This window comes from Theropithecus gelada, chromosome 7b (assembly GCF_003255815.1).
Source record: "Theropithecus gelada isolate Dixy chromosome 7b, Tgel_1.0, whole genome shotgun sequence".
Lineage (NCBI taxonomy): Eukaryota > Metazoa > Chordata > Mammalia > Primates > Cercopithecidae > Theropithecus > Theropithecus gelada.
In genome coordinates, this window is record NC_037675.1 from 89,483,584 (window position 1) to 89,761,993 (window position 278,410).

The window sequence follows — 278,410 nt, forward strand, 5'->3', positions numbered from 1 at the left end:
CCTTCCGTTGATAGCTAAACCATCAGCAAAGCAGTCCAGGTCCCTGAAGGCTGAATGCAGGTGGTTCTGAATGCTGCAGGATGCCAGCTGCTTCAAAAGGCAGATACATAGGCTTTAATTCTTGCTAAAAATGCATTCACTAGAAGAATCGGACTCCTTCTGTCTGTCTGGAGTGGATAAAAGCCATCTATGGATTCAGTAGTCTTAAGAAAGTCGCAGCAGAACAAAGAAAAGGCAGACAAATGGGCCCAAATGAACTTCATTAATGAGAAAAAAAGGTAACTAATAAAAGACACTTCTCTTTATTCAAATAATTGGCAGTCCATTTTACTTGGACAATAACTATGGCCTCAAGTGTGATTTCAGGCTCAACAAAGCAGTGCAATTTAAGGTCTATCATGCCTTGTTGTCATGCTTCATGCAGTCTGGAATAAGTAATTCAATACCCCTTACAGGATCACAGGCTATTAAACAAGAACAAGAGCTTAGAGGCAGAATTATGCATTCTATGGTATATTATTATTATATAATGTATTATTTGTATTCTATTATTACATGTATACTTCAGTGGCCTGAGTTAATATTTTTCCACCAGCCACTAATTCTATATTCAAGAGTTATTCATGAAAGAAAAAAATATTTTCACCTGTTAGAAATGGGTCAATATGAAAAGAATGTACACGTATGGGAGTATGTGGAAGTAATGGTTCTGAATTTGATTAGCAGAACATTCAGGAGGAACTGTGGAAATCCAAGTCAAGTAATGCTCTCGACAGGTATTAATATAGTGCTTATTATTTGCTAGATACTGTTCTCAGTCTTATCTATATATTAATTCATTCTATCCTATTAAAAATCTCTTTGAGGTAGAGACTATGACTATCCCTCATTTGTTACATGAGGAAATTGAGACATGTAGGTTAAATAAATCACCTAAGTTCACATCATTAGTATCTGCTGGGGAAGGTTTGGACCCAGACAACCTGGCGCAACCATCCATGTGTTTAATCACCACACTAAATTGCCTCTCAATTCAAACTTGGATGTTTCCATATTTACAACTTATCAGGCTTATTTACCCTAAAACAAAGCATTCCTTCCTTTTTAGTGTACAGAGTGCTTTCACATACATTTTTTCATTTGATCTTTGCATCAGCTTTGAAAAGTAAGCATGGCAAGAAAGATTATCCCAATTTACAGATGAAGGAACTTAACAAGCATCTTCCCCAATTCCTTTATATTTCTGGCAAGAAAAGTAAAGTTGGATGTCTAAATAATGCCTACACATAAATATTAAAATAAGACAAACAATTCAATAAGAAATAGGGAAATCCATGGGCAGATGTTCTGCAGATGAAACACATGGCTTGCAAACATTCAAAGAGGTGTTGAACATTATCAGAGAGCTGGGAAATGCAAATTAAGGCCAGAATGGGGTACAAATTCCCATGGTTTTTTCAGGCAAAAACGTAAAAATCAATCTATGCCAAGAGATAAAATAGAGCCACAGGATCTATATGTTGCTGATAGAAATGTGAATTTAGAAAAATTTGACATTCTCTACTAAAGTTGAAATTCCTATACCCTGTGACCCAGAAATTTCACTCCTATGTATATCATCAAAATGTATTCTTATACACCAACAAGAGACATGTGCAAAACTGTTTGCATCAGCATTTTCACAGTAGCAAAAAATCTAGAAACAATTCAACTGTCCATCAACATGACAGTGAATTAATTCATCATATAAAAATTCACTTAATGGAATATTAAGTAGAGTTTAAATGAATGGATTATAAAAACATATATCAATATGGGTGAATCTTAGCACTGTAATACTAACTGACTAAAAAGCAAGTCTCAAGGTAAATAAGTTGATAGAGAAAGGAAAGCTAAGGAATGCCAGTCTTAAGGGACAGGAAACTCCAAATAATAGTGACTTAAACAAGATAAAGGCCTTCTCTGGCCAGGTACAGTGGCTCACAATTATAATCCCAGCACTTTGGGAGGCCAAGGCGGATGGATCACCTGAGATCAGGAGTTCGAGACCAACATTGTGAAACCCCATCTCTATTAAAAATACAAAAAGTAGCCAGGCGTGGTGGCAAGCACCTGTAATCCCAGGTATTTGGGAAGCCGAGGCAGAAGAATCACTTGAACCCGGGAGGTGAAGGTTGCAGTGAGCCAAGATCATGCCACTACACTCCAGCCTGGGTGACAAGAGTGAAACTCTGTCTCAAAAATAATAATAATTTAAAAAAATAAAAAGATAATCTCTCTCCCATAAATAAACTTTGAGGTAAGCCATCTAGGGATAGCATGATGTCTCCAGGGCCGCAGGTTCTTTCAGTTTGCTTGTTATCCACAAATTCCAGTTTCCATTTCATGATCCAGAATGGACACCCCAGATCCACATTCTTGTCAGAAAGAAGAAGAAAAACTAGGGAGAAAAGCGTATGTCTTTACTCTGCCTAAAAATTGAGCACAACACTTCCCTTACTTCTGTACTCTTAAACTAAGCCATATGGCCACACCTAACTGCAAAGGAGACTGGGAAATGTAGTCTTATTCTGGGGAGTTGCCATGCCCCTCTAAAAAGTGGAAGTTGTATTCCTGAAGAAGAAGGAGAGAAAAGATTTGAGGGAAGAGATAGCAGTCCCTGCCATGGTGAGTTTGTAAAGAAAAACTGAGCATGCTTAATTCATGCATTTGCTAGGGAACAAGTTTACCCTAATCTAGGCGGGCTGGGGGATGTCTGTCTAATTCTAGGACTCAGTACTAGGAAGCTGCCTTGGCTACAAATGTAAGCCATACTTTTCCATATTATCTTTAACACCAATAAAGATGATATGCTTATCTCCATCTGCTAAACAACTTTGACTTCTTTTCAATTGTTTCAGAGCTCAGATGGAAAAGAATGATGTTACTGAGACCCTTCAAGATTCCCAATGCAATTCAATAAATAAAAGGCAACACAAAGGAGTTGTATAGAATTCCCCACATTATGGACCCATGTCATAGAGAGAATCCATGGTGCATTTGTTAGCTGCATTTAAATTACAACACTTTCAGATCCAAAATGCATTTGGTAGGCAAATATATCTGGATACAGTCTGTTAAACAATGCCATTTCACATCCTCCATTCTGGAATGGTTTAATACTGAGTGGGATCCAGAGCTTTCGTGTTTATCCTTTAGCGGAGTGAGGATTTTTGGATCTAAATTGACTATTCTCTAACATGTACTGTTTTAACATTTAGAAAGTGTCCATTTTTAGCAAAATCACAGCTGTGTGAATGTAACATATTGGTGTGGAGGAGGGTTACATTTCAACTTGCTATATTAGAAAAATAAGAAAATTACTAACTTTTAGATTTGGTAGAAACTTAGGGATGATTGAGCCAACCCTCCTATTAAGGATGAGAAAGCTGAAGCCCAGAGAGGGAATGTGATATGTCCTTGGTCACTCAGGCTAATAAATTACAGGATGGCAGGAGAGCCCAGTAACTGCTGGTCCAATATTCTTTCTAGCATATGATACCATACAAAACTCTACTTTACTCTCTTTCACCGTCCACTGCTCGGTAGCAAGCACCATACTGAGCTCTGAGGATATCTGAGTTGAATCCGATCATGTTCATGATGTGAAAGAGATGATAAGTACGTGAACAGGTAAATGACTACATAATATATTAAAGGTAAAAATAGGCAAGTGCACCTATGAGGTAGCAATAAGTGACCAATTAATTATCTTAGTTAGTTGTGGGAGATGGAAGGTTAACAAAGATTTCCTCATGGAAATGACTTCTGAGCTTAGGTTTTTAAGTCAACTAGAAATTCATCAGGTGGAATACCATCCCTAAAGAAACAGTAGCATGTACTAACGTGCTGAAGCAATAACCCCATTTTATTCACTAAAAAATGCCAGAGTGCAGTTAGAAAGTAAGGTACCAAAGGGACCAAAATAGGAGATAACTTGGGCAGGAACCAGAACATACAGACCATTCAGTCCACCCTGGGAGCTAAAAGTTTATCTGTCAATAGAGAGGAGCTTGTTGAATATTTTTGAGCGGACAAAAGGTATGACCAGCTTGCTTTTGTTATGAGTTGAGGAAAAGGACAAATTAGTTGAGGCCAGGAGCAGGGAAGCCAGTTAGGAGATAAGGTTGAGACTTCAGGCTGCCCGCCAATATCCATTCTGTCTTATTCCATAGGGATAGAAATTTACCTGGATGCAAGGCTATTCAGAATGAAGATTAACGAAATGGTTTGGCTGTGTCCCCACAAAAATCTCATCTTGAATTCCCACGTGTTGTGGGAGGGACCTGGTAGGAGGTAATTGAACCATGGGGGCAGGTCTTTCTCGTGCTGTTCTCATGAGAGCAAATAAGTCTCATGAAACCTGATGGTTTTATAAGGGAGAGTTTTCCTGTACAAGCTCTCTCTCTGCCTTTTGCCATCCTGTAAGACGTGACTTGGTCCTCCTTGCCTTCTACCATGATTATGAGGCCTCCCCAGCCATGTGGAACTGTGAGTCCATTAAACCTCTTTCCTTTGTAAATTTCCCAGTCTCAGGTATGTCTTTATTAGCAGCATGAAAACAGACTAACATAATTACATTTCCCAGCTATCCCCCTGCTCTGAGATGAGCCATGTTACTAATCCCGACAAATGGGATGTGAATTTAAATTACATGTGAAACCTCTGGGTTTCACAGGAGGAATCTGAACCCCTGTAAAGGAAGAGACCCCAAACAATCCTGGATCATTATGTGACAGAGAAATGCACTTCTATCTTGTGTTTTAAAATACTGTTTTGTTTAATCTCTGTCATGGCAGTAAAACCTATATTGGAACAAGTCCCTGAGGCTGCCTAGGTGAAAGGCGATGGTCTGAGGCAGAAACAGGGTGAATGAATTAATGGGGATAATAGATCCGAGAAAAGTTGTTGGACTTATTGACAGGATGTAGGAAACAAGAGAGAAGAAGGTGTTAATTGCACCCCGCCCCCCACCGCCCCATATGCTTTCACTCCAAGACTGGGTAAATGTATGGTGAAGTCATCAATGAAAAAAAGAGGATGTGGGAGAAGTAAGATTACTTCCAAACATTTCTGAGAAGTTGGAAGTTTGCTGGGAAAAACCTGTTTTCAGTTCATTTGTTCATCCATTCAAAAAATTTTTACTGACCTCTTACTATGCATAAGAACGAAGGATTCTTTTTACAAAAAAAGCGTTCATTAGCAACAGCGTAGGTTTTACTACAAAAACAATAAAGATGGGCACCTCAGCTGTAAAGGTAGTGAAAATACAGAACTCTATAGATTATGCACAGATGTGTCAGGCCCATCACTGCTTGAGCTGTTTACAGATCATCTAACATCTCACTTAGTGTTGTCTCAGGTTTCCACAAGCAGCCAGCCTGGACGAGGGCAGTGTATGAGGCACACTTTTTAGCTTTAAGATTTTATAAAAGACTACCTGTTTGGAGCTGCGGTCATATGAGAAAGAGAAGGTCCCTACAGTGAGAAGAATTTCACATAGCCACTCATGTAGTTGCACTGTAATCCCAAATATCCTTAGGAGAGTCATTCCAAATAAACGTATGTACATGTACATTCAGGACAAAAAATATGCATATGTACATTCCATACATTTCAAAACACAGTCCTGTTTAAATCATCTCTGCACATTTTCACAGCCGACTTTTCTTTCTGCTCTATTTATCCTCCTACATAAGCAGTTTAAATAATCACCCTACGTGATATTCTGAACTTCCTGAGCGGAATAGTTTTTCTCATATTGACTAAAAATTCAAAGTATGTCTATATATCAGGAAAGTCATTTAACATTCATGTTAACATTCACAAATGTTAGGCTGCTTCAAACATATTCTACCATAGATTTCGTAAACATAAAATATATATGAAGGAAATCAAATAAACAAACTTCTTCACTCTCAGTGTTTTAACAAATGGTCTGGGATCATGTTAACTCCTCCTGGTCTCTGCTTCCTGCAGGGTGGCCTGCCGCTGATCAAATGAAACTATTCCCCAGCTAAGTCACACAACAGGAAAGCATTTGTTTAATTAACTGGCGTTCAATGCAATTCAATGGGTTATTTCTTAAACACCTACTATGTGTCAAATCCTGTCCTAGGCCTAGGTGGATGCAAACGTAAGTAAGATTTAACACGGCTCTGACACAGGTGCAGCGAAGAGTCCTAGGACCCTGAAGGGAAAGATTAATTTCTTGTGATTGTGATTAAAGGAAAAAACACTTCCTAAAGATTTCTACATAAGAGCTGAACTTAGAAAGAAAGAAGGCTGGGAGTGAGGTCTCAGAAAAAACAACTGACACCTTGATCTCAGACTTCTAACCTCCAGAACATTGAGAAAATATGTTTCTAATGTTTAAACCACCCAGTCTGTGCCACTTTGTCATGGCAGCCTGGCAAACTAAGACAACACATAACTCTCCAACATTAGTAAAGAAGTGTCAAATGCATCACTGTTGATCCTCACATTAACCCTGCAAGGCACATATTACTATGCACATTTAAGGAAACTGAGGCTCATCGGATAAGTAACTTGCCCAAAGTCACACATCTACAAGTAGCAGAAAGATACATGGAGAACTGGGAGCATACTGCACATATTTTTATCTGCCATTTTTTACTTAGTTGTTTTATCATGGACGTTTCCCATATCACTAAAAATTGAAGTATGTCAATTTAGGTTTGCCTATCTCAACTTTGAATAAGCTGCCTAGGAAATCTATGTAAGAGAAGAACATCTTGAAAACTAACATTGGAAAAAATAAAAATGAAACACAACTTGTTAAAACCAGCAAGGAATTTAGTGATCACCCAAGAAGGCCAAACACTATGACAGGTGACAACAAGGCTATGGCACATCTTGGATCCTAGAAAGGCTGTCCTAGTTTATGTGAATATTCTGGGAAGGACTTTCTCATCTTCCTTGACCCCAAGAACTATGGAGGGCTGAACAGGTGGGTGGATCCGTCTCTAGCTCTGAGTCTCCTAGAGCAACGAGGATGATGCTACTAGTGTTCACCTCACAGTGTATTAAAGGAGGGAAAGACTTAAAGTGGTTTACAGCGAGGTTTGGGAAACATTAGCAATGATTTCTGTGATTTAGAAGATAAAAATAAAAAATTATATTCTTGCTTTTTATATATAGATTATCCAGTTTATTCTTGATAACCATTTTCAGAATGACACGGATCATCATTGCAAGACCGTAAGTGTACATCCAGTATCACGGAAGAAGAAAGAGAGGAAAATTGATGTATTCATTACCTCTAGAAGCTTACTATCTGGTTGGGGATATGATAAATCTTAGAAACAAAAATTGGAAAGAAAAAAGATAAGAATTGCTTAAAGTAGCCTCCAATCGTTTTTAAAAGACCTAATAAGAGTTTATGTGAAAATACTTTGTAAATTTTGAAGCACGGTAACAGGTTCTTACTACTACATATTTTAAAAACACTAATTTTTTTCTGTGTTTCAGGCACTATTTTGTAATTGTTAGTAACTACTACATGTAAGTTACATAGCAGAGTTGAAACTGAGTTAGTAGTTGCCTAGGAGACCTAAAATAAGGACGCAACTCACGAGGGTTGGAGGTTGCCCTCCGTCACACTGCCACAAACATTTTTTAACAGCACCCTGGCTTACGGACAAAGTGGACACGGCACAGGTTTAAACTCAGGGCTGGGGTTGGAATCTCAACTCCACTACTTAGTAGTTATTTGACCTAAGTTAAGTCATAAAAATGCCATTGATGATAACAGACCTTGAAGCGCTCTTAAAAGATTTCATGATAATGCCTATAGAGTACCTGGCCCATAGTCAGGGCACTATAAATGGAAAATTGTATTACTCTTAGGAGCTATTATTAATTTTCCAGGGCTGCCATAACAAAGTTCCACAAATTGGGTGGCTTAAAAAAAGAGAAATTTATTTCTCACAGTTCTTGAGACTAACCATCCAAAATCAAGATGTTAGCAGCGTTGGTTCTTTCTGAGGGCCCCCAGGGAGCGTCTGTTCCATGCCTTTCCTAGCTTCTGGTGATGGTTGGCAATTCTTGGTGTTCCCTGCTTGTGGAAGCATCACTCCAGGTTCTGTCTTCTTCCTCATATGCTCTTCTCCTTGTGCCTCTGGGTCTTCACAGAGCCATCTTATCTCTGTTTCTCTCCTTTTCCTATAAGGGCACCATTTGTATGGATTAAAGGTCTACCCTACTCCAATACGGCTTCCTCTTAACTAATTATATCTGCAATAACCCTATTTCCAAATAAGATCATATTCTATAGTATTGGGGGCTGGACTTGAACATATCTTTATGGTGGCGGGGGCCACAAGCCAACCCATAACAACAACTTAAGTTCAGCTTCTAGTCTCACAAACCAGCCAAGTGACCTTGAATGAGGCGGTGCCTCCGATACTCAGTATACTCAGTATCATCATTTATAAATTAAGACACTAGTATCTCTTCATAGAATCTCCCATTGAGTCAAAACAGACTATAAGTAAGAGTGCTTTGTAAACTACAGAACATTATATAATTTAATTATAAGCATTTCTATAAGAATACAGCGTATTTTGATGCCTATTTTATTCTTAGCTCAGTTCCTATACCCCTCTGCATCATCCATTGCCCCACAGTTCCTTGCTTGCCATCAACAACCTCAAATAGAATATTTTTTAAATTATTTGTTCTCTTAACTCTAAGTGAACTAAATTATGCCTGTGTATTATTGGGCTGGGGCAATTGAGTTACCTGACCATTTCCATGCAGTCACAGTGCTAACCTAATGCAATGTGACAGCTTTTTCCTGTAGCACATTGTTAAAATTTGATTATTCTGAGTAAGAAAATATTCACTGACAGGCTCACCAGGATTGCACCAGGCCTGTGTAGTATCCATATGTAAAGGTTAAGCTCCAGGAGTGAGAGCCAGAGGGCAGCTGAGTTGCCATCAGTCATCTTTCTCAGGCTCCAAATTGAGCAGAATTACTGTGTACCTGCTTCTGTAACCTTCCTCTGCAGAATTAGACCATGAATAATAAAATCCACGATTAGTCATAAATTGGAAGAGATGGGTTTTTTTTACTGCAATAAAACAATTGAAAAGTAAATAGGCCTTTTATACTTTCATAAAACAGGCACATTAGAGCATCCGAAATAGCCTTCACTCGAGTTCTTCATTACACTGATAATGACTGCATATTGCCAGTATGTGCCCTCTTAGTGAATAATTTTTTAAGGGGAAAAAACAGAGCACATAGGCATTTGGTTCATTCTCATTAAGTTCTGTACTGAAAAATGTAACCTCTTTTTTCTATTTTCAGATGATGCGTATCATAAATTATTACCCATCCCATGTTTCCACCTTCGAGAGACCTCCAAACAATCACCATGCCACAGTGAACATTCAGTAACAAAGATTCAGCCAGGGTTTTCACTAGCCTGAATGGCAGTGATTCCAATGAGGAAAACAGAGAGAGGAGAGTTCAGAGCCACCCAGGATGGCTCTTGCAAGACACAAAATCAAGACAGCAGCAATATGGTTGGGCATTCCTCCTCCCTGACTCTCCCTTCACCAGTGGGAAACCGAGGATAACTGCAATCACTGCAGGCCATCTGGCCTTAAGTTCCACCATTAGTAGCCCTCCATAGGACCTTCTTAAGGAAGCATGTGAACTCAGGTAAGGGATGTAAGGGGATGGATGACCTTTTGAGACCAAAGTTGGAGCAAAAAACACCAGATGTTCCTGTGCACTGCTCCTAAGAGATGGTTCTGAAGACCAGTTGGAGAGGTCAAAATACTGGACAGAATCTCAGCAACGTGGAACCTCAAACTAAGTGACAGTCACAGACAACCCTTCCCCAGAGAAAAGAAGCACAGACATGGTTTGTGGTAGGCAGAATTATAAAGGTGAATTCCCATCTCCCTGTCAGATTACCAGTATGATAAATTACCAGATTACCTGGTTATTTATTCAAACATTAATATAATTATTGCCTTGACGGAACCATACAGATACAATTAAAATCCTAAGTACCAAATAAATTGACCTTAAGACAAAGACTAAGTAAATCACATGAGCCCTCTACAAGCAGAGAGTTTTTCTCCAGCTGGTAGCAGAAGTCAAGAATTTGAAGCATAAGAAGTATTCAATGCATTATTGCTGGCCTGAAAATGGAAGGGGCCACATAATGAGGGAAATTGGTGGCCTCTAGAAGCAGGGAGCAGTCCCCTGCTGACAGACGGCAAGCCCAGACCTTAGTTCTACAACTGCAAGACACTCAATTCTGCTAAGGACAAAAATGAGCTTGGAAATGGACTCGGAGATTCAGGTGAGAACACAGCCAAACAACACCTTGATTTCAGCTTAAACAAAGAATGCAGCCACTCCATGCCAGAATTCTGACCTGTAGAAATTTGAGCTAATAAACAGGTGTTTTAATAGCTTCATTGATACATACTTCACTTACTATAAAATTCATTATTTTAAAGTGTACAATTCAGTGGTTTTCAGTATATCCACAAAATGCAACCATTATCACCACTATCTGATTTCAGGATTGCGTTTTCTTTTTCTTCTTTTTTTTTTTTAACCCCATAAAGAAAATCCAAACCAATTAGCAGTCTTTCTTCCTTCTCCCTGCTTCCAGCCCCGGAAAACCACTAAATTACTCTCTGTTTCCATGGATATACCTATTCTGGATATTTTATATAAATCAAATCATCCAATATGTGGCCTTTTGTATTTGGCTGCTTGCACTTAGCATAATGTTTTCAAAATTCATCCATGTTGTAGCATTTCTCAGTATTTCATTCCTTGTATAGCTGAATAATATACCACACAAATATATCATATTTTGTTTGTCCATTCATCATTTAATAGATGCTTAGGTTTTTCCATTTTTTGACCATTATAAATAATATTGCTTTTAACACTTGTGTACAAGTTTCTCTGTAGGCCTAGGTTTTCATTTATCATGGATATAAACCTAGAGTGAAATTGCTGTGTCAAATAGCAGCTCTATGTTTAACAATTTGAGGAACAGCCAAACTGTTTTTTGAAATGGCTGCATTATTTTACAATTCTGTCAACAATGTATGAGGGTTCCAATTTCCTGACATCCTTGTCAACACTTGTTAAGGTCTGTCTTTTGTATTTTAGGCATCCTAGTGGGTATGTCATAATATTGCATTGTGGTTTTGATTTGCATTTCCCTAATGGCTAATGTTGTACATCTTTTATATGTGCTTATTGGCCATTTGTTTATCTTCTTTAGAGAAATGTTCTGTTCAAATACTTTGCCCAAGTTTTAATTGGACAAATTATCTTTTTATTGTTGATCTGTAAGAATTCTACATATATTCCAGAGTAGTTGTTCATGAGAAATACAATTTGCAAATATTTTCTCTCATTGTATAGGTTGTCTTTTCATTTTCTTGATAGTGTTCTTTGAAGCAAAAAAGTTTTTTTATTTTCTTGAACCCCGATTTATCTATTTTTTTTCTTTTGCTGCTTGTGCTTTTGGTTTTATAGCTAAGAAACCATTGTTTAAATCATGGTCACAAAGATTTACACCTCTGTTTTCTCCTAAGAGTTTCACAGCTTTCTTGGTTTTTCTTTTTTGATAGAGACAGGATCTCACTATGTTGGCCAAGCTGTTCTCGAACTCCTGGCCTCAAGTGATCCTCCCACCTCAGCCTCCCAAAGTGCTGGGATTACGGGCATGACCCACCGCATCCATCCAAAGTTTACAGCTTTAGATGTTGCCTTTAGATCTTTGATCCATTTTGACTTAATTTTTATATATGGTGTGAGGTAGAGGTTCGGTTTTATTGTTTTGCCTGTAGATATCCAGTTGTTTTAAGCCACAGTGAGATACCACTTCACACCTACTAGGATGGCTACAATAAAAAAAGGCAATAACAAATATTGATAAGAATTTGGAGAAATTAGAATCATTCAATTTGCTAATAAGATGTAAATTAGAGGAACCACTTTAGAAAACATTTTGGCAGCTCCTCAAAATGGGTATATACACAGGAATGGAATTGTTGAGTCAAACAGTAATTTTAAACATAAAATTACAGTAAAAAACAGTAATTTTAAACATAAAATTACAGTTTGACTCAACAATTCCACTCCTAGGTATATACCCAAGAGAAATGTAAACAAAGGTTTACACAAAAGCTTGTATAAAAATGTTAATAGCAGTATTATTTATAATAGCCAAAAAGTGGAAACAAGCTAAATGTTCTTCGACTGATAAATGGATAAAGAAAATGTGGTATATCTATATGATGGAATATCACTCTACCCTTCAAAGAAACAAAATACTGAATCATGCTACAGTATGGATGAACTTACAACATTATGCTAAGTGAAAGAAGCCAGACACAAAGGCCACATATTGTGTGATTCCATTTGTATGAAATGTTCAGAAAAGTCAAATCTATAGAGACAGAAAGTAAATTAGTGATTGCCTACCGTGGGGTGCAGAAAAATGTGGGGATTGGAGGGTGATAACTAAGGGGTGCAGGGTTTCTTTAGGGGGTGATGAAAATGTTCTAAAGTTAATTGTGGTGATTATGGTTACACAGTGCTATGAATATACTAAAGACCATTAAATTGTATACTTAAAATGGTTGTATTGTGTGGTATAAGAGTTATAATTCAATAGAATAGTAGAAAAAAACTGGTTATGGAAAGCGTTTGCCTGCAGACTATAGTTTTTCTACTCCTGGTGTAGGAGAACAAGAACAAGGAGGTCACTCAGATTGTTTTAATTGCCTTTGTACTAAGAGGAAAAATAAGACCTATGTCAGGCACATGGGTAGATGGTTCTGCATAAAGGCTTAAGACAAAACCCAAGCAAATGAAAATGAGTTTGTATTTTTGTGATGAACCTTTTTGTGTATGTTTTATGTAAACTTATGTGAGGCAGAGGAAGAGTCCCTATACATGATTTCTGGATACTGGCCATAAAACTTTCTTTCTCATCATTACTAATAGGACAATCAGACAGCATATAGTTACAACCAGCTTTTTAATTCAATCTGGCAATCTTTGTAGTTTAATTCAAGTTTTTAACAAAATTTATACTTAAGGCCAGGTGCAGTGGCTCGCACTTGTAATCCCAGTACTTTGGGAGGCCGAGGTGGGTGGATCACGGGGTCAGGAGTTCAAGATCAACCTGGCCAAGACAGTGAAACCCTGTCTCTACTAAAAACACAAAAATTAGCTGGGCGTGGTGGCAGGCGCCTGTAATTCCAGCTACTCAGGAGGCTGAGGCAGGAGAATCACTTGAACCTGGGAGGCGGAGGTGGCAGTGAGCCAAAATTGCACCACTGCATTCCAGCTTGGGCGACAGAGCTAGACTCTGTCTCAAAAAAATATATATATAGTTAATGTAATTTTTAATATACTTTTGTTTTAAACCACCTAGTTATTTATCCTCTCTATTATTCTTGTGTTTTGAACCACCATATTTCCACCTAGTTTTTATTTAATCTATTTTTTCTTCCATTTTCCTCTTTTTCTGCCTTCATTTGGATGATTATTTTATGTTTAATATTAGATTGTTAATGACTATGCTTTGTATTATTTTAAGTAGTTGCTCTAGGACTTAAAATACATATATTTGACTTAACATAGTCTATCTCCAAATATTACTTTAACTACTTCATGTATATTGTAACAAGTTTACAAGGGTATAATTCCATTTTCTTTCTCTCGTCCTTTGTCCTAATATGTATAGTTCTATATGTGTTATAAATTCCACAACATATTGTTATTATTGTTGTTTCAAGCCGTGAATTTTTAAAAAAATTTTAAATGAGGACAAAAGTCTGTTATGCTTACCAGTATCTTTACCTGTTCCAACATTCTTCAATTATTTGCATAGAGCCAAATTTCTTCCATTATTTCCCTCCTGCAAAAGACCTTTTCATAACCTTCTTACATCGGAAACTTGCTGGTAGTGAATTCTTCAAGCTCTATTTTTATATTAAAAATTCCTTTTTAAAATCATTTTTATATTATTACATGTTATTGAATTATCGCTTAACAGTATTTTGTTCTGTTTTTGTTTTGTTTCCTGCACCCGTTTCTCATGAAGTAAAAATGTTGCTCAATTTTCTTTTGATTTACATCGTTTCTGATTTAAAGTCTGGCATCAACCTTATTTGGTTTGTAATGTTTGGTTTTCTCTGACTGCTTATAAAATTCCCTTTATTACTGATTTTCATCAATTTGATTACAATGTGGTGGTTCTTCAGTCTGGTTCTTTTATATTTATTCTGTTTGGGATTCATTTATCTTTTTGGATTGCTTTCTAAATTTCATTTCTTATGGAAAATGTTCATTTACTATTTCTTCTCATTTTTTTTTCTACCCTGGACTCCAATGACACGTATTTTAGACCATTTAGTGCTTTTATACAGAAAAGTGATGCTCTGTTTATTCTGTGTTAAGTATTTTTTCTCATCGTGCTTCTTTTTGGATAATTCCTATTGCTGTACCTTTGGGTTCACTTATTTTTTTATGGTATCTACTCTGCTGTTAATCTCATCCAGAGTCTTTTTTATTTCTATTACATTTTTCATAGCTAGAAATTCTATTTGAATCTTCTTATAACTTCCATTTCCCTCCTCATTGTGTTTATGCTTTACTCACTTTTCTTAAATCAGTGAATGGGGCATGTTTATAAGCTGGTTTAACTTTTTGTTAATTTCATGTTTTGTATCATTTCTGGGTCTGTTTTACAGACTAGGTTTTTTTCCTAACGGGCCATGTTTTCCTCTTCTGAAAATACTTAGTAATTTTTGATTAGTTGATCAACATAAATTTTAGATTTTGAGGTGTGATATTTTGTTTTATTGCTTAATATTGTATTGGACCTTATTCTTGTTTGCACTTACTTTAAATCAGTTTGATCTTTTTCAGAGTTGCTGTCATGCAATGTTAAGGTTAATCCAGAGTAGCCACTATTTTAGAGCTAATTCATCCCACTACTAATAATACACCCTTCTGAGGAGTCTATCCAATGTCCCATGTATTATGGTATCTTTCCCTTCTCAGTCATAGCAACATAAGCTTTTCTTCACTATGTGTGAATTCTAGAAATTAGTTAGTGTTTTCCAGTGTTGTTTTTCTCGGCCTAGCGTAATTTCCTCTGCACTTAGGTGCAGATTAATACCCAACCAAAGATACAAGGGGACATCTCTACGGATCTCTGGAGCTCTCTATTGATCTTCCTCGTCTCCAGGTTCTAGCCTCATTGGATTCCCAAATTCTTAGCCCTGTCTCCTTCACTCAGCGAGATAACCAGGATTTGAGTTTGAGTTCCTCCATCCCGTGCTGCAATCTAGAAACTGTATCTAGAAATTAAACTGAAATGATTATAGGGCTTACTTTATTTGTTTCTTTTTTCTCTTTTTTCTTGGAAGTTCAAGTCCAGTGCTGCCTGTTTCCCATTGTCATAAATTATTGTATCATAGAATTTGTCTTCATTTTTAGTTGCTTGAAGTGGGAGGGTAAATTAAATCTGTTATCCCGTCATGACTGAAAGCAGCAGTCCAGTTTTGCCTGTTTTTGAACTTTATAGAAATGGATCTTTGCAGTATGTTTTCTTTTGCCTCTGGCTTTTCTTGCTAAATATGATGTTTGTGAATGCTAACCACGTTGTTTCAGGTGGCATTAGTACATTCATTTTTACTGCTGTTTTGTATTCACAGTTCAACAAATATTTATTATCTTTTGAGATGTGTGCTAGGAACTGTGTCAAGTTCTAAGGTTACAAGTTTTATCAAGATAGGCATAATTCTCACTCTCAAGAAATGTATAATCTAGTGCAGGATTCAGCAATCTATAGCTCATGGGCCAAATGCAACCTGCTACCTGTTTATTCAGTAAAGTTTTATAGGAACACAGCCACAGTCATTCATTAATGTATTGTCTATGGCTGCTTTCATGCTACAGTGACAGAATTGAATAGTTGTGACAGGAACAATATGGCTCACAAAGTCAAATATATTTACTTTCTGGCTGTAAAAAGAAAAAGTTTGCTACCTGTATTAGTGTGTTTTCATGCTGCTCATAAACACATCCTTGAAACTGGGCAATTTTCAAAAGAAAGAGGTTTATTGCACTTGCAGTTCCACATAACTGGGGAAGCCACACAATCATGGTGCAAGGTGAAAGACATGTCTCACATGGCAGCAGACAAGAGAAGAGAGCTTGTGCAGGGAAAGTCCCGTTTTTAATATAACCATCAAATCTCGTGAGACTTGTTCACTATCACAAGAATAGCACAGGAAAGCCCTCCCTCTGTGATTCAATTACCTCCCACCGAGTCTTTCCCACAACACGTGGGAATTCAAGATGAGATTGGCAGGGTACATAGCCAAACCATATCAGTACCCCTTATCTAATAAATAATATTAGTAACTTCTTGCTATAATAGAGTACAAATGTGGACAGACACTGTGGCTTAGAAAGAATAAATTACTTACTTAAAATTCTTGTAACTTAAACCTAGATCTGTCCAGCAGTGTGCTGGTAACTGTTCTCCAAAAAATTGTGTATATTATGCATTGTATCTTTATTACAAATTATAAAAGATAGGCACACCATAATTTATAAATAATAAAATTACAATATTCTTTTTAACAGCTTTATACAGCACTTCTTTTGCTGTATCCCATCGGTTTCTGCAAGTTGTGTTTTGATTTTCACTTGTTTCAAGAAATTTGTTTATTTCTTCCTTAGTTTCTTCCTTGACCCGAAGGTTATTCAGGAGCATGTTGTTTACTTTCTATGTATTTGTACAGTTTCCAAAGTTCTTTTGTTATTCTTTTCTAGTTTTGTCCCACTGGGGTCTGAAAAGATATTTGATGTATTTCAGGTTCTAAAATTTGTTGAGAATTGTTTTGTATCCTAACATGGTCTATTCTGGAGAATGTTCCATGTGCCGATGAGAATAAAGTGTATTCTATAGCTGTTAAATGAAATGTTCTGTAAATGTCTATTAGGTCCATTTGGTCTAACGTGCACTCTAAATCAACTATTTCTTTGTTAATGTTCTGTCTACATTATTTGTCCAATGCTGAAGATGGGTTGTTGAAATTGCCAACAGTTATTATATTGGAGTCTATCTCTTTCTTTGTATCTAGTAATATTTGCTTTATATGTCTGGGTGCTTCCACATTGGGTGTATATATGTTTAGAATTGTTATATCTTCTTGCTGAAGTGATCTTCTTGTCATTATATAATGACATTCTTTGTCTCTTTTTATGGTTTTTGACTTAAAGTCTGTTTTATCTGATATAACTACTGCTTGCTTTTGGTTTTCATTTGCATGAAATATCTTTTTCCATCCCTTTCCTTTTAGTTTATATGTGTACTTACAAGTGAAATGAGTTTCTTGTAGGCAGCATATATTTGGGTCATTCTTTTATTTATTCCAGTCTATATATTTTAAGAGGAAAGTTTAATCCATTTATATTTAAAGTTAGTATTGATATGTGAGAGCTTATTCCTGTCATTTTATCAATTGATTTCTGGTTGTTTTGTATATCATTTATGCCTTTCCTTATCTCTTGTCATTTTGGTTTGCTGATACTTTATAATTGTAACATTTAAGTTTTTTATCCTCCTTGCTTGTGTGTTTGCCCTACTGGTGGTCTTTATATTTTTGTATGTTTTCATGATGACAGTTATCATGCTTTTGCTTCTAATATAGAACTTCCTTAAGCATTTTTTGTACATCCAGGCTAGCAGTGATGAATCCCCTCAGCTTTTGCTTGTCTGGAAAATACTTTATTTCTCTTTTATTTATGACATATAACTTTGCTGGGTAGTGTCCTTGGCTGACAATTTTTCCCTTTTAACAGTTTGAATATATCATCTCATTGTCTCCTGGCCTGTAAGGTTTCTGTGGAGAAATTCACCATTCATCTGATAGGAGTTTTCTTTAATAAGTGACTAAAGCTTTTCTCTTGCTATTTTTTAGAATTTTCTCTTTGTCTTTAACTTTTGACAGTTTGACTATAATATGCTGTGGAGAAGACCTTTTGGAATTGCATCTAATTAAAGAACTTTGGGCCTCCTGTATCTGGATGTCTAAATCTCCTGCTAGACTTGAGAAGTTTTCATCTATTATTTCGTTATGTAGTTTTCCTAACCCTTTAGTTTCCACTTCAGCCTCCAGGTCACCAAAAATTTGAATCTTTGTTTGCTTTATAGTGTCCCATATGTCACATAGGGTTTGCTTGTTATTTTTTAATCTTTTTTATTGTTTTTGTCTAACTGGGTTATTACAAAAGATCTGTCTTCAAGCCTTTGAGTGTACTTTTATTTTATTCAATGCATTCTTTAGTTCCAGAATTTGTTTGGTTCTTTTTTGATGTCTATCTCATTGACAGACTTCTCATTCATATCCTGAATTGTTTTTCTGATTTCTTGGTATTATTCTTCAGTATTTTGTTGTATCTCACTGAGATTCTTTAGTACCCATTTTGAATTATTTTCTGCGATTTTATACATTTATTTTTTATTGGGATCTGTTACTGGAGAATTATTGTGCTCCTTTGGAGGTGTCATATTTCCTTGCTTTTTCATGTTTCCTGTGTCCTTACATTGATATCTACACATGTTGTATAACAGTCCCTTCTAATTTTTGAATTTGCTTTCGTGGAGAAGAACACTTTCCTGGGGATGTATCTGTGGTACTGCTTGGGTAGGACACTTTGGCTTTGATTCTGAATGTGTACAGCAGTGTAGTATTTGTTTGATTTCTTCAGCTACAAATAGCATTAGTGGTGGCTGTTATTTCCTTGGTAACTTAAGGTACAGTTGTTAGTAGAGGCTACACTGAAATTTTGTTGAGGACTGGGATGCCAAGTCAGATAGTCTTTGAGCTTCATTAGTGGCAACTGTGGACTAAGCAGGGCTATCCTTGGGACTCAGGGTGGCATACACTAGCAATGGTGTTAGTGGTTTCAGGCAGGCCCATTCTTGGGTCTCCAGGTGTCTTGCTCAGGTGCCAGGAATGGCAGTGGTGGGCCAAGTGGTTGGGTGGTTTATCAAGCCCCTGGGCAGTGGGCATACTATGGGAAATGGCAGTAGCAGTGGTGGTACAACCCTCTGGGACCCAACCAGTCTGTGCCATTGTTGTGATGGCTACAACAGACTGGGCAGGCCAATCCCCAAACACACAGGTAGTGTATGTGGGTGGATGTCAGCTGTGGTGGTAGTGGCAGTTTGAGTGGGCACAACTTCAGACCCCCCCACTACCCAGGAGGAGTGTTCAGGTGTCAACAGTGTTAGACTGAGCTGGCTGATCCCAAGACCCTTGTACTACATGTTTGGGTATGAGATCGTGGGGAAACTGGGCTGGGTTGACGTGCCCTCAGACACCCCATGCAGCATGCAGGTGCTGGTTGTCATAGGCAAGGGTGGGGTGGTGGGTTGCTTTCAGTGCGAGCAGCTGCAGGCAGGTGGAAGAAGGGTCCATGGTTATTTTGCATCTTGGCCATGCAGCAGCTCTCAGTGGTGGTGGTTGCAGACAGTGGAATTTGGGGCATATGAAAATATGCAGCCGTTCCTCTGCTTGGGGGTGGAGTGAGGTTCCTGCCAGTGACCCCCACCTTGACAGCGGTAACTGCAGGTGGGGATGTCAATGGGGCTCTAGGAATGTGGAGATGCAGAGGTTGTGGAGCCCTAAAGCAAGACACAGTCTATTGGGGGCCAGTCTCTCAGAATGGCATGGTGCTGCAGCTGCTTAGGACCTAGTGTGAGCTCTCTCTCTCTCTCTCTTTGAAGCAATGCCTTCACATGGACTGTGAGTAGCTCACTATGTTAGCCTCAGGGTCTGCAAGGGCGGAGGTGCTATCCCGTGGCTAGGATTGTAGAAGTCCACATTGGGCCTGTGAGCCTGTGGGAGTCTCTTATTTACCCTTTCCCCACATAAGGGAGCCTCTTCAGACTCCCAGCGGATCCTGGCTGAACAGGCTGCCTCGCTTTTCTCTCCTTCCTTCTTTCATCACTTCCCATCAATTCTCTGTTTAATTCCAGTGTTCTCCCTTAGATTATCTATTCAAAGTGCCATTATCTACTTTCTATTTTGGTTCCTCTGCATGGAAGAGGTGAGTATCAAATGCATCTAATCAGCCATCTTGAAGCCCCTCTTTCTTTATCACTGTTTAAGTCTAGACCAGGAATCAGTAAATTTTTCCCTAAAGGAACAAATAAAAGATGTTTTGGGTTTGTGGGCCAGTTTACTGAATAAGGTTTTACTGGAACACAACCATAACCATTCATTTGTGTATTGTCTATGGTCTCTGTTGTAACCACTCAACTTTCGCACTGAGCTGGGTGATCCCAAGACCCTTGTACTACAGGTTTGGGTATGAGATGGTGGGGGAACTGGGCTGGCAGTATGGTTACTGGTTACTGGTTACTATGGCAGTAACCATAAACAATAAATAAATAACATATGGTTATTTATTTAACATAACCTAAACAATAAATAACATAACATAAACAATAAATAAATAAAAGGAAGTGACTGTGTTCCAGTAAGTAAGACTTAATTTACAACAACAGGTGTCAGGTCTGCAGGCTTCAGTTTGCCAATCCCTGGTCTAGACAATCAACAAAATAAACCAAGACCTAACTTTTAATGTTTACCAATTTCTGGGATGTAAATACTCCCATCAATGCTACAAGGATTTCAAGCTATCAACATGACATCACTGAAAACAGAATTATCAAGAGAGGCACAGTAGCAAACCATTATACGGCATTCTCATCATACTGATATGAGGGATATAATAACTTCAACAACAAAAATAATAGAAAATTGAGATAGAACAACTAGGAAACAATAAGTTTATAGTATTTCTGACTTTTGTTTTTAATGTAATTTATTTAATTATGTTTATGTAGTTTAATTTTTCTAATGCTATGTTTAACAACTAGTTCTCAAAGTTCCTGAAAATTTAGCAACCAGCTCTAGTAGCTGATACAGAACAGTGCTAGCACATTACTGGATCTGTCTGATTCCACAAACTGAGGTTTTAACTACTGATGTAATTAAGAACTAAAACATGAGGGAAAAAAACGTGCAAAATGTCACATAAGCCTTCAATCTTGCCTTTTCCCTCCTCATACAAGATCTGACTCCATCAGTGATTCTCCCTCTGTCCCTGGACTGTTTTGCATTGCTGGTTCCTCCTTCCCTGGTTTCTCACCCTCTACCCATGCACATTTTCAAAGCTACCCCACACTAGAACATTTCCTTAATATCTCTTAAATTCAATCTTCCCTCTCCATTTCTACTAACACTAATCTAGATAGAGTCCTCATCTTGTTCCAAAATTATTTCAATGAGTTTTCAATTGACATCAGATTTCAGCTCTCCAATCCATCTTCCATACTGCACTACTGCCTTCTGAAGATATTCTATTCCCTGATTGTTAAGCACCTGCTTTAAAAACAAACAAACAAACAAAACAAAAAGTGAAACCTTCAAGCTCCCCAATATCTATGATGTTGATTCGCTATTCTCTATCCTGGCATTCAGAGTCCTTCAGGATGCACGTCCAATCACCTTTACCATGATAATTTTTGAAACTTAATTTCAAGCCAGATCCACCTAACAGTCTAAGACAGGTGATCCTCTCTATTCTACAAGGTCCCAAGGGGTTGCAGGTATCTTCCATCTTGTTGCTCAGTCATCTTCTAAGGGTATGATCAAAGCTTTTCTATGATTCAAACTTGTTTGCTACCATGTCTGCCTTCCAACTGATAAGAAGGAGAAAATAAGGACATAGAGAACAAGTAATTTCCTTGAATGGAGGTGACACAGAAATTGTACATATCCCTCTTATTCACATTTTATTGGGACATCTTATTCACATGGTCACATCTAACTTCAAGTGAAGCTAAGAAATACAACCTCCATCTATGCATGCATTTTTCTTCCAAAATTCAAAGATGGGAGAGTGGCATGGTATTCTGTTAATGGAAGGAAGATAAAATAATCAAGTACTGAAAGTATAGTACTTAAGATATGAAATCCATGGAATATATAAGGTATCTATCTTCCTGCATCATTATTGATGATCTTTGTTCTAGCTAGTCTCTCTAAAGGTAATGTATAAGGAAAAAGAAAATTTTTCTCTATTTCCATTGAGCTAATAAAAGTTTTGATTTTATAATACCAAATAACATTTTAAGTGGCTGAAGATATTGTACTTTCTAGTTCATAACAATAAATCACATATAATTCTCTAATTAATTTACCTGAGATTATTATGAAATCCACTGTCAACTACAATATTCAGACTAAATGTCCTCACTAATTTAACAACATGGTTTTCGGGAGTAACTTTAAAATTGTAACCTAAAATATCTTAATACATGTTGATTATATATATATAACTACTTGATGCAAATTCCTTATTTATTTACGAGAATTTGATGAGCACCTACAAGGTGACAGTTACTCTAAGTGATGTGAAGGAAACAGATGAATAAGACATGCCCTTTCTCCTTTCAATTTCCACTTCTAATTCCCTAGTCCAGGCCCTGGCCACTCATACCAGGAAGATTGCAATTGCCTTCCAATTTGGGTGTCTGAGGGTGGTGCATGAGTAATTGCAGTTTGCAGTTTTTGCCATTACTTTTAATGTCAAAAACTGCAATAGCTTTTGCACTGACTTAATAACACCACTTCTTACTCATATCTCACCCTGTATGCGATCTGGTCAATATTCCTAAAACACAACTTTCATATATCACTTCCATGTTCAAATACTTCAACGTCTCCCTATATTACAATAAAGCACAAATGTCTTAGCCTGGCATTCAAAGTCCTCAACAGTGAAGCTCCTTTCCAATCTCATCTCCCACTTCACGCATTTTGATTCCAACTAGTCCTTGACCATAAATATGTCTTTGGAATTGGTGCCACCTTCCTTCTGATCATCTCCTTGCCTGGAGTACAGTACTCTGCAGCTAAAGAATCCTCCCCATCCTTCTTGGTCAAAGCTTTATTCAAACTTCTCATCTTACCTTGCCTGTCTATAAGGATCTCTCCGGCTTCTGACTTCCTGTCATTTGATCCCTACTATCATCTGTGCTATGCATGGAAAAATTAGCTTGGACTATTAACTGTATCAACTGTATTAGTCAGGACTCTGTTGAAAATACAACTCAAGTAAGTTTTGACAAAGAAGAATGCTATTTGTTGAAGGAATACTGGGTAATTTACATTAGTAAAGGATTCAATATTCAAATGGCAAGGTCGAGGTGAAGCTGGGCTTCAAAAACAATTTAAACTGAGTATTTCCTGGGCTCTTCTCTGTATCTTGTCTGTGCTTCTTATGGATGGGCTTGGTTTCCTGTCAAAGCAGATGGCTTCCTCCATGTGCCAGGAAATAGGGCATCCAGCAACTGTTGAATACCCCACCTAGTAATGTCTCCTTCGCCCAGACTAGAAAAACAAAGTTATTTTTGTATACTTCCAGCTGGAAAAATCCTGGGGAAGGCTTCAAATTGGCCTGACAAAGGTCAGATCTTCATTCCTGAATCAGTCAGCTGCAGCCAAAGGAGCAGTGTTATTAAGTATACATGTGCCACTGATAAACCATCTCCTATAGAGTAAGAGTTGTTCCCAGAGTAAAAGGATTATTTATGAATGAGACACTAACTCCAAAGTGTGTCTTGTACATTCTAACCCTTGTTTTCCTAGCATTAAATGCATGTTCACACACACACACACACACACACACACACACACACACACACACATAAGCACACTGATTTCAGGAGACCTGAGTGCCATTGCCTTAAATGAGGAGGCCAGAGCTCTCACTGAAGTGCATGCAAATACAAATACATCCTCTGGAGCTGAGGTAGTTATCAGGATGTTCCACAATGCCCCAATGCCATTCCTGTGATGCCATGTGTCACTTTCCTCAGATCCCTGAGAAAACAGCCACTGATGCACACTCCTGCTTCCTCAATCTCTGTGCCCCCTACTCCTATAAAGCTCTAGGACCTTATCCCAAGAGCCTTATTGGGATCATGACTGTCTTTGTTTTCATGCTATCCAGAGCTGCTGGATAACCCTCATTTCATCTCCAGGTCTGATCTCCAAGCTGCCCATGCCCTGTGAGACTGATCTGGATGGACTGAAGAACAGGATTGCCTTTCCTTCTAGCTTCTAGTTTATTACAGTTAATGGGGGAGGCCTGCAGAAGACCAGATAAATAAAGAGAAGTCAAGTCAGAGTATCTGTGCCCCAGCTCCCTTCCCATGGGATTGCCATAGGCTGACTGCATTTGTTGACTGAAGGACACAGTTCGTTTCTGTCCACAAAACCTCTCTCTCTTCAAGTTCCACTAACCAGTCATAGTTCTATTCTCCGTTTCCCAACTCTTGTCTTGGGTCATGCTATGTAACAAAGCTAGAATAATATAGTAGCTTTTGGCAATTCCACTCAAGGTGGTAGGGGAATCAAAGACTCTTTGACCATAATTCATTGGAAATATTAAAAGAGGAGGTTCATGTTGGCAATGTCAAAGGGCTGCTTATCTTATAGTTCTACCCAAAGGACCTGAAGAGCTCACTTCCTGCTTCACAACCAATCACCATCACCATTTCATTCCCTTCTAGAGGAGAATCAAGTAGAACTGAATGACTAGCCTGTGACTGAGAAGAAGACAGGGTAGTTTCCTGGAACTAAGGAGACTAGTAAGGGAGCAGCAAGGGTATAGAGATGAGGGTGGTTTTCCCAATACACTTCAAAAGGAATGAAGATCAGAGACTGCCTATTGGACTCAGTACATAGGACTCAGGACCATGGAGGAGCCTGGGATGAATTGGATAGAACAGGAACCACTTGAAAATCCTCCCTCTCAGCATAGACCAGGAATAGACTCAAGAATGAGACTTGAACCTAGAGCAAAGAGCTCTTTCGAACATTTTTCTGAACTCTTGTGTTATGATTGACCTACGAGGAGTTGAGGCTGTTTAATAACGTAGTATTCTAATTCTCCTTTCCATTGTGAAGGACCTAAAGCTCAGTTAAATAATGTTGAGTCCAGGGTTAGTGGACTCATTTCCCAGAGCTGTGGCCACTAACCTTACAGAAAAGTAGCCCATCCCTGATTTTTTAGGCCATTAAAAAATAAATAAGGGACTTCTAAAATTAATCTCTTTGCATTTTGCTTCATTTCAATTGAATGCTACTAGAGTCATTACAATGATGACTCAAGAGGCCCACAGTGTGTGACTGAAACATGGACAGTTGTGTTTTTCTCTGTAAAGACCACTTTCTCAGGTGGAATAAAATAGAAAGTTAACAAACCAACAAACCAGTGGCAGAAGTGACTCTTTCTTGAAAGCGAAGAGGCATATATTCATTTTTCTATTGCTGCTGCAATAAATTACCACCAATTCAGTGGCTTAACACCACACAAATTTATTATCTCACAAGTCTGTCATTCAGAAAACTCACTGTTCTGTAGGATGGGCTCGGCTGGCTTCTTTCCTCCCAATCTCAAGACCAAAATCAAGGCACTGCCTGTCCTTGGCTCTTCTGTGGAGGCTCTGGGAGAGAACACGTTGCCAGGCCCACGCAGGTTGCTGGCAGAGTTCGGCTCCTTTCAGCAGTGGCACTGAGGTTCCCACTTCCTTGCTGGCTGTCAGTCAGAGGTTGTTATCTGCTCCAAGAGCCTTGATTCTGGATGCTGTCTTCATATTTAAAGCCAACAACAGTGAGTAAAATGCTTCTTATGCTTCAACCCCCTCTATCTTCTGATACATCCTCTGTCCCAAGCTAGGAAAAGTTCATTTCTTTTAAAGGCTCATAGGATAAGTTTGGGCTCACCTGAATAATCAAAGATAGTCCCCCTATTTTAAGGTTCATAACCTTAATTACATCAGCAAAATCCCCTTTACCATGGAATGTAACATTCAGTTTCCAGGGATTAGAGCATGGACATATTTGGGGGTTATCCTGCCCGCTGCAAAAGACATTGAAGCCAGATTATGGCCAAGTGCAGAGCTTAGACCAACTGATGCCATTTTTGCACGTGATTTTTTTTTTTTTTTTTTTAGTTATCTTGTTTAATTCAGTGTACTTGGAAAATGCTACGAAAATAAATTGCTTCAATATACTTTTTCTAATTACATATGTAAATATATGATATACCAATATACATGTAGAGTATATATATAGTCAAAACCTTGGAGCTACATATTTAGCTCATGCAGTTTATAAAAAAAATTTACCACATAGCCTCGTTAGCAAAGCCAATACTCCTTCTCAAGATAATCAATCAGCTAAATCAGTCTGACTGTCAGAAAAAAAAGACACTGAGTTAATTTTTTATCCAAAAAAAAATGAATTCTAAAATCTACTGGGAAAGGCATGAATCATATAACTTTATAATACCATTATACAAATTACTAGAAGTTGTTAGGATTAAAATGATACTGATCTAATATAATTAGTTACACATTATAATTATAAAAATCATTCATTATATTATAATTTTTATAAGTTATAAAATTGAGAATATATCTATTTTCTGCTTTTCATTAATTAACTTGTAATGGTGTAACATTTAATATGTGGTTAAAACGATAAGTTCTTTACTAAAGGAGGCCTAGAATGAAAGAGAAGGTACTCATTGTTAGGCTGGTATGCATGTGTGTACTAAATGCAGATGTTTGACTTTGGGGAATGTTGTAGGGGGAATTACCTTGATGCAGTGGTACCCTCCAAGTATGCTGTCAAGAAGCTATCTCAAAGGTCATAGAACAGAAAGGCTCACCAACCAAATTTAAATACTTGAATCACATGAGCTATTTAATCAATTTAAAATATAACAAGAGGCAAGGGAAAGAGATGGGTTAAGTTAATACACTTAGGATAGGGTATAAGAAGGTTAAACCAGGGTCAGCTTCTCCATGAGGCACCACAGACACAATGCCCAGGGACCATCCATCTTTAGGAGCCCACAAAACTGTTTCAATTTTTTTTTATTTTTTTATTTTTATTTTTATTTATTTATTTATTTTTTTTTGAGACGGAGTCTCGCTCTGTCGCCCGGGCTGGAGTGCAGTGGCCGGATCTCAGCTCACTGCAAGCTCCGCCTCCCGGGTTCACGCCATTCTCCGGCCTCAGCCTCCCGAGTAGCTGGGACTACAGACGCCCGCCACCTCGCCCGGCTAGTTTTTTGTATTTCTTAATAGAGACGGGGTTTCACCATGTTAGCCAGGATGGTCTCGATCTCCTGACCTCGTGATCCGCCCGTCTCGGCCTCCCAAAGTGCTGGGATTACAGGCTTGAGCCACCGCGCCCGGCCTCCATTTTTTTTTAATTCAGAAAGAAAGAATGAATATAATCTACCCTGGATTATACTAGTCTTCGTACTAATTCAGTAGTAAATATTTTTAATATTTCTTCATGCAGGAAGAGCCCCAGAAAGGCTAAAGTGCCTAGAACCCAGACAAGACATCCCCATACAGACAAGGATTGGAAGACCACACTTTCCAAAGTTTGGGGGTCACACAGTGTTCACATAGTGTCTTTTCCTGCTTCAATCTCCCCCATGGGTGGTGAGGTTATGAAGACCAGAGCTGAGGTTTGAACAGGGGGTTTAGGCCAGGTGCAGTGGCTCATATCTGTAATCCTACCACTTTGGGAGGCTGAGGCGGGAGAATCGCTTGAGAGCAGAAATGTGAGACCAGCCTGGGCAACATGGTGAAACCCCATCTCTGAAAAAAAAAAAAAAAAGAAGAAGAAGAAGAAGAGTGAACAGAAAGTACCTGGAGCCAAAACAAACACCAGCTCATCTGAGAGACTCAGCTAATGCTTGGGAATCAGCCAGCTCACCAGCTTTAGGCTTTGACTGAATTTCTTAGGCAGAGCACATGTGAGGCCAAAATAAGGTCATACTGGGAGCCGCCAGTGGATGGACAATTTAAGTATGACTTAGTTGTCAGCCCGGAAGTGGCAGCATCATATTTTAAGACTTGGTCTTTCCATGTCTTTGTATCTATAAGTAAATCTCTTGTTTTTTCCATCACACATTCCATTTCTTCTGTTTAACTAGAGATGGGGTCTTACTATTTTGCCCAGGCTAGTCTTGAACTCCTGGTCTCAAACAATCCATATCTTATAGGTTACCTACTATCTATTAAATTTAATATATGCTTATGGATTCTGCCTGTGTCTCACAAGATATTTTTTGGCCTTTATTTATTCTAAACATGTCCTGTGAATGTTGCCTGTATCTCATAAGCTACTAGCTTATTAGAAAAATTAAATAAGAATAATGTATGAGATTAAGAAATTTCACCATTTACTTCATTAAATGTAATCAAACCTGTTTTATGTAAACAAAGAGAAAGTTATATACCATAAAAAACTGTACTTCATTAATTTTTCCTCATGCTTTCATGTTTTTATTTTATATCAAAAAGTAGAAAATGGTAAACATTTTATAAGGTGAAATTAGGTGAACATTGTGATTTAAATATGTTTATTATTATAAAGTATATTTAAACTAAAAGGAATCACATACAAAAATATATTTATCCATAGGCTTTATCCAAGGTAACTTGAAAATTTGATAGTCCCTAAAAATACTCTAGTTACATGTTTTAAATTAATCATCACTAACTTATTCTACCTGCACTGTTAACAGGCGCTTTTCTTTTCAGTTAGTGACTTATTCTAAGGATAAGCATTGGGATGTAGAAAAAAACTAATCTAATGAAATATGTCTGGGGGGAGGGTAGAAAGGGGGAAGCCATTTTTAACTTTCATTATTTCTTATCAATGCTTTTGCTTTTTGCTTTATCTTTGTCAAGAGCTATGGATTTCTTGATAATGGTGGGGGATGAAAGAGTAGGTCATTAAATGAAAGTTAAGCCCATGACTACAGTTAGTATTTCTGACTTCAGAACACACAACAAAGGCCAAAATGTCCCCATTTCTAATGCCATCCTTCATCTTTAACAGAAATACGTTCAAGACAGTAAAAGAAAGATTTTGAGAATCTTTCATTTAATCAATTAAACGACCCTTCTTTCAAGTCAGTATTTCAAATTATCTGTGCCCTGGGAGACCTTACAGCCCAGAGCAATAAGCCATAGTAAGAATTGGAAAGGTGAAATGTTTACCTTTCTTAGATGAAGAGGTAGGCTATAGAAAAGGAAAAATGGGAAAAGAGAACTCTGTAATGCCAGGAAAGAAGACCCCAGGGATCTAAGCACCCCAGTTTGAAAGCAATGGTCTATTCTACACAATTCAACTGATAATTGTCTATTGACATCATAATCATAAAGTATTTTAATCTCATGAGATTTTAAGAATCTTAAATTCAAGGTCCACTTCTTATATTCACTCATTACCCCACTGTGCTCCACATGTAACAGAGGCTCCACAATAACTCTTTGTTGTTTACCCAATTACTCATGCGTTTGTCAAGAACCTACAATGAATCAGGTACTGAGATGACAGTTAATCCAAGGAGAATTTACCATCACAGACTCTGTGACAAGCAGTGTACTAAACACTGGAGACAATAAACGAAACTGTTTCTTTGAGAAGTTGACAGATTAATACCTGTTATTATATATAGACTGAATACCTGGGTCCCCTTTATTATAAAATCTCCTTGATTCTGTTCCCACTACCACTTTTATGCTTTATATATTAATTGAGAAGAGGCAAAAGTAAAGCCATTTGTAGAGCTTGCAGATCACACACAAAAATGAGATGGGTCAGATTTGGCCCATGAGCATGGTTTGCTGACTCCTGATTTAAGAGAAAGAGGGGAAAAAACAGAGTAAAGTGTTCTACAGCAGCAATGATCTGTACGTGCTGATATACCGCGACTAGTTTTACAACCTCGTCTGAAAAGTCGGGGAAGAACAGCAAGTGTGCTTTTTGGTTTATTCAAGAAGAAATCATGGACAGGAATATCGTTTTTTGAGCCATCTGTTAAAGTCAGAGGGTGTACAGGAAAATGGAGCAATGTAGATAAACAAGGTAATGAGTCATTTGACTGTCAGGACTTTTTTATACCTCCAACACAACCAGGCTCATTTCTCTCAATGGGATGGCTGTACAATGGCTACCATCAAAGCCAGTGTCACAAAATTAATCATTAAAAGCAGTTTCTTTTGTTTTGTTTTTGGTTTTTTGGTTTTTTCGAGATGGAGTCTCACTCTGTCACCGAGGCTGGAGTGCGGTGGCGTGGTCTCGGCTCACTACAACCTCTGCCTCCCGGGTTCAAGCGATTCTTCTGCCTCAGCCTCCCAAGTAGCTGCAACTACAGGCGTGTGCCACCATGTCTGGCTAATTTTTGTATTTTTAGTAAAGACAGGGTTTCATCATGTTGGTCAGGCTGGCCTTGAACTCCTGACCTCTTGATCCACCCGCCTCAGCCTGCCAAAGTGCTGGGATTACAGGCGTGAGCCACCATGCCCAGCCTGAAAGCAGTTTTATCTAAAATTTTTTCTCCTCTGACATGAAAGAATGTCAGACGAGAAGGCTGACTATATTAGCTCCAATACAATTAGCTCCAATACAATTACAAAGGATGCTGTAGTCTTCCTGTGAGCTGAGAAGAGGAAATCGTGTAGTAAACACATAGAATTGTCTCTGACACAACATACCTTCCTATTTCTTGCATGCTTTTTTCTTGATGATACACGTCTTTCAGTAGCTTCTTGAGAAGGTTAGATAGAGGCAAAATGTGGGGACTCATGTGTCTTAAAATGTCTTTATTCTAGCTTCACATTAACTAATAGCATGTCTGGGTGTAAGATTCCTGGCTAGAAATTTTGATTTCCTTTGGAATGTTGTAGAAATTGCCCTAATATATCTATCTTCCAGTTTTGCTGTTGAGAAGTGTCTCATCATCTGGATTCTTTTACTGCTGTTCTTCCTCTCTCCTTTCTCCCTGGTAGTTTGTAGAAATTTCTCTGTGGTGCCCTAGTAATTTGATATTCCACATAGGTTTTCTCTGTATGGATCTATTTTCATTCATTTTTCTGGATAGTGGTGAACCTTTCAATCTGAGAACTCATGCCTTTTCATTTTGGAGATTTTGCTTGAAATTATTCAGTGTATCACATTCTCTCTTTTTGTGTATGTTATTGTCCTTTCTGAATGCCTTTTATTCTTTGGGACTACTTTTATGATTTTTTTTCTCACCTGTATGTTATATGTTTACCATTTTATTCTACTTTCTAAAGAGGTTTCCTCAATGTTATTTTCTAACCATTTATTGGACTTTTTACCATCAAGTTTTTAATTTTTAATTTCCAAGAGCTCTTTTATATTCTCCGAATATTTCCTTTTATGGAGGCCTGTTCTTTATCCACAGGTGCTATCTTTTTAAAAAGATTTATTTAAGGATATTATTTCTTTGAAGTTTGTTTCATGTGCAATTGGTTTCCTACAGAAAGCTTTATTCTTCTTTTCTTTTTAGAAGATTTCTTCAGACTTCTGCTAATCGTTGGTTGTGGAACACTAAAAATCTGACTGGAATTTTTAAGCAGGTGAGGAGAGCCTGTTGACTGCAAAGATCTGGTCATGCTTTCCAGAGAAGATCTAGTTTTAGTTTTGCCTGGCTACAAAGCTTCTGAAACAGAATGCGGGGAGATGACTGGCGGTGCAAGCGGGGTCTCCACTTTCCACAGACATAGCTTGGTTTAACTCTCATCTTTTCAGTGTGGCACTCTGCCTTCGGTCATGCCTGCCAGGCTCCTCTTGGTCCACAAGCCTTTTTCTCTGTCCAGAGAAAAAGTTTAGTTGCATTCCTGGGTGGGAAAGGAGAGGTTTCCCTACAAGCACGGAGTAGGAAAGAGAAACTAGGACTCTTAACACTCTTAACAGCTCTCAACCCTTCCTTCTTATTGAAAAGCCTCACTTCTGGAAATTCCTGAACCTAATACCTTCCTCCCAGTTTCAGAGTCTTAAGGATTTTGTCATGTAAACCAGGTTGGTTCTTCCCTTTCCCCACTGTTGTTTGAGAATTGAGCCTTTTTGTGTCTGCCAAATCAGTTACTTCTTATCCATTCATTTTCCAGTTTCAGAAAGTGTGTTCCTTTGGGCTCTAGTTCACCCCATCGGTATCAACTCAGATCTGGGCAAGAGGGGGCCTGGCTCTGAGCTGCTGCCATCATATGGAGGCAAAGATCTCTTGAAGCAACGGGTGTGCCCACCTAGAGTCTGGACCATCCCTTTTGGGATCACATTCTATTTATAAAAGATTCCCAAATTTCCTTTCCAAGCAGTCTTCAGGACATGTAGGAGCCTGCAAGGATTTCTTCCTGGGGCAGTCCAGCAGACTGCATTGCCCATGTGTACGCTCCGAGCCTGAGGGATGGCCAAGAAATGACTCTCTGAAAGGAGTGGGAATAAGCTTCAGCATGCTGGGTTTGGGATGCTCATGTGTGTGCACCACTGCCTCTTCCTAAAGCAAGTCACAGCTTTGACAACAGTAAAATACATTTTCAAGTTGCACTCTCCGCATTTATTTGGTATCAACAGGTATGCATATACACGTACATATTAGTCCGTTTTCACACTGCTGATAAAGACATACTTGAGACTGGGCAATTTACAAAAGAAAGAGGTTTAATTGGACTTACAGTTTCACATGGTTGGGGAGGCCTCATAATCATGGTGGAAGACAAGGAGGAGCAAGTCACATCTTACGTGCCAAAAGAGCTCATGCAGAGAAACTCCCGTTTTTTAAAACCAGCAGATCTTGTGAGACCCATTCACTATCACGAGAACAGCATGGGAAAGACCCGCCCCTATGATTCAATCATTTCCCACCGGTCCCTCCCACAACATGTGGGAATTATGGGAGCTACAAGATGAGATTTGGGTGGAGACACAGAGACAAACCATATCAACATATATTTCAATGTTGTCATTATGATGGTATATTTGTCAAAGTAGGAGGATATACTACAACAGTTTGTGGCCACGCATGGTGGCTCACACCTGTAATCCCAGCACTTTGGGAGGTGAAGCAGGAGGATTGTTTAAGCCCTGAAGTTTGAGGCCAGCCTGGATAACAAAGTGAGACTTTACCACTACAAAATTTTTTTAAAAAAAACTAGCTGGGCCTGGTGGCACACACCTGTAGTCCCAGATGCTTAGGTTGAGGTGGCAGGATCACTTGGGAAGTTGCTACTAATCCTTCAACATATTAGTGCAAAGGTGTGGATAATCTATCAGGTTCAGTGGTGCTCAAGGACAGTCTCCCAATCATTGTGGCACATGTTGTCCATGCTCCTACCCCTGCCACAGAAGCACATATAGCTGCACTACCCATTTTTTACAATGATGATGTTAGACATTGCCATTCTGCATTAACTATTTGTACAATTATAGTATGCAGTGTTAAACCCTCATTAAGAAAGCATTTCCAGGCCAGGCACAGTAGCTCGCGCCTGTAATCCCAGCACTTTGGGAGGTTAAGGTGGGAGGATTACTTGAGCCCAGGAGTTTGAGACCAGCCTGGGCAATATGGCAAAACCCATCCCTAACCACAAGAAATATAGAAAAATTAGGTGGGCGTGGTGGCGCATGCCAGTAGTCCCAGCTACATGGGAAGCTGAGGTGGGTGGATCACCTGAGCCCAGGGAGGTCAAGGCTGCAGTAAGCCATGATAGCGCCACTGCACTCCAGTCTTGCAGTCTGGATGACACAGCAAGACCCTGTCTCAAAAAACAAAAAAGAAGAGAAAGCATTTCCCTGTACTGACTCACCTGAACAAACCCGACAAAACTCCAGTCACTTGGCTTCCTCTAAGCTATGGAACGGAATCATGTCAAATTGTACCAGTCACTGACTATGCAACCCACCACCTTGGTCTTTATCATGCTGCAATGAACATCATGATAGTGTCTTCTGTGATTCACAAGATAATTCACATATAGGAGCTACTGAGAGCCATTTCAAAAAGTACATGCTGCTGCAGGAGTTAGCAATATGCATGTCAATTACCCACAACTTGATGTCTCAACATAGGTGTCTAAGTTGGCAGGATACAACTTGTGTCATCAAGCCCTCATAGGAATTCTTTCTACAAATGTTGGAGGGTTTGAGCAACCATTCATGGTTCAGACGCATCTTGTTATATGAGAATTACAGATGACTACAATGATCTGCATTGTATCAGCAACTTTCTGTGAAACTTCAACTCTGCATTGATCCTCATTCCTGGGGTAATTGATGAAATACCCCAGTTCGGAGATGCATGAAAATGCCTCAAGAATGCAACTGGGGTGAGCCAAGATCACGCCACTGCACTTCAGCCTGGATGACAGAGCCAGACTCTGTCTCAAAAAACAAAAAAAAAACAAAAAACAAAGGCGCAGTGGCTCACGCCCGTAATTCCAGCACTTTGGGAGGCTGAGGCAGGCGGATCACAAGGTCAGGAGATCGAGACCATCCTGGCTAACAGGGTGAAACCCCGTCTCTACTAAAAATATAAAAAATTAACCGGGCGTGGTGGCAGGCGCCTGTAGTCCCAACTACTAGGGAGGCTGAGGCAGGAGAATGGCGTGAACCCAGGAGGCGGCGCTTGCAGTGAGCTGAGATCAGGCCACTGCACTCCAGCCTGAGCGACAGAGTGAAACTCCGTCTCCAAAAAAAAAAAAAAAAAAAAGGAATGCAACTGGGCCTGAGTGGTTCCTGTATACAAAGGCAACTTGTCATCCAGATGCTTCCAAGATCATGACAACAGCATTTCCGCTCCTTGCCACAGTAGCCCTGTATCATGCAGCTGAAGCTAGTTTAGCCATGTGAAATTATAGACAAGGAATGCCAACACCAGGAAGTATTCCTGACACTCAGCTAAGAGATGCATACAGAAAAAAAAGGTTGAAGCACTCTGGTCAATCTACATTTACCAATGAACAGTGGGAGATTCTCAAGTCCTGCAGGATAACACATGAAATGGTTCAAGCAACTATGGCATCCAAGAGAAAAAGAAGAAGCAAATCTCCCACACTGATGACAGGAGATAGTCCCTAAGCACTAGTAAGAATAAAAAACTGAACTTGATAGACCAAGACAAAGTCACCAAAACACCGGAAGAGCCGTTCAGATGAACACTCGAATTGTCACAGCCAATGGATGCAAAAGAAGCAACTCCACACAAAGATTAAGATTTCAAGACGCCACCAGTGCTGTTGGAAAATCTCCCTCAGGAAGTACTTGTTCCCACTTTGTCCCTGGCTACGCCTTAGGATGAAATTGGGATGGAAGCAGATTTGACAGAAGAGTGGACACTCAAGATGTTTGTGAATGAAACAAAAAAGACAATTCCAGCAATGAAATCAGTGACGTGCTAAATAATATTCAGGCAGGGAGACATCAGTTGGCTGGAAAAATTTATGCCTTGCATGACGCTACTGAAAACTTAACACAAGTGGTTGGAAACAGATTCAAAGTGCTCGATGCCAAACTTGAGGAACTGGAAATGGATATCTCTTTTATGCACTCTATATCCACCCAAAGCAGGCCACCTATTGTGAAGGTATATCCCACTTTTTTCCCTGATGCCTCTAATCCACCACCAGCTGTTGCTGTGTCTTCAGCTTTTCCTGCCTGCACTTCTTCTCATCCAGACAAGGAATGGAGTGGTTGGTGACTGTGATACTATGACACAGGAATTGACGTACCCTACAAATGAAAAATTGCACAAAATCTACCTCACTGGTGAATTCCTTGTGCTGACAATCTTAAATGGAAAACTGATTTATAGCATCAGTGTGAAAACTACTGGGACAATGCACTATATATCAATGGAAAAGTCCCTTTGCCTTCTGGAGCATTTACAATGAATCTTGTCTAAGCTCAAAGACAATTGAAAGACCCAAATATGTTTACACATTACAGACTCAAGAGGACCACAATGAATGTGATCAAAAGCACCATGACCACACCAATTCAGAATGAGTGCAGAGCCCAGCACCATGGAGCCTCAGTGCACAGAATGCCAAACTTTACAACATTAGTCCTTTTACTTACCTAAAAAAATTAAAGGCATGCCGTAGTAGATTTTTTTATTTTATAAAACACACACACACACACGCGCACATATATACATATGTTTAAGTTCTAGGGTACATGTGCACAACGAGCAGGTTTGTTACATATGTATACATGTGCCATGTTGCTGTGCTGCACCTGTTAACTCAACATTTACATTAGGTATATCTCCTAATGGTATCCCTCCCCCAGCTTTACGACAGGCCCTGGGGTGTGATGTTCCCCACCCTGTGTCCAAGTATTCTCATGGTTCAATTCTCACTCACCTATGAGTGAGAACATGTGGTGTTTGGTTTTGTATACTTGCGATAGTTTGTTCAGAATGATGGTTTCCAGGTTCATACATGTTCCTACAAAAGACATGAACCCATCCCTTTTTATAGCTGCATGGTATTCATATGTATTCATAATGGTGTATATGTGCCACATTATCTTAATCCAGTCTATCATTGATGGACATTTGGGTTGGTTTCAAGTCTTTGCTATTGTGAATAGTGCCGCAATAAACATACATGTGCATGTGTCTTTATAGCAGCATGATTTATAATCCTTTGGGTATATACCTGGTAATGGGATGGCTGGGTCAAATGGTGTTTCTAGTTGTAGATCCTTGAGGAATCACTGTCTTCCACAATGGTTGAACTAGTTTACAGTCCCACCAGCAGTGTAAAAGTATTCCTATTTCTCCACATCCTCTCCAGCACCTGTTGTTTCCTGACATTTTAATGATTGCCATTCTAACTGGTGTGAGATGGTAGCTCATTGTGGTTTTGATTTGCATTTCTCTGATGGCCAGTGATGATGAGCATTTTTTCATGTGTCTGTTGGCTGCATAAATGTCTTCTTTTGAGAAGTGTCTGTTCATATCTTTTGCCCACTTTTTGATGGGGTTGTTTGATTTTTTCTTGTAAATTTGTTTCTGTTCTTTGTAGATTTTGGATATTAGCCCTTTGTCAGACACGTAGATTGTAAACATGTTCTCCCATTCTGTAGGTTGCCTGTTCACTCTGATGGTAGTTGCTTTTGCTGTGCAGAAGTTCTGTAGTTTAATTCGATCCCATTTGTCAATTTTGGCTTTTGTTGCCATTGCTTTTGGTGTTTCAGACATGAAGTCCTTTCCCGTGCCTATGTCCTGAATGGTATTGCCTAGGTTTGCTTCTAGGGTTTTTATGGTTTTAGGTCTAACATTTAAGTCTTTAATCCATCTTGAATTAATTTTTGTATAAGGTGTAAGGAAGGGATCCAGTTTCAGCTTTCTACATATGGCTAGCCAGTTTTCCCAGCACCATTTGTTAAATAGGGAATCCTTTCCTCATTTCTTGTTTTTGTCAGGTTTGTCAAAGATGGTTGTAGATGTGTGTTATTATTTCTGAGGCCTCTGTTCTGTTCCATTGGTCTATATCTCTGTTTTGGTACCAGTACCATGCTGCTTTGGTTACTGTAGCCTTGCAGTATAGTTTGAAGTTAGGTAGCATGATGCCTCCAGCTTTGTTCTTTTGGCTTAGGATTGTCTTGGCTATGCAGGCTCTTTTTTGGTTCCATATGAACTTTAAAGTGGTTTTTTCCAATTCTGTGAAGAAAGTCATTGGTAGCTTGATGGGGATGACATTGAGTCTATAAAGTACCTTGGGCAGTATGGCCATTTTCACGATATTGATTCTTCCTATCATGAGCATGAAATGTTCTTCCATTTTTTTGTGTCCTCTTTTATTTCGTTGAGCAGTGGTTTGTAGTTCTCCTTGAAGAAGTCCTTCACGTCCCTTGTAAGCTGGATTCCTAGGTATTTTATTTTATTTGAAGCAATTATGAATGGGAGTTCATTCATCATTTGGCTCTCTGTTTGTCTGTTATTGGTGTATAGAAATGCTTGTGATTTTTGCACATTAATTTTGTATCCTGAGACTTTGCTGAAGATGCTTATCAGCTTAAGGAGATTTTGGGCTGAGACAATGGGGTCTTCTGAATATACAATAGTGTCATCTGAAAACAGGGACAATTTGACTTCCTCTTTTTCTAATTGAATACCTTTTATTTCTTCCTCCTGCCTGATTGCCCTGGCCAGAACTTCCAACACTATGTTGAATAGGAGTGGTGAGAGAGGGCATCCCTGTCTTGTGCCAGTTTTCAAAGGGAATGCTTCCGGTTTCTGCCCATTCATTATGATATTGGCTGTGGGTTTGTCATAAATAGCTCTTATTATTTTGAGATACGTTCCATCAATACCTAGTTTATTGAGAGTTTTTAGCATGAAGGGCTGTTGCATTTTGTCAAAGGCCTTTTCTGCATCTATTGAGATAATCATGTGTTTTTTGTCTTTGGTTCTGTTTACATGATAGATTACGTTTATGGATTTGCATATGTTGAACCACCCTTGCATCCCAGGGATGAAGCCAACTTGATCATGGTAGATAAGCTTTCTGATGTGCTGCTGGATTCGGTTCGCCAGTATTTTATTGAGGATATTTGCATCAATGTTCATCAGGGATTTTGATCTAAAAATCTCTTTTTTTGTAGTGTCTCTGCCAGGCTTTGGTATCAAGATGATGCTGGCCTCATAAAATGAGTTAGGGAGGATCCCTTCTTTTTCAATTGATTGGAATAGTTTCAGAAGGAATGGTACCAGTTCCTCTTTGTACCTCTGGCAGAATTTGGCTGTGAATCCATCTGGCCTTGGACTTTTTTTGGTTGGTAGGCTATTAACTATTGCCTCAATTTCAGAGCCTGTTATTGATCTATTCAGGGATTCAACTTCTTCCTGGTTTAGTCTTGGGAGAGTGTATGTTCGAGGAATTTATCCATTTCTCCTAGATTTTCTAGTTTTTTTGCATAGAGGTGTTTATAGTATTCTCTGATGGTAGTTTTTATTTCTGTGGGATTGGTGGTGATATCCCCTTTATCATTTTTTGTTGTGTCTATTTGATTCTTCTCTCTTTTCTTCTTTATTAGTCTTGGTATCAGTCTATCAATTTTGTTAATCTTTTCAAAAAACCAGCTCCTGGTTTCATTGATTTATTTTGAAGGGTTTCTGTTTCTCTATCTCCTTCAGTTCTGCTCTGATCTTAATTATTTCTTGCCCTCTGCTAGCTTTTGAATGTGTTTGCTCTTGCTTCTCTAGTTCTTTTAATTGTGGTGTTAGGGTGTCAATTTTAGATCTTTCCTGCTTTCGCTTGTGGCCATTTAGTGCTATAAATTTCCCTCTACACACTGCTTTAAATGTGTCTTAGAGATTCTGGCATGTTGTGTCTTTGTTCTCGTTGGTTTCAAAGAACGTCTTTATTCTGCCTTCATTTTGTTATGTAATCAGTAGTCAGGAGCAGGTTGTTCAGTTTCCATGTAGTTGAGCAGTTTTGAGTGAGTTTCTTAATCCTGAGTTCAGTTTGATTGCACTGTGGTCTGAGAGACAGTTTGTTATAATTTCTGTTCTTTTACATTTGCTGAGGAGTGTTTTACTTCCAACTATGTGGTCAATTTTGGAATAAGTGCGATGTGGTGCTGAGAAGAACGTATATTCTGTTGATTTGGGGTGGAGAGTTCTGTAGATATCTATTAGGTTCACTTGGTGCAGAATTGAGTTCAATTCCTGGATATCTTTGTTAACTTTCTGTCCGTTGATCTGTCTAACGTTGACAGTGAGGTGTTAAAGTCTTGCATTATTATTGTGTGGGAGTCTAAGTCTCTTTGTAGGTCTCTAAGGACTTGCTTTATGAATCTGGGTGCTCCTGTATTGGGTGCATATATATTTAGGATAGTTAGCTCTTCTTTACCATTATGTAATGGCTTTCTTTGTCTCTTTTGATCTTTTGATTTAAAGTCTGTTTTATCAGAGACTAGGATTGCAACCCCTGCTTTTTTTTTGTTTTCCATTTGCTTGGTAGATCTTCCTCCATGCCTTTATTTTGAGTCTATGTGTGTTTCTGCATGTGAGATGGGTCTCGTGAATATAGCGCAGTGATGGGTATTGACTCTTTATCCAATTTGCCAGTCTGTGTCTTTTAATTGGAGCATTTAGCCCATTTACATTTAAGGTTAATATTGTTACGTGTGAATTTGATCCTGACATTATGATGTTAGCTGGTTATTTTGTTCTTTAGTTGATGCAGGTTCTTCCTAGCATCGATGGTCTTTACATTTTGGCATGTTTTTGCAGTGGCTGGTACTGTTGTTCCTTTCCATGTTTAGTGCTTCCTTCAGGAGCTCTTGTAAGGCAGGCCTGGTGGTGACAAAATCTCTCAGCATTTGCTTGTCTGTAAAGGATTTTATTTCTCCTTCACGTATGAAGCTTAGTTTGGCTGGATATGAAATTCGTGTTGAAAATACTTTTCTTTAAGTATGTTGAATATTGGCCCCCACTCTCTTCTGGCTTATAGAGTTTCTGCCAAGAGATCTGCTGTTAGTCTGATGGGCTTCCCCCTTTGTGGGTAACTTGACCTTTCTCTCTGGCTGCCGTTAACATTTTTTCCTTCATTTCAACTTTGGTGAATCTGACAATTATGTGTCTTGGAGTTGCTCTTCTCAAGGAGTATCTTTGTGGTGTTCTCTGTATTTCCTGAATTTGAATGCTGGCCTGCCTTGCTAAGTTGGGGAAGTTCTCCTGGATAATATCCTGAAGAGTGGTTTCCAACTTGGTTCCATTCTCCCTGTCACTTTCAGGTACACCAATCAGACGTAGATTTGGTCTTTTCACATAGTCCCATATTTTTTGGAGGCTTTGTTCGTTTCTTTTTACTCTTTTTTCTCTAAACTCCTCTTCTTGCTTCATTTCATTCATTTGATCTTCGATCACTGATACCCTTTCTTCCACTTGATCAAATCGGCTACTGAAGCTTGTGCATGTGTCATGTAGTTCTCATACCATGGTCTTCAGCTCCATCAGGTCATTTAAGGTCTTATCTATGTTATTTATTCTAGTTAGACATTCGTCTAATCTTTTCTCAAGGTTTTTAGCTTCTTTGCGATGGATTCAAACATCCTCCTTTAGCTCAGAGAAGTTTATTATTACTGATCGTCTGAAGCTTTCTTCTCTCAACTCGTCAAAGTCATTCTCCATCCAGCTTTGTTCTGTTGCTGATGAGGAGCTGTGCTCCTTTGGAGGAGAAGAGGCACTCTGATTTTTAGAATTTTCAGCTTTTCTGCTCTGGTTTCTCCCCTTCTTTGTGGTTTATCTACCTTTGGTCTTTGATGATGGTGACGGACAGATGGGGTTTTGGTGTGGATGTCCTTTCTGTTAGTTTTCCTTCTAACAGTCAGGACCCTCAGCTGCAGGTCTGTTGGAGTTTGCTGGAGGTTCACTCCAGACCCTGTTTGCCTGGGTATCACCAGCAGAGGCTGCAGAACAGCAAATATTCAAGAAGGGCAATTGTTGCTGCCTGATCCTTCTTCTGGAAGCTTCATCTCAGAGGGTCACCTGGCTGTATGAAGTGTCCGTCGGCCCCTTACTGCGAGGTGTCTCCCAGTTAGGCTACGTGGGGGTCAGGGACCCACTTGAGGAGGCAGTCTGTCAGTTCTCAGATCTCAAACTTCATACTGGGAGAACCACTACTCTCTTCAAAGCTGTCAGACAGGGATGTTTAAGTCTGCAGAAGTTTCTGCTGCCTTTTGTTCTGCTATGCCCTGCGCCCAGAGGTGGAGTCTACAGAGGCAGGCAGGCCTCCTTGAGTTGCGGTGGGCTCCACCCAGTTCGAGCTTCTCGGAGCTTTGTTTACCTTCTCAAGCCTCAGCAATGGTAGATGCCCCTCCCCCAGCCTCACTGCGGCCTTGCAGTTCTATCTCAGACTGCTGTGCTAGCAGTGAGTGAGGCTCCACGGGCCTGCAACCCTCCAAGTCAGGAGTGGGATATAATCTCCTGGTGTGCCGTTTGCTAAGACCGTTGGAAAAGTGCAGTATTAGGGTGAGAGTGTCCCGATTTTCCAGATACCATCTGTCACAGCCTCCTTTGGCTAGGAAAGGAAATTCCCTGACCCCTTGTGCTTCCCGGGTAAGGCAATGCCCCGCCCTGCTCTGTGGGCTGCACCCACAGTCTGACAAGCCCCAGTGAGGTGAACCCGCTACCTCAGTTGGAAATGCAGAAATCACCTGTCTTCTGCATCGCTCACGCTGGGAGCTGTGGACTGGAGCTGTTCCTATTCGGCCATCTTGGAACCTCCCTTGTAGATTTTTTTTAAGTACATAATCTAAAGAGTTAAAATTCTGCCTCTGCACAGATTCCCAAGAGTAGGGGCCACCTAATGGAAAAATTTCTGAAGTTCTCAAAAATTACTATTCTCAAAATATTTCTTTCTGGATGTGTCCCCTATGTGTCACTACTCTGATGGAGGTAACATTAAGGCATACTGTACACCTTTAGCTATAGTTTACTGGGAACAGAGAAGCTAGCACTGTGAAAACTAGGGGAACTGACTTGGTTGTAGAGGTCAAGAAACCCTTAACAAGAGAAGTGAAACTGCAGCCAGCAGCTAAGACACAGCCCCCAGAGGACATGATGAATCCAGGAAATGTTTCAACTAGCATTAATACTTAAAGCTGTCGGACATGTTAGTTCAATCATGGGAAGAAGTTTCCAGAGAGCATGACAGTTGGAATTCAGAAAGTCAGCAGTGGAGTGAATCTAGGTCATCTACTGTTTGCAGTGGGCTACTTCAGTGATCACTTGGGGACATCTGGATGGGTCTGCTCTCCCAAAATCAAAATATCTAAGAAAAGGGTCAGCTAGCCAAGAAAGCTGCAGGCTCAATGCAAGATTCTGATGCCAGCAAGGAGACTGGAGGTGGTTGTCATGAATGTAGGCTGACTTTTGCCTTCAGTGACCTTTGCCTCAATTTCCTGGCTACTTGAGAAGTCTCTGTTCAAGACTCACTTCTTCACTGAGTCCATATGTTTCAACTTCCCCCTCATTCTCAGTTGCTTAAAACAAAAGTAGCAATCCCAACTCCCTGCCCTTAAAAGTAAAGGAGATATATTAATTTGAGCCAAACAGGAGACATTTGCTGCAGGAATTTTCAGTATCAAACAAAGTCAAATCTAGGTATGAGTTGGCCAACCAGGCCTCTTAAATTAAAGTTGATTTTTTGGCAGGATGGAGAAAAACAGACCTTGAGTCCCCAAGCAAGAAATTCCAGTTTAAAAAAAAAAAAAAAAAGAATTTGCAGGATAAGGAAAAACAGACCTTGAGCCCTCAAGCAAGAAATTGCAGGTTTAAAAAAAAAAAAAAAAAAAAAAGGTTTTTACAAGTTTTATCCTATGGTTCCTGCAAAACCAGGAACTACCAACCAAGATGTCTTTATCCATTGTCTTTTCTGGCCACACATTGCAGTGGTTCCTCCAATTACTAACTTTTTCTACTTTTGGGAGCTGGGAACATGCTTCCTATGCTTTTTCCATATTATTTTAAAAAATAGTTTGACTCAACCTTTAAGAATTTAAAATATTGCATTAGTAATGAGAAATCTGACTAGTTCCAGAGAGGAAAAAAAAAATGAAATGAACAAAAGCCAGGGTTTAGTCATTTTAAATTAAGAAAAACACTTTATAGACTAGACTAGGGGCATCAGGAACTGACTTCTTTCAAAACAAGAGGGAGCATAAGCATAGCTTCCAGGAAGGCTCTGAATGCCCCCTATGCAGCAGCTCCCTCTAGCTTTAAATTACTCATGGCTATACTTGGCTTTGAGCCTCAAATTTTTTTGGAAGTCCATGGCAGAGCTGGAAAGAGAACCTCGGATTTCTCACTTCTGAACCCCTGCTCATCTGTTTCTCCTGCCTCTGCCTCTGCAAGGAGGAAACATGACTCAAGCAACACTCTGTCATCAACAGAAGAGAGGACTGACAAAGAACAGCTCCAATAAGTCCTTGGGGACTTGAACAGTGCCTTCCTATTCTTTAAAAAAAATTCCTCTTAAGACATTTAACATGGAGCCACCAGCACACAACCAAAGAAGATGGCCTTCAGGTTGAGACATGGTCAAGTGAAGCAATTTGTGGGAGAGGAAGAGACCCAACCATGAGCACAAATGATTCTGTCATTCGGGAAGGAAGCTGTGGAGGCTTCCTTTTTTCTCATTTGTCTGGGCTTAAGTATCTGTCTCCTAAATACTCCTGGAGTGAAACCCTGACTGTTTTTGATTCTTAGTATGAATACAGATAATGAAAGAGATTTTCTAGATTATTTTCAGGAGTTTTCAATAGAAGATGTCAGAAAAGTTTTCAAAGGCATAATTGACTTGTGGCTGTCCATGTTCCAACAAGGAGCTCAGCTTGATCCTTTAAAGTGATTCTTCCTGTGGAGAAAGCAGGCTCAGCAAGCACTGTATTGGTCACCCTAGTGGAGACAAAGGGGGCTGCATGAGTCCAATGAGAAGGGATGAAAACTATCTTGGAAAAAATTCAGCCAGAGCCCAAAGAGTCTTCTCCTAGTTTTGCAGAGGGCAAGACCATCTGTAATGGAACTTCCTCGTGATACTTTTGCCTTGGAAAGCATTATGTTTCTCTCCCCCTTGGGTGAATTCTTGCCTTCTTTTAAATATTCAGAGTGGAAATAGACATTTTGTGCCTGAAATTACCACTGTCTTGGTAGGTCTTCAGAATAAAACCAATGTAGCTTAGGGAGTAAGAAAGCTGCGTTGGTATATTTGGAATGTGGATTTTTATCAGATTGATACAGAGTTTAACTGGGTATGATATAATTAGGAAATGTTTTTATTTTTTCCCACCAATGCCTAGGACAGACTGCATCACTTTTAATTCCATTTTAGCCACTAATAAGTTGTCACATCTTCAGGAATTAAAAAAATCTAATCCAGATCATTCTAAATCAAAACTTCAACCCTGCATCCAATTAAAACTTCTTTCCCCATCCAGCTCAGTCTTACTTGGAAATTAGCATCTGGGGAGGAGTCATTGTCTTTTCCTATCATCTCACTCTACCCAGTGCCTACTTCTGGGTTCTCTAGGTACAAGAGTGATGACAGAAAAAAGATAAAAGAATTTTTACTTCATTGGTGTTGTTTGCAGTGTTCTCTTGGCTCCTGAAGAGCCTCTATTGTGTGAATACTGGCTTTACTTTGTGAGAGGCAGTTATGGGTACATTGAAGACCACTAAGGAGACTTCCTGTGGTACTATCTCTTAACCCAAACAACGCTTCCTCTGGTGAAGTATGGTGACCCCATACTTCAGTTTCTGCCCCATCAGTATAAATCTGGGGACCCCCCCTAGCCAACCAATAGTCTTTCAAGACAACTTGATCGTGGAACCTTTTACATATGTGTCTAATGCCTTGGGAGGGCATACATTCTTGCCCCTCAAAACAATGCAAGGGAAGCTTACGCAAACACTACCCCTGTTCTTCTTGCCCTACTACTGTGCACTGCCCCAGCCAACCTCCCACATTTAGACTTCTTCGTGGGACACCTGTGAAGCTTTCTAGTGAACTTGGCTCTTACAATAGCCCAAGGTAAGCTAATGAGTTTCTCAACCCCAAAAGACATTCAGCTAGGGAATGTCATGTGACATGTTTTCCCCTTGAAACAGACAACCCAAAGCCCATGAGAAGTTATTGTGGTATAACCCCAAAGTCTATGAGAAGCTATCGAGGTGTTATTGCATCCTCTTCATTTGGCTAATGACTGAGAGCAAAAAGAAATAACAACCTTTCCTCTTCTCTTGTCTCCTCCCTGAAGGGGAGACCCACAACTGGCTTCACTCATATAAATTCCCTTCAAAACAACTCACCCAATGAATTTCAATCTTCCAATTTATGAAATGGACTTGAATGATGGGTGCAGATATTCCAAGGACAAGTCTGGTTCCTCCCGGAAAGTCCTGAATGCCGGGTTATTTTTCACCCATTGCCCTTGATACTGAGGCAGGCTCATTCTGCTCATCATCCAGAAGGCCAATCACTGAGACAACAAGTTTTGCAGTACAGAAAATATTAATTCACAGGGAAATCCAGCATGGAGATGAGAGAACAGCTCTCAAATCCACCTCTCCAAAGATAGGGTTTAGGGATATATATGGGGTAAAGAAGTGGATTGGTTTAAGACATAGGGAAAGGTGAACAACAGTGGGAAAAAATGAGGTGGTCTGTCATCTGCCAAATAGTCAGGGTTCATGGCTTTTCATAAGACACATGTTCAGAAACTGGTGGTGTTAGCATGATCTGAGGGAGGAGTTTTTGGCTCTATGACATTGAATGGTCAGCACTTGGGCATTTGGGCATTTGCACAGGCCCAATGGTCTCAACTGGTTCAAGCTGGACAAGAGCTGACCGTAAGTTCCTGAGTAACAACTTAAGCAATCATTACGTCAATACATCGGAGGTATTAATACATTAATCAATGCATCAGAGATATTATCGAAAAGGAATCTTGTGAAGGCTAAGTTGCAGCATTTAGCAGCCTGCTTTTCAGCAATGTAGGTTAAAAAATCAAGAAGAAGCAAGTAACTAAAAAAGATTAGACCTTGGTTTTACCATCAGCTTTAAGGTTTTAGCTGAAGTTGCAGTGAAGAGAGAAAAATATCTTTACATAGACTGCTACACAGATTCTTCCTCTTTACGAATGAGGATTTACTCCAACTAGGACAGAAACATCAGAAGATGAAGTGATAGAAATGTCTGCTTCAGTGGTGATCTTCCCATCTCTCCTGGATTTCTCTTTGGCTAATACCAATGGGTCCTTAGCTCTGACCTTCCACCCAGAGTGATGTGTCTAATCCCAACCCTGTGTACACTGATCCCTCTGCAGGACGTTGAGTGGCCATTCCCCAAAGAAACACCAACCAATTTTCAAGGGGCTTTTACACCATCTGGATGGGTCTTCAAGCCTTTACGTCCATAAAACACTAAAGCATTACATAATATAAAACTGGCTACATAAATACTAGAAATTGAAAATCCATTACCAGCAACATACATTAGTTCATTAAACATAAAATGTTTCTTTTAACCCCAAAAAACATCATCAGAAGCAGTCAACCTAAAGCATACCAAAAGATGAGAGATAATGTTGAACTTTATAAATGGCATCCACTCTCAGTTACCCCCATGTGATTTATTGAGAGGAAAATATTCATTTTCTCCCAGTTCAGTTTGTGCCTGGCTCACCTTCCCCTTGTGTTGGTGTGACATTAAGGAATAAAATCTAACTCAATATCATGCCTCAAAAGGAAGTAGATGGTTCAAGGAAAAAGCCACATAAAGCACCCTAAAGCCAAATACTTGTCATTTCTAAGAATTTTTAGTAGAGAAAATATTTATTCACAGTGCAGCCCAGCACAGAGATGGGAGCAAAGCTCTCGAGGAATCCTGTGACATTAAATTATCTGTAACATAGTGAATTTGATAGAAAAACCAAAGCAGTCATATGTTTGAATTCTTATACACATCAAACCTATTGAAAGTTAAAGGGATGGTGATATGTCATAACCACAGCATAAGGCAAGTTTAAGCTTGACCATTTCTCTTTCACAGTTCCCAGCACTGACAAAATAGGCATACACATGAATTATCAACTGGGGTTCATTCTCCACACTCTCAAAAGAAATGGGGGCCATGACAAGGATATGGTGAGTAGGAGGGCAAGTAGAGGAGCTGAGCCTGAGCCAAGGCACACCACAGGACACTTTTCAGTCTGGGCCAGGCCTCTGGTATTAGTGCTCAGTACCAGGAAAGGAGGAGGAGAAACAGTTGACAGGGCAGGATACACAAGCTGTACCCAGCATCACTCGGTGCCTTCAGAGAGATCAGCTAGCTCCACCAGCCATACGAGTGGCAACAGATTGCCTTGAGCCATTTGCACTATGGCTCTGCTCATTGTCCTCACTTGGGTACCTGCCTGGCCTCAGAACTCATAGTTCCCATCTGTCCCTGAACCCTGACCTGGTCACTCCCATTCCCACTCCCATTCCCAGGTTTCACATGTCAATGTGTTCTTCACACTTGGACCTTTTAAGAAAGTCTTTAAAAGGCTCGAATTCACTAGCTCCTACTTGGAGAGGTCTAGCCAATTTCCCCTCACCATCCTATCCCCTTTTTTATCGACTGGGACTGCCCCCATCTGGGAGTGTTTTCTGTGTCTCATTTACATCCTTTAAGATGTTATTCCTTTCCCAATTATTCTAAGCTAGATGGAGCTGATGTTCAAAATATTTAACAACTGGTATATGGTACAGGCACCGACCAATCAGAACAGATTCTAACTGTAAACAACCATCAGAGAAGGGGTGGCACACATCTACTAAATATATAGACCCCAAAGAAAGGACAAAGAAACTTAGGCTTGTGTTTGTGCCCATGGCTTTTCTTCTGCTGTTTTTCAAGTGTCCCACAACTGTGTATGTTTTTCAAGTGTCCCACAACTGTGTAAAATTACAGCTAGCTTGACCAAGCACATCATTCAGAGACGAAATTCTGTGTCTGTGGGAAGAAAAAGCATTATATCTATATTTTTGGGTTTGGGGCTTTGTTTGAGTTTTTTTTTTCTTATGTTTAGGTAATATCACTCCTAAATATGCATCTTCACATGTAGAAATGTCCATTTTAATAACAAAAGACAAAGTCTGTCCACATTGCCATCATATCACGAAGCTATTAGACTCTTTGAGGAAAACCCACCCTCTTAATTGGGGTGTTGTCTACGTTCAGGAGGTGAGGAAGAACTACACACTAGCCATCATAAGTTGTTCTCTTTACCACTCCGAGGGAACTATGCCAGCTGTCTTATTCCTCTCTGAATAAAAAAGTCTAATTGCTATCTGAGGAAGAAGCCCCCATCAAATAAAGATTCCCAAATATAAATTCTATTTTAATGGGCAAAGGCTGCTCATTTGAGCAATCGCGATTAAAGCAACAGCATTTCCTGGAAATAAAAGCGCACGCAGAGGTGTTTGGGAGCCCGAAGCATTATCGACACCAGCAAGAAATGAATCTCTAGAGAAAGCTCTTCTTCAAGTGCCTCTGTTAAGGGCTAAACACACCCTAAATGTAACTTCAGCATAGCCATGCTAACTGTTCCTCACACTCCGTGGGCTGCCAGCCTGAGACAGGCATCAGCCCAGCAAAGCTAGGCATTATAAGACATCCATGGAGGCAGGGCCTGACTCTATTAGATCATAGGCCCAACTTCTCCAGACTCTGCATATTTAAAACACACAAATTTCCTTTCCCTCCAAAAAGAATCCATGAATTTCTTGAATACTATTTACTAGAGAATTGGTACACCAAAATACGTATAAATCAGGCTACTAATGTTATTTGTAAAACTGAAATTATAAACTTCCCTGTTTTTGCCATAGTGTTTCGCCACTTTTGAAGTGTTGGTCTGAAACATACATATACACACATATATTTAGTCAAAGTATTTGAATAACCCAAAGATTGCCAGTGGAGAGCAATGTCTCACTAGGGCTATAGTATACAATGCACCCATCAGAGATCGAGGGCCTTGCTCATTTAATTCAGCATTTTGTGGGCATCTCTGGGGGTACAATAAAGCCAATTTAGTCTGAAAGGAAAGCTGTTGGATCAATTAAAGGATAAGAATAAAATAACACATAACAAGAGCATTGGACACGTTTTGATTTTTTGGAAAATACATAAGTGCGTAATCTGAGGCTGGCAAGAAAACAGCCACACACGGCAAGAAGTAAGAAGGAAGCCAACCACCACTGGAACCTCAGACATGAAGAGAAATGCTATTTCATTTCAGTTTTGTTTGAAGCAATGGGCCAGATTTTATACAGACTCAAAGAACCTGATACGGCTGTTAACAAGCTGCTGTATCCTTGTATCCATGGTTTTCTAAGAAATGCTCTGGCCCTGCATTTAAATCTCACCCAAAAGATAATTATTATTCTTAGAACTAACTCTCTCTTCCTCATAAGTGACTCATGTGGGCCAGGTATGCAATATTTTGCTCTGAATATTTACATCTTCCTCTGGCAGAGGTTTGACTTTGGTCTTTGAGAAATGCCATTGATGAAGTTATAACCGAGAGCACAATTTGGATCAGAGGTAGGTTTGGCCAAGCTAAGTTCCAGGGTCAAGTGTCTTGGACGGGCAAGAGCAGAGAGGTAGATTAAACAGTGGTCAGGATGGGAGGAAAGCAAGGATTCAAAGGCCTAATTCTCATAGGGCAAAGCTCTGGAGCCAAGTATCAGGCCAGATTGCAAGATGCATGGGTACAAGTAGAAATGGGTCACCTGCCTGGAGATGGATGGAGCAGTGGTGCCCAGGCCACAGCACTGTGCCTGGATCCACGCTGGCTGCCATTCCCTGAATTTCCTTGAATGTCCCTGACCCAGGTACAGCCTCATGATAAGAGTTTGCTGAGCCTCCCAGGAAAACTGTGCCCACCCACATGAACCTCAGCTGCAAGGATCTGTGGCTGGACTCAGTGGTCCATAGTCTACCCTACCACAGTGGTGATACCAGTGAAGGATCTACCTCTTCTGACACTCCCTACTGTGACCATGTCTACAAAGAGTAAATCGCCTGATCGTGCTACCAAATTCTGATGTGTAACCCATCACCCTTTTAAGCCATGGCGTAAACTAGTACCATTTTTATAGAGTGGCATTGACATGCGTCTCTTTAAATAATATTCCAATAGCAACTGACTCCTTTTTCAGAAGCAACAAGTTCACAGGCTCTGGAAGAGAAGGAAGGAAGAGCAAAGAGGAGTATTGTATAAATCATTCAACTAACAAGTGCCAAAAAGCTTTTTACATTCTTAATCACTGAACAGGAACACATGTATAGAATTTGCATTTAACCATGACTGTAGACAGGTTTGGGTGTATTTTGGTGTATTTGTCTCAGTGCCTCACGAGAGTACACAGATGAATAATCAGGGAACTTACTTTAGAAGAGCACATTTTATTTGGGAGAAATCTGGAAGGGCACCAGGGTCAAGGTATGGGACCCCTCCTCCTGTGCTAAGCTTTCCAGAACAGTCCTGATTTCAAATATTCAGTCCTGTTGCATAACCAATTGATACTTCAACACTTTCTCATCCAAACTGCATCTCCTGACCATCTCACACACATAGGAGTCCATGTGTCCTGATTTAGAGAGTTGGAAAAAAAAATAGTGCCCATGGATACATTTCAGTAGAGATGTTTCTCCAACTTTGGGCTTTTCTAGCCACAGCTACACTCTCTGTATAAGACTCCTCACTGCACAGATAAGAAGAGAGCTTCTCAAGCTTTTCTGAGAATCCTCAGAGAGCCTGTAGAAGACAATAGCCCTCTGACAGGAGTTGGGAGAGCATTAAAGCAGAAGGCTTTAGCTAGCACTCACACCAGCAGAAGGTGGGCAGAGGATGTGTGCCCTGGCACAAGGCTTGTCCAAGGGGGCAGGAAACTGTAAGAGACTTTGAACACTGGTAAGCTGCAATCATTGACAACTCAAATAAGACTGCCTTCTAGGGCCACTAAAGGCCTCCTTTTGACGAATTGGGATCAAATTATTTCAAGTGTGAATTACTAAACTGTTCAATAGGACACATCCACAGAGTTTCCAAGTTGGCTGTCCCAGACACACAGGATACTAAGAGAACCATGTGGAAGGGTGAGACTCCCTGGCTCTTCCTTTACTGACCACTCAGCAAGATCCTTGACCTTAGCATTATCTGTGTTATTGCAGTCTATCTTCCTGAGTCATGAATTTGCTACTTTTCTCATTCTGGGTCTGGGTGTAACCTTTGGGAGGTGCTCCTCTCAGCTTTGTAGTCTTCTCTAACTCATCCAACAGCCACAGGGCCAGGTGAGAGGTGTTCCACTTTCCATCTATTTCTGTTGGAGTTCACTCTGCTGGTAATGTGGCACCAGCCACTGCCACTAGTTTGACAAGGAACTCTCCAATCTGCATTCACCATACAGCTAGCATATCTCCAACCCTAGCATCCAATAGATATCACAGTCTCTGAGGAGCTATTAGAGGCATCCATCTATCCACTGTTCTCCACACATGGTGCAGAAGATGGATGGTACGTGTTCTGGGGAGGGAAGAGCATCTTGCTACCTGTCCTGCAAACAACAAACCAGGTCTGCCCATGGATAGACTTTTTGCACAACTCGTTGGATTTCTCCACCCAGGACATCCCTTCTGACATCAGCTCCATCACTTCCTAATATTCCCATTAACACTTTGACAACTGGCCAACACCTTAGGGGATTCCTAAACACCTCTGCTGTGCTAAAAAAATAGGTGAAAGTCAGTGGTCCTCAAATCAGGACCCATAGGTGGGCATCAATGGGTCGCTAAACACAATAAAATGGTATGCAATGTTTTCCATTTTTTTCCTGCAAAAATGTTCTATAGCTTTCATCAGCTCTTATAGGAATCCATGACCCAAGTGATGTTAAGTTCTACTGCTTATGGTATATTCCAGTCAAGTAGAAGTTATCCTTTTGCTCTTTATGGAAAATAGGAGATGCACCATTTTCCTGTGCTCAAACTGGAAAACCACTGCCAGCCAGAAGCCTTTTGAAGTAACCAAGGTCATAACCCCATAGCCTTCCAGTTCTGTCAACCTTTCTTCACAGGCATGGTCCTGTGACCAGCTGTCCATGGGTGCTGCTGTGCCTGATTCAACTAGTTCTGGCTCTCTGCCCACATCTTCTGGCTTAACAACCCATTCTGCTCTTGCTTTGCATGTTTCCCAGGTTTAGGCCTGGCAAACACACTCTCTCAAACACTTTACCATTTAGGAAATTCCCCAGCCCAATCTTTCTAGACTCCCTCACTTCCCACCCTCTTTCCCCTCGGATCTACCTACGAAGGTTTTTGAAAGAGTTTTCATATTTACGTGTTTTGAAGATACTTAGACTATTTAAGAGAAAAGAAGGGCATTTCAAGCATCAGTCCAGGCAGTGGATTTGCTCTCATTTTGCCATTTGAAATTTTTAAAAGCAAAGAAACTGAATATCACGCTGAAGTGTGTTTTTTTTTTTTTTCTTTTTACCTGATGCAAGGTGGGGCCCTGGCTCTCATGGGGTGGATGTTCAAATGCTTCCTTTTGGTCTTGAGTAATGCAATGTCCACTGAAAGTATTCCTGTCCCCTGCATTCTCCAGATTGCCTACCAGCCCAGACCCCATCCTGAAGTTGCTTCTTTCCCACATGGCGTTAGTGGCTCAGGATGACTGGTAGGACGCCTATTGAGAGATAATTCCTGGCCATGCAGCTTTGCCCCTCATGACTGCCTGCTGCCTCTCACAGAGCAGAAATCCCCTGTGGGCTACTGGAGCACTGTCCCGGGTCCTGCTCTGCACATTCTCTTGAGGCATTTCACAGCCCTTCCTGGGAATCATCCAAAATGAGGTGATTCCAGCCAGTTTAAGGTGAGAGCAGCCAGCAATCCAATCCACATACTGTTTCTTTGGAAATTAAACATGCATATAATTCAATGAACTGATCCTGAATAAATAGCATATTCTGATATTTGCTATGGAGACAGAGGTGGAAAAGAAATCTCTGACTTAGCCCAGAGTTTTGATTTTTAGCCATTTGTTCTGCAAATGGAATTGAGTATACCACAAATTCTGTTCCCTCTCAGAGGCACCTTTCCTCACTTCCACCTCACAAAAGGATAACTGGAGCTTCTCTTGATTTTGGCTCTTCCTGGTCAGCACATGGGGTTATCATTGCTCCAGCCGAGGCTGTCATGGTTTCTAAGAAGTGAACATTTTGCTGAATGAAACCATGGCAGAATTCTGTTTGGGTGGCAAATTAAGCAGCCTGCGCACCCTTGGGGTGGAGATGGGAGCGTCTAATTTCCATTGGCAATTTATGAAATACCAGGAAAGGAAGTTTACTGGAAAGTAAGCCTTACAACAGATGCAGAGTTGATAGAAGCTGCAAAAAAGATAAGGAAAACCACCAACTCTCAAGCAACCTTCTATTCCTTAGTTTACTCACTTAGGGAGCGTTACTGTCACTGGCACGCCCAGCACTGGGGCCCTGCTCACACAGTGAACAGGCTCCATAGAGAAGACATTTTGACTGTAACATGTGAGACAGGAGGCAGAGAGGAGGCAGGGGTGGGCTTGTGACATATGAGGCCCCATGAATGAGCAGAATCTCTTGGCGAAAGGGAAGGTTACTGATTTGAAACACCATTTTCCTTTTTGCTAAGAACTCGTCGAAGGTCATGTTGAACAGAAGTCTTGAATGATCAATTCCATGAAAACTCTCAAGTTATCTATTTGAGTAGCACACTCACCACCAACACAGAGCAAAGGTGGTAGATCCAAGAGAAAACCTAACAAGAGGAATTCACAGGCTCCCGGGTGCTAGCAGAGCTGGGGGTGGGTGCACACTCCTCCAACCCTTGTATTCTTTTCATTCTTTCATGCCCACTCTCAACATTTGAAAGAGGAAAAGAAATGTTATTTAAAATAATGGAGGATTACAGCTGCTTGTCTTCAAGGGGACATGGCATGATCCATCTCCCCATAGGTGGTTTTTTCTGAACAGCTACCAATTTGGTGGATCTTTAGGATGTGAGAAGTTGAAGCCACTGAGTTAGTCTAAATGGGTGTTGACGGCAGTGACTGCTGCTGATACGGAAGGGAAGTGCTGGGAAGGGAAGAGCGTGGTCCCTTTAAATCATACAGAAGAGGGGAAGGGAAGTGCTGGGTAGAGGAGGGCATGGTCCCTGGCTAAGGCTCCACCCCTGGGCCTGTGCCCATGGACCTAGGTGAGGACAGGAATTTTTGTTTTCCTGACCAATTGTTGTATTTCCCAAGACCACCCTGGCCTGCCATGACCCCATCCTGTGCCTATAAAAACGCCGGAGATCCTAGCAGGTAGACACACAGGCAGCTGGAAGTCAAGAAGAGCACATCTGCAGAGGAACATACGGGCAGCTGGATGTTGAGAGGAACACACTGACAGGCACCAGCATCCCAGCAGGCCACCAACTGGCAGAATGACGGCAGAGTTTGCCTGGGGCAGTTAGAGGAGAGCTCTGGGGAAAACCATCCCCGGAGAGACTCCAGGGGAAATCCATCTCCCTTCTGGTTCCTCCATCTGCTCAGAGCTACTTCCTCTCAATGCAACCTCTCAATGAAACCCAAGTGATTCTCTAAGCCCACGTGTGATCCAATTCTTCTGGTACACCAAGGCAAGAACCCCAGGATACAGAAAGCCCTGTGTTGGTGTGATAAGGCAGGGGTCTAACTGAGCTGACTAACACAGCCACCTGTGGAGGGCTAAGCTAAAAGAGCATCCTGTAACACATGCCCACTGGGGCTTTGCCTGTAAACATTCACCCGCTGGACATTGCCGTGGAGTCAGAGCCCCACAGCCTGCCCGTCTGTATGCTCCCCTAGAGGCTGGAGCAGCAAGGCACTGAAGAAGCGAGTCGCACCCCATCACACGCCCTGCAAGGAGGACAAGGAAACTTTTCCCATTACAACTGGGGTTCGTCTGGGATCGCAGAAGGTAAGTGTGAGGAAATGTGAAGCTGTCAGGTCTGCCTTTCTTTCAAAACCCTGCCACCTCTCTCTCTTTCCTGCAGTTAAGAGGCTCTGTTTTTCTTTCGTCTCTTTCCTCTCTCACACACAATTTGAAATGGCTCTTATCTCTTTCTTTACAATGTTAAGTGTTTTGCTACAGGCTGCGGCAATGTTACTAAGTAAAATAAGTGTTTGGCTCAGTCCCCAAAGGTGCAAATCAGACCAATTTTTCCTAGAGGTGCCATGTATGCCTCCACCTTGGCAGTTGCAGGCACACACGGCTCAGGGCACCTCTTCTTACTCTTTCCCTCCCAGCTTGGGCACCTGGGTGTGCCCACAACAGGCAAAGGCCGAGTCCAACAACCATGAGGGGGGCGGGAGGAGGCCGAGGTGATAGCCAGGATCCTACAGGATACTTCTTGCCCACTGAGCCAATGGGAACCTCTCCTCCCCTGGCCAAGGAATTCAACCTGGTTGAGCTGGGAAAAGGATGGGAAGTTATAAGGATTAGAGGGGCCACTTGCACTAAGCACGGGGTTCTTCCCCAAGCATCCCCCTCTTTTTTGCCCCTTTAACTGTTTGTCTCTTTTTTTCATTTTCTAAGTGAGAGGGCCTCCCTCCGCCCACAACACTCTGTTTCTAACAGGGAAATTAACGGAGGAGCAACGCCTGCTGGCTGATAACAGCGCATTCTGCAGGGCTTATTTGAGACACTAAGTGGATACAAACATCCTCTGAAATGACGTTTTAGTCCCCAACTCAATTCCAAGCTTCAGGCTGAGGCCCTAGAAAGAAAAACCAGGTCTGAGGAATCCAAATCCAGGCAAACTGGCACAATGTAAATGAGCAGGACCAATTCCTGCTGCCTGAACCCCACCCCACGGAAGAAGGCCATGCTTCATGGCATAAACAGGCCCAGGGAACTCGAAGTGTGCCAACAGCAGGGAGAAAGGAAGACACGGGTGAAGGTGGTTAATTCCTATTCTCCAGGTTTTCCCTGCTTCATGGGTACATACTGCACTGGTACCTAGGGCCAGCACCTGCCAAGGTCTTCGGGGCTCAGGGATAAGAGGTGGAAAGTGAAAGGAGGATGCTCGCTTTCTCTCTCCGTCACACCCTTTGAGTTTTCACTGAAGGAAGGAAGGGAAATGAGGGAAATCTCTATTCTCTGTCTTTCAGAATGTGCAACCCGTTCTCTTCACCACCCCCAGCTTATACGCCTCTAAAGTGTATCCTGAACCACTGGGACTGCTTTGATCCTCGGAATCTGGAGGAAAAAGGCCTCACAGCCCTCTGCACAAAAGTTTGGCCAAATTATGATTTACAGGAAGGACTGGCTTGGCCTCAGGAAGGAACCATTCCTTACTGTCCAGCGATTAGAGCTTTTCTGTAGATGTGAGGATAGACAGTTCTGGGCCCGTATGTGCAGCTTTCTATACCTTGTAAGGCAATCCAGACCTTTGCCAACAATGTAGGATTGATCCAGCCCTCCTGTTTGCCATCTCAGGAAAGGCTGCAAGGGGCAAGTCTGGGGAATTAAAGATATGAGTCCCAGAGGCACTCCCAGCAGAGGAGCCAACTCCCTCAAGCCCTGCTCCTCTGGGTCCACCCTGATCTCCCTATCCAGCTTCAGCCTCTCACTTACCCTTTCCAAGAAATCTTCACCCTAAACAAGACCCAGTATCACTCTTGCCCCTACAACAGATGCCCAGTGAATTTGGGCCCAGTGAGGTCCAGGTCCCCTTCTCCCTACAAGACTTAAAGCAAATTAAGGAGGATCTTGGCAAGTTTTCAGATGACTCTGATAGATATATAGAGGCTTTAATGGCCACCACGCAAGCCCACAAACCCCAGAATTCCAGGGTGCCCCTGTTAACTGCTAAATACATGGCAAGAACAGATATCTCTCTTCTAAAGTTTATTGGCTCCAACACAAGGTTTAATTTCCTCCACCAGGGTGAAATAGCTTGGGGCACAATGTAGTTATCTCTGTAATCTTTGGCACTAAACTCTTTCATTGTATAATACACATGTTTAACCCATACATACTTAACCTTATGAAACTTTTTTTTCCCCTCACACTTAGAAGCCATTGGCTCCCTTTTGCTAGGAACCCTTAGATAAACCTCTGGGAGGAATCTGACTGCCGTTTTCCCCCCCCAAAATGCCCCCTGTTTGCAGGAAGCAGCTAAGACCGATCATCATCCATATTGTAATGGCAGTTAGATGTACCTCTTCAGAGGGTAGAAATGATCCAGAAGGGAACTGCTGGAAATGGAAGAGCATGGTCCCTTTAAATGATATCGAACGGCGGAAGATAAATGCTGGGTAGAGAAGGGCATGGTCTCTGGCTAGAGTTCCATCCCTGGGCCTGTGCCCATGGACCTAAGTGAGGACAGGAATTTTTGTTTTCCTGACCAAATATTGCATTTCCCAAGACCAACCTGGCCTACCATGTCCCCATCCAGTACCTATAAAAACCCCTGAGACCCTAGCTACCTCCACTCAATAAAACCTGGCACTCATTCTCCAAGACCCTAGCAGACAGACACGCAGGCGGCTGGACATCAAGAGGATCACATCAGTGGAGGAACACATGCACACGTGCATCGGGACATTGAGAGGAGCACACCGACAGGCACCAGCACACCGGCAGGCCACCAACCAGCAGAACAATGTGGAGTTTGGCTGGGGCAGTTGGTGGAGAGCTCGGGCCACCAACTGGCCCAACTCCAGGGAAAGGTCATTTCCCTTCTGGCTCCCCCATCTGCTGAGAGCTACTTCCACTTAATAAAACCTTGCACTCATTCTCCAAGCCCACATGTGATCCGATTCTTCCAGTACACCAAGGCAAGAACCCCAGGATAGAGAAAGCCCTCTGTCCTTGCGATAAGGCAGGGATCTAACTGAGCTGGCTAACACAGCTGCCTATGGATGGCAAAACTAAAAGAGTATCCTGTAACACATACCCACTGGGGCTTTCACTGTAAACATTCACCCCTAGACACTGCTGTGGGATCAGAGCCCCAGAGCCTGCCTGTCTCTATGCCCACCTAGAAGTTTAGCAGCGGGGCATTGAAGAATCAAGTCACACCTGCATCACGTGCCTTGCGAGGGGGACAAGGGAACTTTTCCCATTTCACTACTATGATGCTGGCTGCAGCAGGGAGGCGCAACTCGGCCTGCACACTCCATGGAGCTCCCTGGGCACCACTGCAGCTGTCCAAGCTGCAGCTGCAGACCCAGGCCTGCTGGTCTATGGGCAGCCGCCCAACCTACAGCCATGGGTCCGAGCCTCTCTGTGCTCTTGTGGGGAACCAGAGGCAGGCACGATCTGCCCTCTGGGGCGCAGCTTCAGCTGCCCAACCAGCAGCTGCAGACCTGGGCCTCCCTCTCCATGGAGCAGGCAGGAGCCAGGGACGATGGGGAGCTCTGCCCCTTCCAAGTTGGTGCAGTGGGAGCTCCCTGGGTATAGCTGCAGCTGCCCTCCCAGACACGAGACCTGAGCATCTCTGCAGTCTGCCTCCTTGGGGTTGGGAAGGCCCTCCCCACTGATGGCCCTGCTGGCTCTGGGGTGTCTGCTCCCACTGTCTGGCCTCTCTCCTCTCCTGGCACCTGCTTCCGTCCTGGAGTGAGGTTGTGGCTGAGCTCTGGGGCCATTAATAACAGCAGGAGGCAGATTGATTCCTGGGTGGAAAAGGGTTGGTCTCCAGTACGGCCCCACTTTCAGGCCAGGAGGTTGGGGGCTGGGCTGCCAGTCCCACTGACCAGAGTGGGGTCTCCTAGTACCTCTTCTGGACCCGCCCATAGCTGCCCATGGATCAATCAGCAGGCACTTTTTCCCCTCTGAGGCCCATAAAAGCCCAGGGGTCAGCCAGAGTAGGGCACAGGATGGCCTAAGTCCGAGAGACAACTGGAGGACCAGCTGCAGAAAGGAGGTACCCGCTCTGCTGAGATCAGGAGAGACATCAGGATGACCAGTGAGCAGAGAGGAGCTACCCTCTCCAGGGCCTCTGCTCTGCTGAGAGCTGAACACTCCACCGGACAACCAGCCTACAGAGAGGACGTATCCACTCTAGGCCTCCTCTGAGCTGTTCTAACACTTTATAAAGTTCATCTTCATCTTGTTCACCCTTCACTTGTGACTCTTCATTTATCTGCATACCTCATTCTTTCTGGATGTAGGAGAAGAACTCAGGCAAAGGCACTACTGGCCGCAGAGGTTTCTGGCCAGAAAATTGATGCCCCAAAGATCCCATAACAGTGTGGTTTCTTGTGGAAGCCAAAGAGAGCTAAACTGTTTTGCTTAATGGAGCAACTAGAATCTTGGAGCTGTCTGCAGATGCCACCAGTTTGGGGAGTAGAGGGTGGAGTAGGGATCTTAGAAGAAATGGATGAAGTGGACAAGTAGTAAGGAAAGCAGGAATGAAGGACACCTAGTGAGAGTGCCAGCTAAGTCCCGATAGCCTGAAATAATTTGTGAATTTTGTTTTCTATTCTATGCAGTGACAAAAGCCCTTCTGTTAACCCAAAACCTTCAGCTACAGAAACAGAAGTAGCTTTTTCATTCTGGGATGACAACAGCAAAAAACAAAGAGCTACAAGATGCCAGGAAACTGAAAGAGGGAATTCAGTAGGATCAGGAAAATGGATAAATGAAAGAACTAGAGAAATTCAATGCTCATAAGAAGTCCTTGGATGCATTTGGGAAGACGCAATCTCTGCAGGGTCCAAGAAGGGGGCTCCAGCCAGGCAATGAGAGAACTGTTGACCTGGAAGACAGGAAGATCCAGGGCCTGAGTTACTAAAAAATGAAAGTTGTTAAGTGTAGTGAAGGTTCTCCTGCTCCTTTCATCCAGTCCTCATGTTGCTTCTGCTACTTCAATCTAATCCTGTATCCGCAACCTTAGCCAGGAGCCCTCTTTCTTTAGTCCACTCTTCTAACATTAAATCAACATGAGGATCATTTCCTAATTTGGGAAAGACAGTGATTGGAAATCAGTATTACTCTTTTCATCCCCAAAATATCACATTCTACTCCATCCTTGGATATTAATGCCTCCCTTGCCTTCTGAGGCACTTGTCCTTGCACCATTTCTAATCCAGATATTCTCATATTTCTCTCTTCTCCCTTTTCTTTCCTTTCTTCTTTCATTCTACTATCCTATTACTAACTATATTCAGAGCATAGGACTTCAGTGTGTCCTTTTGTATGACTTTCCTGTTCAATGCAATTTGATTATAAAGACTTTCATTGACATGAACCTTCTGTCTTCCCACAGACCTATTAAATAGTGAAAACAAAAAAGATTGATCCGGTGTCTAATGCTGACTTTCCTTTAGAGTGTGTAGGGGAACATTACTGAAACAACCATTTATCTTTTTCATTCTAAGGCTTTGTCCCCTGAATATCTGACATTCAGGCTGTCTAATGACTATACAGACTGGATGGGGCTAAAAGTCATCAATTCAGGGCAACTTTTATGTCTGAAGTCTTGATACGTATTTTTTTACCAGCCTACCCCAGCTCTGCTCTGAAGTACTTCCATAAGCCTGTCATTTCTGAATATTCTGATTCATCTAGGCAAGGTAGATTCCACAGAATTTAGGGCAGAAAATAATATAATCATTTAAGTGTCAGGAAAGGCTGAAAACCCAGTATTGCTCTGAATAAAATCTAATTCTTCAAAATGCCCATTTGCTTGCCCAACCTGCAACCCAGCATGACAATTTTACTTCCCTAGTCAAGGCACAGAAGCAAAACGAGAGTGTCCCCAAAAACTATTCTGGTGTCAGGCAGACAAGGATGCTGCCACCTCTTGAGCTGTTTACCTTGGGTGGGTCTACTTTTCCTCTCTGAGCATCGGTTTCTGCATCTGTAACACTGAAATAATTAGTTTTCCTGCCAAAGTTTGTATAAAAATTAAATTATATAATGTGTGTCAGGTGCCTAGCTGAGTGTCAAGCAATGAGTGGCTCCTTTACAAAGGTGACTATCCCGCTCCCGGCCTCCCTTCCTGCTAAATGGACTGTTTCCTTTCATCCTTTGATGTAAGGATCATTTCCTAATTTGGAAGAGAAAGAGAGATTAGAAATCAGCATTAGTCTCTTCTTTTCATCCCCAAAATACCACAATCAACTCTGTCCTTGGATACCGATGTAAGGAGATGACTTTAGTGCTCCAGATCCCTCACAATCAGTAAATGGCCTTATCTTCCAGCAAATGACAGATGCAAGTGTCAATCCTTCACTAACAATGCTGCCCATAGCACATGAATTTCCAATTAGCTTTAATGGCAGTAGAGCTTTCTGGCTTTGTACCACCATGATGATTTGCCTACCTCTTCCTCTGGGAAGAATAAGTTAACAGAAACTCCAATTCCTTTATTCAATCATTTGACAGTAGGCCTTTGGGTGTGCAGAGAAGGACAACAATTGTAGACCCCTGTGAAGCTCTGGAAATTTTAAGAATTTGTGAAAATTAGAAGAGTAAGGTTGTTAGTGTAGTCAATCAGTCGCATAATGAGAAACCCTGGACCCAGTTATGCCTAGGCAAATACGGCACAAATTAACATAAAACCAAACAGAAAGGAAATACTCTTAGTAGGAAACTTAATGGGTCAATTCTGTAAGTATTTTTTAAATTTGTATACATTTATGGGATACAAGGGCAATTTTGTTACATGGATGAATTTTGTATAGGGGTGAAATAGGCCTATTAGTATATCCATCACTGCAATGACTACATTGTACCCATTAAGTAGATTCTCATCACCCACCCTCTCCAACCCCCAACCCTTCCTAGTCTTCATTGTCTGTCATTCAACACTCTTTATCCACATGTACACATTATTTAAGCTACCACTTATAAGTGAGAACATGCAATATTTGTCCCTGTCTCTGAGTTGTTTAACTTAAAACAATGGCATCTAGTTCCATCTATGCTACAAAAACATGATTTCATTCTTTTTATGGCTGAATAATATTAATATTATATATATATCTTAATTTTCTTTAATCATCCATTGATGGACACTTAGGTTGATTTTATGCCTTTGCTAATGTGAATAGTGCTGCAATAAACATATGAGTACAGGTTATCTTTTTGTTATAATGATTTCTTTTTGCGGGGGTAGACACCCAGTAGTGGGACTGCTGAATCAAAGGGTAGTTCCACTTTTAGCTCTTTTAGATACTGTTTTCCATAGAGGTTGTACTAATTTACGTTCCCGCCAGTGGCATGTAAGTGTTTCCTTTTCTCTGAATTCTCTCCAACATCCTCTCCTACATTTTTGTCTTTTTAATAATAGACAGTCTGGTGTAAGTTGGTATCTCATTGTGGTTTTAATTTGCATTTCTCTGATGATTAGTGATTATGAGCATTTTTATATGCTTGTTGTCCATTTGTTTGTCTTCTTTTGAAAAATGTCTATTCAAGTCCTTAGCCCACTTTGTAATGAGATTATTTTGTTTTTTTGTAGTTGTTGAATTTTTCGAGTTCTTTGCAAATTCTGAATATTAGTCACCTGTTGGATGTATAATTTGTATTTTCTCCCCTTCTGTAGGTTTTCTGTCCACTCTGTTGATTATTTCTTCTGCTGTGCAGAACCTTTCTAGTGTAATATAGTCGTATTTGTCTATTTCTGTTGTCTATGCTTTTGAGATCATGAATTCTTTTCCTAGACCAATGTACAGAAGAGTTTTTCCTAGCTGAGGAAACACCTAAAAGGTATATATATGTGTGTGTGTGTGTGTGTGTGTGTGTGTGTGTGTGTGTGTGTATATATATATGGTTTCAGGACTTACGTTTAAGTCTTTAACCCCTCTTGAGTTGATTTTTGTATATGGTGAGCAATAGGGTGCAGTTTCATTCTTCTGCATATGCCAGTCAAATTTTTCCAGTGCCCTTTATTGAAAAGAGTGTCTTTTCCCCAGTGTACATTTTTGTTGCCTTTGTCAAAGATCAGTTGGTTATTCATATTGGGCTTTATTTCTGGGTTCTCTATTCTATTCCACCGATTTGTTTGTCTATTTTTATACCAGTACCATGCTGTTTTGGTTACTATAGCCTTCAACGAATATTGGCTACCTTTTCCTTCAGCCTTGGGAATATAAAAAATAAATCAAGTAAGGTTCCTGTCCTCATGCAGTGGCCTTTAGGGGAGACCATAATGTAAGCAAAGAATGAGAATGACAGTACTAAATGCATTCATTAAGTAGCAGAAAACAGAATTAGGAAAGTCTTCCCAGAGGGAGAAACTTCTGACTTCACTCATGAAAAAAAAAAAAAAGGGTTTCTAGGCCCAGAAAGTTGGGCAGGTCATTTCAGGCAAAGGGAAAGCCAAGTACAAAATCTCAGCAGATGATACAGCTATATATGTTTGGAGAACATAAGGACGTTTATATAGTTGAAGACCAGCAGCCAAGGAGTGCAGCAGGAACAGAGGAGGAAGGGGCATCAGGCAGGGGCAAGGCCACAAGGCAAACTGTCAACTAGGCAAACTAGCAACTGTGCCCACAAGCAAAGACTTGGTGCCATACACGGTGGGGAGCAGTTAGAACTGCTTCTCCTCATCTTAGCAGAAGTATAAAGTGTGAAGAATGAACTAGAGAAAAGTGAGAGTCAGTGTGTCACGTGCGAGTTCATGCTTTGGAGCAGGAAAGCTGGAGAACCAATGCCAGGAGTCGCCTTGCTCTGTGACACTGATTCTATGATCTTCAGAAAATAAGAAGAGTCTACTTTGCTGACTCCACTTAACATGGAAGAGCTGCTAGAGGGTAGGTATACAATTTGTCCTCAAACTGAAGCTTTGACTGGGAGCCTTCCAGATGATGTGGTTAAACTGACATCTGAATAATTCAGATGATGTCCATATTGGCAAGAACAGCATGTTACCCATCTACCTGTACACTTCAGTCCAACATGAGTTCAAAAAAATCCACTGAGGCAGTTCTTGTCTCAGTGTGCTTGGGCAGGAGGGAGAAAGGCTTTGCCTGGCCTCCCAAGTATGCTAGTATAAAGTGTAAAATTGAGGGAGTCACTAAACATCTCTAAGGTCAGAAAAGTGAACCAGAGAAACAGGAAGCTCTCTGCCATTTCCAAGTTTATTATCTATCTGTATGTGTGCTGAGAGGCCAGAGAGTGATTTCAAATTCACAGAAGTGGTTCTCACTGAGAAGTGCTGTCTGCTAAGAAATGGGGTGGGAGGAAACTTGTAAAGAGAGGGGAACCCAGGTGCCCTGCCTGAGACGGCTGCCAAGAGGAGGCCTGGGTAAGGGCGATAGGGAGAATCTTAAATGCAGATGACAATTCCTTCATATCCACTAATTTCTCTTAAAAGTGGAATACTGTTGCTGACAGAAGAGGAGGAAGGTTTGAGGTCATTAATATTTGGAAGGCAGAAAAGAGTTTTCTTCCTTCTAAACCCAAAGGGCTTGTCTGGGCCTCTGGCTTTCTCTCTTTCTCCACTATCCATAGTGAAATTTCTGTACTCTCAACATTTATTCTTTTAGCCCCTTTTCAGGGAAAGGAGGCCCCCAGCAATCCATCCATATCTGACAATGTGCCCATCTTGCCAAGGGCTATTCCCACCCCGCCCACCGTGAGCACTACCATAAGACTCAACTTGACAAGGTTGCTAAGGAGTCTTGGCTCTACATTTCTGCTCCTATATGAAGCCTCTATTGGCAAGAAACTCCCAATGAGTTGCGCCCAAACCCGCTATCCCCAAAGAGGGCAGAATCTCTTTATGGGAATGTGTGGTCATATGTAGGTTAGCATCTGGTCGGACATTAGCAATAACTATGCCTATGCCACTAGCATCTTGCTACAAACAGTCCCTACTACCCTATTGTCCAGGTGCCTCAATCCATTTCATTAGACAGCTACTGGGAACACACAAAAGCAGTAGCATGGCCCCATTATTGGGGTCTTACAGTTTAGCTCTACAGATGTTCACTGGATTATGAAATTCCCATGAGCAAACTTCCCCTTAACAAATTGTTCTCAGAGGCACTGGATACAGTTTAAGAGAGGGTAACAGTATACATTACTCAAGTGGACATAAAGCGTTCTTGAGCTTAGATGAAAACCAAAGAGAGGAGGCAGGAGCAGGGAGGGGGAGAATTTTGCATTCAGTCCCATGTTTCTGAATCATCTAAACTTTTCCTTCATTAGCTCACATTATTTTCGTGTTTGTGTGTTATACCTCTCCATCTATCCACATGCAGACTATTGTTACATTTTCATTGTGATTGGACACTACAGTTCAGGCAAAGGGTACAAATCTCTTTAAGAAGCTAAGAAAGAAAATGCAGAGATCCTAAGTCATTGGGTGGCTAACCATGGCTGCTATAAGAGATTTAAAACCCGTGCTCATCTTTCTGTTGTCAAAGTGATTTGTAAGGCTTTTGGGCTTCTATGAAATGAAAGCAAAGAAATATATCCTTAAGCCCTTTCATCAACATATGGGAAATCTGACTTGTATATGAAAAGAGTTATTGCTTCAAGTGGGGATGTGTCTGTACACAAAGGCATATAACCAAGTGTACACACATAAACATGTAATCAAGTGACGAAAGCACATGAGGAATACCAACTGGGAGAGGCCCATCTGCGGCAGTATGCTTACTGAGCTAGGGAGGCTGGAAGGCTGTGTGGCTACAGGGAGGAGCTGAGTCTTGCACAAGGATGGATGGGATTTACAAGGGGGAAGGGAAAATGGGGGCTACTACTGGAGGAGGAGGTCTGTCAAGGATTTCTATAGACAGAGGAGCTTGTTTCAGGGATACGAATGGGCCCATTTTGATGCAAGATCAATGTAGGCAAGCACCATAAAATCAAGGTAAACACATGGGGTGGGGCCATGATGTGCAGGGTCATGTGCTTTGATGTTTCTCCAGTGAGAAGTTAGCGGCCAAGTTCAGGTGTTCAGCAGGAGAGATTCATGACAGCAGCTGTGCTTCTGCAAGGCTATCTGGCATATCTTACAGTCATACAGTCCCAGGCTTTCAGAACCACCCAAAGTGAATGCAGAGAAGAAGAAAAAAGAAAGTCATCTTTACCAACTGAGATAAGAACTAATTCTCCTTCTCTTTGCTGCTTCCTCTCCCTACTCCATACTAATTTACATAGTTTAGTCTTTGTACCTGTATTCTTTAGGTACTTCTGGAGGCAGACAGAGAGCAGGAGGTAGAGACACCTGGGAGTCTTAGAACAAGAAAACATTCATAGCCCAAAAGCATTTTCAAATGAGGTGGATGGAAGTAGCAGGAGGTGATAGTAAAAGACCACACAAAGACCACACTAAAAGTTGGGTTTACATGTGCAGTCACAAGATACTAAACAACAAACCCCATTGCCATTCAGTCATATGATTTCCCAGTGGAAATGAAATGTATTTAGTGAACTTCAGTGTTCCTGGAACTAGGGGATTTTTTGGTTCTTGTTCCCTATTTTAATTAGATCCATGTCCACAGTTATTCTCACTTTTTTTTTTTTTAGCAGATCCAAAAAACATAAGGTAGTTTAAAATCTAGTTAGAAATCATCTATAGATCTGCCTGAGCAACATAGCAAGACCCTGTCTCCACACACACACACACACAAAAATTAATTAGCCAGGTGTGGTGGCATGCGCCTATATTCCCAGCTACTCACGGGGACTGAAGCGGGATCCCTTGAGCCCTGGAGTTACATCACTGCACTCCACCCCAGGGGACAGAGTGAGACCCCATCTTTTAAAAAACATCATATAGAAAGGGACATTTATTAATGTGACAACACGTAATGCATCACACTAAATGCAAAAGCAGACAAGAGAACAGTCTATACACAGTGCAGTAACATTACACAGTATTGTAATTATTACGTAGTATGGTAATAGTATGGAAACAATGTCTACAAATACTATATGTGTTTATGTGATCTTTTGAGAGGGAGATGCTATATATAACCCAATATATTGTTGTTTTTGGATGGAGGTGACTGCAGGTGATTTTTGGTTTCTTTTCTCCCCTTTAATACTAGTCACATTGTATGTTGAACATGTATTTTAAAACTAATCAAGGCCTGTGCTATTTCTCAAAACTGCATAGGAAATTGGGGTGAGACAAGCTCCAAAGATTATAGTTTTGATTACAGGAGATTCCCGGGTCTTTTGCCTTTCTCTTTCTAAGCAATTTAACAATAGAAGGAGTCAAAAGAAATCCCTGGTTGATTTAAACCTGTTATCAGTACTCCACTACTGCCAAGACAGGCATTTTTACAGTTTCTTTCTCGGAGATCAAGAATCCAGGCATTTTTACAAGTGATTACATTTATCTAGCTAGAGTGAGAGGGAGTGTGATGGATACCAATGGGATAAAAATAGATATTTGTACAAGAGGACAAATGATACATTATTCAAAATATTGAATTCAAGCTTTTTGTATACTCTCACATGCCCCCAAATACCTAGTCACTTCCAAGTACTAAGTTAATGGCCACCAAAGTGATGTGGGTTTCATTTAAATGATAGACCACTTATTTCCCCCATTTTCCAAACCAGAAGCAGTTGCAAATAATGCATTTCACCTCACTATGATGCAATGCAGAAGAGAAGGTCTTCTTGGTGAAAGCCTGCTCAATTTCCATCCTGGGCCATCACCTGTCCGGGCTCTCAGTAGGAGACCACAGACAGGTGAGGCACTGCCTGCACCTAGAATGCCGTAAAACACACTAGTGTTATTTCTCTTAATGGCTTCCTCCCATTGCTGTCCAAAATGAACTTGCCAATATATCATAGGAGTTATCAAAACAGGTTATTATTTCTTCCTTAGTACTTGAAAACCCATTGGTAATTACCATTATGGGGTTGCATTTTGCATCTGTAAGTCAGGATGACTAGAGCTCCCACACATGCTTTCTATTTACACATTTGTCTTTTCTCGGAAAACAGGGCCACATGCATTCACAAGAGGTGGCAGCAGGATGACCAACTCCACACCAAGCAGAAGAAACATATTCTTGTACTCCCATGACCTCCAACAAGGTTTCCCTTTATCTGTAGACTCAGTGATCTTCTTTTCTCTCCCTCTCTGAAAGAATGAAAAGAACCCAACCAAACAATCTCTGAGGTAGTTCAACCCTGGCTATCATAAATCAAATAGGGTGAGGGATAAAACTGTGTACCTGAGCCAATGGGTTTCTTTGGAAACCTGCTAAGATGCAGCTGTTACAGACTCATCATCTAACTGATGCTTTTCAAACTTTAATATGCTTATGAGTCACCTGGGGATCTTGGTAAAATGCAGATTCTTAGCCCCAAGCCGGGCAGCCTAGGATTAGGGATTTCTTTTTTTTTTTTTTTTTTTGAGACAGAGTCTCGCTCAGTTGCCCAGGCTGGAGTGCAGTGGCGTGATCTCGACTCACTGCAAGCTCCGCCTCCTGAGTTCTCGCCATTTTTCTGCCTCAGCCTCCCAAGTAGCTGGGACTACAGGTGCCCGCCACTACGCCTGGCTAATTTTTTTTTTGTATTTTTAGTAGAGACGGGGTTTCACCGTGCCAGGCCTTGATCTCCTGACCTCGTGATCCACCCGTCTCGGCCTCCCAAAGTGCTGGGATTACAGGGATTAGGGATTTCTAATGAGCTCCCAGATGATGCTCACACGATGACTGGTGCTTTCCAGTCCTGGCATCTTCTGGATACGATTGGTTGAGATAACCCATTAAAACCAATTTTGCCTGATGGTGATCCAAGGTAAGCAAAATTTAATCTGGTGATGAAGAGATCACCCCTGATCAGAGAATATTATAAAAGAAGCCCAAAATCTTAAGAAGCTAAAAGGGTTTTTAAAAATGGCACATTCTTCATTGGAACCAAAGAAAACCAGGCACCAAGACAACCCCAGAGACAGAACCAGAACAAAACGGAAACAGAACTACTGGTTTTATTAACCACTTTGTCTTGCAATCCAAAATGTTGAGAAAATGAGGAAAACCTTTTAGGAGGAAAAACTAGGATCATGTTGCCGCTGCCTCTGTAGGTGATGTATGCCTGCTGAAGGCATCAGGAAACCAATAGCCAGGTTCTCCATGCACTTAATACTAGAAATGCAATTGTACAAACAAATGAACCACAGGGCAGATCAATTAAGTAGGCTACAGTAATGAGACCCTTTCCTTTCTAGTTTCCAATGTTTTATGATTCCAGGACATACACAAATGAAGTACACCTGGGAAGATATATTTACTTCTTTTCTAAATGAAGCATTGCACCCACCCGTTTCCCAAGTCTATCAAAAAAGCCCATACTGCCATGGTTTCCATTTATATAAAATGAATAAGAGTGTACAGGTGTGCTCAGATACCCCCATGCTATAGTCTTGCAAGGTTCGAAGGATTATACTCCCAGACTCTCAGGTCCACAGAAGACTCTGAGGCCCATAGTGACTTGTCCAAATCCAACTCCCAGTTGGGAGAATATTCTGCCATACTAGGAAGAGGAAGTCATTCATGGAAGAATCACAGAGGCTCCAGACCATCTGAATGTATGGATTCATCTTGACTCAAATTCAGAACCCATTTTTAATTCCATTGTCTTTCCAAATTGTGAGCTACAGGGAAAGAGCAAAAGCCAAAAGGAGAAGTTGATCCAAAATGTTGACCCCCTCCGCAATGACTGCTTATAGAAAATAGATTCTCCAAAAGAGGTGCAGAGTCTGAGAATCCAGCTATGTATCATGTTCCAGAGGCAAGACAGGTGGCCAAACTGAAGACCAAACAATATATCTCCATGGCAGATAAAGAGGCCACTTCCAGCACCTGTATGAAAGATTGTGCTTTCACTCATAGGATATTCTTTTTATTGTCCAAAATTAGCATAGCCAGAAACAAAATCTTAGACCTGCCTAGCTGGGCAAGAATCTAATAATAAAGACAGAGGGAACTATTTGCATATATTCAAGGTCTGTAACTTTCTGTGACCATCTTCTCCTAATGATTCAGTATCATAAAAGGAAATGAGGAGAGAAAGACAAAGAGACTCATACTCAGAATCCCTAAATGCTAGGGAAGAAAAAGTGTTTTGGGTGCCCTAACCTTCACTATCATAATTTCTTGGGGATGTAGATTACTCCATCAAGATTTAGAGAACCTGTAGTTATAGTACTGAATTGAATGATAAGCAAGACCAATAAAGGTCTGCTGGAAAAGTCACAACTCTATTCCTCCAACAACCATACTCCCCGTGTAGACCTTGTCACCCCCTATCACAGCACTTTCTTGGAAATGTCAGATTCCAAGACCTGGCTACCTCTCATTAACCCTCTTGCTTCTCTTACTTCTTGAGTAAGTAAGAAGAACTCTTACTTCTTTCCTCATCTTACAACAGCTCTTCAGGCTCATTGATCCTGTACTTCCCTCCATACTTCCCAGCCAATCTCCCTTTTTGTGGCTTCCCTTTTTATTTCAGAAGGAGCCATAATGAGACCCTTTTCCATTCTTGGTGAGATCCTCAATTACCTGGCCCCTTCTATTTCAGGCCCACCAGCCCTATTACCGATATTGGACAGGTCCAAACCCTCTCCCTCTCCAATGCTCATACCCCTGGGCTGCTGAACACTGCTTGAGAAAGTCATACACAGGTCGTCCAGCCTCTCTGGGGATCACAGCATCCCATAATAACTCTCACCCATATCCCACCACAGCTATGCCAAACAGTTACCAATCTTACCAAATCCCGATCCCATCCCACTTCCTGCCTCAGGAAGTTGGCCTTGCCTTCCACCCCACTGGGGAAAACAAAGCCTTCAAAAGGGCCATGCAAGGTTCCCTAAGCCTATGAATGGATCTAATTCTGTGTCTGTCTCCTCTCCATCTCCTTTGGTGAATTTGTTTACACTCAAACTCAAATTCAAGGCAATCCCACTACCAATGCTCTGCAAATGTCCCCCTCTCTCCTCTTCTTGGCCCAAGACCCTGTTTCCTGCCCAGTGTTTCCTTTCCGTTCTGCATCCTCACCCTGTCTCATCAGGTTCTCTTTGTGCAGCTTATGAACGTGCCCCAGAGCCTGCCACAGTTGTGGAGAAAGCAAAGGTCTCCCTTGACCTTCCATCTTCTCTAGCAACTGCTCCATCTTCGTGGCCAAGCTTGTTAAAGAAACCTACTAACTGGGCTTGCTCCCTTCACTGGGAGCCAAGGGTCTCACTTCTTCACCACTGAAAGTTTTCTGGCAAAGTTTACAGTAGGTCACTTTCTAGATAACAAACCCAGGCTCAGTGGACACCTTTCAGAACTTATCTAATGTGAATGCTCTACTACTCCTTTCTCAAAAGTCCCTTACCCTGTTCTTAGCCCTGGCCTTCGGCTTCTGCAACGTCAGTCTTTCATTCTTCTTCCCTTAACCCTCCTAAGTTAACTTCCTCTGTTTTGCTGGTTTCCCCCCTTGCTTCAGGATTCCCCAAGGTTCTACTCTTTTCAGTCCACATGCTCAGGTAGAGAGCTCTTCCCCACGCTCATGGTCGTATCCCATGGATAGACAAAATGGACCCAAAGTAACCAAGTCCTTTTTAGCCATCTACTGGTTTAGTTTGCTAAAGAACCTACTGACACCTCATTTCCTGACTGATTCTACCTTCCCACAACTTCCAAGTCACAAAAGGAAACTCACTAATTCTAGTCTAGGTGCCTTCATACAAGAGGAAGTTAGAAAGTTTGAAGATGCAAGAAAGAGAGGAGAAAAATATCTCTTCTGTGTGTCCAGCCTCAGGTTTGCCTGGTTTGTCTTGGCCACAAGGGACATAGGAGACCTCTTCACCATTGAGCTGAGCCCATTGCATTCTTCAGATTCCACACAATTTTCTGGGCATTTCTGCTGTCTCTTGAGCCAGGTCATGCTGTTCATTTGATTTTTGTTTCATTTATTTCTGTACACATGCTTTCATCATGCTAAGCTCCTCTCTCCCTCTATCCCTTCCCTCTCTCCTTTCCTTCCCATCCTCCCTTCCTTTCTTCTGTCCATATTCATTGACTGCCTACTATTTGTCAGTGTCCACTGGGGCACTAAGATAAATTATGTTGCCCATAATCAAGTGGGAGATGAACAGGAAAAATGAGTAGTGACTGTAGAAGAGTCACATTCACTTGGAGTTTGAGTGTGATCAAAGTTTCCCAAAGACTCTCTCCCAACATTTGGGAGTTGCTGTGGCACCTTGCCTTTGCCAAAGTTCCATTCAGTTAAACTGCCCTTTGGGCCATTCCTCTTAACACTGCATTTGAATCCCACTCAGAGACACAGAACTAGCTTCTGCCTGTTGAATCTCACGGTTAAGATCTAATTTTTCCAACTCTCTCATCATTTTCTTTTCCTTCACAAGTGATTTTTATGGGGTTTGCTCCATCCTTTAGTGTGAATTTCATAATGACTTGGGGCCACGGGTTTTCCCTTCCCTCCCTCCTGCCATTCCTCCTTTCCTTCCCATCCACCCTTCCTTTCTTCTGTCGATATTCATTGACTGCCTACTATTGGCCAGGCTTCACTGGGGCACTACAATAAATTAAGTTGCCCATAATCAAGTGGGAGATGAATAGGATTTCAGGGGAACAGGTAACCTATTCTCTAATACAAGCTTGAGAGAAAAGTGATTTGAAGAGTTGGCAAAAATGTAAAGTTTTTTAGGCAACTTGTGGGTGGGTGAGCAGAGCCTGAGGGGATACAGGAATTATAGTTCTTGCCCTGTATATCACCCCAAATTTTCAGGTCTAGTTGGAAGCAACCATTAGGCAAGGAGAAAAACAGTAGAACAATATAGTGTGCCTCAGTTAAATGTTTTTTGAACTGTTCTTGCACGGCAGAAGTGTTTGTTGAATAGCTAACAGAATCTAAGTTGAGAAGTAAGCTTTAAGAAATTGGCCGGGCGCGGTGGCTCAAGCCTGTAATCCCAGCACTTTGGGAGGCCGAGACGGGCGGATCACGAGGTCAGGAGATCGAGACCATCCTGGCTAACACGGTGAAACCCCGTCTCTACTAAAAAATACAAAAAACTAGCCGGGCGAGGTGGCGGGCGCCTGTAGTCCCAGCTACTCGGGAGGCTGAGGCAGGAGAATGGCATAAACCCGGGAGGCGGAGCTTGCAGTGAGCTGAGATCCGGCCACTGTACTCCTGCCTGGGCGACAGAGCGAGACTCCGTCTCAAAAAAAAAAAAAAAAAAAAGAAATTGAACTAATATTGTGATTTTTGATATTAGTGGTCAGAATCATTTCTCATTTCTCATTATAATAGTTAAAGCGAGTACCTAATTTCTTGGTTTTTAATTCTCCTATAAGAAGTTAACCTTGCAGGAGAGGTGGTTTTCAGTGGTCATTCCCTGAGGAAAAATGCCTGCAGCCCAACCTCAGTATACACACATGCGTGCGCACACACACACACACACCCCACTCCACCATATACCCACCAACTATCCCTGAGCCATCCAATGTATTTTTTGCTCGTCTATTTCCAAAGCTAAGCAAGAGGTTGCTCTCTCCTGGCTGATAGAAAATCATAGTAGTTTAGAGAAAAAGCCAAGTAAATAATTTTCTGGAGTTCTTGTTCCATCTCCCATCCCAAACCTACCGTGAGAATCAAAAACATATAGAAATGGCTGGGATTTTTCATTTCAAAAGTCAGTGAGTGATGTGAGTGAAAGTCTGTGATCAAGATTAACCTTCAGAAAAGTATCTCCCAGGGAGTTTCTGTAGTGAGTGCTAAATGTCTATGTCACTAGTACTAGAAAGCAATGTGGAGTGCACAAAATTCCCTCATCACTGTAGATAGCTGAAATGCTCAGAAATTTTTGTGGAATCTCTGAAAAATGCAATGGGCTCAGCCTAATGGTGAAGAGGTCTCATGTGTTTCTGGTCTTGTAAAGACCAGAAATGAAATTTAACATGCATATTTTAAACACATTGTTTAGAAGAGAAATACTACTGAGCCAGATAACTACTGAATTTTATGAGTCCTAATAAAAAAAAGCGGGGGAGGAGGTTGGGTATAGGAAAATAAGATATTTGTGCTTATTCTATTTTGTGATGGTCCTTTTTTCCTTCTACTCATATTCATATTCGGAAGTTTGTGAGACTTCTCAATTGTCCTTCTCTCCACCTTGGCATTTTTCTTCTCTCTAGGATCCTAATGTATTTCTCTCGTGCCTTAGGGGCGTTGACTTTGGAAAGAGCTGGTTTGAGTTTGAATCATGACTTTGGCACTTACTGGCTTTGTAACTGTGGGAAAATTCCCTTGTTTGGCATGTATTTTCTCTTCCATACAATAAGAATAATCATCCTTACCTCACAGAATGGTTATGAGTATAAACCAAGCTAATATATGCCAAGGGCTTCATACTTGCTGGCGCCTATAGACACTCAATAAATATGAGTTTTCTTTCTCAGAAGAGTAACTGTTGTTTTTTATATTCAAAGCTATATTCTTTGTCAGTGTTCTCAATAGTCCCAAACTGGGCAGACCTGGGGCTGGACACACAGAACACTGTGCCTTATTCTTTGTTCACCTGAGGGCCAGAGCCAGAAGGTAACACACAGCTTAGCAAACAAATATTTTCTTAAAAAAAAATTGTTGAGTGACTGCAAAGCTCATCTCTAAGGTTCTTTTCAGCTAACATTATAACATTATGGGACTCTGCCTTCCAGGATCTCCCGTGGCAGGCAAATACCTCTGACACACCTAAACCCCATGCATGCACCTGACAAAAGAGAAAAGAATAAAGCTGCAATTTGGAGGCCAAAGCGAGGCAAAATGAAAGGCTGACACTGAGAAGCAACCTTACTGTTCCAGCATGGGGGTCTCTCTGCTATTGTTAACCAAATTGATGTTTTCTTTGGAAGACCACTCTGTCAATCAATGGCAGTGGACACTGTGTCGGGAGAAGAGTCAAGATTCGACATCTACCTCCTGGTTACCTACTTGATTGATGGTCTACACCATAGAAATGTCCCACATTTTTCCCACACGACAGCTCCTCACAACCAAACTCTATAAAGAGGAGGACTAGCTCCCACCCTCGGGCATATTTTCACTCTTCATCCCATTCACTTCTGTTCTTATGAAGGAGCCCAGTCTGTTTGGCCTTGCCTAAGTAGGAATGACATAGCGAAACCTCTAAAAGGTCAGGGGTTCCCTTGGTGGAAAGAATTACTAATGAGTTTTTGCTCACATTGATGAATGGACAGTCAATCAATATGAAAGTAAGGGAGAGAAGGAGGGGTAAGGAGAGGAAAGAGAGAAAGGGAGGAAAGAAGAAAGGGCTTGTAGACAGTAACTGATGAGCATGTACATAGTTGCTGATGAAATGAGAACTGAAATGTGCTAGCAGCTCCTGTCTCAAATCCACAGCTAAAAAAAATCCAGAAAACTTTGTAGAATTTGTTTCTGAGAAACAAAAGCCACTGAGTCAAAGTTCAACATAAGTAGGTTTGCATCTCTGAGAAGCTGTTTTCTAGCTGGGCAAAGAAGTCTCTTGCACCCAATCGTATGTATGAACTCTTGCTTTCCCCCCTGACAGGACTGGAAGCTCTTTATACAGTCACGATGTGGCTCTGGGTTTGTGGTCCTAGACCAAGTTTTCGTGGGACTCCCCTCTTTGGCCTCACCCTTCCTCACGAAACTTCAGTGCTGCCTCATGGCCTGCAGGATAAAGTCCAAGTTCCTCAACATGGTATTTGAGTGGCGATGGGCCTGGCTACCCTCACACCCTCATCTTGGTCTTTCCATTATAACAGCACCCCGTGGCTCATAGTTCACTGCTGCATCTCTGTGCTTTTGCTTATGGTTCCACTGTGCCTGGAACCCTCACCTACCCATACCCCTAAGCCAGCTGCTGCAAGGCCTCTTTCTGAAGCCTGCCATGGCTCCTGCCTCCTTCATCTGTGTGTGACCTCTACCCCAACACTTGGCATCCCTCTCTCATGGCACTGGCCACATCCTGTAACATTGATCAGCTTCATGGTTTTACCCTCACTAGATAGTGAGGTCCTTTGGTGAGAAACAATGTCTTACCTCTCTCTCTGGATCTCCACCATGGAGAAACACGCCCAGCATACAGTAGGCATTCAGTAAATATGTGTTGGGTGAAGGGGTAAATAAATGAAATGTCCACATTCTCCCTTCGGTTGAAACCCAAATGTCCTTTAGAAGATTGAACACTAAGTTTGAAACCACCCTGACTGTTGCTGCCTCCATCCAATCTCTTGGCAGGTGCATATTTTGTGCCTTTTATCCTCGTAACCTCATTTCTCTTTTATTCCCCTCTGTCAGTTCAGTGGCGTGCCAGCCTCCGTGCACTCAGCAGCTGATAAAGCTGGAAGCCTGGCAATGGTAACTACCAGAAAGTTTCAACTCCCAGAGATGGCCATGTGTTAGCTAGCAGGGATTAGGAGGTAAAGACTTTCCCAAAATACATTCCTGGGGCCCCAAAGTGTGTGGTGGGAGACAATGCTTTCTATTTTACATAAACCAAGGAGAACTTGGCTTGCAAGTGTAGGGGTGCCACAGCAGGAATATGGAATTCCATTCCAGACCTTTTTCACTCAGGTTGGAAATGTGCAAACAGCAGCTAGAGAAATATCCATCTGGATTGCTACAGACGCGATCAGGGCTTTGTGTGGAAGGTTAGGCTAAGTGACCTCAACATTCTCTGTCCCTATATTGGCAGGTCTAAGTCTTTGAGTTCAAATTTGATAACCTGCAGTGAGTTTTTTGTGGGGACTGTGATTTGGACCCAATTATCTTATTCCCCATTTCTTCCCTCCCCAGTGGAGACCAGAAAGACTCTGAGCCCCTGCATGTCCCTTCTCCTGGCTCTTCACTACAGAGGGCTTGAGGCTTCTCCTCTCCTTGGTTCTTCCAAGGTCCGACCTATGAAAAAAAGTGAAAATCTGAGTTATATAGACAGTCACCAAAATGTAAATGACTAGAAATAGCCACTCCTGAGTCTTACTGACACACACACAGAAAATATGTGACATCTCCCTGGCGACTCAAGGCAGTGTGAACAGCAGCAGCAGCAGGCTTGATAGTGATGCTTTAAATGCCTTTGGCACAAGCACCTCCCTGGACCTTAGCTAGGTGTCTGTAGCTAATCTTCAGCCACAAGACCTTCTGGCATCTTCCATGGCCTACCTGTCAGTTTGAAGATTGGCAGCAGCTTGGAACCCTCACCCAGATGAGCAGCAAAAGAGGAAAATAATGAGTAATTCATGAAAGAGTCACTGTCAGGGGACTCTTGGGACTATTTGAGAGAACACTGGGGAGGTCTGGAGCCCCACAGAGCAGCAGGGGGCAGTACCAGAGAAATATTATTTTGTGGCTCTTCCCACGATTGTAAGCCACAGCAAAGTGGATGGTTTCCGTATATTGTTTCATCGCATTCAGACAAACTGGATGAAGATGGCTGGTTCCTGAGGAGGAGTTTGGAAGTAAACAGGAATGGTGATTCGGGACTCAGGAAAACATCCTGAACGGGGGTGGTTGGGAGAGCAGGACAGCAGGGGCCTGCCCCTGGTGATGCAGGGCTCTCAGTGGAGTGACCCGGCCGACTGTGAGGGCAGGGAGGAACCTGCTGTTTGACAGCAGTGAAGGGATCAAGACCCCTTTTATTGTAATTATCCAATGACCGACAAAGGAAGGTTTTCCTGACTCACGTGGACCCAGGAAATAGGGCCTTCGAGTCCTTTGCCTGGCTTGGCAGGGCAGCGGCACAAATTCTGCACAAGGCCGGAAAATGGGATCTGATGCCACTGCCTGTCACATCCCTGCTAAAGAAGGGCACACTGCTCAAGGCCCATCGCACGTGAAGCCCATTTCTGCACCATCACTACCCACGCCTCCTATACCCTGCAAGACTCATGGGATGGACCTTTTAGGGGGGAAAAAAAGGAAAGAAAAACTGTAAACATTCACAAAGCATAGAGAGACTGAATCCCAAAGTGCACACAAATACCGTTAATACTCCCAGCTCCCAAACCTGCCCCAGGCCAGTCTTCCTGGCCTCCCAAGACCAGAGAGAAGTGGCCTCTCTCAATGTGAAATGATCTCTAAATGCCAAGAGGTGTTTTTGAATAGAATCATGCAAAACTTAAAAGGATCTTTATGAAACAGTTGAAGATGATAGCTACAACAGTACCACCTGCAGCCAAACCCTCTCAACCTGCAAGAGGAGCCTCTGGCTAAAGGTCAGTTATATCGCATGCTGGAGATTAATCACAGAGCTCAGTAATATGCAAGGAAAGAGAAAAAGAAGGAGGGAGAGGTGGAGAAGGAACCTGTCACCTCCATTTTCTCTCTCTGGGGGCCACATATAGTGAAGGAAAAGCATCAGGGTTGGGAGGTCTGGTGTGGTTAGGAGGTCCAGTGTGGGTGGTATTCTAAATGTCGACATAAAGGGTAAGTCCACCCACTTCCCTCTACCAGACCTTTGCCCTTTGCTGCTTCTAAAACGATGGGTCTTAGGGAATAAAAGAGGGAGACAGAATAAGAGGAAAGTAAAGATGTTACCTCGCCGTGTCCCTTTGCGACCTTGGGCAAGTCACACTGCCTATCCTGGGCTTCCTGGCATGTTAGCTGGGAATTTTCTGACTTTCCCTGGCACCACTGTAGTATTATAGCCAGATCTTAACCTGAGAGCTGATGCGCTTCCTCACCTAAAGTGGACCCGACGGGAGGGAGGGGGGAGTGCTGTTTGTGTTCAGGTATGAATCATTACCATGCATCCCATTTCCTTGAACCTGACTCTTGTTTGCATGCTCTAGCCAAGATCCAGCAAAAGGAGAGCTTGGGAGTAAGTCTCCATTGGCAGATAGCACCCATGTTGTTTGCTGCTCATTTTCTACCCGTGGGAAGAAGAACTCCTAACCTCTGGAGTCAGTAGTCTGGCCACAGAAAACTCATCCAAGTCAAGTGACTTGGGGAAGAGATAAGATGACCCAGCCCCATCTGGTGCAGAGAAGTGGGTGGTACCTCCTGGAGCCCCAATTCCTTCTACTCCATGTGGTTTTCAGAGTAGATTAGAGGCTTCATGGCAGCAAAGTGTCAATAAGAAGAATGAGAAGAATGTGAGATCTGGAGTTAAACATGTCTTAATTTTACATTCCAGCCCCATCACCCACTGCTGGTGGGTGTGACCTTGAGCAAATCACTGAAGTTGTCTGGTACCTAGGATGCCACACACATACACACACACACACACACACACACACACACACACAAACACACACACACAGCAAAGAGTAATTGCATTTTGGTTCTGATGCACATGACAGACTGGCAAGCTTAAACTCCTCGATGGGACAGCAACTGTTGAAAGGCTCTTCAGTTTCTCTTTGGAATAAAAATAAACAAGTTAAAAAAGAAAAGAAAGCCAGTTGAAAAGGGATATGTACTCTTAGAGGAAGCAGATTTGCCTTCAGCGGCCAAACAATGACTTGTGAGGCTTTTCCACCGGATCCTTTCTACTTTTCTGTATAGATAACAGCAGAGAATAAAACTAATAATACTAGAAGTAATCAAATGTTTACTCTTTAATAGTGAATAATAAATAGTTAAATATTTAAGAATAGAGTCATTAATTGTGTGTGTGTGTGTGTGTGTGTGTGTACCTAACACAGAGGCAAGGGCTTCATATACAGTATCTCTGGGGGATTCTAACCCAGAAAATTCTAATCTCTTGATTTTTTAAAAAATCTTTTTAAGAGGCCTCCTCTTACTTTGTTCTAATCACCTTTGGGACATCTATGGGTCTCTTTGTCAGAAAAGACCCAGAAGCCTGGGCTTAAAGTATAGAAGTGGCCAGAATCCCCTATCACTGTAAGCAGCGAGCATTGTTTTTATTTAATGGGAGTCACATCATGCTGTCTTGCTGCAAGGATAGCCAGTTCTCTACATGTTATAACACAATAAACCAGGGAGGAGAGGGGAAGGGAAAGTACAAGATCTCCTTGGTAAAACAAAAAACAAAAAACAAAAAAAACCACAAGAACACACTGGTGTGATGCCAGTTGCTAAAGGGGGCAGCACCAGGGACCAGGGACAAACATGGAGAGGGAGTCATCTTCCACTCCCCTGTCCACCGTTGCAGTCACAGCAGAGGCTTTCCCTGATGGGGACTGGCGTGAGTGCACTTAGAGAGAGCCTTTCCAGGGCTCTTTGCAGCAACTGTACCCCTGTTAAAAGTGAGCCCATGATACCCAGGCTTGCATGAAGGGCGGGACCTATCTCTTTCTTCCTATACAGAGTGGCAGCACCCCGGAAATGGATGGCAGACAAGCTGCAGAGCTGTCTGCCCTAGACTGGGGGAAGAGGCTCTGTCCCAAGCCCATTTCGGTGGTAGCCACCAGCATTACTGCAGACCTCACTCACACTGTAGCCAGAAGCTAAAGGACAATGTCTACACAAACGGAAGGTCTTGAGCCCTGTGACAGAGGCATGATAGGGAAACAGATTGTGTTCTTGCCTGTCCAGGGCAAGGAGCTGGTGCGGCCCCCTACTCCTGCCCCTAGCCCCAAGACCTCTACATATCCCAACACAACATCCCCACCCCCTCACCCCAACTGCACTGCCGGTAAGGGCAGATTCCTCCACTCTCCACCAGGCTACCCAAGGGCTAGCCAGCTCTTACTCTTTAGTGCCACCTACTGGCATGGAGACCAAACTGCACCACCAAATAAAAACCCTGCCAGAAGGGCACAGCGCTAGCACAGGAGACAAGCTTCCTAAGACCTCCACACTCCCAGTCCTGTAGAAGACAATGTGTCAACATGTATCAATAGAGTGTGTTATAGACCCAATACCTCACTCCAACAAGCAGCATTTGAAAAAACCACCGCATAAAAGCTATCCATAACCAAGGAACCCATACAGAGACTTGGTCCCCTGAAAGCACCCAGAAATGAAACCAAACAGTCATACACAACATACAACTCAGTCATACCTTCCAGGGAAAAATAAATTTTAAAAAATGTCTTAGCCAAACAATAGCAAATTCAAACGTAAGAAGCGACAGTTTCTTTAGTTGAGAAGGCATCACCACAGGAACTCTAGCAGTACAAAAAGACAGTTCTGACACAAAGGATCACACTAGCTTTCTAGCAATGGATCCTTACCAACATGAAAATTCTGAAATGACAGAGTACTCAACATATGGACTGTAAGGAAGAGTTCAATGAGATCAATGAGATCCAAGAGAAAGTTGAAAACAACCATAAAGAAATCAGAAAAACAATTCAACATATATATTCATATATATATTTATATTTGAGACAGGGTCTTGCTCTGTCATCCAGGATGGAGTGCAGTGGCACGATCTCAGCTCAATGCAACCTCTGCCTCCTGGATTCAAGCAATTCTCCTGTCTCAGCCTCCCCAGTAGCTAGGATTACAGGTGCTTGCCACCATGCCTGACTAGTTTTTGTAGGTTTAGTAGAGGCAGAGTTGCACCATGTTGGCCAGTCTGGTCTCAAACTCCTAAACTCAACTGATCCGCCTGCCTTGGCCCCCCAAAGTGCTGGGATTATAGGCATTAGCCACTATACCCGACTGAGGTGGTTATATTTAAAAACAAACAAAATTTCTGGAAATAAAAAATTGGCTAAAGTAATTTCAAAATACAGTTGAAAGCTTTAACAATAGGCTAGATCAAGCAGAAGAATTTCAGAGCTTGAAGACCAGTCCTTTTAATTAACCCAGTCAGATAAAGAAAATATATATATATATATGTATATATATTAATGAACAAAGCCTTCAAGAAATATGGAATTATGTAAAAGTGACCAAACCTGTGACTTATAGGCATTTCTGAGACAGGAAAAGAAGTAAAAGTAAGCAATTTGGAAAAGATATTTGAGGCAATAATTCAAGAAAATTTATCTGATCTTGCTAGAGAGGTAGACATCCAGTTAAGAATTTCAGAAAACACCTGCAAACACTATATAAGATGAATATCGCCAAAGCATACAGACATCAGACCATCCAAGGTCAATGCTAAAGAAAAAATCTTAAAGGCAGCTAGATTAAAAGGTCAAATCACCTATAAAGAAAATCCCATCAGACTAACAGCAGACTTCTCAGGAGAAGTTTTACACATCAGAATACACTGAGGGCCTATCTTTAGACTTCTTAAAGAAAAAAAATGCCAATCCAAAATTTCATATCCTAATAAACTGAGTTTCATAAACAAAAGAGAAATAAAGTCTTTCCCAGACAAGTAAATGCTAAGGGAATTCATCACCACTAGACCTAGCCTACAATAAATGCTCAAATTAGTTCTAAACAGAAACAAAAAGACAAGACAATACTCACTACCATAAAAGCACACAAAAGTGCAAAGTTCACAGATCCTGTAAAACAGTTATACAATTGAGACTACAAAGCAACTAGCTAACAACACTACAAAGGAACAAACCTCACAGGTCAATATTAGCATTGGATGTCAACAGCCTAATTATTCCACTTAAAAGATACACATTGGTTTGGGAGGCCAAAGCAGGCAGATCACGAGGTCGGGAGATTGAGATCATCCTGGCTAACACAGTGAAACCCCGTCTCTACTAAAAATACAAAAAATTAGCCAGGCGAGGTGGTGGGCGCCTGTAGTCCCAGCTACTCAGGAGGCTGAGGCAGGAGAATGGCGTGAACCTGGGAGGCGGAGCTTGCAGTGAGCCGAGATCGTGCCACTGCACTCCAGCCTTGGCGACAGAGCAAGACTCTGTCTCAAAAAAAAAAAAAAAAAAAAAAAGATATACACTGGCAAATTGGATTAAAAAATTAGACCCAACCATCTGCTGCCTACGAGACACCCACTTAATGTATAAAGACACCCACAGTATCAAAGTAAAGGGATGAAAAATGTTTTATCACTCAAATGAAAAACAAAAAATAGGGAATTGCTATTCTTAGATAAAACAGAATTTAACTAGAAAAGAAGACTTAACTATCTTAAACATATACACACCCAACACTGGAGCACCCAGATTTATAAAACAAATTCTACTAGACCTAAGAAAAGATATAGACAGCCATGCAAAAGTAGTGAAGGACTTCAACATTCCACTGACAGTACTAGATAGATCATCAAGGCAGAAAACAAACAAACAAACTCTGGATTTATACTGGACTCTTGATCAAATGGACCTAAAAACATCTGCAGAACATACTACCCAGCAACTGAAGAATATATATTTTTCTTATCTGCATATAAAACATTCTGTAAAATTGACCATATCCTTAACCATAAAGCAAGTCTCAATAAATTCAAAAAAATGAAATCATATCAAGTATCTTCTCAGATCACAATGGATTAAAATCAGATATCATTACCAAAAGCAATTCTCAAAATCACACAAGTACTTGGGAACTAAACAACTGCTCCTGAAAGAGTTTTCAGTAAACAATGAAATTAAGACAGAAATCAAAATATTTTTGAAACAAATGAAAATAGAGACACAACATACCAAAACCTCTGGGACACAGAAAAAGCAGTATTAAGAGGGAGGACTATAGCATTTCATGCCTTCATCAAAAAGAAAGATCTCAAATTAGCAACATAACATCACACATCAAGAAACTATAAAAATAAGAATAAACCCAAAGCTAGCAGAATAAAAGAACTAACAAAGATTGGAACAGAACTTAATGACACTGAGACAAAAAACAATTATACCAAGGATCGATGAAATGAAATTGGTTCTTTGAAAGGGTAAACAAAATTGATAGACCACTAGCTAGATTAACCACGTTAAAAAAGAGAGAAGATTTAAATAAACAGAATCAGAAATAACAAAAATGACATTACAATTGCACAGAAAGAAAAAAAGATCACCAGAGACTACTATGAACATTTCCGGGCACACAAACTAGAAAATCTAGAAGAAATTAATAAATTCCTGGAGACATGCAACCTTCCAAGAATGAATCAGGAAAAAACAGCAATCCTGAACAGACCAATACGAGTAATAAAATTGACTCTGTGATTTAAAATTTTCCTAAAGAAAAAAAAAAAAAAGCCCAAGACAAGCTGGATTCACAGCCAAATTTTATCACATGTAAAAAGAAATGCTGGTACCAATATTATTGAAACCATTCCCAAATATCAAGGAGGGGAGATTCTTTCCTAATTCATTCTATGAAATCAGCATCATCCTGATACCAAACTCTGGCAAGGACACAACAGAGAAAGAAAGCTACAGGCCAATATCTTTGGTAAATATAGATGTAAAGTTCCACAACAAAATACCAGCAAACTGAATCCAATAGCACATCAAAAGATAATTCTAGGGATACAAGGATGGTTCAATATATGCAAATAAATAAATGTGATTCACCACATAAACAGAATTAAAAACAAAAACCATATGATCGTCTCAATAGATACAGAAAAGGCCTTTGATAAAATCTAGTATCCTTTCATGAAAACAAAAATCCTCAACAAAATAGACATCAAAGGAATATACCTCAAAATAGTAAGAGCCCATATATGACAAACCCCCAGCCAACATCAAGAATTAAAAAAAGTTGAAATTATTTTCCCTAAGAACTGGAACAATATAAGGATGTCCACTCCCACCCTGCCTATTCAAAATAGTATTGGAAGTCCTAGCCAGAGCAATCAGGCAAGAGAAAGAAATAAAAAGCATCCAACTTGGAAAAGAGGGAGTCAAATTATCTATTTGCTGATGACATGATTTTATACCTAGAAAACCCTAAAGATTCCTTCAAGACTCTTAGATTTGATAAACAATTTCAGTAAAGTTTTAGGATACAAAATTAACATCCGAAAATCAGTTGCATTTCTGGACACCAAAAACACTCAAGCTGAAAACCAAATCAAGAACTCAATCCCATTTATAATAGCCACGAAAACATATAAAATACCTAGAAATACATTTAACCAAGGATGTGGAAGGTCTCTACAAGGAGAACTATAAAACTGATGAAAGAAATTGTAGATGACACAGACGAATGGAAAAACATCCAAAACATCCCACGTGCATGGATTGGAATAATCAATAGCGTTAAAGTGACTATCATACTGCCCAAAGCAATCTACAGATTCAGCATAATTTCTATCAAATTAACAATGTCATTTTTCACAGAATTAGAAAAAACAATCCTAAAGTTCATATGAACAAAAAAGAGCCCAAATAGCCAAAGTAATCCTAAGCAAAAGAAACGGAGCTGAAGCCATCACATTACCTCACTTCAAACTATACTACAAGGCTATAGCAATCAAAACAGCACGGTACTGATACAAAAATAGTCATATAGATCAAATGGAACAGAATAGAGAACCCAGAAATAAAGCCACATACCTACAACCAACTTTATCTTTGGCAAAGTCAATAAAAACAGGTAATAGAGAAAGGACACAAATGGTACTGGGAAAACTAAATAGCTATGTGCAGAAGAATGAGACTGGACCCCACATCTCTTGTTATATACAAAAAGTAACAATATGGACTAAAGATTTAAATGTAAGACCTAAAACTATAAAAATCCTAGAAGAAAACCTAGGAAAAACTCTTCTGGACATTGTCCTGGAGAAAGAATTTATGACTAAGACCTCAAAAACAAATGCAACAAAGACAAAAGTAGACAAATGGAACTTAATTAACTAAAGAATTTCTGCACAGCAAAAGAAAGAGTCAACAAAGTAAGCAGACAGTCTTAGGTTAAAAAGGGAGACCATATTTGCAAAGTATGCATCCAACAAAAGACTAATATCTAGAATCTATAATGAACTCAAATGAACAAGAAAAAAAAAAACCCATTAAAAAAGTGACACAGTAGACACTTCCCATGAGAAGACATACAAGTGGCCAACACATATATTAAAAAGTGTTCAACATCACTAAGCATCAGAGAAATGCAAATTAAAAGCACAATGAGATATCATTTCACAACCACTCAGAACGGCTACTATCAAAAAGTCATAAAATAAAAGATGTTGGCAAGGAAGCAGAGAAAGGGAGCACTTACTGTTGGTGTGAATGTAAATTAGTTCAACTCCTATGGAAAACAGTATGGAGATATCTCAAAGAAAGAAAAATAAAACAACCATTTGACCCAGGAATCTCACCACTGGGTGTCTACACAAAGAAAAAAAATCATTACATCAAAAAGATACCTGCACTCATATGTTTATCACAGCACTATGCACAATAGAAAGATATGGAATCAACCTACGTGTCTATCAACAGATAATTAGATAAAGAAAATGTGGTATATATTCTCTGAGAAATACTATGCAGCCATAAAAAAGAACGAAATCATGTCCTTTGCAACAACATGGATGGAGATGGCGGCCATTATCTTAAGTGAACTAACTCAGAAACAGAAAATCAAATACCACATGTTCTCACTGATAAGTGGGAGCTAAACAATAGGTACACATGAACACAGAGGTGGAAATAATAGACACTGGGGACTCCAAAATGGGGGAAGGAGGGAGGGGGATGAGGGCTAAAAAGTTACCTAGTGGGTACAGCATTCATTACTTGGATGGAGGGTTCACTGCATATCCATGTAACAAACCTTCGTATGTACCCCCTGAACCTAAATGAAACAACAAATAAACTAGGGAGATACATGAGCAGAGGACCTGCTTTGTAGCTTTCATAAAGTCACTGATATTTCTATATGTTTGTCGCCCTATTCCATAACTGCAAAAAAACATTGTCTGTCTCCCTTTCAACAGATGGGAGCTTCTTAGGCAGAGGTACAAAATCTGACATATTGCTGGGGCTTGGCATATAATTTAGTGCCAACTGACCCCCTCTGCCCTCGCACTAGTTTGAGATGCACTGAATTGAAGCCAAATGTTTTCAGTGTCTGGCCTTGAATCTTCTTCAAAGGTCCTCTGGTCAAGCTGGCTTCACACATGCCTCAGATGCCATGGATGAGTTATTTTGTCTAGAGCACTCAGTTGACCCTTTGGAAAGGCTGGTCTCATAGGGTCCCCTCCCTGTCCCAGCCCTTCCACGTGTGGGCAGAAAATTGGTCCTGCATCCCAGCTCCCACAGGGCTGAGCGATTGAAGCTGCCCAAGAGTGGGCATTCAATATATGTCTAGCTTCCCAGAGGGCAGCCAGGCCCTGAGGGGTCTGGAGCCAGGATCTGGAAGCTGGTTTGGCTGTGGGACCAGCTGAATCCCTCTCTCCACAGAAGTCTCACTGTTCTGCCCCCATTCGCTTTCCTTTTTCCTAACACGGGAGGCAGATTCAGCTCAGCATTTGAGAGTCTCTTGTCTCTGGCTCTCCCACACCCACCCACCAAGGCAGAAAGAGGCTGGAAAGCAGGAGCTCAGTTGCAGGTGCTTCTGGCCTCTAGCTACAGGAAACTGCCCCCCCAACCCTTTCTCAAAAAGAGACTGCCCATTTCATGGCACAATGCATAATTACAAAGTGTTTCTATGGTGTGAATCTTTACACAAATCAGGGAGAAAAATGATCTTCTGTTTCCACCCAAGAAACAACGTGATTCAGGTTCAAACCAAGAAGAAGAACCATTTTAGTCAGAAGGAAAAAAAAAAGGTTTAGATCTCCAAGAAGTGGTGAAGCACTTTATTTTCTGTAAATCATCATGACATCAGTTTCAAGACCCACCCAACTGGGAGCATGGGGAATTTTTTCTTAGAAGGTTTGGACTGGGATCTTGGGACCCTGCACCTACCCACACTGCCACTCGCCCTCTGGCAGGGCTGCCCTGGGTCTTCTATGCTCAAGCCCACTGTGCTGTCCTTTCTTTTCAGGGGGCTACACACAGGCCCCCGGTGTGGGACTCCAGACTTCTCTCTGCCCTGTCCCCAACCTGAAAGGGAAATCTCTCTTTTCCATCACTGCATTCCAAATCACTCTGCTCCCTGTCAAATGAAATCTTGTGAGACTGACTTTTGAAACAATCAGGAATACTCCTACCATTGTGCTTCTCCCTAGAGGAAATGAAGCCAAAATCTGGGATCTGCTTGACGCAAGATAAGAAGAAAGGGGGAAGTAAAGGGAGAGGGGAGAAAAGTTAATATACTGTGTATTATTCAATCACACTTCCTTTCAGAAAGAGTTACAATTCCTGTTGAAGCTGGTGACCAGTAGCACCGATTTTCTGTTTGTTTTAAGTTTGGCTTAGAGTTCATAATTTGTTTTAGTCATTTTAAAGCATTCCCCCCTTCACAGAAAATTACTTATAACAAAGTAATCTCAAATGAGGATATATTTGACGTATTCTCTGGACAAACAAATCAATCTTAAATATTGATCAGAATATTTAAAGCAGAATTATGCTTTGGAGCCTTTCAGATTTCTCTGCTACCTAACAAGTCCTATACTGTCTTTAAGATGCCCTGTCTTACAGGAAGCCTGCCTTGACTGACACAATGCAAACTGATCCTCACACTCTCTTAATTCCTATCACTTTTGTGGTAATTTCTTGTACTTTTGAACCCAATCATAGACAGTCTTACTGCCAGCTTTTTACCTCCCTAGAGCACATTGCTCAGAGCTACCTAACTCTGCTCAGAGCTACCTAACTCTGTAGGTAGGATAAGCGCAAAACTTTGAGGGCAGTGATCGTGACCTAGTTGTTCCATCATTTTCCCAAGGTCTCATACATAATAGGGATCCATAAATATTTATTCAATGAATGAATGGATTATACAATCTTAACCAGTTGCTGTTGCCCTTAGCTATTTCTCCTATTTTCCTCAGCAGTAATTCAGTGGGAAAAAATTTAGGGGGTTCATATTCACTCATGGAAATAATGAAATGGCCTGTTACTTTTCTATGAAATCAAATAACTGAAGAACAAAATGTTCTTTAAGGCATTGATTAATGTTCTATATAAAATACTGAAACGTGCAGCCATAAATTATGCTGGCATTATGCATATTTCTATTTCTTACGTTTCCAACTAAGACTGTTGATGTTAGAATGTTAAAAAAAGGTTCTTCATTTCAAAATAAATTTGTATATCATTGAGGTCCTGTGGTTACTTTTTGCTTCAAGCATTTGCAAAACAATTCCAAAGAGCCATCAATATAGGCGTTTTACAGACAGCAGCATCAATTATTTTATTGGCAAATATTTGAATATTACCACATTCCAAGTGAGGAAAAATCCCTACTTATCCTGCATGATTCCAAATAATGAATAATGACCTTTAAAATTCATTTAATAAACAGGTGTCTTCCTAATAACTTGTGTGACAATTTTTTTTTAGTTTTAGATTCTTATGTCTTTTTAAATGTATAAGAAGTCATCCAAAATTTGAAATATTTCACACGAAGATCATGTATGGATGCTGACCTGTATGCCACTTCAGATCCATACAGCCAGGTGTGCACAGCATTTTAAAACTGGATAGTTTGGTTTGAAGAGTATTTGCACCACTCTGGCTTCTTTGGTTGATGCAAGTTCATAGAGGTGACCAGGTAAAAAGCTGCCATTGTGGTATTCTGTCTTCAGAAATCTCCCAACATACTTTCCATTTGTCTGGACTGCTATCCTTTGTCCTGGACTCCTCTTACACACGGCATCCTCCGACCTCCCCTCTAGCTCACCCCAAATTTGGGCTCCCTTCTGCTCCCTCTCTCTGCAGAGCCCCTTTGCTCAACACCACAGTTTTGGATTTGCTCTGTATTCAGTGACTATCTTCCAAGCTCCTGCCACATCTATGCACTGTGCCCATGAGATTACATGAAATCAAGAGAAAGAGAGCTCCCTCTAGGAACTCTCACTGTGGGGAAGATGACAAATGTCAAAAACTGGGTGACTGCTGTTACCAGGGGATCATTGGAAGGCCATCTAATCCAGTCCTGGAGTGGCAAAAAGGCTTCTAGAAAGTTGATCCCTTTGTGGAATAATGGCCAAGAAATAGTGCATGTGAGACCCCTCTCGGGACTCTCAGAACTAATTGGGGAGAAACTGTAGGTGCTGGAGCCCCACAAAGCTGCTAGGGCAGGGCCAGATAAATATTGTTTTATGGTCATTGTAATGATCCACTCCTGTGAGGATAAGCAAGAAGCCCTTTCAAATACAATTATTTTATATCTGGGTACTTTTGAGTTCTCTAAGAAATACAGGCCCATTTACTATTATTTTGGAAATTCTTTTGATGGTCAGTAAAGTATCAGATTACCTTGCTGCTGTTACTCTAAGTGACTAATGCTACTTAATTCTAAATACTGTACCCTCATGAGAAAATGAGAGTGAAAAGGTAAATAATACCTTACTACTACTCTGAAAATAATTCTGACTTCATGGACCCTCTGAAAGAATCTCAGAGTCCTACTTGGATCACTAGGCCATATTTTGAGAATGCTAACAGGGAGTATAACCTTAAAATAGGTTTTTTTTTTTTTTTTTTTTTTTTTTTGAGACGGAGTCTTGCTCTGTGCCCCAGGTTGGAGTGCAGTGGCGCGATCTCGGCTCACTGCAGGCTCCGCCCCCCCGGATTCACGCCATTCTCCTGCCTCAGCCTCCCGAGTAGCTGGGACTACAGGCGCCCGCCACCTCGCCCGGCTAATTTTCTTGTATTTTTAGTAGAGACGGGGTTTCACCGTGTTAGCCAGGATGGTCTCGATCTCCTGACCTCGTGATCCGCCCGTCTCGGCCTCCCAAAGTGCTGGGATTACAGGCTTGAGCCACCGCGCCCGGCCTAAAATAGATTTTTAAGAATGTGCCTGGATTCGTAGAGGAGGAATTATTTGATTGATGAATGATGCCTGCCTTGGGCACAGGAGCAAAGCATAATATCATATTTGTGAAGTATACAGACACTCAAACTCCATCTACAGTAATAAGATTGGTTTTTAAATAAGCATTCCATTATCTATGCATAGAAATGAAAGCTGTCCTTCATAGTAGTCATGTTTAGAATCTAGTTATTTCAACAACTATCACTGTGATTAAACTATTGGAGTTCACTGTAAATCTGAAATACAAATCAAACTCCTTACTTTACAGGCAAACTTGGTTTTGACCAAAATGATACTTAGGAGTTGGATAAGTTACTTATACTGCCAGTCTTGGCTCCAAATGACTTCTACTTTCGGAACAAATTTAATCAGCCTTGAAGGATGCAAATGTGTGATTAATAAGGTCATAAGATTATCCCACCGGCCGGGCGCGGTGGCTCAAGCCTGTAATCCCAGCACTTTGGGAGGCCGAGATGGGTGGATCACGAGGTCAGGAGATCGAGACCATCCTGGCTAACACGGTGAAACCCCGTCTCTACTAAAAAATACAAAAAACTAGCCGGGCCAGGTGGCGGGCGCCTGTAATCCCAGCTACTCGGGAGGCTGAGGCAGGAGAATGGGGTAAACCCGGGAGGCGGAGCTTGCAGTGAGCTGAGATCCGGCCACTGCACTCCAGCCTGGGCGACAGAGCGAGACTCATCTCAAAAAAAAAAATAAAAAAAGATTATCCCACCAAGGCTGGGCGCAGTGGTTCACACCTGTAATCCCAGCACTTTGGGAGACTAAGTTGCATGGGTCACTTGAGGTCAGGAATTCAAGACCAGATCCAAGACCAGCCTGACCAATATGGTGAAACCCCGTCTCTACTAAAAACACAAAAAAAGTTAGCCAGGCATGATGGCACATGCCTGTACTCCCAGCTATTCAGGAGGCTGAGGCGGGAGAATCCCTTGAACCTGGGAGGTGGAGGTTGTAGTAAGCCAAGATCGCGCCATTGCACTACAGCCTGGGCAACAAGAGTGAAACTCCGTCTCAGAAAAAGAAAAAGATTACCCCACCAATAATTTGAGTTTCTATAATGTATTGGGTACCCTGTAGAGTGCTGAGGATGGAAATGAAAGGCACAATCTCTGCCCTGAGGCTCTTCTAATATGCACGGAACAGACAAGGAAACTAGCAGTTAAAACCAGCATAAGCAGCACTATCACTGAGGGGAGCTCAAGCTGTGTTGAAAGCAGCCAACTCCAAGGGGGTGGAGAGAAGTAAGGAAAGACTTCCTGGAGATATCTCATCAGCTGAGTTCTGAGGACTTGAATGAGTCAGATAGTATTGGAATAGGGGAAGTGGTGCATCAGTGAGGAGGACTTCCAGAGGGATAGCAGGTGCAAAGACATGAAGACAGAAGAACTGTAGACCACTTACACTTGCTCTGACCCACAGTTGGGAATGCACCTTTGAAACCATGGCATGCCTCCCTCACAAAAAGAGGAGGAGAGATGGTGAGGACAAGTCAGAAAGAATCGCATTACATTTACTGGAAAAGTCATTAAAGCATATGCCCCCTGCAGCCACATGGCCTATTGAGATACTCAGGTTTGGAACTGATTAACTTGGGTTGGAGTTTCCTATTCTCTTTGAGCCTCGAAGTTTTCATCTGTAAAATGAAGACAGTCAACTTACGGTTGCATTTGCAAGGGTAAATGGGATGTTTGTAAACTGGTAGATAATGGGTGCTCAAAAATGGTCATCATCTTATCTCTACTCAATATTAATAAGGCCATGGCTGGCAGACGCATAGCAAGGGCAAAACCAAACACAGCATGAAATATCAGCATCCAAGGGGTTGTTCATTTTATACTGGAATACCTGTCACGATGTCTAAACTTAGTGTTTCACCAAGAAAATGTGACAATCAAGCAATGTACAGTCAAGATCAGGTTAAAATAGGGAAATGAAAGTAAATGTGCACTGACAATCCTAGTTTTTTAAAGGTTTCTCTTCATGGATTGCTTTGTGCTCCTCCTCCTGCAAGACGGTGAGTCTCCACAGGCCCACGAATGTCATAAATGAGTGCAAGCTTGGGAAAGCACCTATCCTGTGCCCAGGACAAAATATCTGTGGTCCAGAGCAGAGCTCCCAACCCAGCCACTATGAATCACGCTTAGCCCCACAAAAGAAAGGAAAACAGGAGAGACATTGGATTGGATCTTCCAGAAGGTCTTTGTTGCAATTTTTCTCCATCATTGAAAAAAAAATTACATCATCAAACAAAGACAATAGCAGCACAGCTTATTGAAATGTCACAAGCAAATTTGTTTTGTACTTTCCCTAAGAACATTATGAAATCCCTCCCCCGGCATTATTTTCTGTAAAATGCCTTTTTTTTTTTTTAAAGCACCATGAAATTCTACAGAGAGAAAAATAAGTAAAACACCTCCACACATGGATTTATCATCGTCACTGGGTCCCCTGCCTGTGACTCTGGGATGGGAAGGAGGCCAGAGGCTGGCATGTGAGGTGGTTTGCATATCGCTTCTAGGCACCACTGCACCTTCTCCCTTCAAGCTCAGAGCCCCGACAGCAAAGGAGAGGTTCCGCAGTTACTTTCTGCAGCATCGGTCTGCTGAATCAATGGAGCAGGAGTCCTCTCAAAATAATTTCTTTTAATGCACAGGGAACTGTTTCAGATTTTTCACCTAAGAATCAGGAACACAAAGTAGATACCAAATCTCAGGCACCTGTGAAAATGATCGCCACTTTCAGTAAAATCAAGAGACACCTCTCGTTTCTCCTCAATGTCACTGCACTGATGTCGAGTGACTTATGACAGGCATGAGAGAACTGAGGTTTACATAGAGTATGGGTGGGTTGGTGAAGTCCAATGAAGGTATGGTGCAGGAACAGAAGTCAGGGCTTTGCTTACAGCCATGTAATTAGCATGCTGTTCCAAAGATTCCCTATGCAGAATTAACAGCATCCACAGTGCTACACTACAGTGATCTTTGTTTCAGAGAATTACCCTTTTTCTTTTATAAGGCCATTACTAGCCAGCTCTTACTGCTCACTCAGCCACTGTCTTTGCACACAATTGCATCATAACAGTGAGAAAGAATAACCCCATATTAGCAAAATGCAACAAGCAGAGATATGGAATGCAACACGGGCTGGTTTTTCCTTTCTCGTTTTACAGGGGCTCTGAATGTTTGTTTTCCTACGCCTTTCCCATGGTTCCGAAACCTTGGTACACACTGGATGCTTCACATTCTCACCAAATCCAGTGGGTAAAAACCAGCCCCACCCAAACTCTGGTCACCTTCTCACTAGTCCTCAGAACCCAGCATGCAAATAGACAGGCAGCACTGACGAAGCCAGGAAATGATATCATCTCAGAGGGAGGCAAGGGGGCGGGTTCTTAATTTTTAGCTCAACTAAGACTTCAAACATGGAATGGTCCTTATAGAACCTAAAGCAGCCATTTCCTCAGGGGGGTGTGTGTGTGTGTGTGTATGTGTGTGTGTGAGAGAGAGAGAGAGAGATGTCTGTCTGATCATAGTACTTGAATTCATGATACATGAAGTACTACAATTGACTGCAAATAGCAACAGCTTAAAATTCTTTAACTAGTCTTAACACCATGCAAAAAATGCCCTCACAGCATGAGCCCTCCCGGTAACAGTACACTAAAGAGCTATAAGGGAGGACAGAGAGAGCCTACACAGGGCATGATCCGAATTTGGACACCAGTCTCCCACGTACATCTGGTCTCCATCAATCCCCCAAAGACAAATCCCAAAGGGCAGGAGACTAAGCTCTCACCTTAACCTAAAATGGGCAAGACAATTAATTAGTCATTATTCACAAATCCAACTTATAACTTAATAAATTTAGTGAACTCATGGACTAGGGAGTCTTTCATTAGAGAACTGCATAACTACAATGGACCTTGACAAGTATCTGTGCTCAACTCCCTTGATGTGCAGACAAGGTAATAGAGATCTAGGCAGGGAACTGATGTGCCCACAATCACAGGCTATGACTAGTGGAACACAAATAGTCCCAATTACCTTAGTAACAGGCCAGAGATGGCCCAACACCACCCCCACCCCCACATACGCACGCGCATGCGCACGCACACATACACACACGCACACACTCTATACAGCCCTGCCCCAAAGTGATAAATTCCTGGAATCACTATTGGGTTAGGACTGGGTATGGAGCTGTACTCTTTCCAGGAAAAAATGCCCATTGGCTCTCTCACCAGTAAACCTCCAGATTTGTCATGCAAGAGAAATTCAGTGCCCGATTGCCAGAGAAGCCAGTGCAGCAAAAGACACTCCCCACCGAAGATGGTGGACGTGTGCTCTTTCCGTGTGCGAAATTGACACATTTCTCCTAGGTTTATGGTGGAGTGGGAGTGCAGATTGGAAACGGAGGGCTGTGCTGATGCATGTATAGAATGTGTAGCAGCTTTGACTTATCACGTGTATTCTACATGCCATTTGGCCCCATCTACGAAAGGTAACATTCAAGTAACTTCACACCAACCGACCTCCTCCAAAAGTCTTAGTTTATATGAAGAGGAATCCAACCTCTTTTTCTCTCTCAGCTTCTTTGTGAGAGTATTTTATAGGTTTCTAAACACTTTGCACACATATTTAATCCATCAGTCACCATAGAGGGTCTTCTTCGATTTTGTTCATCAGATTCGTGGCCAAATGTACCCAGGGAATGGGTTATGTAGAAAATTTCCCCACTCCCAGCCCAAGGTTATGTCTGATCCCTCTGTATGACTGATTTGACTCGTTTGGGGAAGCATCTATGCACACACCAACACATGCACCTGTTCCATTTGGTAGACTATGCAGCTTAGTGCTTTGAACTATTTTATTCCTGCTGCATGCAGAGTTCCTACAAAGTTAGCAAGTAAAGTGCAAAAGAGTGCTTTCAAAGGGCATTTTTTAAAAGGGTGCCACATACAGAATTTCCAAAACCAAAACTAAATAAATGTACAGTAGGTGTCTGCAGGGGCAACCCTTTGAGCCATGTTTACACAGAGACCTTGTGCCCTCTTGGTGGTGGAGACTCCTCCATATCTGCTCCCCACATCTGTAAGCTGTGTCCATGAAGCTAGAAAGACACACATACACACAAACACACACATTCACAAGGATGCATGACACAGACACTATAGTGAAGTTGAAAGCAGACTTTGGTCAGACTTTGAATACCAGCTCTACCACTTTCTTGCTATGTGCCATTGGGTAAATTACATAGCTTCCCTGAGCCTCTGTGTCCTTGTGTATATAATGGGTTTGCAAATACTTCCCACATAGTGTCGTGACGTTTCATTGAGCTGATGTTCATAAAGTACGTGTCCCACAGAAAGCACTGAATAAGTGAGGGAAGCCTTTGCCAGATTTGGCCGTAGGGCCTGGAATTTTAACACACTACTACAAAGAAGGTACCAGATAACACAGAGTGGAAACCCAAATAGGTGAGATCCATGGAAAGTTTAATTAGGAAACTTCGACTTGTTAGAGTAACAGGAAGTCCCAGTTATCTACCTATTCCTTAAAACACATTTTGTCAGGCTGGAATGGTTCCCATAGTAAAACTCAACATCCACACCTGCATAAACATCGCCTCCCAAGTGACTATTTATTACTGTGTCGACAAAGCATGTCACCAGTGAGCGTCATCTCCAGTCCAATGGAGGAGTTGACTTAGACCTTCCTTGGACAGGAAGGGTCTCATCAAAGTTGATTCTTATCTGGCTCCTTCTCAAAAGCAATGCCAGAACTTCAACAGAGCCTAAAGGTCTGGGGACAGGGAGAGGAGACTGCCTGTGCTCCAGGCAGGGGAGAGCTGTACATTTTTGAGAAATGGGCAGGGACAGGTCTTCCACGGTACCAGCAGTCGAGGATGTCGTGGGTACAACATTCCCTGGAGGTCAGAAAGCACTAGACAGTTTCTGGAAGTCTCTGTTAGTGCTGTGATCTTTTGGTAAATCCACACTGAGGGTTAGTTATGTAAAATCCTGTGAACTCTCTAAAAGGTAGCAGTGAGCCTAGAACACACATAACCAGCAACTGCCTGGTGTTGCCAGGTCCAGATGCTTTCGTGTGTGGCCCAAAGAGCTAGCTGTGAACCAGCCAATTATGATAAAGACTGAGGCATACACAGGAGTATGTATTTTCCCCTTTCTGATACAAACCCATTTAAAATCATCATGCAACCGATGACCAGCCATTCACCGACTTTCCTCTACAGGACGTTCTAGCCTCATGGACCAATCATAATTACGATGCGTTAGCTTATCGTTTGCCTGCGAACAATCAGTCTAGAGGTGTTCCAGTTTTAGTGAATTACCGATGTGAGATATAGAAACAAGCAAGGAGAAGAAGTGACATTTTCAGAATAAAGGAATGCCCAAACATAAAAGTAAAATGAAATATTTTAAATATTTCTAAGTTATCATTGTTAAACGGAATTAATGGCACTTACGCTGCAAGCAATAAAAACATTTCAAGCTTACTGTACAAGGGGTACATTTTCTCTTTGTTTGGAGATAGCAAGATTGGATCTTATCACTATGTCTACCCTAAGACACCCAAGGGACAAAAAGCCCTGAGATGGAAAGATGCCATGGTCCTCAGTGTGTCTCAGAAATGCAGGATGTCTACTTTTATAAAAATGTAGTATCAGCTAGACAGAACAGCAAGCCACTGGCATCATGCAAGGCAATTGTTTTGGTATTTCTCCCCTTCTTATCAAAACAAGTTATAAGCAAAGTACGTGGACATTTCCAAATCAGTTTATTGTCACCATTGCACCCACTGAGGAAAATGCATGATTGGCTTTTAACCACACAGCAGCTGATGTCGCATTTCACCACTGCTCACCAGTTCATGTGGACTACCTACCCCTGTGAGAAAGACCAGACTCAGCAGGCTTCTGTCATTGGTTAAGGTGGTATCCACAGTGTGATGTGTTTGTGGTTATCTTTTTTTCTTTTGTCATGAGAAAAGCAATTGCACCTTTTAATACGTGTGCTCTGATCTGCTTCCAACAAATTCCAGGTGCTCTCAAGTCCCCACAGACATTCATTTGGAGCATAGAAAGACTAGGTATGATGCACTGAATGGTTTGTATCAAAATTCAAGCTCAGAGTACATGCCAAAATGTCAACTCCAACCCTTGTTACACATAACCAGTTCACCCCCAATCAGGTCCCCTTCTGCATGTGCACATATTACTAACAACTCCACTAAAAAGACACAACTGTTTCTTTCAGGAGGCTGGTCTAAAGTATAGCTGCCCTTGTCTACGTGTGTGCCCAGGTGGCACTGCCCAGGGGTACAGACTGCCACTGCAATGCCCTTAACATGTACGGCCAGAACCGGCTACGTGCACGGACACTCTTGGTGTGTCCTGTGGTTGCTATCGGAAATGAAGTTCTTGTTCTCTGATTCCTTTTGGCAGAGCAAGCTTTCAGTTGTTTATGGCACAGTGAAATATATTCTTCAATGCTATGTAATTTTGGACTAATAAGTCTGTTTAAGGCACGTGTCTCAGTGTGAATATTAAAAACACACACACACACACACACACACACACACACACACACAGCTCAGTCCAAGACCAATGTCCTTCACATTTAGTTTCTGTCTTCAAGTAATGAGTTGTTCTCCAGCTCCCGGTCTTTGGTGTCCGTGGGTATCATCCCGTTCTCCATCTCAGCGTGCTGCTGGATACAGTCTGTCAGCATGGCTGTGCTGGAGTTGTCCGAGTTACACATCTTTTCCGTCTCCTCCTCTTTCTTCTCCTCGTCCAGGGAGTAATTCCGGAAGGTCTTGTAGATTTTCTGAACGTCCTCGGGCAAGGTCTTTTTGAGGTCCTTGTTTTTCCTCTTGGTGAGTCTGGAGGTGGACCCGAACTTGTTGATGATGTTGTCCTCAGACGCGCCCTGCCCATGCTTGTTCAACTGCTCCGGTCCCTTCAGACGCAGGTTGTTGGGCCGGTTGTTGATGCTCTCCTGGGATGAGGCCTTGAAGCGACCAGTGTCCAGGGCGGCAAAGACAGAGCGCTTCTCGGGGGACAGCATGTCCAGCGAGTGGGCCCGCTGGTCCAGGCCCAGCCGCCGGCGCTCCATGCTGCGGATGGTGGCTGCCCGCTGCAGCTTATCGTGGATCTCCACGCTGAGCCTTCGCCGTGTCTCCCGGAACTCGGCCGTGACGTTGGCCTTCCACTCCGCCGCATGGGCCTTGATTTCACCCACCTGGCCAAGAGACAGAAGAGCAACAATATGCTGACAGATGCCATTTGCCTTGGGCCTCCCAGCTCCCAGCCCTCGGGTGTCCCCACGGGGAGGCCAGGAGGTGGCGGAGCACGTGCCCAGGGAGAGGTGCAAATGCTACCTTCAGACCTAGTACTTCTGCCACCCGGGCACCCATCCCTAACTGGCTAGTGAATAAGGTGGCTCAGGGAGACACACGTGGTGGGGAACCCCAAGAAGCCTGAGATTTGGAGATGGTGACTTAAAGAGAGGGGCACGGCATTCTGCAGGAGAGGTTAAAATGTGGAGTTGGACAGGCCTGGCTTCCAGCTCTCATATTTTATCAGTTGCATGGCCTCGTTCCCCCAACACACACTTGAGTGACCATAGCTAGCTCATCGGAGATGAGGAAATACACCTCAGTCCCGGGCACAGCGGATGTCGTGCAGGCCTTCTGCCCTCCCTGCCTTTCTGGTTTGCTATCCAGGTAGGGTGACCAACCTGTTCCAGTTTGCCCAGGGCTGTCCCAGTTTCAAAACAGAGTCCTGTGTCCTAGGAACTCCCTCAGTCCTGGGAAAACTGGGATGGTTGGCCACCCTATCTGGGCCATGCTATGGCCATGTGCTGTGGGGCTTTCCCTGGTTTAAGAAGATACTCCAGGGCACCTGGTAACCCACTTCCCCCAGTCAGGGTGCAGGAGGAGGACCTGTTCTGCCAAAGCCCACAGAACGGGCCTCCTTAGAGTGGAGTTTTGCCTGAGAATCAGCACCAAGTTTCTTGGCTCTTAATGAACAGGGCAGACAGTACAAGTCCCATGCTTCCCTCTGCAAATGAGGAACTCAAATTTGTGCATTCAGGAAAGTCAATATTCATGTTGTTCCCTTCTCTTTTGTTACAGCTGATTTTCAGCAGGTCAGTTAGCTGTCTGGGGAATCAGTCTGGAAATTGCATTGCTTACTTTCCTGGCTTACTTATGTAAGGAAAGTGATATGGGAAATCTCTCCATTCAGCAACTTTCTCCTGGGGCCTTTTATACAGAATGAAACAAACAGAGGCTGGCCTTTTCTTTATTTCTTTGGTTTTTCTTATCTCCCTTCCTTTCTTCAGCTCTTTTTTCCTCCTTCCTTGGCCGTCCTCCTTTCTTTTCCTCTCTTCCTAAGACAGCTACATTATATATTATATATATATAGAATTTTTGAGAGCTACATGAATATATACATATATATTTTTTTATTTTTATTTTTATTTTTTGAGACAGAGTCTCACTCTGTCTCCCAGGCTGGAGTGCAGTGGCACATCTCCGCTCACTGCAAGCTCTGCCTCCCGGGTTCACACCATTCTCCTGCCTCTGCCTCCCGCGTAGCTGCGACTTCAGGTGCCCGCCACCGTGCCCAGCTAACTTTTTGTATTTTTAGTAGAGACGGGCTTTCACTGTGTTAGCCAGGATGGTCTCCATCTCCTGACCTCGTGATCCGCCCGCCTCGGCCTCCCAAAGTGCTGGGATTACAGGCGTGGGCCACCGCGCCCGGCCTCATTAAATGTTTATTTTTGAGAGTGCTGGTGATTCTGATGGGGCTTTTGTGTGAAGGAATTATCACCACCAACAACACCACCAGAAAACACCCGGCCGAATATTTATTTTTTGATCACAAAATCTGTCTTTCCTTCTTATGTTCCCTTCATGTAAAGTTACATGCACAGCCCTGTCCACAGGGATGTATTTGTCTCTATGGATGCAACAACCAAGAGGGGATATAAGTGAAAAAGACCCGTTGGATTCACTTCCCCATGGGGGGCCACTCTTCAATGATTTCAGTTTCTTACTGAATCAGGAAAGATTCTTGGTGTTCAACTGCCTTTCCACACAGACCCTAAGGCCGGAAAGACAGGCTGCACACCCCCTCAGCCGTAGTCTACCTCTCCTGACTATTTATTTTCATTTTCATTTTTAAAAAATCAGCTGTTGTTTACTAGTTTTTCCAGGATTTATGAACTGGTAAACGAATCACCATATTTTCTCACCTGCCAAAAAAAGAATCCAGAAATAACTGTATTCTATTCTCCTTGGTTTTGAAGGAATGATTCAACATGAAGAAGCCTATGAGCCCTCCCGCTCCCAACTGAGCCAGAAACACTCCAGCCCACAGGACAGAGACAGGCAATTCTGGACACAAGCTCATCTGTTCTCAGAAACATTCACAGAGTTAGGAAGGGGTCCTACCTCTTCTTTTGTCTTTTTGGACAGAACCCGTAGCCAATCTCCGATCATACTGAGGACAGCTGCAAAGTAGGCAAGGCCAACAAGGATCCAAAACCACACTAGGGGCTTATACCACTCGCGATAATTGATGCCAGCGTTTCCCCCTGAAAACAACCAAATGTTACTTTAACCGTGATCTAGTATATGGTCTTTGCAGAGAACACATATTCCAGTCTATGTAGTGAAGACGTCATCCATCATTGTCTAGCACTCAGCTGTTAGGTCTGCTGTGTACAAGGTGGACCGGGGTTAGAGGGCAAGGGGGAGACCCGTCCCTTACCCACAGGAGCCTAACTTGAGGCTTTATTTCCCTCAATTCTTGACCACTAACCTTAATACCAGAAATAAAACACGCCAGTGGCCAACCTGACCTACTTATGCTGAACCTGAGCGTTGAGGATGAATGACTCTGAACTACAGCACAACACATCAGGCCTGGCTGTCACTGTTTTTTCTTAAACTTCTCTAAATTTATTTTAATAAAAATCAAATATCATATCGCCCCCTATGGTTTGGAATTCTTGGAACCATTTCCATCTTAAGCACTCATACATTTACTAAGAGACAAGTGGATGTGTGAAAGTAAAATTAGCTTTAATGGCATTACTGGGACTTTGATGCAAGCAATAGTGATTTAATGCTAACTGAGGAATGGTGTTTACATAGTGCTACTCCAAAGGGTCAATTAGGCTGAGTAATTAGAGTCACCATGAGCTAGAACTAAAAGGGACCTTTGAGGCCAATCCTTTTATTTTATAAATAAGGATTACAGTAAAAAAATCCATCAAACCAAATTGGCCAGTTGCCTGATTGCATTGACTGGCTGTTCCATTGAAAGGACCAGTCATTTATTCTGAATAATTAGCCTATTTATTCTAACCTTCCTACAGGCACTGCTGGAGGCAGCCATGCAAAACAGGTTGCAAGCCCAACCCACCCTCCTAAAGAGGAAGTGAGGAAGCTTCTGGAAATAACGGACATCAGCCTCGCTCTCTCTCTGGGAAATGCTGTTGCCTAAGGAAGCAGGCAGTGGCTGTTTCTAAGACGACAGATACTAGCAATGGATTGGTAACTATAGTATTAGGTGATGAGTGATTAGAGACTTCCCCACTGGACCAGGGTTGTAACCACATCTAGCACCACTGACTCTTACAGCAAAGGCAGCTGGGCAAGAAATATGACCTGTGGCTCCTCTCGACAAGCCCAAACCCAGTCAGCAACACAGCCCAGCAGACCACGAGGTCTTGACAGCTACTGCCACTTCTTAACGTTAGAATTCCAACTTCTCTGTGCCAAGCCCCCTTCAGTTTGGTCCAGCTGCTTTTGGTTTTTCCTTTCAGACAACTCTCTCCTGCATCTTTATAGCTTGAGGATACGATTTGAGTTCCTGCACCAGTAAGTGGTTTTTGAGGTTCATTTCATTTCTGTGGTTTCTGTGCTATGCCAGAGAAATCTGTAGCTTTCTCCTGTGGGCTATCTGGGAGTAAATATTTACCTTTGCAAGTCACTATCACCCAGCAAAGATGGTCACTAGGGTGCGCTAGTGAACAAGGAACAAAGAAGCAGGCAGTCAACACCCTTCTAAATATCCCTTTATGAGCTGCTTATCTGGATTCGGAGTTCTGTGTGTGCTCCCAGACAGAGCTGCAAAATACTGTAAGGCTGTCCTAAAGTGAGTCCGCTGCAAAACAAATCAGCAATCAATCCTGCAGGATCAATGTTCTGATTACATTTCTAGTAGAGTTTGTACTGTGTCAAATCACAGCAACCATCAACTCTGGTTAATGTATCTTTTTCCAATGATTGGGCAACCTTCCCTATCACTCTTAGACTGTTACCAAAAGATAGAGACAAACTTCCAGTCTTTTCAGGCATGCATTCTCCAGATTGGTGTGTGTAAGCTCGGAAAACTGGAGCTTGGAAGGGGTCTGGCCTAATTGCCGTCAGCACTGTGGTTTTTAAGAGACCATGGTCTGCAGAAACCTCAGGACAAAGGAAATATGGCTCTGTAATCACTGACAAGGGCCATAAAACTGTGCATGCCTAGGACTGTGTAGGTTGTGCCCTTACTAGGTAAGTAAAGATAAGGTAAAGTGCTAGTTTGTACGAAGTGCTCAGTCCATGGTAGATATTAATAATAAATAATAAATAATAAAAGCATCATTTAAAAAATCTCACTCCCAGGCCTCTGCTGTTTGTACCTCAGACTAACAGACCAAACTGAGCCATTGGTTAGAGATCTGTGTCTGTCACAAGTATCTTAAAATAGATAGTCCTCGGGACAGCCCAGTGCTATCCCAGAGAGCTCTAAAGCACTACACACTGCAGATTATGCTTTGGGTACTTAAAGGTGTTTGTGAAATAGTTCAAAATTCCAGCTGCCACTACTTGTGTTTGCCTCAGATTGGAACCACTACTGAGTTTTCCCATAGACCAGCTACGGATGATGCTAAGGGATTAACTGGAATACATCTATAACTGTTCCTCTTACTTTTCTCAGTTTCTCTGTGCGGTCTCTCTTCGGAGCTTGAGGCCACTAACTAGATATCCATGGTTGAGCACTGCGCGTAAGGAAAAATGGGTAGAGTCCTAGACTCCAGGCTTTCTGTAAATGATTTTTAGTCAAATTGTCAAAAGTCAAAAAAACTAAATTCAGTCACTTTGCAATTCTTAGTCCTTAAGCAATAAAAAGGAAGGGGGAAAAAAACCCCTACTGTTTCTACAAAGTGGAATTCAGTCTTTGTCTGCCCAATTGGAAGAGCTACAAAACCACTCTGCCAGTTATTTGAATTGTAAAATTAACAGGGAGGCACCTGCACCCCTATTGATGAGCCTTCAGCAATCTCTTCCAGAATGTCCTGTTTGCCAGACTCCCAGAGACCAGAACCCACTCCTCCTGATGTGCACAGTATTTCCATGGAGAAATCAAGAGCCTGCTGGGATCACACGCCAAACAAGAACGGTCTGGCCAGGTGCAGTGGCTCACACCTGTAATCCCAGCACTTTGGCAGGCTGATCGCATGAGCCCAAGAGATGGAGACCAGCCTGGGCAACATGACAGTATCCCATCTCTACAAAAAATACAAAAAATAAAAATGAAAAATAGCCAGGCGTGATGGCACACGCCTGTAGTCCCAGCTACTCAGGAGGCTGAGGTAGGAAGATTGCTTGAGCCCCAGAGGTACGAGGCTGCGGTGAGCCGTGATCACACCATTGCACTCTAGCATGGGCAACAGAGAGAGACCCTGTCTCAAAAAAACACAAAAAAACAAACAAAACAAAACAAAACAAAACAGTCTGCTTAGGGCTCAGGTCAGGCTGTCACTTCACCAGGAAGTGGTAAAGGAAACACACACACACACACTCTACCCAGACATTTCAAACTTGTGATAGATGATACAGTTGTTCGATCAAAGCGTTCACTTCTTGTCGTAGAAACCGATCACTTGTCTGAACACCTAGAACCATCCCATTAGAAAAAGAGAAGGATGGCCTCTTCCTTCTATCCGTACCTTTCTACCACTTTGGGAAACTGGTGCTCACAAGAAACGAAGTCTCATTTCATTTGCAAGTTCCCTGGCCCTAGATGAAATTGATGGTGATTTTTTTCACTTCCTTAAACATAGCTCATCCACATTTATTTTTACAAGGAAGGCTCTTGCTTGTATACACACTCCTGCAGAATCCATGAGCTTATATTCCCTCTGGGCAGGTGTATCTCAGCTCCCCATAGATACACCTTAGCTTCGTATCTGGTCATGCCTAGGACAACGTTTGCAGAGACAATGGTTCTCACCTGGGAGTCAGGAAGCTGAACCTGCAGGTCACTGCAGACCAAATCCTATGCTAATCTCGTCTGAGTTTCCTATGTGCCACCTCCTAGCATAGCCTTTATCATTAGATTAGAAAATTCAGAAGTCCAAGATTCAATGAGAAATTCACTTTAGTCTTGCATCATTCGTGTGACGATAAGGGAAATAAGCATCCTGAGAAGGAAAGGGTTGGCTTTCTTTTCATGGCAGAAAAAACCTATGGTGTTTATATTATATAGGACTAGGGATTTGAAATGAGCCTCTTCACAGCAGTAGTGACACTGAGTCATCTTCATTTGCTTCTCCCGCAACATCTTTTATCGATTGTGAAAAGCACAGCCAACAGATTATTTTCCCCGCCAGAGCCCCAGTGCCTGGGATGCCAAGGGTGCTTACCTGCCACAAAATCACCAAAGCCCACCGTGGTCAGAGTGACCACCACAAAGTAAATGGACTCCAAGGCCGTCCAGCCCTCAATATACTTAAAGATGACAGCAGGGATCGTCACAAACACAATGCAGCCGGCCAAGATGAACAGGATGGTTGAGATGACGCGGATCTTGGTCTGACTCACTTGCTTTTTCTAGGAAGAGCAAAGGAGAAAGATAGGCAAGTCAGCGGCATCACCCTGGATTCAGGATACAGAGGCACAGAAAAAGGTATTGTGTCAGGGACTTTTAACTTTTCTCTGGTCATTGGCTGCTTGGAGGAAGTTTTATGAACGCTGTGAACTCCCTCCTAGAAAAGTGCACAAACAGAAGTTTTCAAGTGGTCTAGGAGGTTCTCAGGCTTCCTGAAGCCTGTTCCTGGACAACAGGTCAAACAAACAAACAAAAAATCCTGCTTAGCCGAAGCTTTGAATGTTTCTTGCATGGTTCCATGACTGCAGCCCAAATACTGATTCTAACTTCTCACTGGTACAAATATAATGATTTCCCAAAAAGGGCTTGCTGCCATTTGTCACGTATTATTACTGATCCTCCATCCGCGAGAATGAGTTTGGAACTTTTTCCACAATGGTGGTGATGGATTTGCACCATTTCCCTGGTGTCAAACAGAATATGTCAAACAGAATATGCTGGAAAAACAATTATCCGAGTCAGGCCAAAATGTTTGGATGAAACGGAAAACACAGTCATCCCCATCTTCACTTGTGACTGACTCTAGCCAAGTATTTGTGTGTTTCTTCACCCCCACCTTTTCCCTGCTGAAGCTGTACATTTATAACACACTTTTGTTTTATTTATTTATTTATTTATTTATTTATTATACTTTAAGTTGTAGGGTACATGTGCATAACGTGCAGGTTTGTTACATATGTATACTTGTGCCATGTTGGTGTGCTGCACCCATCAACTCGTCATTTACATCAGGTATAACTCCCAATGCAATCCCTCCCCCCTCCCCCTTCCCCATGATATTATTGCAGCACTATTCACAATAGCAAAGACTTGGAATCAACCCAAATGTCCATCAGTGACAGATTGGATTAAGAAAATGTGGCACATATACACCATGGAATACTATGCAGCCATAAAAAAGGATGAGTTTGTGTCCTTTGTAGGGACATGGATGCAGCTGGAAACCATCATTCTTAGCAAACTATCACAAGAACAGAAAACCAAACACCGCATGTTCTCTCTCATAGGTGGGAACTGAACAATGAGATCACTTGGACTCAGGAAGGGGAACATCACACACTTTTGTTTTAAAACACACCTGTTTGAGCTGGTGCTGTGATCATCATGTGTGCTGACTGTATCACTCACAAGAGACAGGACAGGAGTTAGCATAACAGGGTCCCCCTCTAAATGGGTAGTAGGATGACAATTAGATTGACTTAATGATCTGTGGTGAAATCTCCTTTGGGGCTTTGAAATTTTTATACATCTCTGCAAACAAATCTCATCTCATGCCAGCTCTTGAAGGAGTCAGTTATTGGGTCATTAAAAAAAAAAAAAAAAAAAAAAAGCATCTAGAATGGGAACTCCACTGACACTGGGGCAAAGGAATCATACCAATGGAGTTCAGGAGTGGGAATGGCAGCATCGGTGATATTCTCTTTGGATGTGCTGAAGGCAACACTTGAATTGACTCTAAGCTGAAAAATCCTCACAACCCTCAGAACTGGTGCTGGAGACTGTCACCAGGAGGCCCTGGTATCACACACTAGCATAAATATATGAACGACGTGTTTAGCACCAGAATGTATGGCCTTTCTACATTGCCTAGATGAATTTTCTGCAAACGTACACCACATTTAGGGCAATCAGTATAGGAAATCCGTACCATGAGACTTGCATCCTCTTCATTGCACCAAGCACAGAGAGAGACTTTTGCTTTATATACTTCATTTCACACATGCAAAACAGAAGCCAAGAGGGGTTAAGGGACTTGCATAAGATGATGCTACTAATTAGCTGAGATTAGAATTCTGATGTAATTAATTCTCAGTCCAGTGCTTCACAATGGAAACAGCTTTTCCAGTAATTCAACAATTCACCAGCCCAAAGAAAGTTGTCAAACAAAGTCGTCTGCATCTAACAAAAGAAATCAGACTAACTCCTGCTGAAAATGGGCAGTCCTCTGTCCCTTCTGCGAAGGAAGACTGAGAATAAAAAATGGTCACTGGGTGATCCGTCCAGGAAAAGCTAAAGAAATGCCACCCTCCCTTGTAAAAAGGAGGTACTTTTCTAACTCCTAAGAAGGTATCTGGTATATAAAATGGGAACAGGGAAAAATAATTTGATCTATGCTTGGATATAGAAACCCTCCTAATCTCAGAGAAGCCATCTGAAAAAAAAATACAATTTATTGATATTGTTGAAACTGTATATGAACATATTGACTTTTTCACACATGAAAGTGTCATAACAAGATACATTACGTGAAAACTGCAGGGAAAGTTTTGTCCATTTTATAAATTTCCATGTTGGATATTATAGGAGGGTTTTGTGAAGGCAGGCAAGCCCCTCTGAGAATCCAGGAACATACTTTAACTAACCTAATTTTGTTTGCAGAAATGTATGAAAAGTTCAAAGGCCAAAAGGAGATTTCGCCATAGGTCATTAAGTCAATCTAATTGCTAGCAATGGGAGCACTATTCCTCCTCAAATATTCCTCCTCAAACGTATAATGAAATTAAAATGAATTAAATGTTTGTGAGATGCTTGTTAAGTCATAAATTAAGATGTGAATGTAATTTCAATCTAAATGAGGTTGAGGTTGGCAAAAGAGGACTGCAAGTACGTAGGAAGCTGGAGATGTTCCTGGACTTCAGGAGATGGGCAGGAGGGAAGATGGGGAAGGACAGGGGTGGATTTGTTTGATGGCAGACAAGGAGGTGTATAACAAATGCTAGATCGTGGCATCTTAATTGCATCATCTACCAGAGACTTTATCAGCAAGATAAACACTTCACCATTACTCATTGCCCAGGCCAACAAGTGTGTTCCTGGGCAGCTTCTCCCAGACATCCAAGGGTGATGCTCAGAGAATGTTTGGAGCGTTTAATTATCAGGGTATTTTAGGGACTTAAGAAATGAGTGTCTTGCATGTGTATATGTGTGTAGGTGGATGAAAATATGTGTATACCCATACTTCGCTATAAAAAGAAGTGCTGTGGGTGTAAGGTTTTAGCAATATCTGTTATTCTGGATACCCATGTTTTTGCTGCCCTCTAGGTATTAAAAAAAAAAAAAGTTGCCTTAATTGAACATTTTAAATTGCAGCTTTCACAATGGAATCACAAACCATCTCATGTACCGTGTGATGATCTTCAGTTTTCTTATCTCCATTAGTCCTGTAACTGTTCACTACTGCTGAAAAGCCGTAATAGTGTTTAAGAACACAGAGTCTAGGCAAAGACTGCCTGAGACACATCCCATTCCCATTGCTAAATAGCTGAGTGACCTTAGGCAAGTTTCTTAACCTCTCCGTGCATTAGGTTTTTTTTCTCTATAAAATGGAGATATGAAACCCCACCTTATCAGATTGTTTGGAAGATTAAACAAGTGTGTAAACACTTAGCACAGTGCCTGGTTAATATTCAATGCTTGTTAACAGGCCATTTTAATGTAAATGCTCAAATTTTTCCTTAGACGTAGACAGTCCCAGGTTTAATGCTTCTCTTTGCCACTGAGGAATGTTCCCTCATACGTGGCTTGAGATAATCTTTGTTTAGCTTCAGGAGTTTGCTGCTGGTTGTCTTTTCCTGGATATATTGTATACCTCATTGTCAATGACAAAAAATGTCCTCATTCTCCTTTGGTTCTTCTTGCCAACTCTGGTTTGAGCTCTCAGACAGTCTCAGCTCACAATCTTGGAAGCTTTTTTATTTGTCTTCCAATTAATTCCACCCTACTTCCAAAACCCCAGGCTCAGCCACCTCCCCATCCCATTTTTCATCATCCTTCAGAAACTGCCAAGAATTGCAGATAATGTTTGCAATGTTAGGAACCAGCTGCAGAGGGATTCTGAGAGGCACAAACCTCGCTCTCCCTGCCTCCCTGCCACTCCCCCTGCCACTTACAGTATGGAGCTGTGTTTCCACGGTGGGGTTGCTAGGCAAAATTGCATTGCTTGCTTACCAGTAAGCAGAGCCGCTAGCAGAAAGCTCTGTGAGAGCCCAGATCGAACTAAGCTAATGTGTCCTTAGGCTAACAAAACTGTTATCAGGGAAGAGATGGTCTGATATGACATTTGGGTAGAACTGATAGGATGGTTGTGTACTTCTGTCTAAATCATGTTTTCACACATTGTTGATTGGTTAGACTAGAGCGCGTGTTCTTCCCTTCTCTTTACACAAACAGTATTTTGCAAAACTATCTCCCATATCTGATTGATACAAATTATAGGAATTTCTGAAGTACTCAAAACCCATCTCCTGTAGAGTTGTTCATTCAGTTGTTAAAATTATATGTGCAATTGTTCCAAAGACCAAGTAAGCTTCTAAACAGGAGGAGAGGGAGCCAGTTCTAAGAGCTCTCTTTTGAGAGAGGGATGTATGGACTGACAATTCAGGAAGTGTTTACTTGTTTCAGGCCTCAGAGCGCTAAGCCACATGTCCAATTCTCATTAAGCATAATTCTCCGCCTGTTTTTGTTTACTTCCACAATGTTATTTTGGAGAGCATGTATATTTCCATTCATTTGTGGGCTATTTTTTTCATTTAATTTTTACCCACTCTTTAATCCCCATTGTTTGCATCTTTATGTAATTTCTTAGAATTCTGAGATTAACAATTCAGATTGTTTTGTCTGGTTGGGAAATTACTTATTTGTTGTGATTTCTAGCCAGGATGTCGGGGATTTTACTCAAGAATAAAGACGCTGCAGTAAAAATCCTAAGGCAGAAGCTAAACATGCAGAGCTCGATTTATGGCTTGGTTTGTTGAAATGCAAACACATCACCATAGTAATACAACTGAACTGAGGAAAATTTCTCAAAATGGAAAGATAATGGGAACTGCCTAGTAAGAGGACTGACTTCATTTTCTTATAACATGTTTTCTTCCAAGATTTATTTTAGAAGGTTCACTTACAACTAATAATTTCAACACCACAATGAATGGCCTTGTGGCACTAGCAATTCTATAAACTATGAGTAGAGCTTTTAAACATCTTTGCTTAAAATCTCCATGGTAGAGATGCCGTAAGCACACATTAGTGAGAATAGTGAAGTGAAACCTTCATGAAGCCTACTGAAAAAGTCCCACTCAAAAGCTGAATACACAAATGGATCATATCTACACAACAAAGAAAGTTTATCTCCAGCTTCTGACTCTGAGTCATGTTGCATGGCACCTATGACAGACCGGCCAGTTCAGTACTCTGCTGGTTTCACTACGCAAAGTTTTTGAAAAAGATGTTGGTATATACGGGTAAATTGTTTTTATCACTAGACTACCAATATAGGTGCATCTGGGATGGAAAAAAAAGAAAATTCACACATAATAAACACTCAGGCCAGGCGTGGTGGCTCACGCCTGTAATCCCAGCTCTTCAGGAGACTAAGCTCAGGAGTTCAAGACCTGCCTGGCCAACATGGGGAAACCCCATCTCTACTAAAAAATACAAAAATTAGCTGGGCATGTTGGCAGATGCCTGTAATCCCAGCTACTCAGGAGGCTGAGGCAAGGAGAATCACTTGAACCCGGGAGGCAGAGGTTGCAGTGAGCCAAGATTGTGCCATTGCACTCCAGCCTGGGCAACAGAGAGAGACTCCATCTTAAAAAAAAAAAAAAAAATCAACTGTTCCGCTGCAAGATTTTAATTAAAATTTTCAAAAGTTTTCTATTCTGAAAAACTGGTGACTGTTAACATTTGAAGATAATATGCTATTGGAACACAAGATTTGGCATTTAATTCATTCTGCACATAATTATTTAAAACCTTTATATGTCAGGGACCATTCTAGTTGCAAGAGACATGGCAGTTCAAGGGAGGGAGGGAGGGAAGGAAGGAAGAAACAGAAGGAGGGAAGGAGGGAAGAGAAAGAGAAAGAGAGAAGAAAGGAGAAAAAAAGAAAAGAAAAAGTTCCTTCCTCTTGCACACAAAGTCCAGCGGGAAGATCTGAGCCTTTGGCTGAAAAAGGTCTGTGTGGCACTGTCCATGGTGCCCAACCCTGGTAGATATTGAAGGCAAAGCTTAGTACCTAATGACACCTTGGTGACCAAATATATCACCTGGGAGAGAAGAAAGGAAAGAATAACATTCTTGTAGCTCTGGCATGTGGAATATAAAAGCATGCCGACTGTAATGGACGATCTTTAAATCTCTGTTAGTCAGACATTCAGAAGATATGTCTCAGAGGCAGGCATAATTCATAAGCAATCACACCACATGTAGAAAACATCCAGACAAATCCTTAACTGAAGAAGGGTCCATCTCTTTGGTTGAAGTGTGAAAGAAAGCCCATGGAAAGGTAAGGAGAATGGGACACCTGCTGATGAGCCACACCAACTGAGTAACTCCTGACAATCCCAAAAGATGTCCCTCCCAGCTGCTCACCTATCCAGATTCTGATTTTATCCCACTCAGATTTCAGCAGCATCATGAACAATGCCTCCATCTCAAACAGCCTCTCCACCATCACAAGCAGAAGCATACAATAATACTACAGTAGCAAGGCTACAGACAGCTAAAAGGTAGACTCACTCTTCTTCCATTGGCTAACAAGGTGTAAGGTCACAGTTCTCTGGCTACGCAGTGCACAAGAGTGAAGGCACAAGACCCCTCTAATAGGATAAATGCTCATTTTCCACCCCAGTGCTTCTTTCCTTGTATAGGGAGCTCCACCTGCTGTAATACAGATGGCCACTCAACTCTTATTCTGACCCGGGATTCTTGTTAACCCAGCCCCTTCCTCTCCCCTTCCTTCTGGGAGGTACTCCTTGTGATCTCCTGTCTAATTCTGAGGTTGTATTAGGAAACTCATCTTTCCACAGATATAAACCACATTCTTCAGTATAAAGGGAATATAGTAATGTTAGGCTTTAATTTATCATCTCCTTTGTCTTATTTAATTTAATTTAATTTAATTTATTTATTTATTTTGAGGCAGAGTCTCACTTTGTCACCCAGGCTGGAGTGCAGTGGTGCAAACTCGGCTCACTGCAACCTCTGCCTCCTGGGTTCAAGCGATTCTCCTGCCTCAGTCTCCCGAGTAGCTGGGATTACAGAAGTACACCACCACACCCAGCCAATTTTTGCATTTTTAGTAGAGATGGGGTTTCACCATGTTGGCCAGGCTGGTCTTGAACTCCTGACCTCAAGTGATCCAGCCGCCTCGGCCTCCCAAAGTGCTGGGATTACAGGAGTGAGCCACCGTGCCCGGCCCATGATTTTTTTATCATAGCAGAAAGCTCAGTGATTATTCTACTATGAAGGGGGAAAGAAGTGAAATCTTCTGGTATTCAGCAAGCTCTCTTCAAGACAAGGTGAGTTCCCTTCTTTAGATTGTGAATGTTCACCCGGAAGGAAGACATGTAGTAAAAGCAGAAAAGTTGGGTGAGATTACAGTGGGTTTCCTGCTAAGGGTGCTCTGTTAAAAGAAGAGTGGATTGGGATAGCCATTAAGGAACGCTGAGCTCTGGCTAGAGCTGTATGGGAAGGACAAGAACCTGACCAGCAGGCGGGGCAAGGGGAGAGCAGTGTCAGGGTTCTCATGCAGCCGTAAAACAGACTAGGTCAGTAAAACACCCCTTGCCTCACTGGCTCCTCTAGGAACACTTTACTCTTTCTCACCCTTCCCACGCATCTCTTAGCTATGCAACTGTTCCCTGGAACCAGTATCCAAGAGTACCCAGAACATGTAAAAGAGAAGAAAGCTGTCATATGACCCCTATCCCCACTCCCATGAGTAGCCCAGAGGCTACTAGACAGAAGAACTATCTATAGGTCCAGGAATAAAAGTAAATGACAAACAGGCATGCATTTTCTGTGGCCTTATTTATCTTGCCTGTTAGAAGATTTGAAGACAGCCTTCAAGGTCAGACAGATTTAGGTCAACACCTATATAAATGCCTGGGTATTGCTGGGTAAGCAGTAAACAATCCCCTTCCCAATAGTCAGTTTCTTTTCTTTTCTTTCTGTCTCTTTCTTCCTTTTTCTCTCTCTATTTCTTTCTCTCTTTCTTTCTTTCTTTCTTTCTTTTTTTTCTTTCTTTCTTTCTTTCTTTCTTTCTTTCTTTCTTTCTTTTCTTTCTTTTCTTCCTTCCTTCCTTCCTTCCTTCCTTTCTTCTTTCTTTCTAAGTTCTTCCCTTCCTTCCTTTCTTCTTTCTTTTTTGACCAACACTTTTAATGTAAGCACCTAGGGATGCTTGTCCACATAAAACTATAAATAATAATAAAATAAGCATTAAGAAATCTTACAGAGAAAGGTATGTGAACTAGAAGAGGAAAAGGCAACATGAAGTAAACAAAATTAGAAAATCTTTAAAAAGATAATTGAGAAAAAGACTTTGGGGTATAGAAAGAAGAGACAGAACAATAGTTTGAGGGATCTAGATTTTTTCTGGAGGAATAAGAAGGCTTCCCAGCTACACGTCTACCTAATTGTTTCAGAGATAAAAAGAAAATGGAGAGAAGGGAGAAAGGGATATGCATGAACTTTCTAGTTAGACAAGGAATGAGAAGTTAGATAAGAAGGAAATACAGCTTTATAGAAAGTCACGCAGAAATAAACCCTACACTGGAAAGGCCTGCATTGAGGGAACTGGACAGAAGCACCTACAAAAGAAAAAATTCCTTTAGCATATTTTTCAAGCCATGAATGAAACTGAACTCTGTAACTTTTCTATTCCTTTTTTCAATCAGTGTTTATCATGTACCTACTCTCTGTCAGGTAGTGAGCTAACTTCACTGGTGAGTAAAACAAAACGGGCCCCAGTCTCACAGAGCTAGTAGGAGTTGAGCCAAGCATTAAACAATCATGCAAGGAAATAATTAATCACAGCTTGTGATAAATCAGACATGTTGTGAAGGGGAAACCCACGGAGTGAGAGAGTGTAAAAGGGACCTCATGACACTGTGGAACTGTTTGCCTATCACAGTCTCCATATTTACTGCCCATACCTCAAGATTCCCTCTTCGCAGTAAAGGGAGTTGTTGCAAATGATCCAAAACAGAGGATTAGTGATGGAGAGAAATAACCCTGCAAGGAGGCTAGAGAGGTGCCAGTGAACTTGGACTTCACATGCATTGGCTGTTTTCTACTCCTGACAAAGTTTCCATTGGAGCCTCATGGCAGAATCACCCAGGGCGAGTACCTTGACATCCTAGGGGACGTGATCTCATCTAAGTTGTATACAAATGCCTCCAGGAAATGCCAGGCTCCAATTGTGTGTTGTGGACAAATAAATGCATACACAATTCATTTGCTTATTCATCTATCATTCATTTATGATTATTAAAGAGGAGCATTGCTCTTTCATTTGATTAGGATGGATTTGCTTAGAAGGACTGCACTGGGCCGGGCACAGTGGCTCACGCCTGTAATCCCAGTACTTTGGGAGGCCGAGGCGAGTGGGTCACTTGAGGTCAGGAGTTCGAGACCAGCCTGACCAATATGGTGAAACCCTGTCTCTACTAAAAACACAAAAATTGGTGAGGTGTGGTGGCGGGCACCTGTAATCCCAGCTACTCAGGAGGCTGAGGCAGGGGAATTGCTTGAACCCGGGAAGCAGAGCTTGCAGTGAGCCGAGATCATGTGACTGCACTTCAGCCTGGGCAACAGAGTGAGACTCTGTCTCAAAAAAGAAAAAAAAAAAAAAAAAAAGGACTACACTGAAGCCTATTTTGATTGCTGAACATGCATAATAATGTCCTGGCTTTTAATTAGTACATTTTTTTCCTCTTAAAAGAATTAAGTTATATGCAAACTCTTTCATGGAGCTTAATGTCATGAATTAAATAGACTTTTACCTTTCATGAAGAGGCTGGGCTGTTTAACTATGCAAATGAAAGCAGATGTAGGCATCCCAAGGCTGTGACTCCAGGGGACACGTGCTCCATAAAATAAAGTAGTCAACAGTGCCCCACCCTTAGGTAGGGTTGCATCTCTGTAGATAATATTTCCTTTACAAGAGTACTCTCTTTAAAATGCAGTTCTAGATTACATTGCTCCTGCAAATTGTTTAGCAGAGATATGCATGAACAGTTTGAACAGTTCTCAGAGGACCAGAAACTGAGAATCTAAAAGCAACAAAAGAAGATCTCTAGACCTCCTGATGTTCACCCCATGCTAAAAGAAAGATTAGAAAATGGAATTGGACCAACCCTGGTGATGCTCAGCCTGTGGCGTATGGTAAATGATTATCAACGATACTGCCAAAGGTCTCGCAAGCTACTCCCACTGTCATGCTGTGATCGAACAGAGCTAATGTGATCACAGGGCATGACCACGTCCGAGGATCCTCGTCTTTCTTTTTGTCCATCAATAATTTGAACATCCTACTTTAGTTTGGTGAAAGACAGATCTCCTCCCAGTATAGAAGCTGCAATGTACCACCTACTGACTTTCCCAACCTCTCCTGCTATGAGGATACAAGCACGTGACCCAGGCTTTCACAGTCATAAAGACTTATGTGGTTCAGACTTTGAACCACACCCATGCAGATGTAACGGGGTTAAACCTTGAAGTAGCCATCTGAGAGTCCTCTGTGTTTTCCTCCTCCTCTTTCCTCTCACTGGCACCCACCCCCCACCAGACCATTCTGAAAAGAGGTGTGGAGATTCTCAGAGGCACCCTTACAGAACCACTTTCTCCTCTCCCAGACAGCAGGCAAGACCACGTTAGGAACAGAGACAGAGAGAAGGCAGAATGGCCACTCAGCCTGGAGCAAAAGTACAGTGGGAGGGACGAGGTCTTCCTAGGGTCTTCCCGGCGGGGGGAAGCAAAATGTCCAGTCTGGAGGCCAAGAGGAAGAGATCAGATACAGAGCTTTCTGCTGGTGAGTGACCACCTGTGCACAGCCCACCTCTCAAGAGTCCTGGATCCTCCTAGGTCCTTCGACAGAAGGTGAGGACCCTGAGTGGGATGGACATGGAAGGTAAACCTTGCCCTTGATCAAGGTGGAAGTGAAAGCATCAGCAGGGAGCTTCCATGGGAGGCGGGGTGGCAGGCAGGAGCAGACGTATCTTGGATGTTACATAAAGAAACGGGGACCCTGTGGAAGTCATTCCAGGGATGGTGGCACCAATGCTGGTAGTATGCCCCACTCCAGGAGCAGCCACAAGGATGGTTCTAGTGGCAGCGTCTAGGGGCCACTGCCCTGTATGTGCTCAGGCAGACACAGCAGTGGCTTCTTCTAGGACCAGTTCCGTGGTGTGATTTGGTCACTGTTCTTAACAAGGTACCTTCCAAGTTTGGGTTTCCAACCATCCCAAGGATTTGGTAGCTATCCAATATCCTTTTTGAAATTGTTTTCATTTCTGTTTAAATTAGCCATAGTTTCTCTCATTTTGAGCTCCGCTACCTGCCTGTAACAGCTACTCCTGGAGGTCAGGGCAAGCTGGCTTCAGCCACTTGGAGGCAGGTTAAGGACACAGCCCAGCTGGACACCCTGGAACAGACCTGGAATTCTGGGCTTCAAGAACTGCCAGAACTGTAAGCAGATGTGATGTAACTGCTGTGGGTAATATCTCTCTGACATTCCTGAATCTTAAAAGTCTTGTTAAAATGTACAGCTGGTGTCAGCTACAGTTTGGAAGGTGTTGTATCTATTCCTGAGAATCTAGTATTACTGGGGAAAGTGGTGTCCATCTCCCTCAGCTCCAGGACAGCAGGACAATAGCACTCCTGCTTCTGAGGCAGAAGGATCTATCACCTGCCGAAGGTGGGTAGCAACACTGTCATGAATGATCAGTGATTAGAGCAGAGGTCAGCAATCCAGAAGAAGCTGATGGAGTAACACAGGGAAGGCACAGGCTGTGACCAGGACATGGTGACAACCCCTGCCAGTACCAGAGGGCAGGGAAACTTGGACACGGTAGGTAGCAGGCAGGAGGGGTACTGTGGGGCCAGTGGAGCACCAGGCCTTGGGGCCAAATATAGATGCAGAGAAAAGATTCAGAAGTACAATTATCAATGTGTTAATGGTGGATCTCTTTGGACAAAGGATATTTACATGATTTTACTTTCTTCTTTGTATTCCTCTGCATTTTCCAAGGCCTCTATGGTGACCATATGTTCTCTTTGCAGTCTCTGTAATGAAAGAAAAGGAAAAGGGGGAGAGGTGGGAGAGAGCGTGAGGGAGAGGGCTAAGGAGAAGAGAAGGGAAGGAGAAAATGAGCAACATGCTCATGAACGTGGCGGTGATTCCCTCGAGAAATAACAGCACGGTGCCCTTGAAAATCATTCACTTGGTCTTTCTTCCTTTTGGAAAAGGAGTGACAACCCTTCCTTGGAGGGAAAACCAAAAGAGAAAAGAGGAAGAGATAATCCCCATGGTAATGGAAGAGAGATGGGCCTTGTCTGAGCCTTCAGGATCCCAGGAATGTTTGCCAAAGGTGGCAGTGGGAGAGCTGTAAGGACCTGGCCGTGATCCAGTTCAAGAAATGCATCCTGCCTGCTGCCTCATGCCGCCTCCTCCCCCTCCAGAATGCGGCAACCCACTTTCTGAGGAAGCTGTCAGGGACCCCTACCCACCCGCACTTCCCCCAACTGCTCCCTACCCCCACTGCAGGCAGGCAGTTGCTGACCCCTCTCTCTTGCTGTAGTAGCAGTTAGTTTGCAGTTCTAGAGCGACTGGATGGTTTATTGGTGCCCCAGTACTGCTCCATTTCATCCTTTGGTGCCTTTCCTAAGACTTGATTTTTTTAGAACCATTTTAGCTTCACAGCAAAATTGAGAGGAAGGTACAGAGATCTCCCATATAGCCCCCGCCCCGCACATGCGCAGCCTTTCCCACTATCAACATCCCACGCCAGAGTGGTGCACTGGTTACAAGTGATGAGCCTGTACGGACAATATCACCCAGAATCCACAGTATACATTAGGGTTCACTCCTGGCGCTGTACATTCTATGGGTCTGGACAAATGTCTGATGACATGTATCCACCATTATAGAATCATACACAATAGTTTCCCTGGCCTAAAAATCCTCTCTGCTCCACCGATTCATCCCTCTCTTCCCCCAAAGCTCCTGGCAATCATGGATCTTTGTAACTGTCTCCATAGTTTTGCCTTTTCCAGAATGTCATGTAGTTGGACTCATACTGCATGTAGCCTTTTCAGATTGGCTTCTTCCACGCAGCAATATGCATTTAGCATTCCTCCGCATCTTCTCATGGCTTCATAGCGCATTTCTTTTTAGTTTCTGTGCCCTTTTAAGGGCTGCTCCATCTGCTAGGATGTTCTTCCCCCTTTTTAATGCTTGTTGGACTCCTGTTCATTCCTCACACACAATTCTGACATTACCTCCTGCGGGAAGCCCACTCCAATTCTGGTTAGAGCTACCACTTCTTCCTCTCTGCTGTCCATGTTCCTTCACCCTTGCACAGTCCCCGGTCCATAGAGCTGCTCAACCTGCAGCACTGTCTGTCCATCCGTGTGTCTCCCTATTACACAGTGTGCTCCTTCACCTCAATGCCCTAAGTGCCCAGCACAGTGCGCAATTTTCTTTCCTTTCTTTCTGTTTTTTTTTTTTTTTTTTGAGACGGAGTCTTGGTCTGTCGCACAGGCTGGAGTGCAGTAGTGCGATCTGGGCTCACTGCAACCTCCGCCTCCTGGGTTTAAGCAATTCTCCTGCCTCAGCCTCCTGAGTAGCTGAAACTACAGTTGCGTGCCACCATGCCCAGCTAATTTTTGTTTTTTCAGTAAAGATGGAGTTTCACTATGTTGGCCAGGATGGTCTCGATCTCTTGACCTCATGATCTGCCCGCCTTGGCCCCCCAAAGTGCTGGGATTACAGTCATGAGCCACCGCATCTGGCCAACAGTGCATTTTTCTGTAGCTGCCTCCTCTATTTTAGCACCTTGAGAAAATATGAGAGTATTATTTAAGGTACATATTCTATAAAAACAATAAAACCATTCATCCAGCCAGAGATAAACTGACAGGATTTTATAATTTTATAATTTGGAATGCTAGTAAAGGTACATAACATAGAAAGGTATAGTCAGATGGATGTACACACATGTATATAATAAATATTTGTGGAATAGAATTGAATATTAATAGCACGGGAAATATATTAAGGGAAGAGGCTTAACTATTGGAACATGGCCATTTTCATGAGAATAGAAATTAAATATGTAAATTCTTGAAAGTTACATGGGAGCTCCCTGGAAGCTTTGTTTATAACCCTGTTTAGATTATAACACCCTAGGAGGTAGTCTGTAAGCTTTTCAGGGCGTTTGTGGTTGTCACAACTGGAGGGACATGTTTGGCATGTACTGGGAGAAAGCCAAAGACGTTCAGACATCCTGCAATACAACAATCAGTGCCACAAATCACAGACCCATCCCACATTTAGCATGAGTTTTGAATGTCCCACTGAGAAAAACTCGTGTCTACAATTATCCGAGCCAAGAACCTAACTCCCTTTTACATGTGAAGACACATACACAAATTGTTTGCATCTTTTCAAAGTCGACCAAATTTTATAAGAATCTGAATCTAATGTAAATAGATTAGCTGGAACCTTGCTGAGAGTTGTTCTCTATTTTGGAAAACCACACCACTGGAGAAAAAGTCCTTTGTGACATCTTAGTCATCAACACAACATATCTGAACCAATCTGCATTTGGAGATATTGCAGTCTACATATAGAGGCCAAGACTCACTACTCCAGCAGGTCTCCTAGGGTTTCATAACTGAGCACCTATTATTGAAACATTACTTTCCATTTATTTCTCCTTTATATTATAGCTAGAAAATTTGCATTGAATTTTTCAAAATTACCTGTATTGGCAAGGTGCACTGTCTCTGAAATTCATTTCAATGCAGTAAAGGAGTATTCATAAATACATGCTATCAAAGGATATTGGATATTACAGGGTTCAGAACCACTGGGTGAAGGTAAATTGTATACTGTATTTCAGAAGGTTGACTTGATAAGTCTGTAGAATTACACTTCTAGGTATAGCCTGATGAGGTCAAAGTGTCTGTGCATATGAATACCATTCACAATAAGCATTATCAGGGAGCAGCTCCCCTATAGACCCATCCTTTATTCAAAACAATTGTACATCAAAGACTAAAAACTTTTTTCCCATTGCCATTTGTTTGCATACAATACTGCTTTCGTTTTCAAGGTCACTCTCTTTATCTTTTTTTAGAGGGGGTTGTGCTGAATTAGGAGAGCAGGAGGGATAGGGGATGTCTCACTATGCTGCCCAAACTGGGCTGATCCTCCTGCCTCAGCCTCTCAAGTAACTGGGACCTAGTCTAGCTTCAAGGTCATTTTCTATGTCAAGATGTATAAGGTCATGTCTAGCAATGTTCATTCATTGATTCATCAAGTACGGATTAAGTGCTCTCTGGGTGCCAGGCCCTGTGCTAGCACCTGAAGATGCAGTGGTGAACAGGCAGATGGGACCCGACCTCACACAGCTCAGAGGCTGCTGGGGATGTTCGGCATTAATACAGGGAGATGAATGTTACTCTAGGGGTCCACAAGATGCTATTGGCGGGGGTCGGGGGGTGGTGTTGACCTCATTTAGAAGTCAGGAAAAACTCCCCAAGGAACTGACATTTGAGCTGAGACCAGGAGGAGGGTACAGACATTGTTTGAAACACCATAAATATCACACGCAAAAGTCTGGAGATGAAAGAATGTGGCACATTCAGTGCAAACGTGGAGGTCCACTGCTTTCCCATGGTGAAGCAGAGATTTCTCCCCAAACACGATCATCAAGGCTCTTACTTCAGGAAATACTAACTATCATAAACTTTTAACATTTTGACCCATATAATCTTTTCAGAAAATGTGGTTGCTGGGTTCCTTTTTTATTTCCCTAAAAATAGAAAATAATTTGAATTCAAGACATTTCTAGAAATACCATTAAAGGCACATGATCATTTTTTAAAAATAGAAAGGAGAAGGGAAGCAAACGTGTGCCCATCTTCTAGGCAGGGGACAATCCCATCAACTCTTAAACTCTTCCCATAGTGGCTCACGGAAGCAGGTGTCACATATTTATACAGCCATCTGGACAGGTCCTCTTCTTCCTCTTCCTTGGGGAAAAGGTTGATAATCCTCCAAAGGGTAGATAAAAGAGAGAGACCCCTAATATAAATACAGAATTAAAGGGCTCAGGACAATTGAGACTCTCTGAAGAGGAGCAGAGTCAAGAAGCATACAGCAATGTCAGGAAAAGGATGCCAGAAAGAAAGTGGTAATAACACTGCAAGAACACCATATGGCATTTACATGTCATGTACTGCATTTTAAATGTTGATGCTTGCTTTTTTTTGTTAGCTCAGGTGCCAACTCTGTTACAGTACATAGCAAAGTTTATTTTTTTGTAAAAATCACATGGAAGTTCTCTGTAACCTATTCTTCAAATTGTACATAAATTCTGTTTTATTTTAACCACAGGATATTTATTGCTGATTCTAATTGCTCAAACTAATCTGCAAAACAGTTTAGAATGAGAAGGGACAGTGCTGACAACTGAGACGAGATGCCCGATACACTCATTTGTGACCACTCGGGAGTGAGAGGGGACGTGGGGGTGGGGAGTGGATAGGTAGACAAACAAATATTAATACTAATAATTTAGCATTAGTTCTTTCAAGCATTCCCCAGACTCATATAGAAAGACTATGGATGTTATTCACGGTGAAATTCATTCCTGCCAAGGAATGGAAAAAGGTAATGGAGGAAACATCACTCAGTCTGAGACGGGAAATGGTGTAATAACACGGTATCTAAACAGAAGAGACAGCATTTGAGCTCAGTAAAACCCATCTTCCGAGGATCCCTTGTTGGTATTTGCAAGGCCAGGCATCTTTTGGGCGGAAACTTTAGTCTTTCTTTAGGATCTTTTAGTAACACTTTGATGCATTTTTATAAAAATACAAACTGGCCCTTGTGTTCGAGATCTAGTAAGAGCACGGGCAAGCTGAGAGGCAGTCAGCATGTAGCTAAAATAAATTCTTATTCATTCTTGGATTTTTTGTTCTTTTTTTTACTAGAATCTACATATGTGGTAAGATCACATGGGCACATCTGTGTGAACAGTTGCAGCCAGTGAAGTGCGGTCGAGGACGAAGAAAACCTGCCTCCTTCACGCAGACTGAATGGCCAGGGGGGGAGCCCCAGAGGAGCCAACCAACCTGCCGTCTGCACTCTTGTGCTGTTTGCGTTTCGAAAGGGCTCACTGCATCGCAGCCAATGCATCTTCTCCTCCCAAGGCCATGCTTGATGGCTGAGGTCCTGTCCCACATATAGACCCTGTTGCCAATGGGTTTCTTTCTGTCGCTACCCTTTCTGGGGCCCCCTCCACTTCTCCAACCCCACCCACCTCCATGCCTATTTCCAGGAAGGGTAGGACAGAGGGTAGCATCAGCAAGCATCTCTCCTTCATTTGTGAAGCTTACACATCCTGGGTGTAAGAGGAGCAGAGCTTGGAAAAAGACCTGGTTCATGTCTCTCTCCTCTCTAATCAATTCACAATCAATAAGTATTTACTGAACACCTACAAAGCACTTAGCACTGAGCAGGTCCTACAAAGACACAGGCCTAGAAAGGCACAGTAACATTTAGTTTCAAGGCCCTTAGGCTTTCCTTGGGCAGAATAATCCATTGGCAAGACAAGACAGGTGCTTGCGTGATGTGAAATGTACAAGCTAGAATCCACAAGTCCCTCTCTGGACTCCCATAGCTAACAGCGTTCTATAATAGTGGATAGCATTGATTGAGGCTATGCGGCAGACACTGCTCTCAAGTATCAACTAAGTGCCAAAACAGACAGGAACCACTATTATCCTGATTTTTTCAAATAAGAAAACTGAGGCACAGCCTGAGATCACGTAGCTGACAAGCAGTGGACAGATCATACGGACCATTCACCAAGGTGGTGTGACTTCAGAGCCTGCCTGCCCGAGCCCTCGTATCATTCTGCACAATATTATGGACACTGGTCTTGATGCATGGCTGTTTTCTCCTTAAGAGAAAGAATGGTCCCTTGTTTATTGGCACATACCCCCATAGTGTTGAGAACACGAAAAAGTGTTATTTGATAATTATTTATTAAATTGACCTAACGAGGAGCATGAAGTAACAGCCACAGTGAAGAACAGAAAAGTGAATCATGATTGGGTGAATAAAAGGATTTCAGAGTAGAAAAAAGGTCTGGTGGAAACGATGTCATCCATATGCAGAGTCCCTAGGCGGCCTGGCACTGAGCCACCCACCCTCCCACCAGCTCTGCGCACAGGGCCCAAGCTGATGAGTGGGAAGGAAAGACGCACAGAGACACAGCTGTAGGTTAGGGCAGGGAGGAAGGGAGGGCAAGTGCAGGAGGGAAGTGAGGCTGAAGGCACAGCATCTCCACTTAGACCCCAAAGTGACAGAACAGCAGCTATGGCAGCAGCCAGGACTTAAAGGCAGTCAGACAGCAATTTACCAAACACTGTCATTTGGGCCTATAAAAGTTAAAGAAAAAAAAAAAACAGAAAAAAGCAAATGTTGGTGAGGAAGTGGAAAGACAGAACCTCTGTGCATTGCTGGTGGAAATGTGAAATGGTGCAGCCACTGTAGAAAACAGTGTGACAGTTCCGCAGAAAAATTAAATCTGTAATTACCATGTAACTCAGCAATTCCAGTGCTGGGTATATTGTCCAAAATAGTTAAAAACAGGCACTCAAACAGATGTTTATATACCAATGTTCATAGCAGCATTTTCATAAAAACCAAAAGGTGGAAACCGCCCAAAAGTCCATCAACAGATAAACAAATAAACAAAATGTGGTATATGCATACAGGAGAGTATTACTCAGCCTTGAAAGGAAGGAAATTTTGACACATGTGCAACATTCGTGAAGCCTTAAAGACACTGTGCTAAGTGAAATAGGCCAGACACAAAAGGACAAATACTATATGACTCCATTGACATGAGGTTCCCAAAGTGGTGAAATTCATAGACACAGAAAGTAGAATGGTGGTCACCAGGGGCTAGGGGAGAGGAAATGAGAAGTTATCATTTAACAGGCTCAGAGTCTCCCTTTGGGAAGATTGAAAAGTTCTAGAGATGATGGTAGTGATGGTTGCATAACAATGTGAATGTACTTAATGCCACTGAACTGTACACTTAAAAACAGTTAGGATGGAACAGGCGTGGTGGCTCACGCCTATAATCCCAGCACTTTGGGAGGCCGAGGCAGGCAAATCATGAGGTCAGCAGATTGAGACCATCCTGGCCAACATGGTGAAACCCCGTCTCTATCAAACTACAAAAAATTCGCCGGGCAGGGTGGCACGCACCTGTAGTCCCAGTTACTTGGGAGGCTGAGGCAGGGGAATCACTTGAACCCAGGAGGCAGAGATTGCAGTGAGCCGAGATTGCGCCACTATACTTCAGCCTGGCGACAGAGCAAGACTCCGTCTCAAAAAAAAAAAAAAGTTAGGATGGTAAATATTATGTTGTGTGTACTTTACCACAATAAAAAAAATAGGCATAAAGGAAATCTTGAAGCAGGCTCTAAAGTATCCTACTAACCCCTGGGAGTATCTTATAGGAAAAGAGAACTTTGTAACAGTGACTGTGGCCAGGATGAAAATATTAAATCTACAGAAAAAAGAAAGCCCAGAATGACATGGAAATTGATGCTAACTTGAAAGGCCAGTGAACTCAACTTCTGTGAGTATGGGAATCCCTTCTGAAGGTTAAAAAAAATTCCTCGATCCCCACACAACAATAGAACTTTTGGTACTAACTGATAGTGAGAAATACATACATACATACATACATATATATAAAGATACTATGAATTCAGGAATCACCCTTCAAAATGAACTGAAATGAATCATTGATGGCAACCAAGCCCTCTACATACTTTTGGAAAAGGGCAGCACACATGTTAAGGAGATATATTGTTCATTTTGTCCATTGGCAATGCTTGAAGCACAAAAGGATTCTCTGATCCTTTAAAACGACACCTCAGGCTCCTAGGGGCCCACCACCTACAGGATGAAAACTACAGCTGTCTATGAACAGGAGCCTAAAACTCAGCAGTAAACTTCCAAGACATAGTGCAAAACCATTCGATCAAAACCGTTATGATGCACAAATGCAGCTCCTCTCAGAAAATATAAAGCAATGCATTCTCCCCCAGAAATACAAAGTACATTCCTAACAGGAATGCACATTTCCTGGGCTGGATGCAGTTCAGGAGAGTGCAGTTTGTTGGCAGCCCTTCCCTACACGAAGTCATCAGAGCCTGCTCAGCATGGGCCTGCACATGCTTGTCACACTGTCACCTTCCAGGGGAGTTGGCTCTTTGGGGTGATGGTTCAGAACTCTGGCACACCTCTCAATAATGATGTGTATTCTAAACATTTTCCCTTCCCTAAGGCAAAAAGTCATAAAGCTATCTAGAAAGTATCAATGACTATTGACATGCCAGTCATCTAAAACTTATCCTGCAGGGAACACATAGATCACACAGCCAGCTCCGTGATGAGAATACTCAATTCAACAAGGGCACCTCTCAATTTTCAGGAACCTAATTTGTTAAGTTCATTGCTTGCTTGGCTCACAGAAGTAACATGAGGCTAAATGTAAAAAGAAAAAAAAATTACACTGATAATTTTTTAAAAAGAGTTCTCTATAAGAGAGCAAAAAATTAATATTTTATTAAATCAGCGCATTCCAGAGGAACCAAACTAACCTGGGAAAATTGGTGATAAAGCATGAACACAGGAAATCATCCACCTATTATGCTGATTTTATAATACTAATAAAAATGTGATTGCTAATAGAATTCTTGCATTAAATTCATAACTCAAAAGCACCTGGAATCTTTAGATACAGTTTACCATGTTGTAGACCTAAAGCATCACTAGACTTTCACTAGCCCCAAAATGCAAAAATATAAAACCTTTTATTAATACTTAATAAAACCCCTGGGATTCTAAGAAGTGACTATCTCTTCAATGAGCAAGACCTCACTGATAATGAATACCCATAAAATTTTCTAGATAGTTTCCTCCATCAGAGACGTTTTAAGAGTTTCAGAAGCCTTAGGGAATACCAGCAAAATCTGAAAGATATGCGGAAATAGCTAAATGGCTCTTAAAAGGAAGAGATATTTAAGACTCCTTAACATAGCAGACCTTGAGTTTGGGACTGAGTTAAACCCCCAGTGGGAATTAAAATCTTGGTGGTGATGTTCTCAAACTCTGTGCTCTTTTTATTTTACTTTATTTTATTTTGTTTTGTTTTATTTTATTTTGAGACAGAGTTTTACTCTCGTTGCCCAGGCTGGAGTGCAATGGCGGCAATCTCAGCTCACCACAACCTCTGCCTCCCGGGTTCAAGTGATGAAGGCTCCTGCCACAGCCTTCCCAAGTAGCTGGGATTACAGGCATGCACCCTCACACCTGGGTAATTTTGTATTTTTAGTAGAGACGGGGTTTCTCCATGTTGATCAGGCTGGTCTTAAACTCCTGACCTCAGGTGATCCTCCCGTCTCAACCTCCCAAAGTGCTAGGATTACAGGCATGAGTCACCACACCAAGCCATTCTATGCTCTTAAAACCATCAAAGCAGAGCACTGAGGCACTCTGATGAATTCAGAAAAAGAAGAATGTTTTGGAGGACAAGGCCAGCTATCTCAGGGCACCAAGAGGCTTGGCTTAGAGTTGTGCATTTCCTCCTGTTTTTAACATTAAGCAGGTTGTACAAAGTGGAGCAATGGTGGAAGAACAGAGTGGAGACTATCTTTGCCTGGCAACTGCTCTCGCAGAGGTGGGTCAAAACAAGTCAGTTATTGGTACAGTACAGGCCTCTCTTTTATTAGGTTGGTGCAAAAGTAATTGTGGTTTTTGCCATTACTTTTAATGTCCTATAATGATCTCAGATTATAAACCCATCTTTGTATTAGTCACATAGCAGCAGACATGAGCAAGGGGACACCTAAATCTTAGATTAACCTCCAAAAGAAGAGAACACAAAGAAAGAGATGTTAGCTAATAATGAGCTGGTATTAGGGAGCTAAAGCAGGTACATAAAGAATCAAAAGCTATGATCCAATTCAACACACTGAGAGAGGGCATAAAGTCGGAAAACTAAAATCCTTTTAAAGCAGATAAAGACAGGCCCAATATCTTTCTCTCAACTAGCCATTTTTATCTATCCCCAGGTCTTACTAAACCTTTTGTGAAGGCTCCTCTGAGCCATCACATGCTATGCCTACATTGCAAGAGAAAGAAGAAAGGATGCATAGTAGAATGATTAAGTCTATTCATGCACTCTGGGGCAGGGAGACCAGGTTTGGAATTCTAGCTCTGTCATTTATGGGCTGTGTGACCTTGGACAAGTCACAGAACCAGTCTAAGCATTCCGATCTCATAAAATTAAGAAACAATAATGATCTCTTTGGCAGATTTACTGTATAGCTTACTCTAGGAAAAGCCCGGATAGCCCAGTATCTGGCACAATAAACCCTCAAAACAGATGAGCGACTCTATTAGTCCATTCTCACGCTGCTGCGAAGAAATACTCGAGACTGGGTAATTTATAAAGAAAAGGGGTTTAATTGACTCAGTTCCGCATGGCCAAGGAAGCCTCAGGAAACTTACAATCATGGTGGAAGGCACCTCTTCACAGGATGGCAGGAGAGAGAATGAGTGTCAAGCAAAGGGAGAAAAGCCCCTTATAAAACCATCAGGTCTCATGAGAACTCACTCACTATCACAAGAGCAGCATGGGAATAATCTCCCCCATGATTCAATTACCTCCCACTGGGTCCCTCCCACAACACATGAGGATTATGGGAACTACAATTCAAGATGAGATTTGTGTGGGGACACAGCCAAACCATACATATCAGCGACCTATATCTAGACTTTGGTACCACAGTGCCATAATACTCAGTATTATCTCAACAAAATCCTCTCAGACAAATGACAGATCCAAGGCTCCCTACAAAGGTTCCGGCATGCAGATGTTCATGAATAATTTCCCACCCCAAAATAACAGATTCCCAGAAGTTACCTGTGATCAAAGTTTGCCAGGGGGAAAAGAGAGAGAGAGAGAGAGAGAGAGCGAGAGAGACTCTGTTAAAGCTACCTGGAAAATGTTTCAATGTTAAATGCTATCCAGGCAGTATTTTAAGTAGTTCTATTTTAGGCAATGTTTGACATCTTTACTGGGCATAGAAAAGAGTGAAGATGCACTTTAAAGCCACTGGAACGTTCTATAGTGACCTCAGAAGACAACAGGAAACACCAAAGGGATACTGGCCAATTATTAAAGGTAAGCCAAGAAAGAAGAACCATACATTAGATAAGTCCCTATGGGTCAGTTAAAGTTAGTGCTGAGATGGCTTGCCTAGTGAAGAATAAGAGCAGAACAATTTATCACCATGTGGACTCATCAGCATCAAGTCTCCAAGCATTTTTGCCTTATTGGTGAGAAATGATCCGATTCCAGAGTATAAAATCTCCAAAGCCCTCTTTAAGGACCCATCTGAGAGAGGAGAGTTCTGAGTCGGAATGGCACTAGCACTGAAAAACTGATTAGGACCATTGGTGGAGTCACCAGAGCACGTGTGAAAGATTTGGACAGGGGACCAGGGCATGCACCTGGTAGTCTTTGGGGCGACTGTCCCCTTATATCCCAGTATAGCTGTGATCAAATTAACTAGGGCAATTTTGCCCCTGAGGGCACATTTAGTAATGTCTGGAGACATTTTGGCTGTCATAACTGTGGGCGGTGATGATGCTGGCATCAAGTGGGTAGAGGCCCAGGGATGCCGCTACACATCTCACAATTCGCAGGACAACTCCCATGACAAAGAATTATCCAGACCAAAATGTCAGTAGTATCGAGACTGAGCAACCCTACATTACATGAAGGGAGGAAAGAAGGAGCTGTCCATGGAAAAACTGTCATGGGCTGTCATTAAGAAATGTTGTGTAGTCTGTTTTGTGGATGTCACATATGTAGGTCACCCCAAATGTACATTCTGGCCCTATCATTAAAGCTACACAAAATCTTAAACTAATTTGGAACAGACCTGGTTGATAAAGCTTTAAAATTATTTGCATTTTAAAATAATTACTTCCTACCTTCTTGCCTCTTAGGAAAAGGAAGAAAGCAATTGTTCACATTAAAACCAGGGTCTTTTCTCTGATAAAAAATAAACTCACGGCAGGGTGTGGTGGCTCACGCCTGTGATCCCAGCACTTTGGGAGGCCAGTGGGCAGATCACAAGGTAAGAAGTTCGAGACCAGCCCGGCCAATATGCTGAAACCTCATCTCTACTAAAAATATACAAAAATTAGCCAGGCATGGTGGCATGCGCCTATAGCTGCAGCTACTCAGGAGGCTGAGGCAGGAGAGTCACTTGAACCTGAGAGGCGGAGGTCACAGTAAGCCGAGATTGTGCCACTGCCCTCCAGTCTGGGCAACAGAGTGAGACTCTGTCTCAACAAATAAATAAATAAACTCACATTATCATGTAACATTAATCCTACTGAGTTATTTGTTAGGAACTTATAATATGGTAAGTACTAGGGCAGGCATGACATAGAAGCAGATACTCGAGAGACATATGGGCACTCGTAAACTGAAGTTCACCAATATTGTGTCTTTTCTACACTACTGAAAGACAGCCATTTCTTAAACTAAAGCCTCAGCCTACCACTCTGCCCTCCTCCCCTGCCTCTCTGGGCGCAATGCTGATGTGCATAGTCAAGACCCTTGAACCAATGGTATTAGAAACTGTAGCTGAACCTACAACGCTGAAAATAACACCCAGTTTCCAAAATAGGGATTTTGATCTGTTTGAAATAATAATTTTTATTTTTTTATTTTACTTAAAAAAAATTTTAGAGACAGGGCCTCATTCTGTTGCCCAAACTAAAGTACAGTGACGTGATCCTAGCTCACTGCAGTGTCAACCTCCTAGACCCAAGCAATCCTCACTCCTCAGCCTGCTGAGTGTCTAGGACTACAGGCACTCACCACCACACCCAAGTAATTTGATTTTTTTTTTTTTTTTTGAGACACAGTTTCACTCGGTCACCCAGGCTGGAGTCAGTGACACAATCTCGGCTCACCACAACCTCTGCCTCCCCGGTTCAAGCAATTCTCCTGCCTCAGCCTCCCAAGTAGCTAGAACTATAGGCACACACCACCATGCCAGGCTAACTTTTGTATTTTTAGTAGGAACAGGGTTTCATCATGTTGGCCAGGCTGGTCTCAAACTCCTGACCTCAAGTGATCTGCCTGCCTCGTCCTCCCAAAGTGCTGGGATTACAGGTGTAAGCCACTGCACCTGGCTCAATTTTTTTTTTTTTTTTCAGAGATAGGGGGTCTCACTATGTTGCCCAGGCTGGTCTTGAACTCCTGGGCTTAAGTAATCCTTCTGTCTTGGCCTCCCAAAGAGCTGTGATTACAGACATGGACCACTGTGCCTAGCCCTTGAAATAACAATTATTTTAAGTTAACCCTTTTGCTGCTGAATGCGAGCTCAAAGATGCCTTGGCGAAACAGAAGCTTCCTGCCAATCGTGTTCTTAAAAGCCTCTCCTTGATCCATGCCAGGCACATGGCAGATGCCTGCAGGAGTCTTTGGCTTCTGCCACATGCCCCTTCCTGGAATCTAAAGTGGTTGATCAGTCCACTAATTTAACCTTATTAGCATTTTGAGATTGTCATCACTTCCATCTTATACATGTGGCCTGTTCTAAATTTTCCAAGTAATTTTGGCACTCGTAAGTCTAGGGTAATGTTTTATTACTTGTCAGTGACACCCAGAATCATTTGGATCCATAAGCAAATAAACATTACTGCCATATCCTTGGCGGGGAAAAAAAACCAAAAAAAGAAAAAGAAAGAAAAAGGTGTCCCTTGGTTTTACAGGAAATATCAGAAAGCCTGCTGATCTGAGCCAGATAAAAACAAGCAGGTACTTCCTACCAAAGTCCAGCTTGGAGCCAAGAAAATGAGAACCAGTCCAAAATTTGACTGGTTTTCCTACAGCATCCTATCAAGTGACAGTCAGCCTGGCCCAGCAAGACAGCTAGCCCACAGCAGGGGACAAAGAGGCTGCCTGCTTCCAAAACCTGCTTCAGAATCCAATGTCAGCCCTCCTTCATCCCAAATAAGCAGATATTTAGGATGCTAACTGCCCAGATATTTCCCTGGGAACTCAGGAAGAATTATTTTTACTTTGATTGGCATGGTATACTAAAATATTCTAAACTCCGCATTGGTTTCATAGTGTAGATTAATCTGACATTAATATTTTCAGCCCACCTAGAAGAGGTTAAGGCAGGATTAGTGGTTCTAATCCAGGTCCTACCACCAATTCACTGTGTGAATCCAGGCAAGTCACATCATGGGCTGCATTTTCTCAGGTGTGAAATCTATGAGTCTCACAATAGTAGTATTCCCCCCAAAGAGTGATGCACAAACGACCTGGAACTAAATTCCTGAAATGCTGGTCACCCTAGAGTGGGACCCAGGAGTGCATCTTAAGAGCATATGTACATGACTCTACTAGTGCTCACCAATTTTACCATCTACTACTATTCTTGGAGATAAAAGAAAGCATTCCAAACCCCCTTTGCAGTTACGAAGAGGGCCTGGTAACTAGATCCGGCCAATGGGCTCTACCTGAAGGACAACACTCTGAAGAGCCAGCATGCAGCGCTCAGTTCTTTCCCCTGCCCTACTAACCCCTGAGCCTGAGAAGCTGCCTGGGTTGCAGCAGATCTGGCAGGAGTGGGAGTAAGCTGTTTGTGATAGGCTAGCTTATCCTGATTGATTCAAGGATCCCAACAGCCACCTAATTTATGACAAGGAAGAGAGAAGACATCTTCTCTATGAGTGGTCTCTGTGGCTAGCAGTTAATTGACATCTATGTGAGACATTGTCATTTGCTTACTCCAACCTCTTTGCTAACAGAATTCTAATTTTGTTCATCACAGCAATGTGTTCAGCCCCAAGAGATGAAACATGATTCCTCTGCTCCTTAAGCATTGGAATCACCTGTAGAGCTTGGTAAACACAGATTGCTGAGCTCCAGCCCCACCCCCGCCACCACCACCACAAAGAATTTTCATTTCTAACGAGTTTCCAGTGGATGCCGATACTGATGGCCCAAGGGATACTGATGCCTAAGGTTGAGGGACCAAACTTTGAGAATCACTGGTTTAAGTCCATCATGGCAATACCATCGTCCTTTGTCTGATACTTTCTTTCCTATCCTCCCTTGCAGATGCTGATGTGATCTCATTCTGGTCAATGAGACAGAAGGGGAAATCTACAGGGTAACTTCTGGGAAAGATTTTTCTTCCATAAAAGGAGCCGATGTCAACACAATATGGAAAAAGAAGAAAAAATTTGGAGGACTGACACTAACTGGCTTTAAGACTTATTATAGAGTTACATTAATCAAGACAGTATGATATTGGAGAAAGAATAGACAAATAGATCAATGAACTAGAATAGAGAGCCCAAAATAGAACCACATAAATATAGTCAACTTATCTTTGACAAAGGAACAAAGGCAATAACATGGAGAAAAAAATAGTGTTTTCAGCAAATGGCACGGAACAACTGAACATACACATGCAAAAAATATGGCTGCAGACATAAAGTTTACACCCTTCACAAAAATCAACTTAAAAATGATCACATACCTACATGTAAATGCAAAAGTATAAAACTCCTAGAAGGTAACATAGGAAGAAATCTACATGACTTTGGGTGTGCCAATTACTTTTTAGATACAACAACAAACACATGCTCCATGAAAGAAATAATTGATAAGCTGGACTTCATTAAAATTAAAACCTCTCCTCTGTTAAAGACACTACCAAGAGAATGAAAAGATAACCCACAGACTGGGAGAAAATATTTGCAAAGGATATACTTGATAAAAGATACAAAGGATATACTTGATAAAGGACTGTAATTCAAAATATACACAATATGGCCGGGCACAGTGACTCACTCCTGTAATCCCAGCACTCTGGGAGGCAGAGGTGGGTAAATCACCTGAGGTCAGGAGTTCAAGACCAGCTTGGCCAACATAGTGAAACCCCGTCTCTACTAAAAATACAAAAATTAGCCAGACATGGTGGCACATGCCTGTAATCCCAGCTACTTGGGAGGCTGAGGCAGGATAATCACTTGAACCTGGAAGGCGGAGGTTGTAGTGAGCCAAGATCACGCCACTGCACTCCAGCCTAGACGACAGAGCAAGGCTCTGTCTCAAAAATAATAACAATAATAATAATAATATGCTATACATTAAAACTCAACAATAAGGAAACAAATAGCCCAATTAAAAGCTGGGCTAAAAAGTTTAACAGACACATCACCAAAGAAGATATAAAGATGACAAGTAAGCATCTGAAAAGATGCTCCACATTATACATCATCAGAGAAATGCAAATGAAAGCAAGATACCACTACACACTTAGAATGGAGAAAATTCGAAAGACTGACAACAGCAAATGCTGATGAGGATGTAGAGCAACAAAACTGTCATTCATTGTTGGTGGAAGTACAAAATTGTATAGCCACTTTGGAAGACAGTGTGGCAATACTCTTGCCATGCAATCCAGTTATCACACATCTTGGTATTTAACCAAAGGAGTTGAAAACTTATGTTCAACCAAATAACCTGTGCACAGGTGTAATTCATAATTACTAAAACTTGGAAGCAAACAAGATGTCCTTCATTAGGTGAATGGATACATAAACTGTGATACACCCAGAAAATGGAATATTATTCAGCACCCAGAAGAAATGGGCTACAAGCCATGAAAAGACACAGAGGAAATTTTAATCCATATTTAAGTGAAAGAAGCCAGTCTGAAAAGGCTACATACAGTATGATTTCAATTACACGACTGTATTAGTTCATTTTCTTGCTGCTGATAAAGACATACCCAAAACTGGGAACAAAAAGAGGTTTAATTGGACTTACAGCTCCACATGGCTGGGGAGGCCTCAGAGTCATGGCGGGAGGTGAAAGGCACTTCTTTCATGGTGGCAGCAAGAGAAAAATGAGGAAGAAGCAAAAGCAGAAACCCCTGATAAACCTATCAAATCTCATGAGGCTTATTCACTATCATGAGAATAGCACAGAAAGACTGGCCCCCATCATTCAATTACCTCCCCCTGGGTCCCTCCCACAACACATGGGAATTCTGAGAGATACAAGTTGAGATTTGGGTGGGGATACAGCCAAAGTATATCAATGACATTCTGGAAAAGGCAAAACTATAATAAAAACATGAGTAGTTGTCGAAGGTTAGGAGAGCAGGATTGAAGAACAAGCAGGGTACAGAGGATTTTTAGGAGAGTGAAATATTATGTATGATACTATAATGGTAGATGCATGTCATTATAAATTTGTCCAAATTCATAGACTCTACAACACCAAGAATGAACCCTAATGTAAACTATGGACTCTAGGTGATAATGATGCATCAATGTAGGTTCATAAATTGTAACAAATGTACTAGTCTGGTGGGGGATGTTGATAATGAGGGAGACTGTGCATGTGTGGGGGCAAGGGGTTATGGGATATCTCTGTACGTTCCTCTCTATTTTGCTGTGAATATGCAACTGCTCTAAAATAGAAAAATTTTAAGGGAGTTCCTTTTGTATTTCCTGATATGAGGTTGGGTGAAAACGTGCTATTTGGTCATGAAGCAGCCATCTTGCAATGTGAGTGACAAGTCTGAGGATGAAGAGTCACCATGCCAAGGAAAACAGAGCAGAAAGAGGTAACAAATCTGGATACACCTGACATTGTGGAGTTGATAGCACAAGCCTGAGTCAATGTACCTCCAGGCTTCTTGCTATGTGAGATAGGGTCCAAATTCTTAACCCATTGTTAATCAGTGTTGGGACTGTGAAAATTGTCAGAATCAAAATGAGGTTACTTGTGTTTAAAACCCTGACAAACAGAGTCAGGGAAAGCCAGGAAGGAAGGGTTCTCATGCACAAATGCCTGATTACAAGAGCTATCATAAAAGACTGCAAAAACAACAACCTTGCACAAAACCCATCACCGCCTTACGCAGAAAAGTATGTCTGCAAAGACATCTACCCAGCTACTGCCTGTCCAACCTTGGACTGGCATCACCCTTGTTATTGATCCTTGTACTCAAGGATAATTAGCTCAAAACAATTATGTAATCCTCCTCATTTTTCCTTTAAAAAACCCCTTTATTTTCTTTTCTTTTTCTTTTTCTTTTTTTTTTTTTTTTGCTTTACCTCCCTGGATGCACACATAGTTTAAACTGGCATGTATGTTACCACTGCAACACCCATTCCTAAGTAAATATCATTTTCTTTCAATAAGCCTCTCTCTGTATGTTATTTAGGGTGACATAAATGGTGTCAGAAGTGGGATCAAAGTGAGTGCACCTTAGAGGAATGAGAGGTCCCTGGAACTGAGTGCAGTACTGACTGAGCCCTTTCTGCTCTCTGCTTCTGTCCACTGCTTCTTCTGTCTGGGTGACTCTCAGATTTTCAGACTCCCTCCCTTTGGTGAGTTCTTTTTGACTTTACATGTGATTTGATTTGGCTGAAAGGTGCCTTAAGTAAAGAATTTTTCATCCCTCTTGGGTCTATACGAGGGGTTTTTATTTGTTGGCAAGCACTTTCTGGTAGAAAAATATCCTTCTGCGTTGAGTACTCTGGTTTCTACAGAATTTACATTCTGTCTTAGTGGCATGTCTTTTCTGGTGAATTCACTTTTGGTTCTTTCTGTACATCTAGCTTAATATTTTATTTGGTCTGCACACCTGGCTTAAAAAATTTGTGTGGCCTGGCATGGTGGGTCATGCCTATAATCCCAGCACTTTGGGAGGCCAAGGAGGGCGGATTGCCTGAGGTTTGGTTATTACACACATCTGCAAATAATTTGGCCCCTTTACTTTTACCTTTTCTTTGTTTCTGAACATCATCTGAGAGCAAAATTAAACTAAGTTTAATTTTAATAAACTAAAATTCTAAGTGGTGGTGCAAGAAGGCCATTTAAAAGTGTTGTTTTAAGCTTCTATGTTTGTAGTCATATATTACACAGCAATAGAAAAACTAATGCAGCAGCAAAGTCCTAATTCAGGGTAAAGTGACTATAAGCCCTTTCAGAAACAAAGCTAAAGCTATATTCTCTGATCAGCTTATAAGCAATAAAGCTAGTAATTTGATCTCCATCTGACTCCTCCATTTCAGTTAGTTCTGAACTCCAGAGGAGAAGAAAGAATTTTTATTTATTCAAGTCATAAAATCTCCAATAGTCAGGCATTTTATTACTCCGCAACCAAAAGCATTTCTAAGTAATCCAATACCCCTCAGCAATTCTTTAAAATGAGGATCAGACCTGGGATGTGTTGGAAGGACCCAAACCAGGGTCACCTCAGGATTCAGGCATCTAGAAGACCAACTTTATATTTATTTTACTGATTGATTGATAGGTACAGGGTCTCACTCTGTCATCCAGGATGGAGTACAGTGGCACAATCTCAACTCACTGCAACCTCCACCTCCTGGGTTCAAGCAATTCTCATGCCTCCACCTCCCGAGTAGCTGGGATTACAGGCACGCACCACCATGCCCTGCTAATTTTTGTATTTTTAGTACAGACAGGGTTTTACCATCTTGGCCTGGATGGTCTTGAACTCCTGACCTCAGGTGATCCACCCACCTCAGCCTCCCAAAGTGCTAGGATTACAGGTGTGAGCCACCATGCCTGGCAGGCCAACTTTAGATTTTATTTTTACTCCACAGTAAATCCTCTCTTCCCAAGAGCTGAGGGAAAGCATAACAGATCAAGAGAAGGGCTTAACACTCATTGAGCAGATGAAATACATAAACTTTCCCCCATGAAAACTAAAAATTCACAACCCCAAGCTTTGTTAGTTTATACAATTTTCACTTCTCAAATAGCCACCTAAACATAATTGGACTTTTAAATGTAGTTTAAATCAGTGGCAGAAAACTTTGAGATTTTCTACCAAAACTTTATATGCAGCAAGCAAACTGCTGCAGGATCAGTTGTTTGTATATTTAGGAAGTGTGCTTACATTCCCCCTGGAATTCGGTCACCCTTTCCAATAGCATCCCTCCAACACTTAACAAATGCATTCATTGTGCGCTGCCAGTTCAATAATATGCAACTGTCTCACCTTCCTAAAAGAATCCTGATCTTTGATGGTGCTGCAAGGAGCTGAGTGGACAATCAGCAAAAAAGATGAAATGTGAGGTTTCTAAGGCTCTGTATCAGAATCTGTTGATGATGCATTTGAGAGGCAGTTTCAAGGGGAAGGAGAACCGTACACTCTATTTGTAGTCTGAAATTCATTAGGGGAGACTAAGTCCCTAAATTTAGTAGCAGATGTCCAAATGATTGCAACCTCTTCCGTCATTTCGAATATAGTAACTAGAATTTTTTTCTGCTAAGGAGGATTTCAAAAACTTTTAGTCCAATCCTTTCCTCTACAAATAAGGAAACAGAGCTCTAAAGAAGCTACGTAAAAATAAAAATGCCAGATCAGTCATTTCCCCAACTGAATCCTGTTCTGAGTGTTCAATCCACCAGATTCTTTTTTCTCTATCACAGGGCCATGAGGCAGCAGCTAAGAGGGTGCTTCCAAGCAGTTCAAAACAGTTCTTGGAGACAGGGCTGCCGTGTCTGGTTTAGGAAGACCTAAACGTCTGAAAAGCAGGGAAGCTGAGCACTGATGGTTTCCATGGAGACTACTGCGGAGCCCAGGTGCACAATCTAATGAGACCACCGGCCAGCCAGCATTAAGGAGCAAAGGCTGTGGGACATTCCAGTAAAACTCACACACCACAGAGCTCCTTAGATGAAACCCGAATGAGTGTCTAGCTTGCCCATGAGGGCTTCTCTTGCAGAGACACGCTGAAGCTCTGGGCTCTATACGTCTGCTCTATGACAAGTTCTTTTCCACACATTATTTCATTTAATCATCACCAAAACCTGACAAAGTAGATTCAAATTGTATCCCCTTTTGTGGATGAGTAAACTGAGGCAGCTGACCAGGATGAGTGAGATTATAAATGGCTCACCCAGCCATGGTGACTCATTCCTCCCATTCTACTCTTTTTTAAAAAGCCTCTGAAACTGCTCATCTGAAAGCTCTCTTGCATTCCTCTAAAGAGAAGTGGCCGGGCGCGGTGGCTCAAGCCTGTAATCCCAGCACTTTGGGAGGCCGAGACGGGCGGATCACGAGGTCAGGAGATCGAGACCATCCTGGCTAACACGGTGAAACCCCGTCTCTACTAAAAAAATACAAAAAACTAGCCGGGCGCGGTGGCGGGCGCTTGTAGTCCCAGCTACTCAGGAGGCTGAGGCAGGAGAATGGCGTGAACCCGGGAGGCGGAGCTTGCAGTGAGCTGAGATCCGGCCACTGCACTCCAGCCTGGGCGGCAGAGCGAGACTCTGTCTCAAAAAAAAAAAAAAAAAAAAAGAGAAGTATAAGCCATTATTGCAGAGATAGCCTTGAACTCAAAGTTTGAGAGTTCTTACAGGGTGAAAAAGCACAGCTTTAGAGCTTCCAGCTGATCTTGTCTTTGGCCACCATTCCTAGATCCTGGAAAAGACCTCAAAATGTCATTTTTAAATATTAAGTCGTCATAAGAAAGCATTCCCTGAGGAAGGTTTGAAAGACTTGAGAATCAGGTCAGTACTGAGTAAGAGAGCAGAAATGACCTTACGCCTGAGCAAAACAAGTGTTCTGTGAAACCATACGAATGAGTATGAGTTAAAGGGCACTGGGAACCCCAGTTTAATCACTCAGCCACTCATGCCTGCAACCGACGCCAGGAATAATTTATTAATTTTAATTTTAGTAAATAAATTCCTTGAGTTGAGATAGTTGTTTCTTGTTTAAAGATAAATATTCCAGAAAGGAAAAAAACCCACTAAGGCAATAGCAATCATCGACAGTTCAGTAGGAAGTCGTACATCAGGATGCCATATCTGAGGAACCACTCAGCAGTGAGAACTGGGAGAGAGACAGACCATTAGGAGACAGGTGCAAAGCACAGAGCAGTGTCTGGAGAAGTCAGGTGTCTGGAAGAAGCAGGATTAGCCTAAAGACACTGTGCTTGAAAATAAAATGGAGTGAGGGAGTTCCAACAACAAAATGGATGGATTTACAGTTTTCTACTTCATTACAAACACAATGAGGAACCCCATCTTCCATCTTTAAGGAGAAACTGAGCTTGTTCCACCTCTTCAAAAAATCTGTGTTGGCAAATCCATACTTAACCCTCTTGTGTTGTGATTGCAGAAATACCACTCTAACATAGGAAGCTACTCAAAGAAGGAAGTTTAGGTGCAAGATCTTTGACTTCCATTGGCCAAAACAGAAAATACAATCATAACATTAAAATTATTCCATTAAAAGCAGATAATGCCCCTTTACTGCCTCCTGGATCCTGTCAGGCTAAAGCCAACTGGATCGCAGTGGTTATAATTTAAATATGATGCAGTACTCACTCGAAAGACCTTCTCCACTCTTGCAATGCTTTTTCCAAAGATGGTTCCAAGTTGGTCTCCAATTCCAGCCAATAAGAAACCAAAGAGTGGAATTCCAAAGATGGCATATAAAATACAAAAGATTTTGCCTCCTTCAGTGCTCGGAGCAATATTCCCATACCCTGGTAAGAAATATTAAAAAGAGGGAGAGTGGCAGAGACATTAGCATACTGACCAAAGAACTCACAGACTTTTTTAAAAGTTTGTACATTCCCCCACCTTACAAGCTTTAGGGAGTAGAACTTCATTTCAAAGCCCTATACAATTCGCAACATTGTTCCGTTGCTTCTCTTCCTTCTCCCCTTATAAACAGTTTTTGTGGGGTTTTTTTTGGTTTTTTTTGTTTTTTTTTTTTTGAGACGGAGTCTTGCTCTGTCACCCAGGCTGGAGTGCAGTGGCCGGATCTCAGCTCACTGCAAGCTCCTCCTCTCGGGTTCACGCCATTCTCCTGCCTCAGCCTCCCGAGTAGCTGGGACTACAGGCACCCGCCACTTCGCCCGGCTAGTTTTTTGTATTTTTTAGTAGAGACGGGGTTTCACCGTATTAGCCAGGATGGTCTCGATCTCCTGACCTCATGATCCGCCCGCCTCAGCCTCCCAAAGTGCTGGGATTATAAACAGTTTTAAGGTTTCTTGGATATTAACACATTTTAGGAAATTCATGGTCACTCAGAACTTTCATTTTCATTTCTGACAAAAGGTAATACCACCTTTTTCGGAAACACCAAGCATCATGGGCATGTCTAGTTTAGTGAGACCTGAATGTGTGGGAAGGAATCACCATTGCACTTCTTAGACTTGACAAGAGCTTCTTTTTCACAGTCTTACCCATAGGCTCCACCTGGACAGATTCTGGCTGTCTTCAAGGGTGATGGGTACTCCATATTAAAGAGGAAATGTGGTCTAGCACAAAGTTAGAAAGGACTCATGAATTGTCCAGCCCTACCCTGGGAAGTCTGAAAACAGGAAAGAATAGGGAAGGGAAGGCTTTGTGCTGTCTCTCCCCACTGCCAGTGAAGTTTAGCCCCATCTGGTTCTTTTTTTCTCTTTACATCATCTCTGAGTCCTGCCTCTCCTCCCAACCACCTCTTGCATTGAGGGTAATAAGGTGCTAAAAGTTTACTGATGGATGTTTAAATACAAGAGAATCTTTTTATAGTCCAGTCTACTAATATGTATTTCAAATAGTGCTTTGAATATACCCACATCTGCATTCTTAAGAGTACTGCAATTACATAAGTAACTTACGTACAATGAGTATTGGGCTTACCCTATATGGATGAGGCTAAAGAAAGTATTGCTGGAAGAAAAAGGCCTATAGCATTAGCACACTTTATATGGAGATGAAAGTCTAAATTAATTAATATTCATTTTGTGGCAACTGATATTACAATCTTATGTTAAAAAAGTATCTAGACAGTAATCTAACCATTCTCCCAAATCTGGGTAACTTATGTGGGGCCTGTTTCTGAATCCATTCAATGAGCAAGTTATTGGGTCCATGGTTATTGATAGGTTGGGAAAGCAACATGATAAAAAATAATGTTGATGGTTAGTCCATCATTCAGCCACCCACAGGCCTACAGAACTCACGGTTGCTTTCTGCCTTCAGGAATGAGTCACCTGGATACTTTCCTTGGCAATCTTCTGTTCTGAATCATTCAAACCTCTTATAATAATCTAAACGACAGCTTCCATTTCTAAAACGAGTGTTCAGGCTAGGCTTCCTCTTCTTGAACTTCTTTTACTCACCAGGATTTTGATTTAAATATCCAAAAAAGCTCTCAGAACTTTTCTCAGGTATTTTCAGGAACTTGGGCAAAATCATTTTTCCAAGCATTCTCCTCTAGAATGGTCGAGCTGACATTAAGCTAGCCCTATTGAAAAGGAAACAAATGAGCCTCTACAGTTTCACTTCACGCAGGTTTATGGTGACTCTTGGAAACTTCCAAGTAACTTGTGAAAACACTGAAGATCCCAGCTTGACTGTCTCACAATAGCCTAACATCGGGGAATGTAGGTTGTCCAAGTGTCTCAGAAAGAAATATATTGCAGACATAGGCAAACAAATGGAGGCTTGGAACTGGATGAATAGGCATCTCATTAATCCTGACAAGTGCTACACCCCCTTCCTCCAGCTTTCAGAGATGGCAACCCCCACCTCCCGGGTAAGACGCTGTGGCTTACCATGGAGTGTCAGGGAGAAGTGAGGAGATGAAAGATCCGATCCAATTCCACCTCACACTACCTGGTTCTCTTTAGGCCCACTTAACCTCTACAAATCCTAGCGTCAGAGGTACTCAAGGAAATGCAGGGGGCGGAAATCAATGGACTGTAAAGTACTTTACCAATGCAAAGTATTATTATTGTTATTGTTATTATTATCACAATTGGTTCCTTATTTGTTCAGTGTTTTGTTGACTAGAACACAAAAATAAAATTAAAGCTAAGTTCTTGGGTAAGAGCATGAGTGATTCAATACTCAAACAAGCCTTTAAATATATTCACAGTCATCTTTCTTTGGTGACGCACTGCCGAGTGGATAGAAAGTCATCATGCTTGAGTGATGCCGTATCTCATGCATGGGTGCGTGTGTGAGTGTTTTTGTGCTCCATGCCTTTGGTGAACTATAAGGAGAGACTGTTTGACCCTCAACCCTGTCACTCTGGGAAAATTCCAGCACTTACACTTTGGAGCTTTGCTCTAAGGCAGTGGGAAGACCACATTTCTGGATCTGGGGATTGAGTTACATCCCACCTGTCTGACTGCCCTGCCCATCCTTCCAGAATGCTTGGGTAAAACTTTGAAGTAAGGTGCGACAGTTGTCTGTAGGCTCTAGAACTAGAGACTACACAGATTTCTGTTCTGATTCTTCTATTTACTAACTCTCAGGTCGTAGGCACATTCTTAATCTCTCTCCCTCACTTTCTTCATCTAAAAGACAAGGCTATTAAAGTGCCTACCTATAGCTATTAAAGATTAAATCAGTTACATGCAAAGCAAGAATTACATGTGAAGATTAAATACCTGTGAAATATAGTGCAAACTAAGCACCTAGTGTTAGCAATTACCAGTTTGCCTTGTGCTTTACTGTGGGAAGGAACTGTTTCTGAGCAATATGTCTCCAGGAAAACTCAGTCCCAGAGAAAACAGACGGTTGATTCCTATTTTCCCTCCAGAAACCTCACTGTCCTCCCATGGCACCCACAGCACCAGGTGGTGACTTTCAGCAGAAGACAACCAGCTCCACAAGGGCAAACAGCCAAGGAGAGGCTGTAATGAATGCACAGTACCACGATGAGCTCAGATCTGTTCACCTCTGGCTAGAAAAAAGTTCCATGTTTTTCATGAAGAGAAAGCTGGCATTTAAAGAGGAGTTGTGCCTGAGGAGCGCACACAAAGGCTTCCATTTGCTGTTTACGTGCTACAGTCAAATCTTTGCCCAACTGTGTGTTGTGCAGCCCTACTTGTTTAGTTGAGAGTGTGGTTCTTATTATGGTCACCAGTCTGTCTGCGCAGGCAGGGCTGCTTTGTGGATGTGCACCCTGTGCAGTCCCATGGGGCCCACACTTAGATGGATCCAGGGCTTGCATTAGTGCTCTAAGCTTACCATTTTGATGTTTTAGCAAGGGACCCAACTTCAATTTGTAGTGGGTGTCACAAATTATGTAGCCAGTCCTGGTGAATCTAACTGGACTCCATTGCTTACTAACTATGAAATATTGGGCAAGTTATTTAACTTCTCTGGGTCTCAGTCTTCTCATAGATCAAATGAGGTTAATAACAGTACCCACTTCGTGTGGTTATGCAGGATTAAATGAGATAATGTATGTGGAGCACAATGCATGCTAACTAGTAAGAACTCAGTGAATGTTAGCCATGGTGATTTCTCTTTACAAAGCCACGGGTTAAACATCCCATCTAAATCAAGTGTGGGGGCTCACACTCATAATCTCAGCACTTTGGGAGGCCAAGGTGGAAGGATCACTTGAGGCCAGGAGTTTGAGACCAGCCTGAACTATATTGTGAGCCCTTGTCTCCACAAAAAAAAAAAAAAAAAAGTTTTAATTAGCCTGGCATAGTGGTGCACACTGTAGTCCCAGCTACTTGGTTGGCTGAGGCGCAAGGACAGTTTGAGCCAGGAGTTTGAGGTTACAGTAAACTATGATCACACCACTGCACTCCAGCCCAGGCAACAAAGCAATACCCCTTCTCTGAAAAATAAAAATAAAAAATAAACATCCAATCCAAGTGCTGGGTTAAGTACCAAGAGGTGCCTTGATAGCTTGATAGGGACAACCCTTAAATGAGGCTGCCAGGCAAGTGATGCAGTGATTGGCTACCACCTGGGTCCTGACCAGAGGCTCTCATCTCTGATGTGGGTAGAGTCAGGTGGCTCAATCTGAATATGCCTCACAGACTAAAATCTAATTGCATTTCACAGGTATTGGTAAGAACCTGATCCCTCGCTGCCCTTCTACAATCACAGCTTGTGAAAAGCATCTGCACATAGAAGTGAGCATCATTGATCCAGCTTAGAAAAGCTAGTTATGGGGGGCCCACCAGCAGAGCCAATAATCAAAGGCAGGTGGGACTTTCTCACATTGAATTCGTTACTGAGAAAGGGACTAGGGTGCAGGTGCATCCCTGACATTGACTGAGCAGAGTCTGCTCTTCTTCTGGTGTGGCTACTGGTCTGGAGAAGTGCCTGAAGGTATTCTGTTTGCTATACACTTGTAAATCTTTCCATATATCTCAGCACAAGAAAAACCTTCTTCAAAAAGAAGTGCTTTGATATCCTCAGATAAAAGGCACCTCTGATACTAAGGAGTAGCGCTGCTTTTCAGAAAAGATTCTATTAGTCCCAAAGTGTCTCTATACACATTCTACCTAATGAACACATTTTTTACGTCTGAAAAGTACATAACCTTAAGCTGCTCATGAGAGCCTTTCTGGAAAGAAATTTGACAAGGCTTTAAAAAGGTCATTTCCTTTGACAGAGCAAACCCTTGGTAATCTTTCCAAAGAAACAACCAGAGATGAAGACCACACTTCACAACGTAATACTGTGGTGTTACATATTACAAAAGTAGAAACAGCTTAAACTCCCAGCAATATGTGATTATAGTGTGAATAGTGGATCCAATAGAAACCATCAAATAATACGCTTTTCAAAGAACTTTAGTAATATGCAAAAATGTCTGTAATATTATGTTGCAAATTTTATGATCGCAAGGAAATAGGCCAATATTTGTGTATTTCACAATTAATGAAAACACAGCTCCTTAGCTCTCATGGTTCCTCTTTCCTGACTCCTAACTAGTGGAAAATTGCTCAGGAAGAACTGGAAGAATTGCTGGGCTCTGAGTGTTCTTATAAACCTTGTGACCACATGCAACAAATGAATTTACCACTAAGTAATTGGAAAAACAATTATTTCTGCACCTCATTATTCTTACTTACATTGTATTAAGGGTTTCTCTGGAATTCTCTAACTGTATGACTCTATCAAGATCCTCCACTCTGGAGTTAAAATTTAGCCAGGGAAATGGTGTTCACTTACAATGCATTATTTTTCAATTAAAAGAAAGAGTGAGAGAGAAAACTGTGTTTTCTAAATTAAATAGAACAAGGACCCTATCTCTTGTGTTAACACTGTACCTTGATACTGAAGTGGACTTTGCATTTTACTTTTGGTTTTGATGCATATTTGTTTTGCAGTAGTTTCCTGTTCAGCATCCACCTTCCTTCTGATTTTTGGGAAAGACCCCTTTCCTGTGCATAATTGGTATGACACAGTGTCCTGCCTCCCACCACAGAGGAAACAGCCTTCTAGGCAGCCAGGATGTGTGCACATGAACAAATAGGATGGTTCTGCCTAAGACTTTAAATCAAGAGTCCATGGCTCAAAGATGATGGCAGATGGCAGCTGCAGCAGCCAGCAGGCTCAGTCACTAGCTGTGGAGGTCAGAGGATATTCACTGGCCCTGCATGAGCTCTGATCCAAAGTGTGTATTGGGATGTTCTCAGTTGCAGGTAATAGAAAACTCAATGCACAGTCGCTTAAACAATGAAAGAAAATATGTTGACCCCAGTAAATAGAAGGAGTTTTAATATTTATTTCTTAACACTTTCTGGGTAGCTCTATCCAGAGCTCAAATGATGTAAGCGAGACCCCATTAACCACTCCTCTTTTTCACTCTGCTTCTTTAGTGCTTGAAGAATTCTAGGCAGAACAACCTAAGGGGAAAAAAATGACTGGCAGTGCCTTAGGCCTGTCCCTTTCCAGACTTACCTTTAGTAAGAAAGAGAGGTCATTTCCTCCAAAGCTCCAGCAAAAGCCCCTAATCCAAATCATATGTCCATCTTTGAACTAATAATTGTGGCCAAGCACTGGATTTCTTAGTCTAGACAAGGTGATTGTTCACCTGAGGCCTGGGGACCAAGCGTGGGGAAGGGAATCACTGGGGATATGACAACGAGGACATGGGTGAGTAAGTGTATGGAAGCCAGGCAACAGAATCCAAGGGCTAAGAGCCATTTGCTCAAACTCAAAGATTCCAGTGTAAGTACACACACAAAAAAGGGCAAAAACTGTTGCATATCAAACATTCTTCATTAGGCAGATAGAGCCACCATTCCTCAGTCGCATAATATTGTGTGGATCAATAAACATAGCTGTTCAATAAACCGAGTTCCTGGATTCCTAACAAGATAACACAATAAACACCATTAATGCGCCTTCCAATGTAGCTATAGTGTTTTTCAATGCAGCAGACAGATCATTCATTTAGCCATGTCCTGAAACAAGAAAATTAGGAGTTTCCTTCAATATACACTAACGTCTCATGAATCCAATACTGGGTACCAGACAGCATTTTCCAAAATGTACTTCTTGAAGTGGCCCAGACTTTCTCAATTTTAATTGGTTTACAATAAATCCTCCCACAATGCATGACGCTTTTCCTCAGGTTAACAATCTGCTGAACACAATGAAATCTGACATTGTTCTTCTTAGATCTACTACAGCGATGCCCTCTGGTGTTGTTCAGGTTTCTAACACTTTTCCCCTTATACAAAATTGGTGTCAGGCCACCCAGCTTCCTTTGTTGGATGCTGTGAGTCTGTGGATTAAGCTGACTCAACCTGGCCTAGAGTGCCAGAAAAGGCTTCTAAGTCCCAGATCCACTGGTGTCACGGGCATCTTGAATACTTTTAATAGCTAACATCAATATATTTGCAGATTTGCAAGTGTAAACCTAGCATGTCATATAATTAGATTAAGAGCCTTTCTAAATAAGAATGGCAATTTTCCTTCATCCAAAATGTTCTTGTTGCATATAACTTTCTGGATTTCACCTAGAAACAACCTAGGTCATGAAGGCTAGATCTTAAAACCAAGGCAAAATCCTGTGCCTCTAAACCAATCGTTAGCCTCTGAAATTTTTGCCTGTAGGAAGTTGATTGTCAAAACTGTGCCTTAGAGGAAAGAACCTCTCAAAAGGCATAGCTGGGCCTCAAAGAGCAATAAGGCAGGGAGTTCCTCCTGGAGAGTATAGACAAGTTTTAACGAAGGAATTTCCCCAGCAGGAGGGCGGGGGAGCCTCTCAATGCCTGTCCATCATTGCTGTGGACCAGTAACTGCTGGGTGTCTCTCCTGCTTCTGAATGAAGATTTTTATTGCAGTGCTACTTCACAATCGTATGTGGGCAGAAAACCCTCAAACTCATTTTCAGCAGAGCTGGAAAAAGGATATAATCCAGACATTCCAGCATATGTGTAAGAACTACCAAAAGAAGCAGAGATTGGACAGAAGCCATATGAACAAAAAATAAAGAGAGGAAGCTCGGAAAATGATGACAGGGCCCTAAAGTGGTAAATTTCAGAAAGTATCAGAAAATATCCAAGTATAAAGGTGAGGAACTCACTCTGAACTTCAAAAGAGATGTCCCTGTTTTCACCAAGTATGAAACAGAAGATAAAGAGGGATAGCAGCAGAAGCCACCCTGAACTTGATCTGGTTCAGAAAACAGGAGAGGTAGGACAAAAATAATACAGATGGACCCTATTTGCAGGAAACACTCTGTCACAGAAATGAAGAGAGTTAGGATGTCCTATCTGAAAGGTGGTATCCTGACTCACACTGCTCTCCTCTCCCTGACTCCATGAAATCATTTGGCAGAAAGCTGGTCCAGGAATATCCAATTTGCTTGGGGCCAGGTATTTTAAAAAGAAGTTGACCCAACATAAATATAAAACTTCCATAAGAAAAAAATGTGAAAAGACTAACAAAACTTACCAATGGGTGGAGATGCTCACCAGAAAAATGTTTCCAAAATCAGACAAAAATTGTGACCAAATATGAAATAATTATCTCTAAGAATCTTCACAGAGAAGCCAAAAAGCAGAAATTCAAGAAATCAGTGGAAAATTGAACAAGTGAAAATGAAATGTGAGCTATGAAATTCAGGAAAGAAACAGGAAAAGGAAAAAATTCCCTACTGATCACAAAAAAACAAAAAATAAAATTGGAAGGAGTACAGGGCAGCATAGGCATTGTGGAAAACATACAAACAAAAGGAATAGGGAGAACAAAATAAAGAAAATGAAAACTAAATTTTAAGAGTTAAAAAGTAGAAGAGAAATAAGAGACATAGAAGATGAGCAAAGAAGTTACAATATATATATAGCTGTAATCGTCCAAAAAACAAAACCAAAACCACACAGCAAATAAAATGTTTAAAGATGTCAATCAAGAAAACTTTACCACAATAAAACAGTCAAAACCTAGTAATGTTATCAGACGAAAGATAGAGAAATAATATTTGAAGTCACTGAACAAAAGGATGAAGCCACCTATAAAAGTAAAGAAGCCACCTATAAAAGAAAAAAGCCACCTATAAAAGAAAAAAATAGGCTGGCATCAGGTATCCCCCAACAGCTGCATGAAAACTGGGAAACAGAAGAGCAACACCGGTAAGACCAGTTAAAAAGAAAATGTGAAGTCAGGCATGGTGGCTCACACATGTAATCCTAGCACTCTGGGAGGCCAAGGCAGGAGGATCCTTTGAGGCCAGGAGTCTGAGACCAGTCTGGGCAACACGGCAAGACCTGGCTTCTACAAAATATTTTTTAAATTAGCTAGCCCTGGTGGTATATGCCACTCAGGATGCTGAAGCAGAACGATCACTTGGCCCAGGAATTGGAGACTGCAGTGAGCTATGTTTGCACCAGTGCACTCCAGCCTGGACAACAGAGCAAGACCCAGTCTCAAAAAAAAAAAAAAAAAGGAAAAGAAAATATGAGTCAACAAAATGGATTTCATTTTGTTTCAACTATCCTTCAAATGTTAAGCTACAACTGTGAACAATGCAAGATCTCACAGAATATTGCTCCCCTGAGCCATTCTTATGGCAACTACTTGAAGATCACTTTCAGCCAAGTAAGTGATCATGAGATAAACCACAGCAAAAGGACTAGAGATAAACATTAGTGATATCTAACTATAGAGCTATGACTAAAACAAATGCAAATATCAGGATAACAAATTAAAACGTAAATTACATACCCTGAGGTTATACAGGCATACCTCAGAGACATTGTGAGTTAGGCTTCAGACCACCATGATAAAGTGAATCACACAATTTTTTTTTGTTTCCCAAAGCATATAAAAGTTATGTTTACATTCTACTATAGTCTATTAAGTGTTCAATAGCATTACGTCTAAAAAAGCAATAGCTGTGTCTTAACTTTATTGCCAAAAATTCTAATAATAATCTGAGTTTTCAACAAGTCATAATGTTTTTGCTGGCGGAGGGTCTTCCTTTGATGTTGAAGACTACTGACTGATCAGGATGGTGACTGTTGAAGTCTGGGGCGGCTGTGACAATTTCTTGAAATAAGACAACAAAGAAGTTGGCTGCATTCATTGATTCTTCCGTTCACAATTTCTCTGTAACATGCAATGCTGTTTGATAGCATTTTACCCACAGAAGAATTTTTTTCAAATTGGAATCAATCCTCTCAAACCTTGCCACTGCTTTATCAACTAAGTTGATATAATATTCTAAATTCTCTGTTGTCATTTCAACAATGTTCACAGTATCTTTACCAGGCAGGAGCAGATTCCATCTCAAGAAATCACTTTCTTTGTTCATCCATAAGAATAAGCTCCTAATTCATTCAAGTTTTATCATGAGATAGAGCATTTCAGTCACATCTTCAGGCTGCTTCTAATTCCAACACATCAGCAGTGGCTTCCTCTAGTGAAGTCTTGAACCTCTCAAAGTCCTCCATGAGGCTTGGAGTTTCTTCCAAACTCTTGTTAAGGTTGATATTTTGACCTCTTCCAATTCATCACAAATGTTCTTAATGGCATCTACAATGATGACTCCTTTCCAGAAGATGTTCAATTTACTTTGCTCAGAGCCATCAGAGGAATCATTACGTATGGCAGCTACAGCCTTATTAAATGTATTTCTTAAACAATAAGAGTTCAAAGTTAAAATTACTCCACCCATGGGCTAAAGAACGGATGTGGTGTTAGCAAGCATGAAAACAACATTTATCTCCTTACACATTTCCATAAGAGCTCTTGGGTGGCTAGGTGCATTGTCAGTGAACAGTACTATTTTGAAAGGAATCTTTCTTCTGAGCAGTGGATCTCAACAGTGAGGTTAAACTCTTCAGTAAACCATGCTGTAAACAGATGTGCTGTCATCTAGGCTTTGAAGTTCCATTTATAGAAGGCAGGCAGAATAGACTTAGCATAATCCTTAAGGGCCTTAGGATTTTCTGGATAGTAAATGAGCACTGGCTTCAACATAAAGTCACCAGCTGCATTAGCCCCTAACAAGAGAATCAGCCTATCATTTGAAGCTTTGAAGCCAGGCATTGACTTCTCTTCTGTAGCTATCAAAGTCCTAGATGGCACCTTGTAATATAAGGTTGTTTTGTCTATAATGAAAATCTGTTGTTTAGTATATTCACTTTCTTAGCTAGACTTTCTGGATAACTTGCTGTAGTTTCTCCATTAGCACTTGCCACTTTAACCTGCACTTTTATGTTATCAAAAGGCTTTCTTCCCTTAAATGTCATAAGCCAACCTCTGCTAGCTTCAAACTTTCTTCTGAAGCCGCCTTACCTCTCTGAGCCTTCATAGAATTGAAAAGAGCCCTCTTGCTCTGATTTAGATTTTGGCTTAAGGGAATGTTGTGGCTGGTTTGATCTTCTATCCAGACCACTACAATTTTCTCCATATCAGCAATAAGGCTGGTTCACTTTCTTATCATTAGTGTGCTCACTCACTGGAGGAGCACTTTTAATTTCTTTCAGGAATTTTTACTGGCCAGGAACAGCAGCTCATGCCTGTAATCCCAGCACTTTGGGAGGCCAAGGTGGGTGGATCGCTTGAGCCCAGGAGTTCAAGACCAGCCTTGGCAACGTAGTGAAACCCCATCTCTAGAAAAAATGTTTAAAAACATAACCAGGAATGGTGATGCACACTAGTAGTCTGAGCTACTTAGGGGGCTGAGGTGGGAGGATCCCTTGAGCCCAGGAATCAAGGCTGCAGTGAACCATGATCATACCACTGCACTCCTGGGTGGGTAACACAGAGAGATCTTCTCTCAAAAAAAAAAAAAAACACAGAATTTCCTTTACACTCACAACTTTGTTAACTGTTTGGCAGAAGAGACCTAGCTGCTGGCCTGTTTCAGAGTTCAATGTGCCTTCCTCACCAAGCTTAATTATTTCTAGATTTACATTTAAAATGAGAGACATGCGACTGACTCTTCCTTTCACTAGAACACTGAGAGGCCACTGCAGGGTTATTAATTGGCCAAATTTCAATACCGTTGTGCCTCAGGGATCTGGGATGCCTGAATGGCCAGCTGCTGGAACAGTCAGAACATACAGCATTCATTGATTAAGTTCACCATCTTCAAAGGGCATGGTTTGTGGCACCCCAAAACAATGACAATTGTCACATCAAAGATCACTGACCACAGATCTCCTTAACAGATATAATAAAAAATGAAACAGGTTGAAACTATTGTGAAAATTACCAAAATGTGACAGAGACACAGAATGGAGCACACGATGTTGGAAAAATGGCACCAATAGACTTGTTCAATGTGGGATTGCCACACGGCTTAAATTTGTTTAAAAAAAAAAAAAGTAAAAAAAAAAACTCAGCATCTTAAAACACAATAAAGCAAGGCACAATAAAGTGAGATACAACTTATATAGAATGATACCATGAATAAGAGTGGATAGTGGAAGAGGGAAAGGAAGTTGAGATGCTAAGTTCACTGACTGCCTTATATGTAATAGCTGAGTGCCAAGAGTTATCATTTAAAGCTGGCAAATCATATAAGAGAAACATAAGCATGTTTAATCATTTAAAAGATGATGTCCACCAAAACTTTGTGTTGGAAAAAGAAAGAAAAGAGTTATCATCACCCATTATGGGGATCAAATACATGCTGGTTAACAAATAGAACACTAAGATTATTATATGCCATTATACTTATAAAGTTAACCCCTAGGCCAGGTGTGGTGGCTCACCTGGGAGGCCAAGGCAGGCAGATCACCTGAGGTCAGGAGTTCGAGACCAGCCTGACCAACGTGGTGAAACCCCATCTCTACTCAAAGATACAAAATTAGCCGGGCATGGTGGTGGGCACCTGTAATCCTAGTTACATGGGAGGCTGAGGCAAGAGAATCGCTTGAATCCAGGAGGCGGAGGTTGCAGTGAGCTGAGATTGCACCACTGCACTCCAGCCTGGGTGACAAGAGTGAAATTCTGTCTCAATAAATAAATAAATAAATATAAATAAATAAATACAGTTAACCCCAAGACAAAAATACGAAACTCTCCAAGTGTCAGAAAAAAAAGATACACAAAAAATAAGACAAAAACTGATACAGGAAAGAGGTCATTGCAGTTCACTCTATGATCAGCTGCAGAAAGCATTTATCTAGTCAAAATCATGGAGATGTTTCACTTCTATCTAATTAAATATTGGGGAGACAGGAGGACAGGAAAAGAGCCTTTCTGTGGTGGGGCAGGCAGGAAGAAGGAACTAACTCCTCATCTTCCACAATACAAAGTCAAACAAAAAAAATCCCCAAAACTGAAAATTCCAGAAGAAGTACAAGCAAGATATTTAAAGACATGGGGATGAATGTTCGAATCAACAATCAAAACAGATGAAAGTGACGGTCTCTGGGAAGGTAAGAAAAGGTGAGAGGGTCAGAATGTTACTGTTTTTTATAACAAATTTTGTAGAACATTTTGGTCCCTTACTATACAGCTTTAATAAGAAGTACAATTTTTAAAATGGAAGTTGAGCTCAAATGAGTAATCTGAATTCAACCGACCAACTCATATTTTCCATTCTAACCTTTTCATTAGGTTCGCTAGCCTTTCATTCTGGAAAAAGAGATACTTCATTCTGCTTTGGCTTTTGTTGAAAGCCAGCACAATGACTGCATTAATTTAAATGACAGTGTTTCGTAAGCCTCCTCTGAACCTCAAACTATAGTTTATGCTATGAGGACAAAACACTGACTAAGCACCCTTACTCAAGATGACCTGCAGAGAAAGAGATATTAGCAAACGAATGGGTACCTATGGTGGTGATGACAGTTCCAGCAAAGAAAAAGGCACTGCCGAGGTCCCAGTGGCTGCTGTTGTTGGAGGAGTTTCCTATTGGACTGACTCCCGCATTGTCAGCATCAAGGGCATGCTGCAAAGAAAGGGAAAAAGCATAAGACTCAGTTTAAAAGTTGTTCTTTTAGTTTTTGTTTTTAAAAAAAAAAAAAAAGAAAAAGAAAGAAAGCAAGGTTCCAATACATTATTCCCCTGCTCAAGAACCTGCAATGATCTAGAAAGAACTGGTTAAGTGGATGAGGGTACCATCCCAAAGCAAAATGCTATGCACCCAGTTGTGAAAATTAGAAAATTAGTGTTAAGTCGGGGGGAAACACTAGGATATAGAATATGGTGACTTTTATAGAAAGCTTGCAGGCATGGGGTGGCCCAGATTATGCAATATGTATACAAGTTGCTGTGCATATACACACACAAAAATGTCTAGAAGAATGTTCACTCAAAGTGGACATTTCTGCAAGGCAGGATTTTGGTTGCTTTTTCACGCTTTTCTGTCTTGTAAGAATGTTTTACGTTGAGCTTGTTTCCACAGGGCGGGAGTTAAGAGCCATGCTGGCTGTGGCCGTTATTAACTTCAGAACCTTGGGCAAGTTGTTTGAACCTCTCTAAGCCTAGTTCCCGCATTTGCAAACTAGAGATAAAACCTTCCCCACAGGGTTGTTGTGAGGATTAAATGAGATGGTCCAAGTAACATCCTTAGCCCAATGTCTGGCTCCCAGTTAGGGTTTAACAAACAGTAACCAATTTCATGATTCTCATTCCACTCTCACCCACCCCCACACCACACACACACATCTCTCTTTTTAAAAATAAGCTACAATGACTCCTCAATGATTACTGAATTTGGGATTCCATACACCTTAAAATTTCCAACAAACTGGCCACAATGATGACCCATTTTCATCTCACACTGCTATAAATTCCCCACTCTGGGCAGACACTCCATGACATGTTCCCTGTACTTACGTACCTGTGCCCTCCCACAAACAGTGCCCATCCTTCTGGGTCTAATTCAAGCCCTGCTTCTTCCAGGAGACTTAGTCTATGCATCACTGCTTCACAGTTGCCCCCTTCCCGGAGTTCATACTTCGGCAACAATTAAAGATACTGCTTAAAATCCCTCCCTAGCCTCATCACAAGCAGGAGAAGGTGAAAAACTCCACAGCAGTTCTTCCTGAGCTGGCCCCTGCCACCCTCTTTCAAGCCAGGAGAAAAGGTAGGACGTGCTGTCATGGCAGCCCAAACACACGCTGTTCACACGGGTGAGCTGGGATATAAAAGCGACAGGTGGAAGCCTTGGAGAGGAGGTGACAGACACAGGAGCTACTTCTAGAACAACAAACAGACATTCTGTTCCTTGGGCAAACCTGGAATAACCCTATGTAGGGAGAGCAAGACAGAAATAATGAAATGTAATTACATTTATCCTAAGTAATGCCCATTAAGTTTTGTTAAAACAGGCATATAGTGGTTGTCACAAATCAGATTACAACTGGAAAAGTCAATCATCATTACATTTTGCCTTCTTTCATCTGAGTTATTTCACTCTGGACAAGGGATCAACAACCTTTTCCATAAAGGGTCAGATAGTAAATATTTTAGCCCTAGTGGGCCACATACGGTCTCTGTTGTATATTTTTCTTTCTTTTAAATAATCTTTTAAATATGCAAAAACCATTTTTAGCTCAGGGGTTGTACAAAAAGAGGCTGCGAGCTAGATTTGGCAGACTCATAGACAGTTGACTGGATGATACGGGGAAAAAAGCACCTTCTGTCAAGTGCCGAGTCTATTCTTCTCTCCCTCTAAGAGAACATGGAATATTATGCAAGGCCGCAGCCGGCCACTGTTTCTAGCAAACCCTGGCACCCTAGAATTTAAAATCTGGCTGCATGGGATGTGTGCAGACTGTCTTTGCATAAATCAGCCTAATTGACAATGGTCACAATCATCGGAGGTATGTTCTGCTCTGCTCTAGAGGGGAGACAGATGGTGGGTCCTTTCCACTGATAGCATCTCCATTTTCACTGTGCCATATGAGTACCATCAGACCAAGCCACCAAGCCTTCACCAGTGTTTGTATCTTCATTATCTACTCAGCTCTGATGGGAATAATACCGCAGGGAGGGCTCTAGGCATCAGTCACTTAGGTTGCCTCAAATCATACCATCAGTACCTAATATTTACAACTCCTATCAAGCTGTGAAGAGAGGTTAGGCTCACTCAAGTCTCACAGTGCTGAGAATTGCACATAAATATCATAAGCAAACCCAGCACTGCAAACAAAAATACAGATTTGCATGAAAGACAACAGGGACGATGATTTGTTTCATCAAAAAATCTGAAGAATCCTTTTCAAGTTTCATTTTTCTTGAATTATGCAATTTATAAATATTTACTGTTTGCCTATGTAACCCTCAAGGAAAGCGTTTATCAGCTGAAAGGAAAAGGGAACTAACAGTTGTTAAGTGCCTGCCCTTCGCCAGGTGCATTGGAAGTGTCATTCTGTTTTATCCTTTCTACAACTTGTGTGTGATTCCATTCTATCCTTTCCATAACTTGCAAGAAAGTAGTATGATACCCCACCTTAGAGATGGGGAAACAGGCTCAGGAAACTTAATTAACTTGTCCTAGGTCACCCAGTCAGGATTCAACCCCGTCTGGCCCAAAGCAGATGGTTTGCCTTTCCTCTACCTTTGGTACCCAGAATGCATGCCGCCTCCCCAACTCCCATCTTCACCTCTAGACATATGAGGAAGAAGGACAGCCATTGTCCAAGAATTTAGGTGGAAGAGACCTTACAAGGGATCATTTCTAATTAGACAGCTTCCTTGAACATGCAAATGGAGACACCAAACATCATTTGGTTGTCGAAGCTGATTAGAGATGAGTCACTCTGCGTTAAAATAAAATTAAAGAATAAATTAATTAAAGTGGGATAAGGTTGATTTTTATGCCCTAAGAGGGAGGGATCAGAGAAAACAGAAAAGCCCTGAGAAAGGAGGACAAGAAGAAATAAGGCGACAAAAAGGGGTGTCAACAGACAGGTGGGAAATTCAGGCTCCATAGTGGCAATGCCCAGGTCTTTGAAGAGCAACTCCATCTAGTATCCAATTTCAGCTGGGTTCTATCTGTGATGTCAATTCCTCTCTCCCTGCCAAATCTTCAGTAAAATGGGCAATGCACCAAAATGCCTTGGGGAAGCAGTTTTGTGGAAATTATACATAAGGGTTGTCATGGGCAAAGTAGGGCCACTGATGATCTGAACTAACTCCTTGAGAGCAAGACTCAATGAAAAGGAGAAAAATAAGCTCTCCTACGAGTCACCAAACTTTTGATAAGGTTTTAGAAAGCCCCAATGCTGAGAATGAGGTTTGATTTTCTATCTGGATCTTATGGCTCTGAAAAACTCTGGCAAACAACCAGAATTCAAGTGAATCAGCAAACTCGGGTTATAACTGACTGTCACCACTTGAATTGGCAACATCATTTTTAACTCAATAATAATAATTCTAATGGAGTGTATAGTTTTAATTTTTATTAATTTTCAAAGTATTTTCTAATGATCTTAACTGTTTGAGCTCAAGTAAAACATTTTAAAATTAAATGCATTTGCTTTTAAGATTTTTCTCTGCATTTAGGCTGCAGAAGTGAATGGAGGGCAGCCCGTTAGGAATGTATGAGCACACAGATGATGAAATGGCACGACTGAGCTCTGTACAGTTTAGCTCAAAAAATGTTACAGGGTAGAGGTTCAACGAATGTTATGCAATAATTTCAGACTCAATGAGCATCATTTGTTCACTTACAACTTCAACCATTATCAAGTTCAGCGAGATCTTATGAGGATCAAAAAATTCACACAGATAGATAATTCAATAGAGGTAGACAGATAATTAGATGGGGGGGATACTGTAGATAAGAGGGTATTACTTTACATTTTAATTCCATTCCTCCTTGAATTTCCTTTTTAGCCTCTAAGCTGGCATTTCCAGCACCCACTCAGCTATCGAGTAAATGGCCCAGGAGTGAATGTTTTAAGTCAACAATAAATAAATGAACAAACTAAATGAATAAATTTGGGTATATTATCTTCCCAGAGGTGTGAGAGGAAAACATTTTACTTCTTTCTAAAATTAGACAAACACAAAAGCAACTCAACAACAACAACAAAATAATAATGATTTGTTTCTTTTAAAAAGAGGTGGAGAGCTGACTTGAAAGAGGGCAAGATCTAAAAGATTCTGTATCCCTCTTTCTCCCTTGTCCTCCCCACCCCCACACCATGCATTAGGACTATCTGACAGGCAGAAGAGAGAAATGGCAACCTCTCACAAAGTGAGGCGGATCTGTAGCTGATGTGCTTAGAAAGAGAGGAGGAGGAGGTAACTGGACCCCTCACAGGACCCCCCACCACATTTCCCCCACCAGTTTCCTCCCATCAGGCAACGCCAGCTACATGAATCACTGCTCCAGACAGCGTGTGATACCATCATGAGTGTTAGTGCTGCACTGGGATGAATGATGACCCGCAGGGGACCACTAACTGTCTGTGGCTTTTCTCCTATGATCTGTGCACTCGGTGAGATCATCTGTTTCTCTGTTTCCTTATGTGCCACCAAAAAGAAAGACAAACAAAGGTGCAGCAGTAATCTCTTGGCTTGTCTCAGACTGGCTGAAGAATACAATAGATTCGTGCCCTATGCATGGATGCTAATAGCTGGGTAACCAGTTGATCTATTGTCCAAAGCAGGGAACTTGCAAATAAAAAGGTAGCTCTGTTAACAACTACGCTGGGACCACGGGACGGGTGCAACCCAGGATGTATGGTCATTTTACTAACAGATTGTTTGTCTCTTGAGAAAGGACTTCATCTGAGGGTACAATGGCGGCTGTGGCCACAATGTTCTTACTCCCTAAATGGCACAGTCAGCAAATGGATTATGAATTGGAGATTTAGCCAGGGATTGAGGCAGGGTGAGGGCATGAGTGTGGAAAGTGGCTCCTAAAGTGTATTAAAAGTGAGCCTATTCCAGCCATTAGCAGTTGGAAGGAAAGCCACAATCCCTGTGAGAAAGGCAATTGGCAGACCACATTCATTACTACTCATAAATACCCCTAATGATTCAAAACCCCAGCAGCAGAGCAGCAACATTTCTCCACCTCCTCGCACATTTGTGGCGGAAGAGCCTCGGGTTTGAAGTGGAAAGACAATATTTAATTTGCTTGCCACAATTACTTTTTCTTTCACCTGCTTCAGAAGTATTTCACATATAAGTGAATCTTCTGTGGCTGGGGGAAGGGCAGCTTTACATCCAAGGGCAAGGTGAGTTCATATTTCAAACAACTATGGGAGGGTCTCAGAGAGGATTTCTGGGGCCACACCCAGCGAGGCACTTTTGTGGCTGATTCAGAGATGTCTTAGATTCAGTACAGAGAGGGAGACGGTGGAAGCACCTCATACATCACTCTTGCAACAGGGAAAGTTCTTGGATAAAGTAGTAACCGTTCAGCCTTGCAAGTTGTTCAGCTTCTCTGAACCTTGGTTTCCTCATCTATAAAATGAGGGACTAATACCTTCCATGCAAGGTTGTTGTCAGAGTTGTTTAAAAATGAACATAAGACATCAGGCACTGTGCCTTGTCATGTCTTACTCAGGAGTATTAGTAATAGGAACCCTTTCGGAGCACCTCCTAGAGTACAGATTAACTCAGCCCTGGTGAGGGCCTAGTACAGTGGGCAACACTGCTGCCCCCAGGGGACTCATGACACTGAGAATGGTAAAGTGCTGTGTCTACAGTACACATCTGGTGCGCAGCAAAGCTAGCAAACAATGCTCTTAGAATTGTCAACAGGAAGTTCACCATCCTAAACTCTGCATAGGCACTTCTCTCCACCTCGAGTTCTTTTCTTTCTCCATCTCAGACGCACAGCTTCCCACCTCTGGGAAGGGCAGGGTGGCTCACACTCAGTCTGGGGCACCCCACTATCTGCAATAAGACGAAGGGAAGAGAATGCAGGCTGACGCACGTGTGCCTTTACCTCCCACCCAGACAGACAGCCAACGTGGCAGTCAGGCCTGGGCTGACCTGAGTGGACACACCATGATCGAGCGGCCTTCCTAACTGCCACACCACTTCAGAGTCCCTCATAAAAAGCAGACCAGACCATAAAAACGCAAAGAAAGAGGCACCTTAAGTGCTGTGGTGGATATCACAATGACGTGTATTTTCCTACTGCCCTAAGTAGGAAAATACACCTACTGCAAATATTATTTTGGAGTATATTAGAAAAATATTGGACAAAATATTTCCTACTGCAAATATTAGCCTTTCCTCGGGTCCTCAGGGAGCCAGGCAGTAAGTTTTCATCAGAACTTTACAGCCTGGTTATAAATCTAAAGTGAAGGCCACGGGCAGAAAGGACAGGGCAAGTGGAGAGTCTGTTGGGAGCAGAGAAGAGAGAAACCCAGGGTGGGCTAGCATACTTGCTCATGGCATATGGTCTTAGACACGCTAGCTTTCCTTGCTACCACCAGTTACTCCCTTACAATGGGGATTTCTGAGGCTCAATTCATTAGCACCTAGGGTATTCACTAATGACTAATCTATCTAAATATTATCTTACAAGACCAGGCCATATTTGGGGGCACTCTTTTACCTTCCAAATTGTGCCTTATGATGGAGAATGCATTTCCTCTGTTTCTCTCTGACTATATGGAAGGAAGAAATAAGATAAATTTTAAACCATAAGGAAAGTATCAAGTCCACTAAGGAATCAGGGATAGATGTGTATACTTTGATATGATCAATAAACTTTCAGACCAACAAGCTGTCACTCTTTCATCTCAGTTTGGACTCACGCTCTACAGGCTGAATAACAAATTTGCCAACTGATGTTGAAAAATTGCCCTGGTCCTGAGGAGTGTGTTTGATATATGCCTTGCTCTCTCTGCACTTGAGATCATTCCCATTAAAAGTGGGTCTATCCAATTTCTATTAAAAAAAAAACAAAACTGTACTAGACTACAAAAGCAGCTACAGGAATTCTGATTCATTACACTGTGCACTAAATGGAAGGTTACTATTCCTTCCATTGTCATTGCATTGAACAGAACCTGAAATTTAATATTTATGTGATCAATAACATCATGAAAAAGAGAGGATTCTGCTACCTTGTTTTTATTGTAGCTGTTTACTTAGGACTTTTTGTTGCTTTTGAGTCATCAATATTAATCACAAATTAAGATTTCATTTCCAGCTGGGCATGGTGGCTCACGCCAGTAATCCCCATACTTTGGGAGGCTGAGACAGGAGGATTGCTTGAGCCCAGAAGTTCAAGGCCAGCCTGGGCAACATGGCAAAATCCCATCTCTACAAAAAATACAAAAAGTAGCCAAGTATGGTGGTGCGTGCCTGAAGTCCCAGCCACTCGGGAGGCTCAGGTGGGAGGATCTTTTGAGCCCAGGAGGCAGAGGCTGCAGTAAGCCATGATCGTGCTACTGTACTCCAGCCTCCACAGAACAAGACTGCCCTCTACAGAACAAGATTCCGTACCAAAAAAAAAAAAAAAAAAATCATTCTCTGTGCCTCCTTAAGAATGAGTCACCAAATCTCCTGTGAGCATAGTTTGATAAGGGGAGAAACAAGGAAGTGGAGACAACGCTAGAAACTTCAGGGAAAGTTCTAGAATACTCCTAAAATTAATCACAGCTGCCAGCACTTGCAATGTGCCAGATTCTGCCTTCTTATCCTATTTAGTCCTCACAAAATCCTGTAATCACTGATTCTATTACTAGTCCCATTTTACAAGTGAGACTGCAGAAAAACAGAAGTAACTTGTCCACGGTTATAGTAGTTAGGAAGTGTCAGAGCTAAGGCTGGTTAAAAGTCCTCTCTTTTAACTCTAGCCTTCTACCTTCCACAGATAGTTCTCTGTTCAGCTTCTAAACATTTTTCTAAAGCTCATCTGTCATGTCACCTTCTTCCAACTAAAAAAAAAGAACAGCATAGAGAAGTCATCATTTGTATTTCTTATCTCCATTTGTAAAAAAACAAAAGATTAAACACTCACTTACTCAGTAAAGCTAAGCTGCACCAGCAGGCTTTTCATCTCTTCTGCCCGTTTCCAAAGAGAAGGAAGGAAAAATAAATGTTCCCAATATAAAGTGATAAGGTTCTCTTAATTGTAGACCTGAATGATAATCCATGGACATTGGTTTTAGATCGAAAAGGGATCCAGCCTCAACACCTTATGTTAAGACACAAAGCCCTGTCACTCTAAAGGACAACCAGGAAGTAATCATGACTCTCTGCAGTTGACTCACAGGTCAATGAAGGTCCTCTTGGGGGTCCCGTAAGTTGAGTCAGAGACTCCTGCTCTGTGACTAAGGACCTGAGTGATTCCTTGTCTTCTAGAACCAATCATACTGGGCTGTAACTATCCACTAGAGTAGAGCATCATGGCTAAAAAGCATGGATTCTAGAGCCAGACTGCCTTGGCTGGATCACAGTTCCACCTCTCACTTCAGCTTGGGCAAATTATTTAACTTCTCTGCTCCTCTGTTGCTTACCCTACTTCATAGGATCACTGTAATATTTAAATGAGTTACTACACCTAAAGCATTTAGAGCAGTTCCTGTCCACAGTAAGCACTATGCCAGAATTAGCTAGTGATATAATTAATACTGAACCTCAAGCTCCTTGAGGACAGGGTGGCGGCATCTTGCATTTTTTATTATTTTTTAATCACTAGAGCCAAACACAGCACCTGCTTCATGATAGGTACTAAGTAAATATTAGTTATATAAATGAATACATTTTATTATGATAAGTAATAAGAGCAATTGTAGGAACCAGACACCATCAGAATCTCATTATTCCATAATGTATACAGCAACAATCTAAACGAGAACAAACCCATGCACATTTGTATAAAAATGCAGTCACAGGAGCATTCACTTCTGGGTTTTGGTTTTATTTTTATGGGAGTTTTTTTAGAACTTTGAATTCTCATTTGCAAATTCATTTTCCAGTGGCATGCCAATTTCCATTACCTCTTTAATTTCTGGCTTAAAAGCTTTAGATCTCCTTCACTGAACAGTGATGAAATCAATAACCCCAGGGATAGAAACAGTAATAATAATGACTCGGAGGCCTGTAGACACAGGCTGGAGGCTGCAGGCCTGATCTTGCACACATTGACGCATCTTTTGTGTGACTGCTTTGCTGGTGAAAGGGCAGCTCTTCTGAATTCAAAGCAACAACCAAAAGGACACACTTCAACTCAGAGTTGTGCCCCTGGGCTCAAAGAACCCGAATCTGCACTCTCCAGAGCTCACCTGCTGCCTGAGCTGCTACCTAAACTTCCTGGACAAAAGGCTGCTTGAAATAGGGGATGGCCCAGGGCCGACAAAGGCTGCTCTGGATCTGCACTCTGAAGTCACAACAAGGATTTCCATGAACATCTCAGGTGCTGTGCTTTCCAACACACCGCTTTCCTAAAACTTCTTATGTCCCTAAATATGGAAATATGTAAAGTTTTGACGGCTATAGATACCAAGGGAATCTGCTCATGCATAAAGATGACAAAAAGGTGAGTTTTTGTCTTAGCTGGGTGTGGTGGCATGCACCTGTAGTCCCAGCTTCTCAGGAGGCTGAAACGCGAGAATCACTTGAATCCAGGAGGCGGATCCAGAGAAGTACTATTGACAACCAGACCAAAAAGAAAGGACTTGTTTAACATAGTAATAAAAGAATTTTTTGCTTTCCTTCTGTGAAGGTTCTAAATGAAGGTCTCTTGATCTTCAAAACAGATACAAAGGCTGGGCACAGTGGTCTATGCCTGTAATCCCAGCACTTTGGGAGCCCGAGGCGGGCAGATCACGAGGTCAAGAGTTCGAAAGCAGCCAAGCCAATATGGTAAACTCCATCTCTACTAAAAATACAAAAATTAGCTGGGTATGGTGGTGCATGCCTGTAGTCCTAGCTAGTAGGGAGGCTGAGGCAGAAGAATTGCTTGAACCTGGGAGGTGGAGGATGCAGTGAGCCAAGATCACGCCAAGGCACTCCAGCCCAGGAGACAGAACAAGACTCTGTCTAAAAATAAAAAATAAAAAATAAAAACAGATACAAAAACCACCATTCCTTCATTCCTCAACCCTTTAGCATCTTCTATTGGCCAGCCACTGTGCCAGGCAGAAGGGATATAGTGATAAAAGACACAGATCCAACTTCAAAGAGCTCACAGTCATGGGAAGGGGACAGAGAAAAGCGAAGGTCACCCAAGAGAGTCTAGCGAGTGTAGGACAACTAGCGAGTGTAGGGCAAATGGGGCCAAGCAGGACATGACCCAACATAAAGGGCCCATAAAGGTTTTCTGCAAGAGTTGAGTTTTGGCACCACTGAGGACAATTCAGTTCAGAAGTCCAGAGCAAAACACTTAGCAGAGTGCCACAGTTGTCACTCCATTTAGTTGAGTCATTGAATTAACGAATGAATAACATAAAACCCTTTGGTAAACTCATATGAAGGACCACAATGGCAATGTACTGATTGACCAGATCCTATCACTCTGCCGCTGAAAACATAACTGTAAGCTTCACAGTACTCTTAAGATAAAATTCAAAATCAACCCCTGCGTGGTTTGACTCCTGCCTGTCTCCAGCCAAATTGCTTTCTAAGTTCCCTTTGCTAAATGCCCTTTGGCCACATTTGCTCACTTCTCTCAAGTCTTCAGCCATGGCATGTTGCTTCCTCCCATCCAGGGCCTTGACTCAGCCCCCCCTGCCTGGAATCCTTGCCTTATTAAATCAGTTCTCCTCTTCGGGTATCCCATAGCTCTAGCTCCCTCTCCTTTGCAACTTTCATCTGGCTTTCAGTTGCAATTATTTGTGTAAGAACATGCATAAGGTTTGGTTCTCCCACTGTCTATAAGTAGGGTCACCATATATTTTATCTTTCTTTTTTTTTTATTATTATACTTTAAGTTCTAGGGTACATGTGCACAATGTGCAGGTTTGTTACATATGTATACTTGTGCCATTTTGGTGTGCTGCACCCATCAACTCGTCAGCACCCATCAACTCGTCATTTACATCAGGTATAACTCCCAATGCCATCCCTCCCCCCTCCCCACTCCCCATAATAGGCCCCAGTGTGTGATGTTCCCCTTCCAGAGTCCAAGTGATTTCATTGTTCAATTCCCACCTATGAGCGAGAACATCCGGTGTTTGGTTTTCTGTTCTTGCGATAGTTTGCTGAGAATGATGGTTTCCAGCTGCATCCATGTCCCTACAAAGGACACGAACTCATCCTTTTTTATGGCTGCAGAGTATTCCATGGTGTATATGTGCCACATTTTCTTAATCCAGTCTGTCACTGATGGACATTTGGGTTGATTCCAAGACTTTGCTATTGTGAATAGTGCCGCAATAAACATACGTGTGCATGTGTCTTTATAACAGCATGATTTATAATCCCATATTTTATCTTTCAAACCAAGACATTTTGTTTTTAATATAGACGGGATTTTGCCATGTTGCCCAGGCTGGTCTCAAACTCCTGAGCTCAAGAGTCTGCCTGCCTCAGTCCCCAAAAGTGCTAGGATTATAGACATGAGCCACCATGCCCAGCCCCAGGACACTTTTGAGAGGGAAAGGGGCACTATTAACAATTACTCCAGAACCACAAAACCTGGAACATTTGGTTCTCCTAGTTATAAGCTCCAAGAAGGCAGGGACCATGTCTGCCTTTTATTCACCATTATTACATCCCCGCATCTAGCACAGTAGGCAATCAAGTTTGTTGAATGAAAGAATAAATGAGCGAGTGAACAAATGAGTAAGAGAGTGAGCAAGTGAGTGACTCGGGTCTTGGCAGGAGGGCAGAACCACGGTCTTGGCAGGAGAGCAGAGCCACGGTCTTGGGAAATGTTTATGGGTCATGCAAATTACCCAACATCTCCTTGGGTATAGAGAGGACATTTTGGCAGTTCATAATCTCTTGCCCTCTCATCTGAGGAATAGCAACTCTGGTTGCCATGACAACATCAAAGGTTCACACCCAGGACCACAGCACGTTGCCCACTCCTCACATGCCACTGCCCACATCTTAGACTAAATCCTTCTCCACTAAAGCATGGTGGAGTCAGGCCCAAGGAGCACAGCCAATAAAATGAGTCAGTAAGCCAGAGGCCAACAGTCTGGCACCCTAGCCTTGTCATGGAGGCTCTCTGTATGTCAGAAAGCTTACAAATACAGGGAGAGGACAGGAGAGAGAGCTGTGTTAGAAGGCAAGCACTAACTGTCACAAAGGAGCCTTCTCATCATGTCGTTCGAGTGGGTTTTCCCTTCATCAAGAGGAATTTGTCTTGATCCATTTATGTACTCTCTAAGCCCACTGTGTCAAGCCAAGGAGAGTATGATTAAGAGAGCGTGGCCTCTGGAGTCAGAGAGATCTAACTAGACTCAAGTCCTACTTTAGTCACTAGCTAGCTACAAGAACTTTGTGCTCTGTAAAATGGGGCAGCAACAGCGGCCACCTCTTGGTGCAATGGCGAGAGGCAAATGAAGCTAAGTAATATAAGTAATATATGTAAACTCTCTAGCACCCAGCTTACACAGAATCAGTGCCTAATAAATGATGCTAACTGGAAAGAGTCAGGGGAGGGGGGGATAGGGAAGGATTTGTTAAAGGGGACATAATTACAGCAAGATAACAGGAATAAATTCTAGTGTTCTATATGCAGGATGACTACAGTTAACAATAATCTTGTATAAAGTTTCAAATAGCTAGAAGGAGGATATTGAAGATTCCCAACACAAAGAAATGATAAATGTTTGAGATGATGAATATGCTAATTACCCTGATCTGATCACCATACACTGTTAGGTATGGAAACATCACTATGTACCTCATAAATACATACAATTATTATATGTTATTTTTTAATTTTTTTAATGAAAAAAATAATAAACAGTGCCAAATAATACGCAACAAACACAGTCTAAGGCCTAAATACTGAGCAAAGTATCCGAGGCTCTATTTGGAAAGCATTTAAAAAAAAAAAGTCCTGAGCGGGCACGGTGGCTCACACCTATAATCCCAGCACTTTGGGAGGCTGAGGCAGGCAGATCACCTGAGGTCAGGAGTTTGAGACCAGCCTGGCCAACCTGGTGAAACCCTGTCTCTACTAAAAATACAAAAATTAGCTGGGGTGGTGAAGCAGGCCGGTAATCCCAGCTACTCAGGAGGCTGAGGCAGGAGAATCACTTGAATCCGGGAGGCGGAGGTTGCAGTGAGCTGAGATCACACCACTGCTCTCCAGTCTGGGCAACAGAGTGAGACGCCATCTTGGGGGCGGAAGCAGGGAATCCCAGAGAGGTCATAAAGCGAAAACCAATGGTCAAGTTCCTGTTCTCCAACATAAAGAGTCACTGGAGCAGTCGGGGAGAGAGAGAGAGAGAAAACCGATGGGAAGAGACCCCCCTAAAAGGCTCATGCTCCAAGCAGTTCCAGACCTAGCGCCAGCCAGGCAGATGAAAGCCCCGGGACTTTCTTCAGAGAAACTATCACGAACAGACGGTGTCTGTTTTGTGTTGGAGAGACCCCTCTCGCTGGAGGCAAGGACTGAAGTGAGCCAAGGAAGAAGCCAGCCTTCCAGGGAGTGAAATAACCTCCTCACTCTGAAGGGATTAGACCAACCTGCTCCCAGAAACGTTCTCCAGAGAGAGAGAGGAATAGACCCCTGTCGTTTGCTCTATGGCAAGGCACTTAGAATGAAAAATCCCATGTCCTTCCCGATGGGCGCCTCATCCAACCCTAAACCCACTCCTGTGAAATGCTACTCCCTTCAGCGAGGCTATGGCCAGAAGAAATGGCAGCCATGAGACCACTCGAGATCCTCTGAAGACACTCAAGATCTTAAAACATCTGGGATTGTTTCATACCCTGAAAAAAGACTGCTGCACATCATCATCCCTGCAAACCGAAGCATTCATTCTTCACTTCCCCGTCAGTCAGTGAGGGCTCCTCACGATTTTATTCTTTGAGGATCACAAAAGATGAATGTTTTGTGGCTTTCTCCAAGACTAGTCAGTACAGAAGCTTCTAGGACAATTGCACTGGGAACGGGGAGATAAGCAATTGTGGCATGTGAGGATGTCAAAGATAAAGGCTTTCTTGGGACAGAGTGACCGCCAAATCAAATTCATGGAAACCTCAACTTCAAAACTACAAAATTACTTCAAAATTACTTTATTCTACTGCCAAAGAAATGCAAGTACTCCAGGTATAATTATCTTTTGTCTACTCAGTTCGCTTGAGAGAAGAAAGACAGATGGGGGAAGGAAATAGCGTTTCCTAAATGCCAGTGACATGCCAGCCACTCTGCTAGGTTCACTCACTCCCCACAATCATCCGAATGAGGACTGTGATCCCTTTAATATGAGGAGGAGCCTTAGGTTTAGTGTCGTTAAGGGACCAAGTCTATCTGATGTAATGTCCATGATCATTCCCTTTCTAACACACCCTTTCTTTGAAAATACAATATTCCCCATATGGAGTGCCACAGCACCATGCCAGACAGCCCAGTTTTCTTGAATCACGTTTCCTTCTCCCTCCAGCCTTTTCCTTGGAGTAAAAGCTTTACGAAGAGGTCTACATGTCAGTGAGGGGATACTCACCATTGATGCAAGTGAGCAATATGGCACAAGGGTTCAGTTGTGTGGGCTCTGGAGTCTGGCCTCCTGGGGCTCAAATCCCAGTTTAATCGCTTATTGGCTGTCTGGACTTGGACAAGTTATTTAACTTCTTGGGATTTATTTGCTCATCCATAAAATGAGATGATGATGATAGAACCTACTTCGGACTGGGCATGGTGGCTCAAAGCTGTAATATCAGCACTTTGGGAGGCCGAGGTGGGAGGATTGCTTGAGGCCAGGAGTTTCAGACCAGCCTGAACAACACAGTGAGACCCTGTCTCTAGCAAAAAAAAAAAAATTAAAAATTAGCTGGGTCTGGTGGTATCCACCTGTAGTCCCACAAACAGACAGTGCCCATCTCACAGTGGAGAGGCCTCTGAGGACTTCAGTAACTTGCTGGAGGCAGGGACTGAAGTGAGGCAGGGAAGAAGCCAGCCTTCCAAGGAGCGAGATAACCTGCTCACTCTGAGGGGATTGGACCAACCTGCCCTCAGAAACATTCTGAGGAGGCTGAGGCAGAAGAACTGCTTGAGCCTAGGTGTTCAAGGATACAGTGAACCATGATCGCACCACTGCACTCCAGTGTGGGTGACAGAGAAAGACCCTGTTTTTAAAAAAAGGAATAAAAACAGTACCTACTTTGTAGGCTTCTTGCAAGAGTTAAATGAGCTAGAGGATTCAAGCACTTAGAACAGAGTCTAGAGGAAAGTAAACAATCAGTAAGTGGTAGCTCTATTTTATTATTACACCAGCTCTGTAGGAAGTTTCCCAGTTACAATCGCCTGCACACTCCCTCACATCTCAGAGGTAAGAGTCTAGAGATGGATGCATCTTTTGTGTCCTCTATGAGCTGAACTGCTGAGCCCCAGCTCGGGTTAAGCAGCTTGCCCTAGGACATCAAACTCAGTCCTAGTGGAATTGGGATTAGCGTCATTGTCTCTTTGTTCAGAAGCGTCCTTATTAAAGGGGCCTGGCCCTTCCCCTAGAAGATCCACACACCTCATTAGGGTTTAATCGCAGTGAGGCATTGGGGATTTAAGCCCTTTCACTCGGTCACACCTTGGAATCAATGGTCACTCCACTGGTCAGGTGACCTGCTCCTTTGAGGCTGCCTGAGCCCACTGGGTCCCTCAGGTTCTCTGAAACTGTGTCTCAAACCAATCAGAGAAGCAGCGGGGACAGAGATCAGTGGAGCCGGCCCTAGTGTCTACTTAATAAATGTGAGACTGAGAGTCTCCGGTAAGGCTAAGGATAAAGATGACATTCTAGATGCCCACAGTAAACCCTCTCAATGGAATAGAAATTTGCTGTGCTGAAGCCAGCTACAGCCACAAAGACAGAGCATCATGGTGTAGGCAGCCCAGCCCAGCCCTCAGGGAGCGACTTCTGTGATGGACACTCTGCACTTGAACAATAGAAATCAAATTTGTCTATTGGAAAATGTAGGGTTTGAAGCCCAAGGCGCATTTCAGACACCTTCTTCTCTTTTCCCTCAGCAGAACTCCACAATGCTCATCATTTAAGAGTTTTCTGGTTTCTTTTTTTCTTCCTTCCCTAGCAAATAAGCAGCAGCAATAACAAGAGCTCAAAGTTACTGAGCTTCTTTTGTTCAATCCTCAGAGCACCCTAACAGGTAGACACTATGATCAGAATCTCCATTTCACAGAAAAGCAGTGGAGGCCAGGGGCGACTGTGATATTTGCCCAAGTCACACAGCTCATTAAGTGGTATAGGATTTAATGCGGGGAGATTAACTCCAGGGTCTTGGGGGCTACAGGCCATGCAGGGATATGAAGCACATAGCAGGCACCCCAGAAATCTTCGCTGAATGAGGTTTGAGTAATTTTCAAGTTTTCTTTGTCAACTCTTTTAAATATAGCCTTTTCTCTATCTCTCAGCATCTCTCACCTGTGATGTTACAACATTCTAACTGGTCTTCCTTCCTCTAATTTCTCCTTCTTACAACACAACTTCCTCATTGCTAAAAGGTTTTTTCAGCAGCCAATTTCCACCTTCCAATCCTCGCTTAAAGCTTTCAGTGACTCGACATTCCACAGCGTAAAGGTCCTCTAGGCACCTCCTCAGTCCAGCTCCCATGACCGCCTTCCCAGTCTCATTTCCACGTACTGTCATACTTCTCAGTTCAAGCCATTCTAACCACTTGCAATGCCTCAAATCTGGCACTGATTAGTATAACATTCTTGTCACCACAAACTTGTTAGCATTTTCCCATGGGCCACATGCCAGCCATTGGGATACCCTCCAACCATGGCCTACCCAATGAATCCCTCCCAGATTTTGTGTTTCTGTTCCAGTGCATGGTGGTTCAGCTCCTGGAATATGTGGTCAGACTGCCTGGCAGTAAACCCTGGATCCTCCATTTCTAACCAGGTGACCTTAATCCATCATTTCAGCTCCCGCTGCCTCACTTCCTCATCTGTATATGGGCACTGAAGACTATCCTCATACAATAGCTGTGGGGACTGAAGGAGATAAATAACCACAAAATATCCTCTGAGCTCTATTTGCCTCACTAGGGCTCCATTTTTTTTGACATCTGTCAGATAGCTGTATTCCAACAGATTGTAATTATTGGCTTACATGCCTCTTCCTCCAGTGCTTCTCAACCTATTAGCATGTTGAACTGGATAATTCTTTGTGGAGGGGGGTCTATGCTGTGCACTGTAGGGTGTCTAGCAGCAACCCTGGCCTCTACCCACTAGATGTCTATAGCACCTCCCCAGCTGTAACAACCGAAAATGTCTCCAGACATTGCCAAATGCCCCCTAGAGGCAAACATCCCCTCCCCAGTGGCCCCACCCCAGCCCATTAAGAACCACTGCTTGAAACTCTGAGCTCCCTGAATAATATTAAGAACAGTAGCAGCAATAGAAGCAGCAGTAATAATCCTTTTGTGAGCACTTACCATGTGCCAAGCACAGTTCAAAGCCTTTCTCATGAATTACTGCATTTAATCCTCTCAACACCCTGAGGCCACATTCTATATTCTATTGTGAAGAAACAAGAGAAATAAGAGGTGAGTAACTTGCTCAAGGTGTGTCTTCTTTTTTTTTTTTTTTTTCTTTTTTTCTTTTTTTCTGAGACAGAGTCTCACTCTGTTGCTGAGGCTGGAGTGCAGTGGTGCGATCTCAGCTCACTGTAACCTCCGCCTCCCGGGTTCAAGTGATTCTCCTGCCTCAACCTCCTGAGTAGCTGGGATTACAGGCACCTGCCACCACGCCTGGCTAATTTTTGTATTTTTAGTAGAGACAGGGATTCACCATGTTGGTCAGGCTGGTCTCAAACTCCTGACCTCGTGATCTGCTCACCTCGGCCTCCCACAGTGGTGGGATTACAGGCGTGAGCCACTGCACCCAGCTGTATCTTTTTCTTTCTCTCCCCAACACCTGGCATGTTACCTGATACAGTAGGAGTTCAGCAGCAATTCTGAGAACGAGTGAATGGATGGATGGATGAATGAATGACTAAATGAATGGATAAGAATGTCCCCTTCATAACAGCAACCCAGCTTTCTTCACCTTTAGGGACAGTGGCCCATCACTCTCCTGTGGAGTCTGACGGTACCCCATAAAGTGGTCTTACTTGTCAGAAAATCCCTCCCCACTATGACTCTAAGAGCTACGGCTCTTCTAGGCTATCCAGGCATTTTGAGGGCATCGTGCTGTTCTGGGTACTCTATTTTGGTTATTAATAACATGAAGTACACATTCCAGCTTGGCTTTATGAGGGGTTCACTCAATCCAGCCAAGAGACCTGACAAAATAAATACTTTCCATCTACTTTCTACCCACTGGTCACTCCTTTCAGACTTGAGTGAGATACAATAGTACTGACTATCTTTCCAGCTTAAAACACAGCACACTGAAAACCCTTCTAGATGTGAAGACAGACTATTTTTAAATACTGTGTTTCTTGTGATCACTATTTACAGTGCTGCTCAGAGGCATAAAGTGTGAGAAAGCTCCCTGGTCTGTAAGAATGGACACTTTCATCCTTGTGAAGGTATCAGTGAACTGAAGGGCAAAACGTAATGATTTGGTGCAATGATTTGACACAGATTCCGCAGTTAAACCTGCTTAACTTATATTGTGAGAAAAACTAGATAAACACAAGGATGAGTCTTTAAGTCATAATAGATGGAAATCTAAAAGCATCCCAGGTCCACGACTGATGCTCAATGTGTATAGGGAGAAGAAACAGAAATGATTCCTGTTAGGCAGCCAGGAACTCTAATGATTTATTTATTGAGACAAGGTCTCACTCTGTTTCCCAGGCTGGAGTACTATGGCACAATCATGGCTTACTGCAGCCTCGACTTGCCGGGCTCAGGTGATCCTCCCACCTCAGCCTCCCAAGTAGCTGGGACTACAGGCATGTGCAACCACACCCATCTAATTTTTGTACTTTTTTGTACAAAACGGTTTTGCCACATTGTCCAGGCTGGCCTCGAACTCCTGGACTCAAGCAATCCATCCGCCTTGGCCTCCCAAACTGCTGGGATTACCAGCATGAGCCACCACACCTGGCCATCTAATGCTTTTTGACTACTAAAATTCTGGAAAGTGTTGGATATGGTTTAGATTTATGTCCCTGCCCAAATTTCATGTTGAATTATAATCCCCAATGTTGGAGGAGGGGCATGGTGGGGGCAGATTTCCCCCTTGCTGTTCTAGTGATTGTGAGTTAGTTCTCATGAGATCTGTTTGTTTGGTTTTTTGTTTTTGTTTTTGTTTTGAGACAGAGTCATGCTCTGTCACCTAGGCTGGAGTGCAGTGATGTGATCTCGGCTCACTGCAACCTTCACCTCCAGGGTTCAAGAGATTCTCCTGCCTCAGCCTACCTAGTAGCTGGGACCACAGGTGCACACCACCATGCCTGGCTAATTTTTGTATTTTTAGTAGAGATGGGGTTTCACCATGTTGGCCAGGCTTGTCTTGAACTCCTGACCTCAGGTGATCCGCCCACCTTGGCCTCCCAAAGTGCTGGGATTACAGGTGTGAATCACTGCTCCAGGCCAAGATACGGGTGTTTAAAAGTGTGTAGCATCCCTCCCTTTACTCTCTCTTCCTCCTGCTCCAGCCATATAGGACATGCCTGCTTCCCCTTCTTCTTCTGCCATGATTTTAAGTTTCCTGAAGCTTCCCAAGCCATGCTTCCTATACAGCCTGTGGAACTGTGCATCAATTAAACCTCTTTTCTTTATAAATTGCTCAGTCTCAGGTGGTTCTTTATAGTGAGAATGGACTAATACAGCATTCAATATAAAGCACATGTTTACAAGAGACTGGAGCCTATTATAAACCAAGACCTCCTTAAAGGGCCTGTAGACTATTTAGATGAGAGAGTGTAGAGTCAGTCCAACCTTGCTTTGACTGCCAGCTCTACCACTTTGGTGGTTGGAAAGTTCCTCTTTAAGGAAACTGATGTCTCCTCCCCTGTAAAATGGGAATCATGATATAAACTTAGAGTGTTGTTGATAAGATTAAATGAGATAATGGGTATATGATACCCAGCTCATAACAGATGCCTAATAAAGAGTAGCTTTTTAAATTGTTATAAAATTATCTTAAATGCATACACGTGTGTATGTGCAAACACATTCACACAAACACACATGCACACACCTATCTCATTTCACAGAGAAATCTTTGAGGTCAAAACAGGGCACAGGTCTTAATGGCAGCATCAGAATTAGGATCTCCACGCTCCCTGACCCTGTCCTTCATTCAGGTCTCTGAGCTCTCTCATAAAGAAGAGGGTTAAAGAATGGGAAATACAGAAATGTTGAACTAATCAACAAATGCATGGATAAGCTCACATAGGTTGTGACATCACCAGTGTTCTACAATTTACGTTGATATCTTGCTCTAAAAACATTTATCTATTGGGCAATAATTAGAGGCAAAGCAAAGCATAGGTCACACGTGGAGGTAAAGATAAGACAATGCATTCCTTTTCTTCAAGGTCTTACGGCCTAAAGAAGGAAAACTCACGCACGATACTAGATTCACTTCAGATCACCTATCAGGTTATTATTACATGTCTTACAACTAATTAAAAAGGATTCTACCCCACATCACAACAATGTGTATAAGTGTAATTATACTCCTACTTAAAACTACTCCAGAATTGTTTCTTCCATTCTCTATAGCATGCTAGGCTTTAAATCTGGCACTGATTAGTACAAAAATCTCATCACCGCAAATGTGGTAGCATTTTCCCATGAAAGAAAAAAAGGGATGGGCGTGGTGACTCACACCTGTAATCCCAGCATTTTAGGAGGCCAAGGCAGGCAGATCACTTGAGCCTAGGAATTCAAGACCAGCCTGGGCAACATAGTAAAATCCTGTCTCTACAAACAAAATAAAAAATTAGCCAGGCATGGTGGCACATGCCTGTAGTCCCAGCTACTTGGGAGACTGAGGTGGAAGGATCAGTTGAGACCTCGATCAGGAAGTTGAACCTGCAATGGGCCATGATCACACCACTGCACTCCAGCGTAACTGACAGAATGAGACCCTGTCTCAAAAAAGAAAAAGAAAACAAAAGACAAAGCCATTTGGAGAACTGACTCCCTATGAAACAATTCTATGAAATGCTGGCCTTGGATTTTTAACATTTTATTTTTTTGAGAAGAATTATAGGGCATAGTTATGAAATCATATTTACTCCCAGGAAGGGAAGAATTTGTATTTCTACTTATTTAAGAGTCAAGTCATTATTAAAACTAACTGACAAGAATATGATTGCTATGAAGGTGCTAGATCATAAGTAGCATCAGAATTCCCCTACTCTGTTGGTATGGTAGGAAATAAATAAATACTAAAACAGCGCAGACTGATGAATCCTACACTATCTTGGATTGTTGCAGCCACTAGAATTTAATGTGCATCATCCCAGAGCCAGAAGGAATGGTAAAAACTGTCTTTTCCATCCCTCCACCTTCCAAACTTTAGAGCCCCCAGAAAGATGAGACTCTCCCTCACCTCCATAAATGTCACTGCCTTCCACCAAAACCCACTCTTTGTAGGTCAGCAGGGTGTCTGGGATAGAAAGTGGAACTTCAGCCTCAGAGGCAGCCTTCCTCCTTCACGTCCAAGGTGAAGCCCTCCAACAGGGCTCTCCACCATTTCCCTTTCGTCCTCATGGGAACTGCTTTTCTCTTTGGCTTCCCAGACTTCTCAACCGTCCTGATCCAGTCCCTCGCACCGCAGCCCTGTAGATGACTCTCTGGCTTTCCTATAGCTCCTCACTGCCACAGGCCACCCCTGTAAAGCCCATACCCATTGCCCAGAAGTGTTGCCTTGCTTCTTTAGGCTGCAGTTCAAGTTCTCTGCTTCCATTTTCCTATGAATCTTTTTTCCTTAATATCCAGGGTATGTAAAGGCCTTAGTACAGTGCCTCATACACAGTAAGTATTCAAAAACAGCAAACCTGATGATTACTACTACTGTGATCCATATTATTTCATCCCCATAAATCCACTATAACAGCTGTCTCAGGCCGCTGACAGCCTCTTCACCCACACACCTAGTGGCCTCTTCTCTACCTCATCCTCATGGACCTTGAACAGGTTAATATATTCCTGCTTATTCTAAATCTGCATATTTAAAATTCTTTCCTTCTTTGGGTTCTATCCCAGCATTCCACAGAGAGTTCAGAACCAAGGAGTTAATCAGCACACACAGGTGGGCTTGAACTTGAAAATCCAAAGTCCATTGCCCTGCTGCCGCCTCTGACCACTCATCCAAGACAAGATGCAGAACATAGACCCTCCTTCCCCCACACTGTCACATGCCTCACTATCACTTCTTGGAGGTCTCAGCTCACATGTCACCTCCCCGGAGAGAACTTCCATGACCACCAGGAGCCTCTCAACTGAAAGCAAGACTAGAGACCCAGAAGATAAAACCAACACTGCCATCCACCCCACCAGTTGGTCTAAGGTCGACTCACCCCCTGCTCACCTGGATCAATGTCTCCAGCTCCTGGGGACTCACACAGACATGATCCCGCAGGAATTCTGCCTTCTCCAAGGCAATGGTATTCTTCTGGCTGCTCTCAAAGGGCTGCTCCAATGCCCGGAAGACAAGACCGCCAGTGACGAGGTAGACCACCACAACCACAAAGATGGCAACCACCGTCTTCCACTTCATGACGGTCTGCAAGCCCCCCTGGGAGGTGCCTTCCATCCTGGCTACCACTGTGGCTCGGGAGGAAATGGACAGGCGCGGAGTTGGAGTTGGAGCCGGAGCCGGGGGTTGCCCGTTAGTGGCACTCTTGGGCTGGCACACCGGTGCTGCTGCGGGAACGGCCACTGAGGATCAGGGTGGGGGATAAAGAAGAGAGTTTGTTTATAAACAAATACAAAACATGTCAGAAACAAAGCACCGATGTCTTCTTTGAGCCAGCTTTCAAATGTGAGGATGAAACACTGGGTCACCAAGCCTGCGGTTAGGAAATGTGATCAGTTGCTAGGTACCCATTTGAGTTCTAAAAAATAAGCACCAGGAGTCCCAGTTTAAAAAAAAAAAAAAAAGTATAAACTGAGTTTGAAATGCTTACATTTTTCTACACGGGTCTAAATTGAAAGCTGTCTCTCTGTCATTTGTAATTCACCTCCTCCCTTAGCTTCCTTGTTGAAACAATGTGTAAGAAACACAACAAATCACCAGATTTAAAAACGAACATGTTGTTGAACTTGGAGAGGAAGTAAATAGGAGAGGGCTACCCAACTACTCTATAAGTACCAAGGGGTGGTGATAACAAGAGCAGAGAAAAGATGAACGTCTAGAGATTTAAAAAGTCCTCTTGTCACAAAACAAAGGAAAAAAGGATGAGCCTGTTATATCTTAATAGAAGATGTGACTTAGGCATAATCACTCCTGATCTACTAGTAATAGAATTTTTCTTCTATTGTTTTCCAATAAGATGTCATTGGAAAGAAAATGTTTCCTGGTTTTTGAAGCACATAGAATTCTCTAAGGTCCCTGTTCTCGGTAGGGTAATTTCATTACTTTGGAAATAAATAGGGTCAGCTGGAGGCTTTTCTGCGATGGCAGGAAGTTTGGGGTTGTGACGCACACGCAATGCTATCAGGCGTCACAGAAATGTCTCGTGCAACAATGAACGGCCATCGTACTTCGGTGTTTTTCTCCCTTTATTATTCCAATTCTTATTATAGTCTCTGTCATGGTGCAGGCTGGCTGTTGTGTAAAGAAGGTATTAGGAGATGATAAACCTAATTACCTAAGTGGGGTAAAGAGTCCCACTCCAGCGGGGAGTTGAACTGATCAATCACTGTTGGAAAAGTCAAAACGCAGGCCATGTTACTCCCCGTTCAAACCACCTGGCTGTAAGGGTGGTGGCTTAGAAGAATCTAAGTTTGTAAACATCTGCCTCTCCTCCTAGGCCCTCGGAATCAGTTTCTCTCTTTGGAAACCGAGCTGAACGTCCATCTTTTATGGCGTATGATCCAATCCAATAAAATCACTCCATGTTAAATTTCCCTCAGATTTACGCAAACGCAAAATTGTCTGGAATCTTGATTGAAAGAGCTATACGTTAGAATCAACAACCTGGGCATTATGTTCTTGCTAACCTTTCCCTAAAGACGCTGCATTCACTTTCCCCCTTGCTCCTGTTGATGCCAAGAAGGTGAGCCTTGCCTTGGGTGGCTTTCTTTTACCACTGCCCACATTTCCATTCATTCTGCCTCCTCACTGTATTTCATCCTTTGGGTCTTCCCCCACCCCTGTGGCCAGCAGCCTCATCCTGCCCACCGTCACATCTTGCCTGGACCAGCCCAGCAGCCTCCCAAGGGGCCTCCTTGCTTCCATGTGTATCTCGTTTCTGACCCAGAAATCTCAGATTAAATATCACTTCCAGGAGCACCTTCTCTCTTCCTGCCTTGGAGGCAGGTAGAATAATGGCCCACAAAGAGGTCCACATCCTAATCCCCAAGACATAGATGGATGTTATCTTACATGGCAAAAGGGACTTTGCAGATGTGATTAAGAATGTTGAGATGGGGGATGACCTTGGATTACATGGTTGGGCTCAATATAATGACAAGAGTTCTTATAAGAAGGAAGCAGGAGGACACGAGAGAGAGGGGATATGAGGACAGAAGCACGGGTTGGAGTGATGCAGCCTTGAGTCCAGAAATGTGGTCCTTCTAGAAGCTGGAAAAGGCAAGGGAAGGATCCTCCCCTAGAGCCTCCTGAAGGAACCTATACTGCTTACCCTTTGATTTTGGCCAAGTGAGGCTGATTTTGAACTTCTGACTTCCAGAACCATACAATCATAAATTAGTGTTGCTTTAAGCCACTATATGTGTGGCAATTTGCTATGGAAGCCCCAGGAAACTAATCTGCCCTCCATTAGTTCACGTGTCCTGATATGGTTTGGCTGTGTCCCCACCCAAATCGCACCTTAAATTATATTCCCATAATCCCTACATGTGGGGGGAGTGACCCAGTAGGAGGTAATTGAAGCATGGAGGCGGGCTTTTCCCCATGCTGTTCTCATGATAGTGAATAAGTCTCACAAGATCTGATGGTTTTATAAAGGTGAGTTCCCTTGCACATGCTCTCTTGCCTGCTGCCATGTAAGATGTGACTTTGCTCCTCATTTACCCTCCACCATGATTGTGAGGCTTCCCCAGCCATATGAACTGTGAGTCCATTAAACCTCTTTCCTTTATAAATTACCCAGTCTTGGATATGTCTTTATTATCAGCAGGAGAACACACTAATACTTCTCCCTTGCCCAGCACTCACTGTGCTGTGCTAATAGAGCCTGTACCCTTGTCCAGCACTCCCATTAGACAGAAAGCTCCATGAAGGCAGGCACCCTGTCTACCCCTCACCTCTGCACCCCTAGTGTTTTGCACAGTGCCTGGCACATGGTGCGTAGACAATCAATGATGGTGGAATAAGTGAATGAAGGGTGGAAGGAATGCTGGCACATCCAAACCACACAGACAACGTGGATGAGCAGCGTCAAATGGCAAACAGTTTGGCACTCCAGCAATACTGAAAGCAGGTCCTCAAACACAGCAGTGCTCTGTTCACACCGCCACACCTTTGCAGGTGTTGTCCTCTCAGCCAGTTACCCCTTCCCCACCCTCATCTGCCTGGAAAACTCCCATCCTCTTCAGTCTCAGCCAAAAGCCACCTCCTCTATGAAGTCGTCCTGGGCTCTTCCAGGCAGGCTCAGCGTGCCGGTCTTCCCCACTAGCCTACCGGTTTCTTGGAGTCAGAAAGTTCATCTTTTAATCATTGGATCTCAATTTCTTGGCATAGTGCCTGGCATAGAGCAAATGTTGTTTTCTGGTGGTGGTGATAATTCCTTCACACAAAAGCCCCATCGGAATCACCAGCACTCTCAAAAACAAACATTCATGCGGCCGGATGTGGTGGCTCATGCCTGTAATCCCAGCACTTTGGGAGGCCGAGGCGGGCAGATCACGAGGTCAGGAGATCAAGACCATCCTGGCTAACACGGTGAAACCCTGTTTCTACTAAAAATACAAAAAATTAGCTGGGCGTGGTGGGGGGCGCCTGTAGTCCCAGCTACTCGGAAGCTGAGGCAGGAGAATGGCGTGAACCTGGGAGGCGGAGCTTGCAGTGAGCTGAGGTCGCGCCACTGCACTCCAGCCTGGGCGACAAGTAAGACTCTGTCTCAAAAACAAACAAACAAACAAATAAATAAATACATTTATTTAATGCTGAATGGGCACAAAGGGGTGTGGTATGGTTGGGATAAGGCACAGTCCCTCCCAGCCTCAGGGGCTTGCCAGTCAGCTTAAGGAATGTGCTCCACAGCACCAGGTAACCAACATTAGCCGAAAGCTTCATCAGCCGATATGCAATGGCATAAGCATGGAGGTGAGTGGAGGCTGGTCTCCTCCACTGGCTTGCATCATGGATGCTTCCCAAGCTTCTAGCATCCCTGAAGCTGGGCAGAATTGGGGTTGAGAAAGGTCTCTTCAGGCCAGGTCCTGGTGCCAGTTTGCTAAAAGACTGTTCATGAGGGCAGGGTCTGAACAGAATCCACCCATTCCTGAGCTTCCAAAACATCAGAGCAAAAACCAGAGTTTTAGTCCCAAACTCATCAGTGACTGCATGACCTCGAAACCGTCACTTAGTTTCTCTGTTTGCTTACTGTGACATGTGAATAATAGCAACCACCTTTTTTTCTAAACATCCACAGGGTTCTCAGGAAAGCAAATGAGGAGCCCTGGTCTACTGGCTGGAGTATATTTGTAGATATCAAGAGTACAGGCAGAGATCTCAGAATATTACAAAACCTTTTGTGCATTTCACTAAAGATCGAGTTGGTTGTTTTGGCAAAGAAGACTGCACATCTCAATGGCTAGAAACGGATCTGGATTGTGCTTAAGTTGGATAAATTTTTTTCTTTTCCTTCCTTTTTTTTTTTTTTTTTGAGATGGAGTCTTGCTCTGTCACCCAGGCTGGAGTGCAGTGGTGGCATGATCTCGGCTCATTGCAACCTCCACCTCCCAGGTTCAAGCTACTCTCGTGCCTCAGCCTCTCAAGTAGCTGGGACTACAGGTGTGCACCACCATGCCCAGCCGATTTTTGTATTTTTAGTAGAGACAGGGTTTCATCATGCTGGCCAGGCTGATCTTGAACTCCTGACCTCAAAGAGTGATCTGCCTGCCTCAGCCTCCCAAAGTGCTGGGATTACAGATGTGAGCCACTGCACCCAGCCAAGTTGGATACATTTTTAAATGGTATTTTCATTAATCCATTTCTTCTCCTTAGAAGCCATAGTTGTTCTCACCCTAATACGAAGTTGTCTTGTGACCTGGAATGAACCACTGGAGGTCTCTGTGCCTGGAACCAACAAAGAAGCAAATCTGGCCAGATGGTGATGAGGATGGTGATGAGGATGGTGGTGAAGGTGACAGGAGCCCTGATGGCCTACTGGGCACTTACTCATGCTGTCACTCTGACAAACATTCCGCTTCCATCACTGCATTCGGTCCTCACTACAAGGAATTATCACATTGCATGAGTCCAGGTAGGTCCCCCCAGAAGCAGATGCCAAGAAGGGATTAAATGTGCATGAATTTGATTAGGGGGAATGCATGTGTGAGAGAAAATGAGAGGGAGCTGGGGAGGCTAGAGCAGCCACTAGATTCTATGTAAGTCTGACCCCTGGAAAAAGAAGGAAAGAAGGAAGGAGGAGGTAAGCATCTTCCACCCTAAGGAAGTTTAGCAAGCCCATCAAGGAGTTCTCAAGCTGAAGTCAGCTGTCTGAGCAGTCCTGCGTCTCCCAGAAACAATCCTACCATGGTATCCTTGCTGAGCACAGACACTGGCTGGCAGGAGACTGAAACAATGTACCCGCGGTGCAAGCCCAGCCGTGGACTTCAGGGCAGCAGCCAGGGCCCTGATCACTGACACTCCCTCCAGTTAGAGGCCTGTAGGTGCATGCTCATGCCCAACACAGCCCCACTTCACAGACAAAGAAACTGAGACCCAGACAGGTTCAATGGCTAAGTCAAGGTTAAGCGGCCCAAAAGAGAGAAGCCAGATTAAGAAGGGAATCATCTGACTTCGAAGTCAGTTCTGCAGAGTGCAGGCACAGGAAGAGAAAACACAGCAATTCCAGGGGGAAAGGGCCCTTTTATCCCAAAAAATAGGAATGACATTTGTTTCAAATAGGCATAAAAATATTTTCCAGTCTACGAGATTGACTACTTCAGTTTCTGAATGGCGGTGGAGCTCTTTCCTTCACAACGTATCAATAATGAATGGAACTATAAAGTAATGGCCTATCACACTTCACAGCTCCAACAGAAGACTACTGGGCAGCAAAAGTGCCGCCAAGAAGTGATGAGAAAGGAAATGTTGAAAGATAACATCCTTTCTGCTAGTTTTCATTTTAAAATGTTTCCTCGAGAATATCTGCCTGGCTGGGCGCAGTGGCTCACGCCTGTAATCTCAGCACTTTGGGAGGCTGGGAGTTCGAGACCAACCTGGCCAACATGATGAAGCCCCGGCTCTACTAAAAATACAAAAATTAGCCGGGCATGGTGATGTGCACCTGTAGTCCCAGCTACTTGGGAGGCTGAGGCAGAAGAATCACTTGAACCAGGAAGGTGGAGGTTGCAGTGAACCAAGATCGTGCCATTGCACTCCAGCCTGGGTGACAAGAGTGAAATTCTGTCTCAAAAAGAAAAAAAAAAAAAAGAATATCGGCACATATTTCATTTTCATCTAGATGTGGGTTATACGGAAGGGCACATGTAGAAATCGGCTTTTTCATGGTTGAACAAGCTCTTAATAAGTTTACATTACTCAGGCTTTCTCAGGCCCCACAGATATTACTGCACCATCCATTCATTCATTCAATCAACAAACAACTGAATTTGCCTGGCACTGCGTTTGGCACTGGAGCTACATAAATTAATAAGACACATCCTGCCTTCAGAGTTAGTGGAAGAATTAACAAAGACCTTACACATGCAGGAAGCTGTTTCTGTTTTGCTTTGTTTTGTTTGAGACAGGGTCTTGCTCTGTCGCTCAGGCTGCAGTGCAGTGGCACAATTATAGCTCACTGTAACCTCAAACTCCTGGGCTCGAGCTATCCTCCCACCTCAGCCTCCCCAGTAGCTAGGACCACAGATGTATGCCACCATGCCCAGCTAATTTTAAAATATTTTATAGAGACGGGGTCTCATTACATTGTCCAGGCTGGTCTCAAACTCCTGTCCTCAAGCGACCTGCTGGCATCGACCTCCTAAAGTGCTGGGATTACAAGTGTGAGCCACTGCACCCAGCCAGTAAACCTGTTTTTATCTTCACCAAACTTTCTGTACAAGGCAATGATCATTATCTGCCCCCATTGACAGATGAGGAAACTACGGGCCAGAGAAGTGACACTGAGCAACCTATGATAAGCTAACAAGCAGCGGCATCCTTGATTCCGTCTTCAGACACCTAACCCGAGTGCCTCCACTCCTCCACGTCACCTGAAACAAATGGCATTCCAAGGGTTCAGAGTCTCTTGGAAACCTGAAATGCAGCTGCCTCAGTGCCATTGTCACACAGCAGCACGACTCTGCCTACTGACCCAGGCGAAGTGCGACTGTGACCGCAGACTCCCTGGCGAGAGGGAAAGGACACCCTCCTTTCACCTGCCCCTGCCCCACAGCCGACCTCCCACCCCTCCTCCAGGTCTGGAATCATTCCAGGGCCACCTGCACTGATGGCTCAGAGCTTCCGAAGAGTCCCAGGTTACAGCTCAGCCTGGAGAGGCACAGGCAGCCTTCAGGCTGCTGGGGAGGGAGGGTGTTAGGAAGAGGGCAGGAAAGATGAGGAGCGCAGGAGTCCACCTCGGGTGCTCCACCCACACCAGCCTCCAGCTGTCCCAGCAGCTCTTACAGCAGTCTTTGCTGCCTTTGATTCCAGATACCCCAATAACCAAATCACGTTTTCCCTGTTTCCACGGGACAGCCCTACCTTAAAGGCGATCAAGCTGATCCCAGTAAGAATGGCAGTAACACTAAGTCTGTATGCGCTAAGTGAGCAAGGCATGGTCCCAAAACGCCACCCGAGGAGAGGCTCTCCCTTTGGGTGAAGCATTGCTCCCTGCTCTCTTCGAAACGTCAGGCTGCACTTCCAGATGCAAGAGATCAAGCTGTGATGAAATGACTGAGACCCTATGGAGCCACGAGAAGAGGAAACAAGGCAGCCTGGGGGGAAGAGGGAGCTAGAACTGCCTGCCACCTCATCTCACATCTGTCCTTTCCTGTCCCCTTAGTCCAGACCCCCATCTTCTCTCACCTGAATCATTGTGACAGCCTTCAGTCCTGTCCCCCTTAAATCCGTCCTCCACATCCCAGCCACGTACATGGACTGTTGCTCTCTCAGGTGTCAATGTGATCACCCGGACCCCTGCTAACGATCCTCTGAAGGTACCACCAAGATTCAGAGCAAAGTGCAGGCTCCATGCCCTGCTCCCCGACTCTCCCTTCCAGGACCTGGCTCCTGCCTATCTCCCGGCCTCACCCACTGCCACGCCCCCACAAGCAACCTTTGCCCCAACAAAACCCAGCAGCACCCAGACCTGCTCACACCTGTCCCAGAGAAACAGGTCTTGATTCCCAGATTATTTTCACCTCTTGACTCTTTTTTTTTCGGTCAATTCCTTCGCAAACGTCAAAACCCACCTCACATGCCCCCACCTCCAAGCTGACTGCTCATCCCCCAACATTATATTATAAGATGCCCTTCCTTTGTGTCTCAATGCGAAGTTTAGTAGAGAACCTACAACTAGGAGACCCCCGGTTACAGTTTGTTCCATTCCCGAATTTGCTCATTCATCCATTCTTCCATTTGCTTTGGGCCAGCATTTATGATATCAAGTTCACACACCTGCCCAACAAAAACTTTGACTGCAGAGTTAATCCTGCATATGGAAGCACTCCGGGCACTATTGTGGTTTTTTTCCCCAAGCAGAAATCCAGAGTCGAGGTTTTAAAGTTCTCAAAAAGCAAACAGTTCAAGGCGAGTTCTTCATGGTTTGTACAAGTGCTAGAGTGGACAGACAGGAGACAGGGCAGTATTCTACTTCACTGGGCTCCAAACATTCAGTTCTGGCCTTTCTTGTTCTCTTCATGAAGAGCTACAAGCCTCTCTTTCACACAGGGGTACAAAATACTTGTTAGATTTTAAAAATTCTATTGAACGGCATGAGTCACACTTGGTGAGTCCCCTCTTTGGTGGAAGACAGGCAGAATTTACCCTGAGTCTGCCTTCCTAGAGTCCCTCTGACTAGGGCCAAACTGCAAAAACTGGGATTTGAGGACCCAAAAGACTAAAGGGCTTTTCTTTCACCCCACAAGCTGGGGAGAGAACAAGGGGTTCACATGAGACTTATAGGAGCAGTGACTTCCTTCTCTGGACTTGTAAGCTCGACAGTTTCCTCTGATCTTTCCCCAAATCTCTTCTTGTATTTATAAACCAAAGGCACGGAAAAAAAAAGTCAGAAGCCTCTCCACCAGCAGACAGGGCCCAGAGAATAAGGTTATCAGGGTTAGAGGAAGAAGGGGGAAAGTTGGACTTCAACAGTCACCCAGCTTATCCCTACCATAGGTTTACCTTCCAAGATGGCCCCACCCTCACAGGAAACACTGGGCAGGGCTCCTAAAAGACAGTCCTCTCTCCAAGCCTCCTTCCTCCTCCCTGGAAAGGGACAGAAGCAGGAGCACTATTGGGAAGATTTAACATAAAATGTAGGGCATGTTGCTCAATGCCTTGTTCAAAGCAAGTCCTCAATCAACATGAACTGTCCATATTATTAGGAGGTGAAGAAAACGATGTGATCTATGCAAGCAAATGCAACAAAGCATGCAGATGCTGCGCTTGACAGAGGTGTGGGGGACAGAAAGACATGAAGAGGGAGTGTCAATGCCACCGAAGAGGAGACGAGAATGCAAAGACAAGGTGCCTACTGGTGTGGAAAGGGCATTAGGTGTCTGCGAGAGGGCAGAGGAGGTGGAGAGGAAGGCAGAACAGCAAGAGGGGGCAACAGATACAAAGACACTCAGCCACGAATCAGCCTGGGGCATTTGGGAAATTACACCAGGTCTGCGTGTCAGGACTAGAGGGTGTGAAGATGGCTACACGAAAATAAAGCTGCAAAGACAAGCAGAGGAGAGAGTGTGGCTCTTGTTGGTCTTATTAATGAACATGGGAAGCCATCAAGGTTAACACAGGGAGAAGAGCCATGGGGTAAGGCCTGGGTTTAGCAAGCTGACTCTGGCAGCAGTGTGTAAAAGACATGGAGGAAGTGAGAGATCCTCTGTGGGGGGTGTGGGTAGGAGTTTACTGGAATGTATTATGAGGCCTCAACTCAGGCAGCAGCAGAGGAGGAGTCAGAGACAAGGGGTGTTAAGGAAGTAAAATGTGCAGGTCCTAGTGATGGATGCAAAGGAAGAAGGAGGCGTCTGGGATGACTCTTAGAAGCTTATAAGAGTATTGTGCTTTCCAAGACAGAAGATGCAGGAGAGTTAGGTTTCCAGTTCTTGTAGCCCATGCAGGTGGAGCTACCCAGTTAACATGAGGCATCAGGGACCAGAACTCAGGGGAATAATCTAGCTGAATCCCTAGATTTAAGAGTGATGAGTATGTAAGTGGTACTGAAGCCACAGGACTGGATGAAGTGGTCCGGAGGGAGATGTAAAATGAGAAGAGAGTAAAAGATGATGCTCAAGGGAGCAACATTTAAGGGACAGCAAATGGAGGGGGATGCATGACAGAGAAAGAAAAACTAGAGAGGAAAAGGGGAGAACCGGGCTGGGCGTCAGCATCAGAGATGGCAGATCTTATCCTAGCACCATTCACAAGGCCTCACTCACAGGAAGTCTCAGTGTGTGCCTGATGACTTCAGTACTATATCAGAGCAGCATTTTGCTGTTTTGTTTTTTTTTTTACCACTTTCTCTCTCTTGCTGCCAGGAAACCCTGCTCAGCAGCATCCCTGTTCCAGAACTTCTGAGCATTTTTGGTTGCTCCTAGTAGCAGGTGGGATGTCTTTATTGTTCCGATAAAATGAACTCTCACCCTCCGACCCACAGCACAAATTGCCCAGGACCAGAGCTATTCCTTGTGTGTGCTGAGCTGCTCAGAGGAGCCCAGGCATATCCCACTGGACCACCATGTTTGGGGATTACAGCTGCCTACCTCTTGATTCTCCCAATAGACTCTGACTCCGCCATGTTGCGAGACGGACTCCTTTATCCTGCCTCCACGATCAAGGCCCTAAAGATGCACACAGCCACAGCTGGGGGTCCTTGTGTCTTCTTCCAGAATGCTTCCTGAATATCATATTCTGTCTCTTGCCCTAAGTTTTTTCCTCCACAATTTAAATTAACTAGCGCGCTTTATACAGGAAAGAACTTTTTCCTCCTCTTGGGATTAAAAATAATATAAGCAGTCATAATTCTCAAAATATCTCCTTTCCCTGGGGCCAAGGGTTTTAAATCCTATTGTCAGCACCATTCCTTCCAGATGTCTTTCCCAAGTGTCTTGTCAAAAGCAGTTCTCTCTCCTCACCGGCTCCTGGAGGGGTCTCCTCATCCCGCCACCCCACCCCAGGCTCCACTCAGCAGCCAGGTGAGCCTTCTGAAATTCCCAGCGTGCACCTGTTAAAACGGCACAAGCACCGCCATGGTTCTTTCCCTGGCCTCCAGTGTCCCGTGTGCTCAGGGCTCATCTCACTTCTCCAGCCCTCCCCTCTTCCTCCACACACTCTTCTCCCGCTCCAGCAAACTCCTTCAGTAACTGCAGTCACAAGCAAACAGATCATAAGTAGTTATACTGTGGATCTACAGATCCTCAGTAGAAAGCAAAACTGAAAAATATTTTTTGACCTATTAGAAAGATCCTTTCCAGACCAGCCTGCCAACATGCCGAAACCCTGTCTCTACTAAAAATACAAAAATTAGCCAGGTATGGTGGTGCACACTGTAATCCCAGCTACTCTGGGGCTAAGGCAGGAGAACTGGGAGGCAGAGGTTGCAGTGAGTCAACATTGCACCACTGCACTTTAGCCTGGGTGACAGATTGAGACTCTATCTTAAAAAAAAAAAAAAAAAAAAATAGATCTTATGGCTCAAGTCCATAACATGTCCTATTGTGTAATTCCCTAACTTTAGGAAATCTGTTCGCTGTGTCCCACCCAATAATGGTGATAACAAGTAGCTAGAGGTACTTCGATTAATTCCATATTTATCAGGTCATAAAATACATGGAAGTGACAATGGTTTAGAATGATGAAAAGGCGGGGCATCTACAAACTTGATGTGTCATTGATTTGTTTACTCAACCAATGCATGCCCACTGTGGGCCAGGAGTACTACCAATCTCCACACCCCACATCCAGATTGCCTCCACCGGGTCTGAAGGGACCAATTCTGGGAAGTGTGAGTGAGGTCAGTGAGGTCACTTGATGGAGCTTTGATCTTTGATCTCTCCTCTGCTCTCAGCCTCCTCCCCTCTGATCCATCCTTCCCCTCACCCCTACCACGAACCATTCCAGAGATGCCTCAGGGGCCCCTGCTGAAGATCTGAAGACTCCCGCATGTCCCCAGTCTCTTCAGGGTCCCTTCCTGCGCCTTTTCTCCTGATACCTGGGCTTTCCCTGAGGACCCTGTGCTCTGAGTGTGACTCTGAGGTAGGGACTGTTCAGTCTCCCTCACTCACAACATCAGGGTCACACTGTCCTGGAAAACCAATACCCCACATTCTTGTGTCAAACCCGCAGTTCCTTTGAGAGCCCAGCCCTCTGGCTCCTCCACTTCCCACTCTTCCCCATGGCCATCAGTGGTAGACCTGGCTACTCCCTCGGTTTCCCGCAGCCTTCTCTCTGGGTCCTGTTTCCCTCCTAAGTGACTTCAGCATCCCACACACAACCCAGTCAAGACCCAAGCCTCCCATTTCCTTGAATTTATCACCATTGCCATCATCTCCATTCCATCTCAACCACTGACTCAGGTATCCCAGAAGCAGATCCTGGATGAGAATTTGTTTGTGAGTTATTTATTTAAGAGATGCTTCCAGAGAAACCATGAAGGAGTGGGTGATACAAACTACTAGGATGGCCAGGCGCAGTGGTTCGTGCTTGTCATCCCAGCACTTTGTGAGACCGAGGCAGGGGATCACCTGAGATCAGGAGTTTGAGACCAGCCTGGCCAACATGGTGAAATCCCAGTTCTACTAAAAATACAAAAAAAAAAAAAAAAAAAGCCAGGCACAGTGGTGCATGCTTGTAATCCCAACTACTTGGGAGACTGAGGCTAGAGAATGGCTTGAACCTAGGAGGTGGAGGTTGGAGTGAGCTGAGATTGTGCCACTGCACTCCAGCCTGGGTGACAGAGGGAGACTCCATCCTCCATCTCCAAAAAAAAAAAAAAAAAAACCTCCTAGAAACATCCTGAAAACAGGCTCCAGTAGACCAAGGAGAGTTCTCTGAAAAAGGCTGTAGGTACAGGCCAGAAAGAGAGAAGCGCCAAGAAGCTAGAGGACAGGTGCACAGAACAAAACGGATCTGGGTGACCTTGGCACAGCTCCAACAGCTCCACTACAGCTGAGTCTCCCTATGGCCACACCCTAAGCCTTATTATCACAAGAACTGTCTCAGAAATACTCAGAAATAGTTGAAGCTATGACTACTATGGTCTGAATTTTTGTGTCCCCCAAAATTCACACACTGAAACCTAACCCCCAATGTGATAGGATTAGGAGGTGGAGGCTTTTGGGGGTGATTAGATGGTGAGGGCTGAGCCCTCATGAATTGGATTCATGCCCTTATAAAAGAGAACCCAGAGAGATCTCTTGGTCCTTCCACCAAGTGAGGACACAGAAGCAAGACAGCTGTCTGTCAACCAGGCAGCAGATCCTTACCAGACACTGAGTCTGCCTTGATATCTTGATCTTCCCAGCCTCCAGAACCATGAGAAATAAATTTCTGTTGTGCAAAAGCTACTCACTCTATGGTATTTCATTATAGCGGCCCTAAGGCACACTAAGACATTGACTAGAGCATCCTCTCTTTCCAGCTTGCTACCCTCATTGCTCCCACATCATGCCCTGCCTCTACTTTCTCCTGTCATCCTACCCTCCCTGTGTTCTCTTTCTCTTCTCCACCCGGCTTGGATCCCATATTCAACACTGCTCTTTAGCTAACAGACTCAACTTCCTCCTCTTTTGTCTTTTCCTGGAGCTACCTGGAAATATCCCTGTATAATATTCCTTCTCTCTGCTCAGAGTCACAAGCTGCTGAACACTGCTACAGAAACCAGGCAGCCTCACAGGTCGCTATCACTCTCAGTCCACCACTTCCTTCTTCAAATGGCCCTTGATGCCCCATGGTAGTCCTGCCCTCTTTCTCTGCTCAGCAACAGGTGTCATGATAAATGTCATGAAGACATCCAGGGGTACCTCCCTGTAAACGAACCTGAGATCGTATACACAAATCCTACTCTACAAGATAGATGTGTACTTTGCAAAAGGCTTTTCCACTGAAAGCATTTAAACAGCACAGTCTGTGTGCATCAAAAGTGAGGTATCATATGTATATTTTTTAAACCATTTCTGTAGAATGAGGTGTGCCCTCACTGTTGCCTTTCCCCAGGTCACTTACATGGAGGCTCCACACCCCAACACACTGTGCTTTGCAAGCAGCCTCAGCCATCTCCATTTGTCAATGTAGCTGCTCAGTGCTCTTGGTTCATTTCAAAGTCACCAAAACCTCCTACACAAAACTTAAATGGAAAAACAAAAAACAAAAAACATTTGGCTGGTTCTTCCTTCACTGTGCCTACTAAGTCAAAAAAAAAAAAATAAACAAGATCCATCAAAGGGAGAAAACAGTTTCTACAAAATACCCTACCAAACAGCTTTGCATTTCAGCATCACCCTCTGAGTAATTTCCTCTGAAGTGGTTCCTCTAATGCATATCAGTGCTGCTGACATCAGCAACATTTCTGTGATTTACTGCAAATGTGTCTATCAGAGGCTGGGAGTGGGCGCAGGTTAGAGGAAGAGAGAAATCTAAAAGGGAAAAGGATACCCACATTATTCCTCATGGGGCTAGGGAGACAGCAATGTAGAAAACCTACAAATCCATTCATCTGAAGACTGGGAAGTGTTTTTGAAATATTTATAACTCTGATTAGTGAAGTCTTCAAGGAATCAACAGACTTACTTAAAAATTGGGGAAGTCAATTCTCTTCAATAAAACAGCTCAGTGTCTTCCCAGTAACACCCAGGTTTGGGAAATAAAATGTGGCCAAAGGAAGGCAAGAGTCAGTGCTGCCAGAGAAATCTACAGCTGAATCAACATTCTGAGGAATTTTCCATACCAGAGAGCTACTGAGCATAGGCTGAACCTGCCAGCTAGACCAACACCTCACTCCACTCCCCAAAATACCTTTTCTCATTAGCAATTTCTCCTGCTAGAGGGTAAGTTCCTCTAGATGCCCCTTGAAGCTGGAGCTTTTCATCTCTAAATTTTCCATGGTCCCAGTCCCAGTGCACAGTGTATAAAAAGAGCTCAATTAATGTTCATGGCATGAATTCAACAAAGGTTTGCTGAGGGCCTATTGTGCTTCAGGCACCGGGGCACCAAGGTAATGAGCAGAATCCCTGCTGTCCAGGAATGGATGAATTGGGTGTGGGCAAGAGCCGGCAGTACCTTCACCTCCACCCCTATGGAATTCAGAAGAGGCCCAGCACTCAGGGGCTAGAGAAGGCACCCAAAATCTCAGAGAGCAAACAGACCCTTACATGGATCATATAGAAGTCTGCCAAGCTGCTATCCTGGTACAGAAGTTGGCTTCAGCATCATTTTCAAGGATTAATCCCGTCTTCCCCATATGAGAAGTGTCCCTTCATCCTAGACCCTCGGAACCAAATCTGTTACCAAAGCAGAGTCTCTATGTGATGGGTTAGTCACAATTAAGCAGTCCCTGTAAACATATTTCCATGCAAGGAACTCCCCAGTTATAAAATCACGGGACGCTATTCGAAAATCTAAGACAAATTGGATATTGAATGCTGGCACACAGTAGAGTTCCCTAAATTAATGTGGAATGAAGGTACCACATGCAGGCTTGCCATGTGAGTGAATGCTAAGTGTTGATGCAAGATCGTAAACAGCAAAGCTTGCGGGAAAACACAAGAGAAAAACCATTTTCCTAGATAGTTCAATCTAACCTTTGGGTTCAGGTGTCAGTCAAGGAACAGAATCTTCAGCCAAGGAACAGAATTTAATTCATTAATGTACTTTGGATTCAACCCATACTTAATTGTTTGGAAATTGCCTCTGAAGAGGTCACTGGAAACAGTTTTGTGGTTATGTTTCCTCCACCTCACAGAAAGGAGGAGAAACAAAGGCATAAAAACTGACATAACCGATTAAAGTAGCAGATGATCAGCCTGGCTGTCTTGGAATTTGTGGGCATGTCTAAGAGTTCTCTGCCATTAGGAGATTTTTAATGGCCCCTCAGAAACCAGTTGCACTTGGGCTGCCATGAGAGGTGCTAAACTCACAGACACATGGAGTAAGTACTTGGTTCCAAAAGCACGCCCAAAAGTGCCACACCACTCAATTCATTGAGAACCTCCCATGAGGCCCATTCCGTGGTGTTCCCTAAGTTGTACCACAAGTACCGGGGTAGTTTGTTTCTTTCCATTCAGTTATCAACAGCTGCTAATTTTCCCCACAGCACATAATGCAGTTTCTATCAAACCAGCATTTGATGAGGTCCTACTGTGGCCCAGCATCCTATGCTCTAAGGGAATTTAGTAGAAGCATTAACCATCACCAGAAATAATTTCATTTGAGGTCAGATTTTCTTATTGACCCTTGTGGCTAAACCCAGAAACAGATTGCATGGTAGCTTCTACGTGGTAGTTTAGTTAAGGGAGAATTGCCAGATTTGTGTGTGTGTGTGTGTGTGNCTACGTGGTAGTTTAGTTAAGGGAGAATTGCCAGATTTGTGTGTGTGTGTGTGTGTGTGTTACTATGCACATAACATAAAATTCCCTACTGTAGCCATTTTAAAGGGTGCAATTCAATGTGGGCTGCCAGATTCAGGAAACAAAAATACAGGACACCAAATGAAATCTGAATTGCAGATAAACAACAGCAACAAAAATTTTTAAAGGGTAAGTATATCCCATGCAATATTTGGGATATACTTACACTTTTTTAAAAAGTTTTCTGAAATTCAAATTTAACTGGATATCTGGTATTTTATCTGCCAGCTCTAAGGTAAGGGACAGGAGGAGCACAACCATCACCCACCCAACATAATTAGCCAAAAACGTAGTGAAGTACTAAACTGGGTGATATGATTTGGCTGTGTCACCACCCAAATCTCAACTTGAACCGTATCTCCCAGAATTCCCACGTGTTGTGGGAGGGACCCGGGGGAGGTAACTGAATCATGGGGGCCAGTCTTTCCCATTATATTCTCATGATAGCAAATAAGTTTCAAGAGATCTGATGGGTTTATCAGGGGTTTCCGCTTTTGCTTCTTCCTCATTTTCTCTCGCTGCTGCCATGTAAGAAGTGCCTTTCACCTTCCACCATGATCCTGAGGCCTCCCCAGCCATGCGGAACTGTAAGTCCAATGAAACCTCTCCTTCCCAGTCTCAGGTATGTCTTTATCAGCAACATGAAAATGGACTAATACACTGGGTGATATCCATCCTAAAACTGCATAAAATCTACTGGGCTTCCTCTCCTGTCACTCCACTGAAAGTGCTCTGCTAATGATCTCTGCTACCTACACAGGGGACACCATCACAGCCACACATCACTTGTCCTCTCAGCAACATTCTGCACAGGAGACCTTGCTCCTTCTTAAAAAGCTCCCTGCTTACAGCCTCTGTAAGGCTTTCCTCCACCTTCTCTCATTGGGTCTTTTTAAATTACACCCTCAAGGCTTTCCTCAACCCTCTCTCATTGGGTCTTTTTAAATCCACTCTGCAGATACGTCTTCTTCTGCCTAAACACTGGACTTTCATGGGTTATTTCCTGGACCCCTTTCGTTCTACATCCTCTCCCTGTGTAATCCCTAACCACTTGCAGATGGCTCCCGGGTCTGTACACCCAGACCTAAAATGTCCTTGGAACTCCAGCTTCTCACACCCAATTGCCTACTATTGAGTTTCATTTGGATACCTCAGGTGTATCTCATGCTTCGTAAGTGAAAATTGCACTTGATAGTTGACCCAACCAAAAAGGAAGTCTCACCTCCCAGAATGATAGTAATGTTCACCCAATCTGTTCAAGCCAAATAGGCAGGATCCTGAGAGGCAGCCTTACCTTCTGTTCTCTTGTCCTGTCCCTCCCCAATAGCTCTCTCATTTCTACCTCCAAAATACACCTGGAAACAATCCACTTCCCTCTGCCTCCCTGGTCCTCCATCCAGGCTACCTGCTCCCTACTAGGCTCCAGCCATAGCCTTCTCTCAGGTCTCCCCACTTTCCACTCTCACCCAATCCCATCCATTTCCACAGAGCAGTCAGAAAAATCTTTTCGAAACATAAATCCTCTCACATTCCTCCTTGCTCAAACTTTTCAGTTCCTCTCACTGTTGTATCTAGAATAAAATGCAAGCCCTTATCATGGCTTCCAAGGTCTGACAGTAGAGCCTCTGTCTCCTCTCTAATTTCATCTCACAACATGCCCCTTTTCCCTCTGGACTCCAGTTTCCATTCAGTTTCCACTCGGTTTCCACTCAGTTTCTTTCTGCCTGGAAGGCCTCTCCCCCATTCTTCCATGGCTGGCTCCTTCCCATTCTTTGGGTCTCAGTTTAAATGTCACCATGTCAGAGAGGTATTTTCTGACCACTCTAAGTAGACTAGGATAGTTCATTTTATGTGACAACTTGACTATGTTACAGGATGCCTAGATATTTGGTCAAACATTATTCTGGGTATTGCTGTGAGGGTGCTCTTTGATGGGATTCATATTTAAGTCAGCAGAGTGAGTAAAACAGATTTCTCCCATGACATGGGTGGTCCACATCCTATTGGAGGCCTGAATAGGACAAAAAGGCTGACCTTCCCCTAAGAAAGAAAGAATTCTTTCTGCCTTTGGACCTGAACTGAAACATCGGCTTTTCATGGGAATTACACCATTGGCTTTCCTAGTTCTCAAGCCTTCAGACTTGCACTGGAACGAAACTATCAGCTCTCCTGGGTCACCAGCTTGCTGACTCACCTGCAGATCTTGGGACTTGTCCATAATTGTCTGAGTCAACTTCTTAAAATAAATCTCTCTCTCTCTCTCTCTCTCTCTCTCTCTCTCTCTCTGTATGTGTGTGTGTGTATATATATGTGTGTGTGTGTGTGTGTAATATATTATATATATAATATATTATACATAATACATATACACACACAGATGTACATATATACATATATATCTCTCATATATATATGCAAGATACATCTGTGTGTGTATGTGTGTGTGTGTATCCTACTGGTTCTGTTTCTCTAGAGTACCCCCACTAACACATAGGTCCTCCCCATTATTCTCTGTTACAGCAAGTATCATAATTGTAGTGATATTATTTGCGTCTTTACTGTTGATGAACCATCATCCCCAACACCTTCCTCCCTAGACTATCAACTCCCTGAGGGAAGAAACCCTGCTCATTTGGTTCACTCTTATATACCCAGTACCTAGCATGGCACCCGGCATTGGTGGGCATTTAATAAATACTTTGAATGCATGAATGAAACCAAAGAAGAAGACATTTGCTGTACAGTAATTATACTGTATGAAAAAACTAATAGTATAGTTATTTACTTAGAAGGAATCATAGATATCAACCAATCAACCACCTCAACCAGAGGTTGTAAGTAACTTGCCCAAGGCAAATGCTGGAACCAGGATATAAGCCCAGCATCCATCCAGCTCTAAAATCCATGCTCTAATAAGACATCCTGCCACCTTCAAGTTCTATTACAAGAAGTTCTCTGGAAGAGAAGCTCAGGTCATGATTTTGTATTAATTTACAAAATTTAGCTTCAGTTTCTCAATTTGATACTAACAGTTCTTCAATAATCCCAAATTTCAATATTTGGCATTCAGGACTGTATTTAGTTCAGTAGGCGCAGAGAGCAGATAGCCATGCCATACCTCAAAGCCCAAAGATGAGGCTTGGAAGACACCTACTTTTAGGGAATATCCTGGAACAAATCAGCAAACTAAGCCAATTAGCTACTGGCATGAAGGGAACTACATCTATCCCCGTGGTCCTCCATTTAAGCACAATTGCACACTGTCTCAAACCAGCTACTTTTTTATTACTAGGAACCCTCCAAAGATTGCAGAAGAAATGCCCTAAACTAAAAGCAATGTAGGTACAGAAAGGCACTACCTTGAAAATTACAGCATGTAATACCTTCTTTCTTAGTACCTTGAGGCTTGATATCAAGCTCTCCCATGCTTAAAAATCAACAGAGGCTGAAATCCGCCACCTCTTGACAGTACTTCTGCATAGACAATTCCAGAAGACACCATTCACAGTTGCACAGTGCACAACCTGTGCAGACGAATGTGGTACCCCTACCTCTTAAAGTCTGCTTCAGCTCTATGTCAAACTTGTGGTCTCTCTGCAATTTAGACATGAGCCAGAAATGTCCTTTCACCAGAAAATTCACATTTCTTTTCATCACAAGTAAACAACTGCTGTATGCATCTACTAAGCTCCACTGCCTACTAAAAAAGAGAGTGACAATCACACTTTAAGGTTTTTTTTTTTTTCTTTTAATCACTTTCCACCATGAAAAGTTGATGTGGAAAAGGAAAACTGGGAACAAAGATCACGATAGGATCACTCTTTCCGGGACACATTTATGTATGAAATCAGTCAAGAAAACCCAAAAGGTGTAAGATCTAAATCAAACCGAACTTTTAAAAAGTGGAATAAACTCTTTCTCTTTTTTATTTGACTTTTAGTTTTATGGATTTGTGCTTACATGGGCACTTTGAAGGTTACCTTCCATAGGAGATGGTAATACAGATTTGCTGGTAGGGAAGACTTTAGTGACTGAGACCTTGAGCCTGAAGTTAAAATAATGACCCCACTACTGCTTACAGGCCAAATCTTTAAACTAAAAATATCCAGCAGCAGTGTGGAATATGTCAAGAGGTGTGCAAACTTTTAAAAAAGGTTTTCAAAAGTTTAAATTTTAATTAGAAATTCAATTGAATTAAACAAAATTCAAACATTAAGCAGAAAATGTAAACACAGATATAAAATTCCATTTGAAGGAAGGGTTTTATTCTAAAAGTCTAAACACCTTTTGGTGTCCCATACTGCTCTTGGATATTGTATGTTATATGTTACAAATATGTTAAATAGGTATTAAGTATTGAATTATACTATGTATCATATATTAAGTATAATACAATATAATTTACCTCAAAACATGCTACTTGGTTGGACTTTGGAGTAAGGGCCTAGAGTCATGTGAGCTTTGCCTCCTCTCAATCCCTGCCTCAGATCCCAAGACTTTTTTTGGGACCCAAGATTCAAGGGACACAATTTGAAACCTCAAGTCTAGAGGAAGGAACACCAACAAGAAAATCCAGAACCTGGATTCTAGTTCCAGCTTTGTACTAACTAGCCCTGTCACACTCAGCATGCACCTGGGGACTGGGAGACCCCGGGTACGAATGCCAGCCTGCATGACTGCATCAGTCAGGGCTCTCTAGAAAGACAGAACCAATAGGATAGATGTATATATGAAAGGGAGTTTATTAAGGAGAATTGACTCACACGATCACAGGTGTCCCACAATAGGCCATCTGCAAGCTGAGGAGCAAAGAAGCCAGTCCAAGTCCCAAAACTTCAAAAGTAGGGAAGCCGACAGTGCAGCCTTCAGTCTGTGGCCAAAGGCCTGAGAGCCCCTGGCAAACCACTGGTGTAAGTCCAAGAGTCCAAAAGCTAAAGAACTTGGAATCTGATGTTGGAGGGCAGGAAGTATCCAGCACGGGAGAAAGATGAAAGCCGGAAGCCTCAGCGAGTCTGCTCATTCCACCTTCTTCTGCCTGCTTTTTTTAACCATGCTGGCCGGCGAGGGGATGGTGCCTACTCAGATTAAGGGTGGGTCTGCCTCTCCCAGTCCACTGGCTCAGATGCTCATCTCCCCTACAACACCCTCACAGACACACCCAGAAACAATACTTGGCATCCTCCAATCCAATCAAGTCGACAATATTAACCATCACAATGACAACCTCTCCGCTGTTCACTCTCTCATCTATAAAATGGGTACGATAAAGTAACTGCTTCACTGTACTGTGCAAATTAAATACATAATACTCATAGGGTGCTTAGAATATTGAATGTCTCTAGTAAGCACTTAATAATTGGTAGTTGTATAGCCGGGCGAGGTGGCAGGCGCCTGGAGTCCCAGCTACTCCGGAGGCTGAGGCAGGAGAATGGTGTAAACCCGGGAGGCGGAGCTTGCAGTGAGCTGAGATCCGGCCACTGCACTCCAGCCTGGGCGACAGAGCCAGACCCCGTCTCAAAAAATAAAAAAAACAAAAAACAAAAAAAACTTGGTAGTTGTAATGAATAAAATCTACAAAATGGAACATGTGTTCCCAACATTAAATGCAATGCTAACTAAATAAGTTTGCATTAAACTCAGTTTGTGTCTTGTTTTGAATAGTGTTTGTTTGTTTGTTTTTGAGGTGGAGTCTCACTCTGTCGCCCAGGCTGGAGTGCAGTGGCACGATCTCAGCTCACTGCAACCTCTGCCTCCTGGATTCAAGTGATTCTCATGCCTCAGCCTCCCAAGTATCTGGGATTACAGGGGCACACCACCACGCCCAGCTAATTTTTGTATTTTCAGTAGAGATGGGGTTTCGCCATGTTGGCCAGGGTAGTCTAGAACTCCTGACCTCAAGTGATCCGCCCACATTGGCCTCCCAAAGTGCTGGGACTACAGGCATGAGCCACTGCACCTGGCCTGAATAAGTTTTATTTTAACTATCATTAGGGGTTGTGAGTGGCCTCTGTCTCTCCAGAGACTAGTTAATTGAAAGCCACTTGTATTTGTCTTCACCTTTTAGCATGCCAGCTTCTTGTGGCATCTCAATATGCCCCCACGGCTATTAGCACAGGATCTTACACAGAGTCAAGATTCAATCCGTGCCCATTAAATGAACGAAAGCTTAGCTGTTCTAAGGAGTCAATCTTCGAATTTTAATACAACTTACGTTAAGATTACTCGGGTTCTTTAATAAATAAAAGAGATCCTGATTTTAGAGCATGTCCAAATTTATGTATACTGGATCCTTCAAGCCAGACAGCCTCATAAGTGGCCCATAGGTTAAGCCTCCTTGAAGACTGTATTTACCAAAACTAGCCACAACAATCTCTCTTATCCCATATACTCCTTACTATGTAACTTTAATATTCCCCATGAGAACATAGAACCTATGTTCCCTCTCCTTGAATCTGGACAGGCTTGTGACTAAAGCAGAAGTGACACTATGTGACCTCCAAAGCTAAATAATGAAAGGCCACACCGCTTCTGCCTGGTTCTTTTGGGATGCTCACTCTTGGGATCCAGCTGCCATGCTGTGAGGAAGCTCAAGCTAACCCATGTGGAGAAATACAGTGATCACGTACAGATGTTCCAGCCAACAGCCACGCCGAGATCTCAGCCAACAGCCAGAATCAACCACCAGTCGCATGAGCCAAGATACCTCCAATTGATTTCAGCCCCCATCCCGTAACCCCCACAAACACCTGTAGATTTCCCAGGTGAGACTCATCTTCCCAGATGAGGCCCCAGACATCGCAGAATAGAGACAAGCCATCCCCTCTGTGTCCTGCATGAATCCCTGAAGCACATAATGTATCTGAACATAATAAAATGCTTGTTTTATGCCAATAAGTTGGGATGGCTATGCAGCAATAGGAACAGAAACAGGCTTTCATCTATAGCGTGATAGAGGAATTGCTCAAAAAATGGAAACATGGCAAAAACCAGGACAGAACCCAAGCGTCCTACACGCTGACTAATACACAAGTTAAAACAAGATTCTAAAGTAACACTCTTGTTATAATACATTGTATTAGTCTGTTTTCACACTGCTGATAAAGACATACCTGAGATTGGGTAATTGATTTATGAAGAAAAAGAGGCTTAATGGACTCACAGTCCCATGTGGCTGGGAAGTCCTCACAATTATGGCAGAAGGTGAAAGGCACGTCTTACTTGGCAGTAGGCAAGACAGAATGAGAATCAGGTGAAAGGGAAAATCCCTTATAAAACCATCAGATCTCATGAGACTTATTCACTACCCCAAGAACAGTATGGGGAAACCGCCCACATGATTCAGTTATTTCCCACCAGGTCCTTCCCACAACATGTGAAAATTATGGGAGCTACAATCCAAAATGAGATTTGGATGAGAACACAGCCAAACCTCTTCACATACCCTACTCTTCCATCTACTGAGCTGCACCCTATGGAGAAAATATAATAGTAACAGGAAAATTGTTCATTTATTGTTTATTACACAATAGGCACTATTCCAAGTGCTTTACATGCATTAACTCATTTAAATGTCAAAATAACTTTATGAGCAAGGTATTATTATTACTCCATTTTACAGATGAGCCAACGAGCACAGAACATGCCACTAAGAAGAGGCAGGGCCAGGACTTGAACCTAGCAATCTGGCTCCAGAGTGCATAATCTGGCACAGGATACTAGATGCTTCTCAAGCCTTACACCCTGTGAAAAATAATACATGTGAAGCAGCTAGCATAGTGTTTGGCAATGTTTCCTTCCTTCCCCAACATTGATGCTACCATCAATTATCATCAATTAGATTGCCACAAGTTCTTTTTTTTATTATTTCCATAGGTTTTGGGGGAAGAGGTAGTGTTTGGTTACATGACTAAGTTCTTTAGTGGTGACTTGTGAAATTTTGGTGCACCCATCACCCGAGCAGTGTACACTGTACCCAATTTGCTGTCTTTTATCCCTCACCCCCTCCCACCCTTTTCCCCAAGTCCCCAAAGTCCAATGTATCATCCATATGCCTTTGCATCCTCATAGCTTAGCTCCCACTTATAAGTGAGAACACACGATGTTTCGTTTTTCCATTCCTGAGTTACTTCACTTGGAATAATGGTCTCCAATTCCATCCAGGTTGCGGCAAATGCCATCATTTCATTCCTTTTTATGGCTGAATAGTATTCCATGGTGGGGGTGTGTGTGTGTGGGTGTGGGCGTGTGTATCGCAATTTCTTTATCCACTCGTTGATTGATGGGCATTTGGGCTGGTTCCATATTTTTGCAATTGTGAATTGTGTTGCTAGAAACATGTGTGTGTGAGCAACTTTTTCGTATAATGACTTCTTTTCCTCTGGCTATGCACCTAGGAGTGAGATTGATGGATCAAATGGTAGGTCTACTTTTAGTTCTTTAAGGAATCTTCACACTGTTTTCCACAGTGGTTGTACTAGTTTACATTTCCACCAGCAGTGTAGAAGTGTTCCCTTTTCACCGCATCCCTGCCAACATCTATTATTTTTTGATTTTTTGATTATGGCCATTCTTGCAGGGGTAAGGCAGTATCACTTTGTGGTTTTGATTTGCATTTCCCTGATCATTAGTGAGGCTGAGCATTTTTTCATATGTTTGTTGGTCATTTGTATTAGATTGCCACAAGTTCTAAAGCAAAAAGTATGCCCCTTCTAAAGCAAAATGTACAGCTCTAACGTTTTGTTTCACTCATTGTTCACTATTTAATTTTTACACTTAGTTGTCCAATTAGTTGCTTGTCCAATTAGCACATTGAACATGATTCAAAGAGAAATCTTGTTTTCACTCATACACATTCACATCCCAAATCTGCCTCTTCCTCTAGGCTTGTGTATCTCAATACATGGTACTGCTATTCATCCAGGGCTTGGACAGAAAATCCAGAGTTGTCTGTGGCTCCACCCTGCCCTGACACCCACAGCTAGTCCAGCCAACTCTCCCTTCCAAACACATCCTGATTTCATTCCACCACTTCTTTCATTCCCACTTCAACCAGCCCATTAGCCATTGTTGTTTTTGCACAACAGTGTACTAACCAGTCTGCCAAAATGTAAATTCAATCCCTCCAGTGCACACTGAAAACCCTCCAGAGGGTTCCCACTACACTCTGAGGAACCTCCAAACTCCTGTTCTTAGATCTCCAAATTCTGGCCACTGCCCACTTCTCCACCTTCATCTCCTACCATCTGTCCCTCAACACTGTCCAGTCATTTGTCCAAGTTAGCTCCAGTCTCAGGGACTGCACATGTGTTGTTCCCTCAACCTGGAACAGTCTTGCCCAGAGCCTTGCAGGGTAGCTCCCTCTCAGTGCTCAGGGTTCTGCTCAATGTTGCCTTCTCAGCGAGGACTTCCTTCCTCACCACCCTACTGCAGAAGAGCCATTCTCCCCTCCAGTCTCTCCCTAGCCCACCACCTGGCTTGATTTTCCTCAAAGCGACTTAGTGCTAGCTGAGATTGTATTCTGTACTGATTTGCTCATTCCCTGTGTGTCTCCCTCATTAGAATATAAACTTCCCATCTAGAATATATGATTTAATCCATTTTTTGTTGCTGCATTCCAGCACCTTGATCTGTGCCTACTACCTAACAGATGCTCAATAAATATCTGTCCAGTAAAATTAATGACTCCTCTTACCAAAATACAAATCCCTGACAGTCAGAGACTGACTAATAATTATTCATCTTTGTATCCCAAATTCCAAGACTAACGTCTACCCCATAGTAGGTAGTGAAAGAAAGAAAGAGGCAGAGAGGGAGGGAGAGAGGTAGAAGGAAGAAAGAAAAGAAAGAGGAGGGTCGAGGGAGGGAGAGAACAGCTAGAAAGGAAGGGCAGCCATGACATGCTGAATGTTTCTGATTTGTGGATTTTATAAGTGTAAAGTCTTACTACTGTCCAGCAATTAAATAACACACAATATGCATTTCATCAATCATCATTACTAAAAATAATTAATTACTCAAAATCAACTCTGTTCTAAAATATCCATGATGTATGGACACCCTGACTCTATCCGCCATAACTGAACAAATATTTTTCTAGTGGCCAATCTGTGAGTGTGTCTAAAATGTAATGCCTCCTAAGGTTGGGGTGCAGCCAAAGGGGTGGAGAGAGAGAAGTTATCCCAGGAAAAACTGAGAAAGTACCAATCCAAACCCTATCGTGCACGCAGCCCCAGCGTGTGTAGCCCCATCACAGCCTGGTGCAGGGGGAGGGGATGTGGCAGAAGAAGAGTCAGCACTTCCTCCTTTGGCACTCCCTTGTGCTTCATGGCACACTCTAGGCAGACCCTCTCTGTAACCTTCCCACTCCTCTCCCGGTCATCCTCAACCCAGCACCTGGGTTGGTCTCATTACAACACCACTCAGTCTACAGTCCAACCTTCGCCCCACCTCTGCCCTCCATGTAAAAATTTCCATGTCCCTAAAGGAAATCCTGGAGAAGATGAAGAGTAACATGGCCTTTAGGATTCAAATGCTGCCTTTTCTTTCTGACTCATCTGAATGTGCCTTCTTCTTTGCCTTTTAAAGTCACCAGGTGGTTTTTCTATTAATCATGAAAGAGGAATCTCACTGGGCTTCTTCTCTTTTATTCACACAGTTCCTCAGGCTGAAGCAGGGCCCCATTAGTGTGGTGTAAGTGATCTGGGGGAGAATCCAGTTCGGTGGAATTAATCATGCCCTCACACAGTGCTTTAGATTCACTTGAAGACAAGGCAACATTTGCCCAAGTGTCAGGGTCGTGGGCTTGCAGCTTTGGGCCATGGCAGGAATGGGAGCAATGTTGCATCTGCCTCCTCTGGGAGCTCTGCCCACTGGCCCTAGGCATAGCCACTTGTGTGATCTGCTCCTCTTAAGCTGGCCAATCTTTAGCTACACACACAGTGAAGAAGAGAGCCTGAGGGTACACCCACCCATCTTTTAAGGGGGCAGTGATTAATTGTTCAAGCTTAGAATCAGATAGACCTGAGCTCATGTCCTTAGCTATGTGGCCTTGAGAAAAAAATACTTAACCTCTATAAGCCTCAGTGTTCTTATCCTTCAAATGGAAATTATACCTTTCTCTTAGTGCCATGGTGAGATTTCAGCAAGACAATTCACTTGAAGTGCCTGGCACAATGCCTGGCACGTAGTAAACACTCGGTAAATGTCAACTACTGTGATTATTACTAAGGGCATCATCCTCGTGTATCCATTTTGGCATAAGCATTGTGTCTTATTCACCTTGTATGCCCAGCACAAAGCAGAGGCACACTGTAGAAACGTACAGGACAACTCTTAAAATAATTGGTAGGATCGGCATAATAATGGTCAGTCCGCCAAAGATGTCCTGATCCCTGGAACCTGTGAGCACATTACTTTACTACTTTACACGCCAAAGGGATTTTGCTGATATGATTAAGTTAAGGATCTTGAGATCCGGAGATGATCCTGGATTATCTGGGTGGGTCCAGTGTAATCACCAGGTTCCTTATAAGGTGAGAGTGGGGCAGGAGGGCCAGAGAGAGGAGGCATGTGAGGACAGATACAAAGGTTACAGTGGTGCAGCCATAAGCCAAGAAACATGAGCAGCCTTTAGAAGCTGGAAAAGGCAAGGGAAGGATTCTCCCTAAAGCCCCCAGAAGGAAACAGCCTTGTGGACGCCTTGATTTTAGCCCCATATGACCCACTTAGGAAGTCTAACATGCAGAACGAAGTGATAAACTTGTTTTAAGTCACGCAGTTTGTGCAAATCGTTATAGCAGCAAGAGGAAACTAATGCAATTAGTGACATGTTCTGGGTGCTTGCTCTGTGCCAGGCACTGTGTACATTTCACATGAATGCCCTCACTAAGCCTCACCACAGACCGGGATGGAGGTTCTACTCTTGCTCCAACATTACAGATGGAGAAATTGAGGCACAGGGAAGTTAGGTACTTTGCCCAAAGCCTCAAAACTTATAACAGATGGAACGAGACTGACGTCCTAAGCATTCTACTATGTGCAAAGATGAAAACTTACAGATGAAAACCTTTCGAGAAAATTCTTGCCAATGTCCCTATAAGGTACAAAGGCCTAAGCTAACATGGCCGCAAGAAAACAACAAAATTATTTCTGCAGGTCGTGCAGTTGCTATATTGAGAGCCAGAGGAAGATCTTTTCATTCACACACACAAAAAAGGCACCCACCATGCAAGTTGTGCAGAAGCACAGCATTCACTAGAAGCTTCTAGGTCAGCACCAGGAAACAGGCAGGGAGGTATTCATGTGGCAGAACTGTGGAGTGAGAAGAGGCCCACCAGGGCACCCTGACAGGTGGTCCCTCTGCAGCAGAAAAGGGCAGCACCTGGACTATTTTTATTCCCACACGTCTTGTACAAACTGTTGCTTTCACCAGCAGAAAATCATGACGAAGCCAAACATTGCAGAACTGTAAATAGTGGGGAACTCCTGGTTGTGGAAACCATGGTTGGCTTTCTCAGGCACTGGGGTTTTCTAACTGTGCACAAGAGCCAGCCTCGAGCACCCCGCCCCTCGTTCCCCACTACCCCAATGGAGCACCATGTCACCTGCTTTATATATTGAGCTTTCTTGAGAGCTTTCATTCAAAGAGAGGGATTCTCTGTTACAAGGCAATGTTAAGTGAGCCTTTTCCTGTTGTCTTGGAGTTTATACTGAGATCTCTCAAAACTGAAGACTGAGGATCCATCTATGCAGACCTTGCTAAGATGAGGTTAAACTGGTCTCTAACCCATATAAGAGAATTCACTGGAGAAGAATCATTTCTTAGCAGAAAAGAACACACAGCACTGCAGCACTATGGCAAATGAAGGAGCAGCAAGAGAACTGCTCAGAGATCAGAGGGGTTGGCAGAAGGGGGTCTCAGCACCTGGAACCCCAGTCAGGTGCTTGCTGAACTGCGTACTTCATAGAATGCACTGCTGCAGGTAGGAGCATAAGAGATTTGTCTGAACTCAGGGCTGCCACATTAACTGTGCAATTCCAGGAGAACACATGCGAACGATGCCCTCTGGAGGTGTGCACGGAGATGGCCCTGGGAAAATCAGACATGGGTGCACGGTGTTTGGCCTGAATGCAGGCTGAGGAGGGTGGGCAGCAGTGGAGTCGCCTGCTTTCCCCTATAGACGGCAGCACAAAGATGCCTAATGGTTTCTCATGGGCCAAGTAGCCACTGGATGGGGTCAGAAGCTACATCAAAGCCTTCAGAAAAAGGCCTCCCCCAGGAAGTCCATCTACTTGAGAAAAAAATTCAGGGTACACTCAAGGCAGAAGCTGAGGCAGGTTGGGGGTGTCATAAGAGGCCAGCCAGGGAAGGCATTATCCATGTCTGTAGAGGAAAGTCTGGGGGTCTTCACTGGGTGGCCAAGAACTCACAAAAGCTAGACATCTGCAAGACAGAGGCTGTTTCATGGCTAGAAATAACCATAAGCAGCACCAGCTAAGTAAAACACTCTTGCTTCCTAGTCACCTTCTCCCTGCCGCTTGACTCTGGTGAAGCCAGAAGCAGCAAAGCTAGCAGGAAAGGAGTCTGAATGAGGAGGGAAAAGGAATAACCATGGCCCCCGCCTTCCCTTTCCCATGGCTGATCTGCAGCATCTCAGGCCAGGCCTGGCCTACAGGGAAAGGAGAGCTTTGTGGTTTTGTTTCTTTGTTGTTACTGTTTTTTGAGATGGAGTCTCCCTCTGCCACCCAGGCTGGAGTGCAATGGTGTTATCTCGGCTCAATGTAACCTCCACCTCCCGGGTTCAAATGATTCTCCTGCCTCAGCCTCCCGAGTATCTGGGATTATAGGCACCCGCCACCATGCCCAGCCAATGTTTTTGTATTTTCAGTAGAGACGGGGTTTTACCATTTTGGCCAGGTGGGTCTTGAACTCCTGACCTCAGGTGATGCACCTGCCTCGGCCTCCCAGAGTGCTGGGATTACAGGTTTTTTTGTTTGGTTTGGTTTTGGACAAGGACTGGCTCTGTCACCCAGGCTGGGGTGCAGTGGCATGATCTCTGCTCACTGCAAACTCCTCTCCCCTGGTTCAAGTGACTCTTGTACCTCAGCCTCCCAAGTAGCGGGGACTACAGTCACACACCACCACGCCCAGTTAGTTTTTGTATTTTCAGTAGAGATAGAGTCTCACCAGGCTGGTCTCAAACTCCCAGGCTCAAGCAATGGCCTGCCTCGGTCTCCCAAAGTGCTGGGATTACAGGCATGAGCCACCTCACCCGGCTGAAAGGAGAGCTTTGAATTGAATGCGAGGTTGATGTTTTGGTTCATGTAAAACTGGACTTCTGAATATGTGGAAAAAAACCATACAATTTTTATTTCTATTTTACTTGATTTGATTTTTAAAGTGCCTGGAAAAGCTGGGAGGTATTTCTGGTACATATCCAGGGTTGGCCTTACAGGGCAAGAGTGAAGGTAGGAGTTGAAGATGAATAAAGCGATTTATGGTTTGTACTCTCAACAAGGCCTGTCAATATAATAAACTAGTTAAATGACTTTAAAAGTAAAAATAAAAACTGCTATAGCCACCCTTCTCATTACGGATTCACATATCCATGAATATGTATTTCCAGCCCTGCCCTCTAAATTCCAGACTCCTGTCTCCAACTGTCCAGTTGACATTCCCACTCAGATATTAACAGGCATCTCAATTCCACAGAGCTAGAACAGCATAGTTGATTTTAAAATAATAAAAACCCTCTATTCTTACCTATCTCAAGAAATGCTACCACCATCCTCCCAAGTTACTCAGTCCATAAGCCTAAGAATCATTTTTAATTCTTTTCCTTACCATCCTCAACATGTATTTCATCAGCAAATGCCGTGGATTCCATCTCCAAACTAGAAATCAAACCCGTCCACCCCTCTCCATCTCAACAGTCATTCTGTTTGTCCAAGCCACCATGATTCCTTGCCTGGACTTCAACACCTCCAATCTAACATACCCGCTTCCATTCTTCTTTGCCTCCTTCTCCTCCTTCTTCTTTTTTATGGACAGAGTCTTGCTCTGTTCACCCAGGCTAGTGTGCAATGGTGCAATCATAGCTCACTGTAACTTTGAACTCCTGGGCTGAAGCGATCCTCCTACCTCAGTCTCCCAAGCAGCTGGGACCATAGCCGTGCACCACCACACTTGGCTAATCTAAAAATAAAATTTTTTAGAGATAGGGTCTCACCATGTTGCTCAGGCTGGTCACTAACTCCTGGCCACAAGCGATTCTCCCGCCTCAGCCTCCCAAGTAGCTGAAGTTACAAGTGTGAACCACTGTGCCTACCCCTGCTTCCATTCCCGTCCACCCTTTCCCTACATCATTCTCTCAGCGTCCATGACCATGCCAAGTTATGGTAACAGTACTGATTTTGTTACCACTACAGCCCACTCTCAGCCCTTGAGTTGGGCTTCACTGGGCTTTTCTCTTGGGCTCCATGAGTGAAACACACAACCCAGGCTAAGCCAATCAGCACATTCAATTCCCCCAATCACCACCACGATAATTAAAGGATGAGTATCTGACTCTAGACAGGCCAGTCAGGACCAAAAAGATGCCATTGCAAGACTTTTGTTTCAGCCTTAGGGAACTGAGCTTTTGCTCTCCTGAAGGATGTAAATCTGGAAGACAGAGGAGGGTCTGCAGCCTTTGGCAGCCACCTTAGGATTTCCAAGGTGGAACTTGCCTAAGAAGAGAGCAATGCAAAGAAGACGAATCAATAAATGAAGAACTATACAGTCCTGGACGCATGATCTGAGCCCTAGATTGAGCTTTGCCTGGACTGTTCAGTTATGAAAATCAACAATTCTCTTTTGGGCTGGATCCCATTTGGGCTGATTTATTGGGTACAATGTATCCAGTGTCAAGCAACAGATACACTGGCTGATCCAATGACTCTGCCTATGCCCATGACACTCAGGCCTCAAGGAATCCAAACATACAAATGTCCTTATAGGGCTACATGGGCAAAAGACCACAAAAGATTCTAGCTGGTCTTTAAAATACCAATTCCAGCAGCAAAGTGTTGCCTTGACAATCAATTCCAGACTTGAAATATCGTCAGCTTTCTCTTTCCTCTCTTAAATTTAATATGCAACTTCAAGGGCACGGTCCCAACCTTCCCCTCTCAGGTATTCTAATAATGTTGCGTTCTACCCTTAGAAAATATTTAAATGAAGTCATCTATGACCCTGTATAGGTTAAGAATTTCTCACTGTACATTCACGAATATTCTAATTCTCTTCAATGTATTTCTTGTATGTGTTTCCTCATCTATTTGTTCTTATACTGGAAACTCTAAGAGACAGAAAACAAGACTTTATAACCCCTTTGTGAGATATCTTGAGCCAGACAAGTAGTTAAGTACCTAATAAACACCTATTGATGACAAATACAGCCATGACAAGGGTGATAGTAGCCTTGTTCCATGTGTCATTAGAAAGGTTATTGTTCTGGCCATTCAGTGGAGATTATTTCCCCTATATTAATAAAAATCAACTTTGTTCTGTCACCCTTGTGGGAAGGCATTAGAAACAGGCGTAGGAGAACAACTTGGAATTCTTCCTAGTTCCCAGATATGAATAGCCACCTTGGACATTTGAAAGCTTGGGCTCACCGGGCGCAGTGGCTCACGCCTGTAATCCCAGCACTTTGGGAGGCTGAGGCGGGCAAATCACGAGGTCAGGAGATCAAGACCATCCTGGCTAACACAGTGAAACCCCGTCTCTACTAAAAATATAAAAAATTAGCCGGGCGTGGTGGCAGGCACCTATAGTCCCAGATACTCGGGAGGCTGAGGCAGGAGAATGGTGTGAACCCGGAAGGCGGAGTTTGCAGTGAGCCAAGATCGCGCCACTGCACTCCACCCTGGGTGACAGAGCGAGGCTCCGTTACAAAAAAAAAAAAAAAAAAAATGAAAGCTTGGGCTCTTTCTCATAATTTGTAAATTTCTTCTTGGCACTTCAGTAACAAACCCAAACATTTAAAATTTCCTTGAGATGGTGGCTCACACCTATAATCCCAGCACTTTGGGAGGCTGAGGCAGGTAGATCACCTGAGGTCAAGAGTTTGAAACCAGCCTGGCCAACATGGTGAAATCCTGTCTCTACGAAAAATACAAAAACTAGCCAGGCATGGTGGTGGGCACCTGTAGTCCCAGCTACTCGGGAGGCTGGGGCAAGAGAATTGCTTGAACGCGGGAGGCAGAGGTTGCAGTGGGCCGAGATCGCGCCATTGTACTCCAGCCTGAGTGACAGAGCTATACTCCATCTCAAAATAAATAAATAAATAAATAAATTTCCTTGAGATCTACATGGGATCAAAATTTAAAGGGAATTCATTGACAGGAGAACACCTCCACTAGTATTAGAAACATAATTAAAATTGTTCATTAGCTGCCAACTATGGACTGTGAGCTCATCTGTTCAGCAAGTTCCTCTTGGGATCATGGGCTTTACTAAAATATCCTATCACTGAGTTCCAGAGTCTTAACTACAACAGCACTTCTGATCTTTGGGGGGTCTAATTAAATCAACAAATTATTGATCCTCAGCCCTTAACTCACCATGCTACCAGCTCCTTCTCTGGGCCTGCTGGGCAACCATCCCCTCCCAATCTGGTCCAGTCCACGTACCTGGGCTATACACAGAGGAAGTTATTCCAGGTATTGGTAGAATCTTGCTCAGGAACCCTAATGTTAGATTCTGAAGCTGTTTTATGTAATTCTTCATACTCTGGCCCTGTCTGGCCTCTGAGACCTCATATAACTGGACATAAAGTAAACACATGTTCTCAGATTTGGGGAAACTGCACAGCACGTTGGAAGTAGAGTAGACCTTGATGTCCCATGGAGCAAAGCCTGAATCCTGGTTCTACCATTTCCTAACTGTATGACCTTGGACAAGTTATTTACCCTCTCTGAGCCCCAGTTTTACACATGCAACAAGGATAATGTTGATGATCAATGAATACTTATCCCATGGAATTGTTATCATTTAAAAATAGTGTTTCTGAAGTGGATAGGACACTCGATAAATGCGTGTTGCTGCTATCACTGTAACTTGGTTGTTCACTTTACCATCATTAGGTACACATACCAACCCTAGTCTCTCTTGGTGTGAGTCCTATCTCCCATGCTGCAGCTGTTTCTCTTTCCTCCTGCTCTGTTCTGATGTCTGGCAGAGTCGCACTGCAATGAATTTATGTGGCAGGCCAGAAAGGGAGAGAAGATGCAGAGACATGAGGCATCGGATGATGTTTCTCCATTCTGCTGTTACTGTCTACATGGCTTGAACTCACTGGCTCTGCATCCACCTTCTGATTCTTCTCTCTCAGACCTGGATACCTGGGCATTTGAGTCCTACTGTCCCTGGACCAACATCAACGCCTAAAACTAGAGGTTTAACATTAGTAGTGAACTCCAAACGGGACCATTACATTGGCCAAAGCATGGTACCAATATAGTATTGTACAAATATCTTCTATCAAATCAAGACATTGTCTATTACAAAACACATCATTATTTTATGTGCCTCTTGAAATTTTAAATTGCCAATTAAATTATGACATATTGCTAGTAAGACACATTCTGATTTCAGAAGGGCAAATAATTCAAAAATGCATCTAAGAATTAATGTAGTACAGCCGGGCGCGGTGGCTCAAGCCTGTAATCCCAGCACTTTGGGAGGCCGAGACGGGCGGATCACGAGGTCAGGAGATCAAGACCATCCTGGCTAACACGGTGGAACCCCGTCTCTACTAAAAATACAAAAAACTAGCCGGGCGAGGTGGCGGGCGCCTGTAGTCCCAGCTACTCGGGAGGCTGAGGCAGGAGAATGGCATAAACCCAGGAGGCGGAGCTTGCAGTGAGCTGAGATCTGGCCACTGCACTCCAGTCTGGGCGACAGAGTGAGACTCCGCCTCAAAAAAAAAAAAAAAAAAAAAAAAAGAATTAATGTAGTACAATAAAACATTTCTTTTGGAGAAACAAACAATGGACAAAATATGGCTCTTGTTCCAATTTCTCAGATTACTGCACAGAGCCTGGCAGGTAGTAAATAAATATTTGTAAATGAATAAATACATGCATGAATAAACAGATTTCCTATCAGCCACATTATCATGAGGTTCTATCATTTAAAAAGGAAAGTTGCCACAATGGAAAAATCAGGCAAAAAAATTGAAGTTAAACACTCATCATTTCACATCTAAAATTCACTGAAAAAAATAAACTTCATTTCAAACAGTTTGTTGCCACTAGGCTGCAGACCTAGATCCATTAATAGATTCCAAAAGTTTAGTGTCTACTTAATAGCCAGTTTGAAAGTAGACGCTATTTTTAAGTGCAACATCCAGGACCATAAAACGTAAGGTGCCTATTCAGAAACATCTGGCAGCATTCTCAGGGCACAGTTTTGGTTCCTATTAGCTAGGAGACAGGGTTGGCGTTTTTGATAACAGAGAATACAGATCCCTTTAACAGTAACTTCTCCTTTCATTAGCACCGTAAATTGGCTGTCAACTTCCAGCCACTTCCTGGCACTTAACCAATCCCAGTGATGATGGGGATGAAGGCCAGTGAGTCACGATCCCAAAAGAATTTTCCTTTAAAAGAATTCAGCCTCTACTTCCTGCCCAGAGCAGCACCCAAGAGTTGCTTTGCCCTATTCATTGCAGTCAGCATTGGTGCATTTCGTCCCAGGTACTACAGAGATAGACATTACATAAAATAGATAAATTGAAAAACAACGGATGAAAGAACTATGCACGAAAATGAATGGATGTGGGAGATTCAGATTTAGACGTTTCTCTGGGGAAATTTCCAGTAGGCCACCCTTCTCTTCATTCTGCAGTGGGATTACCAAATCTCAAAGCTGCTCATTATGCCTTCATCTGCTCTTTCCTTAAAGGTATGCCCAGGAGAGTCCTTTCTGTGTAAAGGCAGAATTGCATCCACAGCCACCAACAGTAAGATATTTCAGGTAGAAAACAAGAGATTGAAATAGAGGTATCCTGGCATGTAAGTATCCCAAAATATAAGGAAATTGAAAAGGAACTACCTACTTTATGTATAAAGATGAGTTACTCAAATGACTTTTCACAGAATATTGTTGGCCAGTTCCCAGGACACAGTACCCTTGTACAAGTCAAAAGTAATATTGTCCATTTTCAGTGCAACCTCTGCACCTCTCCAGCATGAAAGGGCAAACAGAAATTGTATGGCTCTTTATCCTTGAGTATACTTAAAGACAAAAATAAAAGGAATTAACTACAGTGTGGACTGCCTCTGTTCTTTCACAGTGAATAATCTGTAAAATGCCTTCCCCTCCTCATCCATCACCTACTGGAACTGCAATCATTATCTTCTTTCCCCTACCATCCAATCACCATTCTCCACTGCTCCATGCCTCAAAGATGCCCCAGCTCTCCTCCTGGTAATTTGAGAGAAATGATTGACTCCACTATGCCAGTGGCTAGTGGGTCCTCATCCCTCTCACCAACTATTTAAACCTTTCTTTTTCACTCCTCCGGTGCCCCCCGACCCAGACCTTTGTTATGGTGACCACTCACAAATTCATTGCTTCTCATCCAGATTGCTGCAGTTTCTCCCTAAGAGTATTTAGCTTGCAGTTATTTGTCCTTCTGATTTAAATTATGTATGCCCAGCTAGTGTAGCCTTCCATGACTCCTGATCATCTGTGAAAATAAATCCATGTTCAACCTAGCACGTAAGGTATCCATAAGACCCCAATCTTCCTGTCCACCTTCATGGCCCCAACATGACCACCAAACAACTGGAGACTTGCTGTTCTCCAAACAGGTGCCTCAGTTTTCCTCTCTGTTGTCATGATGACGCCCTTCCCTCTGCTGAACACCCTCCATCACTGCCTTTTGCATGATTCCATCTTTTAAAGTCTATCTGAACTGACACGTCTTCTAGGAAGCCTTCCCTGGTCCCCAAAGCTGGCTATGAACTTCCTGTAAGCACTGAATACATGTCATTGCATCTCTTACAGTCCTTATCCCACTCTGCCTCCCACTTCATACTTTGGTTTCTGGTTTAACACTCTCTAAGGCACTTTCATTTCTTAATATCTGCAAAAGCATCATATGGTATCTGGCGAATACTCGTTGAAGTGAACTGAATTTGAGGAGAGCTTACCCTTGGGTTCCAGAGTGGCAGCTCACTTAGCTGACCAGTGGCAGAGCTGATATCAGAAGGCTTATCTAAAAGCTGCTTTACATGGCAGAGATTGGACCTGTCAGACCTACATCTCACCTTCTTATTGGTGTGCCATTCTCTCTCTGCTTTGCTCCAAATCTATTAAGAGTAAGGACTGCGTCATATTTTCATCTCCTCCATCACCGGGACTTGCACACAGTAAGTATCTAATAAATGTAGCTGACTCCTATTTATTCAGTTTCATCATGTCACAGTTAGAAAGCTGTAACAGTGCCTTGGGTATTCCCAAAAGTGTAGCACATGAACCATAGGTACACACAGCATTAGGTAACATACATATGCAACCTTTTTTTAATGGCCACAGGTTTAATTTAATGTGCATTTGGAAAAATGGAACTAGCACAGAATACCTGTGACTTCACAGGTACTAGTGCTTGGGGTAAGGCTACATTTATTTAAGATTTAAGGGGTTAAATTTAAAGAAAAGCATTAAGTAAACAACGATAAGTTTATTGCATAGGGCAAAGCTAAATTTAAGTTTTTAAAAGTGAAATCAACTTACAGAAAAATATTAAGTATACAGTGACACAGCTGATATCTAAATATGGCCACCAAAAAATTAAAAAGTGAAGATGGCATAGGAAAGGCTGAAGTTTAAGAAACTGGTATGTCCAGTCTGAATCTGGTTTTGCTCTCGAATGCACCCAGTGCAATATGTATCCCTCACAAATATTCCTTCATGTAACATCGTACTCAGAAACCCCAAATAGTTCCCAGCCAGCCTAATCTCACTTCCTCGACTGACATTTCTCATTTCCCTAATTCTCTTTGCCAATTCCCCTCTGATTCTTCCCCCACTGAGTCTCAGCCCTTTCTATCCCTTGAGCAAAACTTGCAAATATGCACCATCTTACCAGTGCTTAAAACCATATTCCTCCCCTTTCTTCTCCACCAATCCACATCCATTCCCTTCCCTGAGTAACGAAAGTTCAAAACCACCCACTTCTTCTACTTCTCATCTTGTGCCACACATTCTTCATCAATCACATTAACTGTCCTTACTCGTGACTTTGCATTTATTCACATGTATGTTTCATCACTCCAATTACACTGTGAACTCAGCAAGGGCAAAGACTATGTCCTTGACGTTGTGTGAGGTCTCAGTAAGCCTACAAGAGTAGGCTAAGCATATACCACAAGCACTAAACATATGTCCCATAATATGAGAAACCAAAGCCCAACATGTCCAGAAAACATCTAATGCTGGGTGCTCTCCTAGACTGTCAAACATGACACTTGGTTTAGGAAGCACCTGCTCACTACATAATTCAAGTGGGGTTCTTACTGCACTCATCACAAAGACTGAATTTTAACAGCTTTCCTGGACAATGAACCTGGCTCATCATAAGAATGCATCTTTAGGGTATTTTAATAAGGAAATTGTTCAATCTGAATTCATTCCTAATACTTCTTTTAAAGAACTCGCCTATGCTTTCAAATGAATTGAATGAATGGAGTCCAGAATTCCAAAATTCAGAAGGTTTTCGACTGAAAATTAATTTTATCATATGTTTTAAATAAATAAGAAATCATTTATCCTATATTAGACTTCCTTTTCTCAATCTGTTAAGGGGTTTTCTGTCCTCATCTGAGCAAGTATAGACCAGTAGTTACAAATACAGACTTTGGATTCAGTCAGATCTAAGTTAGACTCTCAGCTCTACTATTCACCAGCTCCAGGACCTTGTGGAAATTTATTTACACAGCAAACATTAATTAAAAGCTACCATGTGCCAGGCACTTCGACAGACCTCCTTAAGTCTCAGTGTTCTGAGAATGAGAATAACATTCCCTGATAGTAGAGACATTGTCAGGACATTTAATCTGTCAGGATTAAATATGATAATGTATGCAAAATGCCTGGCACTCTTCCAGGTTCATAGTAACAATAAATGTTAGATATCACTGTCATTATCACCATCATCATCATCATCATTATCATTATCTTGAGTCGTTGTAGAGCCTTTAGTGCTGCTAATTTAGTTCCCCTTCTTAAAACTCTCTCCTCCCTTGACTTCACGGAGATATCATTGTAGTGTTTTTAGTTTATTAATTTTTAAAAATTTGAATTTGGGTTTATAAATTTTTTAGTTTTAGTTTATTAAACTAACAAATAGAAGTTTTTTTTTTCAAAGAGTTAGAGGCATAATGCAGAGAATCCTAACAGTATGCTACAACAGAGGGTGCCCAGCAGGAGTGGGCGGTTAGACAAAGCTTCTTGGAGGACATGACATTTGGACTGAGATTTCAGAGGTGAGGAGGAGCCAATCCTATGAAAATTGGGCAGAAGATAATTCTAGGAGGAAGACAAAAAAAAAAAAAAAAAGAAAAAAAAGAAAGGGTCACGCAAAGACCCTCAGATCAGGAAGAGCTTGCTTTATTCGAGGAAAGCAGAAAGAAGTGCAGCATAAGTTAGAGGAAGACGGCTCAAGACCAGCCTTGGAAAGAAGGTCAGCACAGCCAGCACTCAGGGTGCTGCAGGCCAGCACCAGAATTTTACGCCAAGTGGAAAGAGGCACCAATACAGAATTTTAAGCTGAGGGTCAAGAGAAATCGGATTCATATTTTTAAAAGATCACTGTGGCTGCTCCACAGAGGATCAATTATTGGGAGCAAGGGTAGAAGAAAGGAGGCCGATAAAAAGACTGTCAGCTATCCACATAGGAAGATGCATGGAATGAGGGTGGCAGTAGCAGAAATGGAAAGCAACAAACAGATTCTGGATGTGTTCTAGATATCGTATCAGGCAGGACTTGCTGGTGAGTGGAGTACAAAATGGCAGGGGTGGGAAACAGAGGACTTGCACGACATGCCCAGACTTTAAGCAACTGTACAGATAGATGGTGGTGCCCATCAATGAGATGGGAAACTCATTCAATGAGATGAGAAACTCCTGAGAGAAGCACGTTTAGGATATACTTGGCATATATGTGATACAAAGGGACTGCTGAGATCACTCAGGAGAAACTTACAGAACCAGACGAGAAGGACCTCAGGTCTAACCACTTGGGCATTCAACCAATTATAGGTAGAGCAATGGGGAAGGAATCAACAGGAAACAGGAGTGGCCAGAAAAGTTAAAAGAAAAACCAGAGCGGCCAGGCACAGTGGCTCATGCCTGTAATCCCAGCACTTTGGGAGGCCGAGGGAGGTGGATCACCTGAGGTCAGGAGTTCAAGACCAGTCTGGCCAACATGGTGAAATGCTGTCTCTACTAAAAATACAAAAATTAGCTGGGCGTGGTGGCACACACCTGTAATCCCAGCTACTTGGGAGGCTGAGGCAGCAGAATCGCTTGAACCTGGGAGGCAGAGGTTGCAGTGAGTTGAGATCGTGCCACTGCACTCCAGCTTGGGCGACAGAGAGAGACTCTGTCTCATATAAATAAATAAATAAATAAATAAATAAATAAATAATCAATAAGTAAATTTTTAAAACCCAGAGGAAATGATGTCACAAAGCATGTGATGGAAGTGAAGTGCTTCAGGAAGGATGGGGTGGCTGGCTGTCAAAATTGCTGGGAAGGGTCAGGGAAAATGTGGCAGACACTGCCTAGCACTTTCATCTTAGGCACCCCCCTTCCTTGATAACAGATCCAATTTTGGTTAAATGACAACATTTCAAAGAAGATGGGTCCCATTCACAGACTCAGGGGATGAATCTTAATTGGTCCAAGCCTATAAGGATAATACCATCCCCCTTTGCCAGTGATGAGTTTAGGGGGGTGATATTTAAGAAATGTGCATGGGGCTCGCAGGGTAAAACAAACATCCTCCATGATAAAAAGAAAAACATAGAGGTCACTTCCCTCCCTTCCCTGCTTTTAGATAACATAATATCTGCTGATGTGATCAAGAGAGGCAGGGCAGGAAACCGAAGTCTGGGTCTTTGAAAGTGTTATGAAACAGCCAAGCCAAGCCTGGAACACCCTTGTTCAGTGAGGACGTAACTCTCTTAACAGTCAACGTCTGTATTGTGTAAGCCACTTGTATCAGGACATTCTGCAACAGGCAGCTGAAAGCATCATAATTGGCACTTAAGATAAAAGGACAGAAAGGTGATGCAATGTCCATAAGTGGCCTCCAAAGGAGCAGCCCCTGTAAAGTGGTGGTGGCTTAGAAAGAATGTGAGGGGAGGAAGTGGGGATGGTGACTTCAGACCACTCTTTCCAGCAATTTTGCTGTGAAAGGCCTAAAGGGATGAGGGGTGGCCGGTGGCAATGTGGAGTCAAGGGGGATGACACAGAAGCCCATGTATATGCTAGTAGGAATATCCAAGTAGAGAGGGAGAGATCAATTCCCCAGGAGAAGAGAGGATGCCCCAAAGAGCAAAGGAGCCCCCAGCATAAGCAGAAGGGATGGCCTTAGATAGGAAAAGCCGCCCTTCATCCAGAGAGGAATCAAGGTGGGACTGGTGGGTGCAGATACAGGTAACCTAGCAGACTTGATCTGGGGAAATGAGGTTGTTTCGACCAACTGCTTCTTCTTTTTTTTTTTTTCCAATGATGTATGAGGTGTTCAAAATGTAAAATGTTTCTCAAGACCTATGTAAAAAAACTTCCTCCAATGTGAAGTCCTTCCTGAATCGCACACTAAAGTCCCTCCTTCACTCTTTCACAGAACTCTCTTCTGAAGTAGGTATTCTGTCTTGTGTTATCATTTGAGTTCCTTGTGCCACCAGAATGGACACTCTTTAATGACAGGGACCATCTCATTATCATCTCAATAGCAATCAAAGAGCCTGGAACACACGTTTAATAAATATACTGGATTGCACTTTGGGAGATTGAGAAGGGGGATCGCTTGAAAACAGGAGTTGGAGACCAGCCTAGGCAACATAGTGAGGCCGTCTCTACAAAATAAATAAATAAATAAATTAGCCAGGTGTGGTGGCATGTTCCTGTAGTCCTAGCTATTCGGGAGGCTGAGGCGGGAGGAGCACTTGAGCCCAGGAGTTTGAGGCTGCAGTGAGCTAGGATCACACCACTGCACTCCAGCCTGGGTGACAGAGCAAGATCCCCTCTGTCAAAAATAAAATAAAATGAAATAAAAATACTGAATTGAAGTAGAGTCTTACTGTAATGAGGTAAGAAAAACAACTGACCCTCATTATTCACTGAATATATATTTGCAAATTCTTCTACTTGCTAAAATTTATTTGTAACCCCAAAATCCAATCAATATTCATGGTGTTCTGCAGTCATTCGCAGTCACGCGCAGAGCAGTTAAAAAAGTTTGAGTCACCCGATGCACATGTCCTCAGCTGAGGATGAACAAGGCTACACTCTGCCTTCTTGTTCTAGCTCTCATGCTGTAAGCAAGTGTCCATTTTGTGATCTATTTAGTGCCATGTTTTTCACATTTTGTGAAAATGTGTTGGTGCTTGTACTGTTTAAAATCACCCCCAAGTGCAACGCTGAAGTGCTATCCAATGTTCCTAAGTGCAAGATGCAAGGTGCCTTATGGAGAAAATATGTGTATTAGATAACTAACGTTGTTCAGAAATGAGTCGCAGTGCTGTAGCTGTGAGTTCAATACTAACAAATCAACAATATATACGAAATAAGATGTCTTTAAACAGAAACACACATAAAACAAGGTTATGTATTTAGTTGATGAACATGTGACCTGACCGGGTGCGATGGCTCATGCCTGTAATTCCAGCATTTCGGGAGGCTGAGGCGGGCGGATCACCTGAGGTCAGGAGTTCGAGACCAGCCTGGCCAATGTGGTGAAACCCCATCTCTACCAAAAATACAAAAATTAGCCAGATATGGTGGTGTGTGCCTGTAGTCCCAGCTACTAGGTAGGCTGAAGTGGGAGAATCGCTTGAACCTGGGAGGCGGCGGTTGCTGTGAGTCAAGATTGCACCATTGCACTCCCACCTGGGTGATACAACAAGACCCTATCTGAGAAGAAGAAGAAGGAGGAGAAGAAGAAGGAGGAGGAGGAGGAGGAGGAGGAGGAGGAGGAGGAAGAGGAGGAGAAGGAGAAGGAGAAGGAGTTGTTGTGACTAGAGGCTCACAGGAACCTAACCCTATATTTCCCCTAAAAGCAATGGTTCACTATTTGCTAATTCAGGATTTGCAGCAACTTTATAAAACATAAGAATTACCATAAATGACGAGAATCAACTGTACTTGATTCTGCCCTCTTCTGAAAAGGAAAATTATGGAAACAAAGTGGTTTGATGAGACTGGAACACGCCTCATCAAGCTTTACCCTCTCTTTTCATGCTGCATGGATCACTCACCAGCACCAGGATTTGTTCTAAGATGTCTTGGGGAGAAAACTGCCAATCAGCTGTGGATTGTGTCCCCTGAAAGCCATGATAGCCTGCCTGAGAGGTTGAGCATCCCCTCACTCGTGTCATCAAAGCTAACTGATTGGGGCAGAAGGCAGAGAGGCAAGAAAAGGAGGAAGCTTTACCATATGTCTTCATTTGGGTTTCCCCAGAAGCTGATTCTACAATTACGATTTGAGCACAAGTGGTTTGTTTGGGAAGTGAGGAAATTGCCAGTAGGGAATTGGAGAAAAGAGAAAGGGCTGGGAAGGCAGCCAAGAAAACCAATAAAAGGTGTAGTATCAAACTAGCTACTGCTGTCGCCCAGTGGAATTTTTCCTACAGAGGAAACTGGGACCCCATGTAAACCATATTCCCGAGTTATCCTACCCAAGGCTGAGGGAATTGGGGTGTTTATGCACCATCTTCCATCAGTTATTGGTTGAGGGCTCCTCCTGGGATGCACTAATTCCCCAACACTTCCTGCCTTCCATGGGAGCAGCAGAGTAGGCTCAGTCAAGAAAAAGGCAAAAAAAAAAAATGCCAAGTTGGCAGTCAGAAGCGAGCCAGCATGAGCTGAAGTGGTGCGAGCAGGAGGATAGGGACAGGCACTGGAACATCTGCTACATCAGACCGGGCTGCTGCTGAAAGTCTTACATAAACCCAGAGCAGGAACGGGGCCACTGCCATGAGAAATCCATGGTAGACGAAATTTCTATACAACAAGCACATATCTGCCACCGGAGGCCTAAAGTGTTCACGTAATTTCAGCTAATTATCTGATTCAGGGGCCAATTTCCACTAGTTTTAAGTCAAAGTAAGGTTTCATGGTGTTTATATAGGTTATTTTCCTCCTTCGTTGGTGGAAGCAAGATGGAAAGCTCATTTGCATTTTAATGATAAAATAGGACCTTTTCCCTAGAATAGCATGTGAGAGAACAGAGCAGGACAAAAGTAATTTTGGGGAAATGTGGGGGAAGATTAGTACTTCATAGGATGTGCTCTGTCATCATGATAGCTCATTCCCTGATGATGAAGTGAAGACACACATCCCTGCCCAAGAGCCCGCTGGTACCAGGCCTTTTCCTTCCATGAGTACCTGTCCCCACCATCTCCACTGCCATCATAGCAACTGAGGAAGGGATACACCATCTCATGGCTCCAGAAAAGCACTGGGGTGGGTGGAGGGGGCACGGGGCAGGAGGGGAGCCACCTAAGACACCATAGTGTTTCATTACGATCTATTATTGAAGACAAGACAAGAAAGATGGCATTTCCCTCATCATATTGAGTGACTGGTTGCTGGGTTTCCAACGCACAAAGCATATTTCTCCCATCACTTTCATTTCTGTAACTATCCAAGTTCATACAATAATCCTTAGGAAATGGACAAAAGAATTAGACTGGCCAACACTATGTGAGTATGCAGACATGAAACCATATCCTCCTCAAGGTAGATGGAAAATATCAGAGTTCTTGCAACTACAGCAATTCCTCAGGATGTCCACACCCAGTGGGACACACCCCTCTCTATAGAAATGGTGTTCTGCATGACGCAGAGGTCTAACCAGAGACCTGTGAGTGGATGAAAAGGCCAAGGTCTTGCCTTGGAGCCAAATGGACCTGGGCACAAATCCCAGCTCAAACGCTTTCAAGATGGGTGGCCATGAGCAAATTACATACACACTCTCAGCCTCAGTTTCTTCATCTTCCAAATGGACTAATACAACTGTCTCAGATGATTGTCTTCATTCTTCATTCAAAATAGATATGGATGCAACATGAGTGAACCTTGAAAGCATTATGCTAAGTGAAAGAAATTGATCACACACACACACACACACACACACAAACCTACATGTTGTATGATTCCATTTATATGAAATGCTCAAAATGGCAAATCCATAGAGACAGAAAGTAAATTCTTGCTTGCCAGGGACTGGGAGAGATAAAATGGGGAGTGACTGCTAATGGATATAGAGTTTCTTTTTGGAGTCACAAAAATTTTCTACAATTAGATAGTGATGATGATTGCACAACTCTGTGAATATACTAAAAACCACTGAATTGTACATTTTAAATAGGTAATTTTATGGTATGTAAATTATATCTTAATAAAGCTCTTATTTTTTAAAAATAGATAAGGAGTCCTTGTTACATCCAGATCCTTTGGAAGCCATGAGCATCTAAGTCGGTTGGCTAAACATTAGGATATTAACCGGAAGAACAAGCAAGTGACTCAGGCTACTGTGAAGAGTAAATTACATATTACACGCTAAGCACTGAGTACTATGCCTGAGCCACTGAAGACCCTCAGCAAGTGGGTGTTACCAGTAGCAGCATCATTGATGTTTATTAGGTGCCTCCTGTGTGCCAGGCATTGTGCTCTGCTCTTTGTGTGCATGGTCTCATTTAAGAGATCTCATTTAACCATACCTACCCTAGGGAGTAGTTACTTTTATCATTTCCAGTTCTCAAGTTGGGAAACAGACACAGAGGGGTAAGTTAGTGCCTAAGATCGGAAGCTTGGGAGTGGCAGAGCTGGTGGGGCACACCTGAGCTCTTGCACATCTTCTCGTCACACACTTCATCTCCAGCAGCAGCCGTGGGAGTATGACCACTGTCAACAACCATCAGCGCCTCCAGTCAAGGTTCCCTCGATCACTAGGATGAGCTTAAAACAGAGCGGAAATCTCTGATAGATACTGGAAGGATGGCTCCTACAGGTCTCTTCCAGCCACTCAGCTGAGAGTCCTGGCAGTGGAAGTGCGGCCTCATCCAACCTGCCTCAAACTGCAGGTGAGACTCTCACTACCCCTGGATTCTTAATGGACACCCCAGTCAGTCCAACCATCTGCCGCTTCCTTAAGCCCTTGTGACCCAGACTGGCATCCTTGGTTCTCTGTTGGCCTCAGTCTGCCCCAGCAGCCCAGATAAGGCTAAGAGACTGCAAGGCATATAACAGACAAAAGTCCTAATTTCCCCCTACTCAAAAGACATGTAAATTAGACACTTTGGAAATCACGTGTAGCAAAAAGTTACTATCTGCTAGAGTGTATTGTGTGTGTGAGCGCGTGCACACGCATCCAGGTGCACGCACACTTGTGTGCGCTCACGCAATTTGTACTCGAGTACCTCACATTTCAGCATCTTGCAATTCCTTGGAGATTAATTTACACGCCATCATCATGGAAGAGACTCAAACTCCAGTCTCGTCCCAGTATACATGCACAAGCCGCGGAGTCCTAATTAACACAGACTCTTCACAAAATCTAATTACAAACTAGGCAGCTCTGAGGCCTTCTTTGAAATCACTAAATTTTCTAACAGAATGTCACCACCTTCGGTAGCATCAGTACTCATTCCATACTAACTTCCCATATTAAGCATTTTTGCCTGGCAATGGAATATCAGAATGGCCTCATTTTCATCCTTATTAACATATTTTTGGAACCTCTTTACTTGTCAAATGTGTGCCTGAAACAGATTTCTGAAATGCAGAAGTTGACCTGAGTGTAAGAGATGCTAAGCCTTGGCTAAATGGCTAGTTTCATGAGGGCAGAGACTTCATCTTATTTATTGCTGTACCTCCAGGGCCTACGACAGTGCCTGTCACGAAGACGACACCGGGCAAATATTCACTGAAGAAATGAATAGATGTCTTCTCCAAGAGGCTGAATATACACTCACATTTGTACTTGCTGCAGACGCAGAGAATTTAATTTGAAATCTCAGAACCGATATGCTCCAGACTCTAGTAGAGCCTACCACTCTTCCTCGATTCTTTTTCCCATAGGAGGGAGAATATCAAAAAGTCTCCAGCAGGCACAGCATGGTGGCTCACACCAGTAATTCCAGCACTTTGGGAAGCTGAGGTAGGCAGATTGCTTGAGCCCAGGAGTTCGAGACCAGCCTGGGCAATATGGCAAAATCCCGTCTCTACAAAAATGCATAAATCTGCCAAGTCTGGGGGCATGTGCCTATAGTCCTAGCTACCCAGGAGGCTGAGGTGGGAGGATTGACTGAGCCCAGGAGGTCGAGGATGCAGTGAGCTATGATTGCACCACTGCACTCCAGCAGTGATCTTGTCTCAAAAAAATAAAAAACTAAAATTAAAAATTAATAAAAGGCCACAACACCTGTTGGCATTGCCATAAGCATCACTGTTGAATAATGAAGGTTAGCATTACAGGTTCATAGATATGCTTCATTCCCTCTTTGCTGTCTGGGCAAGCACAAGTCGCTTGACCAATCTAGATTCAGTGTTGCCTTAAGAAGCCTCAATGGGCTTGGATATCTCAAAGTTCCTTCCAATTTATGAAGTCAATGTAACATGAGCAAGGCAACCTCTGAACAACATTTGCACAACAAAAAGTTGCTTTCAGTGACCTTCCTGTCACTCCCACCCTCCAGAGCCTTCAGCCTGCTCCCTACACAGTACCTGACTTCTCCCCTTCCCACTTGACACCAGCCTATCAATAAATATCAGTCCCTGGTTCTGTTCTCTCTTGGTCCAGTTCTCTCATAGAAACTATTGATTTGGCTGCACCCATGGGTAATTGAGAATTAGTCTGTTACCCTGAGGAACTACATTTGCATTTTAACAGGATGTGTTCTGGAGCTGACGTTTTAATCCATATCTCTATCAATGCATTTATCGCGGTGTATCATAATTACTTGATGATGTACCTGTCTCAGTAGCTAGACTGTGACTTCTTTGGGTACACAGCCTCGGGTCTTTTTCATCTTTCTGTGTCAAATGCCTAGCCCCATTTCTGTAAGCACTCAGTCGCTAAGTGTTTATGGAAAAACCAGATGGATGAGTGACAACACCTAATGAATAAAGTAACGGTTAAGGTTGTAGGCATCCTGACAGTCATGGGAAGGAGTGGTGTGTGTCAGCTGTGGAGAGGGACTCTACAGGGCTCTTCAAATCCCACCCCCTGTGGCTGTCCGCTCTGCCTGTCTTTAGTACTGAGGCTGAATGCAGAGATTATTGCCTGACCAGCAGGCATTCACGCTCCTATAGAAACTGTGTTCTCACCCTGCCAGAGAAAGGGATCGGCACATCAGAAGCTTTCATTAATTCAGGCTTTGGGGAGGCCTTCCAAGCTAAGTCCACAAGAACACAACTAGCAGGGGGTCCCATTAGAGTCAAAGGAGAAATACCCCAATGTTACAATACCTCTGGACACACCAGGAACAAAGTGACGGCGGGCATGGAGGGGCAATTTTTATCAGATCCACTATGCTGAACTGAAAGCCACAGGCTTCCAAAAGGCGCGTGAAGTATAACAGAATATGAGCGAGTGCACCAGCTTTGCATTTATTGATTCATCGACTGCAGATATGCAGATTGTCACAGAATCAAGGGTCGTGTAACAAAGCCAGGGAAAATATCATTTTAATTAACAGAAATTGAAAATGCAATCGCCATTGCTTTCAGATATACCTCCCATTTGCAACCAGAAGTTTGGAATTGGTTATCATAATTCAAAGATGTCAAGAAAAGCTCTTTTTTCTGCATAAATATTTTTTAACAGCTTTTATGTAGGATTCCTATAAGAATACACAGATACCCCAGGTGAGGTCAGCACCATGCCTGTCACACAGTAAGTATCCTCTGCAAACATTCGCTAAAGCAATCATTTGACTTATTAGCGATTTAAATAAAAATATGATTGTGTCATCCTCCCACTTCAAATCAATCAAGACCTTCCTGTTATTCTCAGAAAAAAAAAGAGCTCCTTAGTAAGACCTACTATGCCCTACATGACCTGAGCACCCCCCTTCTTTCCCCACCCTCATGCGCCATGCCACACCTCACTTTCCAACCAGTACCAAACCCACATCTCCAAACAAGAGACCGGGGCTCTCTTTCCTGCACCTCATTGCCTTTCTCTGTTCATTTAAAACACATCTGAAAACCTCACAATCTATACCAGACTGTGAGTGCAGGAGTGTTACTGGAAACATCGAGTGCCATGAGCCACCATTGTTATGCCCAGCTGTAAATAAGTTTAGAGTATCTCTACTACATTACTTAGGACCAATTTTCACAGTAAAAATCGAAAAGCGGAGGAAATTAGGTACATGTGGCTTCGTCTGGATCATAATGAATCCTTGTGGATCCCAGAATTGAAAAAGGGGCTGCAGGAAGTATTGAGTTAGTAGGAAGTTAAAATCGCCAGTGTAGAAACCACCCTGAAAGTGAGTCTCTTGTCAGGGTGGTTGGGGGCAGGGATGGGGGAATTTCTGGATGAAAGAATAGAAGGGAAAACAACAGAACCAGAAGGGGGGCACAATGGCATCTTGGCATCCTGAGACTTTTTCTACTCTTGGTTACTATGGTTACAGACGCAATCAGTGCTGGCTCCTGAATGTGACTGGGGCCCCAGGCAGCTCCATTCAACACGCTCTCACCCTGTCCCAGACCCTGTCTTTGCCATTTTGTGCAGTAAGTGACATATTCAACAATGTCCAGCTCCTGATCATTCTCAAGTCCATGGTGCAACTCAAAAGAAACCATATTCACTCGCCTCTGCCCAGAACACAGAAGCTCCAAAACTTCCTTCAGAATATAAAATTGCCTCAGGAATAAGCCAGGCATGTAATGTTTGGAAACATGGGAACCTCTAAGGCATCGGATGCATCCTGCTTCCGCTTCCTGGAAATCATTTTCTCAAGACTGTACAGAAAAAGAAACAAGATTGTCAAAAAAATGTTTACTCAAAATATGACAAGGAGTGCTAACGGTCCTCCCTCCATCAGCAGCTTCTCACTGTGTGTTTGCCATCACCCCCAGGCACACGGTCCCTGCCATCTTGGCAGGATGCCGACTTGTGTTTCAGTCACCATACAGACACATGGCCTGCAGGCACTGCAGGAACACACCAGACACACACCAGACACCCCATTCCCCAGCATTTCTACTGCTCGGCCTGGAGGCCATCCTGTTTTTTCTGGTTTTACCCAAGGAAGTTAAGTTGTCAGTCACTGACTCTGTAAAAGAAGGGACATTGTAAAGAAAGGGACTCTGTAAGAGAATTGGGACCATGAGTTATCACACTCCACCTCTAGTTTCACAGTCAGAAAAAATAGGGTGGACTGTGGGGTTTTTTTTTTTAAATAAATGTTTACACATTTACCCATAGCATGGTGCCCACACAAGACAGGCTCAATAGACACTTCCAGTATTTGAATAATACAACAAGTTTGGACTGATAGGTATGCTGGGATCTGTTATAAGATCATATGTTCATATTATACATACATCATCATCATGCTCACTGTCTTTCTAGAATAATGTTTCAAGCCATTGGTAAATGAAAAGGTAAAAATGGAGTTAAATGAATCATCATTCTGTGGTTAAGTAGAAAACGCAGGCTTAAACAAAATTAAACAGTCTTCTGAACTACAGGATTATCAGAGAGAGGCGTATGAGGCAGAGGTAAGAGTTCAGGCATTAAATCAGACAGACCTGGGTTCAAGTCGTAGCACGACTAGGTAACTTTGGGCAAGTTACGTAAGCTCTATAGGCCTCAGCCTCCTCATTCAGAAAGCAGAGATAATAATTTCACCTATTTCTTTGGATTATGAATAGGATTATATGAGATAATAACTACAAAGCACTTAGCCTAGCATGTAGTGCCTATTCAATAAATAGGAAAAGATTCTCATGGTGATTTTTCAATGTATCCTCAAATTCTTTGACATGCCTCCCTTCCAACGTGAATGCGATCACCCCCACTCCTCCCCACATGTGGACTAACTTTAGCGACTGGCATCTAAGGAAAAGAATGTAGTGGTAGTAACAATATGTGATTTTTGAAGCTAAGTCATAAAAAGTGTTGCCAATTCCACCTTGTTCTCTCTTGAATCACTTGTTCTTGGGGAAGCCAGACACCATGTCACATATGAGTACACATAAGCATCCCATGGAGAGGCCCACATTGGCAGGAAACGAGGCCTCTCCCCAACAACCAGCAGCAATTTGCAAGTCACATGAGTGCTCCACCTTGGAAACAGATCCTCCTGCCCCAGTCAAGCCACCAGATGACAGCAGCCCAGACAACATCTGACTAGCCAATGACAGACTCCTAGTCAGACCACCCAACTAAGCTATCCCTGAATTATTGATCCACAGAACTTATGAGATAAGAAATGTTTATATTGATTTAAGCCACTAAATGTTGGGGTTATTTGTTACACAGTAATACAGTAACATGCTAACGTGCATGATGACTCTCTAGGAATGACTGAGCACGTATCATACTGCAAACTGACTTTACCATGACACCACTTTTCTTCTCAGAGTATCTGATGAATCTATGTCTCATAGAAGACATTTTGGGAAATGTTGGTCTGGAATTTAACAGTTTATGAAGTTTGTTCACATTTGTCTCATTTGATCATCTCAGCAACTGTGAAGTGGTTATTATTGTGATCTTTATTTTATCCAAAAGAAAACTAAGGCTAAGAAAGGTTAAGTGACGTGGCCAAGCTCACATAGTGTTATGGTCTGAATGTGTCCCCCCAGAATTCATATGTTGAAATCCTAACCCCAAAGGTAATGTTATTAGGAGATTGGACCTTTGGAAGGTAATTAGGTCATGCGCATGGAGCCTTCATGATTAGGATTAGTGTACTTATAAAAGAGGCCCAAGAAAGACTCCTCACTTTTTCCACCATGAAAGGACACAGCAAGAAGGCACCATCTATGAGCTGAAAAGCGAGCCCTCACCAGATGCCAAATCTACCAGTGCCTTGATCTTGGACTTCCCAGCCTCCAGAACAGTAAGAAATAAATCTCTGTTGTCTATAATCTATCTAGTTTGTGGAATTTTATTAAAGCAACCCAAATCAACTATGATACACAGCTAATAAAGTTGGTACAACATTAACTCAGACTCAAATATTGTGATTCCAAGCCACGTTCTTTCACTGGTCTTTTCTCTGACTTAACCAGGACAGCCTAGGTTGTTTAAATCTGAACTAAGAATACTAAGAGTCTACCAGAGTACCAGGAGGGTTGTGCTCTGCTATGGACCACCTCCTGGATGATCCAGACAGTGAACCAGATGCTTCCAAGAGGCTGAGCTGGAGGCTGCCCTGACTTCACAGGCTGTCTACTGCAACTGTGAGAACAGCATAATGCAGGTACCACTCATGCAGCCTTTATGATGATCCAGCATTCTTCTACAAGCTTTGCATGTATCACTTTATGTAATCCACATAACAAACCAAGGAAGTAATGGCTGTAATTATCTCTATCTTGCAGATGAAGATACCAAGTCATAGAAAAATGAAGCAATGTTCCCAAATCAGCCTCTAGTAAATCATGCTTGGATGAGGACTTAGGCAATCTAAGACTACCAGGGAAGGAAGGGATCTCAACAACCAAAAACTCAATTCCCTCCTTTTCTAAATGAGTGTCAGAGCCAGTCCTAGAAACCAGGTCACCTATCCTAAGCTCCTATACTGTACAGACGGTGACATTTTGCCCGGAGTCTAGGTTAAATGACTACAACATGTATTTAATCTCTTTTCAGGTTATCGTAATAATGCATAGGCCGAACCAGATAAATTCCTTTGGCCTAAAGCAACATTCTTAGCCAGCAGAATCCAGGAGCTGGCCCAGGTTGGTCCATGGTTAACATGGGTAACAACATTCCCCAATTTTCAGAGAAAAATACAAATTAATAAATAGACTTTTTTCATCTCTAAGCTTTTCCTCCCATCAATTTTTCTTAAACACTTGGTGCCTGACTTTTGTCTCAGAGGACAAAGTAAGTGAAGGTTTGATGTCAAATATTTTATCACACCTAATATCAAGCATCTCTATTCTGCGTGTCAGGCTCATATCACATTAAATTTAGTAAGTTATACTATTTATCTTTATCATGCTAAATATTTGGTGTGTGATTATTTAGGGGATCTCAAGTTCTGCTTGCACATAAGAAACTCATTTTCTTGGTAGTATAATTTTTGCTAGCTTGCATGTCAAAATTATGAATATTGGTGTTTTAGGCATCTACAAAGGTTACTGTGACTTCCAGACTCTCCATCACCTGACCAAATCTTCATTTTCTATTCAAGGAACTCCTTTTCTTTTCTGAGAATGAGTCTTGCTCTGTCACCCAGGCTGGAGTGCAGTGGCGCAATCTCGGCTCACGGCAAGCTCCACCTCCCGGGTTCACGCCATTCTCCTGCCTCAGCCTCCCCAGTAGCTGGGACTACAGGCGCCCAAGCAAACTCTGCAGGATTTGGGGAGGCGGGGTGGGGAAGGAATAAAGGAATGAAGAAAAGAAGGAAGGGAGGAATGAAGGAAAATTTCCCTGTAATCACCTGGCTTATGTAGGGCAGTAAATCCTATGTTTTCCTTTCTAATCTTGTTTCCCCACCATTCCACTCTGCTTCAAAGTTACTTCCATGGAAAGGGTAAGTGATGAGACTAGAAGCTATTGGTAATACAAAACGTAAAATTTCCTGAAATCCTATCCACCCCCCAGCCTCATCCCCACTACCTCCAATGCCCATCCCTCCCCACCTCCCTGGCTCTGGGAATGGCAAAGGTAAAGAATGCAATGCTCCCTCATGACCATGCCATCCCCTACCAGCGACTATGGCCCTCCCTCACTCCCTCCCTTCAACCCTAAATTAAGGATTAGGAAGTCAGGTTTCATTTTCAATTCAGAGTACTCAGTCCTAGACACTCACAAGGGAGAAAAAAAAAATCTTAAACTGTGGCTGCAAATGACAAATAAATGTTCTAGCAAGTAAATATGAGGTCCTTATTTCCCCATTCTAGGTGATGGTAATCATCCAGACGTAGATAAACTGTAAAGTCTCCGCTAAGAGTACCCCTAGGACCAGACCCCAAAAGTGGAAGGTCCCTTGGACCTCCATAATACTTATGGAGAGAAATTACCCAGGTGGGTGTAACCAACAGGGTGACCACACTCCTAGTGCCACGTTTAGGTAGATTCTGTAACCAAGCCATGCAGAGCTAAGCCCCTAACTCACTCTAACCTCATCTGGATCATCCAGTAGGTGCCCTTTATAAGAATCAGAGTACAGAAAAAGATTGTCACTTTTATCCACCTTTCTGCATCAGCCAAGGGAGCTGTCCAAACGGAAACTTCCTAACTGGCTATCAGTAGAATGGCTTCTTTCTATTTTATCATTAAACTCTTCCTCTAATTCCCTGTAGACTAAAAGCAGAACGAAAATCACTAGCTCACTGTGCCTATGTTAAATATACTTCACACCATATCTCAGTTGTGGTTGAAGTTTCCTAATGAGGGAAAAGACTATATTTTTTAAATGCATCAGATTTAAGGTGAGGCTCATATGGAGCCAAAGTACAGATGTTTTGGAAATGGCATGGAATAGCAAAGTTATCCTGCTCAATCTTAATTCAACCCAGTGGTCACCGGGATTGGCAAAAGGATGGTGAAGCTCCTTAGATACTGCTGGAAAAGAAGCCTGAACTAAATCTTGGCCAAGACAGTTTTTGGAACACAGCTCCTTGGTACTTTTGAGGATAATTGTGGTGATTTTGGCACATTTTAAATCCCATTTGGAACACTGATCTCCCGAAAATTGGATATTAAATAAAAAATAGATTATTTTCTTTCCAGGAAATCTAAGCTATGCAAATGTGTGTTTGGAAACACATTAATAAAGCTAGCACTTAAGCAACCTAGCAAGTTGAAAATGGCCCCCATTCACGAAAGACCAAGATATTTTTTTAGCCAGTACAGCAGAAGGAAGATCTAAGGGTCTTCACCTGAGCTCATAAGAATGAAAGTGTAAACCTGTACAATAAGTACAACCTGCTGAAAATAGCCGTCGACTAAAGATTCACTGATCAACAGGGAGACTGCTTCCTCTAAATCTCTCAGAGAAACCTTTGAATACACTTTTGGGTAACAAAGAGCAAGAGAGTGTGGAATGAACAAAGACGCTGGGAGGAAGGAAAGCTTGAAGGAAACTGTCATGGACGTAAGCATCAAAAGGCCTAGGGTAGCCCCAGCTCTGCCTGTTTGTTGCTTTGGGCTCCCACATAAATCATTTATCCTTTCTACATCTTGCTTTATGTGTCAGTAAATCTAAGACTCTAATTCCTACAAAAATAGGGTTGTTTAAAGAACAAATGAGATCATGCCTAAAAAGTGTTCTGTAAGCTGAAAGGTGCTATGCACATAAGGTATGGGCTTCTCCAGAATTTTGCATTGAAATGTGCACTAAAAATGCAGCTTTTTAAAAAAATCCAGCTCCAATCCTATAGCTTTGCTTCTTTCTTAAGTGGATTAAAGTACCTAAAAATAGCCACACTCCAATAGCTAATATGAGCCAAATTATTTATTGGTCACTGACCATATCTTTAGCAGGCTAGATCAGTCCACCCATCCACCCTCACCGCACTTCTATTCAGCCTTCTTACGCCTGGTCAAAGATGAGAAAAGAAGGAAAACAGCCCACTGGAGGCTTTAGGGAGAGCTGGAGCTTGCAAGGAAGTGGGAGTATCAGTGTCCTTTCTGATAATGCCGGTATTTGGGGATATTCTTCCTTTCTCCTTATTTGTACTTTGCCATTTGTAGCTTAGAGGCGTCCTGCAATTTCCATGATGCATAAAGCCTTCGGTCCTCTCCAATCCATTCTGCCAACCTTCCATTCACTCAGCAAAGGGTTGCTGAGTGCCAGGCACTTTCCACGGCACTGGGGTTATGGCAATAAACAAGACAGAGAAAGTCCCTGCTCATGCAGCTCATATGCTAGTAAAGGAGGCTGGCACCAAATATGGCCCATGAGTAAGTGAGATGGTTTCAAGTCATGACAAGTGCCAGTAAGACAACTGAACAGATGACATAAGAGAAAATCATGGTGCTGGGGAACAAGAGGAGAGGTCTTTCAGATGGGACAGGGAATCCCTTCCTGACAAGAGGACATTTGAGCTGAGATTCAAATGACGGAAAGGAACCAGCTATGTGAAATGCATTATAAGCAGTGGGAATTCCAAGCGCAAAGGCCCTCAGACAGATGCAAGTGTGATCTATTTGAGGAATGAAAGGAAGACAACTGGCCCCAAGATCAGATCAAGATGGGGAAAGTTGAAGAGACAAAGTCAAAGAGATAGACAAAGGCAATGACTCCTTTCTCCATGGAAGGGAAGGGAAACCCAGAAAAGCTAAATGAGCAGCCCCAAGTTATACAACTAAGTATTGCTACAGCTACTTTTAGAAGCTAATTATTTTGCCCCCAAATCCAAAGTTTTTTATACTGTATTCATCTGCTTGCCTCTAGTGAGAGGAATACTATTTACAGATCTTACTGTTTTAACAAGATCTTAATACACAAAAGCAGCAGGTAAATACCAACTCTAAGCAGAAAATCATCAACAAATGATGCTGATGATTTAAAGTGCACGTTGCCGGGCGCAGTGGCTCACGCCTGTAATCCCAACACTTTGGGAGGCTGAGGCGGGTGGATCACCTGAGGTCGGGAGTTCAAGACCAGCCTGGCCAACATGGAGAAACCCCGTCTCTACTAAAAATTCAAAAATTAGCCAGGCATGGTGGCGCATGCCTGTAATCCCAGCTGCTCGGGAGGCTGAGGCAGGAGAATCGCTTGAACCCGGGAGGCAGAGGTTGCGGTAAGCCAAGATCACGCCATTGCACTCCAGCCTGGACAAAAAGAGCAAAACTCCGTCTCAAAATAAATAAATAAATAAATAAATAAATAAAGTGCACGTAAATGCTGCTATGAAAGCTAAGACTTAGAACCAATCTACTTCTAGTAGGTCCTACACAAACAGTAACGCTCTTCGAAGAAGGCTCTGTTCCATGACTAGGAAGGAAGGCCATAGCTCACCAGAGAAGAACCATTTTACATTTGGGTCTTGTTTTTACCTACACCTCTTGACAATGCGTTGCTTAATCCACCCAAATGCCATCCAGACCAATCTATTCTCAAACAACCTTCATTTTGTGCTATTAAATTGTTGGGTAATAAGGCTGTAAGAAAAACATTATAATTACAACTGCCTTCCACAACCCATGAGAGCACCTCCGCCTGAAGGGTCATGTCTGTTGATAGACAAATCCTACAGTCCAAGTAACGTGAACTGTCTCTCTCCTCTTTCCCCTAATACTGCTGGGTTCCCCTTCAGCTTTTCCCTGTTAAACATATTTGGTCTGTGTAATCCAGAGCCTCCAAAATACAGACCCAAACTCCGTCCAGTAGTCACTGACTTGCCCATCAGACATGGAAATGAAAACACTATTGTCTAAATAGGTTAGTAGAGAAAAGAACGAGTAGGGTAAGGTTGAGTCACTGTCTCCTCTTCTCCTTCCTCCTCTCTCTTCCTCTCTTTTATCCTCCTCCTATTCCAATCCCTTTTCCTCTTCATCCTCTCTCTTATTCTTTTCCTCCTCCCAACAAGCTTCTTCACTTCCTGAGCTTTGGGAAACTTACCAGGCAAAAGCCAAAGTCCCAGTAAGAAACACAGACTTGAAGAGTGTTTAAGAGCCCAGATTCTAATCTTGTCCTACTAGCTGTGCAATCTTGGGCAAGTTACTCAACCTCTCTGTTCCTCAGTTAACTCATCTGTAAAATTAGGATAATACCTTCCTCCTAAAATGTTTGTGAAGATTAAATTAATACTTGTAAAGCACCGGGCGCGGTGGCTCACGCCTGTAATCCCAGCACTTTGGGAGGCCGAGGCAGGTGGATCACGAGGTCAGGAGATCGAGACCATCCTGGCTAACACGGTGAAACCCCGTCTCTACTAAAAATACAAAAAATTAGCCGGGCGTGGTGGTGCATGCCTGTAGTCCCAGCTACTCGGAGGCTGAGGCAAGAGAATGGCATGAACCCAGGAGGCGGAGCTTGCAGTGAGCCAAGATGGTGCCACTGCACTCCAGCCTGGGTGACAAAGCGAGACTCCGTCTCAAAAAAAAAAAAAAAAAAAATACTTGTAAAGCATTAGAAGAGCACCTAGCACATAATTCTATACAGATAAGAGATATGCCACCTCACTCCCCACTCTCTTCCCGCCTCCATCCCCTGGCTAGAAAAGACTACTGTCACCCCTACCTTTGGGAACAACTGTGCACAAAGTCAGAGAAACTCACTGGAAGGCAGATTAGTGGCGTCATGATGGCAATCAAGTGCCAAATGGGACTATGAGACTAGAACACTTACACCATCAGATAAGTATCGTGAAAATAATTGTATGAAATAATACACATAAAGCACCTGGCATGCAATGGTTGCTCATTAAATGTTGTTATTTTGTTGAGGTTTTTTCGCACCATTGGTTGTAACTGAAGTTGCTATTTGCATGCTTTTCTTCACTGTGTCAGGCTGTATAATGTGTAAAATTCATCTGTGTTCATCACTGGAACATGAATATATAGAATGATGATCATACAGAAATATGCCTTAAAACCCAAAGCCAGCTTCACAAAATCAGTATCAGAGTGTTCCCTCTGTACCAAAGTTCCTTGAAGAGCCTGACCCCAGCATTTAGACAGCTGCCCACCTAACACACCCCTTGGATGGCTTGGGGACATGTCCCACTCAACAAGTCCTAGATTGAACTCATGAGCTTTCCTTCCAGACTGGTCCTACCCTGGCTGCCATCTCAGTCATTCCAATTCCTTCACTTCACTTTCACACATTATTCATGCAAAGCCTGTTGATTTCATGTCCTCCACAGCTCTCTACTCCAACCGCTTCTCCATGCCCACAGCAACTATTCTGGCCCATGCTACCATTGTATCTGGTCCCCCATATCCGCAAAGCACATAGCCCTTGTTTTGAAACTTAGTTCAAATCGTGTCACTCTTTGTCTTGAAATTCTTCATTGGCTTAAGATAAATACTATACTCTTCCAACCCCACAACCCTACCCCACCTCCAACAACACAGGGCTTGGTGGTGGGGGGGCTCGCCTGTGGATCCCCCAGTCATATTTCAAAACACAAGCTCTCTTGCTCTCTGCTAGGGATAAATACGTTTTTCAGGGATTTCCCAAAAGAAAGCCAAAGCACACTTCCAAATTTCCAGAGATTTCAAATAGAGACAAAATGAAAGGTTTGTGCTGTGTTTGCGGTATAACAGCCTGGGTGTTTAAAAAAGGCAATACCTCTTCACTCACTCTTCAGTAGCCATGGGAACCTTCTTCAGTTCATCAAATACACATGCCTCTTCTGCCTCAGGCCCTTTGCACTTGCTGTTCCCTTTTCTGCAACAATTCCCCTCCTCCTTAGACAATTAACTCCCATACATCCTCCAGGCCTAAGTCCAAGTGTCATCTCCTCAGGGAAGCCTTCTCCGGTCCTTGTCAATCTCTTCTATCAGATACTTTCTTAAACCTCTGATGCTCTCCTTGGAGCATACATAAACTTTGAAGTATGCATTCCTCCATGCAATGATTGATTTAGGTCTGTCTTCCTCACTGTAAACTCCAACCCAGAGCTTCTGTCTTTCTTGTTCTGACTGTATCTCCAGTGCCTAGGACAGGGCTTAGTATGCAATAGGCATTTAACAAATATGTTTTTCAGGGATTCTCCCCCCAAAAAAGCAAAGGCAGACCTCCATATTTCCAGAGATTTCAAGTAGAGACAAAATAAAAGGTTTGGGCTGTATTTAAGATGTAACAACCTCGGTGTTTAAAAAAAGGCAGTATCTCTTCACGCACTCTTCAACAGCCAGTCAATTCCTAAGACATTTACTCAACAAATAAGAAGGTTTCTTCTCTCCAGTCTGGAGAAAAAGAAGAAATGCACTCATAAAGAACATTAAACACACACGCACCCCAAATAAACAAATTTCGATCCCAATACACACAGAGGCGTTGCCTCGCCTGACACACTTGTCAGATGAGCTAAGAGAAATGCTAAAGAGCATTCTTGTCACAACTGGACACGCGGTTCCAACTTGTTCTGCTCCCATACTGATCATTCCCTTGGAGCCTTAACATCTGTATGCTAATTACAGACACGGTGGCCGACGCTAGGCACACACAAATCCGTCTTAATCGCTCCCTTTTGCGTGGATGAAACCTGATCCAACATTCGTAAAAGCATGCAAACCACACCATTGCTTGAGCGGGCACACTTCGTGCCCCTCCCCGATGCCTTGCCAGCCCCACCCTTCTCACAAACCACCCCTCCTCCGCTTCTACTCTGACCTGAGCCTAACTAGCTGCTAGGTTTGGTAATAAGATTGAACGAAGACTCAGGAGGCCCCGTGGGCTCCATTATTCTGCATGCCCTGCGAGAAGGGCCCACCCCTAGGGACGGCTGCTGCAACTCGAGCCCCACTTGCTGCCAGGAAACCTTTCCCACTGAGGACACCCGGGCATGCGGCGCAGCTCCAGGTCCAGGGGGAGGCACCCCACCCATCTGCCAGAGAGACAAAGATCACCAGAAACAAAGGACACACGCACACACACACATACACACTCGCACACTCAAAGTCAAAAGCAAATACCGACACTTGCAATTTCAAACCAAACAGTCGGCTTGGTCTATCTAAATAGATCTGGAGACAATCCAGGAGGGACAATGATTATGTGGTAATTACAGGCACTATCTGGGTTCGGAACCCACGCTGCCTCCGCCCTCCTCCCACCCGCGCTGCAGTTCCCAGGCGCATTTCCCAGCCTCAGGACACACGCTGCCAGAAGAGAGAGTGCTTCCACTCAAGGAAGCGCGCACACGCCGGAGACAGAGGCAGGGCGAGGGCAGCCAAAAGTAGGAAATACCCACCTTTAGGATCCCAGTTCACCTGTTTTCTTGGCGTCTCGATTGGAAATTTCATTGCTCCGTTGCCCAGAAGGGGAAGAAATGAAAAGAACCCAAATAATAATAAAGTCCTCAAGCTTTACACGCCTCGGTTTAGCAGTCCAACAAAACAATTTCCGAGGATGGGGGAGCCTTGGACTGGCTCGTGGAGAAACCCCAGAAAAAGACAGGTGGGAAAATACTGGCTTGGGGGAGAACTGGAGATGGCTTGGGTGTTTGCACCGGCTAGGGGGTGGCCGGCCGCGGCCCCGTGGGTAAATGAAAAAGTAAGATTGGCGAGGGGTGGATGAAAGGATGGAGAGGAAGGCTTGGGAAGATGGAAGAGCCAAGCTGCTTCCCGAAAGCGGTGCCGGCAGGTTAGGGGCTAAGCAGTCGGAAGACTGGGGCTAGGGAGAAGCCCACTGCAGTGTCACTCCAGCCCCCGAAGGCGTGTGCGCACACACTCCCGCACACACACACACACACACCCGCACATACACTCCCGGGCGCGCGCTTGGGCGGGCACGTCAGCCTCGCTCGGCCGCGCTGAGCGCACACGCCCCACCCCGGCCGCGGCTCCTCGCCCCCGGCGACGCCCCCCACTTCCCGCTCCCCGAAAGCCATTGGATATAGAGGTGGCGCGGCGCCCGGGGAGCGCGCGGCGAGGGCTACCCTCCCCGTGGCGCGCCCCAGACGCCGCGCCCTGGCAGGAGAGAGCAGGGCGAGCAGCGGACCGAGGCGACCAGTCGGGAAGGCGCGCTGAGCTCCCGGCACCCGGCCCGGGGCAGCAGGAGGCGGCCGCGGACTTGCCCGCGGGACGGCGGGAGGCGGTGGGCGGTGGCGGGGAAGCCGCGGAGGGGCGGGGAGCGAGCGGCGGGGGCGCGGCTACTTACTGGCTCGGTCGGCCGGCCGGCGGGCGGGCGTGGAGGCGGCCGCGGCGCGCTTGCTGGAGTTGCAGCCGGAGACACGCTTGGTTGCCTGGAAGGCGCTGCAGGAGGCGGAGGAAGGGACGCTGCGGCCCCGCCGCAGACCTCAGCCCCTGGGTCACCTCTTCTCACCGCTCCCACCCTGGGGTCTCCCTCCTCTTTTCTCACTTCATTTTTTTTCCTCCCGCCCCTGGCTCTCTCGCCTGAGTCCCGAACCCACGTCCCTGCCGCACTCCGAGGAGGCCCGTGCCAGCCATGAGCCTTTTGTTCTGGGACCGCTCCGCGTCTGCTGCGCACTCCCCGCCCGGGGAAGCTCGCTCCCCAGGCGCAGCTTGGTCCCTTTCCCAGTTACCTGCACCCGGACTGGGGCCGCTGGTCGTTGGCTGGAAAGGGGGCTTGAGAGAGGTACGGCGGCCCCCGAGGAAAGCGGAGTTGCCAAGACCTGGCAGCTCGCGGAAGCGGCGACCCCGGGAGCCTGGGACCCAGCCGGGAAGATGCGAAGGGACCCAGATCTGTTCCCAGAAAGGGGCTAAACCTGGAGCATTTATCTAATACCCTCTCACTGCCCCTGCTTGAAAGCCCACAGGGGTTTGTGGTGGGGCCTCAGTCTCCAGAAAAGCCAGGTGGTGCTGAGGTGATCTTGAATGGGTCACTCTGAGTATCAACATGAATGATGCTGACAGATTGCTTCGGATGCCTCGCAACGGAGCCTTACACGTAGTAGATGCTCAAGAAATACTTGCTAAATGAAGACATGAATTGCATGCTGCAGTGTTGAACAGGAAGTAGTTTAAACCCCTACTCTGGCTTCCAGATAAGCTTACTAAAATTTGTTGTTCATTCAACATATATATTGAACCCCTTCCAAGTGCCATCACTGTGCTATGTGCTGGCCATATGGCAGAGAATAAGATAGAGATCTTGCTTTCATGGGGCTATTTAGTGCCATAAGGTCCTGTTAGATTGTTGTTGCCTTTACTTACGCATAGAAATAGCCCAGCTCATTCCCATGCCTGCCAGCTGGGGTTCTAAAATCCCACACTAGCAGCTGATCTCTGAGTTGCATGCCACTCTAGGGCACCTTGAGGCTTTTGGGGAGCCCTCTGTCAGCAGCATCTTTCTCACCATCTATCCCTCACTATCACATCAAGGTTTCTGGGTCCAAGAGCAAGACCTACAGAGGTCCGCTGTGGTCTGTAGGAAAGGTGAGTGCTTTGTCACTCAGGCTGGAGCCCTGAATTCTCTGCAAACCCCATTCAGGCAAAACCAGTACCAATCTGATGGTGCTACTCTGACTCTTCAGCCCTTTAGGCAGGTTCCCCGGGTGCTTCAGAACCATCTTCCCGGGACTCTGTAACCACACTTTGCCTCTCTCTACTAGGACTGGGAGGATGGCTAAGATATAGAAATCAAACAAACAAGGAATCTCTGTTTCTCCCAGTCCTGCCCGGAGACACCAGTGTGTATGTAAATTCTGTTCTCAAGTCCAGAGGGAGCTGCTTCTGAGAAAGGCTTTCGAACCTCACTCTGCACTCTTCTCTTTAACTGTTCACGGGCAGCTGGACTCTAGCACAGTCACTGCAATACAGTGTTTTTGCCTGCATCAGAGCCAGAGAGGGGTATCAGCGGAGAAAGATACCCTCTCCTGAGTCATCAGAACATGGGGAGGCATGATTGACATTTACGGAATTCCCCCTCACCATCTCATATTCCCTCTCCATTCATCTTTGTTACATCATTTTGCAGAAGCTATAACTGGCCTCCTTTTACAGATGAGAAGATCAAGGTTCAGAGAGATTAAAGAAAGACTCCCAAGGTCACGATATGGGGATTCAAACCCAAGTTTGTAGGACACAAAGGTCCATGCTCTCCATGGGAGAACCTTGTGAGTTCATCCCGTCCCCAGACCCATGAATCTGACCCTGAACCTGTCTGATGGTTTCGTTTGGGTAATGAAGGTCTAAATATGATATTTTCTAAGCCTCCAGGCCCTCTTCCTTTGCAAAATGAATTGAGCTATCGTTGTGTTCTGGGGTCTGCTTCCAGGATTTAGTTCAGTGTCCAAGGCAAATTTCTGTAGCAGGAAATGCACCCTTAGAATGCAACATCATTCAGCCAATCAACAAACGTTTATTGAGCATCACTTGGGTACAAGACAGGTTGCAGGTCCTCATTAAAAGTTATTTGGGGCCCTCGGTAATAATGACCTTCCCCAGAATGGCAACAGCAGGATGGTTATGAGGGGAGGGCTGGGGATGGGGAGGTTGGGGTAGACTCTATTAGGGTAGGGAGCAGGATCAGTGTCTAGTGCTCCTGGTCTGCCTTGAAGACGTGCACTAGTCATTGGCCCTTAGGATGATCTCTCTGCTTAATCACTGGATACCGCCCCCTCCTTTCATTTCCCCACTTCCAACCTCTGGAGCTTTCTCTCACCTCCACTTTCATTCTCCTTCTCAGAATGTAGACAAAAACAAGTTTATGACTCCCCCCAAAAAAATCCACCAAAATTAGGTAAATAAATCCCAGTACCGTTTCCCACAACGTGCCTGAAATCAAACACACCTCCTTCTCTACTGCGTATTTGGAATGGACTGTATGGAGTGGGGATGGAGGGAGACCTCCTCCCAAGAAAACTTAGCCCTTTGGGCTACTGCAATCCCTTTTCATCCCCTTCGGTTCTACCCTTTGGTTATTTACAGGCTGGCCTTCACTTACCCAAGGAAGGAAAGAAGTCGTCTGTGTAGAGAAAAAACATCCAAAAAAGATGCCGCGCCAAGCGGTTCCGTCTCCCTCTGTGCCGCTGCAACTTCCATGGCTATTGCTTCAGGCGGGTTAAGTCCGGTGGAAACAGACTGCCTAGCTTTCCTGCGGCAGGAAAACAAAACATCGTGGCGCAAAGTCTCCCCGCGCTCGTCGTCCCCCAGCAGAAGACCCGGCCCTCAGTGCACTGGGTGGCAAAGCGCTGTTGTCGGGCGCACGGGTCTCTGCAGCTCAAAACCTGCCCGGCCAAAGCGCGGCAATAGTTGCTGCACCACTTTAATGAATGCCGTGTGGTCCGGCATGGGAAGGCTGGGAAAGCCCGAAAACCCCAGTCATCTCTGGCGACGAAGTTTCTCCGAGTTGGCTGGCTCCCTTACCCCCTCCCCACGCTCCAGCCCGGGGTGGCTGTGAGACCGGAGGAGACGCTGCCTGCCGCGTGGGGAGTCTCGGGGTGGCTGGCAATGATCAGCTCAGCCAGAGAAGAGTCGAACACGGATTCCGGGGCGAGGCACGAGAATTTCCTGGGACAGCGAACGGCAGGGAGTGATGAAGCAGCTTGGGGAATCCTGTTTAGTGCCAGTTCTGCAAACAGAAGAGGGAGGAGACGGTCTGATTAGAATCTACTTTGAATTCACGAATATTAGACTAAATTCATTAATCTGCCTTGGATTGTTTCCCTTTGATTTCATCCCTCTTCCCTGAAGTCCAGAAGAAATCTCAGCCTTCCATCTTTTCCCCACCCCAAGACACCTCCAAGTCCTCTTCCCAAAAGAACTGCAGTCAGGTTTCCATGTCATTTTGTGAAAATACCCCCCGCCACACACACACCCTCCACCACACACACACACACACACGCACGCAAACATCCCCTTCATATACCCACTCAGTGGTAGTAAAACTGATAGCGTTATACACTCACGTTAACTTGAACGTGCCCCACCAGAAATTTTATTCCCCCTAGCCCCACCTCGTGAAGTTTCCACATTGGTCTCAGCGTTTAAGCATGCCTACATTTGTTTTCTAGTCCCAGCCGACATCTGCAAAAACGCACCCTTAAATATATGTTGCCCTAATCCTGGGCTCTGCTTTTGGCTTGGGAAAACTAGAGACACATCACAAGTGAAAGGACAGAAGGTGTCATGTGTCATACACCTGGAAGCATGAAGCTAGGCCGCTCGATAACGAACCCTGTATGTGTAAGTCCTGCAGATTTATTTGGATGACTCAAACCTCTAATTGGGGATTAATGAGGATAATATACTATAAACTCCAAAGAAGTTGTAATTAAAGTGTCAGGCTGATGGATATGATTCATAACCAGGAACTGTGTCCTCTTTCCCTATAAGTTATCTATTTAAAATCTTAACCCTTAGGACAATATTTTTATGCTCCTATAAAGCATTGTGCCAAACATCTTACCAAAAATATACAGAGCTACAATCGTGCTTCTTATACAACAAGTCTTAAAGTGTTTTTATCTCTCTGGATTACCACCAAACCATAATCCCGGGTAATTTTTTAAAGAGATGGAGCTAGAATATTTTTGCTTTTCCCCTCCACTATTTACTTTGAAAATTTTCAAACACGGAAAAGTTACAGTTGTTTGGTAAAAACCAGTGCTGCAGTTTGAATGTGTTTCTCTAAAACTCATTTAAAATTCACTCTCCAATGCAATTGTCTTAAGAGGTGAGGATTTTAGGAGATAATGAGGTCATGAGGACTACTCCCGCTTATGAATTAGTGCCTTTTTTCATTATTATACTTCAAGTTCCAGGGCACATGTGCACAATGTGCAGGTTTGTTACATATGATACATGTGCCATGTTGGTGTGCTGCACTCATTAACTCGTCATTTACTTTAGGTATATCTCCTAATGCTATCCCTCCCCCCTAGCCCCCCCTACAGGTGTGGTGTTCCCCACCCCGTGCCCAAGTGTTCTCATTGTTCAATTCCCACCTATGAGTGAGAACATGCGGTGTTTGGTTTTCTGTCCTTGCGATAGTTTGCTGAGAATGATGGTTTCCAGCTTCATCCATGTCTCTACAAAGGACATGAACTCATCCTTTTTTATGGCTGCAGAGTATTCCATGGTGTATATGTGCCACATTTTCTTAATCCAGTCTATCGTTGATAGACATTTGGGTTGATTCCAAGTCTTTGCTATTGTGAATAGTGCCGCAATAAACATACATGTGCATGTGTCTTTATAGCAGCATGATTTATAATCCTTTGGTATCCCAGTAATGGGATTGCTGGGTCAAATGGTATTTCTAGTTCTAGATCCTTGAGGACTCGCCACACTGTCTTCCACAATGGTTGAACTAGTTTACAGTCCCACGAACAGTATAAAAGTGTTCCTATTTCTCCACATCCTCTCCAGCACCTGTTGTTTCCTGACTTTTTAATGATCGCCATTCTAACTGGTGTGAGATCTCATTGTGGTTTTGATTTGCATTTCTCTGATGGCCAGTGATCATGAGCATTTTTTCTTGTGTCTGTTGGCTGCATAAATGTCTTCTTCTGAGAATTGTCTGTTCATATCCTTCGCCCACTTTTTGATGGGGTTGTTTGATTTTTTCCTGTAAATTTGTTTAAGTTCTTTGTAGATTCTGGATATTAGCCCTTGTCAGATGGATTGATGGCAAAAATGCTCTCCCATTCTGTAGCCTGCCAGTTCACTCTGATGGTAGTTTCTTTTGCTGTGCAGAAACTCTTTAGTTTAATTAGATCCCATTTCTCGATTTTGGCTTTTGTTGCCATTGCTTTTGGTGTTTTAGACATGAAGTCCTTGCCCATGCCTATGTCCTGAATGGTATTGCCTAGGTTTTCTTCTAGGGTTTCTATGGTTTTAGGTCTGACATTTAAGTCTTCAGTCCATTTTGAAATAATTTTTGTATAAGGTGTAAGGAAAGGATTCAGTTTCGGCTTTCTACATATGGCTAGCCAGTTTTCCCAGCACCATTTATTAAATAGGGAATCCTTTTCCCATTTCTTGTTTTTGTCAGGTTTGTCAAAGATCAGATGGTTGTAGATGTGTGGTATTATTTCTGAGGGCTCTGTTCTGTTCCATTGGTCTATATCTCTGTTTTGGCACCAGTACCATGCTGTTTTGGTTACTGTAGCCTTGTAGTGTAGTTGGAAGTCACGTAGCATGATGCCTCCAGCTTTGTTCTTTTTGCTTAGGATTTTCTTGGCAATGAGGGCTCTTTTTTGGTTCCATATGAACTTTAAAGTAGTTTTTTCCAATTCTGTGAAGAAAGTCATTGGTAGCTTATGGGGATGGCATGCTTTTAATAAAAGGACTTGAGGGAATGAGCTTGTCTGTTATTGCCCTTCTGTCATGTGAGGACGCAGCAAAGAGATGTTATCTTGGAAGCAGAGAACAAGCCTTGGTTTTGGACTTCCCAATCTCCAGAACTGTGAGAAGCAAGTTTCCATTATTTATAAACTAACCAGCAAAAGCAGACTAAGACAATCAGGATCCAATCAAAGACTGAATTTGCTTGTTCTATTTAGAAAAGCGTCTTTCTTTTCTAGAAAAGCATCTTCATATTTTTCTAATGCCATTGATTTTTTTCAAACAATCCAAGCTCGTTTGCTTTCTGGTATGTTTAATGGCCTGATGTAGCTAAGGATAAGTTGAGTCAAAGGGGAAAAATTATTACCTGGTCATAGTAGGTCATTAAAAGAAGTTAACATTTTCTGTAAACTCAGCATCTCTGCCAGTATCCACAGAATGAAAGACAGTTGTAGCTTCACTCACTCAAATTTCTCTCCTCCTTAGACTTTGCTTTACTCAAAGAAGTTATCTTTGTTTTTTATCCAAAAGGTCTTGTTTCAGGGATAGATGAGTGTTTTCACACATATATACCAAGTTGACAGGCACATATGGTATTTTACTGAATTTAAAAATAAGAACTCAGCAAGGTCACACACCAAAATGAATGAGCTCTGATTTTCATGTCATTCTAGGAAGGTTTTAATTTGAACCAAACTTAAAGACATGTAGAAAGCATGTGTGCTTTCAATAACCTATTGATTTATGAGCAAGTCTTATTCTCAGGGTCTTTCAACTTGGCAGAGTTGAAAATTCTTTAGAAGGACCTACTGTCTGGGCATATGGACAGATGCTTCTCCCAGAGAGCCTATGAAAGGCTTGGAATAGCCTGGCCAGTAGAAAAAATTGTGTTCAGTAGGAAGTGAGACACAGTCTCACATTGCTTCTCAGCCTTTTAGCGAAGATCAAGTGTGAGACACAGTCTCCACATCCTATGGGAATGTGTGAAATAAATTCATTTCATTTTTGCTGCTCTTAAAGCTAATATTTGTTTGCTTGAAAATCATTGGAACAAATGTAATATAAGAACTTTCTTCTCCTACAACTAAGTCAGCTAAATGTTTGCTGAATCATGCAACCAGATTTCAAAGAGGTCATTTCAAGATTACTGGTTCAGTTTTCTACTTCTAAATAGGATTCCAATATATATGACTATTCAAGGTTTCTAAATATAGTTAGTGAAAGATTCCAAACCCTTTGTTGATGGGCTTTTCCAAATTTAAAAAACTTTAGTGAAGTAAAAATATTTTCTTATTTCCAGTCTAAATCTCTTTCTTCTTTAAATTTTTCAATACTTGAGAAGATGAGGAGAAACCAGTCTTTTTGAATAACTGTTAAGTATTGAAGATCAAATTGTTCAATGTCCTCTTCTTCATGTCAAATAATTCTTTTTACCCCTTTACCAATATATAGAGGCTAATATGGCCAACTCATACTTTTCCTAAAAGCATTCTTTTTCACTACAAGTTTCAGAAAAGAAAATCAAAGTCTTTCTAAGCCTTACTGAGTTTCTGCATCTATAAAATAGGAGTCTGTAGTAAGAACAAGTATTTGGCCAGCTTACGCACATTTTAGCCAACCATTCTTTTCAGTAGGGAGCACTGCACAGCCAACCAAGTAGATCATGCCAAGCTTCATTCAGTTTCCTCACCTGTAAAATGGAGCACTAAATGTCTGGCTAGTTCTGCCTACAGGGTTGCTGTAAGGAGGCAGTAGATGTGAAAGTGCTTTGTAAACTGTGTAGGAATTCACATATTAAAGGAATCATCCTTAGGATTACTTGTTCCATAAGATTTTTCTTACTATCCACCAGGCACATAGGAACCACTTTTTAAGACTATCCCATTTATTTCTCATAACAATCCTAGACGATGGACAATATTATTGTGATTTATTTTAAAATAATACCTGACATGTGTTGGGCACATAAATATTTGTTGAGGAGAACATTGGAGCTTAGAGAGGTTACTGCTTATTCAAATAAGCAAAGCTAGTTAGAGATGGAAGTAGAAATCAAACTCGAGCTATCTGACTGAAGTTGAGGACCCACTAATCTCTAAGTCAAATTACCATTCCCAATGCCAAGATGATTACACAAAGTTTTGATATCTGGCAATTGCTGTTGAAACACTCTTGACCCTTTTTCCTTTTCATTGTTATCTCCCCAACTCTGGGGTACTATTCCCTTGTATTATTCTCCCTATCGAAGTGTGTTGTCTGTGTTCTTTGAGAGAACTGATGCTCAAAGACAATGTTCTTCCTATCCCAGAGGTATTTGCATTTTTAGCACCAGGTGAACATTTAAGCCAAAGTAATGAAAAATAAATCTTAGACCATCAGACATTATGAAACAAATCAAAGAAGTATGGGGAAGAGGTGAGTAGAGAGGGAGGTGAGTAAACCTTTGTTACGTCCCTGAAATCATGGCAAATTTGTGACCATCCTGAAGTATTTACCCAGATATGCAGTCTTCTTGGAATTACTTCAACTTTTATCCAGTGTCATATACAACCACATTATGTTGCTCAACCTACTCTACTCTTTTGGTGGTCAATTAATAATGCTGGGGTATAGAAAGAGGATCTATTTCCAGTTTATATAATGCCTCTATATTTAGATTCCAATACTATGGTTTTATTTAGGGGTTTTCTTTGTTTGTTTGTTTTTGTTTGTTTGTTTCTTTGTTTTTAGATGGAGTCTTGCCTCTGTCACCCAGGCTGGAGTGCAGTGGCGAAATCTCAGCTCACTGCAACTTCCGTCTCTTGGGCTCAAGCGATTCTCCTGCCTCAGCCTCCCCAGTAACTGGGACTACAGGAGCCCGCCACCATGACTGGCTAATTTTTGTACTTTTTAGTAGAGATGAGGTTTCACCATGTTGGCCAGGCTGGTCTCGAACTCCTGACCTCAAAAGATCCACCTGCCTCAGCCTCCCAAAGTGCTAAGATTACAGGTGTGAACCACGTGCCTGGCCCTAGTACTATATTTTTAATAGTCATCTAATATTACTGATACGCATTGATATGCTGATCCTCTTGGACCTGCAAAAGAATTTCATCAGGAATCAAAGTTCAGTTGACAACTGTAATTTCTAAGAATCTTATGGTATCTTTTATGAAAAACTATTCTTTTTCTTTTTTTTCCAAATTTGAGTCCTTATTTTTCAAGAAGAGTTTCAAAAGAGTCATGTCTTCAGGTTCCAAAGCATTGTAAGTGACTATAATCTTCAGGTAGAAGGAATGCAACATTTTTAGAAAACCTGTATCAATTATTGCCTCACTATGTAATGCACCGTAGTAAAATCTCAACTAATCAGAACTCACTCAATTAAATCTACCTCCAGCAATGTCGTAGAAGAGAAGGTCAAACACTGCAAGCCTAGATGGCCACTGCTAGCCTAGATGGCAGTTAGAGAAAGGCACTCCCCTCTGGTGGGAAACAGCGCACTATGGCACTGTCTTAACTTGAGACAGTGTATTTGTTCTTTGTTCACCTCAGAAGACATCTCCTGGGGACAAGGGGTGCGGTATGAGACAGGAAGGATGTGCCAATATCAGGAAGCACAGCAGTATGTCCAGAACTTGAACTGGCTTTCAGTCCCACTCACCACCTCAGCCTAGGGCCTGTATACAATGTGCAAACTGAACAATTGTGTGCTCTGGTCCTTTAGATAAGATACACAGATGAATGCAATAAGCAAGAATATATGATGAATTCCAATCCTTCAAGGTCAATTTTTGGAAAGAGAATATTTAAGTACTTTATGTCATACATGAATTCAAATTAAGTTTAGATTAGTTTTGAGGGAGAAAATGTATTATTGTGTTTGTCATCTCTGGATATTTTGAGCTTCTCTTGTTTTCCTAAGTGCTATTTTTCTCCGTTGGAAAGAAATCAAAACATTATGGCTATGCAATATCATAACAATGTTCTTCCTCTAAATCACAGTAACTTTGAACTTGATATTACGGGGATGCCTCCATTGCTATTGAGCCATGCATGAGGAAAATAATAAGTTTAATTCTAAAATATTGGGAGTAGGGAATCTACACTCTGCCTCTGACTAGCTGGGTAACTTGCTCTTTTATTAAAGAAGCTACCGCGACCACGTAAAGCTCATACTTTCATGGTGATGGTTTGCTTCACTTTACTCTACTCCTAGGAGATAGCATCGTCTATTATTTTGCGTCTTTGGAGACAAGACTTTTATTTGTAACATGGGCACATTGCATATGGTATATTTTTTCTGGCATATAGAATTTGTTTCTCAGAGACAAGGCCTCACTATGCTGTCCAGGCTGGAGTGCAGTGGCTGTTCACAGGTGCAATCAAAGCACACTGCAGCCTCAAACTCCTGGACTCAAGTGATCCTCTAGCCTCAGCTTCCTAAGTAGCTGAGACTATGGACGTGGGCCACCATGCCCAGCCCTGGCATATAAATTTTATAAGCTGACATCAAAGACTCATCCATTCAATTTTATATTCAAGAAAGAATGAATAACCTGGAGCCAGTGCATGTATCCATTCTTTTGTCCTTTACCCATAGAAAGTTAGAGAACCTTACAATGTTTTCCAAATTTGCAGTTATCTTCAGTCCATCAAATAGAGATTCAGTTGCTTTAGAAATTCTGAGCTTCCACTGAGAAAACTGAGTCATAAATATCATTAGTAGGGACCGTGGAGATTATGTAGTGGGAGCTTTGCAAAATTTGCTGGTGACAAGAAGCAGATTCCTAGGTCCAAGTGCTTCCTCTGAGATCCTGTTTCAGTGGGTCTAAGGTGGAGCCTGGAGATTCATTTATTTGACAAGAGCCTCAGAGCCCCAGGTGATTTTTTTTTTTTTTTTTTTTTGAGACAAAGTCTCACTCTCTCACTCAGACTGTAGTACAGTGTTGTGTTCATAGCCCACCGCAACCTCAAACTCCTAGGCTCAAGCAATCCTCCTACCTCGGCTTCCAAAAGTGTTGGGATTACAGGCATGAACCACCAAACCTGACCACCAGGTGATTCTTCCATGCAAAGTCTGGGAAATTCTAATGTACTAGAGCCCTTTGTTTTACTGGTAACAGTGAGGCCCTGAGAGGTAACGTGACTTCCCTGAGGGCAAACAGCTGGTCTGTGATAGAATTGAGACTGGAACAGAAATATTCTGACTGGCTTCAACTCTTCATAAAATAAACTAATGTATTTGAGAAATATTTGCAAGCATGATGGGAGTTAGAGGTTGTGAAAAAAGCAAAATTACACAATTAGAAATTTCAGTAATCTGAAACTCTCCATTTCAGATGCATTCGGGTTGCCCATTCACCATGTTACCCAGCCTGGGCTTGAACTCCCGGGCTCAAGCATGTATAACACCTCTGTCCCTTATCAGTGGGACTATTGAAGTCTTTTCTCCACTTTTTCTCTGATTGGTCCCAAAAGCCACATGGTTTTCTGGGCTCCCCTTAGTAACTTTGGGCCTATCAACACCTCCATCTTTCTCATACCTCTTGGACAATGCTCTTCCCCCTCCTTAAAATTCATGTAAAGCCAGACATCTTTCTCTTGACTCATGTTACACAGCTCCTTTCTCTACTGTTCGCTTTGTCATCCATTCATTTAATTGCTGTATTTCTCAAGTCCTTTGTGTTTAACTTTTTTTTTTTTTTTAGACAAAGTCTCACTCTTTCACCCAGGCTGGAATGCAGTGGTGCTCTCTCCGTTCACTGCAGCCTCCACCTCCAGGGCTCAAGCAATTCTCACCTCAGCCTCCCAAGGAGCTGATATTACAGACACGCACCTGGCTAATTTTTGTGTTTTTAGTAGAGATGGGCTTCACCATGTTGCCCAGCCTGGTCTTGAACTCCCCGGCTCAGGTGATCCACCCACCTCGGCCTCCCAAAGTGCTGGGATTACAGACACGAGCTGCCATGCCCAGCCCCTTTTTGTTTAACTGTGGTGCATGCTTGCTTATATGAATGTTAAGTTTTTCACATATGAGATAGCTGTCCTAGAGTGGGAAGACCACTCTCGTAAAAATTGAAACTACTAATTTCTAGTCTCAGCTCTGCCACTGATAAGCTGTCTGAACTTGACTAAGCCACTTTGCCTGTCTGAGCTTTTGTTGCTCAATGAAAGGGTTAAACGCTGAGATTCTGAGTTCTTCTATGTGTCTGTCTCTTTTCTTTAAGGAAGAAACTATCTTTCCTGATTTGTCTTCTTTCTACTGAGCCTATTTCATAAAGCTACTTAGTGTGCTCTCTTGATAAATGCTGACACTTCCTTCTTGGTCTAGTTTGGCTTCCCCTCTCCACCTGCTCCCCTCACAGATGGTGCACGAGCCACATATCTGATCACCATTGAACTTTGATTTTGGTAAAGACTAGATTTTTTTAAAGCAATACTCACCATGTGTCTTTCCAGTATCACCATTCCCTCCCATGAAATGGCACACCGTGTTCCTTGGCCCTCCACTTTTGCCATTAAAACAAAACATTGTTTCCACATGTCCCTTTTATTTAACAGGTTTTTTTTTTATTTTTGCATTTATTGAATCTTAATATTTAATTTTATTTCTGATGTACTAGATCTCTTTCTTTAAAATTTCTATTTACAGTGAGCTCTCTATTTAGCTGTGATTTAGGTCATGTTGGTTTATGTTTTTGAGTTTTTAAAGAAAATATTTGGTCTCACAATCACAACCATAATTACATTTATTTGTTTTGGTTAAGTTTTTTAATAAAAATAGCTCTTAAAAATATGACACTATATCACACATAAAATTGGTCTACTCAGTCAGTTGTCCATATTGAAGTGGACTTCCTTCCTTCCTTCCTTTCTTCCTTTCTTTTTCTCTTTCTTTTCTTTCTTCCTTCCTTTTTCTCTTTCTTTCTTCCTTTCTTCTTTCCTTCCTTCCTTCTTCCTTCCTTCCTTTCTTTTTCTCTTCCTTCCTTCCTTCTTTCCTTCCTTCCTTTTTCTCTCTTCCTTCCTTCTTTCCTTCCTTCCTTCCTTCCTTCCCTTCTTCCTTCCTTCCTTCCTTTCTTTCTTTCTTTCTTTCTTTCTTTCTGTCTGTCTGTCTTTCTTTCTTTCTTTCTTTCTTTCTTTCTTTCTTTCTTTCTTTCTTCCTTTCTTTCTTTCTTTCTTTCTTTCTTTCTTTCTTTCTTTCTTTCTTTCTTTCTTTCTGATATGGAGTCTCACTCTGTCACCTAGGCTGGAGTGCAGTGGTGCAATCTCATCTCACTGCAACCTTCATGTGGATGAACTTTAGATACACATAAATGATTAAAATAGAGTATAAGAAACATGAAGTGATAGAACGTGTCTGCTCAATGGAAAACACTCTGAGTTCAAAATAATACACAAAATTGTAGACTAGGAAAATGTGAGATTTCAGGACCTTGGACAGTTAGAAGTACTCTGTAATCCCTGGTATTGCCTCACAAGCAAGTATGTGATACATTTTTACATCTGCAGTACTATATAAGACACAGTGCCCTGAAATATCCTGCTGTTATTTTTTTTTTCAGATGAAGCAAAATAAAATTGCCTGTTCAAAAATAATGTGGAAAATGAGGGTTTTCCTACACATTTATCTGACCTTCTTTCTAAATAAATGTAACAGGAAAATGTATTGCTGACTATGCTAATATATCAAGCTACGTGAACTCCATGCTGAAACTTAAAGATGATCAAAACCCCAGACAATGGCAAGTGCAAGTTGTTGGGCCCCATTCTGAAACTTAGATTTTAAATCTATAATTTCTTGTTTTACCACATGTATTTTCAGAAAATGCAAGCAATAACTTTGAAGACTGATCATGGAGGGCTTTCTGTGATTTATATTTTACAAGAAGAAAATCAAGTCTTCCCTAATAAGGGCTATAAAGCCCAGGCTGTATGCTCAGATACAGGAGAGCAAACGACTTAGAGGCATTGATGCAACTATGCTCTCAGGCATAGTGGCAGGGCTACTGCAATTTGGCACTAAGTGGCTTTCACAAATGCTTTTTTAGCTCGTTTGCTATTTCTTTTTAAAATATAACCAAATACTTTGTTACACAGTTATAAAGAACTATAGGTGAGAAATACCAGGAAAAAAAAAAGTTCATTGTCACAACCATCCAAGAAGTGCAAATTGAACAATAGGATGCTGTTTTTCATCTCTCAGATCAGCTGAGATTAAAAAAGATGTCCAGGGATGTGGGGGAATGGGCACTTTCATGCTCTGTTGCCGAGAATGCAGATTAGCACAAGTCCTGGGGAGGGTGATTAGGACATATGGATCAAAAGCCTTAAGAAAATGATGAAATGGTATATGTAATGATGTGAAAAAACACTCTCAGTTCATTGCTAAGTGGGAAAAAAAACGTTACAGCCAGGGGCAATGGCTCATGCCTGTAATCCCAGCATTTTTGGAGGCCGAGGCAGGTGGATCACTTGATGTCAGGAGTTTGAGGTCAGCCTGGCCAACATGGCAAAATCCGGTCTGTACCAAAAATACAAAAATTAGCCATTAGCGAGACATGGTGGTGCACACCTGTAATCCTAGCTACTCAGGAGGCTAAAGCATGAGAATCACTTGAACCTGGGAGGCAAAAGTTGCAGTGAGCCGAGATCATGCCACTGCACTCCAGCCTGAGTGACCGAGCAATACTCCATCTCAAAAAAAATAAAATAAAATAAAAGTTACCAAGTTATACAATCATATGTTTGTAATATTTAAGCATACATTCTGAACAGATATGTATGAAAATATTATTATCTCAGAGGGTGGGAAGAGGGATGAGTATTTATAGTTTATTTACATGTTTTCTAATGTATCTGTATCCAACATAAATTACCGTTTCCATCATGAATTATTATTTCCATTTAAAAAATGACAATTTGCCCAATTATCAATAGAGTTCTCATAGTAAACACTGTCTGGTGTCTCCTTTTCCCAGGTTTATATTTACTGGAGTTGGCTTTGGTGTGTTTAAGACACTGAAGGGAAGCCAGTGGGGCTGGGCAGTTGTGGGTAAGAAAGGGAATAGCCCCAGATAAGTGTAGACAAAGTTGGACGATAAATTATGTATTCCCACCTTTGAAGCCATGGTAGTGTTTGGATTTTATTCTAGAAGCAATGGACTACCATTTCAATACAGAGCAAGGAAGAGATGGTGATTAGATTGTAAATTTTTGTTTTGTTTTGTTTTTAATTAATTATTCTTGGCTTCTGTGGAGAGAAGAATGGAGAGAGGTAAGATTAGAAGCCAGGAAGATCAGTAAGACCATCATAGAATATGATAGATGAGATTAAAGTATTGAGAGTGTAGTTGGAAAGAAGTAGAAAGATTTCATTTACTTTTTTTTTTAGTGAAAATGACAGGACTTGCTTATGTGACAAGGTAGGAAAAAAATCAAGGATATCTCACACATTCGTACCAGAAATAACTCTGACAGTTACTCCTTATGGTGAAATTGAGAAAGATAAACTGTGCTTGTTAGTTATTAGTTTTCAGATCTTTCTACTGAAATATGCCATTATCGTGGGTTGGATGGTGGCCTCCCAAAAGATATGTCCACATGTTGGAAAAAGGTTTGCAGATATCATTGAGTTAAGAATTTTGAGATGAGGAGATCATCCTAGACTATCTGACGGGCCCTAAATCAGAGGACAAATATCCTTATAAGAGAGGCAAGAGGAGAGTACACAGACAGAAGAGGAGGCAGCAATGTGACCATAGAGGCAGAGACTGGAGTAATACGGCCACAAATCAAGTAATGCCAACGGCCACCAGAAGCTGGAAGAGGCCCAAAACAGATCCTCCCCTAGAGCCCCAGGAGAGAGCACAGCTCTGCTGGATTTCAGACCTCTGTCCTCCAGAACTTTGAGAGAGTCCATTTCTGTTGTTTTAAGCCATCAATTTGTGATACTTTGTTATGGAAGCTACAGGAAACTAATACAGCTATTGATATGGTTCGGATCTGTGTCCCCACCCAAATCTCATGTCAAATTTTAATTCCCAATGTTGGAGTAGGAGCCTAGTGGGAGGTGATTGGATCATGGAGGCAGATTTCTCCCTTGCTGTTCTCATGAAAGTCAGTGAGTTCTCATGAGATCTGGTTGTTTAAAAGTGTGTAGCACTAGCCTCTTCTCTCTCTTCCTCCTTCTCTGGCCATGTAAGACATACCTGCTTCCCCTTTCCTTCTGCCATGATGGTAAATTTCCCGAGGCCTTTCCAGCCATGCTTCCTGTACAGCCTGCAGAACTGTGAGTCAATTAAATCTCTTTTCTTTATAAATTACCCATTCTCAGGTAGTTCTGTATAGCAACAGACTAATACAGTCATTGATATAAAAACCCGCACAAATATTAAGTATGCAATTTAATAAATTATCACAAAGTGTTTACTTTTTCCCATTAAAAAAATTAATTAGGCAAATTTTCAAACATACATAAAAACAGAGAGAGTAATATAATGAATAATGTAATATTCACTAAAAGTAATATAATGAATCTTCATGTGCCCAAAACCCATTTTCTTTTTTTTAATTATTATTATACTTTAAGTTCTGGTATACATGTACAGAACATGCAGGTTTGTTACATAGGAATACATGTGCCATGATGCCAAAACCCGTTTTCAACAATTGTCAACACATGAGCAATCTAGTTTTATCTACACTCCCACTCACCACCCTGCCACTGGATTATTTTGAAGCAAATCCCAGACATCATATTGTTCCATCTATAAGTACCTCAAATACATCTCTGAAAACAATGTTTTCTGCTGGGCAAGGTGGCTCTGGCCAGTAATCCTAGCACTTTAGGAGGTCAAGGCAGGTAGACCGCTTGAGGTCAGGAGTTCAAGACCAGCCTGGCCAACATAGTGAAACCCTGTCTCTACTAAAAATACAAAAAAAATTAGCTGAGCATGGTGGTGCGCACCTGTAATCCCAGGTACTCGGGAGGCTAAGGCAGGAGAATCACTTGAACCCAGAGGCAGAGGTTGCAGTGAGCCAAGATCATGCCACTGCACTCCAGCCTGGGTGACACAGCAAGACTCCATCTCAAAAAAAAAAAAAAAAGTTTCCTTTTTTAACATAACCAAAATATGATATATCACCTAAAAAATTAACAAAGTATTTTAATAGCAGATATCTATTCAGTATTCAAATTTCCCCCAATTATCTGATATTTGCTTTCTTTATTGAGTTAGTTTGCTTGCAACAAGATTTAAACCAGGTCTATACGCTGCATCTGGTAACATATGTCTTGTTCTATGAATTTCTTCTTTTCTTCTTCCCTCTAAATTATTTGTTGAAGAAACCAGGTCAGGTTGTTTGCGTTGTAAAACTTTCCAGATTTTAATTTATCTCTGAGTATCTTTAGTATGTTCCTATCTTCCCTGCATTTCCTGTAAATGAGAAATTAGATCTACAGCATATTCAGGTTCAATATATTTGGAAAGAATGCTTCGTAGGTGGGATTTTGTACTTTACATCTTATCACCATAATGCCTGGGTATCTTTTTGTGTGACACTGAGATTGGCTAATGGTTTCATTTGTTGTCAGCCTGATCTACCTACTACAAAGTTCCACATTTGCTTTTCCCCTAATTATTTTACAACTATTCGTGATCATCGTCTTGAGCCATTTTTGGGAGTTGCAAAATGATAACATTTTAATTCTACTCTTTTGGCATTTATTAGCTGGAATTATTGTATGATGAACTCTCCTTTATGATCTATTCGATTACCCTGAGGTATAGTCCATCCACAACAAATAGGATAAGTGTTCAGTTCTTTCCCTTTATGTACTAGTTGTCGGAATAAGTAGTTGGTTCCCTAGCATCCTCCAAAGGTGACTAACAGGATTTGTTTTGTTTTACATCATTAGGAAATAATGAATTTTACTTTGGTTATTATTTTATTTCTTATTTTTTGGGTTCTGCCCAGAAGACACAGTATGTTATTTCCTTGGCTGAGTCTCCTAAGAGTCTATGTCAGCCAGTGTCTAGCAGCCCATTCACATTTAGAACTATACATGGATCATTGGCCCTAGCCCCTGTTAAAAGAGAGGAAGAGACGGAGGGTCAGAGTGGCCTGATAATTTGCCAAAATCATTCCCGTGGTTAGTAGCAGGATCCAGGTAAGAGCCCAAATCCATGCTTTTCAACTGTAACCTAACTAAGATGCTAAGCTATTTAGATTGCTACATATTTTGCTTCCAGATGCAGAGTAACCACAATAATTGCAGTAATAAATATATTCATCTGGTAGATAAAAAAGTAAAATTTGAACATCTTGTGGTTATATGTACTACTTCTTATTGTAGTTTGGCCAAAAGAACTGTAAATAACAATTCACGCACCAAAAAAAGTAATCTGAGTCAATTGTTAAATCAAAGGATTTGAGTTTGGTTAGGGAAAAAAACACTTTGGCACTGAAAAGAATCTGTTTTGCTTACATTTTAAAGCAGAACATGAAATAGCCAGACTGAAAGAAAGGTTCTCACAGTTAGTTCTACTCAGCTTCTATTTCTATTTTAATTGTATTTAAAATTAAATAAATATTTGTTTGAAAGTAATTTTTAAATTTTAATTTTAAAACAAATTTAAATTATTTTTTATTTTAAATTAAATTATTTTAATCTAATTAAATTTAAATGGCTTTAATTTTATTACATTTAAATATTTTTATTTTAAAATAAGTAGCAATTTAAATTTTTAAAACAATTTTTCAATATTACATACAATGTAATATACAAATCGGAATTCCCATATTCATAGCTCTTTATTACAGGGATTCGGATAGGATGTAGTTCAAACTATATGCCCCTCCTGCCTGAAATACAGCCAATGATGGTGAAGTGTAATGTGATACTCCTGGGGTTGTAAGAGAATCATTAGCTATTTTTCCTAGAGCCGGATTTATAAAGTAATTTCAACATCAATTATTGGGCATCGGCTACAGTATTTAAGAACAAAGTCTGGAGTCTTTTCACATACAAAACTGTATTTGAAGTCAACATATGTCCTCTAATTAACCTGTTATATTTTACTATATATGATATGCATGCTAGTGGAGTTGAAGGAACTAGAAAATTTTTATTTGGAGATGATTAATAATAACAGTTTTTTCATCAATTTTACTCACTACTAAATAGGTAAGGGAGTGGATGTCTTCTTCGTGACTCCATGCAAAAACCAATGTGTGTGAAATACAGTAAAATCTTGAACAACATGGGTCTAAACTGCAAGAATTCACTTACATACAGATTTTCTTCCACCTCTGCCATTCCTGAGATAGCAAAAGCAACTCCTCTTCCTCCTCCTCCTCAGCTTATTCAACATGAAGACGAAAGGGATGAAAACCTTTATGATGATCCACGTCCCCTTAATAAATTGTAAATATATTGTCTCTACTTACGATTTTCTTAATAACTTTTTCTTTTCTCTAGTTTAATTTATTGTAAGAATATAGTATATAATAATATAACACACAAAACATGTATTAATCAACTGTTCATGTTATTGGTAAGGCTTTCAGTCAACAGTGGGCTATTAGTAGTTAAGTTTTGGGGGAGTCAAAAGTTAAACACCGATCACTGACTGCACAGGGAGTTGGTACCCCTAACTCCTGCAGTGTTCAATGCAGGGTCAACTGTACACTGACATATACATACACATACACGCGCGCACACACACACACACACACACACACATATATATTTAATTGAGACAGAGTCTCACTTTGTCTCCCAGGCTGGAGTGCAGTGACCCAGTCTTAGCTCACTGCAACCTCTGCCTCCCCAGTTCAAGCAATTCTCCTGCCTCAGCCTCCCAAGTATCTGGGATTACAGGTGCATTCCACCACACCCGGCTAATTTTTGTATTTTTAGTAGAGATGGGGTTTTACCATGTTGGCCAGGCTGGTCTCAAACTCCTGACCTCAAGTGATCTGCCCACCTCAGCCTCCCAAAGTGCTGGGATTACAGGCATGAGCCACAGTGCCCGACTCACTGACATATATTTTGAGTCAGCAATGCCACAGGAAAGAGAACTGGGATCACTTCTTCCTCATTATTTTCCCCACGCATCCAGGTAGAAATGAGGAATATACATGCACCTTTGCATTTCCAAATAAATTTATTTTTATTTATATTTTTTATTTTTTTCTTCTATAACCAACCACCTAACCTATTTTTATTTCTAGAAAACTCTGATTCTTTAAAAACAGTATTGATGTAAAATCTCTTCCCTTCCCCTCTCCACCCCAGTATTCTTCAGTCCTTTAGCAGTTATGCTTTTTTCATGGCCTATGTGTACCTCTCTGTTTCTTCTCTTTGTTTTATTCCCTTGTCTGGTTCAAAGTTCCTGGAAAAAGTTAAGCAGGAGCCATCTGTGTCCCACGATTAGGAGGGGGAGTCCTGTAATAAAGCATTGGTTCCCAAATCTTGGCGTTTGTTTAAAATTACACACTCTACTCATCATCCCACATTTAGTTATCCAGATCTCCAAGGTTAGAGGCCTAAAATGCGTATTTATGGCGAGCTCCCCAAGCAATTCTGATGGAGAGAGTCGAAAAACAGGTACTAGGGAATCACTCTTATGAAGCACAGTAGTTATTCTTGACCATAGACAGAGCACACATTTCTCTTTTCCCACCTATCGCCATTAAACAAAACCTAACCAAACATTTTCACCATAATAAACTTTAATTCCATCCACAAACCCTTAAGGAACTTTAAATCCTGGTGCCTAAATTATAAAACTATTATTTGAAAGAATATTTACCTTTCAGGAAAAAGTCTCTGCTTCAAGCCATACCATTATCATACTTTGTATATCACATACAATGCTACTAACATCTGGGACAGATATTTGCACAAGTTAAGGCTCTTGCAGTTTCAAGTATCAGAAAACCCAACCCAAACTGTATTAAGCAGACAAGAAATGTATAGGCTCACATTACTGAAAAGACCAAGTATCATTTGTTTCAGCCATGGCTTGATCCAAAAGACTCAAAATATTTCAATTCTCTCTCTCAGCTGCACCTCTTCTGGGCTGGCTCTGTTTTCAACAAGATCTTCCCTTGAGGTTGCAAGGTGCTTTGCAACAGTTCTACGTCTCATTTTCCAAAGGTCAAATTCACCAGGGAAGAGTCTTTTTCTCCCTCTGTGGTCCTAACACAGGTCTTCTTACATGTCAATGCTTCTGACTGGGTCACATGCCCAACATTAAACCAATGACTGTGCCCTAAGGAATATGATGCTTGATTGGCCAGGTGTGAATTAGTAGCTCGTACTCTCTGCTGGAGGTATAGGGGTGGGGTCAACACACATAGACCAGCTGTGGATCTAGGATGGCTCTCCAGAAAGGTACTGGGTGCTGCTACCAAAAAACCGACACTAGGTAGTCCAAAATGGCCAATGTCTTCCCCAGTATATGGTGATTGCAAGGCTATTTTGACCAGGAAACACTACTAAGTTGCAAAACTGAAATCCAAACCAGGATTTTCAATCGTCTTATGAGCATCACCATACATATGCCCAAAATGAGATATTACGGTCTATTCTAACAAAATCAAAGCACATTTATTATCTCTTCCTTTCCCTTTGTCCTTCTGATTTTTATATCCAGTTTTAAACAATGTATCGAACAATATTAAAAGGCTAAAACTAAAAAAAACAGAATGTGAATTTAAAATGTCATTAAATGATGATGACACATTGCATACAGTAATTTTGACTTTTGAATAAGGAAAATTTTTTTTACCTGAGTGTCATCTGAAGCTTTCCAGACTTCAATATACAGAGTCCTGAGGTGCATAATAAACAGAATACCTGAAAACATAAAAGCATACCAAGCAAAATCTGAACACTTAAATATTCATTATACATAAGAAAATGAAGAAATTATCCATTACATACAAAGAATTCCTGTAAATCAATAAGAAAAAAAAACCAAACAAACAAACAGAAAATCGGGCAAAAACCTGGAAATTATATTTCACAAAAGAGGCTATTAAAATGGACAGTATAGGTGTGAAAAGGTGCTCAACTTTATTAGTCCTCAAGAAAATGCTAATGAGAAAACCATAATCTGCTACCACTATTCATCCAACAGAAAATAATAAGTGTTGGCAAGTACAGATGACCCTTGAACAACATGGGGGTTAGTGGTACCAACCACTTGCTCTGTCAAAAATATGCATATAACTCTTGAATCCCCAGAAACTTAACTACAAATAGCCTCTTGTTGACTGAATGCCTTACCAATAACATAAACAATTCATTAACACATATTTTGTATGTTATATGTATTATGTGCTGTATTCTTATTAATACAATAAAGTAAGCTAGAGAAGAGGGAGTGTTACTAAGAAAATCATAAGATAGAGAAAATACATTTAACATTCAGTAAGTGGAAGTGGATTATCACAAAGGTCTTCACCCTCATCATCTTCACAGTGAGTAGGCTGAGGAGGAGGAGGAAGAGGAGAGGTTGTTCTTGCTGTCTCAGGAATGGCAGAGGTGGAAGAAAATTCCCAGGATTTCTTGCCCACTACTGTTGAGAATGTAAATTGATACAATCATTTGGAAAACTATTTGGCAGTCCCTATGAATTTGGACATATGTTTATTCTATGTATGACACAGCAATTTTACCCCTAGATATGTAATCAAAAAATATGATCAAGAATGTTCATTAGAACACAATTTGTAGCAGTTAAAAACAATAAAAGCACCAAAATGAACATCAGCAGTAGAATGGTCCATAAATTGTGGCATAGTTGCACAATTTAATATTCTTGATCAGAATGAACAATTACAAACAACAACATAGGTGAATCTCACAAACATAAAAGTTAAATGAAAGAAGCTAGACACAAAAGAGTACATACTGTATTATTCCAGTTATAGAAAAGTTAAAAACAGACTGAACTAATTTATCCTATTAGAAGGCAAGATACCAGGTAACCCTGGTGAAAGGACAGTGATTAGAAGAAGCAAGAGCAGAATTTAGGGAGTTTGGAGATAATCAGTTTCTTGATATGGGTGCTAATTACACCAGTGTGTTAAGCTGGTGAAAATTCAGCTAGCTAGCCCTTGTGTGTATTTTTCTGAACATGCATTACACTTTAAAAGTTTAAAATAAAAAAGGAAGAAACAGTTAAGTCTCCAGCCTATCATTTCCTTCTATTTCTAATTCCCTTGCTGTTTTATAAAGTTGCATTTCAATGTTAAAATACTTGTTCTGTTTTAACAAGCGGTGGGTGGTTGGTGTGATTTCTCTATAAATGATTTGTATAATGGTTTGGGAAACACATAAATGTTAGGGGTGTGTATAATATTTTTTTCTCCTAGGGATTATATTATTAAATCATAGTACTTTTATTCAGCTTTATTTTATCTGTGTAGCACAGTGCCAGGAAGCACTCATAATTTCCATCTGCAGATTATAACACAATTGATTCCTGTGAAGATCACAGCTATTGAAAACATTAAAGTAAAGCAAGAATCAGGCATAGCTGCCATTGTTGATCCTGAAATATTATTTGAAATAATGAAGAAAGTCTGAGGATATCTGTTATTCTTTCTTATATTATCACTGTTGCCCATGAGTAGTCTATGTTTAGTAGACATAGAATAACTAGTGATTGGGTTTTCATAAAAATCTCCATTTTGGAACCCAAACCCCAGCTTCCTCCATGTGAGCTCACAAGTGTTTAATCCAACCAGAGCTCTTCTCAATATTTTAGCTTCCTCTGTAAATAAAAGTGTTCTTGTACTTTTCTTTACACTAGCAGAGGCTAGATTAACATTGAGGGTAGACAAGTTATCCTAATAAGCAGCATTCTATTATTCAGAATATGGAGTATGTGGACTGTGCAAAGCCACAAAAAAAAAAAAAATCCAAAAGAATATAAAAATTATGAAGCGATGAGTCAATGGGTAGACGTTTGTAAAAAGACAAAACAGCCAAGGGCATGCATCAAGCAGTAAATCGTTTGACTCTGAGGTCTCATAACAAACAGGCAGTGGGGAGATGACTCAATTGAGTGTCCCTTGATGTCAAAATACAGATAGTCCCCAACTGTACAATGGTTCAACTCATGATTATTTAATTTTTTTACTTCACCACAGTGTGAAAGCAATGTGCTCAGTAGTCAAGTACTCATGCAACCATTCGTTTCTAAGATAACCAACACTTTTTTATAAAATGGGCTTAGTGTTAGATGATTTTGCCCAACTGTAGGCTAGTGTAAGTGTTCTGAGGACATTTAAGGTAGGCTAGACTAAGCTGTAATGTTTGGTAGGTTAGGGGGATTAAATGCATTTTGACCTAGAATATTTTCAACTTAAGATGGGTTTATCAGGATATAGTCCCATTGTAAGTTGAGGAGCATTTGTATCAGAAAAGCAACAGTTTTTCTAACCCATAAAGTCAGAAAAAAAAAAAAATACTATGTTTTCAAAGTTGCTATGCTTTATCTTCATTAGTATAGTATGAAAATTTCTTTTTTTTTTTTTTTTTTTTTTTTTTTTTAATATGGAGTCTCCCTCTGTCGCCAGTTTGGAGTGCAGTGGTGTCGATCTCAGCTCACTGCGCCCTTCGCCTCCCTGTTTCAAGCGATTCTCCTGCCTCAGCCTCCAGAGTAGCTGGGATTACAGGCGCACGCCACCATACCAGCTAATTTTTGAATTTTTAGTACAGACGAGGTTTCACCATGTTGGCCAGGATGGTCTCCATCTCTTGACCTCATGATCTGCCCGCCTCGGCCTCCCAAACTGCTGGGATTACAGGCGTGAACCACCAATCCCGGACGAAAATTTCTATCTTTTAAAAAAATTATTATGGCATTATGTTTTGAGATTTTTCAGAACCACAGACCAACTTTTAAGATAAAATGAGACGTTAAAATTTGTGTAAACAAATGGCCCTGAAATTATCCACTGAGGAGCGCTGTGGGCTCTTACTTGGTATTTCAAGGGGGTTAGAAAAGTGACAAGAGAGAAGCACTCAGGACCCTGCCAAACCCAGGACACCTTTAAGAAGTAGAAATCCACTTCTGTTTTCATAATGGGCTTCTACGTGGCTTTATTTGAAGAAAGCATTCAACTATTTAAAAAGAAATAAAAAATTTAAAATAGGTAATTCAGGCAGGGCACAGTGGCTTACGCCTGTAATCCCAATATTTTGGGAGGCCAAGGCAAGTGGATAACCTGAGGTCCCGAGTTCAAGACCAGCCAGGCCAAAATGGTGAAACCCCATCTTTACTAAAAATACAAAAATCAGCTGGATGTGGTGGTAGGCACCTGTAATCCCAGCTACTCGGGAGGCTGAGGCAGGAGAATCGCTTGAACCTGGGAGGTGGAGGTTTCGGTGAGCCGAGATCACACCACTACACTCCAGCCTAGGTAACAGAGTAAGATTCTGTCTCAAAAAATAAAATAAAATAAATAAAATAGATAATCCATCTGGTCCAAATATCCTCGAAGCTGATAAGTGTACAATTAAGGAAACTGAGGCCTCAGCAGGTTAAGTGATTTGCCTCAAATCCTGGAGCCACCCACGGACAGGACTAAAACTGGAATTTCCACTTTCTGATTCCAATTTGAATGGTTTCTCCAAATACGATGTGTCCATCAAAGAGCTCTTGCAGTTCCAAAACAAGGAATTGAAAATCTTGAGTTTGATGTTATTGAATGCTTATTTATCCAACTTATGTAGATTTTTGTTTACCTTCAGTGTTGAAGTCTTTGATACAGAGACCATCTGCATTTTATATTTTATTTTTCTAAATTTTTTTCACTCTTCACAGAACTCAGTCTACCATCTGCATTTTAATAATGCGTGGCATGTTGCATGAAATAATATAGATAATAGACTCAAGGGTAAACTATTAAGAGCCCACCTCCTGTTTGCTTCAAAGTGCTATTTGCAAATGGAAAAATAAATTAGCTGCTAAAAACATTAAATTGGTTACAATCAAATCCTTCAACAGAGTAAAGCTGCCATGGGAACTGACTAGCTGATTTTAAAGCTAAAATAAGCCTTTTCAATACATACTTCAGATTTTTTAAAAAAGAATATTAGGATGTCAGTTCAAAAACGCCTATGTAATTAGAAATCAGCTTTTTCTGTCATGCCAGCTTACTTTCTGAAAAGAATCTATCGTAATTAATTTCTTTATTTGCTTCGGAAACCAAAGGGTTAATTAAAGATAAGGACCTCTAATTTTAGCTGTTACTATAGCCAGACTTCCATTCAGTCTAAAAACAGCCATGTCTTTTACACCATTTTTAACCCTGCAAAGCTGAGACTCATGCCTATCCAAATTAAGGAGAAGTTTAAATAGCCCATCCTCAGTCAAAACCATGGCAACCAGTACACAGTACACATCCTGCATCTTGCCCGGTAGTCCTTCAAATTCTTTAATCACAAGAGAGGAAATCTGTTTTGTTTGGATGTCACTTAAGGGCAGATTAATGTTACATGATGGTCAAACACTTGCTTTTATTTAGGAAAATAGAAACCTATTTGATGGTGTAAGCTTTACAATTAGGGAGAGACAAGAGTACTTTTTATTATTTATTTGTTTACTACCTTTTTTCAAAAAGATCTGTGGTACGTCCCAGAATCCCAAAAGGAGAGATGAAGAAAGTGGGAAGTATTGAGTTGTGGGCTTTCTGCAGTTATGACTGCAGAAATAACTAGGTTGGCAGTCAGGGTAAATAAGAAAAGTAAAATTGGAGTCTATACAGTGACGCTGCCCGAGCACCACTCTTAAACTGGGCAACATGAAGGGATCTTTGATATTTCTGTCTTTTGTTTCAAGTTGAAAATAGCTTCATGATTTTTTTCTGATTATAAAGTTAATAGATGTTCAAGTAGACAATCCAGACACTTTAGAAGGTATAAAGAAGAAGGCAAACATCAGCCTAAGTCACGCAAAGGCAACTGTTAAAATCTTGGTGACTATCATCCCAACAGCACTCTGTGCATGTTTTCTTTTTTTGTTTTTTTGAGATTTTTTTTGACACTGAGTTTCACTCTTGTCACCCAGGCTGGAGTGCAATGGTGCAATCTCAGCTCACTACAACCTCCGCCTCCCAGGTTCAAGCGATTCTACTGCCTTAGCCTCCTGAACAGCTGGGACTACAGGCACCCATCACCATGCCTTCCTAATTTTTGTATTTTTAGTAAAGACAGCGTTTCTTTGTGTTAGTCAGGCTGGTCACAAACTCCTGACCTCAGGTTATCCACCCACCTCAGCCTCCCAAAGTGTTGGGATTACAGGCATGAGCCACAGTGCCTGGCCACATGCATTTCTTAATAACTGTATACGTGAAACTACTCTGCATGATGTTTTGTGACCTGCTTTTCCCATTCAATTCATTGTGAAGGTGTTTACATTCCAATCAATATAGATTTGTCATACACTCTACTGCATAAGTGTGTCATAATTTATTTAACTAATCTCCTGTTTAGAAATATGTAGGGTATTTCCAGCATTTTGTTATTATGAGTAATACTACAAACAAAATTCTTTTACATGCATGTTATGTACAATTGACCAACTATCTCCACAGGATAAATTTCTAGATATGAGATTGCTAAATAAAAAATATATATATACTTAAATTTGGTGTCCATATCACCCAGATTGTACCCTAGAAGAGTTAAGCCAATCTATACATCCACCAGTAAGGCGTGAAGATAAAGCTTTCCTGCATCTTCACAGATATTGGTTATATCAGTCTTTTTATCTTTTCCCATCTAATAGACAAGATGTCATTATATTTTGATAGTAGCAGCTATTTCCCATCAATTTATAACTCCTAAAATAAGGAGAAGTGTAATTAAATTCAATGAGATAGTTGACCTAGATGATTTTGAAAGGCTTTTCCAGTTTTAACATTCAGGAATTCTATAAAAATAGTCTTAATTCAGTTCTCTATCAAGCATCTACTATAAGCAAGACCCCAGAGAAAGAAAAGCTAACCTCAAACACCTAATGAAAGTGAAAGCAACCCTTTGACATAGTTGTTTTGATGCTCATTGTATACAGGAAAAATATGGGGATTAAATAAGAGCAGAATCAGATCAGATTGATTCAACTAGAATCTAAGCTGAGATTTTTTTCTCCCTATCCCCTGCTGAACCTCATTGGTGCTTCTGTCCTTCAGGAACATACAGGCAAGGTAGCAGTTGTAGGAAAAACCATATTCACATAAACATAATTCAAGTCTCATCTTCTGATTTCTACTTTCAGGCTCTTGTCTTCCTCCACCCACTCCCACCCACTACCATCTTGTGTTACCACTTGAGCATTCAATATTGCACATTTAATAGGTGCTTGAGAAATGTTGTCCACGTTCCTCACTATCCACCTGTCTGACTGAGGGGAGGGAGATTTTTCTTGTTGTGGATGAGGCAGTCCCTACTCCCTGCACCATGTAATAGCAGCCTGGCAGCTAGAAAGCTCTTAGCCTCAGGATTGAACATACCACTTAACTGATAGCCCCATCCTCAGCCAAGCCTCACCAGGCTCGGAGCTATGAGCCCAGAGAAACAGACTGAACTCCAGAGACAGCAAGACACTCAGTTCCAGGACACAAGTAAGACAGATTATACTTTTAAAGTTTTTCTTGGACTTTTCTGTAAAATCTGATTAAATCATTATTATTTTTTATCTTTGACATTTTCTCTTTTGTCCTTTGACATTCTTAGAGTGTCTTCAGACTTTATTGAGATTATTATCATCATTATCATTACTATTCGTCATTAACCATGGATGTCTTAGTCTATTCAGGATACTACAACAAACTGTTATGGACTGGGTGGCTTATAAATAACACAAATTTATGTCTCAGTGCTCTGGAGATCAAGGTGTTGGCTGGTAAGGGCTCACTTCCTGGTTAGTCTTCTACTAACTGTTGTTCCTTTGCTGTGTCTTCACATGGAGGAAGAGGTGAAGTATCTCTCTGAGACCTCTTTTGCAAAAGCATTCGCCTAATCACCTCCCAAAGGCCCCATTCCTAATGCCATGTCCCGGAGAGATACCTCTCAATAAATGTTTTTGTCCCCTCCAAAATTCATACATTAAATCCTAATGCCCAATGTGCTGGCATTAGGAATGAGACAGAAACATTTAGAAACATTTAGACCATAGTAATGAGTAATTCACATTTTCTGTAGTTCAATGTTACCTGAAAAAATCCTTTAAACTACTAGTACTCTAGTTAGTACATTCTGAGAGTTAGAGCTGACACATTATGTAACAGCTCAGGACCAAGAAGTTAGCGTTGAATGGTTATGTTCACTTGTAGTCCAAGAAGTCAAGATTGTCATTGGTTGGTATGCATTCCTGATGGTGTAGGACCTAGACTCTACATAACCACTCTTGTATATAAATCATTTCATGCTCATTTTATATTTCACATAGTACAAAATAGCTTTTTAATTTGGTTTGTGTAAATATATGACAAGCTGCAATTCAATGATTTCTGGAGACGAAATACCCTGAAAACAACTGGAAAGACATATGATTTACATTGTAAAATGCATGTAAACCTCACCTGGTAAATGACCACATTTCCATGCAATAATGAAGTGTTCTATGTGCTTTGATTAGGCTGGGAAAATCTTGATTTTGGTGAATGCCTATGGTTCTTCCAGGCTGTTGGATAGAGGCTATAACAAACTGCTATGGACTGGGTGGCTTATAAATAACACAAATTTATTTCTCACAGCTCTGGAGATCAAGGTGTTGGCTGGTAAGGGCTCACTTACCAATCAAGGTAGGCCTTGATTGTGGCCTACCTCACCATAAGGTTAGCCCCTGTGTTAAAGAGAATGGCCATGGTGAGGACATTGAGCTACAGTGACAGCCCATTCCCAGGAAGAAAAGCAGGCCTATTACATTTGCTGCAATAAACTCATGCTTTCTAATTTGCTGTCTTTCTTTTTTCCAAACAAATGTGTTATTACTCAACAACAAAGGGTCTGACAAGATCCCACAGAGCTTATACTACAAAGCTACATAAAAGCAGGAAATGATGAATGTTAAGTGCATTCTGACTTGATTCAGTTTAAAGAGATCACTTCCAAGAAACACTTGGGATCGGTACTTGTGGTGTAAGAGATGTGTCCTGACAGCTGGGGTTTATTGGAACAAGTGGAGCTTTGTTCTCTTTTATGTCCATTTATTCCAATGCATTTGTCATCAGAAACTGCTCATGCAGAGGGCAAAGCAGAAGATTACACAATGGAGCACCAGCAAAGAGGTGAGAGAGTCTCTCCAACTAATGCTGAGGAGGAGGGATTCGCTGTCAGTTCTATTTTTAGTGGTTGCTGCTGTGATGATTTCTAGGGTGCCTAGTCCAGCCTGTCCCTACAAATGAATTCACATCTGGGCATTTCTATAGTTTGGTTTTGTTTGTTCCCTCCAAATCTCATGTTGAAATTTGATACCCAATGTTAGAGGTGGGGGCCTAATGAGAGGTGTTTGAGTCACGGGGGCAGATGCCTCATAAGTGGCTTGGTACAGTCTTCATGGTAATGAGTGAGTTCTTACTCTATTAGTTCCTGAAGAGCTGGTTGCTAGTGGCACCTTCCCACTCTTTCTCTCTCTTGTTTTCTCTCTTGTCATGTGATCTCTGCACACCTCAGCCCTCCTTCACTTTCCATCATGAGTAGAAGCAGCCGGGCCCCTCACCAGAAGCAGAAGCGGGTGCCATGCTTCTTGTACAGCCTGCAGAACAGTGGCCAAATAATCATCTTTTCTTTATAAATTGCCAGCCTCAGGCATTCCTTTATAGCAACACAAATGAACTAAGACAGTCATTAATATCCATGTATACAACCAATCCCATAACCTCTTCTTCCTTTGCACATAGCTAGACTCTATTTGTCAGCCTCTCTTGAGGTTATAGCTAATGAAATATGAGCAGAAATGATGTGGGCCACCTCCAGACCTTGCCCATAAAAACCTCCATGGTTAATTCTCCTTGATGTCTCTTCCCCCATCTGCCAGCTGGATGTCCATGCCCCGGTAACCATGAAGTTGTGTTTGAAGGATGGTGGAGCCTCCATAAGCCAGATCCTAGAATGATTACAAGGAACTCAACTTATCCACCCCTCTACCCCTGTCTATTGGAATTTACATAAAGAAAATATAATTGTCTATAATATAAGATCTCTGAAATGTGGGCAGGGAAGTAGGGGAGGTCTGTTACAGCAGTTGGCCTACCCTGACTCAAACAGCATTCAAGTGCCCACAGGAAGAGCAGGTGATGTTCTCTGAATGCACCTACTTTTGCAGCATTTCTGACTATCTTTTTTTAATGTTCCCCTCTACTTGATTCCAACAATGATACTGAGCTGGGGAATGATGGAGGAGAAGCATGTTGGGTTGTTACATACTAGCATGTTGATATGACTTTGTAAAAGAAAACGTGAAGATGGCAAAGAACACACATTCCTGAGGACAGAAATGCTATCCCAACCAACAAATCCTTGTTGGGCACGTTCCCTAAAACAGTCATTCTGCTAGGTGCTGGGAATACAAAGGTATGAACCTTCATCTCCACCTTAGAATGAAAACAAAAACAAACAAACAAAAAGATACAGTCCTATTCCTCAAGCTTACAAACTATTTGGGGAAACACAACTTAAAAGATAGTTGACTAATCAAAGAGGACAACCTTTACAGTCAGACAGAATTAGGTTGCAATATCAAATATGGTACTTAGTAAATAGATGGAAAATTATTTCATCACATTGTACCTCAGTTTCCTCATCTTTAAACTCATATAATACCTGATGTATTAGTCTGTTCTCACGCTGCTATTAAAGACATACCTGAGACTGGGTAATTTATAAAGGAAAGAGGTTTAATTGACTCACAGTTTCACATGGCTGGGGAGACCTCACAATCACGACTGAAGGTGAATAAGGAGCAAAATCAAGTCTTACATGACAGCAGGCAAAAGACCTTGTGCAAGGGAATTTCCCATTAGATCTTGTGAGATTTATTCACTACCATGAGAACAATGTGGGGGAAACCACCCCCATGATTTAATTATCTCCACCTGGCCCCTCCCTTGACATACGGAGATTATTACAATTCAAGGTGAGATCTAGGTGAGGACAAATCCAAACTATATCACTCTGCCCCCGACCCCTCCCAAATCTCATGTCCTCACATTTCAAAACCAATCATGCCCTCCCAATAGTCCTCCAAAGTCTTAACTCATTTCAGCATCGACTCAAAAGTCCACAGTCCAAAGTTTCATCTGAGACAAAGCAAGTCCTTCTGCCTATGCGCCTGTAAAATCAAAAGCAAGTTAGTTACTTCCTAGATGCAAGGAGGGTAGAGGCATTGGGTAAATACACCCATTCCAAATGGGAGAAATTGGCCAAAATGAAGGGGCTACAGGCCCCGTGCAAGTTCAAAATCCAGCCGGGCAGTCAAACTTTAAGCTCCAAAATGCACTCTTTTGACTCCATGTCTCACATGAAGGTCACACTGATGCAAGGGATGGATTCCCATGGTCTTAGGCACCTAATAAACAGGGTTAAGCTTTTTAACATTTTATTTTGAAATAATTTTAAGCTTAAAGAAGAGCTGCAAGAGTTCCCAACTACCCTTCCTTCACCCATCTTCCCCTAATGTTAACAATTTACATAGTTTGTTCTTATTTTACAGAATTGTTTTGACTACTCTGGTTTCTTTACCTTGCCAAATAAATTTCAGAATCAACTTGTTGATTTTTTCAAAGAAGCATACAGTTGACTCCTGTTTTTTACCCAGTCTGACAATGTTTTTCAATTAGTGTTTATATCATTAATGTGTAAAATGCATTAAAATTACTTTCTTACTAGCTGTTTTCTATTTGTTTCATCATTTCTTTGTCTCATTTTTTCTCCTTTTTTGCTGCCTATTCTCAGAATCATTGAATATATCTTAGGATTCCATTTGATTACCTCTACAGACAATATATATAAGAATTTTTAAAGAATATTTAGTGGTTACCCTAGGTTTACAACACATGTGTTTAATCAGTCTGCCTACAAATATATTACACCACTTTATTTGTAGTATAAGGAACCTGTAACAGTATATCCTCAGTGCTTTTTAACTGTGCTCCACATGAAAATCAGGAGAGGATATCTGGAAAAAAAACGCTAACGCTCAAGCCCAACCCAAAATGAATTCAATCAGAATTTCTGGGGGTGGGAGAAACCCAGGTGTACCTTTTAAAAAGCTCCCCAGGAAATTCTTTTTATTTATTTATTTATTTATTTATTTTTTTGAGACAGGGTCTCACTTTGTCACCCAAGCTGAAGTGTAATGGCACAATCACGGCTCACTGCAGCCTCAACCTCCCAGGCTCTAGTGATCCTCCTGACTCAGCCTCCCAAGTAGAAGTAGCCAGGACCATAGGCACACAACACCACATCTAGCTAATTGTTTTTTAGTAGAAACAGGGTCTCACTATGTTGCCCAGTCTGGTCTGAAACTCCTGGGCTCAAGTGATCCTCCCACCTCGGCCTCCCAAAGTGTTGGGATTACAGCCATGAGCCACCACTCTGGCCTTCCAGGAGATTTTTTTTTTTTTTTTTTTTTTTTGAGACAGAGTTTTGCTCTTGGGGCCCAGGATGGAATGCAGTGGTGCAATCTAGACTCACTGCAACCTCCGCCTCCCAGGTTCAAGCAATTCTCCTGCCTCGGCCTCCCAAGTACCTGGGATGACAGGCATGTACCACCATACCCAACTAATTTTTGTGTTTCTAGTAGAGATGGGATTTCACCATGTTGGCCAGGGTGTTCTCGAACTCCAGACCTCAGGTGATCCACCTGCCTTAGCCTCCCAAAGTGTTGGGATTACAGGTGTGAGCCACTGCACCCGACCCTAGGAAATTATTTTCTTTTTCTTTTTTTTTTTGAAGGGTGTGTGGGGGAGATGGAGTCTCACTGTGTTGCTTAGGTTGGAGTGCAGTGGAGCGATCTCCACTCACTGCAACCTCTACCTCCTGGATTCAAACAGTTCTTCTGCCTCAGCCTCCCAAGTAGCTGGGATCACAGGTGCCCACCACCACATCTGGCTAATTTTTGTATTTTTAGTAGAGATGGGGTTTCACCGTGTTAGCCAGGCTGGTCTCAAACTCCTGACCTCAGGTGATCCGCCTGCCTCGGCCTCCCAAAGTGCTGGGATTACAGGCCTGACCATGCCCAACCGGCAGAGATTCTTAACAAGCAATGAGTTTTGGCCACAAGCGCCTTTAGGTCATGGGTTATCACTTGGTGTTATATGCAGTGTGCAGCCTGGGAGTGTGTTTAATTATGCCTGTTATTGAAAAGGCAAAGTACCTGGTCAGTGAATACACCTGGTAACAATACTAGTGACTTAGCACTTATTGTCCTGATATAATTATCTCAACTCCCTACCCACTTCGGTCTTTTATAATGTCTGCTTTAGACTGTAACCACTAGAAGACACCAAGGAGTTTGCAAAAAACAAACAAACAATAACATCCCGTTTAATGAAAGCGCATACAGAAGAAGCTACTTATAGGTTCAGTACAAGATGTCCCATTCCAATCAGTGAAGGAGGTACTGGACAGAATAATTTGGTTCCTCACCCTGAAACGTTTCACTTTTTATAAATGATAGTGTTAATAATTTGAGTGTTTGAACATGATTTAAGGCCATGAATAATTTTTCTAAGAGCAAAATATCAGTGAAATCACTAACACTAAATCTGCCATCTTTCATAGAGCAGCTTGTGATAGCACAGGTCCTAAAATAACTCCAAAGTTTTAGAGATTTGGCCTTTGTCAGAACAGTAGCTGAAAAAGCTGTCTTAAAAATACCAAGTTTTTCATAGAAATAAAGGACTGGAAGCAACATTTATTGCAATTTAACTCTTTTGTTTTAAAGGTTAGGAAACTGAGACTCAGAGATGTATCTATTCAAACTCATACAACCACTTAATACCATACCAGCCAAGAATTTTGATCTCATAATTCTTTACTCTGTAATGTGTCCATGCAATTGCCAAACCTTTAGTATTGTTAGAACAATTATTCTGGATAACCTCAAGAGCGGAGAATATAATAGGGGAAAGGCAACCGCTAATAAAATCTGATACGGGTTTGGCTCATTTCAAGTCAGTCTTCCAATTGCTCCAAACTATAAAAATATCCACATATAAGAGTAGAAATACTGTCACATTTTCAGTCCCATCCAAGTAGGCATTCTGTAATGTACATTCTGCATTAACAACTATTCCAAGTTGTCAATAAAGGTAGTTTCTAGGAGATTCCATTTTCATAGTCTAGTTTGAAGGCTACAAAAAGCCTGACTGTGATTGAATAGGATTATGCCTAACTGTAAGTAATAGAACATTTAGTTCCCTCTTCTGAAAGTCTGAAGATAGTAGCCCTTCTAGGTTGGTATGAACTTCCATAGTATCAGGGACTCAGGTTCTGATGTAGTTTGGTTCTGTGCCCCCACCCAAATCTCATCTCGACCTGTAATCCCCATGTATTGAGGGACGGACCTGTAATCCCTGTATGTGGAGGGAGGGAGGTGATTGGATTATGGGGGCCCCCATGTTGTTCTCATGATAGTGATTTAGTTCTCATGAGATCTGATGGTTTTATAAGGGGCTCTTCCCCTTTGCTCTTACTTCCCTCTCTCCCCTGCTGCCACGTGAGACCTACCTGCTTCCCCTTCCGCCATGATTGCAAGTTTCCCGAGGCCTCCCCAGCCATGTGGAATTGTGAGTCAAAATTAAACCTCTTTTTTGTTTTAATAAATTACCCGGTCTCAGGTATTTCTTTATAGCAGTGTGAAAACCAAGGGAGACAGGTCCCAAGAGAACCATTCTTTTGTAGGTGCCAACAAAAGGGGAAATGCGATTCCACTTCCTGGTTTAATATGTCTATGTTAGTCAGTGGATCTGCTCATCTGCCCCTGTGATCCAGGTGGAGGGGAATGAATTAAGAAGACAAGGCATGATGGAGGATGGTAAGATTCTTTGCATCCCTCCCATAGTTCCAGATCCCAAGAAGTACAGAAAAAGATCCCACAGGTACTTGTAAGTCTATGAGTCTGGGGCCTACAGTCTAGCTGGGGATTGTTGCAGCAGGGGTCAAGGAAGCAAGTACACTGAAGCAGTGGGGGAAAATGCAGACAGAGGGTCTTCATTGGAAGTCAAATCTCACAACATATTACCAACATCTGGGGAAGCTGCTTGGGGAGGCTGTCATCAGAGGGGAACGCTGGAGCCACCACTTGTCTACATTGAACCCTCAGACAGCAACAGTGTCAACCACCCATGAGAGCTACGTAAAGACAAGTCAAATAAGGAGCTGAGTCTTTCTTGTTCCTTTTCCTTCTCCAGCCCAGCATCAGAGAAGCAGGTGCATGGAGGTAGGAGGAAGCGGGTATCTGAAAGCAGATCATGCTCCTTCAAATGCCAGCCCTGGAGCCCACTGGTCTAGCCAGTGCTAGGAGGAGTCGGGGAGAAGCTTTGGATCTGAAAAAAATTAAAGTTTAAATAAACAGAGCTGTGTCTTTAAAACTGAAAGTGACTTTTAATTACTGAAAATGACAAAAAGCTAAAGCATCAGGCTGAAGTGTTATAAAGAGCCCCTGTAACCCAATGAGGAGGGGACTTGGTTACAGCAGAGCTGAAAATAGTGGTTGGGATAAATAAGCGTTCTGTGTTTTTACCTGTAAATGAATTGAGACTCCTCCCTCAATGAACCATACTTGTCCTTTAGTGAAAATCACACCAGTGAAGCAGCCTGTGCCAATTTGAATGGATCCTTGTCTACTCCCTCCTTCCTCCGTTTGGAAACAGGGATACCACTATACTAAGCAAGAGATTCCCAAAGCTAAGACTTCTAAGTACCACCTACATGGCTTTTGCCATATTGTTATACCCCCTGTACTATTATTACTTTATAGTTTTCCCTTGAATTTACTCACTTTAAAACTTAACCATATTTTTAAAAGAAACTGGCTCAATTATAATTGGAAGAACAGTACAGCAGTCCCTTCCTAACCATGAAAAATACATTCCAAGATCCCCAGTGGATGCCTGGAACCATGGATAGTACCAAACCCTAAACACACACTGTCTCTTCCCATACATACCTACCTATGATGAAGCTTAATTTATAAATTAGACACAGGACTAGATTAACAACAATAACTAATAATAAAATAGGACAACCCTGACAAAATACAGTAACAAAAGTTATATGAATTTAGGTTCTCTCTCTCTCTCTGTAAACATCTCATTGTACTGTACTCACCCTTCTTATGATGATGTGAGTTGATCATTGAGAGGGCTACTAAGTGACTCATTAGTGGGAAGTGGAGACAGCGTGGAGACACTGGACAAAGGGAGGATTCATATCCCACATGGGACAAAGCAGGACAGTGCAAGGTTTCATCATGCTCTTCAGAACAGCACACAATTTATAACTTAGAACATGTTTATTTCCGGAATTTTCCACTTAATATTGCTAGAGCATGGTTGACCATGGGTAACTGAAATCTTGAAAACGAAGCCCAATTACTACTGTAGAAATTGCCATAAATAAGCACAACAAAGATGATACTCTCAAATCTTATCTAAATACTGTGCCCCGAGCCCAAGCTTTGATCTTTGTTAGAAAGGGAGATTAGCAAGGGTGAGAGGTGCTAAAGACATATTAGTAACAAACAGAGACTTTATCCTTGATGTAATTAGGGTTGAAAGAATTGCGAAGTGAATGACTTTCTTATGGGGTAATTCGAAGTTTTTTAACACTGTGACTGAGCAATAATGTATGAAATACCAAAACCTCACCTGAGAGGAAGCATGTTCTGCTATATAATGATGCCAGCAATACATACCTGCCTCCAGCATCTTGCTAAGCAGCTTTTATAACTACTGGGGAACTTACACTGAAAGGTGATGTGCTAAAAGATAAATCTTAGAATCTGAGGGCGTGAAGTGCTATGGGTACATATTAAATGCTCTGACAGGTAGGACTCTTAGATTGCAAGCAACAGAAAAGAATTTGTTGGCTTATGATATGGTCTGGCTCTGTGTCCCCACTCAAATCTCACCTTGAATTGTAATCCAAATTGTAATCCCCACGTGTTGGGGAAGGGACCTCGTGAGAGGTGACTGACTTG

The 278,410-nt window shown here is 42.4% G+C and overlaps 1 protein-coding gene across 2 annotated transcripts; it reads right to left on the minus strand.

Moving 5' to 3' along the window:
• Positions 1–98,210: 98,210 nt before the first annotated feature.
• KCNK10 (potassium two pore domain channel subfamily K member 10) lies at positions 98,211–243,357 on the minus strand. Of its 2 annotated transcripts, none has more exons than XM_025392246.1 (7): positions 242,854–243,357; positions 177,242–177,591; positions 154,513–154,630; positions 140,842–141,002; positions 106,068–106,254; positions 101,821–101,963; positions 98,211–99,602 (listed from the first exon to the last, which is right to left on the minus strand). In XM_025392246.1, exons 1-7 carry the CDS (start codon positions 242,891–242,893, stop codon positions 98,982–98,984), a joined length of 1,620 nt encoding a protein of 539 aa, XP_025248031.1. In that variant the 5' UTR covers positions 242,894–243,357; the 3' UTR covers positions 98,211–98,981. The 2 variants fall into 2 exon arrangements, with proteins under 2 accessions (XP_025248031.1, XP_025248030.1); XM_025392245.1 differs by lacking the exon at positions 242,854–243,357 and adding an exon at positions 239,198–239,700 and having other exon boundaries at positions 98,336–99,602.
• Between the last annotated feature and the right edge of the window lie 35,053 nt (positions 243,358–278,410).

Excerpts from the sequence above, each read along its gene's own strand:
- KCNK10 (XM_025392245.1), bottom strand. The coding sequence starts at position 239,249 with ATGAAATTTCCAATCGAGACGCCAAGAAAACAGGTGAACTGGGATCCT. Across the intron at positions 106,255-140,841 it reads GAGTGGAGAAGGTCTTTCGA|AAAAAGCAAGTGAGTCAGAC; the intron begins GTGAGTACTGCA and ends TGCTCTTCCTAG. Across the intron at positions 99,603-101,820 it reads CCAAAAAGACAAAAGAAGAG|GTGGGTGAAATCAAGGCCCA; the intron begins GTAGGACCCCTT and ends TCTCTTGGCCAG.